Here is a 246,856-nt window from a genome sequence, read left to right as displayed (position 1 = left end):
GGAGGAGAGAATAAATGGGGGTGGGGCCAGTCAGTTCTCCGAACTACTCAAAATTGCTGCTACGGGTTCTCCAGAACTGGTCAGAACCTGCTGAATACCACCTCTGATTTGAAGCCAATAAAATCCTCTGTTGGTCTGAGTGATAACCTATCATAGCAATTTTGGTTTTACTAAGTAGAACACTGAAGTTCTCCAGCTTTGCAGAAAAGCTGAAATGCTAAAAAACAGGAGGCAGGGTGAGGCAGTTCACCTTTTTCATTACTTCCTACCATTTTAATAGTACTTAGCTCTTGGAATATGGTATACTGCATCCTGATTTCCTTTATCTGCTGCTTCCTGGTTCCCTCCACAAACAAATGTAAAGATATTAAAGCCACAGATCCAGAGGTAGTATTCAGCAGGTTCTGAAAATTTTGAGTAGTTCGGAGAACCGGCAAATACCACCTCTGACTGGCCCTGGCCCCATTTATTTTCTGCCTCCCGAGTCTCAGCTGATCGGCTGGGCCTTCTTTTGTTGCCCTGCACAGGAGAATAAAGCTGGAAATCAGGTTAGTGGAGTGGGGAGGGAATGTGGATTTTTCAGTATCCTTCCTCTGCCATGCCCACCAAGCCAAGCCACGCTCACAGAACCGGTAGTAAAAAAAATTTGAATCCCACCACTGCCCAGAGCAATGCGTTGCGAGTGACTCTCATTCCTGCTTCTGTTGTTATATATATGTAAAACTTACATCTGAATGTTTGTCCTACTGTCTAGCTTTGGAAATTATTTCATATTTAGATGTTTTTCATGAGGTAGCACGAGTCCATCTCAATTCTGTCTCGGGACTGATCTATTCAACTTACCTCCCACTGCTATTCATCTTTACTGTGAATAAAGTCATACTACATCCAGTGGGTAGGATTCATCTAGTGATGTTCAAAGTCTTCTAGTCCAGACCAGTGGTTGCCAACCTGTGGGCTGCTGCCCACTGGTGGGCCGTGAGAAAATTTTGGTGGTCCACAGAGAAATGTCACCCCTAGAGCACTCCCCCAAAGCAATTAATCCAGGCTGCGCAGGAACACAAGGCTGCACCATCCACATGGCCCACAGGAACCCTCCTTGCCCATTCACTCCTTACCTGGCAATCTTGCCTGCTAAGTTGCTATTTTTCCTTTTTTTTTCCCCCGACCATCAGCTGTTCTCCTGTGCTGGAAGATTTAGATTAGCTAGAAAGCAGGAAATCATTGGATTTCTTGCTTTCTAGCTAATCTTTAGATCTTCAGCTCTGCTTTTAAGCACAGCCAATCCTCCCTTAGGACTGAAGGTTCTATTATTCAGTGCACACTCAGATAGCCGATGGCAGAAACACAGATCTCTGAATGAATCTGTGATTCTGTGAGCAACTCAATCTGCCTGCCTGCTTTGCCTGATTTTGGGTAAAAGTTGTTCTTTTTTTATAAAAAATCCAATATTTACATAAATATTTATAATATTTACATGCAAGCCATGCCCAGCCAGTCACATGACTGCCACACCCACAAATTAGGCCACGCCCAAGAACCAGTTGTTAAGAAATTTGAATCCCACTCCTGCCTCTCTGTGTTTGTGTGTGTGTGTGTATGTGTGTGTTTATGTATGGGGGGGGGGGGGAAGAGGTTAGATCAGATTTCTCTCTCTCTCTCTCCCACCAACGTCAGCAAGCCACCGTCAGTCAAAATTCATATTAGTGATCCCCGGGATTTAAAATTATGAGATTAGTGGTCCCTGAGGTCCAAAAAGGTTGGCAACCATTGGTCCAGACTATAGTGGAGGGAAGTCAAACAGCATTTCAAAACATTTCATAGGATTTTTAAAACTGAAATCTTACTGCTGCTTTAATCATTTTTCCACAATGACAAATAGGTCTAGCATTCTATCAAATAGCAGAGCTTAAATGTATTGTTTTAATCTCCATACAATACAGACAAAATTACTTTGAAAAAAGAGCACCTGGTTCAAAGTTCAAAGAAATAAATGTAGGAAGAGAAAAGGGTTATCTTTCAGGATAAAGTTGTGAATAGCAGGTACATTACAGTACTAGCATTTTGCTTTCAATATTTATTTTTTATTTTTTATTTATAACTTGCCTTTTATTCAGAAACTTAAGTCAACATACTTAGTGTTCCTGCTTAATTTTTCCACAATGACCACCCTGTGAATTAGGCAAGGCTGTAAGAGAAGGATTGATCTAAAATCACTGAGGACTGATGGAATAACTAGTACCTGGGTGTCCTCATTCTTTGACTCAAATAAGACAAATTTAGCTTACATATTTTACATATGCTAAATGTGTAAAACATATACTATGGTAATGAATTCATTAAACATTTTAGCTCTAATAGCAAAGTCACCAAAGGAAACCACAATCTGTCTATAATCTAGACATGGAATAATAACATTCAAATATATATTTAAAAGAGGATTTTCATTCCTGTGCCAAATTGCATATATTTTAAAATACATTAAGTAAAATCTGACACACACATAAATATGATAAATCTATGGCCTTAGTCATGTTTATAAGCAAGTTCCATTGGTTGCTAGAATTAGTAAACAGTTATTCTATATAAAAGCACATAACCTGGGCTATAAGCCTAGAATAAAAATGTGTTCTTGATTATAGATATGATACAAATTGGATATAAATTGTGAGCAGCTATGCAGTAATTTTCCAAACCAGAAGTGGGAAAAACTGTACAATCCCAACACTGTTCTTTACCACTAAACTCATGCAAACAGACATTTTAAGTGGAAATCATTCTTCTAAATGAAAAGCCATGGTTTTTAAACTATAGTTTGTTGAACAAGATATGATAGTCAATCACAGATAGTAAAATACAATATATCGTTTCTAAATCACAGTAGCTGGAATTACAGTTTCAATAAACCAATGAACATTAAAGTTTCACGCAATGTGCAAAGCTCCTAAGAGTTTTCCTGCTACTTTCCTGCTATTTCTTACCTGATTAAAAACTCTGACTAGAGTGGACTCTGGGAAACTAACCAAAAGTTACAGCTACAAACTCTAAATAAGGTGGAAAGAAATTCAGTCACAGGCATCATTCTTAGATCCAACCCCAATTTACTTTATTGTGTTGTATAAAATATCAATTCTATCATCCTGCTTTTTGTGAATGGATTCACTCATCTAGTTAAGCCAAAATACTTTATAGTTTAATGCAATGTGAAAATCCAATCAAAATCCTTATGCCAAGTTAGATCCAGCTCTTTTTCTTTCCTCTTACTTGTATAACATAAAACTTTGGAGAAGGTTATGATTTTTTTCTCTCTCTAGCAAGGCAGAACTCTCTTTTTTATATATTCTAAAAACTTCGGGGAAAAGTTTGGTGATAATTCTTTTTCTCACTTTCTACTAGACAAAATGCATTAGTGGTTGCTTGATGGATTTGTGGCTGGTACCTGCTGGCATTAATACATTAATTACAATAGGATAATGCTTGAAAACCAGGTTTACAAATCTAAATTTTATTATTGTTCTGTAAACAGTAATACAATACCAAGACAGTTCATTGTATACCTGAGCTAAAATGCTTTCCATAAAGAACAGCTTGGCTATTTTGTCTTGAATGGGCTTCCAAGAACCAAGCTATTCAGAGATTTTAGCATTACACTAAAAACAACAGCAAGCAGACATATAAAAACAAGCTTGAGAGAACAATGGGATAAGAATGAAGGCAAGAATGTTTATTGAGCAAAACAATTTACAAAATGTCTAGTCTTATTTGGATAGATATTTTACAATATCATTTCACTTTAAAAGCATAAGTGAGGCATAATATATTAAACACAAAACAATAGTAAGGAAAGCTAGACTTATCAGGAAATTGCTGACATGATTTAGTATGACACTTTTCACCTTGTCGCTGAATTTGTTTGGATATAGAGTATAGACAGTGAATATAAAATTCTGAAGAGCAAATATTTTGCCTTATGTCATTGCAGGAATGCATATTACAAAATGATCTATAAAGGAAATGCGTACAATTTCCTCTGCTTGCCCATGACTCAGTTTCCAAACTGCAATTTTGGTAAATCCAATGTGAGTTAATAGGAGAAATAAATAATGCAAAAGGAAGTTATTTTGAATTTATTACCTCAGTTATTAGTGATATATATGAAAACTAGCCAGATGTGCATGCACAAACAATTATAAAACAGATAAGTCACATGGTACATAATTAAGAATAGATTCAAAAAGTTAGTGTGGGAGAGAAAAAAAACAGGACAGTAACAATGAAAAAAACAGAAATCCATTTTTTTCTTCCTATTTCATAATATCGAAATTCAGACTTATCCAATGAGGCTAAAAAGTGGGGAATTAAGAGCAGACAAAACCAATGGTTTTTTTAATGGTTTAGAGAGTCTGATATCACAGTATGTAACGATAACAATTTAGAAGACTTCTTTAAAAATATACAAATTTATTCAGGACATCCCTATAAAGTCTACTAGCTCTGACTATAATTTCCACTGCAAGGTTAAAATCCAAGGGATATAAATTTTATTCACAAAATAGAAGTTACTAGCATGACTAGCTGGTTAGTTACTGTGGGATTCTTTTTTTTTATTTTTTTTTATTTTTTAAAAAATACTATGGGATTCTGACTGGCGATTATTAGGAATAGAAAGCTCTCTTTCTCTTGTCTGATCTAGAAAGGCTTTAGATATTATTATCTGATGGACTTTCTTTTGCCGGTCACATCTACCCAACCCACCAGAGCAGGGAGGCAGAGAATGTTGTGGGTCCCATCCTTGAGGGAGATACACCTGGTGGGACTCAGAAGAAGGGCCTTCTCCATCATTCCCCCAGAGATTAGAACGCCCCCCACTCTAATACTCTTCAGGAAGGCGCTGAAGACCTGGTCCTGCCAGCCGGCCTGGGGAACCCAGAGCAGGATGGAGGCCATTAAATGGTTCATGTGATCTGCTGTCGCCAGGGCAGAAGGTGGGATTTATTATGTTATACTATATTAATTTATTTGATTTTTAAAATTAATTCTATTGTTTTAAATGTGGTTTTATATTCTGTAAATTTCCTTGAGTTGCCATGGGTGAATAGGCCGCAATATAAATTCAATCAATCCATCAACCAATAAATGAATAAATAAATATTGTTAATTGAAGCTTCTTTAATCATGCATAAAACTAATAAATTACCAGTTTGGTAATGTCTGTGGAGATTCTCAGTCATCAGATCATAGTTGTATATGTCTATAACAAGTATGACCTGGACTATGACGAATGGTGCGGCAGTACTTTGTCAGCAAGGTTTGGATACTAGTTTGGTAGTTTATGCACTATAAATTACATATACTAGTACCATACTATTATGGGAGCCAGTTTGGTCTACCTAGTGGTTAAGGACCAGACTAGAAAGTGGGACTCTTGTGCATTCAAGTCACACCTTAGCCATGAAAGTCAGCTGGGTGACTTTGGGCCAGTCATTCTCTTTCAGCCCAACTCACCTCACAGGTGGTTGTTGTGAGGAAAATAGGAGGAAGGTGTGTTGAATATGTTTGTCGCCTAGAGTTATTTGTAAAAAAAAAAAGGAAAGGTGAGATATGAATAAATAGAAATACATTTATCTAAAAAATGATGCTCATGGCTACAAAAGGGATTTATAAATATTTATTTATTTTACTTATTTATTTGATTTGCCAATTGTTTACAAGATAATAAGTATAAGTGTATACATAGTTGTGAATACATGAAATGGGTACATATAAGAAAAATAAAAGAATAAGAGAAACAATAGGACAGGGACGGTAGGCACGATGGTGCGCTTATGCACGCCCCCTACAGACCTCTTAGGAAAGGGGTGAGGTCAATAGTAGACAGTCTAAGGTTAAAGTTTTTGGGGTTTGGGGAAGAGACTATAGAGTCGGGTAGAGTATTCCAGACATTGACCACTCTATTGCTGAAGTCGTATTTCCTGCAATCAAGTTTGGTGCAGTTTACTTTGAGTTTGTATCTATTGTGTGCTCTTGTGTTGTTATGGTTGAAGCTGAAGTATTCATTGACAGGTAGGACATTGTAATGTATGATTTTATATACCATGCTTAGGTCAGACCGAAGACGGCGTAATTCAAGGTTTTCTAGTTTTAGAATTTCAAGTCTGGTGGCATAAGGTATTCTACAATGAGTAGAAGAGTAGAGAACTCTTCTTGTGAAATATTTCTGGACTTTCTCAATTGTGCTAATATCAGATACGTAATGAGGGTTCCAGACTGATGAACTGTATTCGAGTATTGGTCTAGCAAATGTTTTGTATGCTCTGGTTAGTAGTGTGATATTACCAGAGAAAAAACTACGTAGGATTAGGTTAACAACTCTTAATGCCTTTTTGGCTATGTAGTTGCAGTGGGCTCTAGCACTTAGATCATTAGAGGTGAGTATTCCAAGGTCCTTTACAGAGCTTGGGTCATCAACAAGATCTTGACTATTCAGCTTGTATTTTATTTTCTGATTTTTTTTGCCAATATGTAAGACAGAGCATTTATTTGTTGAGATTTGGAGTTGCCATTTGTTTGACCATTCAGATACATAGTCAAGGTCTTTTTGTAAGGTAGCAGTATTGTCTGTGGTATTGAACAGCTTTACATCATCAGCAAAGAGAATGCAATTGCTCTTAATATGATCACAGAGGTCGTTTATGTAGAGTATGAAGAGAGTTGGTCCTAGAACACTGCCCTGGGGGACACCACTATTGACAGGTACTGGATTTGATAGAACGCTCCCGATTTTGACCATTTGTTGTCTGTTTGACAGGAATGCTTCTATCCAGTTATTCAGTTGTCCAGAGATACCATAGGATTTTATTTTTAGGAGTAGTTTGTCGTGTACCACTGAATCAAAGGCTTTACAGAAGTCTATGTAGATTGCGTCAATTGCTTTGCCCTGGTCGAGTTGTGTCGTCCATATGTTTTTGCAGTGTAAGAGTTGCAGATTACAGGATAGTTTTTTTCTGAAACCAAATTGTTTATTGGAGAGTAGGTTGTTTGACTCTAAGTGGAGGATGATGGATTGGTTAATAATTGATTCCATGACTTTACAGGTGACGCAGCATAAGGAGATTGGCCTGTAATTTTCAACTAGGCTTGGGTCTCCCTTTTTGAAGATGGGGATGACTGTGGCTTGTGACCATAGGTTAGGCAAGGAGCTGGTCCTGAAAGATTTTTCAAAGATTATGCTTAGAGGTTTGGCTATGGCAGTGGATAGCTTTCTTAAGAAGTAGGCACATATTCCATCCGGTCCAATAGATAGAGATGGTTTTAGATTGCGTAGTGATTTTTCGACATTGTCTTCTGTGAATATATTATTTATAAATATTGTGAATAGCAGATTATTTCATCCCCAAATATGTTTTCAGTTAAACCATTTTCTCTTTTGTACATGTACTGGTATGTAGATTCATGATTAAACAACAGTCATTTAACCATAATGTTGCTTTCCTTTGATGATGTAATTTTCAGTACATTTATTATTTAGCACTGAGCATTAGAGGATTATGAGTTGATTCACACACAGTAAACCTAAAATATATCTTATAAATATATCACTGTCTGTTTCAAGCTTTGACAATGATTACAGATTACCTTCTTCACTCAAGAGATTTTTCATTACATTTCTGTGGTGTTGAACTGACACAGAAGAAATTCGGGTTCAAATCTGCCTTTAACCATAGAATTTCACTAAATAACTTTGGGCAGTGTCTCTCTTAGCCCAGTCTACCTCACGGGGTTAGTACTGTGGGAGAAAAGAGAGCTAATCAATATATAGCTCCTGAATAAACAGTAGCATATAGATCAAACAAGCAAATAAACAGTAAATGTTTCTGGAAACACTGATACATAGGCATACAAGAATTACCTGGTATAAAAATACTATGTACTACTGGAGAATGATGCTCCATGCTTTTGCTGCTGTTCCAGTAATTTTTATGCTGTCCAAATACGTTGGGCTTTTCCTTTTACATGCCCAGAACAGCATGACAAGAGAGGACAATTTGTTTCTCTACTGGCAGCCTATTTAATTTTTTGTACAATGGGTGTACAAAACATGATGAGAAGGTGAGCGAATAACCTTCTCTATGTCCCTTACAGATTAGGAGAATGTCAGAAGATCTATTTCACTTTTGGCACCAATTATCTTACTTGGATAAAATTCTTACCTATTGAAAGCTGGTTAATGAGCAAACTGGTTAAATTGAAGGCTATTGCAATAAACTCACTTCGGACTTAGGAGGCTCATATTTTAACTAATCTTAACAGATGATCGAAACACGAAACTATCTTACGTAGTAAAAAAATATTATCACTCTCTTATTCAACTGAAAAAGACAGACCTGGATTAAAATACTTTGCATTCTTAAACTTCCTGTATCATCCACCATATTTTACAAAATACTGTAGGGAGAACAGACCTTAGCTTAGGAACAAGACAGTAAAGTTAATCATATTTTTCCATGGAACCAGATTAATCTCAGTACGCAGAATCTTTCACAGCAGAAACAATAGTTTACTTCCTCCTTGTTCCACTAGTCAAGGCTTATAAATAGTCATTTTTTTTCTTCCTCTCTTTCAGGATATGAATATTCTGCATTTACATATAACGTGGATGGTTATGTTAAACAGTCTGCTACAGAGACTAGATTTTTTATAATATGGGTTGGTTTTTAAAAACATAATCAATAAAAATTCAAATAATAATTCTAGCATAGCATAGAAATAGTTCTGAATAAAGTGAAAAGCATTATTATTAGAGAAGAGAGCTTTATGGCATTTCCCCCCCCCCCCTTCCTTAGAAACTTGTAACATCCTTTACTTAAAATGTGGAAAGAACTAAGATATTATCCTATACTTTGCTAATAAAATATGCAAAGAGGTTGGCTTGGGTATACCTTTGACACATATATACCTTAAGGTGCCCTTATCCTGTACAAATAGTCTTAATGGTTTTGTACAATACATAACAAGAATTTTCAGAACTAAGTTTTAATGTAGTTGCGGAAAGTATTTTGAAATCTTTAATGATGACATTGGAAGGGGAGCTTAGCCACTTCCTCCTTTTAATTAGAATTGATGAGAAAAAACACTTGGGATGGAATATGTTTCTGAACTGTCCCCCCACCCACAATCACTTCTGCATGCCATCGCTGTCAGCCCTTGCCCCCTGTGATGCTTCTACACACCTTTGCTACCACCGCCAGTTGCCTAAGACCTCCCTGTCCCCCCACAGTCGCTTCTGCACACCATTGCTGCCAGTTGCCCGGTGACCCCCATGTGATCACTTCTGCACATCATCACTGCCAGGTGCCTGGCGGCTTCCCTGCCCCTCTTCCCTCTTGCCTGGTGCACCCTCAACAGCCCCTGTGATGGCACGCTGTCCCCTTCCACAATCAGCCACCAATCGCTCCCTGATTGGCCTGGTGGCTTCTTGCCCTGTACAGCCAAAGACCCAGTTCAAATGGTATTTGAGTGAATGGGCAGGGATAGAGGGCAAAGGGCCAGGGGGCCATTGGCCACGGAGAACAGCTGGGGGAGGACAAAAGCTGGCTGTAAATCAGCTGAGGTGGGTTGCTGGGGGCAAAAGGGGTACAGCCAATGGTGGGTGCCTAAACGTCCTAAACCCCTGTGACATGTGTTCTCAGAATGTCTGAGACAAGATGCTCAGTTTGCACCCCTGGAGATGGGCATGTATGTGCACTGGAAAGCGGGGGGTGTTTTGTCCTATTTAGTCTAATTGCTGGATGCTCCCCACTGAATTAAAGATATACTATCTGGATCTATGAAGTTTAATACCATACAGTATAGTAGTTTGATCTATTTAGACGCAATCTTACCTGGCAATGCCACTGGGGACTGAACTCAGATTAATTCCCAGCATAGTCTAGCCTAATTGTGCTCTCCAGACAGTTTAGAGTTAATGGAATTTGGGATAGTTAATTAGGAATTGAGAACTGTCCCCTTAAGGGAATGCATCGTGGTAAATGTAGTTAAGGTATCTTGGGAAATGTAGTCCATGTCATGTGGCCACATCTGTAGCCCTGATTGGTCACTGAATTGACCCTTGTTGGGTTGGGAGAGACTCCCTCACTCTTGCCTGAATCCACCATACCATGCAGCTACTTCAATCATCATGGGGATGAGACTTTATTGTCTTTCTACACCACAATTCAGATATGCAAAGGATTGGACATTAAGAAGAACCTCATCATAAATGTGAGTTGATAAGGATACCTGATGAACCAATAAAAAAGACTTTGTGTGGATGCTTTGTGGAGTTACTCTGTCTGCTTTATGCCATCCAGACAGTAATAAGCAGAACAGTAGAAAGATATATGGGACCATTGATTTCCTTGCTATCAGGGATGCTGGCTGGCTAAGTAACAAAATTGCCTAGGTAAGACTGCATTTGCTATCACAGTAAAGTTAATAGTAGTTAGGAAAGTATCCAAACAACGCAATAAACAAGTAATCCTAACATGTCTTTGTATTTTCCAGGATTCCTTTTCTCCAGAAGGCAGAGTATTTGCATGTATTTATTTAAAAGGTTTTGATTATTTACCTATCAAGATGATCAGTTTAAACCTACCATTATCATTCAATGTGTATTTCATTCATTCCACACTGGCAATATTCTATGAAAAATTGGGTTGTTGAATATTTTGAACAGACAACACCCTTCCTTTTAGGCAAACCAAGTCCTAAGTCACAGAGATAATCAAGACTTAAATATACAAATTTGGCCATACTGTATGTAAGCATAATTTAATCAATTTTGTCCATAACATTAGTGTAATTCAAGGTGCAAAAAGCATATAAATATTTTCAAAATGCACACAATTACATGTATATTACAGGTTTGTATATATACAGTAATTGCAGATATAGTCATCCTAAATATCCATGCATATGGCTCTAAATAACCACTCCTCTCTAAAGTTGTTCCATAGGACATATGCCAGTACAGGTAGTCCTCGATTTACAACAGATCACTTAGTGACCATTAAAAGTTACAATGGCACTGAAAATAGTGACTTATGGCCATTTTTCACACTTATGACCTTTGCAGCAACTCCATGGTAATGTGATTTACATTCAGATGCTTGACAACTGACTCACATTTATGGTGGTTGCAGTGTCCCAGGTTCATGAGGTCACCTTTTACAACCTTCTGATAGGCAAAGTCAATGGGGAGACCAATTCATTTAACAGTCGTGTTACTAATTTAACAACTGCAGTGATTCACTTGACAAATGTGGCAAGAAAAGTCGTAAAATGGGGCAAAACTCACTTAACAAATTTCTTACTTAGCATCATAAATGTTGAGCTCAATTGTGGTCATAAGCTGTGGACTACCTGTATTAGAATAACACTGGCAAACTAGCAGTACTAATAGTATAGGAAAAAGTTACCCTGGTTTCATGTCCAAGAAATGAAGAAATTAATTAGTAATTACACAGGTTGATACAAAATAAAATACTAGGGAAAATAAGTTGTTAGTGGAGTGTCTGTTTCATCCTCACAAATACATCTGAATCAACAGTGACTGGGTTCATCATGCTAAATTTCAATTTGGTGTGGTTTTGATTTTGTTTTTGCATGTTGTGTGGACATTACTGTTGTGGTATAATCAGCAAACCACAGTTAAAGAACATACTTTACCGATTGATGACACTTTCTGAAGCTTCTGGAATCATTAAAGGCTGCTGTCTTGCGATTTCATAGAAACCTGTATATAGCACTGTAAGTGCAAAAAATGAAAGACGTTTTGTCTACACTACAAGTGTTTTGGATTTGCAGCATTTGAGCATATATAGAGTTTCGCTCTGTGGCAGTTTACTTACATTGGAATTTATTTTGCTTAGTACAGACTTGATTGGATTTTTGATTGGATCAGACTTTCTTTGAAGTTTTATTGATCCCTATCAGTCTGTAGTGCACTAACATAGATTTAGTGACCTGGACAACTATGACCTGGATGACTGATAGTCTCCATAGACATAGATTTAGTCACTGTTTGCATGTTGTGACTGTTTCCCCCCACCCCAAATGATTTTGTTATTTAGTAAAGATATGATCACATGTTGTTTATATGTCCATATATATTAACAATAATGCCAAACGCCCACTGTCTAGACAAGCACATTAAAACACAAGGAGAAAAGCAACCTGGAATTAAGGAGAAACTTCCTAAAGTGAGAACCAATTAATCAGGCTTGATTTCAGAAGTTGTGGGTACTTCATCACTGGAGATTTTTAAAAATATCTGACAGTGATTGATCTGAAATGGTACAGGATCTACTCCTTGAGCAGGGTGTTGGACTAGAAGATCTCCAATGTCCCTTTCAGGTCTATTCTGAATTGAATTTATATGCTGCTCAACTCTCAGCAGAGTTTACAAATTGTTTAAAAACAAGGAAACAACAAAAAAAACAATAAAGATCTCAATAATGACTGAATAGGACGTGAACGAAGAAAAAAAGGGGACTTCAAACACCCTTACCAAAAGCCTGAACCAAGAGCCAAGACTTCAGGGCACTTCAAAACACCAGTAGGGTGGTGGTGTTTGAATCCAGAGAGGAGGTGCTCTCATTCTAGAGAGGAAGTGCTGTTAAGGTGAGCTTCTCGGATCCCAATAGTGTAATGTGTAATGAAAGGAATTTAGAGTGCCCCAAACCTGCCACATTGAATTGGCCAGGTAAATGTTATGTAAGTCAGGTAAGGCTCTCAAGTAAGCAGGCCTATGACATAGAGGGCTTTATAGATTATGACCAACACCTTGAATTGCACCTGGAAGCAAACTGGCAACTCACACAAACATAATGAGACATACCCATGACTGCCTTTGCTGCATTCTGGACTGCAGTCATACTGCAAAGGTTGTAAGCGCGAGAACCAGTCATAAGTCACTTTTTTCTGTGCTGTTTGAACAGTTGTTAAACAACTGGTTGTAAGTCAAAGACTACCTTATTCAACCCAATCTCAGAACAAATGTGATTTGGTCTTGTTCCTTTAAAGCTGTGGCCCCCAACCTTTTTTGAACCAGGGACCGGTTTTACGATTATTTATTCTTCCACGGACCGGTACCTGAGTAACGCGAGACTCCACCGCCATCAGGACGGCTCTTCGTTCAAAGCCGCCCCCCCCTCTTCGACAAAACTAAGGCGCGAGCACCCAAACGCCGCTTTCCAACTGAAAACCCGGAAGCACTTTCCAACCGAAAACCCAGAAGCAACCGAAAACCTGGAAGCGCCGTCGAAACAAGATGGCGGTGCCCAAGCTTTGCGGCCCGGTAAAAAATGATCCATGGCCTGGTACCGGTCCGGGGACCGGTGGTTGGGGACCCCTGCTTTAAAGTTTTGCTCTCAGCTAATGGGTTACTAGAGCTATCCGGTGACAGATTAGCAAGGCAAGGTGTGATTCAGAGTATCTTTCAAGATCATCTTAAAGCAGCTGCCCCTTTTCATGGGTTTACATTTTCTGCAGCTGCCATGTGATCTGTAGAAAGAATACATTTGATTTAAAGTGCTCCTGATCAATGCTACATGTGTGCCGATGTGCATCCCTGATAATTCTACCCTTTGAATCTGAATTGATGTAATAGTACCCTTCCCCCCTCCCCCCATAGGTGTACTAAAAGGTTCAGAGACAGTTTAGAGCACCGGTATCAAACTCAATTGTGTCATGTGACATCATATGATGCAACATGACTTTTTTGCCTTTGTGGAGCTGGAATGGGTCTGGCCCATGGGCCGCCAGTTTGACACCTCTGAGTTTAGAGGAATCTATGTATGTTTACTCAGAAGCCAATCTCATTAGCTTCTGAGACACTCCCTCCCTGTGTTCCAGAAGTGGTATGTAAATTATATTTGCCATTCTAGGCTCCCTTCCACGCATAAGGACTGTGGCAATCTGGGATTAGTGCTATTCTTGCACTTCCCTGAGCTGTGGGTTTTCAGCTGCTTTAGGAAAACTGAGCCAATTAATTCCACAACTTAATAGACTTGGGCCCTGTGCTAGAGGAAATGCTGCATCATTTTTTCATGCTGTTTCCTCAGAGATTTGAGATGGGGTGATTTTTTATTGGGGAGAGCATTCTCTTCCATGACACTTCCAGTCTTTAGAAGCCAAGACCATAGATCTCTTCCCCCCACTAATCCTTTTCTACCCAGCTAAGCAGCAGCTTTGCCATAAGCCCTGATACTGTCTTGCTTGATTTTATCGCCCCTTCTCTCCTTGCAAGGGATCCAAGGAGAGAATATAAAATTTAAGGATGCAATGGGTCATGAATGAGTTATTATTTATGTTTTTAAATGTATTAGCCACTCAATTCCAGTGGTTTCTACTGCTGCTTACATGGCCTGGTGCTGATAGGGTGTGAAAGTAGGGGCAGTTGCTTAGCATCTTACAATAGCATGAAGATGATCAGTACAGTGTTGTTAAGTAGGGCAAATCTGGTGGTTATGTTGAAGACACCTGTGTTTTCTCAGGTAAAGTTAAAATAAATATTAGATAAAAAGTTTATTCTTAGAATAGGTTGGTGGTATTTTTTTTTCTGATGTCCTCACCAACTTTACGTATAAGAATTTGAAATTAGGAAGTAAAACTTCTAAAATGGATCTTCACTGACGGGAAATCTTTTATTTTATGATTTCTGCTTATTACGAAACTGTTCACATTACACAAGTCTCTTGAGAAAAAGAACCATTGGTCAGTTTCAGTTCTGTTCAATGCATTTACGATTACAGCATTATAATATCATTCAAAGTATCCTACCTTTATTTCAAAGCAATTCAGGTTTTTTCCCATGATGGAATTTATTAAATAAGCATGCTTAGGACTGCAGTGTTACAACAAACCAATTTTATGCATCACTATTTCCCGTTGTAATAGAAAGGATGACTTGCATTTTAGAACTTCTACCTTAAAAAAACAATTTCCTTTATCTCCACTTTTACTATGAAAAGCTACACCCGTTTTGCACGTGCATTGTGACATTGCACATGCATTGTGACATTGCACAGACACACAAAAAGGGCAGGCACTGCAACACTTTCATAAAAGTTTCTATTCCTGCAGATGCTCCGATAGATTCTGAATGACAGTGGTTTCCTTAGAGCAGGGATGTCAAACTCATGATGACACGTTGTTGTCACATGATATATAGCAACTTTTTTTTCCTTTCACTATAATGGGTGGACATGGCCAGTGCATGATGCAACTGGTCTGCGGGCTGCAAGTTTGACACCTCTGCCTTAGAAGTACATACAGATCTCCTGTGTAATGGGTTTCTGTCTTTCTACCTTGCTGCTGGGTTGGTCTTTGCTTTTCTCAAGCAAAGGGAGTTAAGGTGATGAGCCCACAGGTCATCAGCAAATACTTTAACAATACTGATCCTGGTTGTAGGATCTGCAGGTACTACTACAACATTCTGCTGGTTCAGTCCTATTTTGTTGAGGGGTCCTTGGTGCTCTCTGAGCTTGCTTGTTTTCTTGCAGATGTTTCATTACCCAAACTAAGTAATATCAGTATTCCAATGTCAACTTCATGTCAACCCTGAGCTATAAATATTCTCCTTTATTAGTCCTATTTTGCTATTTGTATTATTTTGTGATACTTTATATATATATATTTTCATGTACACTCACCTAAATGATGTCATTTTTCCCGTTGGAAGGGACGTCCTTGAGGAGTACCATAAGAAAATAACAATTTCCTCAAATAAAATTGCTTGCTTCCCTACAAAGAGTACTCCCCTAAAAGAAAGGTGATCACAAAACTCTGACAGAAACTTTCAAGAATATTCCCTTCAAATAATGTTTTCATTTCAATTATTTTGTCCCTTCTCACAAAATCCTTCAGAACTTTAATAAATAAAAGGAAGTTATCCAAGTCATTCTTTTGGTGTGCCATTTGTACATCCCTTTTAATTATTAAGACAACAGCTATTTTATTTGTAAATCCAGTGTAGTATCTTTTGCTAATATCTTCTCATAACCTGTCATTTTAAAATCCCCTTTCAGATCAGTCTCAGGCTTGTCTGATAAAATGTGTGACACCTTTTAAACATAACCTATCTGTAAAGTCACTCTTAAAATTACAGGTGAAACTTGAAAAATTAAAATATGGTGCAAAAGTTCAATTATTTCAGTAATGCAACTTAAAAGGTGAAACTAATATGTGAGATAGACTCATTACATGCAAAGCAAGATAGTTCAAGCCGTGATTTATCATAATTGTGATGATTATGGCTTACAGCTCATGAAAACCCCAAATCCCCAATCTCAGAAAATTAGACTATTACATGCAATCAATAAAACAAGGATTGTACATAGAACAATATTGCACTTCTGAAAAGTATAAGCATGCATATGTACTCAGTACTTGGTTTGGGCCCCTTTTGCAGCAATTACTGCCTCAATGTGGCATGGCATGGAAGCTATCAGCCTGTGACACTGCTGAGGTGTTATGAAAGATCAGGATGCTTCAATAGTGGCCTTCAGCTCTTCTGCATTGTTCGGTCTCATGTCTCTCATCTTTCTCTTGGCAATGCCCCATAGATTCTCTATGGGGTTCAGGTCAGGCGAGTTTTCTGGCCAATCAAGCACAGTAATCCCATGGTCATTGAACCAGGTTTTGGTGCTTTTGGCAGTGTGGGCAGGTGCCAAGTCCTGCTGGAAAATAAAGTCAGCATCCCCCCATAAAGCTCATCTGCGGAAGGAAGCATGACGTGCTCCAAAATCTCCTGGTAGACGGCTGCGTTGACCCTGGACTTAATGAAGCACAGTGGACCAACACCAGCAGATGACATGGCTCCCCAAATCAACACAGACTGTGGAAACTTCACACTGGACTTCAAACATCTTGCAGTGTGTGCCTCTCCATTCTTCCTCCAGACTCTGGGTCCTTGGTTTCCAAATGAGATGCAAAAGTTGCTCTCATCAGAAAAGAGGACTTTGGACCACTGAGCAACAGACCAGTTCTGTTTTTCTTTAGCCCAGGTAAGACGCTTCTGACATTGTTTGTTGTTCAGGAGTGGCTTGACAAGAGGAATACGACATTTGAAGCCCATGTCCAGGATCCGTCTGTGTGTGGTGGCTCTTGATGCACTGACTCCAGCCTCAGTCCACTCCTTGTGAAAGTCCCCAACACTTTTGAATGGCCTTTTCCTGACAATCCTCTCCAGGCTGCGGTCATCCCTGCTGCTTGTGCACCTTTTTCTTCCACACTTTTCCCTTCCCCATAACTTTCTATTAATGTGCTTTGATACAGCACTTTGGGAACATCCAACTTCGTTTGCAATTACCTTTTGAGGCTTTCCCTCCTTATGGAGGGTGTCAATGATGGTTTTCTGCACAACTGTCAGGACAGCAGTCTTTCCCATGATTGTGATTCCTACTAAACCAAACAGAGATTGAAAAGCTCAGGAACCCTTTGGAGGTGTTATGGCTTAATTAGCTGATTAGAGTGGGACACTTTTGAGCCTAGAATATTGAACTTTTTCACAATATTCTAATTTTCTGAGATTGTGGATTTGGGGTTTTCATGAGCTGTAAGCCATAAACCTCACAATTATGACAAATCATGGCTTGAACTATCTTGCTTTGCATGTAATGAGTCTATCTCATATATTAGTTTCACCTTTTAAGTTGCATTACTGAAATAAATGAACTTTTGCACCATATTCTAATTTTTTGAGTTTCACCTGTAGCTTCTAAGTGCATGGTTCAAAATATTCTCCGATATATCCAATGTTAAAGTATTTTACTCTATTCTGTGTGAGTGAGTCAAATTTAAATATTCTTCCACTTTGGTTGTAATTGTTAGTCCCTCGGGTTCCCTTTAGTGCCAAACATTTAAAATCCTATCCTATCGTGTGTTATTTTAGGAATTGAAAACAACAGCATTTTCCCATGGGAAAGATTCTTATACTTAATGTTAAAATCTTATTCAAATCCATCCACTCTGACTCTGTTTATAACTTTCCAGAATTAATATTCTAATCACCCTTTTGCTGTTTATTCCAAAAGAGAGGATTTTTAAAAAGTCTTTAAACTTCTAACTTTTCTAATATATGTTTCACAAAGAATTAAACTCAATTCACCCAAAATCTACTATCATACTTGAAGATCAGAAGGTTCTTAAGTTAAAAAGTAGTTAAGAAGCCATTTCCAAAAGTGATTAAGAAATTAGCCTTCTGAAACTGATCAAGGATCAATAGTTAAATGAAGTTATGTTTAAAAATAAAAATATTGAAACAAAAAATTCTTTAGTAAGTGGAAGGCCATTTTCATATAGAGTTTTCAGGAGTTAAAAACATTTTACACCTATGCAGTTGTCTTCACATACACACACACAATTTCCAATGTGGTTTATTTGAAATTAAAACAAACTTCCGGTATTTTTTTTTTTTGAAATGTTGAAACTCTGCAGACCTTCTGGGTCATTAATTCTTCCATATTTGTACAGTCTCCCCTGATGCCTCTCTTTGGTTTTAGATTTGTTATTTTCACACATAACTTTTAATAGGAAATACAACTTAGCAGCATTGCATCCTAGCAACTACTCAGACTTTTAACACTTGACCATATAGATACCGTATTTGCCGGATAAGACGACTTTTTGCCCTGAAAAACATGCCTCCAAGTGGGGGGGTCGCCTTATACGTCACTGCATATCCACTGCCGGCTGGATGCTTGTTGGACGCAGCGAAGGCGCCTGGCTTCCCGGATCCCCTGCGCCGCCCGCTCATCCCGCCGCCTCGCTCTGCCCGAGGCTGCAGCCTTCCTGCTCTTCCCATGGCCCCTGGCACTCCGCCTGCCGCTGCAGCCCCGGGATTTCTGGAGGGCGTTTCCGGTGGTGGTGGGGGGTCGTCTTATACGCCGGCAAATACGGTATATACAACATGAACTAAAAATAATCACTGGTTATTAAATATCTCTTTTCTACTTTCTGTATCTGCAAAAACAGCAATAATGAAAATTACTCATAAGGAATTGGCCTGGCTCTAAGCATTTTTGGGTTTACTTCAAAGTATTTTTAAAGGTGTGTGTGTGTGTGTGTGTGTGTGTGTGTGTGTGTGCATGTGCAGAGACTGGAACCCACAATCTCCTGGTTTCTAGCGTGATGCCTTAACTACAACACCACCATTCTGAATGAAGGACTGGAGGATGGAATTGTGACAATACAGAAATATGCTCAAAATATTATAAAAAAACAAAGGAGAATGATACAAGAAGACTCCAAGTATTTTTCCTTTCGCTTTAACACCAGGATCTGAAGATAATAATGGATCAATAAAAGAAGGAAAAGGCATAGTAAATATAGAAAGCCAAGGTATAATTTACAAGTAAGATGAACTACTGTATTAACTGTGGAAGCTCAGTAGTAAGTAGGTATAACTTAGAGCAGGGGTGTCAAACTTGCGGCATCACATTGTCATATGACCCATCGCAACTTTTTTCCTTCACTAAACTAAGGGTGGGCGTGGCCAGTGTGTGACACATCTAGTCTGCGGGCCACAAGTTTGACAACCCTGAGTTAGAGAAAAACCTCATTTATTCGTATGAATTTATTTCCATGCACTTGATGAAATTGACTTCAGTTTAGGATTTTTTTTTAGTATAATGAATTTGTTATCACATAAAATATCCACAGGTTTGCTATGGGAGGCTAGAATAGCTAACATTCTAGAAATTCAAGTAAGTATGCCTAAAATGTAGTTCAATAATGATGTTTTTTGAAAAGAGATTACTAATGTTGATTGTTTTCTAACATTAGTTAGCAAAGCTTTATGTTAAAAATAGGGATATGTCAATGGGAATTAAATGGAGATTTAATCATTCTCCAGAGATTTAAATTCAATGATCTTATCATGAAATATACAATTACCTCTCGAGGGTGTTGCATGTGATTCAAGAGAAAACTCTATTTTAATATAAATGTTCCAAACTATTATGTTTTCGCTGTTGTATGATATTAAATGTGTGTGATTTTAATGTTATGTAATTACATTGCCTTTCTGTAAATTTCTTTTAATTATTATGCATTTTTGAAATGGTTTTTAATGTGTATTTTTCAGATTATGTAAATAAAAAACAAGAGATACTGTACAAAGAAATTACAATTTATTAATGTCTTCTTCCTGTTTTTAAAGTGCAAAATGTGAATGCTGTTTGCATGCTATATTGATAAAATATTCATTTATTTTTATGTGTGTGTGTGTGTATGTGTGTGTATACACACATACACACACATATACATACATACATACATACATACATACATACATACATACATACATGTGAATGGAAGGTGCTGCTTGTTCATGTAGACTACAATATGATAGACAAGAATATTCTGAGATGTAATCCTAATATTACAGAATAACAATGCAGCTTCTTAGTGCTTATTTACCTGTAATTTCTAAGTATGCATGCTGTGCCCCGTTCATGTTTATTTAAACAAAGCAAAATCATACTAATTTCAGCAGTATTAAGTATAATGTAGATGAGGTGACAGTGCACTATAATCTTATACATGTTGATGATCACTTTTCCCCTTCAACAATGGACCCATCAGATGAACAGGCCATATTTACTAGTAGAAAGAAATGTAGCATAGTTGATGCTAGTAAAGCTGCCTTCTCCCTAGAGACAAGGTGGATTCTTGAAGAATACACATACATGAACACATATCCATGTAGTCCTTTTGGCAACAATAGCAAAGTGTATAAGCAGGCTTGAAATTTCAGTAGCTGTTAGACAGCTATTTATATGTTTATCAAGGTGCTGTAGTAAGTGAAAACTATATTGGCCTTTATTAGAGAGAATTGTCCTTGTTCTAAAAACCAAACAAGGCAAAATAGCATTAGAAAATTGTGTCTTTTCTCTTTTATGATTTCCACTTGTTGCAAGATATGTTGTATCCAGAAGAGGTTGCACCCACAAATTACCAGAATACCTTTTCCTCTTTAATATCAATCTAATAAAGAATGGCTGACTTCCTATTGAGGTTTCTTCATCAATAATAGCTACTAAATGCAAACTAATCTGATTACATCTCAATGTGATGTGGACATTAACTCCTATTTATAGGTGAGATTCACAGCACACTAAACCATGGTTTTTCCAAGGTGTATCAAATATTCATATTATGCAAATCAATTAAAAAGACAACACGGTAACAGTAATCCTTACAAACTGCTTTGCAACCTGTAGATCTGAACAACTGCTAGAATATGAGAGGAAAATCTATATCAGGGATGTCAAACTCACGGCCCACAGGCCGGATGCGTCATGCGCTGCCCATGCCCATTCCTGGTTTAGTGAAGGGGAAAAAAGTGATATGTCATGTGACGACGTGATGCCACCCGTCCTATATGAAGCACAACCTGGAGTCATCTTGCCATTTATAACAGATAGGCCTCTTCTCTGGTCCATTTTCTCTCACCTGACATTTAAGATCTACCTGTATTTTGTCTTTTAAGAACCTAATGAAGCTTCCTCTGTGCATCCAAGGCTTTGTCAAAAATGGATGATTTTTTTTTAAGGTTTTGTATTTTAATTTATTGTTGTTTATTACTGTACTTTAATATTATTTTTTTCAAAAAACTGTGCTTTTCAATATAATTTGTAATCATGCATTTAATAAAAATATGAAGAGGAAATAAATTGCCAGACCTTATGAAAAGGAAAATTCACAATATTACAAGCAGTACTGAAAAATACTGTGGTTTGATTCTAGACTTTTGTGTCTGTGCTCAAAATAGTGACTTCTGCTTTCCTAATATGAACAATGAAGACTTAGTAAAACCCAATATTTCTAGTTGTGATAGAAGTTTCTGTGCGAATATAGGATTTCAGTGATATAAAGATACAGATGCTAAAACTGAGTACAAATAATGGTAGTATCTCTCCGGAGGGCGAAGAGTCACATAAACGAACCCCTTTCAATATGAAATAGCCTGTGCGCCAAGCTTGTGAGAAATCATATTGCTTAAGAAACTCTTGCTGTCTACGATCAACAACCAGCTCCTGTTTCAATTCCTAAACCAGCCACTAGAGCTTAAATTTAGAGCATATTATATAGACCGTTCGCAAATGCACTGGTTGGTAAAAAGGGCGGAAGAATAGCGTCAATCCTTTCCCTAGTTTAACCTACCACAGCTAAAGCGCTTAAAATATTAGCGAAACACAGCCAATCCAGACAAGGTTTGCTTCACTGTACTTGAAATCATACACATAAATCCCCGAAGGGAAAGCGGGCTATTTGCCAGTAATAAGAATGGCGGAGCTAGCGATGTTGGACTAGGTGGAGTGAAGGGTTGCTTCGGGGCGTCTTAAGGAGTTAGTGGAAAGAAGGCTCCCCGGGATATGCCCGCCTCTCTACGGACGAAAAAAAGTCTGCAGATTAAGCTGGTGAGTAAGTGTAGCCCCTTCCCAAAAAAGATAGAGTGGGGGTGGGGGAAAGGTTGCGTTCCCCAACCGCCTTGATTGTAGCCCTGATCTTTGCAGTGGGATTCAGATTAACACAGCAACCCCACCAAGAACCACCCTTCTCTTGTTGGATGGGGTTTCGCCAGACGTTAGGGTGAGACGGCGTCGCAAAGCCGAGGAAGCGCTTCCGGAGAAACAGCCAAGAGTCAAGTTCTCCGCCTTGCTGCTGCTTTAGACGGACTGTGCTTTCCACCTCCCAAAATAGGGGTGAAATATACGGTAGGCCGGATGGATCCGGCTCTCCGTTATTCTCCGCTCAAGCCGTGCCTAACGCAGACGGAAAGTCACTGTAGGAGCGGTGGGAAGTTTCGCATATGCACGTCTCAGACGTGCCCTGCAGTTCGAAGCGTCAGAGCCGAGTTTGTTCTGGCGCAGCTGCATCCCCTTCCCCCCACCCCGGCGGCGATGCAGCGGCAAAAATTTCTGGCGTTTCCAGAGTTTGCTATCTACCGCCGGCCACTGTTTTCCCTTGGGGGGAGAGAGAGAGAGAGAGAAGGCCTGGTTTCCTTCGGGATAGTCCCGTCTTAACACCTCCGAATTGCTAAAGTCAAGCGGAGAAGTTTGTAGGATAAAACAGGCGACCCGCAATGCCGCATGATGGGTGCGCGTGGGGATTGTGACGGGAAGTTCTGAACGATTGCCGTGTCTCTTAGCGATGGGGTTGGCTAAGTTCGGGTCTCCGTTTGCCGCAAAGTATTTGTTGAGCGATTCCAGCTTTCTACATATAGAAACATACTCAAATGTCACCCTGGCTAAATGTAAACTCGGTATCTGGATTACTTCAGTAAACTATGGGGTAGAGCTTTGTAAACAAATCTCTCTGTGTTTATTTGGATTTCCGGCTGATTTTTAAAACGATTCCTCCCCCCCCCCCTTTTAAATTGAAGAACATCTACTTTAATCAGTCGTTTCATATAAAGATGAAAATGGTAGCTGAACGCGTTCAGACAAGGCTTCTTAAACTAAATAATGCAGACATTGAATCCCTAAAATGTGCCTTTATGATGAGAATCAATTCTCAGCACTGCAGTCAATCGTATACTTCTTTTCTGTCCAAGTTTAGCACTTGCGTTTTATAATGTGGAGTTAGTAAATTGTTTTAAGTAGATTGTTTAGTGTTTCTGGATGTAATTGCTGGCTATAACCAGAGTAGGAAGCAAAATTACTGTTAAACACTATGCTAACTCTGTGGTTTACTTTCGTTTTTCATGTCTCTGTGTTGCCTGGGATAGACACAGAATGCTATGTGTATGTATTTTGAGAATCAGTGGTGGAAACAGTATGTTAATTATAGTTTTGTTCTCACCTTCCTTTATTCTGGCCAAATGATTATATTTGATCCTATTTGGAGCAAAATAACAATATTACCATTTTTCCAGGGGATGCTCCCCCCCCCCCTTTATGGCAAATCTGTTGTCAGTGTCCTGGGACTACAGTAGTTGGCTTCTGGCAAAATTCTAGAGCAGATAATAAAGCGAACAGTTTATAAACACCTGGACAACAATGCATAGGTTACTAGTGGTCAACATGGGTTTGTAAAAAACAAATATTGCATCCAGTTTTGGTCTCCACAATATAAAAAAAAAAGATGCTGAGACTCTAGAAAGAGTGCAGATAAGAGCAACAAAGACGATTAGGGGACTAGAGGCTAAAACATATAAAGAAAGGTTGCTGGAATTGGGTTTAATGAAAAGGACTGGGGTGACATGACAGCAGTGTTCCAATATCTCAGAGGTTGCCACAAAGAAGGGGGAGCAGGTTCAACCATTCTCCAAAGCACCTGAAGGCAGGACAAGAAGCAATGGATGGAAACAAATCAAAGAGAGAAGAAACTTACAACTAAGGAGAAATTTCCTGACAGCTAGAACAATTAATCAGTGGAACAACTTGCCTGCAGAAGTTGTGGGTGCTCCAACAAGATTTTTAACCAAATGGTATGGGGTTTCCTGCCTGAGCAGGGTGTTGGACACCTCCAAGATCCCTTCCAAATCTGTTATTCTGAGAAGTCTTGTTAGATTAATCGTATCATTTTTTATTCTATTAGTTTTCTTAGTACTGTAGATTCTTGGAATGCTAAAAATGCAGTCCATCTTGATTTCAACAGACATTAGACCAAATACTTCAGATATTCTGATGAATAAATTATTGAAGTATTGTGATGGTATGTGGGAATGACCTTGGAAGACAGAAGGAAGACTGTTGCCTAGACTGGGGATATTCCTAGTGTCTCCCAACATTATTCCCAAATACTATCATAAGTATGATATAATGGCAATTCAAATAATAAAAATGGTTCTAGACCAGTGATGGCTAACCTTTTCCACATTGCATGCCAAAAGTGTCCACGCATGTGCCTGCTCACAGGCCTGCACCCATGATGCGTGCATGACTCCCCCCGCCCCCCTGTGCATGCACGTGCGACCCCCCCGTATTGCACTCCTCTGCATATACGCACGCAACCTCTGCATGCCACATGCCTCTGCGCATGTGCGTGCGTCTTCCATGCACACGTCTCCCCCTGCACACGCGTGGCAGATACCTGACAATCAGCTGGCTGGTGGGGTTGCACACACATGCACAGTGGGGCTCTTCCGGGCGACCTCTCACATGCCGGCAGAAGTGGCTGTGCGTGCCACTTCTGGCATGCGTGCCATAGGTTCGCCATCACGGCTCTAGACCATACTTCACTAATTTATTAATTTACCAGTCTATACCTGGTTCAAAAATAGTATCAAAATAATACTTATTAGTTATTATTTATCACTGCAAGAAACAACCAAACTCAGAGAGTACAAGGACCCCATAATATTATTTCTACAATCTGGAGTGGTGTTAGAGATTCAGCACTGGAAACTCCTAATATTTCTATTAAGGACATGGCAATGAAACAGAGAGGATGCATTTGAAACTTGCAGGTAATATATAATTATAACCTATATAACAACCCTATATAAATCGTAGGGTTGGAAGAAATCTTGGAGGTCTTTTGGTCCAAGCTATGTCCAAGGCAAGAGAGATGATTGGATAATGAATATCTTCGAATGGATTATCAAATTCTTCGAGGCCATAACCTATCACATTAATAGTGTGAACCCATCCCCCATGTCAGGCAGAGGAACTAGGAGTTTGCACCCAAAACATTATCACTATTAGAACTTGCCCCCAGAACTAAAACTTGCTGTTGGTAGCTTCTGAGTGCTACCAAGTAGCCCTGTCAGGATCAAACTGCTAGTCTTGCCTTCCCTTTTTTTAAATGCGCAACTGACCTGCAAGACAATCCCTTCCTACAAGAAATAGGAAGGATGTAGCACTTGGCCCGCCTGGAATGAATGCAGAAGCTCAGCATCAGGATCCAGGGCAATGCTCTCCAAGAAGAAGCAGAGAGGAATTACTCTTGAAGAGGGAGAAGATAAGTTGTCAAAAGCACTTGGATCCTGGCTGGGTTGTTTTGGGTAGCACACAGGAAGCCTCACATATGACCTCATCTGATGCCAACTCCTTGTCTATGAGCAGAATGGGAGTGGGTTGCAGCCCCCTCCCTCCAGTGCATAGTATGAGAATCTCTACCTTTGAAGGCAGGAAAAAAATTCAGAATTAACTTTCTAGAACTGGATTGTAAATAAATTTATATTGAATAGAGATTGTGTAATTCTCTTCATTGAAGAAAAATAAATCATATAACAAATTATAGGAGACATCTGACATAGTAATACTACACCTGGCATAGTAGTTGAAGCTAAATATGGCTCAGTAATATGATTGCTAAAAAGAGGAATGCAAATTTTACACACTTCGTGCTACTTCTGGATCAGTTTTGCCATGACAGCCCTCTTCAAAACGGGTTTATTTCAAGAGCTTAGTTAGCATTTTTCTAATACGCAAATTTAGCTGGAAATGGAACAGCTGAACTCTGCTTTTGGCAAAGCTGAGGCTTGTGACAATTCATATTTCTGTTGACTTTTTTTGTATAATCATACCTTTATAATACCAAGTTCTAAGTACAAGCCAACAAAAGTGAAGGTGATTAAAATTTAAGTTCAACCTTATTTTTAAGAAATTAGGGCTTGGAAATGGAGAGAAAGCTGTCTAGCATAGAAGAATCATTAGGCTGCATCAAGAGAAGTAGTATTTCCAAATTACAGGGGATTATAATTATATTATAATTGTCATTGGTCATACTCCCCTTCAATTAGTGTCCAATTTTGGGTATCACAGCTTAAGTAGGATTCAGACAAGCTTGAACAGATGCAGAAAAACCTAAGGTAATTAGGGGATCTTATGAGATTGAGGTATCTGGATATTTTTTTTCTTTTAAGAAAGTGATTGATTGGGAATCTAATAGCATTTTTCAAACACCTATATGGGTCCCAAAGGTACTTTTTTCAAGAGGCAACTGGACTTTCTGGTTTTACTTTGAAGACGTTTCACTTCTCATTCAAGAAGCTTTTTCAGCTCGGAGTTGAAGAGAAGTGAAACATCTTCAAAAAAAACCCCCAGAAAGTCCAGTTGCCTCTTGAAAAAAGCACCTTTGGGACAATCATGACCTGGATGACTGAGAATCTCCATGGGTATTAACAAAGAAGAAGACCTAATCTCTATAATTCCAGGATGTTGAGCACAAAATAGTGGCTTTAAATTGTAGGAGGACAGACTCCAATTGAAAGTTAGAAAAGATTTCCCAACTATAAGGATGGTTTGCAAGTGCAAGCTATTCTCCAGGAAAGGAGCAATTCTTCATTAAAGAAAGCAGAAAAATATCCAAGACAATGGCTGTCCAATGGCAGCCAGATTTTATCCCTTCCATGTAACAATTGCAAAGGCAATTGGTAGATTTATTCTCCAATAAATAACTGCTTTGTTTTTTGTGGTTTTCACCTGCGTTTTTCTCAGAGATTGCAGAAATGATAGACTTGAGTTTATTTAAAACATCTAGGGTTATTGTTTTTTGTAAAAAAGCTAAATAGATTTGTTTGCTCAGTGATTTTCCACAGAAAGTATTGATGTAAGTTGGATTCTCCCCAAAATATTTTTCTTGATTCTTGTGTTCAAACCCAGGTATCAGATCAGTAAACTGGTTCCCCTTTTAATCATTAGAAAAATTCTGACTTCTGTAAGGTACAGTATTGGTTGAAGCCACACAAAACAATGTGTACTTGCTAATTGTCTGCATTCTCAATACAACTCTTTTCTTCAGCAAAAGTATTGACCCCGTTCTAAAAAAGAAACATAAGTGCACATCCTAACATGGACTGTAGTAGCAAATATGTAATAGGTTATTCCTCAGGAGCTGCTGACTTTGCTTAAATTTTAGCTCCTGTTGCATAATTGTTGAGCAATGGGCAGTTTCTTTGCAATAGGCTTTTGTCTGATCAGGGTGTTTGGATCTCCATGGAATGTCCATATGCAACTTCTTATCACATTGATTATTCCAATGTGGCCCTAATTCCTTTTTGTTTTGTCTCTTTACCAGAAAGTTATACTGTATAAATAAGCTACAGAGCAGCAGACTCAATAGAGGGTTTGTTTATGAGTATCCACAAGAAACAAGGGGAGAAAGTGGCAAAATGATGCAGGTTCTGTCCCTTATGTACTTGTGTACAAAATTGGGGTGCAAGTGTGATAGAGAAGAGCTTTTTTTGTGAAGTCACAATGCCAATGGAAGTGGCACTAAGAAAAAAAGCAGTTCAGAAAAGTGGCAACACTGGGTGATACCACGTGTGTTTGCGTGGGATACATGAAGAGGGGGACGGGACCATAAGCCACTGGTATTTTCCTCTCCTAGGTTGGTTCGGTGGGACTTAGTAGAAAAGGTCATCTTATCAACTAGGATTCAGAAAAGAATATATTGGTTGTGGTAGGAAGAATAAGATGCCTGGTGTTAAAAGACCTGGCTTGCCCAGCTATTTAAAGGTTACCCTGGTTTTTACAGTGATGCTAGCATATATACTAGTTTTTAGATATACATAGTGCAGATGGAGGAGGCCTGTCTTTTGTTTGAGCTTAGAGGTTCATCTGAGTATTAGATAGGGATCTAGTAGATAGCCCTAGCCTACCTACAGTGAGAGTGGGTAGTTCCAATCAGTGGTTATGACAAAGGATTGTTCCAGAAGATGTTTTTAGATAAATTATCAAAGCAACGCCCTCAAATGAATTGTATGCTGTTCTGGGTTGAGAGGGAAAGTTGTTTTTAAAAAAATTGAACTTACTATATACAGTATATCATCAGTTATTTTAATATGAAAGCTTTATGCTGTATTTTTGTGTGCCACTAAACATCTTAAGATCGTAGCAATCTAATAAATAAACGTAATATGAACAGTAATATTGATAATATTGACTTGAAAAGCAGACCTTGCACCTGTGGGGAAAAAAAAGCTAGGATACTGATTGATGATGATGATTACCAATAGTAATATTATCATATTATCATACAGTAGATAAATGTGTGAATTTCAGAGCAAGATTAATTTTCAGAGAAAGGCTGATCATTAACATATGGGCCATGATGGAGATGATGGACAGGAAAAGCCCTTGCCCTTTCCTAATTTGTAGCTTAGAGATACTGTAGGAGATTCTCTCCACGGTTAACTTTTTTTGAAAGAAAATTTGGTTTGGTTTTGGATTGGGTTGGGGCCTTCTTCCTGCTTTTTATTCCCTAACTAGACTTGATGGAGCAAGATAAGCAAATGAAACCTTGATTGATGCTCTGCTGCAAGAATCTCAATAAAAATACGAGGTGCATTTCACATGGAAGGCCATTTTGAAGGCATGACAGTGTGAAAGCATCTAAATATAACATAGAAAGCATTGCTAAGGGATGTGGCAAGATCCTTCTTTGTTAAGAACAAAGAAAAAATGCACAGTGATATAAATTCTTCAACTTTTAAGACACTGAATGTATCAGTATTTATATACAGTATTTTATTAATTTATTCTGCTTTCATGTAATTTATTTAATAAAGGGTCTGCCCACAGTGAATCCTGGTTAGCAACATTCCATCTTCAAACTATTTTTGAGATTGCGTGTAGAGATTCTTGAATAATGCATATTAACTTTATCTTCTTTAGGTCTCTAGATAATATTCCTTTTTCAGCAGTGATAACATTATTGACATTGATAGGGTTTCCAGTGGAAGGTGTACATATCTCCATTGTAACTCATTTGTTATTGATAATATTAAAATATTTTCCTAGATACTTTGTTAGCTTGCGAAGTAGAAAGAACTTAAATACTTTATTTCACCTAACCATGTAGAGTGCTGTAAAGCACTATGAAGCAGTATATAAGTCTAAATGCTATTGCTATTGTTATTAATTGAATTGTAGCTATTTGTAGTTCCATCTGTAACTATATTGGGATATATATACAGAATTAAAAAAAATTTAAAAGCTCAGGATTAATTTTATATACCAAGGCAAAAGAGTTGTATCATGCTTTAGCGCTTAATGTATAGCTAAAGTACAAATTATGATTAGACCTTGATCCACAGTATAAAAATGCAAATTGGGAGAGGAAGCTTCCCAGCTAGACGCTTGATAGCCCAAATCATGCTAAAATATGACATGTTGATGAACTTCTGGCCCCCTTTTTATAACTTCAGGCCTGGCTTAATGATACCTCGGATTTAACAAACAGGGTTTGGGTCTGTTTTCAGGAAAAAAAGAAAGATTAGTTTCTGCATAGATTACTTGTGCAGAGACTTGGATTAGAAATAAAAATAAAAGACAAAACAAATGGCCATTAATGATAGCCAGCTCTATCCCAGCTGGCATTTAAAGCCATTCTTCCTGCACCTAATGAAATCTGGCTTTGTGTTCTGAGGCAGGAGTTGGCAGTTTTCCTAGATGTATCAAGAAAATCTGTCAAGTGCCAAGGTGTTCATCATGTTACATTTTACATAACACCTTATTCTAGTCAATATGCTGTTTTTTTAACCGTTTAACTAATTATCCTATTTATTTCCTCAGACAGTGTCACAGACATCCATTAACCTACCTCATACCTTATTTGGAAGACAACCTCTCTTAGAGTGGTTCCTGTGGTTTTTGGGGTATGTGCAGTGCCCCGAGTAACCATGGACTCCAAGGAGAAGCATCAGGTAGGTTTTCTGGTCATGCTTATCTACTGTAGGATGACATTTAATGCTTGTTAGTCTTCAGTACTTATTTAATTAGAATTCAGGCCCATCGAGTGTGACATATTAACTTTGGAGGATAAAATAAAGGCATATAATTAGCGGACTTCCGGTGGCGTTTCTGTCGAAGACAGACCTGACCGCGATCGTGCGCAGCTTTGATCCATGCTTGCCCTGCTGGAGGGGTCCCTGAGGGACTGAACCATCTGATCCACCTTGTAGAGGTGGGGGGAAGAGGGGGAGACTGCCAGCTGGGTTGAGGGGAGCCGCATCTCCCCTCCCTGGCTTGGTATCTACTCCTCTAGAACAGTGGTCCCCAACCTTTTTTATGCCGCGGCCCGGTACCGGCATCAGCTGGGCGCCACGGCCCGGTACCGGCATCAGCTGGGCACCGCCATCTTGTTTTGATGAAAAAGTGCTTCCGGTGAGCTCACCGGAAGCACTTTTTCATCAAAACAAGATGGCGGCGGCCAGCAAACCAGCGGCCCGGTAGGATTTGTTCCACGGACCGGTACCGGTCCGCGGACCGGTGGTTGGGGACCCCTGCTCTAGAAGACAGGGAGAAGCGGCAGTTCAAAGGCTGCCCTGAAGATGGGAAGCTGCCGGGACTTAAGTTTTGTGCTGGAGAGTGGAAATGGTGAGCGGCATGTAACTGGATAAAAGACTTTAAATACTTAAAAAAAAAAAAAAAACCGAAAAGTGCAAAGAAAGTGTCCTCGTTTGGAAGAATGGAAGTGGCGAACGAGGAATACGAGGAAAATATAAGGTAAAGGAAATACCGGAAATAAAAGAATTATATGAAATCAGAGATCAAATTTGGATTAATATATAGAATTGGCTATTAATTAGGCATTGAATAAAATGCTGGACTTATTTGGAATGGATAAAATCTAATATTAATACTACAGAAAAGAGAATTAAAAATAAAAGAACTTTGAAAAGAAAGTGATATAGAGCACCACCTAATGGTTAAAGATTTTCCTCTTTTATGTTTTTATGGAAAATTACTGCTTGTATAAATATTTGAAAGAGAGAAGAAATGGAATAAAAGATTGTTAATACAACAAAAAACCCTTTAAAAAGAGGGGACTACAGTAAAATATAAAGGAATACAATATTTTGGGACTGCTGGAGGTTGAGTGTAACAAGAAAACAGAAGGAAGAGAAAGTGAGAGGAGACTTTTTGCAAGGACTATAATAGAAAAATTCGATCTTTAATAAAGAAATGGAAGAAATAAGTAAAGAATTTAAGTTGGAGCTGCAAACTGTGAAAGGTATCTTAAAAGAAAGAATGAAGTTGCTTATGATTAGTAAAGTAATGGTGTTGCAGCTTGCAGAAGGACAAAAAAAGCCCAGATAAAATGAATCGGAAGAGGGAAACAACATCCCAGATGAACATGGAGAACAAGGACTACTGCCAAAGGATATAAAAGGATTTAAAACAGAGACATTGACAACAGAGACAACAAATGAAAGAGATAAGGCTTCCAAGACTAAGAAGAAGAAGAAGGAATTATATAAGAAGAAAACCCCAAAAAGAGAACCGGAAAGGGTGGGGGAAAACATGGCTGACAGGCAGAGGGGAATAAAACTAATACCAGAAGGAAAAAGGAAGAAAGACCGGGGAAATTTAGAAAAGGGAAAGCTAGCTAAAATTAAAGGAAATAATAAAGCCAAAAAATTTAGAGATAAGGGTTAGGGATTTTATAAGGGGGATACCACATAAGAAATATATATTGGTATTTAGTCTAAAACTTGCTGGGAAGTATTTTAGGATCGTAATTATATATATATATATATATATATATATATATATATATATATATATATATATATATATATATATATATATATATAAATAATTGTATATACTGTATATACTGTATATACTGTATATACATTATATACATTATATATACATAATATATATATACACATTTTGTGGCCTGATCCACAAAAACACACTGAGACATAATGGAGACCTAGAAGATGAACAGTCCTATGGAACAGCTGTCCTGCCCTACATAAGAGGTACTATAGACAAAATCAGTAAGATACTACACAGGCATCACATCAAGACTGCCTTCAAAACAGACAGAAAAATAGCAGCCATCCTAAGAAACCCCAAAGATAAAATTGACCTGGAAAACCAAGGCATATATTAAGTCTCCTGTGCATCATGCCCTGCCACATACATTGGACAGACCAATAGAAGAATAAGTACCCACCTAGATGAACACAAAAATGCAGTAAAAAAGCTGGAAAACACTTCCTCACTAGTCCAACACATGAAAGCCACAGGTCATAGCATCAACTTCAATGGCACCAAAACCCTAGCCACTATAGAAAATCCCAGCCACAGAATTATCAGAGAAGCCATAGAGATTGAAAAAAGACCTGAAAGCATGAATAGAAGAGATGACTCCACCAGACTGTCAATTATCTGGAAGCCTGCACTCACAAACAAAAAAATCTCCACACCACAAGCCAGGCAAACACCTGGGCACTAACAGACCCCCCCCGATACCTCCAGCTCAAACATACCCCAACCAGGCACCCAGATGAAACCTAGCTTCCTAATAAATGATAGCTGTCTGTTTACTCAGAGCCAAGCCACACTAAAAGCCTCCAATACAGGAAACACAATGTTGCCAGCCAATCAAGACCAAAAAAAAGCTACAAAACAGACAGAAGATATTAGAAACACCAATCAAGCAGAACACAGCAAACTCCAAGACCAATAAACACAGATCCCCAACCAATCAGGATGAAGAAAAAAACATTCTGGCAGAGCAGTAGGCTAGCACCAAATTTAAAACAGAAACGGCTGTGAAAGCCTGACTCACAGACGAATACAATACAGAAGCCTGATGATGGCAGATGAGATTCTGCCGAAACATTGCTACAACTTTGAAAGCACAACTATAATGATGTGGGAAAATACCCGAACAAAGCTGAATACCATATAAATATACATACATACATACATACATACATACATACATACATACATGAATTATGCTGTTATGAACCCTTTGATTAAAAACGGGAATGGAAATGAATTAAAAATATGATTATTAATTATTATAAGTGAAGTTAAAATGAGATATATTAAGTTGTTTTAGTGATTTACTGTGGGGGGGATACTTTAAAATATATACATTTCAAAACATACAGTTGATTATTTAATGGATATTAGAAGTGTATCATGAGAGTATTTTATTATGATTGAAGTAGGGGAATGAAAAACGTGGATTCTAAATATATTGGCTTTATTTTATTTTTACTCTTTTTAGATTGTTTATTATATACTGGCTTAGAAAAAATTAAGGATGATAATGATATGTAATCTAAAATAAAATAGGTGGTAAGATGAAAATGGAAATAATAGGGGATAAAGAATTGAAAACTTATGTGTGGATGAAATGAGATTGATATGAATTAATGAATTGAAATATGAAATGCAATTTTTTTTAAAGATGAGTGAAATGGATAATGATATGTGATGATATTATATAAGAAAAATGGAAATGAAAGTATGACTATGTACAAGTGTTATAATCCGGAAACATGTTGCTCATATGAAGAGATATGTAAAAAAATAAAAGACTTTTTATTTAAAAAAAAAGGCATACAATTACCATTTACACACGGTTAAAACTCTTCTGCTTGTTTCATTGTAATGTTCAATTGAGTAAAGTAGCACATTGTAGAGGGCAGCAATTTTTGAATCAATGTACCTCAAATGGGCTGAGAAATGTGCCCCAAATCTAGAAAAAACAGTTCCCATCGGATTGAAATTTGGCAAAGTTGTAACTCTTTCAATGCTGCCACGCTGCTGCATTGCTGAGGCCAGCCATGGTCATGTAATCATCATTTCTAGAACTTTCTACCAGCCTCCTACAAAGAACGTCAATGGAGAAGCTGGCAGGAAATTGGAAATGGCTCCCACTACCGTTGTTTTAAGGAAATTTCTCTGAACCGATGACCCAATCCCTCATGGGTTGTCTAGTTAAGTAATAAAATGCTTCTGAGCTCATGATCTACCATAATTTATTTTATTGTGCAACCCCAAAGTCCACTTCTGTTTCCTCTTTTTAATTTCTGCATTTTTAATTTCTAGTTTAATGTGGGGAAAAACACCTTTTTGTTATTACTACTCTTAAAATATACAAAATAGAAATCTCTTGGCCAGTCTTGTGCATTTTTCCACAGACCTATCCTTATATTTTGATCTGTATTTGTCTACTTGTGGTTAATTGCATGTATTCTAAGTAGATTTCAGTGGGAAAAGAGTTTAGTAATTAAAGTATTTTTCATCATTTTAGTTTCCATTGAAGAGAATCTGGAAAATGAATGAAGTTCACTAAGGTGTTTGTCAGGCAGAATCATGTACAACCTAAAACAGTTATTTCTATACAGATAATCCTCATTTAGTGACTGAATCATTTAGTGACTGAGTAATCTGGATGACCATAAGATGGCAGCAAAGATATATGGAAAACTCTAACTTTTAATCTATATTTTTGCCTCCTGGAGCTAGTAGCCCTAATCAGAAATAAGCTTTTAAGGTCAGACAAAGAGAAGCTGGGGAGGTATATATCAGAATTAAGCTTAGTTGTAAATTCAGCTTCCCTAGCTTTTTAATCTGCATCATTCTCCAAATTAATTTGCTTAGAAAGAAGAACTATGAAACTGTTCTGACTTGAAATTGACATTCCTACATTCCCTGTATTAAACCAATCCTAGACTGGGATCTTATAAAAATGATTGTATGATTTACTGATATTGTGTTGTACACTTCCATTTCGAGGCTTGCTGTTGCAAGAGTCAGGCTAAAGGCACCTCTTGTGAAAGATAACATGAAGATATAGCAACTTCTTACTAATAGGATAAAGCAGATCTAATTTTTCATTGGACCGATCAGGAAAGTCTTCACTTGCCCCCATGTAGCCTTCTTTAATTCTCAGTTAAAGTGGAAATAGAACTGCTAAGATGTTTTAGCATCCTGCCGTTTTGTTGTTTGTTTCTTTATTTAACGAAAAGTTTGTCTGCAAACTTGTCAGGCAATGTGGGATATTGCTTCAGGACAATTGGGGAAAGAGAGACAAGAATAGAAATTACAGTCTTGTCACTAACACTTCCCTCAGCGTGAGTCACAAGCAATGTTGAGAGATCTCTGTTGGATCAAAAGAGGATGTAGTTCCAGCAGTGGCATATTCTTGTCTCCTTTCTTCAGCGAGTTGGTTAGGTAGGTTGAGGAGGGATATTAGAAGGAGGAAAGGAAAAATTGTGATGGGCAAAGGGAAGCGTGGCAATAAGACAGGTGGATTTTTACTGGTAGCCAATGCTTAGGAACCCCTTGAAGTTACGACAGCAAAAAGTACTTATGACCCAGTTCTGAAGTTCTAACAGTCATGGCCCCCCTCATAGCCCTGTGACCATATTTTGGGTCCTTGGCAACCACCCTGTATTTATGGCAATTTGCAGCATCCCATGGTTATATGAGTTACAAAGTTTTTGCCAAACTTTGTGTTTATGATTTTCAGCAAAAACACTCCAATAATGGACAGATTCTACTATTGTTGTAGGTCGAGGACCATGCTGGGGAAAAGAGATTTGCAGCCATTTTCTGCTTCCAGGCTCCAAATCTCAACTCAAGAGGCAGGTTAGATGGGTTGTTGAGATCCTGTGCTCAAGATGATGGGGAACGTGTGCCAATTCTGTTTGTAATAAATGCGTCCTTATCCATGACATGATCAGCCTTGATCTGATCGTAAGTGAGAGGCCACACCTGCATGAATTACCAGACCTGAGTGAGCGAGGGTGGGGGAATTCTCCTGTCTGAGATAGGCTCACTGGGGGTTTCAGGTATTGCATCGGTCTGATGAATGTAATGTTGAGAAAGGCCGGTACAGGTGATCTGCCGATACATTTTTGATTTGGCTGTATAAAAAACTAAGGCAATAGCTTTTACAGGTAGTCCTCAATTTACAACGGTTCGTTTAGTGACTGTTCAAAGTGAAAGAGGTCACTTATGACCTTTTAGCACAGTTACGACTTTTGCAGCATCCCCATGATCCCATGTGATCAAAATTCAGATGCTTGGCAACTGGTTCATATTTATGACCGTTGCTATGTCCCAAGATCATGTGATCGCCTTTTGTGACCTTCGGACAAGCAAAGTCAATGGGGAAGCCAGATTCACTTAACAGCTGTGTTACTGACTTATCAACTGTAGTGACTCACTTAACAACCGAGGTGAGAAAAGTTGTAAAATGGGACAAAACTCACTTAACAAATGCCTCACTGAACCACAGAAATTTTGGGTTCAATTGTGGTCGTAAGTCAAGGACTACCTGTATTCTAGTAACAAATTGGTTTGGTTATCACAAGGCCATTCATTCATCTCTCCCTGGGATGATTTGCCCTTCATATGAGCTCAGAATCTGTACCTGATGTGGCTCTCCATTTTATTATTAGATATATTCATAAGTCATAGTTGCATGATTTTTAATTTGAGGCCAGGAGAACTAGGGGAATTCCAGGAATGTATGCTTTCTTCCTGAATCATAGATGCATGTGCTATTGAATTATGCATATCTTTTGTTCTAACTGAGCAGCCCCAGGAGCCACATTCCAATGAAACTAACAAAGCTAACCAAAAAATGGTTCAGTGACCAACTTTAATACTGATCAGTAGGAGACACAATTACTGCTCCTTGAAATGTTTTTATGAGTTCAGTCATGTGATACATGTTTGTGTTTGTAAATTGACTGATACGGAAGGTGTTTTGTTTTTTTTTACATAATATGAGGTGAACTTGTTCAGGGACCCAACCACACAAGTGCTCACTCATTCAGGTTATTGATGGCAATTTTCATTAGTAGTTATACTTTGCCAACATAAATGGCATTTCTGAATGACAAATGTCTCTTGATAAACATTCCGAGCACAGACACTTTCAGGTTTTGCTAGGAATAAGATTCCCCCGGGGCATTAAAGGAGCTTCTTTGCTGCATAAATTATGGAAGTATTTTGTATAATTGCTTTGAGCATGTCTCAGTTTGGATTTTAAACTCATAGTTTAACATTACTTAATCATAATGTAATTAATAGCTATACATCTGCATAGGTATCAATCATGTTCATTTAATTATTTCAAAATCCTGGCTAATGAACACTGTATGACTGTGTTACCACTGACTAGTGAACCAGTTAGTAGAATGCTGTTTTCCTATTTCATCTTTGCCACCATGCTGTCATACTTCTGCTGCCTTAAAAACAGCCAAGCTGCTTGTTGTTTTTTCTACCCTTATTGTGTAATATGCCATCTGATCTTTCTCGTCTCTTTTTTCAAGCTGAAAAATATCATTTTTCTGTTTCCTTTCCTTTTTTAAAAAAATACAAATTTAAAAATACAATCGGGGGGGGGGGGGATCAGAAGAAAAGAAATAAGCACAGCAGCAAGAAGATAGAAAATAAATTTATGGTTTAAAACTGAATAAAAATTTTAAAGTAATATATTAGATCAGTGCTACTATAAAATGATCAAGACCATTATTAAAATCCATAATTAAAGGCAGTCAGTATAATGAGACTTAGAAGTCACAATAAATAGTTAAGAAGAGGTAAAATGTTCTGTATCTTTTTTGAGCAATGTTTTATTAAGTTTCAGCAAAGAGTAAAATTCAAAGAGCAAAAAAAAAGGTGTTGGGGAAAAAAGAAGCTAAAGAAAAATCAGGAGTATAAAGCAAAAGAAGAAAAAGAGAAAAAGGAAAAAGAAGAAATTCCAACTTTATTTGGTACAGATATAGATATAAAGTACATGAATCTCTTATTCAAAAGTCAATAATACATAGTATTTTTATAATTATAAACAGTTCTATGGTCAAATCTTTTAGTTTCTGGCAAGTTGATTTCCAAGCAAAAATAATGTTAGACAAAGTCTTTTCTTCAATCAACATAGTTAGTTTCATTATCTCAGCCAATTCCATTAGCTTCACCATTCATTCTTCCATTGTAGGAATTTGTAAATCTTTCCATCTTTGTGCATACGAAAGTCTTGCTGCTATTATTCTATAGAAAAACGAAGTGCCATGTTTTCTTTCAGTCTGTTTATCCATTAAATCTAAAAGGAAAAAAAAATTCTGTCCTTCCATCAAGTCATGCAGGACTAATAAATTAAAGCCTTATGTTAAGAGAAAGCCAAATTTTCAATTCTATAAAAGTCTATATCTGAAATTATAGCCTATGAATGGTTTCAAAGGTGAATTAAATTTTAAATCAGATTTATTTTTTAAATATGAAATTATTGATATTAATGTATATTCTCACAGTGTAGATTACATTTGTCTTAAGAGGAAATTCTATGTGAATGCCAATAAGACATATAAATATCATGGTAACTATTATCATACAGTATTCAGAGCTATCTCCAGATTTTGTACAAATGTTAAGTTTGCTGATTAACAAAAAAATAACTGACAAAAAGCAAATCTTTAAGATTTGTTTCCTTCCTTAATAATATTTCAGACATTGCCACCAAGTATAAGTTGACAAAAGATGAACCAAATGTGTAAAAAAATTAATTTTTGTTTTATTCTATAATAAATCATTTTTCAAATATTGCCACCAAATATTATGTTTTGTTGGAATCTGAAAGAGTGATCTAACTGGATTACTGTATTTCCAAATGTTTTCAGAAAATAAATTATATTTTTAGCGACTGCTTTACACAGTAACCAGTCATAGTTATGATGGTGATGAAAAACTAACTTTGCAACCAATCCTCATATTTATGACCTTTGTAGGTCTGTAAAGCAAAGGAAAGCTTGAAGTAAGATTATAAGCATAGTTGTAATTTCACTTAGCAACTCCTCTTTAATGACCAAATTGTTGGTCCCAGTTATGATTGCTAAATGAAGTCTACCTGAATCTGTTTCAGCACAGGAATAACATACAAGTGGTAAAATATCTTGATTCAGTTTCCTCTGTGATGAATCAAGATAAATATATGATTATATTCCTTTGATATTCCCATTGTTTCATATTGATTGCCCTATTTAGATTTTGCAAATATTTAATCAGTTTAACAAGTTTCTGAGACATATTTTAATTTGTAAATAAGATTGATTTTTTTTCTAATCCAATCAAACCTCTAAATCCTTGTTTTTATAATTTTGTTTGGACTATGCTACTCATTTGAAGATACTGAAACTAGTTAGGTGATGCTGATCATTTTCAAGGAAGAATCTTTAAAAAACTTTCATTTTTTGTTCTATTAAGGGTTAAGTTTTGCAAACTATATGAGTTACTGTCTCTCTGATTCATTTTTTTATGACAAATGTTTAATATTGAAGTGATCCCATACTTTTTTATAGTATTTATTGAATAATCTCTTCGAAGTTATGCATTTCTGTTGGTATTCAGCCAAAGATATTTATGCAAACCACCTGGATTCAGTAGACTTTAGTAAAACAGCCAAAGGTGGTATCTGCAGCTTAAAATTTCGTACTGCCAATCCCCCTTTTTCTTTGTGAAATATTATGCTTAATCCTTTAATTTTTTTGATCATATAAACATTTTGTTTTTCTCTCCAGCTCATTTAACATGGAAGTTAATGGAATAGTTAGAACTAAAAAAATTAACCCTTGATAAAGTATCGTTTTTCACTAAAATTTACCATAAGGTAAAAAAAAGTTTTGTTTCAGATGTATCTAGGCCGTACTACTTCAGATTATAACTGGAACACATTGGACTGAATGTTCTTTATCAGAATGGCTTTTTTATGGAGGATATTTTTTTTTCTCCTACATGTGAGCAATGGGCTCTTAACACTATCATTTTCAATCTTAGTGCTATTTTTTCCTTTAGAGAGAATATTCAATATTCAAACCCTCAATTATAAAACACCACAACTAAACTTTGTCCAAACATGATCTGAATTGCTTTTTAAGGATTGAGTACAAACAGTTTTGTCCTCAAACTTCCAAAAGATTGAGGGGAAGCAGTTCATTTGAGCAGTTGACTTTGAATTCAAAATGTAGAATAACCTCCAAATATGGCATGCAATATGTGTTTTCATGTGTATTTGAACATTTCAAATTTACTTTTTTAGAGGTATTGATGGGTTGATTGTGTAAAACAAAATGTGTAAGCAATATTGCTGAAGTTCATGAATTCTGCTCTGTGTGTAACTATTTTGTAGTAAAGTCCAAGAGTCTGAAACTTAGGAGTTTGATTTCTACCGTAGTTCCTGTCATTCATAGCCAATGAAGGATGAGATTCAGCATTTATTGTATGCTAAATTGCCTAAATTGGGCATCTCAGAACAAAAGAGCAAATACCCTAAATGATTGTCCAGGTACCTCTGAAATCCAGTTTAATAGACTCATTTTCTAGCTATTGTTTCCCCAAGCCCCCTTCTCTGGGATATGTTGAAATAATTTAATATTGGCAAAATGAATATCTTTCTTCCTGGGATATACACATGCAAAGCAATTTAGCAAATTCAGTTTCACTGTCTTAGTTCCAGTATTGCAGAGGTTTTGTTAGTTCACCCTGTTCCCACTGTGGCTTTGGATAATGACATTTTCCCAGAGATCAAATAATCCTATCAACAGGAAATACGAATGTCATTATGGCAGCTGCCAAGATAGTAGTACACTGACTGGATTCACATATTGTGTTTGTTTCCTTAGTAATGTTTTGTTGAAGAAACCACAATTAATTGGATGCACACAAGCCATTGATAAGCTGATAAGCTGCAGTATATTCATGCAAGGGGCTAAAGCACAAATAAAAACCGTAGCTTTATATAGCATGATGTTTAAACTCAGCCTAAATGTTGTATACATAATGAACTTTTGTTAAAATTTGCAGAGGCTGGTAAAATCAGCAGAGTAAATATTTGTTTTTGCTTAGGGATGGGTAAATTTAAATTTTTGTACCATTTGTGTGTTTTCAGTTTTCAATTTAAATATATTTAGTCTCTGTAGCATAGTTCATTATAATTCTCCATGTTCAGGCTTGGCAAATTATATATTGCAGGCCTATGTACAATATTTTATAACCCGTGGACTGTAAATAATGTCAATTTATACACAAATAATGTTATTGTGAGGTCTCTTTCCACAACCCCTTATTTCTCTCTTTTACAGTATTAATTTCTGCATCTTCTGTTCCCTGCCTGGCCAAATTGCACGTTTTTTCCTGTGGTTTAATTTAACTATTGCCTATCTGAATTAAGCTCTGTTAGTATATTTCCTTTACAGACAAAAGAAGTGAATGGTTTGCTATCCTCTTCCTTGGTTTTATTTTTCTGAATTGCTGTGCATCAGCCTAGCATCCTAGTAGGCAGAAGCTGTGATTTATAAAAGTAATAAGAAACTGTGCAAAATAGTTTTATTTATAATGATGTAACATTGTTTAACTATTATATAAGAGAACCATATCTTTGGATATTGACAACCTGTGAACTGTGGAGCAAATACAGTCTGATCCATTCCTTTTCCTGTACGTTGTAGATTCATAAATGTTGAAAAGGATTGTGATAACTCATGAATTCCTGAAATACTGTCATTGTGCCCCCCCCCCCCGCCTCTGTTTATCAATTTTGTTACTTCTACTAATGTTTTCACAAAGAGAATCCATGCTGTCCTATTCTGGAGGACATATTCTGGGCAATAATATAGTTTATATGGAAACAACCAAATTGCAACAATAAGGGGATTGGAGGTGAGGTGTCAACCACACCTTCAATTAAATGTGTTTTATTGCAAAAAATCCAGAGACTAAATTACTTTCTTCTCCTAGACCTAGAACATTCTTCCTGCTTTAGTAAAACTGAGTTCATACGTGGTTTAAACCACAGTAATCATACGATGAATGAGCTGATGTAGTCAGATTAAAAAAAATATATAGATAAAATAAAAATGTAAGAAACCATGTTATAGCCTATTGCTCAACCTCTCCTGCTACTTCTGTTGGGTTTTCTCAGATGCAGTTATGCCTCTCTTTTTTTATGTTCTGCAGTTTTTACTGTCTTTGAGGTTTTTTCTTCCTGGACTTTTGCTTTCAGTATGAGGAAACTTATGAATTGTGCCTTGCTGTTCTTTTCTGTATTGACTGCCAGTGCAACTGCAAACAGGATTTTTTTGATAACTATTTATCAACTATTTTGTCATGAACAAAGACACCCCAAGATCTGGTACCGTTTGTTAGAATTCCAACCTTTCTTACTGTGATGCTTAGTGTGAGAAGGATGTAGATGAAATGGCTTCAGGGGTTCACGTGTCTCATCCTTTTATTTCTTACTTTAATCAGTGGTCCGTATGCCACCCCAACCCCCCAGCCATGTCCCTCTGCCCATTGGGATAATTCCTATTTGATAAATACCAGTTTTTCTTCTTTCTGATTGACTCTCTTATCAAAAACAAGTACACATTGTGCTTTTTAAAGGTCCTCTTATTAGCACCTCAAATGCTTTTGTGTGTTGTCTTCCGTTAGAAAGAATCTGGGCTTTTTATCGAGGGAAAAGTCCTTTTCATATTATTATTTTAAAAGTTTTATTTAAAAAAAAAAAGCACACACACATACATACACATAGAACTCCCCCCCCCCATAAAAACAAAAAGAGATTACAAACTTTCCATATATTTCTCAAACTGCAGACAGAAATCAAATGAATCTAAATGAAAGAGTATATGCTCTCATTTATTTATTAAGGAAAAAGTTCAGCCAACGTAGACAGCAGGTCTGTTAAGGCGACTGCCAAAGCCTGGGAAGAAGACCTGGCTGCCCATCAAGCTTAAGGTGCTCCTATTCTGTTTAGCAGAAACAGCGTAAAAGCATCCCTTAATGCTATCACCCTCCAGGGTCGTGCCATGCAGTCAGTCAAAATTGTGATGAGAGAGCAGTTGCAGGATCATTTGCCAGGGAGCGTTTCTCTGGAGAGATCAGAACTCATTTAACTGCTGTGTTGGGGACTGAAAAGTTTCCCAGGCCAGATGGCTTCAAAACTCTTCTCCCCCACTCCCTCCCCCTTTCCCCTCCCCCTTCTTCTTCTGCAACCCCACCTGCCAATAGCTGTGCTTCAGCAGCCCAGGAACTTCCTAGGAATGGTGTTAAGGAAAAGCGGGGGTGGGGGGGTGGGGAGTGGTGTTGCTGGGAGGTTGTGGAGGGAGAGCTGTGCTGTGCAAAACATTGTGTTCCTTTGTGCAGCTCCAGAGTGTGTGTCGTCTAGGAAACACAATGCCCTGGAGAAAGATGCTGCCTCTCTTTCCTTCCCCTCCCCTTCCTTCCCCACTGGGCTCCTTTTGTAATCGGCACCACAAATGCTCTCTTGCTTTTCTTGAGCTTTACTCCTAGAGTTATATATGCTGGCATTTTGATCCCTCAAATAGTGATAAGTAAAATCTCCGAGTTGAGTACAAATCCCGGAGGCTACATGACCCTGTGGTAGGTTATATAGGCTCTTTGCCATCCAGAGTTTGCTTTAGCCAAAGAAGGGTCAGATGCAGAGCCAAGGCTCTCAGTGGCTATCTTTAACCAACACCACCTTCAGCATCTCAAGCAAAGCATATTTTGGGGAGGTTTTCATCCAATCTTAATGCTCCTATGATTTTGGGCTACTTAAGGTACAACCTCCAATGGCATCTAGGGGCCCAAAGTTTAAAAAAAAAAAAGCATGTTTTAATCAGTAGTTCCCTGGATTTGAGATGTGTGTCTTGCCCTTCAGCTTTAGGCCATTTCCACACTACTCATTTACAAATCTTTGCAGCATTACCCAGCCATCATAGTGACTAAAAGCCTGTCCTTGCTGTTATTTTAGCACAGGGGTGGTTGGAAGATTCTAGAAAGTCCTATGGTTTGCTAAGTGGTGAAGTTCACATCTTATTCTGTCCTCTATAGACAGCACACATCTCTTCTCCTTTTCATTAATAAGGAAAAATCCACTCTTCTAACAATAACCAGTTTGGTCTAGTGGTTAAGGTGCTGGCCTAGGATCAAAGAGACTGTCTTGCCTTAGGCAATAAAGCCAGCTGGGTGACTCTGGGTCAATCACTCTCTCTCAGCCTTACTCATCTCAGAGGTTGTTGTTGTCCTGAGAAAAATAGGAGGAGGAAGGTGTGTTGGACATGTTCACCACTTTGAGATATTTGTAAAAGTAATAAAGGAGTATAAATAAACAAAAACAAACAAAAATCTTCACCATATCAAATTATTCATAAAAATATTAAGAGTGTCATAAAAATAAATAAATGAAATATTTTAAAATACTTTTTTGGAGATAGATATTTGTTTTAGTCATAGTATTGTCCTCACCATATTCTTCCTTCTCATTCTTACTCATGGCCAGTGTTACCTGTCATTTCTGATACCCTGAAAATTTAATAAAGTTAACAATGATTATGAACCTTGTGCAGCTCAAAGCTCACAAATATTAATTAAACAGCATTTTCAGGGAGGGGTGAAGTAGGCAAAGGGAGCCTGTCAGGAGTCATTCCTTAGTACAGAGCAGGTCCATGGCATGACTCTTTCCATGTACAGGAGATTCTGGGCTCATGTTGGGCTTGACGTGGAGCAGATTGACTGTAATGCTGAGGCGGTGAGCTTGTGCAGGATTTATCTCAAATGTTATGGCATCTAAATTTATTACCATTTTGGGAGAACTTATTTTTCTGTGTCTTTCTACCATGATGAGTAGTATGTGCATTGACACGTTGAATTGAAAAGACCGGTCCCTTTATTGCTATACCTTTCAGCCTTGGCGATATCATAACGGTAGTAGGATGATTCTGGAAGTTTCCCTGATTCTAGAGGCTACCTGGTCAGGGAAGACAGCTATTCATGTTGTATTCCACTCCTCCCATTATACTGTATTTATTTGGCAGCCTTGCAATATAAATAAGCTAGGGATAGGGACTGCCTGCAATCTTCCCATTAGCCTCATGGCTGAATTTGATTCGGATTTCTCGATTTCTGGTCCATTTATTATGCCACACTGGCTCTTCTCTACTCTACAAGAACCACTGCATGTTATAAGGAGGTTAGATATTTTTGGTCTTCTCTTCTGCATAACCACTGTGATACTTTACAGCCTAAAAAAATGACACGGCTGCTTTAGGAATCACGTTAAAGACTTATGCAAAGCCTTAGAAAATATGTGCATGCTTTAGTAGAGAGGTGCATTGCTTCTTTCATATCGTTTTCCAATGTGCATAGCCTTATAAAGTACACACAGTGCTTTGATTCATTAAGGAATTTAGCCTACTGTCCAAAGGCCCTCAGGAATGTCAACCTAGCATCAATTTGTAACAGCCATGATTCCAGTAGAAGAGAATATTTGTGGGTTAAACTGTGGTACTCTCTGAGCTTGGTCATTTTCTTTCAGATGTTTCATTTCAAGGTAACATTTGAGCAAACCTCACTCCGTTTTAGCACTGATGATGTTACCTAGTTTGGCAATGAAATGCTGGAAGAAAAAGCCTCCAAGCTCAGAGAGCACCAAGGACACACCAGACATTATTCCCCCCCAATATTGAGTCCACTTTGATTACTGTGACTCTCGGCAGCACATAGTGCGTCATTTTGTGTGAAACTTTGGGGCAAGACAATTATCTATCCAGCGCTAGAAAAGAAGGTTTGGGAGTAGAAGGAAGAGGAGCTGATTGAAAGAGTTTCTGGTCCTCAACTCATCAGACTGGTGGAAGAGATAACAGAAAGGCTACCAGAAAGACCCTGGGGATAGAAAGACCCCTTGGCGTTCAGCATTCAAAAGTATTGTTAATTTCACCCAGCAAGAATTTTATATCCCAAAACCACTGCAAAGATCACCTGCTGCTTTTTCTTTCAACTGGGCAAGAAGGTTAGAGACCATTAGGATGCTAAATTATGCATGCTAGAGAGAGCCTTATAATTGGATAAGGAAAAACCATCCAGAGATTACTGAAAAAGCAGGTGATCTTCATTCAGCCATAACCAACTCTATACTCAAATCGCTGAAGCTGATCGGCCATTCACACAATTTTTGAGTAGGGCTAAAATGTTAACTTTTAGCATCGTCAGCCCCTAAGAGGATTTGTGAGGCACTGTCCCTTGAACAGGATGTAGCTTAAGTTGGCCTGACTCTTGTCAGTTACATAATTCTTCTTTTTTGCTACTTGAGTATAATATTATGACAGTTATATATGTTAGCTCTGCGTCCTTCTCTTGTCCCCTGTATTGTTGTCTTGGTGAGCGGCAAGCCACAGAACTATTGGGTTGTTATTAATAACCTATACTGCATTTTCTTCTTGTGTCTCGTCTTGAGATATTATGAATATTTGATGCTTGGTGGTGGAGAAGAGCTGTTCCCCATCCGGAATACTGCTGGGAAGTCCTGCTGAGAGCAAAAGGAGGCTCAGTGGACAGCACTAAATACTCACAGAGCACAGCAAATTGAGGATCCGCTAAGACTTTTCCTATTGCATTGAAATAATGATGGGCATGGGAAATACATGTCATTTGATATCCCTTTCTTTGTGAGTGCATGTTTTCAATGTGTACGAACATTCACAATCCTTCTCAGCTCCCAAGGTTGATCTTCCTCCTTTTGTGACCAGCTCTCCTATCGCTGCTGCTGTGATCAGAACTGAGCCTTCCATCAGCTCAACGACATGTATATGACCTGGTTCTCAGCCTAATATCACATCTCTATGTAGGTAGTTCATGGGGATTATTTGGTTGGATATGCATCCTTCTGCCCACCCCCCCCACCCTCACCCCAAGGGAAAAGAACTTCTCCATCTTTCTCTTCTCATTCCTCCCCTTCTTCTTCTTCTTCTTCTTCTTCTGTCTCCAGCATACAGCAACGTGACTGGCAACAGGCTGAATTAATCAGTGGCTTGGTGCTTCACTCTGCTGTTCCTCTCTCTCTTTCTCTGCAGCGCTCTGCTCTGCGCACTCTCCCTCTCTCTCCCTCTTGCTCTCTGCTTCTCTGTGGGTAGCAGCATTGGAAGTTGCTCTTCAAGGTTTCCAGTGGTGTGCAGCAGTCTTAGCCCAGATGCTTTTCAAACAGCCAGATCTGTGGATGTCTCAGCAAGCCAAAAGTGGCAAAGTAAGTTTACCTTTTTTTTGGGGGGGGGGGGAAATCCTCTCCCCCCCCCCATCTAACATTTTCATTCAAGATGGCTCCCTCCCCCACCCCAAAAATTCCTGGATCGCTTCCTGAGTTACTAATATGTTTCCAGGGATTATCTGTGTCTTGTATGTGTGTATGAGGGAGATAAAGAGGGAGGGGGAGAGAACATGTGAGGGAGCACTTTGCCCTGGTGAACTGTAACTGACATCTGATTAGGGATAGGATTGCTTTCTTGTCAATGGTGTTTTGTTATGTGAAAGATATCAGCATTGAATACAACAGACGAACCTGTCACGTTTTGTGTTGAAAGGAAACCCTCTTCCTATTCAGTGATTATGATTTGCCTGTTTCTTCTGATGGTCGTGCACTGCAGCTGAATATTATTTTGCCCTGGAATGCATGGATTTGGGTTAAGGCTGTGTTTTAAAGTAGCAAGCATGGTTTGTACTAAATTTCTGGGATTGGAAGGTCTGCCAGCTCTATTCAGGGGAAGCAAATATGGCAATGATCCATCCTTGCAGATTAATAAATCTAGGATTACATTCAGCAGTGGTAGAAGTGTGTGTAATTCTCAACAGTACCCTTGTCATGCTTCAGAGTTAGGGAGGTATAAGAGAAGAATATTTCTGCTGTAATGTTAGATTATGCAATGTGTCTTAAATATAACACATAAACACCTATCCCCATGGCATGTGTTAGCTATGTTGTGATCTGGCCCTAGGGTGATACATCAGGGGAAAGAGGACCAGAGGGATAGGGCAGAGAGGCTGCATAGCACATGGTTGCCCAAAGGAAGGTTTCTTCTCTCAGTAGTCTTAGAAGAAGGGGAATTTGCCAAGCAGAAAAAGGCTTAGGTGAGCTTATCCTGGCTATTGGCATCCAGCGTTTAGTTTCTGTACAATCTTGAAAATGTGGTTGTCCAGAAAAAAAGCAATCTATCTGTAGCAGGAGTCATGATCAACGGAGACAATTTAAATCAGCCCTCTGTAGGAATTGTAGGTCTACTGTATTCTACTGTATTGCTAAGTAAAAATGACCAAATTTTAAAAGGACTGACATTCCAATGCCATGGCTCTTAATGTAAAATGACATGGCTCTTAATGTAAAAGGGAATTTTATGCAGTGACCTGGAAGCCAGAAGATCCTCTTTACCAGAAACAAGCATGTCATCTCATTTTGTTTTTGCAGCTTCTTCTTGAAACTTGGTTGCTTGAGCACAGCTCCTCTGTAAGCCATATAATACACTCTCTTAAGGACAGAATTAAATTGGGTTCTGCTGTGGATTTCCCTGAGCTGTGGGTTTGATTTGGTTGAGACCGAGTAACCAGCCAGACTCACCCATCGACCTCAAAATCATCTGATGTGACTTGGGGAGATCCAGATCAACATTTTAATCAGTGGGCCACACAATATATAGTTATTGTCTAAACAAGGGGTTCTCAGCCTTCTTTTGCTCAAGGTAGCCTTCTGAGCCTCATTTACCTCTGGTGACCTCAACATGCTGACTGCTAGCAGGTACACATTTATTGTAAAGTATAATAATTTTCAGTATTTATGCTGCTGAGATGAGCAGACATGATGAGATTTATGACAAATTGATTCTACACCTGGGAGTTAAGTTTAGGTGGCTCCCTCAAAAATCTATTATACCCCTTAGAGTTATAGCATGGTCAAATGGCCTACATTGAGAACCACTGATCTAAAACATTAATACCAGTGGTTTTAAACAAAAGAATACTTCTCCCAATGCTCATCAAGCTAATACATTGTCTTCAGACTTAATTAATTAATTCAAAAGATTTCCCTGAATACCTGAAGTTGAGGAGGAATATGACACATATTTGCTTCTTTAGTGAAGAAAAATCTGACTAGTCTGTGTGTCTCACAATAGTTATATAACTGTCGTCAGTGTGTTTGTGTGTATATGCATGTGTAGTTTTTGTTGAAGTAATTCCACCTTCTGCATCTTGCCTCAGAGGGGTCTAAACCTATGTCTTGGATTTATAGACCGTAAAGCATTGTTAAATTACACTCTTTGTTGGAGGGATGCAAATAATCAGAAATAGCATTATTTATGTTGCCAATTTGATTGGGCAAATATGGAAGAACATCAACTTCTTAACAAATTATAAACTTGAGACAAACAGTACAATCTCAGATTGTGTTTGGATCATGCCCTGATAGTTATGGAGTGGTGGCTTCTTCGAGATTTTCAAAGGTGACTAAAGCAAATAGTAATTTTAATTGTTATATAATTCTCATAACCCTGACATTAATTAATAAGCACAATTGGCCATAGGACTGCATGCTGATACTCACAATACCTAAGCTTGGTATTGGCATTCTTTTAAAAATGGTTAATGCCAACTAGGTTTGCTTGTTACCTTTTTTATTTTCCCTTCATTACTAAGGTAGACTTTTTTATTTTCCCCACCCTTAGAATGTAAATATCTGCGCCAGAGCCAGTTTGTGTAATACATCAGGCATCAGGCTAATAGAAAATGGGAGATATTGAGTTCTAGTCCCACCTTAGGCACAAAACCAGCTGAGTGAACTTGGGCCAGTTGCTATCTCTGAGCCATAGGAAGTAGACAATGTTAATCCATTTCTTTAAAATGTTGCTGTGAAAGTTGCAGAGAGTAGTCCAGACAATTGCCAGCAATCAAAAAGCGGGAGGGAGGGAGGGAGGGAGGAAGGAAGGAAGAAAGGAGATGGGAATTATTTCCTTTAATTTTCCTTGCATTAAATTTACGTTTATTTTATCATGTTACACTGAAGTTGTGAGCTATCCTGAAAGACTGCGTGGGTAGCTGCTGCCGTCATTCCCTGTTTTAGGGCAGTGAAAGTTTTCAGAGCTGCTATGTGGCATAGAAAGTCAGACAGCAGGATGAGAGTGATATTTCTTTGCAGCATCCTGCTAGTTCCTTAATTAGCCTGTATCACTGTCATTGTATGGATGAGTGTTCTTCAATAGTATTTTGAATAGAATAAGATGGCATTTTCACATGCAGTATTGTAGGCTGTAATTGCCTCATTTTAGAGTGTCATCTGTAGGTGCCACCATCCACATATTTCTTTACAGTTGGGAGGGGGGTTGTAATCTAAATCTAATAATTTAATCTTGGCCCATCAATTGAGCAAAGGAGACAGATGCTGAGCTATGATTGATTGCTTCCCATGTTGGAAAACAAACACAGACTAGACAGTAGGCACCAGTACTGGGAACACAATTGCATTGTCAGACTCAGCATTCTTTTTTTAACTTGCTGCATTTATATTGGAACCAATCTTGAATGGTTTTGCCACTTTGCTTTTCTATTATAATTCCCGCTGTTTTCCATTTTTCTTCAACAGAGGGTTGCTGCTTTAGCGAGACTCTGGGGAATTATTTCTAAGCCAAAGCACTAAAAAGTAATACATTAGGGCTACAAAACTGTTTTTACATACTGCTGTGACAAATTATGGACTAATTAGTTTATTTCAGCAGGTACTGTACAGCTAAGAGTTGAATAACCACTAAATTAGGTCAGTGAAAGGCCTAGTAAATATGTGTGCACAGCCTATAAGTTAGCTTTTATTAGTTAGTTTTTTGTGCTTAGTGGGTAGTTTGTTGGGTAGTTTATGATTCGGTATCTTATGTGAACCCAGAAAATGGGTTAATTGTATAATTGTGTAGTTAGCCAATGGATGAAGAAGCACAATTTGCCCTGGTGTCCATATTTTTAGCGGTCAGAATTCTTGTACCGTAGGAAGAACTTGCGAAAGATTGAATTTAAAAATGTTCAAGAATAAATTACCCCTGGAGATGGAGGTAAGCATTTCATGGAGATGAAGAATCTTGTTACGGAACTGAGCTGTATTGAGAATTGAGAGAAGGAATCAAAAACTTAACTGGTCTATGAGCCATTCGTTATGTCTGAATATCAGTCATCAGGTTTGGTGGACTCTGCTTACAGATCCTGTTTCATAGCTACTTCCTAGTTTGTACTCATTGAAACTCCATGCAAGACAATCTTTATTAAGTGGACCCAAACTGGGACTGCTAGGTACAATACCTGCATTTTCTTTTTGGCTTTATAGTTAATATAGAAGAATGACGTTTATTTGCCATAATGTTGACGCAGTCTGGTTGTCTTCTAAAAAACAAACAAACCTAAAAAGGAACAATGATTTAAGTCCTAGACCTAGAACTAGCCAAATAGAAACATTGCATCAGGCTTTATATTCTTAGTTGTGCCAAATATGAAATATCATAATTTGCCCGTGTGCTATGACAATTTCTTCTTTACATGTTCATTTTTATGCCTGAGGGATTTCCATTTTCGTATTCCTAAAAAAAAGAACAAGGGAGAGTCAGGAGAGAGAACAGCAGCAAATAGTTTGCCTTGCTGGTCAAAAACCAAAAGTTCTACAAGAAGGTTGATTATTTGAGACACTCATTCTTTGGCAGTTGTCCTGGGGTCTGCCCTTGGCAACTTTGGTTCTCTAGATCAGCTCAAACATTGATCTTTTGGGCAGGAGACACATGATGGACACCTTCATAATTGTCATCATTTATTATTGCTTTTATTATTGTTTGTGATATGTGAATCAGGCAGGATTTATCTATTTTGTTTACAAATTAGCCACATTCAAGTTACTTTAGTTTCAAAAGTAGACTATTCAAAATGCAGTCTCCTCTGCAGTTCTTGAAAATGGGCATAATATGCTGGGAAGCTTAAGTGTTCAGCCTGTAATGAAATGCCTCTTGTCAGCTCCTATTCCAGTTGAGTGTGTGGAGGAAAATTTTCTAATGTGGCTTGCACCAACTTCATGTCCTCCAGATAGATACATGGAACATTTTTCTCACATAAGACAACTGTAGGCTGATAGTATATTGGATTTGTTAGACTATTTTTTATTCTTTTTTCTACTGTACTAGAGCACAGTACTTAGAATTTTACGGAATCTGTTGGCTTGCTTTAAAAATTGGCACAATGTTTGATTTATATAAATAATGGGGTTAACATGAATCAAAGCACTATAAGACTCTGAAAGATGTAATCTCATATACAGAAACAACTTGGGAACAATGTCTTTTGGAAAGTAATATGGATAGGGTGGCATTTCTATTTAGGTATAATCAGGGATTAAGAGATCCCCGATAAAGGATCAACTTCAGGGATCTCCAATCAAGGATCATAATCAGATATCAAGAACCAAACTTTGAAACTATAAAATAGGAAGAAAAGTAGGATTTCCACTACCACTTCCCTTTTTCAATACTTTGAAAAGTGAATAATTTCATCCCACAAGAAAAAAAGAAGAGAAAGTTTTAAGCTGCAGTACTCTTGTATTTAAAATATTATTATGGATAAGGATATGCCAGTTCTTTTGGGAGATAGGTCACTGCTACCTATAACTTGTTTCAGAAAATGACACAGAACTTGGTAAAAAAAAATAGTGAAGAAATATTAGATTTGCCTTTTTGGTGTTCAGGATGAAATGACTACAAATTTGGGTCTGACCACAACAAAAGCCCTAACGATTCTGAGAGACCAACTATCAACGTTGCTGGAAGGACATCAGAAGGAAAGGAAGAAGGTGATTTCATGGAAGGTAAGCATTGCAACTTTGTAAAGTAGGTATATCACTCTCAATTTTACCTGTTTTTATGTTTTAAGACCATCCTGTGCATTTTAGGTTAAAGCTTAAACAGTGAACAAGGGTACTTACTGTAGACTACGTAAGTAAGCAAGATTGTTATTTATTTATTAATTATAGAAATGTATATGGCCAGCCATCTTATTCGGATACCTCTGGACAGCTAGCAAGCATAAAACAGAAATACACCTATAATAGTGGTACCTTTGTACTCGACTGCTTCAAAACTCATTGAATTTGGTATTTGATGCATTGCGATAGGAAGAGGGGGGTGGCTGCAGAGAACGGACAGGAAGTCAGCCATGCTGGGAAGGACACTGACATAGGAAAAGGGACAGAGAGGAAGTTCTTCCCAACCAAAACAAAGGATCAGCTGGTAAGTCATATGGTTTGTTTGGTACTCATCATTTTTAGTATTCATCGCATCTCCCGGAAACAATTAATGACGAGTACCAAGATACCAATGTACATGGTTTAGGAAAAATAATAAAAGATGCCAGAGAAGAAATCAATCCAATTTGCTCAAGGTAAAAACACAAAGCATTAATAAACATTAGAATATGGCATTTAATTTCCAGTTTACATGTGAGCAATCAGCATTAAGATAATACTGACTTCATTCCTCTGAAGCTGGAGGAAAGTGGTAGTAGTTGGGGAAAATATATGAAAGTTGCTGGTTTGGTGGGTACCCTGATACAGAAGGCACATTTTCTCTCTCTTAGCACTTCCTGTTGTATAGTAGTTATCTACCTATAATCTAAGTGTGTGGATTTGAGGTAATTTTTTGTTTAGAAGCAATTCTCCATTTACTTTTTGATTGCAAAGCCGTAGCGGCACAGTAGTTAGAATGCAGTAATGCAGTTTGAATCCCACCAGGCTCAAGGTAGACTCAGCCTTCCATCCTTCCAAGGTGGGTAAAATGAGGACCCAGATGGTTGGGGGCAATAGGCTGACTCTGTAAGCTGCTCAGAGAGGGCTGTAAAGCACTGTAAAGCGGTATATAAGTCTAATTGCTAATGCTATTTTTGGTGTTCAGAGAAGTGAAAAACTTTCAGCAATAGGGCTTAGCTGGGATGAGAGTTAGGCCACCATGAGATCCAAGGGAAAATTGAATGCCAAACTTTAATTTGGGATATATATATATATATATTTATAGTTAGAGGTTTTGCTGGATTTATGGTTGTAAAGGTTGCCAGTAACCTTTACCATTCAGGGAAGGAAAAGTGTTAATCCCAGGATGTCAAATTTCTATGATATTTCCTGCTGTTGAGAGGCCAGAAAAAAGAACTAGCATTTTTTGTAGACAGGGCTCCTGAACATCTGTCCATCAGTCTGTTTCGTTGGCTGTCTATCTGTCTATCAATATCTATCAGTCTATCAATCTATTACTCATGGAATATGGATAACAAGAATCTTGTACCTACTGTCCTTGCAGTCCATTGTAACTTAATTCCACTGTTCTTTCTCTTGATCTTTGCAGTTGAATAATAAAGTCTAGTTTCCATTTGTGAATGTAGCCCCATTGTTTATACTTTTCCTATTGTAGGAAGTATGGAAGGCCAGTTTTCTATATCATGGCAACCGTTGTTCCTGTTTTCACTGGCCAGGGGCATCTCTGATGCTTCTAACTATGCTGCTACTATTCTGCTGCCATGGGAGCCAACCCCAAGGAAGGTAAGTGATCTGTACATTTTCTTGCCCTTCAATTCATATAGAAAACTGTTGATATAGACTGCTGGCCACCTGCAGTTTGGCAGTTCAAATCTCACTAAGCTCAAGGTTGACTAAGCTCAAGGTTGACCAACCTTCCGAGGTTGGTAAAATGAGGACTCAGGTTGTTGGGGGCAATATGCTTACTCTGTAAACTGCTTAGAGAGGGCGGTAAAGCACTGTGAAGCGGTATATAAGTCTAAGTGCTATTGGTATTGCTATATTATATGGAAAACCATAATCATGTTTGCTTTTTAGCACAATCATACTTTAAAGTTCACACAAATTCAGTCTGGATTGTGTAGGATTTATTAAACACATGAATGGTTTCCAGCCAGGTTGAAAACACATTACAATAATAGTATCTTGATCTGGTGACAACAGGAAGTGTGTGTGTGTGTGTGTGTTAAGATTATAATGGATTCTTCAAAGAAAATGATTTACATTATCATATATATTTATTTATGTTTCCATAGTATGAATCCAAGATCCACCCAAAACCTCCTGTTTTTACCTTGACCAATATGGATATGGAATAAAAACTGTGCTAAGATTTAAGTATGTGGATAGGCTCATAAGTGACCATATGATTAGTGGCTGAAAGCTAGTAGGATTGGTGATAGGGCTATGCAACTGCCTAATCGTTCTTAAGATTTCACACTTTCCCCCCTTTGTTGGCTGCCTTCATGCTTATGAAACTTACCCAAGTATTTCTGAAAAATTGCTATGAAGATTTTTTTTCCACCTTGCTTCAAAACTGGGCATAAAGTGCAATTTGGTGGAGAGTCCTGCAGCTACCAATGCCTGGCCTTGAAAGGATCTTATTTTTTTTAAATGAAGTTTATTCAAAGGAATTTTGACAGGTGTGACTTCCTAGTCAGTTTTTTCAACCAAAGGACTCAAGCTGAACAGTTCCAGACGAAGATGCCTTGTGGCTTCAAGTGAAGGATAAAATGTTATGTTTAAAAATGTTAAATGAATAAAATATTATGGTATTTCACTGCCTAGAGTTATTTATGGGAAATAAATAAGTAAGCAAACAAACAAATAAATAAAGTATTCAGAATTTCATCAGACTGGTAGCTTAATTTTATTCTATTGCAGTTAGCAATGAGATGCACATATAACTCTGTTACGTCGCATTCTTTTATGAACAAACTGACTGAGACAAAGGGCTCTCTGGTTGGCTGGCCCTGAGAGAACTGAAGAGAAATATTTTATGTGTTATAATCTCACTTACTTTCCTGCTATAGTTGCATGATTTGAATGAATAGGAGTTGTAAATCCTTCTTGGGTTAAACCAGAGGTTTCCTTACTAACTCCTCTTGGCATTTATAGGTAGAGTCAAACCTGCTCTGGGTCTGATCGTAATTCTTTCAGCTACTTAAAAAGTCTCATATTTTGCTTTAAACAGTGAAGGTTCAGAAATTGTAAATGGCTTGGCACTGTTCTTCCTGGTGCTACTTGACCTCTTTGTGATTGGACGGCAAGAAAGGATGAAACACCGAGAAATTGAGAGGAGACTTCGGAAAATCATCAGCAGAATAAATGGTAAGACACCCTCTTCTTCCTCCTTTATTATTTTTTTGTTACCCTAAGTAGATGTGGCTGCATTCTTTTCAAAATCAGATCTTAGGACCTTTTCCATTGATTTTATTATTTATTTCATAGATTTATGTCCCGATTTTCATTCAAGAGCTCAAAACGGTACATAAATGTCCCTCCCTCCCATTTTTTCTCCACAAGAATAACCTGTGTGTTAGAATGTTTAGGCTGAGAGGGAGTGACTGGCCCATTGATCCCTAGAGAGATGTTGTGAGTAGGAACTACCACTTGGATCTCCTTACTCATAGTCCAACACCTTAACCACTACACCATGAAGACACTCTACTTTTTTTGTCTGAAGGAATAATCTATTCTTAACTAGCAGCTGATAATTCTCTAGAAGATTCATACAGAATGTGTCCAAAAATGATATTCTTTTGCTTTCTTCCTTTGTCTTTATATTCCGTCATTGCTACAATCCTTCCCCGAACCCCCCTTCGATCTACCTAATGTTTTCATGACAGATTTGAACCAGGCATTTGGTTTGATTTTGTTTTCCTTCATTTGATGGTATCTCATTAGAGACTGTTGTAAAATCGGTGGTCATATAAATTATACATACACAAATATATATAGAGGTATCCTCAATTTTTCCTTATTCCAGTTACTGCAATGTTGCTACAGTATCCTGTAACTTATGTTTTAGGACAGTAATAGAAATACTTTTTCCTTTTTTATTTTCTATACTTGCAAACCATGTCTTCATTCAAAAAAGGAATTTGGAGTCATATGCCCCAATATCGGATACAGATAGTCCTCAACTTACAACAGTTCGTTTAGTGACCATTCAAAATTACAACGGCACTGAAAAGAGTGACTTATGACCATTTTTACACTTACAATTGTTGCAGCTTTCCCAAGGTCATGTGATCAAAGTATTTAAACTAAATACAATATAAGCTTGAAATTTAAAAATTCTTTGGTAAATAAATTTTAACCTAGGGCAGGAATAATGCAGCAAGCATACTTCCTGTGGCTGGATATTTTGAAACTCGGCTGCCACTATAGAGAAGAATGTCTCATATCTATGGGGACAGAGGATAATCTTAAAAGCACATGAAGTTTGATAAAGACCCCTGACCAAATCACTGCTGCTGTTTTTGTTCCCTTATGTCCCTCCATCCGGATCTCCATCCTGTTCTGTCTCCTGTGAACAAACATATTACTTGCCAAAGTTACCCAGATGTTGAGATTTTTGATGCACTACAGGGAAAGCTGCAAGAACCTCTGCTGCAGTTTACAAACTCTATAGGAAGACCAAACAGTTTGTTTGTAGCATGAACTAAACTAATGAATTGCAAACGATGCCATTAAAATGCATGTTTTATTTAGGAGGTGTGTGTAGGAGTGATTGAAAAATGAGTGATTGAAAAAACAGAAAATGTGGAGAGTATAACTCCTCTTGCCATGGTTGAAATGAATATACAGTAGTTTCTCTAAAATGGCATGGATGCCAACAAATCCGGGAGGATTGTATTAATTAATACCGGGGCTAGAAGGAGAAGGTTAAGCTTTTATTTTGACCTTAAAATGAACTCAGAATAAATTCCTGCTGAAACTGAAATCTGGATCAATGTTTAGCAGTACGACCTTAGTGGATGGGACCTCATCAAATAATCCCTTCATGCATGGAGGGTGGCCAAAAAGAATTATTTATACAACATTGGAAAGAGAAGTCTGCACATGATTTGCAGTGGTGGATTGCCAATATGTGTTGTTTGTTAACCTTGAATGACATTTTTCAAGAGAGAAAAAAGGAAGGAAGCTAACAAACTATGTATTCTAATTTTTTTGGTACTGTTCTGGTGTTGCCTATCTACTTCTTCCTTCCCTCCTGGAATATTTTTCCTATTAGTATTTTAGTCAGTATCTATATAACAATGATATATATGTTTGATATCTTTATTTTTCTATCATTACTGCTTGTTTAATAACAATTTTCTGTTAATCTGATATTTCAGATGCTTTAAAAGAGAGTAAAGAACTCATCTGGACAAAAACTATGTACCCTGACCTTCACATGCCCTTTGCGCCATCCTGGTCGCTCCACTGGGTCTATAGGGATGGTCACCTTGTCAACCTCCCAGTAAGCTTGTTGGTAGAAGGTGATATTGTTGCTCTAAGGCCAGGACAGGAATCCTTCACCTCTCTTAGAGGGATTAAGGTAACTCAGATTTTTCTTCTTGATGGTAATGATGCTGCTGATTCTTATTTGTAAAAAACAAGAATTTGGCACGTCCAAAGTCTGTTTTGGGGTTTTTTGGATTCAAAATATTTCATATTTTTCTTCGTAAACATGAGTATTAGAAACACCCATACATTTCTTCCTAAAAGGACCATAATGGTAAAAAATTCTTTAAAAATGGAAACCAAATAGTTCAGAAAGCATATACAGCTTGTGACATATACAGGTTGTGACTTCTTTCTGTAATGGGAAGAATGGATTGAAAACCGTAATAAATAGCAATAGTACTTAGACGTATATACCGCTTCACAGTGTTTCACAGCCCTCTCTAAGCGGTTTACAGAGTCAGCATATTTCTCCCAACAATCTGGGTCTTCATTTTACTGACCTCAGAAGGAGGTCAAACTGCTGGCAGTCAGCAGCGTTAGTTTGCAATACTGCATTCTAACCACTGTTGCCACCACAGCCACTGTGCATTGCCTGTCATTGCTTCTTCAGCGTGGTGGGCTTAGTGGTGCATTTATCTGTTTTCATTTTTTAAAAAGTATGCTTAATTTATTATTATTAGATGCCTTGAAGGTTCTGTGAGAAGAAATGCAGGGTTCACATAATAATGCTATAAAACAGAATAGAATTCTTTATTGGCCAAGTGTGATTGGACACACCAGGAATTTGTCTTGGTGCAAATGCTTTCAGTGTACATAAAAGATACATTCATCAAGAGTCAAGCATTATAAGGTACAACACTTAATAATAGTCATAGGGTACAATCAGCAATCAAATCATACTAGGAAACAGTCAATATAAATCTATTATAAATATAAAAGACTATTGTGTCAGCCAAACAATAGTAAATTATATGTTTTAGTAAAGTAAGATGAAGGGGACAGGATGGTTCAGTGGCTAAGACACTGAGCTTGTCGATCAGAAAGATCGGCAGTTTGGTGGTTCAAATCCTTAGTGCAGTGTAACGGAGTGAGCTCCCGTTACTTGTCCCAGCTTCTGCCAACCTAGCAGTTCGAAAGCATGTAAAAAATAGGGACCACTTTGGTGGGAAGGTAACAGCATTCCGTGCGCCTTTGACATTTAGTCAAGCCGGCCACATGACCATGGAGACGTCTTCGGACAGCGCTGGCTCTTCGGCTTTGTAATGGAGATGAGCACCGGCCCCTAGAGCCAGAAACGACTAGCACATATGCGCAAGGGGAACCTTTACTTAAAGTAAGATGAATTGCTGTTGGTTGCTTAAAGAAGTTTAAACTTTCTGTAAGCTACTTAAGTTACCTATTTGTTAGATAGTTTCTGTCACTGTCTCATCTTTTTCTAAAAGGATGATGAACACATTGTCTTAGAACCAGGGGATCTGTTTCCTCCTTTTTCTCCCCCACCTTCCCCCAGTGGGGAAGTGAAGAAAGGACTCCAGAATCCTCAGATGTTTCGACTTTTTCGGGTCACAAAAACACCAGTGATCGAAAATGTTCGGTAAGTTCTTAATTTTGGATAGAGTTCTTCTCAAAGAGTTAACAGAGATTTAACAGAGTACAGAGCCGGCCACATTATTGACAGCATTTTTAAGATCCTCAGTGACTTGTAATTTGTTTATTTCAGGTTATGTTTAGACATGGGTTTATCACGGCGTGTGACTGCTCTAGATAACGAGAGATTCACAGTACAGTCAGTGATGCTGAAGTTTGCTGTTCCGGTTGTGCTGGTATGTCTAATTCATTATAAGAAGCAGCTCTTTGGTTTTGGTCCAGTGAAGTTCTAGGTGACTAGAACTATCCTGATTAGTGATGGTTTTCTGTGCCTTTGAGAAATAGTCCTTGATTCTTTTTTTTTTCTTTTTTTGCAAGTCTTGAATATTCATTTGTAGAAGTAGGAAGGAACTGTTTTGCATGCAGAAGAGAACTAGACAAAACTGATGGAATGGTTTTGGAGGGAGAAAGAGAGAGGGGAGAGAATGAATTGTTACAGTCATAAACCAACCCAGAGGAAGAGAAAATAGCTTAACTAAATCTTAAGGTGATCCCTCTCTTTCCCTCTCAATCTCACTAGTAAGATGGGTGTATTGGGTATCCAGGTTTTAAAGGAAAATGGGAATATATGTGCACAGTTAAACCAATATATTTGCAGTGTTCATTTTAAAAAAATGTCTGATCTGGATACAGTAGTGCATGACATAGAGAGAGACCTCTTGTTTTGACTACCGTGACATGGACTAAGTACAATTGCTTTAAAATAAAATGTTTGCAAACCTCAGTCAAAATATTGATGGAGACCTGTTCCAGGGAAAACAACTTTAATGGCTACTGGTCCTTTACAAGCACAATTTGAAATTCTTTATTTCGAAAATGACATATACATCTGCTTGGAATTTAAGATCTAGATGAGAAATTCATTTTGTCATGCCATCATGGGAGACTGGGAATAATTCCAAAACAAAATCTTTTCAGCAGCTGCTCCGAAGAAAACCAGACTAGATCTTGTCTATGGAGATTCTCAGTCATCCAGGTCAAAGGTGCTTTTTTTCAAGAGGCAACTGGACTTTCTGGTTTTTTCTTTGAAGACGTTTCGCTTCTCATCCAAGAAGCTTCTTCAGCTCTGACTGGGTGGTGGGGAATGGAAGGATTTATACTCCTTGCAGAGAGCTGGTCATTTGCATTCTTTTAGTGGGTCGTTAAGGTTACCTACAGGTTTATTTATGTCATCATGGTTACCTGAGTGGTGAAAATGGATGTGGAGCCTTCTTGGAACTGTTGAAAGGACTGTATTGTAGATTGGAGATACAACATCATCGATCTCCAATCTTCAACATAGTCCTTTCAGTAGTTTCAAGACGGCTCCACACCCATTTGAATGCTCAGGTGACCCTGAGGTGAGGACACAGATAAACCTCCAGGTGGCCTCAGTGATTCTCTAAAATGCAAATGACCAGCTGTCTGCAAGGAGTATAAATGCTTCCATTCCCCACCAACCAATCAGAACCAAAGAATCTTCTTGGATGAGAAGCAAAAGGTCTTCAAAGAAAAACAAGAAAGTCCAGTTGCCTCTTGAAAAAAAGCACCTTTGGGACAGACTAGATCTTATTTGTGGTGGAGGGCAAAATGAACTTTTATCCTTAGCCATATTTCAAAATCAAGCTTGCTGAAGCACCTTTTAGCTGGCAAATGCTGTTTCCTTAGGGTGTTATTGACAGATTTTAATTACATTGTTTTGATGTTTGGAATTTAAGTGCTGTTTGCCTTGAGCGCTGTTTTTCGGAAAATTGCTTGCCTATTTTCTAAAAAATATATAATGAAAATGACAAAGTCTGCATTCAGAGTCTCAGAGTCATCTCTCTGTTTAAACTACAGTAACAGCAAATAAAGTGAACCAATCTATTTGTGTAATGGGTGTTCTAGTTTCTTTGATTCACCCCAAATCTGGTCATTGTATAAAATAATTATGTTTGATATAGAAGGGTGGGAGTCTGAAAGCTGAGTTTTTAATGTTGTTTCCTTTCTTTAAATGGCAGCTTGGCTTCCTGATCACCAATGCCATGCGTTTTTTTTTCATGGCGGGTGGAATAGTCCCTTGGCCATACATGTTTCTTCAGCTTCAGGTAAAGAAAACTATGCTCTTGTTATCCCCAAATTGGTTTTGGTTCTCACTTATCAAAAAAAGAGAGTACCTTTTGTATTTACTATTAAATACTTGTGTGATGTTCATACTTTTGTATATGCTATGTCCCACTATTAAGCGGTGTTCGTTAGGAGTGCATTTCACAGTGAAAAGGATATTTCAGGCAGTTATTTGACTTGTTGAAGAACTTTGGAGGAAGCAGGGCCCATTTTGCTATTATTTTGCACTCTGATTTTCGGCTCCTGTTTTGTTTTTGACAGAAGAAATGGGGCATTCAAGGGAACCCAGTATAATTGGTTGCTGCTTGTGTTCAGACCTTTCTGAGAAGCAAGCTCAACACCTTCATATGATGTCCTGAGAATTACAGCTTTAGGGAACTGTGGCACATGGGCCTATTAGCAGCCCCAGTTTGTTATTCTAGTTCTGCTGATGTACAAGTAAACATGGCAAGAATAAGTCTTTCATGGAGATAGGTTTTAAGGCTCTTGAGATTCCACCTGTAATTTACCTTTTCTTGCATTTCCCCTTTATTCATGTTTATATTCTTGTATATGTAATTTCAGTGATCTTAAAAAACAGGATGCTTCTGGGACACCTGTATAATGTCTTTATGGCTTTGGTCATCACTGACTATCTGGGGAGGTACTACATCCTTAGCTATCGATGCAAAGTGGTTGTACTCATTGTCACTTGGAATGGCATTACAGGTTAATGGAGTCTTGCCTATCCTCCCACTCCTGTTTCCAGTCCTATGGATTCTTGCCACAGCTTTTGGTGAAGCCAGAGTTCTAGCCCAGATGAGCAAAGCTTCCCCTACATCCTTGGTAGGTATTTTAACAATAAAGAGCGGTGGGAGGATGGGCTGGGGGGGAAAAATGGAATGGGAATTCACAAACCTCCTTTAATATTGAGAGAGGGAGATCCTATGCTCCTTCTTTCCCTTTCCCTGTTTTTTTCTTTATCATTCTTTGGAATTGGAGGTATTCCTTAGGGAGTGGTTAAAGGGATAAAGGGACAAAACTGAAACTGGTTTGGGCTTTGAGCATGAACAAAATGGGAATTATTCAGAGGATCTGATAGACCATCTGGTGTTGCAATTCTCAACATTTTCGTGAGCAGGGTTTCCAGACTTCTGTAGAAGGTAGTTGGTAAGTTTCCATTTTAGCTTGCACTGGTCTTTTGATTCTGAATTGTGTAACCTTTCTAATGAATAACTAGATGTTATATATGTTTTTAGAATTGCAGACCTTATGGGGGTTTACCAATAACAGGAATAATGTTTTTTTCTTGATTGTGTAGATTCTACTGTCAACTGATTTATATCATTCCTGCTTCTTTCTGCTTCTCCTATTCAGTCTTGTTCTGCTTCTTCCATTCCTTCTGCTTCCATCTCTGCTTGCTTGCTGTAGGCATGTGAAGCTTGGTGTCCTTATTCTCCTCTTCCTTTCTCCAGCCTCTTCATTGTTTGCTTCAGTGCTCGTATTCTCAGTGTTTCCCTTCTCCATTCCAGAGTCCAGAAATTGTGGTTCTTTGGGCAATACGCTTACACCCCAAATGTAGACTTGTATCATTGCTCTTTGCCCTCTGTAAGCTTAATTGGGTCTTTGCCACTTCTGCTTTGGCTTAAAGTAGCACTGTCTCTTGTAGCACTTTGCCACCAAAATCATCTCGCACAATTACATGCTTCTGTCCTCTTGGTTTATATATCTCTTTTCCTTTCCATGCTTTCCCTTTGTCTGGGGTTTGGAATTAAGACTCTTTGTTCTCCCAGCCTGCATGTTTCTGCTTCTTCTCCCTGTTTCTTTAATTTTGCCTTCAACTTTCCTGACTGGTTTCCTCTTCCAAGTCTTCTTCTGAATCACTTTCTACTTGATGCTGCTGCTCCTTACGTTCCACCTTAACAGCTATCTTGATTACTTTTGGCTCATTTTTAATTTAGGATGTGTTTGCTTTTAACCAAAAGCTTGTTTTAAATTTTAATATTAGTCCAAGATTAAGTTGCTGTGTCCCTCAGTATCTTTTCATGGTCAAAAAAGAGACTTGGTTCTTTTGGGCTGTTTTTTTTCCTCCCAATTTCTACAGGAATATCTGAGGTAGCATACTTTTCAGGTAGAGCTTAGCCTACAGAGATCTCCTTTCATTCATGTATCCTAGTGGTGACAAATATTTTCAGAAGGATTTTCTTCATGCATCCCTTCCAAATATCTTGGTAGTAACCAATGTTATTTTTTTTTTTGCTGCAGCTGGCTAAGTTCTCAGAAGACACACTCAGTAGCTACACAGAGGTGGTATCTTCCCAGGTATATTTTATTGAACAGTCTTGCATCCTGTTCTGTGTTCTTCTGTGCAGTCCATCCTTCCTTGTTTCCAAATGCTTGGCCTCTTCTTCTTGTTTTCTGTATCTTTGGCTTGTTGACACTTTCATTTTGCTATACTGTGATGGTTTGCACGCTTACTGCACACATTTTCTATACTCTCTTCCCTATAGTGAATGGTTACAGCGTACAGTTTCATCTGATTTTTTTGAGAACAAAAGGGCATTTGAAGTACGCCTGTGGAATTTTTCAAAAGTTTATTTTAAGGAAGCACATAATTCACATTGCTTATCTAGCTGAATGAAAATAACTGACAGATGGTCCAAGGGACTGGAAAAAAGCATACTAAGAATTTCAGGCTGCATACTCTATGTCTGTGTGTCAGAATTAGATTTAGGAAAGTTAAATATGAGAAACTGTGTATTTCTATGAGATTAGATGGATCAAATGGGTGGTACAATTTCAAAGTTTATCCAGGTAGTCTACATGTTATAATCTGATTAATGGGATCCGAACTCCTATCATTCATTACTTCAACCTGTTTAATGGTTCTTTCTTAGATGCTCAGGTTGCCTCATAAGGCCATCTAAACTGAGAAAAGAGAATATGCTTTACCATTATCTGGAAAAAAAAAACTAGAGTTTTACCAAATCAAGAAACAGTTCATTGGTGGAACTTGTTGCTTTATTCTATCTAAATTAAGAAGCTATTTCGATTGCTAGTTGTATTCAGTAATGAGTGTATAAGAAATGGTAGTATTAAGTGGGCAAATTTTCTGTGGTATAAATTCAGGTGGGTGATGATGAACTGGTGCCTAATTTTTTAGTTCTTTGGAGCAATCCTTTGTACTTTGAAACAATACTGCAGAGAGGGAGAGGGAGGAGAGAGGAAGGGAGAGATAGCATTTCTTTTCCCATGTTAAGTTTTTTTTAAAAGAAATGTAGCTAACTTAACTAAACGTTTCTTCCATTTTTCTGCGTCACTTGAAGATAGACTAAAGAAACTGCATATTTAGCTTTGAGAAAAAAAATGACTGAGGAAGACAAATATCTGAAGAGATGTCACAGAGAAGGTCAAAACCTGTTCCCTATTGTTCCAAAGTTGAGGGCATGAAGTAATGGTTTCAGATTACAGAAAGATGGATTCAAATTGATTTTTAGGGGGACCCCCCCCCTATTTAATAGTAAGAGCAGTTTTACAGTGGAAGCAAGGGAGATAATGGGCTCCTGTTTACTTGGTGTCTTCATGTGGAGATTGGATATCCTTCTCTTGTGGATGCTCAAGTTTGGATTCCTGCATGGAGCATGGGTTGAACTTAATGGACTGAATTATCTCTTCCAATTCTATAATTCTAAATGGAATTCTAGGCATATGTAGGTGAACAATGGAATCCTAGCCATAATTGTAGCCATATGAATCCCACTGCGCTAGACTAGACCAAAGACCTGTTTGTTCAGCACCTATTTTCCACATATTTTAAGAAAAATTAACATTAGAGGATATGTATCTGTTTTTTTAAATATCCTAGATTGAACAATCCTCTCAGAATTGCTCCACAAAGCTGAATCTAAGGTGAAATTCAGAATTCTGCCTGCACTGATTTTTTTTAGATACATGTTTGTCAACATTCAAATTTTTAGAGCTGTATTTGTCACAGTACAAAATAAAACAAGAAATATAATAACAGACAGAAAGAAAGAACAGAAGGGAAGAAAGACAAAAAAAACCCCTCTGAATCATCCTACTTCCTGTACATATTGCAAGTCCAACATTCCCTACAAGCTTTGTCATGCACTAGAGATCTGATTTATATGCAGGTTGCTATACTTAGTTTCTGTGGAAATGTTAAACTGTCACTTGCTACCAATCCTGCCTTTCTGGAAATAACCATGTTTCTATCTTAAGTCTATTTGAACTTGTCATTCTTCCTCATTTAGTTGACTAGTTGTTATGGCTTTTTCGGTAGGAAATGTTACGGTGTATCTGGAGCCATTTCCTGCAAGTTCTGAAGGGCAAGTCACCAACACTCACCTTCACCTCTAGTCTGCTTCACAGTCTGGGATCTGTCACAGTAAGTCTGATTGCAAGAAGAGTTGCAAAAAGGAACACAGACTTCCCTGCCCTATGTCTCATTGGCTAGTTTCCTTTATGGTTGCAAACAATTCTTCTAAAATCTATCCGAACGTGTTAGCTAGATATTGATGAGATAATGGTTCAGAAATATGGTCAGATTGATTTTAGGTTGAGGACCCAAGATATCAAGTTGCTACTGATTGGCAAGCTCTTTATCTTGGCTGGACTGACAGTAGTCTCTTCTATGTACAAAAAAAAAATGATAAAGCTGAGGTATCTAGTTTTAAATCAATAAACTACAAATGAGCAATAGGCATGCCCTTGTCCTTTTCAGCTTTTAGAACATTAACATTTTAATTTGCTAAGAATCTATTCTTGGGCTTTACTTTCCACCTATATTTCACAGGAGTCTTCACTCTTGTCCAAAACATGAAATGTGATAGAAGATCAGTAAGTAAGAGTTATAAAGGACACCACACACTGCTAAATGTCATTCCTTTTGGCCTTAGCTGATCTCTCCCTGAGCTAGGACTGTGCCTTGTTGTCTTCTTACTTTGCTTTCTTTTATGGCATCGGCACATATTGGGGAAAGTATTTCTGCATTCAAAAATATATATAAAAAGAAGTCTCGAGAGATTGATGGTTATTTGGAAATGGCCATTTGTCTTTCATTGCGTTTAAACAATGGAACATTGTGTCTGGCTCACTGATTCAGACATAGCCTTGCCCAATAGTTTATTGTATATCTCTGGGGTTTTGTCAGGTGTCTTGGGCTTGTTTTTAGGTGCTCTGCTGTGTGGATAAGCAAGGAATTCTGTCCTGGCCTAACCCCAGTCCAGAGACGGTTTTGTTCTTTAGTGGCAAGGTGGAACCTCCTCACAGCAGCCATGAAGATCTGACAGACGAACTCTCCACACGCTCCTTCTGCCACCCAGAGATGGATGAAGAGGTGAGGGATGCTTTCATAAAGGATACTCTATCAGGGTGCTCTGAGCTGTGTCTTGGTCTTCCTGACCTTTGTTTCATTTGTAAGGTAACACCAGTTAAACACTGCAGATGCATGCTCAAATTCTGCACTTAAATTATAGCAATAAAAAGAAAAGAAGAAAGGCGAACATAGGATAACTTTCCCCTTCATCCCAACAAGTGAAAAATTTTTTGACAGCTTGTAGCTATCTCTAAATGCAACATAAAGTCTCTTCTTCTCATAGCCCATTTCTTAATAAAATAAAAATCCAAATGCTTCATTTATTAGGAGCCTCTGTGGCGCAGTGGTTAGAGTGCAGTTTTGCAAGCTACTTCTGCAGCCAGCTGTCTACAATTTGGCAGTTCAAATCCTACCAAGGCTCAAGGTTGACTCAGCCTTCCATCCTTCCGAGGTGGGTAAAATGAGGACCCAGATTGTTGGGGGCAATAGGCTGACTCTGTAAACCGCTTAGAGAGGGCTGTAAAGCACTATAAAACAGTATATAAGTCTTAAGTGCTATTGCTATTTATCATTCTTTGTTAACAAAAGTCAAATAAGGACAACCAGATATAACTAAGTCCTTTATTTGGCCTTGATCAGATAAACAAAACATAATTTTTGAGTCTATTTTGGCACCTAAAATGCAAGTAATCCTTGATTTACAAGTGACTGTTCAAAGTTACGATGGTAGTGAAAAAAGTGTCCATTTTTCACACTTACAACCATTGCAGCATCCTCATGGTCACATGATCAAAATTTGGATGCTTGGTAACAGATTCATATTTATGACAGTTGCAGTGTCCCAAAATTAATGGGGAATCCAAATTCACTTAAGTTTTAAGTTAGTAAAACTTAACAATTGTAGTGATTCGCTTAACAGCCGTGGCAGGAAAAGTCATAAAATGGGGCAAAATTAACTTAATAAATGTCTTGCTTAGTGACATAAATTTGGGGCTCAATTGTGGTCATATGTCAAGGACTACCTATACTCAGCTTATCCATAAATTTCTACGATAGTCCACCTGCTTGTTTCCTCTTGCAGAGGTTTTCTTCTTACCTCTTTTACTTATGCTGTATTACAGCCTCATGAAAGGGATGCTTTGCTCTCAGGGCCCTTGTCGGACATGGTTCGCATCAGCAACGAGCAAGACAGGGCTGAGTGGTCCACCAGCAATACTCCCAAGTCTTCTGATACTCAGATTCACAAGAAACCAGCAGGTCGTAGCAAGCACCCTTCAGGATCTAATGTGAGCTTCAGCAAAGACATTGAAGGAGGAGATGAGGAGACAACTCAGGTAATGAAGGGCGAGCCTCTTCTGGCCCATTGTCTTCATTTCATGCGGGAGACAAAGCCAACATGGGTATCTACAGAACTGTGATGACCTGGGACGTGGCACAAAGGCAACACAGTCAGATAATCAGTAGGAGTCCCTTTATTAGCTCCAACTTTGCCCCCAATGTCCTGGTTACGTTCTGGTCTGAAGAAAAACTCTCCCAGGAACAGCCTTTGACTGCAGATATTCAAGTCCAAAACGTTGTCAACAGAAGCTTTAAGTCCAATCAAGGCAAGATGAAGTAATTAATCTGGCAGGGCAAGATAAGGAATTCCAGAAGTAAAGGAGCGGTAGTAAATCAACCCCGTTGGGAGGATGCCAGGAATGCAGATAACCATAGTCAACACAAGTTAAATCACATTTGTTCCCAGCAAACGCAGCTCTCAGCTGCCTCTCCTTTAAACTCTCTTCCCAGGTGTGCCTTAATGAAGGGAATCAGGGCTCTTTCCTCCCCGTAAGCCATGCAACCCACGTTGCTCTCTTCTCCGTTCTTCTCTGCTTGCCCTAGGATGAAGAGGGGGTGGGCCTGGGTCTTCCTCTGAACTCCCTCTCCCTTATTCTACCTCTTCCCTACTCTGCCCAGCTGGACTTTGCCCTTCCCCAGTTTCATCCACAGCCAACAGAGCCACACTCCTCCCTGTCAGCTGTTAGTCTTCCTCCTGGGATTCAGACTCTGACAGGGGCATGACAAGAGCAGTGATTGTCATACCTGGCTGAGGAATTGAAATGCACACATCTTAAAGTTGCCAACTTTGAAAAACACTGATCCAAAGGAAACAAGGTTACCAATATGAGTACTGTTCTCTTTACTCCATGTTAATAATACTTGTATTAGTGAGAATTTCCATCATGAAGTACCAGACAATAGATTATGAGGGCTCTGGGATCTGAGACTGGGATGTGTAATAGAAGATAAAGAAAAGACCTGGGAAATATTTGGGAACTCCAATTTTAGAAGAGGTTTTAAGAAAGAATATAGTGAGCATCCTTGAAAAAGGTTTTGGGGAACTGTTTACTTGGGTTGTGCACACTTCAACAATTATTCAGAAATGCCTCAGTAGGTGTGGGTACCCCATTCCTCTGCAGTCATTACAGCCACCACCTCTTTTTTTCAGCATCTCTAATAAGAGGACCCATTAAAGAAACAGGATTTTCCCCCCTGCCTGTTTAAAAGCCTGAAGGCATAGAGAAATGCTTTGGTTGCATGGAATCTGAAGAGCTTCTGTATCACATTTGCATGACCATTTCATTTGTAATTGGGGGTCATTTTGGTTAACTTCAATCATGTGACTTCCAGTTAAGGTTTCTTAAGTAACATATAGACTGCAGTTCCTGGATTTTCTTTAATTTTCTCTCATACAGAAAAACATAAATGTTAAAGCTTAACACGCGGAAGCAATGCTTTCACATTCAGCTTCAGGGACCAGAGGAGGAGAGTACGGCTACTCTTACATATCCTATTATTTTCACAGTTGCTACTCAGCCACAATCAGTAAGCAGCTGAAAAATCAAATAAGAACTGGTTTGTTCAGTTTGTTAAACAAAGCTATCTGCCATTTGTTGTCTTTTCTTTAAAATCCAATTAGAGACAGCTTTCTTCAGGCTCTTGAGGCTGTTTCTCATATATCTTTTGACTTTACGTCCTGTCTTTATTCTCCAGAGACTTATGACATCAGCAGAACTCTGGAGAATGAAAGAACGACCAAGTCTAAAAACCATGCAAACTGAAGAGAGTTCAACTGACCCCTCAAATTTTAGTTTCAATTTTTTTTTTGCCTGTAATTTTCACTGTCATCCAATCCTCTGATTGTTTTCTCTAAGTCTGAGTCTTGCTTTCTGATATGAAAAAGTAATATTATTCTGGGACCTCAATAACGAAATGGAAGAGCTTTAATGGGCATGTGTAACCTACTCTTAGAAACCTTAGACTAACAGATGCATATTTATAAGGCAGGGGTGGGCAACTATGGCAATGTTACGACCTGTAGACTCCAGTTCCCAGAATTCCTGAGCCAGCATGGTTTGTTCAGGAAATCTGGGAATTGAAGTCCCCAGATCATAAAGTTGCCCACACTTGCCCACATCTGATATAAGGGAAGGAGTGGCTGGCACCTTCTCTATCACTGTAGCCATATTGATTTGGGATACCCATTTTTAAAAATCCAGTTAGAATTGATCAAGCCTGTCTTTTATTACTGGCCTAGGTGGAAAGTGACATTGATGGACTAGCCTGTGAGGCCGAAGACTTTGTCTGCGATTACCATTTGGAAATGCTTAGCCTGTCTCAAGATCAGCAGAATCCTTCCTGCATCCAGTTTGATGATTCCAACTGGCAGATGCACTTGACCTCTCTGAAGCCCCTGGGCCTGAATGTGCTGCTCAACTTGTGCAACGCGAGTGTGACGGAACCCCTCTGCCGCTTCTCTGACCACTTGTGTAACCTCGCCTTGCAAGAGACACATCATGCTGTCTTGCCGGTTCACATACCGTGGGGGCTTTGTGAACTTGCCAGACTAATAGGTATGGAGCAGGTGATAACATCTCTCCCTTGTTTTAAAGAAGACGTCACAAAGTGCATAGCTTCCTTGTTAGCAGAAATGCCCGTGGTCAGGGACATAAGTGCAGGAGATGCTGGACAACTGAGACATAACATCTCTTTCTCAATTCTCTTCAGGTAGGGATTTTGAAACTGAACCTTAGAGCAGGGGTTTCCAACCTTAGCAACTTTAAGACTTGTGGACTTCAACTTTGCTGGCTGGGAGTTGAAGTCCACAAGTCTTAAAGTTGCTAAGGTTGGAGACCCCTGCCTTAGAGAGTTCAGTTTCATCAAAAATAGATTCTATCAAAACCTGATGGGGTTCCGTGAGAGGCTACAAGTGGATAAAAAAATCCACTTAAACAAATCTTATCTATTTCTATCAATACAACTTTGCTTCTTGTTCAGCACTTTGGGGATTTTCTTTTAAACTGCAAAAGGCTCTGTAGCCTGAAAAACAAAATCTCTAGCCTAACATATTTCCATTTGATTTCTTAACATGTTGTTAAAATTCTGGTAACAGATATGGGGAGAAAGTTCCACTTGGTTTGGCTTGTTAAATTCCAAAAGACAATAGCGTTTATAAGTAGTCCTCGACTTAACGACCACAATTGAACACACATTTCTGTTGCTAAGTAAGGCAGTTGCTAAGTGAGTTTTGCCCTATTTTATGACCTTTTTGCCACAGTTAAGCGAATCACTGCCGTTGTTAAATGAATCACGCATTTGTTAAGCTAATAGGATTTCCCCCATTGACTTTGCGTGTCAGAAATCAGCTGGGAAGATTACAAATGGTGATACAGGCCATTTGCCCAAATTTTGATCACATGACCATGGGGACGTACAGGGACTCTCTGTACATGTGAAATAAGTCTATGCAAACAATTAGTAAACTTTTAGTCTGTACAAGTCTTATATCTACAGTTGTAAACTTTAACATCCAGTTTCTAGACCCAGTATGGACTGTACCAAAGATAGGCAGCTCATATTTTGGCCTCCAAAGAATATTGCTGAAATTCAGAGGTAAACTGTCTGATTTCTAACTTCTTTCTTTTAATCAAAAGATACCCAAAATGGCCGTACAAAACAGGATTAGGTCCTCCTATAAACTTTTCTGTTTCCCCTAATTGGTTTAAGCCTTCAACATCCACCCATACCAGAACCGTGTAATAATACACCTTGTCCATGCCTGACAATCATAAACTACTATCGTTTGTATAGTTACCACATTTTAAGAAAGACTTTTATAATGCTGCAAATTTAGTTAACTGTAGGTCTCTAGGGTAAGGTCAGTCACCCACAGAATCATTCTGATTTTAAGGGCAATTTCACCTGGTGGTGTATCTGTTTTGACACCTGATGTTTCATTGTGGAGTGCCAAATAGGCAGGAAACAAGATGGTGAAGTTATTCATCAGGAGGTGCTATCCAGAGGATGGTGCTGGCCAGAAGGGAACAGTGCGTGAATGAGAAGAGCTGCTGCTTATTTTGTGTGATCTGGGCAATCTTTCCTTGTGGCGTTCTCCTTTTCTATTGATGCTTTTCCTTCCTTAGGGTTTACACCTGGTGCCAAAGAGCTTTTCAATCAGGAGAACTACATGGCCCTTTACCGCCTGCCTTCCGATGAGATGGTGAAAGAAGTGATGCTTGGGAAGCTCTCCTTCATCACCAAGAGGAGGCCGCCTTTGAGTCACATGATCAGCCTTTTCGTGAGAGACACCACAACCAGTAAGATTGTGAAACTGCTGTGTTCAGCCTCTGGGATTTCAATTTAACAGGCAGCCCCCATAGCTAACTCAAAGATTTGAGGTGTGCACTTGAATCTATAATAAAGTGCCAGGAGGAAGAAACGTTGCTATTCCACTGACATCACAAAAGGTTTTCCAAAATTAACTAACTTTCTTGACTGAGGCTTGTAAGATGGACGTTTGGGGCCTTGTGTATACTTCCAGCCGAAACTAGAATATTAGGATTTTTCCAAGTGTCTCACTTCAGTTTATTCTCTGTTAGTTCCCTTTGTCTTTTGTTTTAAAGAATTGAGTATATATTCCACACTTGCCCTGAAGGTATGTAGGCTCTGTAAAAAGGTAAATAGGTTTAGAAAGCAGAATTGATTTTTATTACAATTACAGTTCTTAAGTCCAACTAGATTTTAAGCATTGAAATAATGCTTAAAATCTAGTTGGACTTAAGAACTGTATTAGAAACAGTGCATTTTGATTACCCTCCAGGATTACCAAGATATAGTTCCTTAACTTCTTGGCACAGTGCTGCTGTATTAGGACAGCAAATCCAGAATTTCCTGCCAGCAGAGCTGTGTTGGCTAAGTACTGTAGTCTGGTTGCATTCAAAGGGCCGATGCTGGGAATGGTTGGTTTCTGAAGGAAGGCAGGGAACAATAGGATTTCCAATTAAAACGAATCTCCCTTACACAGAAGCAAAAGAAATTCCTTTTCGACACACCAATGTGTTCAGAAATGAGGATATCTTTGCCTTGTTTCTTTATTCATATTTATTGCTTTTTAATGAATAGAAAAGCGCTTTAACAAAAAAGTAAAATGCAACAAAACAAAAAGCATAGTGTGACAAATCATTCTAACAATAACTGTTACAGTTCTATATACTTATCTATTATTCAGGTATATGTATATATTTCTAATAGAAAGCTTTGCCCTGCTTTGAGACCCAATGTTGGGAAGAGATAGGACAGGTAAAGGATGACAGTCAGTCCCTGGGGACAGCCATTATTTGCCATATAGGCGTCCTATATAAATGGCACTGAACAGGTTAGAGATTTTGCCTCAAAGAAATGCTCCTTATTTTATTGTAGACCTTGCATAAGTCTCTGAGTGTGGAAAAATGATAGGTACTTTGTCAATTGCACTAATATAACTCTAATTGGCATAAGAAAACGAAATAGAAAAGCTGGGGTTGTCCTGCTGTGGCTCCTGACAGGCTGTGATCTCCTGTGATAATTTGATGACAGGCACTGGGTTATTTTTAGGGCCTGCTCTGTTCAGTCATCACCATTTTGTTCTTTTGTCAGTGGAAGAAGATGCTTGTGGATGATGTGGAAGCTGTAAAATAAATGAGCCTGCCAGCAAGCCATCTTCAGGCTTGCTATTTAGGCCCAATTTTCTGTCCTAGGCACGGAGCAGATGCTTTCCCATGGGACTGCTGACATCATCCTGGAGGCCTGCACAGATTTCTGGGATGGCTCGGATATCTACCCACTTTCTGGTTCTGACAGGTAGACAGACTGCTCTTCTGGCCTCTTTAGGCTTCCTCTTAAGGGGCATTGGCTTTGTAATACAGATTGCTGGAGCAGCGGCTTTTCGGGATGAATGTTTTGTATCAGGGATTTTCCCCTCACTCTGTGCTCATGGTGACTCAGTTGGGACCTGTTTGCAGAGCTCAATTTCTTTACTGAGGAAAATACATTTATTTAGAAGCCATCTCCCTCACAGAGGAACTCTGGATGGTGTACAAAAAAAATGTTAAGAAATAAAAACTGAATATAAAATAGAAGCAAAGATAGTTCTCCAAGCTCTGCCCAAAGCCTGGCGTTCAATCCTGCCCGGGATCAGGGTTGACTCAGACTTCCATCCTTCCAAGGTCAGTAAAATGAGGACCCAGGTGGTTGGGGGCAATGTGCAAATAATGCTTCAACATTGGAAACTGCCCAGAGAGTTCTGTAAAGCGCTATGGGGCAATATATAAACTTAAATGCTATTGCTATATTAAAACATTCATTCAAAGGTAGGAGGAGGGCTTTTGGGGCGCTAACCAGCCCCACAGCTGCATCTCCTCTGTGAGCTCCAGGCAAGATGGCAGAGCCTGGTCTTTAGACATTTTTGAAAAGTGAGAAGAGTGGTGGGCGCACCTCGCCTCTGGGGGTGGTGGTAGTGGAAGAATGTTCCAAAGGGGAAACAAAAACATATACCTATATTTTATCAAAAACATATTGGCAGTATTGTAGAACTATGACTGGTTATGAATAATAAAGAGTAGCCCTAATGTTAGGAGGGGAGAGGGCTGCCTCTGATGGCTCTGAATTTTATATGCTGCCTGGCTCTGCATTTTTTGCAGCTTGTCAGTCCATACTCATCAGTACAGGATGAATTGGCTTGTCAAGCCTCCCTTACTGTGACCTGTTTGTCTGGAACCAAGTTGATTTTACAGCCTTTTCTAGTATTTCAGGCTGCATCTTTAAAAACCAAATGGCTATATATACCGTATTTGCCGGCGTATAAGACGACCCGGCGTATAAGGCGACCCCCACCACCACCAGAAACGCCCTCCAGAAATCCCGGGGCTGCAGCGGCAGGGCGGAGTGCCAGGGGCTGTGGGAAGAGCAGGAAGGCTGCAGCCTCGGGCGGAGCGAGGCGGCGGGATGAAGCGGAAGCGACGCAGGGATCCGGGAAGCCAGAGGCGCCTTCGCTGCGTCAACAAGCATCCGAAAGCCGGCAGTGGATATACCGGCGTATAAGGCGACCCCACTTGGAGGCATGTTTTTCGGGCAAAAAGTCGTCTTATACGCCGGCAAATACGATATACAAGGTAGAAGGCCAGCAGCAACAACAAAAAATGCATGGTAATGATAACAGTGCTCATAATCATCATTATTATACTTTTATTCCATCTCTCTCTCTCTCTCTCTCTCTCTCTCTCTCTCTCTCTCTCTCTCTCTTTCTTTCTTTCTTTCTTTCTTTCTTTCTTTCTTTCTCCCTCACTCTCTTCCTCTCTGCAGACATACCTAATAGTCCTTCCTCCTCCTGTTTTCTTCAAAACAGTGAGATGGCTGATGACTGGTCCACAATCACCTAGTTGGCTTTTATGCCTAAAGTGGGACTAGAACTCACCAGCTCCTGGTTTCTAAGCCAGCACCTTGATCACTAGAGCAAATCTCATCAGTTACTGCAACTTCTCCCAGAATGTTCCATTCCAATTTTTACCACTCTCCCACCTCCCGTTTTTTTTATTCGCCCTTCCAGCAGCCTGACAGCCTCCCTGTATTTTCATTCCTCGCTAGGCTGTTTTAATCTCCCTGACCTCTCCAGAATTATTGAAAGGATGAGTCTGAAGTAATATTTCTTTTCAAGGAAATTCAATATTTCAGCCATTGCTTATATAAACACAAAGGTTTCTTATGCAACAACCAACAACAACAATAACAACAACAACAGTAAAATTGGTGACGTTGTTTCTAATGGTTTTTGTCTTCTGTTTTCTCAGGAAGAAAGTGCTGGATTTCTACCAGCGTGCCTGCCTTTCGGGTTATTGTTCTGCCTTCTCCTACAAGCCCATGCACTGTGCCTTGTCTTCCCTCCTGAACGGCAAATGCATAGAACTGGTGCAGGTCCCTGGGCAAAATGCCATCTTCACCCCTTGTGATCTTCCAGGAACCATACCTATCAAGCAGAGCAGCCGCCGAAATAGCTGGAGCTCAGATGGTACGTGCTTCGCCCCCGTAGTTGAGATTTGCCGGAGAAACAGAAGCTGATCTAGGCTCACCATAGCTTTTAAAATATGTTTCAGGGAGGAAAATAGTATTGGGGCAGAGGGGGGGGAGATAATAAAATGTAAAAATACAGACAGGGTCAGATGATTTTCACCTTCAATTACGATGTTATTCTACAAAATGCCAGTCAAGGTGCTGTTATGGTAAATGCAAAATTACTTGTGCTCCAAAAGATATTGTCTCATTGAGAATTCTCTGTTTAAATAAAGTTTATTTCTTATAGAAGGCACTGTAATTACACAACGATCTCATTACACTTGGATTCATTTTCCTGGTTCAAGGTCCTTTCCTGGTCACCATCTGATCTGGCAATTGTGAAAGAATTCTGCTTACCTAAATTCTTGATATTTGCTTTTTTAATAATATTTTTATTCAAGTTAAAAAAAATAAAGATAAAGGCTAATGCAGATTAAGAAATATATATATATATATATAAAGAAAAAGTGCTGAGAGGGAAAAATAAAATTGTTGTTTGGACAAGCTTGCCCTGTCATCGGAAAAAGGATTAATTTGATCCAGCATGAGTCTTGCTGCTGTAGCTTGGCAAGTTCCTCAAGGATCTTCTTTTAGCTGATTGTAAAGAACAAATTTAAACATCCCAGTTAGCACAAGGCATGAGAAGTGGAATAACAGTGGTCTCTTCCAAGTCAGTTTCCTTACTTCCTGCTGATGTGGATGTTTGCTAAGAAGACATTAATCATCCAAACCTTCCCACTAGCTTTTTAAAATGTTCTGGGATTTGGGTGTTCTCTTGATAGCTTTGCACATACCTTTCCTGTCACTGACTTTTTATAACTGATGAGCATATTTTTTTTCTTCCTTTCTCTTTCCCTCTTTCACTGCATATATGTATGTGTTGCGCTGGGCTTTTTTGGCCATATTTCCTTCCTTTAAATGGGTGTCCTGCATTTCCTCTGATGGATATTGGTCCCTATCTCTGCATTCCACCTTGGCTACCTATGTCTCCATGGCGTATCTGCCTCTGCATTTGCTCTTGTTCGCATGCCCAAAGAAGGGATCGGGGAAGTGATGGAGAAGGAGGACTGTATGCAGGCTTTGAGTGGCCAGATCTTCATGGGCATGGTCTCCTCCCAGTATCAGGCCCGATCGGATGTCGTCCGCCTCATTGAAGGACTAGTCAATGCTTGCATTCGTTTTGTTTATTTCTCCCTGGAAGATGAGCTGAAGAGTAAGGTAAGCTATTCCTTGGCTTTTTACATCATTTTTTAGCATGACTTGTTCCTGTGGCAGCCATGTCGAGGACACAGTGGTCCTGTTCATCCTGGGACTAATTCTGAACTAATGTTAACGGTTTCTTCTTTTGATATGTTTATTGTATTTTAGCTAATCCCTTTAATTTGCAATACTTTCTCCTCCCTCTTCTCTTTCCTACAAAATACCACAGTTGATACTTTAGTAATGGAATGTTCTTCAGTTTGTGATCATGATAAATTTTTCCCAAAGTACGTTTTTGTTATTGGAAGATGTATATTAAGGAAGAATCTCATTAAATGCCCGTTAGTTTTATTTCAATATATATTACTGTAATAGTAAATTCGACATAGTAAATCTAGATAGGCTTGTGTGTCCAAAATGGGAATATACTTGTTATAGTTCTCCTGCTACTAAAGGCAAACAACATTTGGAAATGTGTATACATTTTTAGAACATACATAATTTTTAATGTACCATTGATGACTCTTTAATCAAAATAACCAGAAAGGTTTTGATCAAAATAAACACTTGAATATCTTGTAATATGTGATCTTGAAATTGAATCTGAATTGTAAGCCTAAATCACTGCTTTTATTTCATGTCCTCTCCTGCCTTCCATTTTTGGACAGCATATAAATTTAATGAATAAATACATTTGTACAGGTGTTTGCTGAGAAGATGGGTCTTGAGACTGGCTGGAATTGCCATATATCTCTAACTCCCAATGGAGATGTGCCTGGTTCTGAAATCCCTCCCTCCAGCCCTAGTCATGCAGGCTCCTTGCACGAGGACCTTCCTCAAGGTGAGCAAAAATAGCTTGGCAGGATTTGCAGAAGGTGAGCAGAACATTGGCTGCAACAAAGGGGTTGGCTTTGTTGAAGGAATTTCTAATGTGCTTTTCTTGCCGAAGCAGGACCGAATGTTGTTGTATGGGACAGCCCACTTTACCTTTCTTAATTCCTCAGTCCTGTACAAGTATCTAAGGACTGAAAAGCCAGTCAAGTGGATTAGAGGATGTTTAATCATCTATGTGAGCCTTAAAGAAATTTAAAAGTAATAACCGTGAATTGTCTATGAGATCCTCAATCATCCAGATTATGATTGTCCCAAAGGTGCTTTTCCAAAAGGCAAGAAGAACTGAAGAAGCTTCTTGAGTGAGAAGCGAAATATTTTCAAAGAAAAAAAACACCAAGAAAGTCTAGTTGTCTTTTGGAAAAGCCCTTTTGGGACAATAACCTTGAATTCTATCTGGAAGACGACTGATAACCAATGCAACTCACAAAGTCGTAATGTCATGGTCATACTGTGGTGAGTTATACTGAGTTTTTGGCCCTGACAACAAGGAGAGCTAACCCTAAGACTAACCCTAGTTTCCTTTAATTGGCAATGGGAGTTTCACATGTCTTTTATGTGGTCCAAGAAGTAGTCTGAACAAAAAGCTATAACTGTCCCTTTCCTTGGAGAACCTCTAAGAATCTATTCCTGAGATCAGTTCTTGACTAGGACACCAAAGAGATCTAACCCAACCCTAACCCTAAAACCCTAACTTTAGTAACATTGGGAATGGGAATTTCCCAGATGTTTTACAGTGGTTGCCAAAGGCGCATTCATAATTAACCTCCCCTGCTGCATTCTGAATTAGCTGCAGCTTCTAAAGGTCCAAAGATAGCTCTGTGTAGAGCATGTTGCATTAATCAAGGGAAAAAATTGAATAGACATGTGTGACTTCCAGGGCTTCCAGATCCTGGAATGATACGTAAATTGGATTTGAGTCATGGCTGACTCATATCTTCAAACAGAAATCATGAGTGTAAGCATGCCCTCAAACTGCACACTTGTCTAAGGCAGCACAATTCATTCAGAACCAAAGATGGAAAATCTTTGGATCTAGAAAGCATCTTCACCCCCACCATCCTACCCACATTCTGATCCTGTTAGATGTCATCCGTAAGCATAGTCAATACAGTTATAGGATTGTGCCAAGATCTGAAAGCTGACTACAAGAGATCCAGGTAATCAGTTTCTTCCAGAGACCTCTGAAGCTGCAGCTCAAATACTTTCTCAACAACCTTTCCCAAGACGGAAAGTTAGAGACAGATCAAAAATTGAGCAGAACTGTTGGATCCAGTGAGGGTTTCTTGAGGAGTCGGGGGTGGGGGGGGCATCTCCTTCTTAAGCACAGACAGAATGGCCCCTCAAACAAAGTTGCATTCACAGCTTGGACCTAGCCACAGTTATCTCTTGGGGAGGCCTTGACTAACAGGGAGGGACATGAATCCGTGAGTAAGTCACTACAATCTCAGCTTTGAGAATCCGATTCCCTCCCTTGGGACCAAAAGGCTCAAACTGTTTCCAGATAACCACACCAGATCATGCTTCTGTCAACTTAGCATCGCCTGGAATTCAGCTCAGAGTGAATATGGCACTTTTATCTGACAAGTTCTTTTAAAGTTCTCACAGTGGTCCTTCTTTTGACCCATCCATCCCTAGGAGGGACCAAGTCATCTTAAACAGGACCACTAGATGGCAATCCATGGATACAATAAGTGCAGAAATACAGTTGTGTCTTTCTGCTCTTATTGCCACAGTATAAACTTTATTAAGGACTGTGGCCAACATTTTCTCAGATTTGCTCTTCAATGTATGTTGGATCTCAGTTATCTGAGTTAATATTCCACTACATGGGTACCACAGCAGAAAAAAACCTGCCGCCTAGAGTAGCCAAATGTAGCTCCTTAGATGATGGAACCTGGAACATACCCAATCTGTTGGATCCAGTGGGACAAGTCTATGAAATCGGGAAAAAGGCAGTCCCTCAGATGACCTGGTCCTATGCAACGGTGGGGCTTTAAAAGTCAACATCAGCAGCTTGAATTGGATCCAGAAACAAACCAGTAACAATGCAGCTCATGCAGCAGAGGTGTAATGTGCCCTGGAACAGAAACACGCACAACTGCTCACACCTTTTGCACCAGCTGAAGTTTTTGGATAATTTTTCAAGGCGGCCCCATGCAAAGCATATTGCAATAGTCCGATTGGGAAGTGACCAGAGCATGAGTGACCATGAATAGGCCCCTTGATCCAGGAACAGGTACAACTGGAGCCCAGTACAAAGCTGGGCAAAGGTTCTCCTAGACACAACTTGAAGAGTCCCAGATCCTGCATAGTGTCTATTGGTCCTAGTACCAAAGACCATGTAATCCTAGAACCAAAGGGCCCCAGACCGCAAAGCCACTCCTGCCAGAATTCAGTTGAAGTCTGTTGTTCTCCATCCAGACTCTTGCCTTCCCAAGAGTAATCTGCCCTCTGTCTTCTACTATATCTTCCTTTGCCCATTGTCACTGAGATATTATTGCCTGCTACTTCCCCCCTTGTGGAACCAGCACTTCTCCCAAACTTGCCATCTCTCGCCCAATCCATGGACCCCATCCAAAATGCAGATATAAAGCAAACATTCCCTGTACGGCTACCTGTCTTTTCACCACAGAGTATTATCAACCATCCACCTGGAAGCATCAGTACTTTTAAGCTTCTCTACTTGATACACTCCCTTAGTAGGCATTAGATGTAGTTAAAACTTGGCTGAGTATGAGATCATGCTTTTGACACTGACTAAGATGAGTTGTTTAAGACATCTTTTATTTTAGGAATGTTGAGTGGGATTTGTCAGCTGATGTAACACAGAAAATCAGCATTTGCACTTCTGGGCCGTCACAGTGCCTTGTGGGGGAAATGTTGGGGAGGGAGTGCCCGGCATTAGAGATTCATGAAAAGCTGCTATAGCAGTCTTCTGTTTTCATGTTGTTGTCTTCTCTGTCCTCCTCAGTCTCCCGAGAAGATGCGGAGGGGATTCTATTGATGGAGGAGGAAGGTCACTCAGATCTTATTAGCTTCCAGCCAACAGACAGTGATATCCCCAGTTTCCTGGAGGACTGTAACAGGGTACAGTTGACATGTCCTTCCTGTCCAGAATAGATTCTCAGCAATTGTTGCAGCTTTGGATGCTTTGCATAATTGTATGCTTAATAAGTAGGGAGGAAGGTGGGAAGGTATCGAGAAGAAAGCTCTGCTTAATTTAGCGTGACTTAAAGCAATATATATATGGTACACGTTACCTAATCTAACAGTTTGCTTCCTCAAATTCCCATGGATGTATTAGCATATGTAATGGGAGATTAGAGTTCATTATGACACCTTTTATAGACTGTCCAAATAGCAGAAACCCATGTGTACCAGTGAAGTTCAAAAGATATAATAATCTGACACGAGGAAGTGATGCCAACTGGCTGCAGAATGTAGCTGTGCAACTTTTTTGGCACTAAGAACTCTGAATGTAGAGTCAAGAGAAAGTAGGCGGGGCAAAGACAAAAAGCTACATTTGATTGACTTAATTAAATTTAATTCAGTGAAGTTAATACAGCAGCTCTTTCTGTATTTAACAATATAGTTAATGATATCTCATATTGCTTTTTGTCACATTAGAAATTACAGTGCAGCATCACTGTACATCAACTCTTGGAGGATTTCCAGACATTGCAGCAAAGGAGGGTTTTTTTCCCCCTTCTGAAAATTATGTCTTGAAAAAGGAGAGTAAAAATTATTTCACTGGCTTAGAGAAAAATAATTAGCTATCTCAGTCTTGAAAATTAACTTTAATTATTCACATATACACGTGAATATATCTACAGTAAATTTTCATTATAGTTATTTTTTGTGAAGTCTTCATGACTGGGGGTTGATTAAGCATCTCAGAAGGGGCCCTTCCTAGTTCTATGGAAAGTAAAGGCAAGGAAGGAGATAAATTCTTTCAGACTTGCAAGAGTCTTTTACTATAATCTTATGGTTATGGTAAGTATTAGGAGCATTAGTATTTGGTTTCCTGTCTGGATTACCTCAAAGGGTTGACAAGACCAGAATCTAGGAAAAATGAATCTAGAACTGTTAATTTACATAAAGAAAATATTTTCTTAGCAAAGAACTTCATTCATTAAATACTTTATTAGCAAAGAACCTCATTAATGAGCCAAATATTTATTAAGATCCAAGTTCGTCTAGTTGTTAAAGCACCAGGCTAGAAACTGAAACTCTGAGTTCTAGTTCCACCTTCGCCATAAAAGCTGGTCATACACTCTCAGCCCAACTCATCTCACAGGATTATTATTATGGGGAAAATAGGAAGAGGATGGAATATTGGATATGTTCACCACCTTGAGTTATTTATTAAAAATAATAAAAGTGGAAAAGGAAGGAAGAAAGGAAGGAAGGAAATGTAAGTGGCATCACTTGAGTCTTTTTGCAAGAGATACCAACTTGATCTGGTTTATAGTTCCTAGATTACTGGATATTAGGACTGGATTATATTGCACTGAATTTGGGACATCTTGATTGATAAGAGCAGACAGTGGCTTTCTTATATATATCTGCAGAGCATCTGACTATAGGACTATGGATCTTAATAAGTTACCTTTCTTTTGCTTGTTTGCTTTGTTTATTTTAGGCCAAACTACCCCGGGGAATCCACCAGGTGAGACCCCACCTGCAGAACATTGACAACGTGCCTTTGCTCGTTCCTCTGTTTACAGATTCCACCCCAGAAAGTAAGTGAGGGTCAGGCTGGCTGGATTCTTTGTTGCTCAGATTGAAAGGCCCTATGAAAAGTTAAAGGGTGCCAATGAAACAAGAACTCTCTTTATTGGAATGTATGGATAGTCGTTTAGGAAAGACTTATGGAAGACTGGTTTTATATATGGTAACTGCAGGAAGATTATTATATGCCCAAAGAGGGAGAAATACTGAAATACCCCCAATGAAGGGATGGATAGTGAAGGTGGTAGAGCTGGCATTGTTAACAAAACAGAACTCTCTCAGAGACAGGACAATATGTACCCTGTTTCTCCAACAATACGTCCTCCCCCAATAGGAAGTCCCAGCATGTTTTATAGGCATGAAATGAAATTAAGCCCCTTCCCCCAAATTAAGGCCTATATTAAAACATGCGAAATGGGGGGGAATGGTGGGGGGGCTTGCCCTTAGGAAGTACTTTTGTTGCATACCCGGATATGGTGATGCCTGCGTTGACCCCAATACGAAGTGCCCCACCAACGCCGAGGTCAACATCCAAACCATCGCCGCCCGCCCCCACGAAGATGCAAGGGGGGGGAAAAATTAAGTCACCCCTGAAAAGATGGCCTAGCCATTTTTTCGGGGCTCAAAAAAAAAAAAAAAAAAAAGACCCGGCCTTATTATATGAGAAACATGGTATTTCTTTAAAAGATGGGAAAATTTTTAACAATTTTTTACTAGAAATGTTCAAAAATGAAATGGTGATTTCTAGATTTGACAACTGAAAAAAATCGAATAAGTGGCGGGAGGGATTATTGTAAGGTGAGGGAGGAGGATAATGAGTGTTTGCAACCTTTGTAAAGAAGGGTGGAAGTCTCATCTGTAGCTATTTTTCTTTCTTTCTTTCTTTAACGCTATTCTTTTCTATACTTTTTCTTTTCTATTTTTTTTCCTTTTCTTTATAACATTTCAGTATTTGTCTTTTACCTATATAAAAATAAAAATTAGTCAAAACAATGAAAGCTAGAGGGGTAAGTTCTTTTTTTCCTTTTCTCTTGCCAGCCATGTGTGAGATGATCAAGATCATGCAGGAGTACGGGGAAGTCACTTGCTGCCTGGGTAGCTCTGCCAACTTGCGCAACAATTGCCTTTTCCTCCAGAGTGATATCAGGTAAGAAGAAGACAGTAGCAGCCTTCAGGCTTTGATCTTCTGCCTTTGAGAAATACACTATATGACCTCATTCCTGATTTCTTTGCTTTTTGGATGACTTCTCTGCTGTTTTTCATTTCTCAGGCATCCCCGAGTCTTAAACATGACCATTTTTCTTTGCTTTGTCTCAGAGTGCATTTCATGCCTTTGAAAGTACAGTTACATGTTCTCCCTTGCAATCAATAATGGAAGACAATTGTGTGTGGTCCGATTCAGGAGAGGGCAGCCACAACTCTCAAACCTAACTTTTCTTACAGCACTGTAAGAGCATAGAGCTGAAGTTTAGCACTAAATTGATTTTTCCTTTCCTAGCCACTTCATCCTCTTTTTGTGGTCTTGAAAGCTGGGCATTACATTTCTCTTAAAGTCATGATATCTTTTGTCAGTGAGTTCTTAAAAGAACTGTTGAAGTCTAATTGTTGCCTCTCTAGTTTTTAACTGTGAGGGATGCAATATCCCGTTTGGTTGCCATGTGTATAGGCTTTTTGCCACTCTGTTAAGACAGAATGTTGCCCGGGGTGCACCATCGTGGAGGTAGTCTATAATTCCTACCCCTTAGAATCCTTAGGTATCGAATTATAACATCTGTCCTATTGCAAATCTATGGCTCCATATTATGGTGGTTTATTATGGTTTTATCTTACTTTAATACATTATTGATATGCTAAATAAATAAATGTATAGAGGAGAGTTGAAGTGTAAGGCAGTAACATCTGGGACATGATTTTTCAATGAAATTACACTGGAAAATGTAGCCTCAGATTCTGGAAGTGGTATGTAGACATGCTGATTAGTTGCCAATGACAGTGGTCCTCTTGGTTAAACACTAACATACAATCTACAATTTTCATTGTTTGCTTACAGCCAGCATCGTATTTTTTTAGATCACTTTTTATTTCATTATTTCTGCCTTTTCCCCTGTTGCATTAATCTTCCTTATGTCATATTACCTATACAGCATAGCACTGGATCCTCTCTATCCCTCTCGATGCTCCTGGGAGACCTTTGGTTATGCTACCAGCACAAACCTGACCCATATTTCTGATGAGCTCACGCCTCTTCAGCTCTCTGGCCAGCTGAATAGCTTATCCTGCTCCTTGTCTATTTGTCCTGAAGAAACAATTGGGATCATCAGACTTATAGAGCAAGTAAGTCCACTGTTCTTTCAAGAGGGTAGAACGTATCTTTGTGACATCCATCAAACTCTCGTCTTAATTATGATCATAACATATTAACGTATTAATACCTCTGCTAGCTTCTAGACTAAATTAGACAAAAGTATACTTCAAATCAATCTAGGTAAACTTCTGGTATGTTTCCCTTTACAGTATAAAGTGGTGTCTGAATATAATTCAGTAGGTTAAGAAATTTAATGGTTCATTTCTTAAAATTATTTTGAATTCTGAGAAAGCATTTGAAAGGCTTGCATTTGATTTGTTTAATTTTGATTAATTAAAAGTAGATTAATTTATTGTATTAATTGCCTTCCTCCATACCTTTTTGGAAAGAATTTGCTCTGAAAAATTGCTTCCTAATAAAAATATTGACTGTTATTGTAACAGTAGCCTCTGATGTAAGTAGTAGATTTGCTGGTTTGCTCATACGTTAATAATATCCTAAAAATGTGTTCACTTTTAGGCCCGCCATGCAACCTATGGCATACGGAAGTGCTTCCTTTTTCTCCTGCAGTGTCAGCTGACTCTGGTCATCATTCAGGTGAGTTATCTATCCTAAACAATTTCACAAAGCAGAAAAAGCATATTGGCAGAAGAATGTAGCCTCCCAGGAATCCAATAATAGACATTAGATTGCTCTAATCCTATCTAATTTGTTATTTCCTGTTTTTCCCCCCAAAATAAACATTAGGAAAATGAAAGAAACGTAGAGAGTACTTTGGAGGTAATAGATTTTAGCAATTACTTTTTAGGGGGAAAGAAGCACAGCAATGAAGGGGTATATGTGTGTATCCAGTAAGCAGATGTCTTATCTAAATTCCTCATGATCTCTCTTTGAGTTTTCCTGTAAGTGTTTTACACGGGCATAATTCAGAGTTGTTCAAGCAGAGCTATAATTGCCACTATGGGGTATACAGTATGCTACTAATATTCCTCTAAAAAGAAGTACCGTATTTGCCGGCGTATAAGACGACTTTTTTGCCCTGAAAAACACGCCTCCAATTGGGGGTCGTCTTATATGCCGGGTCGTCTTATACGCCGGCAAATAGTAATTGGGAAGCACTGCGGCTGCCAGCTGAGGCACTTTGCGCACCGTGGAAGCGAATCCCGTGAAGCTGAAAGGAGCAGCCAGCCTTCTCCCAGCTCCCAAGGAAGCGATGCTCGCACCGCCCGAGCTCCGCTGAGGTATCCGGCTGGGGCTGTCAGGAGTTGTTACCGCTGGCGCGGCTCCGCGGCTCCAGTCCGCGTTGCCTCGGGAAGGGAAAAGCAAAACCAGGAGCCGCTGCTGCCATTGCAAAGCGCAGCCGCGGCTCTTCCTTTTTGCCTTTCCCTTCCCGAGGCAACGCGGGACTGGAGCCGCGAGACGCGCCAGCGGTAACAACTCCTGACAGCCCCAGCCGGATACCTCAGCGGAGCCCGGGCGGTGCGAGCCTCGTTTCCTTGGGAGCTGGGAGAAGGCTGGCTGCTCCTTTCGGCTTCATGGGACTCGTTCCACGGTGCACAAAAGTGCCTCAAAAAAAAAAAAAGTGCAAAAGTGGAAGGCGTGCGGAAGAGGGGCGAGTATATAACAAACTATATTTTGAGTGGAAATGTTGGGGGTCGTCTTATACGCCGGGTCGTCTTATACGCATATACGGTAAATTATTTTTCTTTTGAAAATAAATAAAAGTTGATTTTGAAACCCTCAGAAATAGTCAGATCTTCACTATACATTTCTTCTTAATGATCTATCACTATTGTTGTATGTACACTGAAAGCTTATGCACCGGAGACAAATTCCTTGTGTGTCTAATCACACTTGGTCAATAAAGAATTCTAATATTCTAGAGGTCCTTGATGTTTTGTTGATTCCTCAATTTCCAGCTTTGCTTCTGATGATGCCTTTTGCTTTGTTGTATTTAGTTCTTGTCTTGCCTGGCACAACTGCCTCCCATTCTCAGTACCACTGACATATTGTGGCTTTCGTGCTTCTGCTACCCATTGCTAAGGTAAGCTATCTGTAATACCCGCCCCCCTCCATATTTTCAGATAGTGGTTTCTTTTCCTAAGTTAAGAAGGGGAAATTTAAGATATGGAATGCTGGATTTGATTTTCATATTCTAGCCACCCTATTAAAGCTACTAGAACAATTTCCATACAGCAGTTACTCTCTAATAAAGGAGAATATTTGTAACTCGGGGTTGAATTGAGGGGGTCCTTGGTGGTCTCTGAGCTCAGTAGTTTTCTTGCAGATGTTTCATTACCCAACTAGATAACATCATTAGTGCTAGAGGTCTATAATATGAGGGAGTCCTCAGTGAATGACACAGTGGGCAAATATTGCACTTCTTTGCGGAACATAAGTTAATACACTTGAACTGATTTTGTTGAGTGCCTCTATCATTGTAGACCAGGGATGGGCAACTTAAAACTACTGTAAGCCCCAGTTTGGTGGTCCTCTGGACAGCACACTGAAAGGCAAAGGAAAAATGGTAAACCTTGGTTGAATAATTTCCTGCTGATTATGGAGGGGAGGAAAAAAAGCTGTGGCAACTCTTTAGTGAGAGTTACAGTATCTTAAACCATGAATTTCTTGAAGCTACTATCCTCCACAGAAATTGTTTAAACTATGTTTGTAATGTCACAGTGTTACTGATTTGATTCTAGTGGTCCCTGGCAACTAATAACACTTAAAAATAAATTTGTGGCTTCTGATCACAAAACTTTATTCACTTTCGATGTAGAAGTAGATGGAGGGCACCCACAAAGGAGGAAGTGGTATGATGGATTGCAGTGAAATGGCAGTTTCCCAGGAAGGAAGGAACATTCTCAGGAAAGGGGCAAAACAAGCGGCAACACAGTCCCACACTGGGTCAAAGACAGATAACTAAGATTGCCACTCCTTGGAATCTCCCAGAGAATATCTGCTGGGGTGAGAATAGCCTGGCAAGATTCTGTCTATTGGTGTGAGCAAATAAAGAACTGAACTTGGGCTGGCATCTCTCTTGTTCTTGGGGGTGAGCCTGACAAGATGTCTAAACAGCTTCATATGCTTGTTGCATTCTAATGTTCTAGACCAAGGGTCTTCAGACTTGGCAAGTTTAAGACTTGTGGACTTCAACTCCCAGAATTCCTGAGCCAACATGACTTGAATTCTGGGAGTTGAAGTCCACAAGTCTTAAAGCTGTCAAGTTTGAAGATCCCTGTTCTAGACTATCTTTCACATTAATTACCTTATTATTTTTTCAAGTGTGTCCCTTCTGGGAAAGCCCCCTCATAGTTCCATTATGTCAATGGCTACTGGGAAAAACTTGATCTTCATTCCTAAAAAGGTAAGGCAATGTTTCAATTGGATGTCTTATTTGCTTGGGGTACAAGGAAACTTTACAAAGGGTTAATTGTCTAGTCAGTTGCTTATAAATGATCCCACCTTCCTTTCCAATAGATGCCTTATTGACCAGGTTCCAGCTTGTGCAAGAAATGTCTCTTAGATTTCTGGCTGGGACTAAACAAATTTTCTTTCCTCTTTTGCATCAGACAGATCTAAACCCAATTATTTATTAAATTTCTTTGCTGCTGACTCACAAACAATACAATACTTTTAAACTGTACTCTTATCATGAAATTTCCATAGCACCAAACCTCATGAGCTTCTGCCTATGAGAATGTGAAGGCAACTATGCTGGTGATGTTGAACCAAGCATGGAGGGACTGTTTCTGAACCTGGTTGCTCTGTGGATACTGATGGTTTCAAGTGTTTTTGTTTTTAACTTCAGAGGAACTTACTGCTGTGTAACGATTTTCTCAGTATGTTTGTTAGAAGTTCACATCTAATCTCTGTGGTTGATTTTCAAGGGCTCTTCTCAGTAACTGAGAAGTAACCAAATCTTCTGGACTCTATACATTGAGAAAGCCACCCAAAAAACCAGCAATGCATTTCCTCCAAATCACTAGGAAATGGCTAATTTCATCCTTCCTAGACCACAGAGCAACAGCAACCACGTGGCCCCTATGACAATCCAGTTTATTTTAAGTAGCAACCCAATTGCATAGTGGAGCAACTGGTAATTTGGCTCTTTTGCAATTGCAACTCGGCTAGTGCAAGTCATTTTCCCCACATAACCACTGGTCTTCTTGGCAATGTTTGTAGACTCAGCATTACTTCCTCTTCTGCTTCCTGTTGAAGTTCAGCCTCACCATCTGTTCCTGCTTGGCTTGTTTTGGCTACTTGCTGCAAGATTACTGTGCAAACTTCAACTCATCCCACTTCAGCATGAATGTCACAGGCTGCTTCTCCCTTGTGCTGCAAAGGTAGGCTTCAGAGATCTCTTGAAGTTCCCAAATGTAGCAGCTGGAAGCATTGTGCTGTAGGTATATGCAATGTTTAGCTGGACATTTTTAAATATTTTGTTCCAAGCTGGCATAGCCTACAATATTTTTTTCCAGAGTTAAAAAAAATTAGAAGTGTGAAGAGTCATAGAATAGATGCTTTTTCCAGGCTGTGTGGCTGAGCATGTGGGCAAAACATTAAATTCCTCGCTACTAGATACTGGTTACATTAATTCAACTCTGCTCTTTCTGGATTTCTGAGATCATCTCAGATTTAAATCTGTCAATTTCAACAAGTTGTTGAGGCCATAATTTAGTCTAGAAGGTACCTTCCTTGCATTGCAATAGTTATCATGGTTGATCAAGTAGATATAGGTGTTGTAATTTTGCCAATGCCTTCTCCTTCACTCACTCACTTTCATTCATACACACATATACACACATGGACACATTTTTCTTTCAAGAAGTTCTTGGTCACCCATTGCCTTATTATAATGCTATGTCCATGACCATCTGTGGTTGACCAGTTAATCCAATAAAAGAAGGTATCTAATTTGAATTGCAGAACCCCTATCACCTACAGATTACTCATAAGGCTCCTTCCTGATCCATTCCTTTACAAGAAGCATGTTTATTCCTTTAACATTGATCCATCCATTTTTCCCCCCCCAGTGGAGCAGAACGTCCGCCGGATTGGTTTGGAACTTTCTCCAATGTTATTCTCCTAGCCCAGAAATTTACAGCTGGAATGATTGTCTTACACATTGGTAAGCGGTTTTTAGTCCTTGCTTCATATGGTGGTAAGGAATGGTCTTGCCTGCGGTTGGGTAGATTTTACCTTACCTGCTGCAAAGCTGCAAATAAAAAACAAGTTGGTTTTTCTTTGCAGTGTTTATATCAGTCACCCATGTCCATCGTACCAAACCACTGTGGAAGAAAAGCCCCTTCACTAACTTCTGGTGGACTCTGACAGTAGTGGTTGTGTGAGTCTCTTTTCCTAATTCTTAGAAACTGCAGCTGAATCTAGTCAGCCTTTTTAACAAGTTGGCTTTGTTTTTAACCAATACTCCTTTATCATAAATACTCCTTTACTTCCTTTATATATATATATTTAACTGGGAAACAGTAAATACTTCTTTACTTCATATATATATATATATATATATATATATATATATATATATATATATTTATTTATATATTTATATATTTATATATTTATATATATTTATATTTGACTGGGAAAATTTGACTGGGAAACAGCATCACATTTCAGTCATTTTATGGATATGTGTTTCGGGAATGCCCCAATTTTCTGTGTCTCTTTTCAGATTTCTAATCATTTCCTTAGCCTTGGCACTTTTAATGTATCTCACGGTCTACACCAGCAATTCTTAATCTTATTGTATCATGGACCACTTTGAACATCTGGTGAAACCTACAGATATATTCCCAGAAACTATATGTTTAAGTGCATAACATAAAAGACATAGATTCTATAAAAAAAACAGTCAACATATGCTCAATATATGTATCAAAAATAATTTAAATAATTCTAGATAGTGAGATTTTTTGAAATTCATCCATATTTTGGCAATTTAGAGGCCACGTATTAATTACTTTGTTGTCTACATTCTTTGTTAAAGAAAAAAAATTAATTAGTGGTCAGGGAGTATAATTTTTTCCCATCCAAATTCACAAACCCTCCTGAATCTATCCATGGACACCTTAGGGCTCTCTAGTCCCTAGGGTAAGATCTCCTGGCCTACACCATCATCTTGAAGATTCTTTGTGGGTGTGTCAGGAATGGGTAACCTGTGGATCTTCAGATACTCTAAAATACAATTCCCAATAACTCCAACCATCCAATCCGGTGGTGAGGAGCTCTGGTATCTGCACTAAAACAGCACCTTGAGATTCACAGGTTGCCTCCACATGAGGTGGATCCCATTGGCTCTTATTAAAATTCAGCACCAAGGTTTCCTTCCTGCTTCTGTGTATTCCACTATGTCTTCTCTTCTGCCAGCAGCCACATTTGAGAGAAGACATCATCTCCCTTCCAAGAATGATGTTGCTCACAGATTGTTTTCTTATATTACAGATTGCTGGGCCAGGTTGTTCAGACCTTTCTGGACTTGAACCTGTGGGTGAATTTTGAGTCTCCAGTGACTTACCAAATGAATGACATTCCCATGGCCTCCTGGCTGCTGGGGTTGCTCTCTCTTGTCCTTGTGGTGATAATCAATGAGACTGTCAAACTCCACGAAATCAGGTAAGAGTAACTCACTGAGTAGTCCAGCCTTGCTTAGCATTTCTAGTACTTCAGGTATTTTGTATATATTATAAGTCTTGGAATTTGTTAAAGCAGGTAGGGAGGTACCTCCTTCCTTCTTATGTTAGATTGATAAGGAAAAAAGAAACAACATCCCTTTGTCCAAAGAATGAGTGGTGTGCATGAGAGCTCCATGTTGACACCTCCTTATGGCTACTGGCTTCTGCAGCACCTTCATACAAAACGATAAAAAAGCATTCCATCATGCATAGAAATCTTTCAGCCTTGCGAGATAGACCAGACAGGAGACATGTCTAGATGAGCTAATTCTACTTGATTGTCAGGTTTCTTTAACAGTATCTTGCAAGTCCGAAAATATATCTTACTCCACATCCCCTTTATGGCCCAAGAAACTAGGGACAGTCTCTTGTGAACCTCTTGCCCTGCCCACATTCATACTATGGGCTAAGTTGCCTAAAATGGCAACTCAGTTGCCTTTTTACCTTGTCTCACAAGGCCAATCCCATATACCATGACATCACCAAATATATCTATTTATATACGCAACATGAAAGCATTTTGGTGAAGGTTGAAGATGGGTGGCTGTTGCCCACAGTATGCCTAGTGTAGGCCAGAGCATGTGCATTGCAAACCTGGACTGCAAATGAAGTGTGTCCTGCTGGTTCAGGCTAGCTCTGCTCTTTTCGGCAATAGCCTTAAAGCCTGTATGGTATTCTTATTTCCCATTTCCCCTTCGCTCTTTGCTTCTCTTGTTAAAAAGAAAAACTCCTATTTTGCTAAAGGAAATCATTATTGTCCTTCTCCTCCTCATCCCTCTTCAAAGGGAGAATAATTTTGTGCTATTTAGCCATAGCAATGGCAATAGCTCTTAGACTTATATACCTCTTCACAATATCTTTACAGCCCTCTCTAAGTGGTTTATAGAGTCAGCCTTTTGCCCCCAACAATCTGGGTCCTCATTTTACTGACTCTGGAAGGATGGAAGGCTGAGTCAACCTTGAGCTCCATCAGGATGGAACTCTAGGCTGTGGGCAGAGTTTGCCTGCAATTCTGCCTTCTAACCACTGTGCCACCAGGTGCAGAGTTACTTAGTGTACAACAATAATTTTGTCTCATTGTCCAACTGGCGCCTTTGGAAGGTCAGGAATACATTGACAAGGATTAGGGGCAAAACAGCTGTGAAAGGAAAGGAGCATTAACCCATATCATGGAGGGAGGCCCGTAGAGGAGGCCAAGAATTCAAGGCACCCTTTGACAAATATGCAATGTGGAAATATTCTGCAGGTCATCATGATATAATTGGAAATCATTTTATTTCCAGTTATCCAAGGAAGCTTATTTAAAAAAAGATACTCGAGTCAGATAGCCTCCAAATTCTGGTGTGTATGCAGTGTGTGTATCAGATAGAACTGTTAATGCACCTTCGTTTTGGGGTTTTTTATGACTAATGGGCTTAGTTGCTGTTCTTTACTGCTGCCTTCCTTTACTGAACTTTCCAAACAAGCCTGCATGGTAACTAATGTAGTAGCTTTTTCCTAGATGAGCCATTGTAAATGCATCTTTGCATCACAGGAGATTTACTAAGGGGAAACTGCTCTTGCAGAAAAGCCTCTGTTAACTTGAAAAATTTCTGATAATTTTCCAAAGAGCTTAAAAACAGCTGCATCAAATCATGTGAATGTATAAAAAAATCTTTGAGCAATGTTCAGGGTAGCTTAGATTGTTGGAACAGCACTACTTCCTGTTGTCTTTTCTTCATGTATTTATTTTTTTCTCTCTGTAGGGTTCGGGTGCGTTACCAGAAGAGACAGAAGCTGCAGTTTGAAACTAAGCTGGGCATGAATTCTCCTTTTTAATCCCTTCAGGTTGGATGTGCCCTAGAGGGCTGCATGTCCCTTTTGTGCCCAGCCTTGTCACTTAGGAGAGAGGGAGACCAACAGCCTTACAGAGGAATCCCTCTATGGTCTGATTGAAAGGTCAGCAGGGGTCCACGCAAAGGGTTGACATTGGGACAATGACACACAGACAGCTGTCCTTGCCATTATTTATTTTGGGATCTCCTCCAGTGATGCTTCTTGGAATCTCTCGGGTTGGCATGGATCTAAGAGCAGGAAATTGTCCCTGATAACTTTTTCAGGCTCCATGATTTTAATCTTTAATTTGTCACTTGTTGACCTCTCTGCTGTTGGCTGCTTCTGTTCAAGTGTGTCTGGCTTTCCCTGTCCTGCTAGGACCTGCAAGGAAGGCCCAAAGAGGCCCTCAGCTGCAGCTGCAGCAGCAAAGTTTCCCTCTCCTAATATAGTGGTGAGACTGCCCTTTGGAAGAGAGAGGAACAAACCACGGCTGAAGTAAAGTATTGGAGAGAATTGGATGCAAAAGCGACTTGTAGGCAGGCTCTCAAATTAAACTCCCCTGGGACGTGACGTCTGTTATCCCTAACTAGCAAGCCAGGCCTTTCATCCATACGGTGAGAGCATTGATGGGGAAAGTTAGTTTGTGGGTTTCTCAGCTTGGCCAGGTGCCATATTTTCTTAACGCTCCATGCTAGTTGGCTAGATGTGGGTATGTGTGGTAATGTTTCACACACACCCTCAAGGACTGGGAAGCCACAAGAATCCATGCGAAATGGTAAACATGGAAGTCAAAGTGTCCCAAAAAAGTCGCCTGAACCAGAGCTGTGGCAGGAGTTTGTATTTCCTTCTGTGAGAGCACATTTGCAGGCAACTGTCTCCAGCTGCTTTGAATGCGTGAAGGCAGGTGACGCTGGCCGTATCTCTTCCTGCCTCAAGTCCATGGGCTGGATGGTCACTTATCAGGCCCAGCAGAGAGAGGCCTTTAGCTGAATGTCGTCCTTGCCTATACTTCACAGCATATTTGAGCGGAAGCTCGAGTTAGTGAACTTACAAACACAAAATACCTCATTCCAAAGTCATGCCCCCCGAGAAAAGAGATTTTTCTGATGGGAACCTGCATACCCCTACACCTATCTCGTTTCTTAAAAGGCCAGTTTAGCTATGAAGAGTAATTTTCTCTAAGCAGAAGGCTAGCGCCACTATGTTCTGCTCTCAGTTTACTTTCCACTTCTTCAGATTATTGTCCTATAATAAGGCTATATTGTATGATCCATATTAAGGCTGTCCCAGACATAACATGCAGGTGAAACGGTGGGAGATGCTTAAATTAAAAACTGTTTTGGTCAGATTTTGAGCTGCAGCGTAACACACCCAACTGCCATAGGTAAGGGTGAGACAATCCCAATTCATTTCTTACTGCTGTATTTAAAATTACTGATTGATTGTGACTGATCCCACAGTGCTCTGAGGGGACATTATCTTTCCATAGTGGGCAAAATGATATTCAGCTTTGCCAGGTAATAATCACAGATTGATGCCTGACAGTATTGGGACACTTTTCTGAAAAAAAGAGAAGGTTTTCTATCTGGAAGATTTTTAGAAACTTGATCTATGGTCCTCCACGTACAACAAGCAGAGTTTATTGATTTGTGACCTCTAATTGATTTGGCCTTGGGAAAAGTGATCAGTAACTTATTATTACATTTCTAAATAGTTTACTGCCTAGACATTTCCTTTTGTTCAACTTTGCTGCCGTCCACATATAGTTAAAGCCTGTCATTTTCTCAATTTATTATTATCTGGATTTCTAAGAATAATGAGGTTTGGAATATGTATTCTGGTCTACACAACCATTTTATTAACAAGCTACGATGTGGTCCACGATCTGAATCCTTTTTGGGGTTGAGTAACCTGCTCAATCCCAGGTTAAAATGCCAAGATGTGGAGAAAGGGAGGGGTTCCTTTGCTGTAGGAATAAGGATTCTCCAACAGATTTTTAAAAACCCTCTTAGGCCATTTTAATATATAACAGTGGATGAAAACCAAGTCTCCTAGAGAAGGTGCTTCCTATAATTATTATTTTTCTCTCTCTCAAAGCTAAAAATGACTTTTCTCCTCTCCTATTCTCATCTCTCCTTAGTGGTACTCAGTTAGAGTTATCCCATGACTGAAAAGCCTTTTTCATGGTGGTCTCCTGAAGAACTTGCTGCCTTTAGTCAGACAGGGCTTCAGAAAAGTGTGGGGCATCGCCTTAGGAACGAATTTCACTTAACAGTTTGTTTTTAAATGGTGTACATTTTATATTTAAGATTTTTGGGATGGGTGTAAAATAGATTTGTATTAAAACTTGTAAATTGTATAAAGAAACCAAGAGCACCTGATATGAATGGCAATAAATGATTGTCTTTGATATAGTAATGGTTTGTTTGTTTTGTTTTATTTTGCAAATCGTCTTTGGAGAACAAACTGGATAGGCTTCATTGTAGGCCACACCACTTGCTTAGCCGAGCAGAGTTCTGGAGATTGACAACATATATGGCTGAAGAGCTCTTGCTCTCAGGAATGGGGAAATACAAAGATTTTATATAGTGGAGAAAGCAGTTTTATGAGGCTTGGTATTCACCTTATAACCTCTTCAAGGATGCTCCTTAATAGAGTACCGACCTGCAGAGCATTTTCAGCTAGAGACCTATATGTTTGTAAGGTTGGTTCTTTGGAGGGAATTTTTTATTTGTGTTGTGGTTAAGTGACAACTGGCTAGGTTTGTTCTCCTCACCCACAATATTTTAAATCAAAATAACATTAATGAGATCTGGAATGAAAAGACCTCACAAAGTGGCTAATAGAACAGTTGCCTTTATTAGTGGTAGACTGTGAGGTCTGATGGGATGTGCCAGACTTTCACTGCGTATAGAAAGTTGCATGAATTTCTTTAAAGTTATAAAGCCTTAGTAAGACCACACTTAAAATACTGCATCCAGTTTTGGTCGCCATGTTACATAAAAGATGTAGAGCCTCTGGAAAAGAATGCAGAAAAGAGCAACAAAGATGATTAGGGGGCTGAAGGCTTAAAACATATGAAGAACGGTTGCAGAAGTGGTGAAAAAAAGGACTAGGGTAACATGAGAGCAGTGCTCCAATATCTAAGGGGCTGCCACAAAGATTTGCTATTTACCAAAGCCCCAGAAAGCAAAACAAGAAACAATGGTTGGAAACTAATCAAGGGAGAGAAGCAATCTAGAGCTAAAGAGAAATTGCCCGACAGTGAGAACAATTAATCAATGGAACAGGTTGCCTTCAGAAGTTGTAGGTGCTCAATCACTGGAGGCTTTTTAAAGAAGAGACTGGACAACCATTCATTTGAAATAGGGTCTCCTGCTCCTCCAATGTACCTTCCAAGTCTCTTATTCTGTTAACATGCTGAGTAGAAAGGGCCTATTTCTTCTCTTTGGCAGCTCCTTTTGAAATGTTTTACACACTCAGACCTGAGAATTTGTATATTACACTGTACCTGAATTGTAAAGTCAGCACTCATGGTTTATGGTCTCCAAAGAAAACTTGTAAAGTCCCTTAAGCTCCATCTGCTAACACTAATAATATATTCACACAGTCAATTCATCTGAAAGCAAAAAAGGCGACTCAGCCAGCCAGGCAAGGCCATCAAAAGGGAAAATTATTTCCACTGTTTAATACCATCAAATTGTAAGGTGTGTTAGTGGAAAACAATAAGCCATGATTAACACTTAACAAGATTTAAACTTTTTAAAAATGTCAGATGTTCTCATGAAGTAATTTCCCCATCATTTGCTACTCCAAGGCCGGTTAGACTCAGCTGCATCCATACATAATTTACACAGCATACAATATATTTAAAATAAACTACGAGTTCTTTAAAAATAAGCATTCTTTGAAAGAGCAAATAAAAAAACCAAACAGACTGGGATAAGAAGAAAGAAAAGCATTTTACTGCCTCCTAGTGGCTCAGACAGTAATGTGGTTCCACCCAGATCATAAAATACAACAGATCTTTGATTAGTAAATATATAACAAACCCACATTTTAAAAATATATACATATCTTTAAATTTTTTTACAGTTATCAATAGTGGGGGGGGGAAAACGAGCTTTGCAAGTCAGTAAAGTGTGAAATGTATAATCTATTTAGAAAAAAAGTTTTATAGGGAGCCTTTTTGAAAAGTGCCACTAGTTGCAGCTATTATTCTTACAGCCCTAGTAGTCAACCAAAGGCTGACTAATCCACTTGACACTGGATAAAAAGAGTCAAACATGAAGAGAAACTAGACCTAGGGCAAAGAATGGCTAAAGGGCTCCTTTGTCTTGCCAGTCCTATTTACTATTTTCCCTCCCCCTTTTCATTTCCAAAGAAATCAAGCACTTGCCTTTTGTGATTCATCACTGAGAAAAGGGAGAATTGTGCTTTCTGGGTTCTATCAGCAGAGGGCTTCCTAGCAATGGAGGGAGCCCCTTACCCTCCTGGTAAACCCTTTAAGACCAGCAAAAATCTTCAAAAGGGAGGGCACTGTCATGGTTTCAGGCATAACTTCTTTTTTAAAAAAAATCTTGGCTATAGTCTGTAGCTTATAAACAGAATTTGTGTGCAACTTCTCCCTTCTCTCACTTCAAAGAAGATCATCTCTGAAATACAGTAGGGCAACATAGCCATAGCTTGGCTCTTGTCTTCTAGGTTCTTGTCCGTGAGTTTAATAATAAGCTTATAGGCACTCTTTGAGCTGGGGAAAGGACTAAGAAGGGCAGTTTTGCAAACATTTGGAGCCCAAATTCTGCCGTTTTTCATTTCCCTAAAAAGGCAACAGCTCTAATTAGCTGTCAAAAGTGTTTTGTTCCCTGCAGAGAAGAACACCGTAAGTGAAAAAAAAATATCACTTAATATAGCTACACAACAGAAACTCAGTTGGCGTGTTAGCATATTTTTATAATCATTATCACTAGGGCAGGGGCCCCCAACCTTTTGGGCACCAGGGACCGGTTCTGTGGAGAAAGGTTTTTCCGTGGACCTGAGGAGGCATGGTTTTGCATGCTGCCTGCGTCCCACTGAAGGGGCTTTGCTTGTTTGCACAGACCGGTTGCTGGCATGCTGTGGTCTGGTGCCAGGCCACTGACCAGGGGTTAGGGACCTCTGCACTAGGGGTTTTGCTAAACTAGTTGGTATTTCTCTCACAGAGTCTACTGAAAGTGGGGGAAATGGAAAACAAGGTTCTCTTCTCTGCTCTCTGGTCTTCCAGCCCCATATATTGCATAAGTCCAAACGATTTGGGAATGGTCAAGTAGCTTTCAGTTCTTCCCAAAACATTTGCTTTGAAATGTTGTGTGCAATTTTTTTTGTGAATCACAGCCTATGGCATGTACTTTTTGAACAGAAGGAGATTTAAAGCCCACTGGTTATATAGTGTTTTCTGTATTTATATGCTGAAATGGCCTCAGGGATTTGCCTTGTTCTGCAAGCTGCCAACAATTAACCAGTGAACCACTATATCTGAAGAAATTGACACAATGCTTCTACTATTGAAATGACAAAATCCACAAACAAAGAATAAGTTCGTTTTGAGAAGAAATGTAGGTCTAAGTGGCGGGAGGAGACATTTTGAGAAGCTCACAGTGACACTGATAATCTTATTCCACAATTAGCCTGAGTAGAGATACTTCTGCCCCTTTACAACTGCAGTGTGGTGTGCACCATTAGTTCATAAGGCAGCACAGTTGCTCTGGTGTATAGGTAGAAACCGAGTCAATCTGCATTGGAGTGCTTGCTTCATCTTGTGTCAAAGCGCTAGAAAGCACCAGAGCATAAGTAGCTATTTGGGGGTGGTTTCCAGCTGGAAGTGAAGATCTGGGAGCCTCTATCCAGCAAAACATGTCGAGTAAGCAAGATGCTAAAGTGCAGGAGGAGAAACTAGAAGTACTTGTGAGACTCATCTCAGAGCTTGTCCACCTGTTATATATGTCAGGTTAGAAGCGGGAACCTATTATAATGCATGCCGAGAAGCTGGTGCTCAGTCCAACATGGCATCCAGCTGCTCAGCTAGGTCGTTGAACATGTTGCTGATGTCTTCAAGAATGTTCTTGGCTGAGTGTGTTGTCCCATAGCAGCTGCAGAAGAAGAAGAGAAATACCAAATGAATGCAGGGTTTGAACAAAATTGACAGGTCGAATTTTGTGGGAGCTGAAGATCATTTCATTCACACGCTTGATACAATTGCTTATCCTTCTTAATAGGAATGTCTTCCCCAAAATGGACTGCTTTCATACTCATGATAATTATATTTTATAGCCGTTTCAGTCTTTAAGGTGCTGCTGTTAAATTTCTGTACATTTTTCAGATTAAGAACACCTAGACCAATTCTTCCATCAGAGAGAGAGAATAGAGATGAATCTGATCTTAGAAGGAAGCTGCCAATTATTATTTAATTTAGTGGTGCTGGAGTTTTATTCCTAGGATTTTCTATCTTGTCCACCTATCATGGACAGGCTTTGGATAATATGTACCTCAACACAGAGGAGCAATGTGTGTTTGTCTGAAAGAAGAAAATAGGAAAAAAATGCAGGGCTGAATATGTTGGATGTTTACCTTAAGTTGCATCTTTGAATATATTATAAAATATATCCACGTATGGAAAGTTTTTTGAATGTGCCAAAAATGGCAACTTATATTTTGAAGTACAAAGCTCGTGTACTTGAATGAGTTATATTTGCAGTTTACCCTTATCCCCAGATAGCTCACAAGACAGTTTATGGGGGAGGGGGGGAATTAAAAATATATAAAAACAATTAAACCACAAGAAGCAGCAAAAGTAATGGGTACTTTTAAGCATTTACATCAACTAACAGGTTTGGCTCCTGCTCAATTCCTCCTTAGGCACATGCAGGTAAGGCAAGTTTACTCATCTCTAATGATCTAAGTGCGAGAGCCCACTGTAACTACATAGCCAAAAAGGCATTAAGAGTTATTAACCTAATCCTACGTAACTTTTTCTTTGGTAATATCACACTACTAACTAGAGCATACAAAACATTTGCTAGACCAATACTTGAATACAGCTCATCAGTCTGGAACCCGCATTACGTATCTGATATTAATACAGTTGAGAAAGTCCAGAAATATTTTACAAGAAGAGTTCACTCCTCTATTCATTGCAGAATACCTTATGCCACCAGACTTGAAATTCTAGACCTAGAAAACCTAGAACTACACCGCCTTCGGTACATAAAATTATATATTGCAATGTCCTACCTGTCAATGAATACTTCAGCTTCAACCATAACAATACAAGAGCACACAACAGATACAAACTGAAGGCAAACTGCACCAAACTTGATTGCAGGAAATACGACTTCAGCAGCAGAGTGGTCAATGTTTGGAATACTCTACCTGACTCTGTGGTTTCTTCCCCAAACCCCAAAAACTTTAACCTTAGACTGTCTACTATTGACCTCACCCCTTTCCTAAGAGGTCTGTGGGGGTGTGCATAAGTGCATCAATGTGCCTACTGTCCCTGTCCTATTGTTTCTTTTTATTTTTCCTATATGTATCCATTTCATGTATTCATAACTATGTTTATACTTATACCTGTTATCTTATAATCGCTTGACAAAATAAAAAAAAATAAAAAAATAAAGTTCTTCTCTCTCTCTCTCTCTCTTGCACATGCGCGCGCACACACACACACACACACTTTATTTTTTTCAAATGATGGGTAGTCTTGGTGGTTAGATATGGCTACAAAACTAAATCCTGACAAAGTAAAGAAAATGCTGGTTAGTTATCCCACTGCTTCAGAGTGGTGATTCTTCCTTTAATAAAAGCTATATTTCCCCTTTTAAAACAGATACAGGAATTGCCTCCAAAACTCTTTCTCTGAGAATAGGTAATGAAGTTTTATCATTAATAAAAGGTCATTTATTAGCTGCATCTTTTACATAAGCTGGACTACTTTTTCTAGGTCTGTCATGCTGATCTATGCATTTAAACTCCGAAGAAAACTATGGCAATGTACTTTACAATAAGACTGGTCTAAAGGTGACTTGGAAATTCTGTCAATACAGATTAATGCTACCTGTCAATAGCAGAGGCTGGTAAAGAGGAACATAACCAGCTGACTTTTTGGCAACAACTTCCAAGCTTGTTATAAGAGACTATCTCTCTCTTGCGCCCACATGTGCCCAGCTGCTGCATAGGTTTTGCTCGCTTTGAAGTCTGAGCAAGGATAGGCTATCACAATTACAACAGGGTGCAAAAACATGTGGTTTTGAAGAAATGATCTACGTAGCTTGTTCCAATTTAGAAGATTCTGTGGCCCTTTCATGTTGCTACGTGGTAGCAGTGGGGGAAGAGAAATTTGGCCGTAGCACCATAGCTTGGGAGAAATGGGAGAGCCATTAAAGACAAAATGGTGTATATGTAATTTCATACAAACCTACAGCTGAACTTGAAAAAAAACCCAGAACACATTTGGTCCTAATGAATTGGAGCATGATGTCTGCGCATAAGTGCTCTTTATAACAAATGGAGCAACTGTATCCTGCTTTTGGATATCTACCCCAATGCCGTTCAAAGATGCCTCAATTCAAAGCCTTCTTTCTAATCACCTGTCTGCTTCCTCTGCAATGATCTCCTTTTCGGCAGCCTCAAGGGTGGATGCCAACGATGAACTGGTTTGTTCCAGGCGCTGCTGAGTCTGTATCACATCTGGACACATGGTTGGAGGCCTTGGCGGAAGGGGCACCCCAAAATTGAAAGCAGGCTTATTGCTGAGACCCAGTTTCATGGGATAGGGACTGGAGACTTCTGGCACCATTTCAGGGGTTGCTCTGGAGGGACCTGTGTGGTGTGAGTTTGCCAAGACTTGCTGATAGATGGTTTTGGGTCCTGAAAATACCAGCTTGGTAGAAGCAATGGATGTTGGCATGGATGTCGTGTCTGAAATAACAACAATAACAACAACAACAACAACAATAATCTAGTGCTTAGTGTCCTCTCTGATGCAGAAGAGTCTGCAGAGTGTCCCACTGAGTTTGGGCAATAAGGTGCAGCAATGACAGGTGACTATATTTTCACAGAAACAGCAAAAAGTAGTTGGGTTCCCATAGCTCAGTAAGCCAAATCCCTTTTTCAGATTGAAGGGTCAGGCTCTCTAGACCAGGTGTAGTTTCTATAAAGAAGTGGGCCAGACCAGGACAAAAAATATCTAAACTAGATTTAATGTTATATATATTTAAATTTATCAAATATAATTAAGTAAAGTTAACAGTGTTTCCCAATAATAATTTCTCCATCAGAGAAGAGCAACTAAGATGCTCAAAGGCCTGGAGACCAAAACAACGGTTGCAGGATTTGGGTTTGGCTAGTCTAGAGAAAAGAAGAATTGGGGGTGACATGATAGCAGTATTCCAATATTTGAGGGGCTACCACAAAGAAGAGGGGATCAAATTACCCTACAAAGCACCAGCAGGCGGGACAAGAAACAACAGATGGAAACTAATCAAGGAGAGAAGCAACCTGGAATTAAAGGAGAAACTTCCTCACAGTGAGGACAATTAACCAGTGGAACAGCTTGCCTTCGGACATTGTGGGTGCTCCATCACTGGAGGTTTTTAAGGGACCGGACAGCCACTTGTCTGAAATGATATAGGGTCTGCTGCTTGAGCAGGGAGCTGGACTAGAAGACCTCCAAGGTCCCTTCCAGTTCTATTCTATTTTTCTTATGCTAATGTTAAAAAAAAAATAGTCGTTATTGCCAACGTTCCCAATCCAGCATCAAAACCCACAACCTACCTGTTACCGTGGCCGGTATTCTTAGCTGAGCTGATCCTCCATGTCTCTCGCTGTGCAGGGGCCCTGGATTGGCTGGTTTCAAAGAGACGGGAAGCTTGCTAATCCCCTTCTCCAAGGACAGGATGCTTTTCTCTATCTCAACTATTTGGAATGCCATGTGGTCGTCCTCCAGTGGGCCTGTGGTAGGGAGCGGTTCCATCATGTGCAGCGAAGGCCCACTGATGCTTACCGCCTGGGCCTGGGCATACTGTGGGGCGGTGGTCATGCCTGGGCTTGGAGCGGCCGTGCCAAATGCCTTCAGCACATTTTGGAGAGGTTCCCTCTCTTTGCACCGGGGCCGCCTCTTGACCGTGTCAGATTCTGTGAGATTGAATTCCAACATCGGGGCTTCTTTTGTTGGATCCCCTTGAGACTCTTTTCCACTGGACTGAGCAAGAACAGAGTCTGAGTCTGGAGTTGCTGTGGCATTGGTTTTGAGCTGCCCCAAAGGCTTTGGTCGCTGTTTGATGGTTAGGTTGCCTTCTTCTGCAAAGGGGATGCACTCACTGGAGCTGTTTTGGGAAGAACAAGGGGATTTGGCACAATGATCCTTCTCAACTGGACCCTCTTCCTCAGTGTCTGATCGGATATCTTCACGGTTATGCTGCAAAGCCTCTGTCATGGTAACTGCCGATTCACTGAATGTTCGTCTCCTGGGACCGTTGCCTTCCAAGACCTGGCTTCTACCGTTCAGTGTATTGGTGTTACCAAGGCCTCCTTGAACTGAATTGTGGAGGCCACCTTTCTTGGTACCTTCCTGACCACAACTGGGGGCCTGGGAAGACTGAAGTGGCTGAGCTGGGCTCCCATCATAGACTGGCCTGTCGAGCTTAGCAGCTGTGTTTTTCCCCAGACAAGCTCTGTCATTAGTATTATCCCCTTCGTCCTTGGACGGCGAGGATCCATTCTGTGTCGGTTGGCCTTGTTCAAACTCTGCATCAACTGCTAAAGGGCTGGAGACCGAACTGAGGCGTTTAGGAGGAGGAGGAGGAGGGCCTTTCTTCCGGGCCCGGATAGCAAAAGACTGACTGCGCAAGACTTTAGCTTCTGAAGGTGGCTGTGTCCGTGAAACCTGACTGCGCCCGGGTCGCCTAGTTAGGGTAGCATAAGAGCTCACTGAACTGCTGGCTGGCTCTTCCTCATCAGGTTCCCCATCTGACAACGCATAGCGGTTTAAGCTTTGTGAGCGTTTCTTGTGCTTAAAGCCCTCACCATTTTGGCGTTCAGGCCTAGGCTTTGGAGGTAACTGAGGTGGCTCTGTAGGGCTGCAGTGGGAATGGAGATAGGAAAAAGCTTTCTGGGCAGTTGATTGGAGGGCAGTCCTCTGGACTGACAAGTGGGTAGATGCCTTGGCCTGCTCAGGCATGGAAGGTGGAGGAGCTGACTGGGCCTTCAGTGATATGTGAGGATACATGAAGACATACGGGGCTGTTCCCTTGCTGGCAGCATGGGGCAATGTGCAGGGGGAAGGGACTGGTAGGGGGCTTGATGGCTCTGGTGAAGCACTTGGTCTCTGGAAGTGATCCATCCCCTCGGGCAGATTTCTCTCCCTCAGGGGACTTCCCACACAACTGCTAGAATAGCCATTGATTCCATCTGGTCCATTGAGCAATGGAATGAATTTCCCATAGTGGTCTGGGCTGGGCCGACCCTGGGTGGTGGCAGAGTTCTCCGCAGGATGGGGCTGGGTGAAAGAATGCCCTCCACTGCTCCCACTGCTCCCTTCGCCACTACCCAAACTCTCCTGAGAATGGCTAGAGGACGTGCTTTGGGACAGCATGTTCTCCTGGGAATGTCCTGATCCTCTGGATCGTGCACCAATGCTCTCTTGACTCCGTGACATGCCTTGGGTACTCTTGATGGTCAATGTCTCTTGGCAGCTGTTGGACATGGCTGTCTGGAGCTCATGGCTCAGCTCACTGTCCTGAAAAGTGGTCATTTTGGGGGTGAGAGGAGAATGGCATTCCCCATTCTCCACAGTCTCAATGGTGACTATTTCCAAGGTACCAGGGATCTTGCGCCTAAGAGTGCTGACTTCAGCCTGGCTCTGACTCTTACAAAGATCCGTCAACCTCTTGACAGCCAGCATGATCTTCTTTTGGTGGCCTGCATGTCATACAAGAAAAACAAACTCAGCAGTTGTATGGGAGCCTTTTCTTTCAATTTCCAAGTTCCCTACTTGTGGAATGTATATTAATTTAAGTCATTTCGTACATAAATGAGCCTTATTACAGAGAGCAGATGAACAGGTGAATAGTACATAGGTACAGTACCACCTTTGTTAAGAATCAATGTGTACAATGATTAGAGCATTGCCACTCAGCCATGATTGTTTGGTAGCTTTCAACCAGTCGCTATGGCACAACAATCATTCCAGACTAAGGAAGAGGAAAAAATGGAATTCACATGACTCATTCCCAAACCACAAATACGTTAGACCTGAGGTTAATGAAGGGGCTAACAGAGGGTAATGTAGTTGGATGTAGTAGTAAGAATAGAGGATGGCCTTGAAAGGACAAAAGGAAGGTCCATTGCCAAGGAAATGATCAAATCAACAAGGCTTGAGCCCAGACTAAGCAAGTGGTTTACAAAAACACTTGAAGATAAAGTGAGGAGGAAGGGAAGCACAATCAGACTTCAAGATTCTGTGACTGTGGCTGTTCTAATAAAAGCTTTAAGTCTAAATGGGAGCGGGCCTTTGGTCTACCTCATAGGGCGGATATTGGGAAGACATTTCCTATTCTAGGCAAGAAACTAATGTCACTGATTATAGGATAGCCCCATGCCCCTTGTTTAATTCAGTTCCTAACCTTGGAATTTCAACCTGTCAGTTATAATATACATAATTTAATGTTAACAGTAGCACAGACAGATTTCATAAGGAAAAGGTGACTTTTGATAATGTGGAAAGCAACTTTAAAACTGCTCAGCTCAGAGCAGTGGCTCCATCTTCAGTTATCAATAATACCAAGCAGATTAACTGAAAATGACTTTGAGCAATTCCAGATTCTGATGTGTGCCCTGCTTGCTCTGTTGTCAAGATAATGTTGAAAGCAGTTCCAAATTCTGCTTCTTGAATTGGAAATACTATACAAACTTTTAATTAGTAAGTATCCAAAGTTTTAATTCTGAGAAAGAATTCATAGCCCACAACTATAGCTTTTAAGTTGAGAAATTGTGCAGTTTTTTTTAGCATTTGATTAGAAGAGGTTTGTTAAAGCAGAGATGAACCAAGGAGTTCAATGGACCCAGAATTGATGGGGTCAAATGTTTGGGGCAAATGTTTTAGATAAATATTATGATTCCATCTTTACTGTAGCTTTGAAAGTAAGGCCTTAACTGAACCCAGAATTGGCCCATTCTATCCTCAGAAACATCTAAGCTTATTTCAGAGCTGCAATCAGAAAAGGTCTTGATTTGCCTGGAATCGTTGCAATCTATTTAAGTGGTCACTAGAAGTCATAAACAACTTGATGGCAGCTAATCAATCAAGAATAGTTGAAGCCTGTACCTACAGCTATCTGTATTAATGTAGTTCAACTTCAGGTGCATGTTGTCTCCTTGCTCCTATTTAATTTTTATATAAATCTGTTGGCTATACAAACTTCTCTAACCCAGAACATCTCCCTAAGTTGGCCATGGACCTCTTTATTAAAATGTACAGTATACTGACAATGTTCATCATTAAATTGAATCATTATTAAATTTGGGAGCACGAAGGACAATTGGCCCATTGTGTAAGAGAACAGCTGACCTTGATTTTTAAAAAAAAATCTAGGAAAATTTGGGAACAAAAACATAGATGGCCATTTGATGGGAATGTGCTAGAACTTGGAAAATGAAGTAAGTTCTGAGAATAAGTATCTGGCAAGCTACAAGAAACTACAGGTCAGCAGTAGTCCTTAGAGATATGTCCATGTAGTAGCTTTCCAGCAATGTGGAATTGGTTTTTTACTGCTTTCTTCTGCAATATTCAGTTTCCTGTAGCCTACAACCTTGGGATTTCCTGGTTCAGGGCTGTTTAGTTTTTTATGAGCGACCAAAATTAACAACCGGCTGTGCAGTTAATGCATTGAACCCTAAGAGACTTTACTGTTCAATATATCACCCCTTCTCGTTGCCTGAAAGCTTACTGAGCATTCTGCAGCATTCACTAAGCTCAAGGCACTTCTTTTCTGGAGTCCAAAAGGACCTTTCTAAGCAGAGCAGCCTGGAAGAAGCCATTTTAGCTGAGCAGCCAAGACCCCTTTTTCCTGCATCATCTGTTTAAACATCATCTGTTTAAATTACCCTCTTTAGTGCCTCAAGGGTATTAATTGCATTTACACAACACAAATGATCCAGCAGTCACCTCCACTGCTCATTCATCCATTGCTGGATACCAGCAGTATACAACTTGGAATGAATGGGTTAACTTTTATTTATCCATTTATATGCCACCTCAATCACTCCAATAATTCTACTCTGCCTTTCATCTCTTTGATCCTCATGCATTTGTCTCCTCCCCTCCTTTTTATGACAATTAAAACAACAGTAATAATATTCTTTTGCCAGAGTGAGAAAAATAATGTGTGTGGCCATCTCCTATTTCATTTCATTCTTTGCCTCAGTGCAACGATGGGCACGTGAAAGCCAGAACAGCCCTAGAAACAGAATGTCCCTATTTTGGCCCTATTTTGTAGGGATTTCAACAATTATTCAGGCAATGTAGAACCTCTGACTAGAAAAAGTTCCTTTAATGGAATTAAATTAATTGGCAGAGTAAACTAAGCCATTTTTCCTACCCCTATAACCCAGTTAAGTGTGTTAAGTGTGTTATGTGAGTAGGCCTATGGCATTGTTTTTTGGTTTTTTTTAAATCCATGACTAGAGAATGGGGCTCCAGTTCTTGACATTCTCTATAAGCCAGTGGGGGAAGCTGAGTGAAGCAGTGGGAAGGGTGAAACCAGAGCAACTGTTTTAGGTGGGTCAGAGGTGGGTCATTTGTTTTTTAAAAGGGGACCTCATCAACAGCTATTTGTCATGTACACCCAATTACGTATATGTTTGGCTGTTTGGGGATGAAGCCAGTTGGCATATTTAGATTATGCTTATGATCATGGACAAGCAAGGCTGTCTTCATTGAAAACAGGATTCTCTCTACTCTGGGAATTTGGTGCAGTGCCAAAAATTACACTAATTCCTGCCTCCAAAGAATAGAGGCAAGCTTTCTCCCCTATTCTTTTTCTTCCGCATTGTAAAATATGGCTTTGGTAAGGAGCCAGCCAAAGGTTGACGGAGTGGCTGAGCTGTCTAACTCATCAAATCAGGCCATGACAGAAGGCAGGGAAGAAACATGTACAGGAATAGTTAAATACGATGGTATCGTGTTCCATGGAGGCACTATAAGGATTGTTCTTGTTATAAGGATGGTTTAGATCAGTGTTTCTTAAAGTGTAGTCCTAAGACCTCTGCCCACCCCTAAGCTCCTCTCAAAGGTCCATGAAATCAAAATTATTTGCCAGCCTGTGTTGAAAATGAATATAATATTAAAATTCCATCAAGCAATCATTGATAGTGAATGCATCGATTTTAATTTTAATATGATAAATATCAATTAATATAATCCATACAAACAAAAGCTCTTTTGGGGTCCTCCTCCATCATTTTTAAAAGTGGGAAAGGATCCTGAGAGAAGAAAGCTTAAGAAGCACTGAAGTAGTTGTAACAGTTCTGAGACATGCATCAAGCTCGGCCTCTATGAAACTGGAGAAGGCCGTTTCCTAGACCAAAGTAGAAAAGATGAAACATGGCCGCTCTGACAGAAGGAAGAATGGGCAGGAAGCGTTCCTATAAAGCACGACAATCAGCCCCTGAGGAAATGAACACCTAAGCATTTTTGTGTGGGTCTCTGTGTGTGTCCTTCACAATTGATGCTCTCTAGTGATCAAGTGGACTTTTAATTTTTTGTATTGATCTATTTTAAAGATTGGGACGTTATTATATCTAAGCTTATTTTGTTGCAAATTAATTACCAGGAGGAAGAATGCTAAAGAAATTAGCTACCTAACAAAATAATTGCTGATCAAGATGCGGAATTTGCTTTGATGCTTCCAATTGTTGATGTCCAATTACACCATACCATCCCTTAGAGCTGTCACAACTGCCCTTGAGTTGCCCCGTGTGGCCCAGGGACAGGAATGAAAGTTTCCTGATTCTTAATCAGAGTTGCTGGGATAATGGCAGTGACTCATTGCTAGAAGGGGGGCATATTAAAGCCTCCCTCCCTAGTAATACCTGAAGGCAAAAGGAAAATGTATTGTATATATAGGTGCAAAGCGTTCCACAACCAACAATGTAACCTATTATTCCAAATATTTTCCTTAAGATACCACAAGATTCTGCTCTATTAAAACAAGAGACAGCCACTGTCCATGAGAATTTAGGATACCATAGTGCTTAGCAAAGGTTTTGCAATGTCTCCTGCTCTTGCTGCATCCATCTCTCAGCTACAAAGTCACAGTGCACAGAACAGAACTGTGGATACAGTCTAGGAGGCTGCTTCCTTTTTGGGACTGTCCTTGGCAAGCTTTGCCGAGTCTGTCACTGTGCAAAAATGAAGACTGCATCCTGGCCTAGGTCCAATGTTCTCTCACGGCTACATATCACAGAGTGAACTGGAGTCAGCCAACAAAATTTGTGGAAACTGTCGATCTATCAGAATAAGGAAATACTTTCTTAGGATTCCATGGAATCTCAGGAGCAAGTTTAAATCAAATAAGGCTTTGGAGTGTAAAAGCTTTTGTGAGGTTCTGCATTATGCTTAGTTGCTTATTAACTATGACTATCATTCATGGATTCACTTTAGGCCAAAAGCAAGTAAACAGACACCATCAAGATACTTTAGATTTCAACTCTCTTCATGCCAAGTTAGTTACCAAAGCCTGGGAGTACTGGTAGTGCAGTGATTAGAATGCAGTATTGCAGGCTATCTCTGCCCACAGCCAGGAGTTTGATCCTGATCAGTTCAAGGTTGACTCAGCCTTCCATCTTTCCAAGGTCAGTAAAATGAGGACCCAGTTTTTTGGAGGCAATAGGCTGACATGTGTAAACTGCTCAGAGAATGCTGTAAAGCACTATGGAGCGGTATATAAGTCTAAGTACTGTTGCTATTTTTAATTGCTAACAAATTTTCTAAGGTTCTTATCCTTGCCTGTACGTACCACAGTCACCATAATACTCTTCTAAATTCTAATGGATAGCCAACGATACAGACTGGCTAGATTTTCCATTCCAAGTGAATTAAAAAGTTCTGAGAGATGAATCACTGAAACACGATCAAGCTGAGGTGTAGTGAATACTATGTTATGGATCCAATTTCCCCACCCTTACAGGAACAGTCTTGTTAGTTACATACAATCAAAAATTCCCAAACCCCCAGTGGTTTTGCCTCTGGCTTTTGATTTCCTCTCACCAAGCTTGTTGATGCCAATCTCTTGCAAATCCTCCCAAGTCAGATCGGTCACAATGTTGATGGAGTCATAACCGTTGCTCACCAACTTTTTGTGGTACTGTGGTAGACCAATAGCACTCAACCATTCCATCAAGTCATCCTAGAAAATAATACAATCACACTGAGTTTCATTAGAAATCACTCTGTTTTTCTTCAAGCCTGTACAACTTTGGAGAGTTAGGAAGCTAAATGGAGAGTGCAGCTTATTGAGTTTGCCTTTGCAAATACTCTATGATATCTCCATGAAAAGGATGCAATACCCTGGCGAAAAGAGTGGGAATAGAAAAATGTTGCAGAGGCAACTTCATTTTATGCAGAAGATGGTTAACGATATGGTGACGTTAAATAATTATTAGATTACAATATGCCTCACAGACACTCTATAGCATTTTTGGGGGTGGGGTGGAGGCTGGGAGTGTATGCTTTCAGATAGGAAATAGTTGATCACGGGCTTCTTGTAGATCTCGGTTAGTTGCCATACTCACAGGAATGTAATTTGGGAGCCAGTCAGCAATGCTGAGCTGTCCAATCTCTGTCGAAATTTTCTTCCTGTGGCCTGGTTTAGTCACCCCAATTGCTGTGAGATCCTGGAACAAAGAGCCCAGGTATATATCTATCACAAACCAAATGCATTTAATATAATCTACAATAGAGAGCTGCGCATCTATTCAACATGTGTGCAGCAGTATCTCTTTTGGGAAAATGGACAGATTCTTATACACCCAAAATGATAATTGTGTGGAGAAACTAAAAGACACTTTCCCACCTTTGCCTGGTCTTCTAATTTTTTAATTTCTTTTTACCTCTGGAGTCATGCGGCTGATTGTTGGCACATCATAACCTGCATTCAGGAAGTTGGCTGTATAACACTCCAGCTGGAATTCACTTAGCCAATTGTAAATAGCTGCAGCATCCTACAAAAAAAGGAAGAAAGAAAAGTCCCCTTTGGAAAAGACCACAATGATCCTTACATTTGTATTGTCCTTTGGTTATTCTACCAAAACATTAATAGTGTGCTTGACTACGTGTATAAAAAAAAACAAGAACAGTCAAGCAGCAGGGCATTAGGTCACATATCTCCAATTTACCAAATGGGTGGGGATGATAGGAGTTTTAGTTGACATTAGATTACCTATTTTGGCTGTAATTTAAGCCCCACTTTTTCTGAGTGATGGGCCACTCATTAAGCTCCGGGCAGGGCGTCTATTTGAAAGTAGCAGATTTTCAGCACTTGTGCCAGCTTGGATTTAATGTGCATCGGCATGCTTGGCATGCACTTATTTAATGGGTGTAATATAATTTTCTCTTGATAAAGTGAAAAGATATGAACTAATTGTTATTCTTTGGAAAGCCCTTGTAAATGGTCTTCATGTGCACTTTCCAAATCAAGACCAGAGTACAGAAAGTGCAATTTTAATAGTTTCAAATTTACTGATTTATTTCCAGCTATTAATAATATGGTTTCTTGGAAAGATCTCAGCAAATCTAAGGAGTAATTTTATTATGTAATTCCTTTGTTTACCGCTGCACTCAATATAAATGTTATTAGCAACACTTTCTTGGGAAGAGCGATCTCTGGCCTTGCACAACTCTTTATAGTAGCCATAGAAACTTCTGCTTTCCTTGGCGTTCTACTCTCTCTATTCTGTTAGCAATACCATAAAAAGAGATCTTGCCTGGGAAGGTTTCTAGACATACTAGATCCATTAATACAGCATGCCACTTTGCCAACACAACTCCAGAAAAGATGAAACACACAGTAGTCTTAACATACTTGCAGCCCCAGCATTGCATTTCTTGCTCCTCTACCTTGCACTACCGTATTACTCCCCTGCATCCTTTCAATTCTTCTGTCCATTTTCTAATTCCAGGCAGGAGTGGCACCAGGTGATTTTTTAAAAAAATCTTGAGGAACCCCTGATATCAACATTTTTAAGGGTTGTCTGTTCTTTGAACAAAGAACTTTCAATACCTTCCCTTCCAGGAGCTGCTCTGGGCGTAGATATTGGTGGGAGAAGATCCTGTCATTGGAAAAATTCTGATGCATTTGTGTCCCTGCAAAGAATCAAAGCAAAAATCAGAGCAGGCAATGGAGCCTTGGAAGAATGAATTCAGGACACAGTCATGCAAAAAGGCCCATTTGTTTTAATAGGGAACGAAAGAGAATTAGAAATCCTTACACTGTGATGGTGGCACTTTCTGCATTTACACCCATGGAATTCACCAATAGGGAATGTACACTTTATTTACATTTCTGTCCTGAAATTTTTTTTATTTAAAAACCGTTATTTTCTCAAAAGCTACCAGCAGCTTCTTGGGGGGGAGTAGGGGAGTACAATCAAACAGTATATTCAATTTCATTTTAAGCAATTTATTGTTTTAAAGTCAATTCTCACATGCTCTTGAATTTCAATTTTTCATGGCGCATACCAAAGACTTTCAGGTATAGATTTTCATGGACATATGGAGCAGCCTTCTGCACCATACCTTTCAGAAGTCTGGGGCTTCTCCTGTCATAGTTTCCAGCCAATATGGCCAATGGGAAATCTGGGAGTTGTAATCCAACTCATTTAGAGGTTATCAAGCTGGGAAAAGCTGTTGTATAAAAGCAGCATTTGACACTGCAGGGCAGATAGCAAGAGCCTTGCTCTAAGACTACATAGTAGACATATTCTCCAAAGCACCTGAAGGCAGGACAAGAAGCAATGGATGGAAACTAATGAAGGAGAGAAGCAACCTAGAACTAAGCAGAAATTTCCTGACAGTGAGAACAATTAACCAGTGGAACCACTTGCCTCCAGAAGTTGTGAATGCTCCAACACTGGAAGTTTTAAAGAAAAGATTCAACAACCATTTGTCTGAAATGGTACAGGGTTTCTTGCCTGACCAGGGGGTTGGACTAAAAGACCTTCAATAACTCTGCTATTCTGTTTAGGAATTAATAGCATGACATGCAAGCATGCCAACCAGCTGAACCTTCACCTCATGCAAAGCTTGTATTTGTTGCCATTAAGAAAGAGGCTCTGTTTGTCCTTTCCACCTCTGTGACATCTATTCCTCTTGTCTCAAGATGACAATGTCTCCACTTACCTAAGGAGCTGGTCTGACCATTGTGGGAATTTGAACTCAGGACATGTTGCTGCAGATCCTCCCCACCAGGCAAAAGTGGCTGCAAACACAAGAGTGAAGAGATCAGTCAGTCATCAGTTTGCCAGACACAGGATTTCCCACACACACACCCCTCGTACAGCATCAGCAAAGTCATACTTACAACTGGGCAATGAATTAGCTGTTCTTTTATTTTCTCCCCTGTAGATCAGCAACACTGATCTATGGTAACTCTATTTCATTTTCAAAGCCCAGGTGGGAAAAGAAAGGGAATTGGAATGCAAACCTTCACCCATTCATCTCCAAAGACCAAGACTGCTGTCTCCTCATACCCAGTTTGTTACATCAGAACAAAACACAACACTGCTTTATGTAAAGGGGTTCGCACGGTTATTTCTTGGGAATTTTTTCAGATACAGTGGCCCTGTCCTGGCTGTCACAGAACACCCAGTTACATCTCTAAATAACAAAGAAGAACATCCTTCCCCAACCAGACGCTTTCTGATATATTCAGGCAATTGCTATCTGAAGAAGAGAACCAACATAATACTGTTAGGGTTTGAGGATTAACCCCTAGAAGAGTATTGCAGCAGTAGTCAAACCAAGAAGCCAAAGGAGAGCGGAAGGGCCCCAGAGTATACACACACTGAACACAAACACTGTTTGTAGTTTAAATAGTTTTTAATCCAGTTAGAGTTTAAGCATTGTCATTCAGTCCATTAAGTCATTCACAGTATTTCCATCCAGTAAGACTCACTAGTATAGTCCAAGTTAAGAGTCCTTGCAATATCTTTATCAGCCGATAAAGATATCTTCTCCTCCTCCGGTTTCACTCTCCAGAGAAACAAACGCTGGATATTCAGTAGACTTACGCAGTAAATCAGCAAACAGTAGCAAACAATAACAGTTCAGTCACAGGCACTCACAGTCAGTAATCACAGTTAGTCACAGTAAGACACAGTTAGTCGCAGCAGCACACAGTAACAGCAACTCACAGTTACAGGCAGTCAGACACAGTAACAGCCAGCTTCTAATGCTTCCTTATATTGTAACTTCTAACCGCACCCTTAATCGGCTAATTGCCTGCTGCATTGTGCTTAAAGTGATAAGCACTTAAACCATGATATCTAAGTTTTATATATTTATTCACCCAAACCATATTTGGTATCAATGTTATACCTAACATACTCCCCTTTTGGGTGAAATAAATATATAATACCTTTACAATCTTATCCCATATTTTTCACAACTCTCCTGGTGCTTACTGGCACCTTGGGCTTTAGTAAAATTATCAGCTAAATTGTCCTCCGACATACAGTACTCTAGCTGAATCATCTTACTTCTTACAGATTGTCTCACGTTTAGGTATCTTAGATCTGTATGCTTGCTCCTTGTTTTTACTCCAATATTTGTGGCCATTTGAATTGCTGCCTGATTATCTTCATGTATAATTATAGGATAATCTACAGTTATACCTATATCAATTAACATTTGTTTATACATTATTAACTCTGTACATAACAATGATAAACAGGAGAATTCTGCCTCCATAGTAGACAAACTTATATGCTGTTGTCTAATTGACTTCCAGCCTATTAATGTCTTACCCAGCATTATGGCTGTTCCTGAAGTCGACTTTCTAGTGTCTCTTTCTGATGCAAAGCTAGCATCTGCATAAGCACTCAAAATTAAATCACCCTTTGGTTCTAAATACAATGAATAATTCATTGTCTTTTAAGATATCTTAATATCCTCTTAGCTGCTATCCAGTGTCTTTCACATGGTGCAGAATTGAATCTAGCCAACTGATTCACACAGTACGATATATCTGGTCTAGACCAATTACTAATATAACTTAAACTACCAATTAAAGATTGATAAATCACCTTATCAAACTCAGGACTTTGTACATCAGTGTTGCTAAACTCCTGACTCATTGGAGTCTTAGCCGGCTTACAAAGCTCCATCTTGTAATCATTTAGTAATTTGCTTATCTTATCTTCCTGAGATATCTTAAAACCTTTCCGTGTTTTCTTTATATTCAAACCGAGATACTTCTTTATCTCCCTAATTGCTTGATCTTTATTCTCTTTCCTAATGATGCTATTATTTTATTTGCTTCATCATTAGTTTCAGTTATCAATGCAATATCATCTGTGAATAGTAATAATAATGATACTTTCCCATTTGTCTCCCTTTTAAACAGACATGGATCGGCTAAACCAGCTTTAAATCCTATATTGTCTAGTACCTTTACAATATACTGGTTCCATTCATAGCCTGATTGTTTTAGACCATAGAGACTTTTCTTTAACAACCAACAATCATTATTATTCTTATTTTCACTTTTAATACCAACAGGTTTTTCATATAAATAATATGTTTTAATGGGGCGTGCAAGTAAGCAGTTTCCACATCTAAATGGTTAACTATATAGTTTTTACTAGCTGCCCACACTAAAGCTGCCCTCAAGGTTGCTGCCTTAAGACTAGGTGCAAACACCTCATCGTAGTCATTGGCATTCTGCCTAAAACCTTGGGCTACTAACCTTGCCTTATGGATTAAATTACCATCTTTATCTGTTTTTACCTTAAATATCCATTTGCAGCCAATGGATTTCTTTCCTACAGGTAATTTGGCATTTTCATACACCTTCATATCACTTTAATGAATTCAGTTCCTTATTCATTGCTGCATACCATTTTTCTTTTTCCTTATTAGGATACTTTTTAATTTCTTCTACAGAATTAGGAACTTGATTAATCTGGCACACTGTGTTAGCCTGGTACCTATCAGGCGGTCTAGATATACGTGTAGTTCTTCTGGGAATTACAGGGCTTACAGGAGGACTTTGTTGAACTACTACCTGTTCATCTTCCTCATCCTGTTCAGCTATTGAATCTGTTTCTTCCTTTATGGGCACTATCTCATCCTGTATTTTTGTCTTTACTTTATTTTTAAAGTTACAGGGATAACTAATGGGATTTCTATAGGATTCAATAATTACATCTTTATTGGCATCCTGTTCTAATTTCTCCCATCCTTCATGTTCTAGAAATTGGGCACTAGCACTACATAACACTTTAGATGTGCCTTTCTCCCAAAATCTATATGCCCTATGGTTTGCCTGATAACCAACAAAGAAAAATCTTTTAGCTCTATGTTGCCCTTTTTTTCTGAGTTGTGCAGGAATATGCACCCATGCTGGTGCACCAAATGTGTGCAGGTAACTTAGATCAGGTTTCCTGCCATGCCATCTGGTAAATGGTATTTCACCTGTTGTTGTATTAACAACGTTGTTCAATATGTTATTAGCACACATTGTAGCCTCCCCCACAAAGAATCAGGTAACCCAGAATCATTTAACATTGTTCTAACCATTGCCTGTAGTGTTTGGCCTCTTCTTTCAATAAAAGCATTATGTTCTGGCCTGTATGGAGCAGACTTCTTATGCTCTATTCCAGATATCTTAAGTCTGTTCTGGAATTTGTTATTAACAAATTCCGTGCCATTATCTGTCACCAGGGTTATCAGTTGACGTTTAGACTTTCTTTCAGCAAACCTAAGCCAATTGAAAAATGTTGATATGTTTCAGTTTTGCTTTTCATTAAATAGCAAAACCCATATCTAGAATAATGATCCATAATGCTCAGTATATATCTAGCACCCCCATACTGGGTTTCTTTGGACCTATTATGTCTGCAAATACTACTTCTAAAGGTTCTTTTGTTTTGAAACCATTTAGCCTATTTGCAGGCAATACCTTGCTCTTATCTTCACAGCAAACATTACAACGTAAATATTTATCACAAGGTTTTAACCTTATTCCTTCAGATAACTCAACTGTACGTTTTAGCATTTTAAAATTTACATGCCCCAAACGCCTATGCAATAAATGGATACATTCATCATGAGGCTTTATATTATTAAATACAGTTTGAGCCTCCCCTTTCTTACTATTATCTAAGACATATAATGTTCCATTTAAAGCTGCAGTTACCCTTTTGTTATCTTTTTCAATTATGCAATTATTATCCTTAAAAGTAATTACATAACCTAATTTATCTAATACCCTTACTGAAAGCAAATTAAACTTTAGTTGCGGTACATACAACATTTTTATATCCTGGTTTATGTACGGACAACGTGCAAAACCTTGACCTTTCGCTTTCAGGTTCCAGCCATTAGCAAGAGATATATGTTGAGAACTTGTAGACATTTTTTAAATTTTGTCTTATCTCTTGTGATGCAGTGGGATGCGCCACTGTCAACCACCCATAAATTATTCTTCACATCAGAGTTGGTAAACATGGCTAGTTCAAATGCTTTCTTTGGCTTTTTTACATTCTGGCTTTTTCTCTTTTTGCAGAACCTTGCCAAATGTCCTCTGCCTCCACAATTAAAACACTTTTTAATTGTGTATGCTGTCGAAGATAAATTCTCTTCTTCCAGGTGCTTTACTTTGCTTTGCTGGTTTCTTTCAAGCTTTGAAGATAATTTCTCTTCTTTCTTATCTTCTCTCAGCTCATCACGCTCACACCTTCTTCTGGCTTCTTCTAGTAGCCTGCCTGTAATCTCGGTTAATGAGAGGCTTTCTTTTAGCAATACTTCCAACGAAGTCACATAGTCATCATAGCTTTGATCTAATGAAGATAATATTATGTAGACTTGTTGCAGTTCATTAAATATAAGCTCTTTTTCTTGCAATTCTTGAAAAATGCTCTTCATACAGTTTAAATGAACTAACATATCTCCATTCCTCTGAAGATGCGTTCGAAAAAGCTTCCGTGTAAGATTTATATGTGCTCCTACACTGTCCCGAACATAAATCTTCCTGAGGTTCTCCCAGCAGTTTGCAGCATTTTCTTCTCCACGAATATGGACAAGCTGCTGATCACAGAGAGTCAGTCCTATGATGCATAAAAGCCTGCTCATTTTTCTGTTTAAAGTCTTGTAACTTTTCTTTATCATCATCATTAGCAGGATCCCATCTACTCACATCTGGTGGGTTTGCTATAATGTCCCACAAACCTTCTCTGCGTAGAAGTAAACTACATTTCATTGACCATGAAACATAGTTTGTTCCATCCAGCCTGGATATCATGGACAGTTGTGACAAATTTACTTGTGCCATTACTCTTCAGATATTTTGACTATTTTAAACTAATTAAAACAGTTTGTTTTTACAGTAATGTGCAACTCACACCAACTCTCTCTGCTATATCCTGGTTAGTTAGACTATGCTGCTGGGCCCATAACCAATGTTAGGGTTTGAGGATTAACCCCTAGAAGAGTATTGCAGCAGTAGTCAAACCAAGAAGCCAAAGGAGAGCGGAAGGGCCCCAGAGTATACACACACTGAACACAAACACTGTTTGTAGTTTAAATAGTTTTTAATCCAGTTAGAGTTTAAGCATTGTCATTCAGTCCATTAAGTCATTCACAGTATTTCCATCCAGTAAGACTCACTAGTATAGTCCAAGTTAAGAGTCCTTGCAATATCTTTATCAGCCGATAAAGATATCTTCTCCTCCTCCGGTTTCACTCTCCAGAGAAACAAACGCTGGATATTCAGTAGACTTACGCAGTAAATCAGCAAACAGTAGCAAACAATAACAGTTCAGTCACAGGCACTCACAGTCAGTAATCACAGTTAGTCACAGTAAGACACAGTTAGTCGCAGCAGCACACAGTAACAGCAACTCACAGTTACAGGCAGTCAGACACAGTAACAAGTGTTATTATATTTTCCTTAGTGGGGCGTAATCTGATTGAGAAGGACCTGGAACCTGAACAGAAATACAGCCTCTAGGGAAAGAGCTACACTCAACAGCTCTCTCACTCAACAGTGCTTAAATCAAACTCAGAGCTCTTATTGTCCGGCAAAGATCTAAAAGAAAACTGCAGCTCAATTTTTTTTGTTAAATGGGAAAATACTCCTACATCTCATCTAGCTTGGCCATAAAAATCACATTATCTCTCACAATTGATTTCTTTTTAGTTTTTTGTCGTAACCACCTTGCTCATTACCCATACAACTTGAGCAAAAGCCCCAAGTGAGATATGAGAATGGCTTTCACCTGGGTGGAAATACATGATCGCAATGTCATGACCTGGTCCCCAGGGCCCTGCTAATATCAGGGCCCGGAAGCAGCTCTCCTGATGGCCTATAATCATTCCCTAAAAGGTTGCTGGAACTATGGCAATCAGTGAAGATCACCATAAATTCCATTCTTAAAACTGTCAAGGCCTTTCCTTGGGATTTGGCTTCAATGTCTTCGAATTCTGTTATGCCTCTGCTGTGTTGGATGCTTTCTGCTCGTGAATCTGATGAATCTTATCCCTTTGAAATCAACTTCAGACAGATAAGCACTGGTATTGGGGGAATATGAACTGAAGACCACAGAATAAAAGATTCTCATGCCATTGCACAAAAAAATACGATTTCCTTACTTTTACATTCTCAATGAGGATTCCCATGAATTGTCCATTGGTGCCCTCAGTACTTTGGCCGCTACCAGCACTTCGGATACTGCCAATACTGCCTTCGCTGCCCACACTGTTTCGATCACCTGCTGGACAGGAGGGGAGAAATTTCAAATGGCATTTTGTAGAGAGCAAAAGGAGGGAGACAAGGCTTTTCTTCCATAAGAAAGAAAATGTTAGGTGAAAAAAAAAGCAATTGGTAGTAGCCAGTTCCATAGCCCTGCAGGCTTTGTCACGAAGCACAACATTAAAACCCCAGTTTCTAATTAGAATTAGAAATGCCAGTTTTCGGGAAGAGATTAGTTGGCAAGCAATGAAGGAATGTAGTTATGTGACACTTTCCTTACATCAGCCTGCACTTATTCTGATTTGGACTACAAATCCACCATACCAGGTTATTTGAGGGAATACGCAATAACGAACAAAGCAGGCAAGTAGAGCAAACATGCTTGGCTCTGCTGATTTTGAAGGGATGCCTAGGAATGCCAAAGTTGCACGTGCAGATGGAAGGAGAGAAAAGTGTGACATTCTATTAGATGTCTGTAGTAGACATGGGTGGCACAGCCATCAGAATTCTGCCCTGATGATTAAAACTGCCTTTAAAATAAAAGGAAGAAGAAGCAAACAAATATACCTTTAGGTGGGGTTACCAGGTAGACTTGGAAGTGTCCACAGATGTCTACTACAAACGTAGCAGCATAGTGTTGTAGTGCAAGAATGGGCAAAGTGTATTCCTGCAACGGTTGCTGAACTGCAACCCTCAGCAACCCTTGCCATTGGCTAAGGTAGCATTCGGCAATATTTGGAGCACAGAGGCACACATTCTCCACCTTTTGAACAAAGACAGAGGCCCCAACAGTGCTACACATGCACACGTACACCCGTGCATAAATCAGTCGAGGACAAGTGGGTATGCGTGAGGGAGGACATGTCTCCAAAGCTAAATACTCCATTGATAAGTATCATAAACCAGACATCTCCCTTCTCCTTGCTGCTTTTCTCCCTGGCCTGTGCTCTCCTATGCTGCAGTCAGGCAGCCCGACTGCTAGGAAGGCTTGCCCAGCCCAGCCCAGCCCAGCTGTACCCCTGACCTGGGCTCTCAAGTGCTGGAGCTGTCCTAGTCAGGGTGAGGTGGCCCCAACCTGGAGGGAGGCTGAGGGGTGCCTGTGGCGGAGAGGCATCGGTATGCAGTTGTAGCCCACCAGGAGGGGTGGCTGTGGCAACCTGCGGTCCCTTTGCATGGCTCTGGCACGGATGTGTGGACACCGTGCGGGAAAGAGTCAGGCCCGCACGTAGAGACAAAACATGCGTGTCAGAACAGAGCGCATGTAAAGGTAAGGCAGTGGCAGTTGGACTGGGTGTCTGCATGGCCAATAACTTTCCCAGCGGGGCACTCTGTGCAGGACTACACCGCATGGACCCAGGGGCTGTTTTAGAGGGCAACTTTGGTACTCACGGAATACATACGTTCATCTAAAAGTTTAAAGTAGATTATTTATCCATTACCTAGATGCTTCCAGAATGCTTCTTTTACAAATAGTTTCAGCAGCATCATCTAATAATGGATGTTAACGACAGACTCAGGTCCCTTGCACAGGTAGTCCTTGACTACGGGCCATTTGTTCAGCGACTGCAAAATTGCAGTGCTGCTGAACGAAGGGTGGTTCTATGACAGGTCCTTGGAATACAGGTCATCTCAGCACTCCTGTGATCATGGGATCGTGATCCGGGCACTAGGCAAATGGTTTGCCCTTATGATTGGCTGCAGTGCCCTGCGATCACATGAGTATCTTTTGCTACCTTCCCTGCTGAACTTCCCCCAGCCAGTCAATGGGAAAGCCAGCAGGAAAGGTTGGGGCAAGTTGTTGAGGTAAAATCTCCCCCACTTGTGTGCATCCTCCTCCGGCATCCTGTTCCTGTGCCAGCCAGTCTTATAATCTCTACACCGTCCCAGGCTTGTGCCATGCGCTCTTGCGCACCCTTCCCAACCCATGTCGCACCCCACATACCTTTCCTGGCCAGTCACACCTCTGTGTACCCTCCTTGACCCACACCATGCCTCTTGTGCACACTCCCTAACCCGTATGTTCACATACCCACCCTGATCCCGACTGCAACCCCACCACACACACATATCCCACCCCCCACCATTCTGCATACCCTTCCCATCCTGTACAGTTCTTGGGCATCTTTCTTGATCTGTGCTGCACTCCTGCACACACTTTCTGATCCCCCCCATGCACTCTTTCTGATGCACGCCATCCCCTCACCCCTCCTTAGCAGCCTGTATCACACCCTTTCTGCCCTGCCCTGCGCCTCTTGCACACCCCTTCTGTACTCTCCCTGAGGGTGACTTTCGTGCACCCTCCCCAATCTTCACCACCTCTCCCCCCCAACATTGGCCACACCTTTCCTACAAACCTATGCACCCCTCACGAAAATAAAGAGATTTTGCAGGGTTTTGCATTTAAAACCTCCAATATTTTTTTTCTATTAGAAGCAATAATACAATAGTAGAATTTATATCATTTATTTTTTTAATAATTGTCTGCAAACTTTCATTTCTTAAGAACATGGAACAAATTTAAAATATGAATATTTTACTTCACTTAGATATTTAAAAACAGTCTAAAACAACACGAGTGGAATGAGACAAATAGCTAAATTACCTTTAAGACTATTTGCATCTCTGCAAGTTTCCTTTTGATAAATGATAGTTTGCATTTATCTCTGGATAATGCCATATTTCATTTTTGGGGGAGATTTTGACGGGTGTCTTTTATCAGTCCAAAACTGTTGTGCAATTATTTCTACTTTCTTACTTTATTGGACTCTCAATGTTAAAAAAAAAGTAAAAGGGATGAAAAATCCAGGACAAGTACGAATGGAATATATGAAGCAGAATGACTAACAATATAAGCTTTGTTTGTAGGGTCCCATGGAAATACAGGAAATTGAAGTCTTAAATATCTGGAAGATATCTAGTTCTCTATCCCCTTATTTAGTATGTATATATGTATGCATGTATGCATTTATTTAGTTATTAAACTTATATGACCACCCATTTCACATGAAGTGACTCTGTCCAAGGCATAAATGAGCCTTTTCATGTTGAAAAGTGGTACGGAATGGGGGTCAGAAGGAAGGGAGGGAAGGTAAGCCTCATACAAAGCGTATGCTGAACTTGTTCTGAACAACTATGGCTTTCAATTAGCAACTAAAGGCAGAGCAAGTATTGCCATGAGTAACTATGATTGGAATAGGAAGCTTTGATTATTATTATTTTTTAAACAAAAGGAATTGATGAAGCCATGAAAAAATAGTATAAAAGGGATGTCCTGGAACACGGAATCATAAAATGTCTCCAGCCTTTTTCTCTACCCACCAGTCACATCATTGGACTCTCATGAAACCTTCCCTTTATAACCCTAGGCCAACCTGTCCGCTTGCTGATTACTTCTACAATGGATGGAGGAAAGTAGCCAACTCGGTCAGTGCCCTTCTGAGTATCGTGGATATGGCCCTTCCACCGCCCATCTGCATGCTGCTCCAGGACCTGGCCAAAGAAAGGAAAAGAATTCCCATCAGCAGGCGGAAAAGGCAAGAAGTCTAATCTCCCGCTTCCTGTAAGCCAAATTTTCTAAGGGTTTCACGTTGCATAGTGTCGGATATAAGCATGGGAGAAACAGCTGTGATTCAAAGCTAACCTTTCCTATGAACTTGCTGTTTGTCTCTATTTATAAAAGGAGAGAAAGTGCAGGGAGTCCTCTACTTACAATGGTTCATTTAGTGACCGTTTGAAGTTACAACGCCACTGACTTATGATTATTTTTCAAACTTATGACCATTACAGCATTCCCGTGATCAAAATTCAGATGCTTGGCAACTGACTCGTATTTTAGGATAGTTGTAATGTCCCAGGGTTATGTGTGTTCCTGTTTTGCGACCTTCTGACAAGCAAAATCAATGGGGAAGCCAGATTCACTTAACAATCATGTCGCTAACTTAACAACTGTCATCCCCACTTAACAACTGTGGCAAAAAAAAAAGCCATGTGCTAATAGGCGGCAATATAAATTTCCAAACAAACAAATGAACAAATAACTGTCTCACTTAACAACAGAAATGTTGGGCTCAATTGTGATCGTAAGTCGATGACTATCTGTATAGTGGTCTAGAACTGTAAGGATTAAAAAAAATGATGTGTGTGTGAGAGAGGAGAGGGGAGAGATTCTTTCATTTTATTTTTACCTCATTTATGCATTCTTAACACTTGAAAGATAGGTAGATAAAAACAGAATACAATGGAATCAAAACTAAAGAAATGCTTCATTAGGATTAAACCAAACTTGTCTTGGTCTAAAGGCTAAACATTTCCTTTAAAAAAACATGAAAGCTAAGCTTGTTACCTGCACCTAAAACTGAGATTCTTCACTTTGTACCTCTGCAAAAGTTGTGCCACGCACACAAAATATTATACTACAAACTCTATTATTTAATGAACCGTTCTTTTTGTACATTCTTCTTTTTTTTTGTTGGCATTTAAACACACTGCCAAGTGAGATCCAAATACAATAATACTTTCCCCCATCTTTTAAGACAAGTCAAAGTTGTATTTGTTCCTTTTCTCAGCATAAGAATGAAGCCCCTCCACGAAAAAAGAAGACCCATAACTAAGTGAGAGCGATGAGGGAACGCTTCAGGGGAGAGTGATTAGCCATGTAAGATCTTACATGACTTCCATCAATTTCTCACCGTGATGACATCTCCTGCACGGATGTTAAGAGCTGTTGGATCGTGGAGATTCCAGAAATCCTTTAAAGCACGGACCTTCAGGATTCCTGACGCCTCTGATGACAGGTGATAAATAGGGAGAAAAAAAAAGAAGGAAACAGAGGAAGCTTAAAAAATGTCAAGGAACAGGAAGATGATATTGTTACTTACAAAACAGGTAATATCTCCTGTTTCCCACAACTGGCAAACTCTTCAAGCATCCAGTATATTCTTTCCACCCTCAACTTTCTTACTTAGCTTAAGATTCAGAGTCAGCAGCGGGGCTGAAAAACCCACGTGTCTTCATCACTCCCACTCTCACCAAGAGACTTCCAAGCAAAATCCTTTCGTGTTGGGCATTTAGATCGCAGCAGGCAACCTTCTCGCTTCAGGATCTATGGGGATTAGTTTTTCAGCTTGCTCACCTCGTAGGAGCTGCTTGATGTCCTTGCTGGCATGTGAAGTGGTGAACTGGTTCACAATATCCAAGGCTGTCTGGTTGTAGGTGTTGCGAATGTTGACATCAATGCCCCCCTAGCAGAGAAAATATTAAATGGAATGAGGAGAAAGATGAAAAAGACTATAGAAAGAGGGTCTCTGCAATATAGGGAATTTTTTTTCTTGAGGTACGGAACCTTGGTGCTCTGTGAGCTTGTTTGCTTGCAGACATTTCATTACCCAAGTAGGTAACAACATCAGTGCATGGTTGATGTTACCTGGTCAGGTAATAAAATGTCTGCAAGTAAAAAGACAAATTCATAGTACACTAAGGATTTCATGGTTCAACCTGAGCTAAAGATATTCTTTTCTGCTGGTAGGGAACCGTGTTCTGATTGAACCCTCACAGTTTCATCATTGACTTAACTAAACCCAAGAATAAGTATTGGTTAACCTTCACTAGACAATTTCCAGTATTGCTTGGAAAACACTGGTTAGACATTGATTCTGACACTTCAGAACTTTTTTAAAAGTTCCCTATTATTGGCAATCATTTTTTCTCTCACTGGCCCCAAACCCTAGAATATATACATTCATACAGCAGCTGTAGGAAAGGGAGTTATATATGTAAGCTGGTATATGCACAAAAGATTTATCTGCATGAGGAAGAATTATACTTCATACGATTTGCCAAATGCTGTGTTGGTTTACTCAGGAGAGCTTGTTATGCCTGTCTGCTGATGGTCATGGTTATCACTAACCCAGCTTTGTTGTGTGCAAACTGCTTCTTTATCTCACCTGCAGCAGTAGGCGCACCACTTCTGTCTTGCCATACAGTGCAGCTTCATGCAAGGCAGTGCCTGTTTTTGTCTGCCTGTTGATCTCAATTCCAGCTTTTAGGAGTTGTCTGGGTGGATTGAAAAATAAACAATGAGCACCAGCAGACCAAAAAGTGGTCAGCTTGATTTTAGATCAATCTAATAAAACCCTGCTGTTTACTCTAAGCCATCTGGGGTCCTGGATGAAAATGATCACAGATGAATTCAATAAATCAATTTGGGGAAAACTTTTGAACTACAAGAAGAATATACAATGGATGTATATGCCCTATATTTAATATATTTTAATTTATACCATAATTAGGCTCAGACTTGAATGATGGTAACTCAGTGGTTGCTACAACTGAAAAATCCAATATACACTTAATTGCTGTTTCCTAGTCTAAAATATATGACAGAGAGAATTGGCACAGTTCAAAACCAGCCCAGATTGAGGTTACTAGGAATAAACTACAATTTGAAAAGTAAGTGTAAACAGTAAGTACACAAAATTACTGATTACTTTCATTGGCCAGATTGCAGAACCGCAAAAAGAGAAACGTTTAGGATAAGTTTTAGGAATTGGAAACTCATCAATAGTCCTCCCAGCTTTTTAGCCTCTATGGCAGGGGTCCCCAACCGCCGGTCCGCGGACCAGTACCGGTCCAGCGGAACAAGTCTTACCGGGCCGCTGGTTGCTGGGCTCCGCCATCTTTTTGGTAAAAAGTGCTTCCGGTGAGCTTTTCCGGGTAGAAAGCTCACCGGAAGCACTTTTCATCAAAAAGATGGTGCGCTAAAGCTCGATGAGCTTTTCGGGTAGAAAGCCATTTCTGCCGAAAAAGCTCACCGGGGCATGGCCGCCATCTTTTGACGAAAAAGTGCTTCGGTGAGGTCACCGGGCACTTTTCGTCAAAAGATGGCGCGCCCAGTTGATGCCGGTACCGGGCTGCGGCGCCCAGCTGATGCCGGTACCGGGCCGCAGCGTCAAAAAGGTTGGGGATCACTGCTCTATGGTATTTCATTAATCCTTTGGAACAATACAACATCACAATACAGCATTCTAGTTTAAAGGATACTGGAGAAAGGAATGGTGCCCTCTATTGGCAGATATATTTTGCTAAAACGTGATTTGCTGCCACCTCCCTTCCCCTAAATCAGGGGTAGCCAACCTTTTTATACCTACCCCCCACTTTTGTATCTCTGTTAGCAGTAAAATTTTCTCTAACCGCCCACCGGTTCCACAGTAATGGTGATTTATAAAGTAGGGGACAAAACCCCTACCGCCCACCATGAAAGCTGGAACGCCCACTAGTGGGCGGTAGGGACCAGGTTGACTACCACTGCCCTAAATAATGGCAACAGTAGACTATTCTATTAAGACTACTGCCTTTCTCCCTCTCAGAAGTGCTTACAAAATTACCTGATAATCTCCTTGTGCCCATTCTTGGCTGCCAGGTGTAGAGGTGTAGTGTAGTTGGGGTCACTTGTGTCTTTGAATTGTCCCTCAAGCAGAGCCACACACATATGGCTGTTTAGAAGTAACTGGGCTACCTAAAATGGACATGGAATGATACAATGAATAAAATACAATAGACAGCCTATCTGACCAATGATAATTCATTGACAAGACCATCTATTCAGCAGTGTAGAACATCTAATCTAGAACATTCAAACTCTCTTATCTCCCTGAAAGGACATAATATAGTTCCTTCCCAATTTGAGATCTGTTTGCTCAACACTCTGATGGCACTCCACAGTCTCTTGTTGAATATTGGGGAGGGGTGTGTGGGAGAGGGAGAGATACATTCTGAGGATCTGCTAGTTTTCCCATCTTTTCCTCCCTGTATTGTTTCCATATTTATCATTCTTATGATACCATTTGTATAGCTTTGTTTTTATTATACTGTTTTTATTCTTTTTTCCAATCAATTTTTATTAAAGGATGTAAAGAAAAGAAAATGAAAAATTATAAGTTAATAAAAAAAGAAATGAAAGAAAAAAGGCAATAAAGGAAAAAAGAAGATATAGCAATGTCGTTTCCCATCTTCCTTACAGCAATTACAAATGCATTTGTTTTGTATCCTTTCTTTCTAAGATTACTCTTGCTCCCAACTGTTTTGTCCCACTCATGATCATTCTGTTTTTCTATTTAGATAAGGAAATATTTCTGAAATGATGACCCAACACACCATGGGTTTTCTAGTCCTTTTTTTAATGGCTATTTTTAATGTGACCATAATTCAAATAAGAGAGATAGCTTCTGCCCTTCTCCCCTCCAAGGAAGGCAGGTGCTTTGGAGAGCCATTCTTCTCATTCCAGCAGCCCTGAGAAAGAAAGCATTGTACATCTGCTTTGCTTCCAAGTCCTTAAAGAGGCCAGATTCTTCAGCCTTTTGGGAACTGGGTGATCCAACTCTGTTATTATCTCTTTTTCTAGACTCCACCTGCCAATGTTCTTCAGCCCTCCAACTACAGGGTCCTGGAATCCTTACAGAAGATGCTCCAACTTAAAAATGCTTCCGCAAGGATGCAGTTTTCATGCGGGGTGGATTAGTTTTTAGCACTGATTAGAGTTTTGTATTGAGTACAAATTTTTGCATTGTATTGTACTCAGTGTATTTCAGTGTATTTATAGTTCGGCATGTTCTACAAATCCAGGAAACTAGGTTAATTAGCAAATCTGGGGTACCCATGGGCAGTGTATCATGAAAACACAGCCAAGCTAAAGGTTATGCTTAGAGCAGTTTACTATATGAGAAATGATTTCAACTTCAAGTTTGGTTTTGACCTGTCTTTGGCTATACATTATCACAAATTGTAGTTCATGTGCAGAGATCTTGAGTGTATTATTTTATGTCAGATTCATCATGCTATTTATGCTGTATTTATGTTACTAAAGCTGGTGTTCAGAACACTTACTGATTGATCATGAAAACAACATGCCACTCCCTCGGTTTCTTTGGTGCAACCGCGATCCCTTAGATTAATGCTCCTCCCAACCCAACTTAGGGTTTATTTATATTTCCTGTTCTTTCCTTTAGCTTGAAGGAAGCTTCCCATCCCCAGGAATTCCAAGAAGCTTCTGCACCTGTCCTAAATATCGGAGCCAGGAATCTACAGCCAGCTCCCAATTGGGTCAGGATGGAATGCTTGGCCTTCTATCCCAGCTGGCCTTGCTTCTGACTTCATAGCCTGAAAGAATGATTAGGCTCCAGGCATTTGTGGTTTTGTGTGGGAACTCTCAAAGAGAAAACTCTGATTGCTTTGGAACTGTGGTGGAAAAAGACATAGGGGGAAGGATGCTGCATTATGCCCCACTAGTCATAGTAAGGCCTGTCACAAACTGCTGCCTGCCCAGAGTTTTTCAATCTCAGCAACTTTTAAGATATGTTGACTTCAACTCCCAGAATTCTCCAGCCAGCAAGAATTCTGGGAAGTGAAGTCCATATATATCTTAAAGTTGCCAAGGTTGAGAAACACTGATTTAGTGTATTGACATATACTTGGTTACCACAGAAAACTGTAGGGCAAGGGTTGGAACTCAGTGCAATAAGGAAAACAATGTCTGATAGTTGATTTAAGGCTAACTTAAGAAGCTTCACGGGACAGGACAAGACAGGACAGGATGGAATTATACGGTATGCTTGACTGCTTTTTGTGCACCAGAATGCTTTTCAATAGACAGTGGATGCGAAGTAGACAGATGGGGTAATCTTTTCTCTGACTTGTTTGTTTTATAATACAAGGTGGTATGGGTGATTCTGCTTACCTTCAGCCTCCCAAACTCACAAGCCAAGTCCAAGGGGGTTTTCTTAGCCTTATTTATAAGACATGGGTTGGACTGGTGCTGAAGCAACATCTCTGACTGCAAGCAAACGTGTAAGAACATGAAAGGAAGTCAGTGAATCTGGAGAAAGTGGCAACACATTCCCCAGTGACACAACTCATTTCCCCCGTGAGGCATATTCAAAGCCTTTATACAGGAAAAGCCTTATTTGGAATTGACAATACAACAAAGCTATATATGGATCGTAATGGGCCTGTAATTTGCTTCTCCAGCTCCTCCTAGTTAAATCTCAGACCAAGAAACTCAGAAAGTTCTCTAGTCTTTTTTAGCCACTTTAATGTTCTTCTCTAAATGAATACGGTGGAAACTAAATATCCTCTCAGGGACTTTTATTTGCATTTTCACCTTCTCAACACATCTGTAGTTTTTTTTTTTAAATTCAGATGGTAAAAATCACTGGAAGGTTTTCCCACTGGACAAGGAGAAAGGATGTGTTTTCTAAATTCACCAACTCGTAAGAGTTCTAACTGTAATGTTTGGTATGCAAATAATCTCAGATTCTATCTTTAAAAAATTGTAAATAAAATGCTTGTCCTCATTTGTGTGTAGTTGAAGTCCTGGTGAGAGCTTGAAAACCAAGAGAAATATGACAGAACTTTGGAGCTATTCCTAGAAAAGCTTTAATGTTATAAATAACCAACGTAGGGAATTTTTTGGATGATAGTGATGGCATGTATATATTTTTTTCACCAGAGCAAACTATATACAACTCCGCTGAGTTTATTTCAGAATGCATAGCCCTGCAAAACTATGCTACCTATGAGACCAAATGTTTTTTGTCATCTTTCTTCCTTTTTGTTTTCTGACAAAAGCTGTATAAATGCTATCTTGGCACTGATTGCAGCTTACTTAATTCTACTATGAATGCCACCCATACTTTATACCAAAGCCCTATAATAGCTTTGCTGTGCAATTTTCACTTGAGGGGGGGGGGGTCATAGGAACATACAAGAAATATGAGATTAAGAGGACAAGATGTTTAGGATTTTTTAAACAAAAGACAAACTTAGAATTTCTTCATCAGTGAGGTTTGAACACACACACACACACACACACACACACATTATTCATTTGGTAGTATAGTAGTTTTAGGGAAAGTGGGGTGATTGAATTGTATTCTGGTTTTTATTTCATCAGAGAACCAGTTGATTATACACAATTAATGTTTTATTTCAGGATAGTACTATTACTACAGTATCAGATGCATGAGAAATCATGTGCTGTTTGTCTTTACAGAAGTACAATTCGCTTCTCCATACATAATTTAAGAATGAGGGTTTGACTTATCACACCGAGTAACGAGAACCTCTTTTATCTTTTGCTTCCTCCATCATAATTCCCCACTTACCACTTCATAGTGGCCATACTGGGCAGACAGGTGCAGTGGGACCTGTCCATCCAATGATGCCATATTGACTGAAGCAGATGCCCGTAGCAGGAGGCGCACTGGCTCCACTTTCCCTTGCCAGGCAGCGTAGTGTAAAGGGCGCATTCCTGTAGGAAGGCAAATATCAGAACAGAAAAGACAGAGATAAGCCACCTAATGTGGAGACTATAGAGGCCCATCTTGGGAATGTAGATATAAGAAATTAAACTTTTTTTTAAAAAAAACCCATACAGGTAGTTTTTTGACTTACAAGCAGAATTGGAACCAAAATTTCTGTTGCTAAGCAAGGCGGTTAAGTGAATTGTGTCCAATTTTATGACCTTTGTTTTTTGCCAGAGACGTAAAGCAAATCCCAATAGTTGTCAAGTGAAGCACATCCTTGTTAATCGAATCCAACTTCCCCCATTGACTTGCTTGTCAGAAACTAGCTGGGAAGGTTGCAAATGGTGATACTACAACCATTGTAAATACATGCTGGTTGCCAAGCATGCAAATTTTGATCACATGACTGTGGCGATGCTACAACAGTCCTAAGTGTGAGAACTGGTTCTTTTTTTAAAAAAAACCACTGATATATTTTTAAATAGTGGCTAAATGAATGGTTCCAAGTCGTGGACTATCTGTTTGGATCTTAACCATGGGTTAGGGCTGGTCCAGTAAGCAGACAATCTCTACTGGGGCAAAAGATGGGGTACGGCAATCCTGTGTTCTCATTCCAAAATATTATTCAAAATATTACTTCCCTAGAAGCAATGTCACATTGTTCGCAAATGACACTTTTCATTAGTGAGACGAGAGTGATTCCCCACATTGGCTGTTGCAACAGAGAACATTTGATCATGCACGGGGAGAAGCCAGAACAGGCAAACGTCTTACCATTTGTGTCCTTAATATCCACAATGGCTTGTGCCTCCAGCAGCAGAGAGATAAGCTCCAGGCTTCCAACCAAGGCTGCATGGTGCAAAGCTGAAAACCTGAAACCAAGAAAAGAAAAAAAGAAAAGAAAAAGAATAGGATCACTTGATGGGGCAAGTCTCAGTGGTTCCTGAACATACAGCCTGACCCACCCTGGCTCAAGCATGCTCCCTATTAGGAGATATGTTGAGAACTCAAAACTACTAAGAGTGATACCACAAGAAATGGCACACAATTCACCCTAGCATGATTCACCTCTGCACATCCTCTTGGTGGTGATACCATTTTTAATGATGATTCTAGCCCTCCATATAGATATGGGAGCAATATAGAAGATTTGAAAGCCAGCACTGTACAGTACAGTATAAACATTGGACAAGAATCAAGTTCAAACTCTTATTCAGCTTTGAAGCTATTTAGAGCTATCCTTAGGCTAGCCACTACTTTTAAGATTAATCTTTTTTACAGAATTGTTATGAGAAATTGGGGTTTTAGGGGACCACTATTAATTTTTGGGGAGAAAAGGAAGCATTTTCCCAATATGATGTATTCCAGATGTGGTTGAACGTAACTTTTAACAAATTTGGTTGCTACAATGGCTGGAAAGTGGTACTTCATAGTATACTTCAGTATTTCTGGAACATATTAATTTGGGAAAGGTTGAGATGTTTATATTATTACAGTGTCCTGGTAAATAGAGAGATTCTGAAATCACAGGCGCTTACAGTTAGAGACTCTGGTAAAGCTCCTTTCTTTGTGGAGGTGTTGCCATTTACACTGTTTTAGCACTGACCAAACAAGCCTAGAATGCTTAATGACACATTTCTTTTTCTGGCATTGTCCTGTTAATGTTCCCCAAACTTTTTCGTTTTCCTTTGAAGGCCTTGTTATACATACACTCTTGCACATGGGAAAGTCTGCTGCCATGGTTCTGCAGGACACAAACAATCCCCTCTTGGCTCTAATAAATAGAGGACTTTGAGCAAGCTGCTAAGCTGTGACTTGATGTCTGCATTTTGGTACCCTCCTTGCCTGGGAAAACAAGGATGGACATACCTCAGCACTAACTGATTAAAATAAAGCTATAATCTGAGCCATATATAGTCTTAGAAGTGGACTCTTCAAAAGGTTTAACACGGCAGAAGAAGAGAAATATTTAATAAATAGGGAGTAACCATTTTATTGGATCTAATTCCTTCAGTGTAATTTTCATTCATTCTAAATCCAGCTTTAGTTTTTATATTGATGTCATCCACCTATTTGCCCTGGCCCCGTCTAGTTTTAATCTCTGGTCCCCAACATGCTTACAGTCCCCTCCCTACTCCCCCAAGTTGCATGTTCTGATTTAGGATGCTTTTTAAAAGATTCAATAACTGGCAAGTGTTATATTTTTAATTATTGTCCCATCTGAAAAGGACTAAGATGCCTGCCTCAAGCCAGCCTTGAAGCACATAAAGGGATTTTTTGCTCATCAAAATATGCTGGCGGTATGAGCGGATTTTTTTTCATTTCTCTAATTAAAAAAAAAGTGTGTAAGCAGCCTTGTAGGAAGGTTAAGCAGTCTTATTGGTGTGTGTGTGTGTGTGTGTGTGTGTGTGTGTGTGTGTGTGTGTGTGTGTGTGTTCAGAGTAGCACCCAAAAGGTCAGACAGAAAAGCTAATGCTGGCCTTGGGACAAGTGACCAGCTGTCTCTCAGTAGGGGGAGCATCTCCCCTCCTCCCCGCCCTCTTACCACCCTGGACTTGTCCTGCTTATGGCTATCTCTTTCCCAGCACCACTTTCCTATTGCCCAAGTGTGTGAGGCCACTGAGGATGAATAGATCTTGTGTTTGAGGTTTGTGAAAGAGGCTTGTTTACCCAGACCCCTCCTCCCCCGCTGGCTCCCGCCTTCCCATCGCTTAGTGCCGATTTCATTCATTGGAAAGGATGGAGGGTAGCTCGGGGACCCACGGGAACCAGGGTCTCAGCGGCAACGGTGCCCCGAATCACGGCCCTGTTATCCTCAGCAGGAGTGAAAAGTGTGGAGGGCGACTTCAGTAACAGCCTGGTTCAGTCCTCTAACACGACTCAATAGCGATGGGCATCCATTGTAGATTGGAAGCAATTGTGTCTTTTGGCCTCCTGTAGGAGCCTGTCTGAGAGGATTTAATAGCAGCCACTGACGCAAGGAATACCAACACCACCAGTCCCCCTGTGTATGATGACAGTCTCCGTCAGGGAGGTCTTTTCTTAGCCAGAGGCAGCCAGCAAGCAGTCATCTCATGCTGGGCTTCTGCTGCAGGCCTGGAGGCTCCAATTATCCCCACGGTAACCTCTCCATGGGAAGGAGAGCTCTCACAGCCAGAAAGACTGGCCAGAGCATTTGAAAGAGTCCTGTGCCCAATCCAAGGGGCAGACCCAAAGAGCTAGGAAGAATAGCCACCGAGAGCTGTATTGGCATTGCCTAGCAGGAATTGGTAACCTGTGGGAGTCCCAGGGAGGTTGTGGCAGCCTGCCACTCCTGCTGAAATTCTCAGTATTACTGAAACACCTTCTGCCCCCTCAGTCTGCAACTAAGCTTTCCTAGAGCCCATCAGGCAACTCTGAAGTATTCATTCAGCCCTAAATCGAGACACAACTGAGGCTGGAGGATCACCTCACAACACTGATGTTAATTTGAGAAGTGGAGCAGTGTGAGAGCAAGAATGCAGAGATGCCACCTCATCACTGCTAGATCCCATGATGTTTCTTGGAGAAGAGCCATGGGACAATGTTGAGAAAATTTCCTGAACCATGAACAATAACCCACTAGAAAGTTTGACATTATCCAAGCTTACTTATGTCCATATCTTTCCCCATATTAGAATTGGCATCAGTGAACCTGAAACAAGTGGTTTGGCTAAGACCACCTAATGAGAAACTGAGAAAGTGAGATATAATCAACGCCTTCTTGACATGTAGCTATCTATGTCTCTTAACCCATACACCATGGTGATAGCTGGAACATATGGCTCTAACTCTCACAGTATTTATTTGTTTTCAATTCTTGGAGTGTAATATAATACAACATTTAGTCTACAGAAAGCAAGGAAACACTAGAGAACAGCTGCTGTTGACAAGAGAATGGGCATAATCAATGGTTTAAGATACCATAGCTCAACAATAAATTAATTCTTAGAATCATTAAAAAATATTAGCTTTTAAGATTTGTTAAATAGTTAGAAGATTAAACTCTGCATAATAAATACATCAAATATGTTCTAAATTGATACAAATATTAATTTTACCAAAAACAGAAGCATTATGAGTTTTAAAATTTATACGTTTCAAAAATTTATGAGTTTGTAGAACGTTTCTTTCAACTTATAAAAGTGAAGTCCTGGCAAATTCCTAGTGGCAAAATAATTTATAAAAGCTACATAAAAAAATATTCTCTGCATTCCAAACATATATTTATTATGTATTTATGTATATTTGATATGGGTGTGTATGAATGGTTCTTCTCATGTCAACAGCAACATTTCCATCATTCTGAGTTTGTATCTGGCATATAAGGAGTAAAAGTATCAAGAAGTAATAATGCCCTTGTTGATAGTACAAGTTATTTGCCCAGAACTAGAATTTCTCCCCACCTCCCACCAGACACACATGGGGTGTCGACAGATCCCCTTTTTCCGAAAGAATGTTGGAAGTGATGCACTCATAAAAAGACTTTCAACTCAGCATGTTTGTGAACAACTGAAAGAAAAGCGTGTCAAAAGAAATTATTCTGAAGTGCTTCTGGGCTCTATAAGATCTCTTGCTTTGCCCCACCATAGGGTCTAAAATCCTTTATTTAAAATTTAAGTCAGCTTTAGTGAATTCAACCTTTGGGGGGTAATCTTACATTGAATTGTTAAGGTATATTGATTGCTTAATGCTATCAGTATTACTATTAATCTCTAGTGCAAAGACCCCCAACCCAACTACCGGGCCATGGGCTGTTCAAAACTGGGCAGCGGGAGAGATGGGTTAGTGCATGCATGTGAAGCTCCATTCATGTGAACGGCGGGGCACTTGCTCCCCTCATGTGTGTGGAGGGCACTTGTGCTCACACACACAGCATCATTCGCGTGAATGCAGCTTCACATGCTAGTGCCTTTTTGCTCATGCGAGTGGAGCTTCGTGTATGAACTTACCATTTGTACGATGGAGCTTTGCGCCCAAGCGCAAGCACTCTCCACTCACGTCCAAAACTGCGTGGAGGGCTTGCATACCTGCCACTCCCCAAAATGGAGTTTCGCGCTGCCGCTCACATGCCTCTCCCACCCTCTCCTCCTGGCTGGTCTGGTCTGCCAAGTTCGAAAGGACTGCTGCTCTAGTGAATAGGATTTCAACACTCCAATTTGAATATCTCCACTCAAGACTCATCTTTGATTTTTATGACCGTTCCTCAAAATTTTTATGACTGTTCCTCAGAATTTTTCACCTAGACTCCTTGTCAGCATGTGATCTGTAGCAGGGCCATCTCAAGACATTTTTCTACCTAAGATGAAGCAGCAAACTTTTCTAATCAACATGTAAAATAAGCAAAGTCAAATTATTTTGGCAAATGAGGCAGAAATAGCTCAAGCACATCCCTCTATTCCTGGCAATACTCCCAATAACAAAACAGAAGTCTAAGTTTTCTGCCCTTGCTTACTCCCTCACATAGGTTCCTCCTTCTACCTAATAGCAGGCCTGGGCTTGATATCTAGGTTGAGCATCTGACTAGTTTATTTTTTCTGTATTTTATTTGTCCCAAGTTCCCACAATTCATTGTGGAAGGGAATATTTGGAAAAATTTCCATCACATTTCTTCATACAGACATTTATCTTAGAATGCATCTAGCTCAGAATCCGAGTTATTCCTTCTAACTTGAATGTCAAAACACTAACTGTCACAAGGCATATTTGCCTCACTCATTTGAAAATTTGTGGGAGTTAGATGCAATCTTTCTGTTAGAACAATTGGTCTGCAAAAATAAAAGGATGTGGCAACTAGAAAACCGGAAAAGCATTCTGCTCCACTTAATATCAGGATTGGTAAACAATACTGAACTGATACTATATAAATAGATAATGATTGAGGATCATTAGCTACATGTTCATGCATTTAAACAGCCGTGATGTTAACCCACCGGATTATGCTTGTTATGATATGACCTCAGCCCTTAATCCATTGCACCATAGCTATTCTGGGAAATTATTATACTTCTTCAGAAGTGATTTCAGATTTTTTTTCAGGAAGCACAGTAATATTTCTTCAAAGGGTCTGTGGCTCCAGATCCCAAATCTCTCTTGATGCAAGCTCAAATTTGGCTTTCTCTAATTTGCTTGCCATGAATTTCCAGCCATTTGGCAGTTACAAACTATACCCATTTGTAGGACTCAAGGACGTTTTGCTATGAATGATTTGAATAAAGTATCTACCTGCAGTATTTTAAGGACAGATTTCTATTTTAGATTTGCGTTTTGCACTCATAATGTGAAGTGATGGACACAAGGTCATACAGGGAGTCAATGGCAGAGCAAGAGACAAAACACATGCAGTGTTATCCTTCAGCTTGTAATCAGAGTAAAACTCACGGACAAAGCAATAACTACAGTTTCTTCATATGTCCATAATGAAGAACTGAGCTATTGGCAGGACTGATTCTCCCCTATAATATTTGCTCATCCCACACACTCCAATTGGGTGGGTACATTTTGTGTTCCCTCCCTGAATCAATGCCATCTGGTGGGATCCAGGAAGCATGGTTTTTCCATTGTGGCAACTGCACTCTGTAGTAATCCCCCCAACATACGTTTGGCCCCTATTTTGTTGCCTTTAGAAAGGTATTAAAAACCTGGGTTGTTCTCAAGCTTTGGGGATGGGATGATGGGAATTTCACAGATTGAGAAGTACAGGAATGGGATTTCTTGTTTGCCTATTACAATCAAGTTTTTAAATTTTAATTAAAGTAGCTCATTTTGTCATGTTTTTAATTTATGGTATACTGGCCAGACCCACAAGTGTGTGTGTGTGTGTGTGTGTGTGTGTGATAAAATTATATTTAAATCATGAATATTTTGTTTAATTACATACCCATCCACATCCTGGTAGTTTACATTCAGCCGTTTAGTTGATCCCAAGAGTTCTAGAGGAAGAGAAGAAGGAAAATGTGTCAGTTTAGTTTAGTACATTGAGGAATTGTAAGATCTGTATGTCTGAATGCAAATTTAGAGACACATTTAGCAGTGTTTTTCATGGGAATCTGCAACACTACAAAGGCTTTATAAGGAAGTATCTTGGCCACAGATATTGTGCTCAGGTCCAAGTCAGAATATTACCGGAAAAGTAATTTAGTGGAAAACTTCTATTACCCTGAATACTATCTCTAACCATAGTTTAGAATGAATGCATTAATGTTTCTTTGAAAGGAACAGACAGATAATCAAATAATCAGTATACTCAATGCACACTTTCCCTTCTGCTTTTCTGGTGGCGTATATTTAGATGTTTCCTTGCTTTGTCAGGAACAGTTCTGTGGTCATTCTGAAATTATAGTTGCTGTCCCAATAGTTAGAGGAACTGATAGTAATGACAACAGCAAATCTGGTGCTCCACTAGATAAGGGCATGGGGTTTCTGCTTCTACCTGTAATTGGCCCTTGTCCCAAGCCTGCCAAACTCACCTTGCTGTGCACAGAACAGCACCTGGCCCATCCCTTCAGTCTGTTCTTTCTTTCTAATTTCTTTAGCATTGCCTTCAACACACTGCTCTTTGTGAGTATCAGCTTGGGACTAGCCCCATTCTTCACTTCACTTTTCCTCAAAACAGTGGCTGCAAATATTCCCCTCTCCAACTGATAACTTCCACAAAACCAGCAGACAAAATCCCTCTTTCCCATCAACGTTGGGCACTGGTTCAGTATCCTTGCTTTCCTTCCATCAGATATGCCTCTATTTATAAAGTGACATGTCTGGAAAAATGAAAAAACTGACATTTATTTTGTTCCTCCCTCCCTTCAGCTTTCTTGCTGCCAGGGAAAAGCCCACACATATCAGATGGCTGGCATTTTTCCTCCAGAGGCAGAGGTGGTAGATCCAGAGTTTTTAAACAAAGGCATTGTGTTTGTCTGACATTCTATTCACCTTGCTTATTCTCCGGAGTACCCCACTTTTTGGTGGCCTACTTTGTGGATAACTCCACAATGGAGGCCCCTTCCAGCTTCCAAATGAAGTGTGCATCTGAACCAATTATGATGCTCTCTCCCAAACACAGAAGCTGATGCATTTCTTTTCTTTCACATGATAATGGAGCCATTCAGGAATCTGAATGTAAAACAACTGGGCATCAACAAAAGAAAGTGACATTTATGGGTAGGACATATAAGCAAGAATCATTTGTATCTGTTAGCTCTCTCTCTATAATTTATTCTCTATTGGTTCGCAAATTCTTCATCCTACAGTTTTTTTCTATAGCACCAACTCTACAAGACAGGCTTTTCTCTGTTAGAGAAAAGTTCCCTGAGGATGCATCTAAAAGCTTGGAAGACTAAACCCCTGGTCCCAATGACTGACCCAGATTGGATTCTACAAGATGGATTGATTTGAGGGACAGTGACCTATCTAAAGTAATCCATTGAGTTTCTATGTCTGAAGGTGGATTTGACTTTGAGTCTCCAGAAATAATTCAGTCCTGTCCACTACACCAGGGGTCCCCAACCACCGGTCCGCGGACCGGTACTGGTCCATGGAACAAATCCTACCGGGCCGCTGGCTTGCTGGCGCCGCCATCTTGTTTTGATGAAAAAGTGCTTCCGGTGAGCTCACCGGAAGCACTTTTTCATCAAAACAAGATGGCGGCGCCCAGCTGATGTCGGTACCGGGCCACGCCATAAAAAAGGTTGGGGATACCGGGCCGCGGCGTAAAAAAGGTTGGGGATCACTGTACTACACCATTTAAAATACATATTGATTCACTCTCTTGAAAACAAATTCAAAGATTTAGCATGTTTCACTGAATATGTTGGGTTTCTCTGAACAGCTTTCGACAAATGCAAATTGGTCAACTATTTAGTATGCAGGAAGGATTTTTACAAAGAACACATTGAACTTGCTGTGGGCAATTTTCAGCATTCTTAGCAGGAATGGTTGATTGGATTTGGCCCAATTTGGAATACCAATATGAGGGAAGGTCACAGGAAAGTAACCACGCTTCCTATTAATGTGGAATCTATTCAGATTCTGTCACTCAAGATCTGGAGAGGATTTGTGGAGACATGAGGACCGCCACCTGTTTGTCTAATCTTTTCCCCTTTTGGCTGATTAGTCAGCCAAATTGCAACTGGTCCCATGGTTATGAAAAGTGAATAATGTCTACTTGGTTAAAAGGTCTGTGCTGGGGGAAAAAACCATTCCTGAATTCGGAATATTTTGTAATGCATAAAAATTAGCCAGTTATTTCTCAGCCAGCTTCTTCATAATACAAGATTGTAATGTTTTTGCACGTAACGTTCTGTAATCTTAGTACCTTCTTCATCATCTTAAGAGCAAAAAGCACTTACTCAGCATAATGTGATATGATTAAGACATTAGGGAGATAGTGAGTTCTATAGTTGGGCATGAAGCAGCTACCTTGAGCCAGTCGCTTTGTCTCAACCCTAGGAAGGAGGCAAGGGCAAACCAATTCTGAAAAATCTTGCCAAGAAAACTGCAGGGACTTGTCCAGGCAGTTTCCAAGAATTAGACACAACTGAATGGAGGGCGGAGGGAGGCATTAACAGCCCTAGTCCTACATAGGCAGCTTGTATAAGCTGCAATATTATGTTCCATTGCAATATTATGTTTTAAAGTGTGAAAGTCATCGCCTAACTGAGCAAGTTTTCTCTCTTTTTTTCCAGATCTCAAAGAAAATGTAAACATGATAGCTCCTAGAAATTTTAGAATAATTGAATTAATTAGCAAAGCAAAACATTAGAAGAGAATCCAGTTGATGGGGTTTATTTAACGATGGTATCTACTTGGCAGGTCTGTTGAAGATGGCTGCTTAAACTTTTTTCTTCTTCTTTTGAATTGCTGCAGCTTTATAATCACTTGACAATCCTAATTCCTGGAAGCCCTTTGGGCAAATGGGGATTAAAATGGCAATGCCTCCAAGTAAAAAATAAACAGGCAACTTGAGCAGTTGGATTCTTCTGACATTACAGTGATCATAAAGAATCGTCCAGTGTCACCAACCCTATCAAGATGCGCAGAGAAAAAAAAAACTTTTACTGGTAAAATGCAAAAGAGAAAATTACGAAGGAGAAAATAACAGATGGTCAGGGGGAGGCTATGCTCTAGGACAGCCTTCCAGCTCTTTCTATTCTCAACCCCATCATTTACAAGGAGCATAGCTGCTTGCAAGGGATTGAGGGAGGCAACTGCTTGTTTTTTTTCTGCCCCAGGAATCTTATTTTTGGTAATTATGACTAATCGCTACCTGAAAGACACTTTAGCTTCTCCAAGCTGTCCAGGTTTTCCCGTTTACAAAGCCACGTGGGCCAACAGTTGTCATTGCAAACTCTCTGCGGTATTCTCTTTGGTATTTCAAGGGGGAACGTTTGAGGGATAGAGGGTTAGCAACACATAGACGTAAATGAGAGTCCAAAGCAAATGGCAATAACACTTGGACTTATATACTGCTTTACAGTGCTTCACAGCCCTCTCTAAGCAGTTTATAGAGTCAGCCTATTGCCCCCAACAATCTGGGTCCTCATTTTACCCACTTCGAAAGGATGGAAGGCTGAGTCAACCTTGAGTTGATGGGACTCGAACTGCTGAACTGCTGGCAGTCAGCAGAAGTAGCCTGCGGTACTGCATTCTAACCACTGTACCATCATGGCGCAGAATAAGAGAATAATCAAGCTGTGTTTCAATGACAGGGGATGATCAAAGGGACAACACTGTCTATTGTTACCTGCCATCAAAGGAAAACAGTGGAAAATCACAAATATCCTATTCTGCCTTTGTACATCTTATTGCTAAATGTTGAGGGTGAACAAGGCCATAAGTGCACATTTGAGAATGCAAGATTCTTACTGATATCGGGCTTTCCACAGTCTGTCTCTTAGCCCCATTCAACCAAGGAAGCAATTGCTACATTTATAAACAGCAGAATAAGGTGAATGCATAACAGCATATCTGCACAGTTCTTATTCTGGAGACAGGCAATGTCTGGAATGACTTGGGTGCTATGGAATACTCATCCATAATGAACAGAGAGGCCTCTGAGGCTCCCGTAGCTCAGTCTCCCTAGAACTAGCAAAAGAATAAGAATGCCAAAAGGGACTAGGGAGTATAGCACATGTTTCCCCCCCAGAAATTTAGCTTTAAAGTTTGGCTTGCATGGACCACCAAAGCAGCCAGGAAGGATAATCCTGATCCTAGCAACTAAATTAAATCGGACGATACAGAAGCAGAGTATATCAGGATGGGTGATAAGGATCAGGGTAAAACAAGTGCACTAGCCACAGAAAATGCTTTGCACCCCTCCTCCTTATTGTCACTGATAAGGTTTCCTCTAGAAATTTCCCAAGCTCATTCCTGCAAATATTATGTGACTTGCATTCAAAGGTACTTCTATTCTTTGGACTATAGTTTTCTGTTCTCCTTTGCTCCAATTACCTTGAGGATGGTGGCTGGAATAAAAAGATTGCGTTACATGGAGGAAAAGCTTTGCAACTCCTCCTATCCTTCTAAATGTGGTGGGCTCACTGACATATGGAAATACGGGCTGAAAAGGAAACTCTGGTAATTGTGGCTTTCCTTGGGCTAATTAAAATATTTTGTAAATAGGCGTATTAATGCAAAACCATTTCCAAGGAGCTGATTATACAACATGCATGACAAACTCAACCAATGGGGTCAGCCAAGCAGAGCTGAAAAGAGGAAATCTAAAGAAAATCAGAATAACTTGTTTTTTAAAGGCTTTTTTTCATCTTCAAAAAAATGTTCTACAGTCATTCTGTACTAAAGAAGGAACTGGGTAAAAGTGATCTGCCTTTCCCCTTTTATTCAGCCGAGAGCAAAGGGACCAGGTGGCAAAACCTAAACAAGTTTTTATTTGGAAAAGACTGTGGTTTTTGCCCCCCTTTGACGTAAGTAGCCCGAAGTCTAACAAACAGCCAGCCAGCACGTAAACCTATATAGGACTATCTCATAAAAGGAATTTGAACAGAAGAGGAAAGCTTCAATGGATAAATAGCTATTCTTCATATACCAAAGGCACAGTGCCATTTTTGGGCAAGAAAGCAGTGGGACTTCTAGAAGGGTTATTCAAGTTACCTGAGTCCCATCTGTATCCAGACAGGTGTGGTGAGATAATATAGTCACAGCTTTCTTCTTCTTCTTCTTTTTAAAATATTTTTTTATTTATTTCCAAAGCCCTTGCTTCTTCTAAATATGACACAAAAATGCAGATATTCAGACATTCACTTGAAAGGGACTTCAGTCACTATGAAGAAATGGATGGCAGGCAATTAATGGGCCAAAAAATTTCCAGGCTTTCTGTAAGTCACATGTAAAAAAGTATGCAAAAATGTTTGCTTTGTATGACCTCCTTTCACATGATATAGGAATGAGGAAGTAATAGGTCTTTTAATATCACTAACAACAAATTCCAGAAGCTCCAGACAATATGGAAAAGAACAAGGGATGCTGGATTGTATAATTAGGCAACATGTGGAGCACCACAAATTCCCAACCCCTGTCCTATGCAAGATATGAGAACCAGTTTGATGTAGTGACTAGAAACCAGGAGACTAAGTTCTGGCCCTCTTTTAGACATGAAAAGCATGGCTGTCACTCAGTCTCAGCCCAACAGACTTCACTGGATCTGGGCGTTTATTGCTTAGCTATCTATCAAACTCTCATCCCCTAATGAGCTTGGAAACTTTGAAAACTTAAAAAAAAAAAACAATCAAAGAAACTCACAAACCAAAAATGAATTTCACACAATAGACCCAGAAGTGATAGATCAGTGGCCCCCAACCTTTTTTGTGCCGCGGCCCGGTACCGGCATCACAAAATCATCCGCGGCCTGGTACCGGCATCAGCACGCATGGCAAGGCGAGCCGAGCGACCGGCCAGCCAGTCGTCCCCCGCTTGTCCCCGCCACCTTCAACTCCTCCTTTGTACCTGTGTCGATGGGCTTCGCGACGGCTTCAGGATGGTCGCTCGGCTCGCCTTGCCATGCATGCTGAAAGAATCCTCGCGCCTTAGTTTTGTTGAAGCCGCCCCCTCGATGAAACTAAGGCGCGAGGATTCTTTCAGCACCCAAACGCCGCTTTCTACCTGGAAAAGCTCACCGGAAGCACTTTTTCATCAAAACAAGATGGTGTCGCCCAGCAAACCGGCGGCCCGGTAGAAATTGTTCCACGGACCGGTCCCGGTCCGGGGACCGGTGGTTGGGGACCCCTGTGATAGATAACTACAACTGTGGTTTAAAATAACACTGCCAACTGTAACTGCCTCTCCTGTTTTGTTAGCCCAGCAGAAGATAAGGATAAAGCTTGCTGTACAGGATATAGAGATAGATTCCCAACTGAAAGCTCTCCAGATTTGTTGGTGCTACAGTGTTCAAAATTTCTATCCACTGTGGCTGTCATGAAAAGCCTGCTATAACCACATGAACAGAAGAAAACCTCAATGAATTCAAGGAACTTCTGTCTGAGTAATTATCTCTCCAAAGAATCTATCAGGAAGATAACACTACCGTGTTTAGAGACAATATATCCAGTTTTAGAAAATATCACTTAATGTTCCACCAAAATTTTAATCTAGACTTAAAAAAAACTGTTCTCATTCATTTGCCTTGAAAATAAATGGTTTTCTTTTCTCCCCCCCCCCAAAAGAAGCATATATTGATCAAAGCCCTGTTTAGAGAGCCAGATTGATGCATTGTTCAAGGCACCAGTATAGGAACAGGGGGCTGTGAATTCTAATCCTGACTGAGACGCCAAACCAGCTGGGTAACCTTAGGCTAGACACTTACTCTCAATCCTAGGATACAGGCAATGGCAAGCCACTTCCAAAAAAAACTTACCAAAAAACAGCAGGGACTTGTCTAGACAGTCCCAATACTGACTCAAAGGTTTCTCTCTCCCCCGCCCCTCTTTCTTTCTCCCCCCCTCCCTCCTTCCTTTCCCCCCTCTCTCTCTCACACACATCCTTGTAGGCAAGATTTTGAGTTCTTAATCCTCATCTTAATTATAAGGTGGGGAAGATTTACATCAGGCTTCCCAACCAGTTACGTCCTAAGGGAAGTCTCTTCTCTTAAAAGTCACACACATCAGTATCTGTGGGCAACCAGGCTAGCCACAGAGGGGTGGAAAGATGTGTAACTGCTGATAATTTTTTTCTGTTTTATGGTCACAAAAATATTAGGATTAAAACATGAGAAGAAATTAAGAGGGCTGCTGACTGTTCCCTTAACACAGTTACCTGTAGTTAACTAAACCATGGTTATTTGGCTGAAGTAACCCAATTTCACAATACACTGAACCACAAAGTCACACATTGGTAGGGTTTGCACATCATACTATGCTAAAATTTTTATTTATTTATTTATTTATTTATTTATTTATTTATTTTATTTGCCAATTGTTTACAAGATAATAAGTATAAGTGTATACATAGTTGTGAATACATGAAATGGGTACATATAAGAAAAATAAAAGAATAAGAGAAACAATAGGACAGGGACGGTAGGCACGATGGTGCGCTTATGCACACCCCCTACAGACCTCTTAGGAAAGGGGTGAGGTCAATAGTAGACAGTCTAAGGTTAAAGTTTTTGGGGTTTGGGGAAGAGACTACAGAGTCGGGTAGAGTATTCCAGACATTGACCACTCTATTGCTGAAGTCGTATTTCCTGCAATCAAGTTTGGTGCGGTTTACTTTGAGTTTGTATCTATTGTGTGCTCTTGTGTTGTTATGGTTGAAGCTGAAGTATTCATTGACAGGTAGGACATTGCAATGTATGATTTTATATACCATGCTTAAATCAGACCGAAGACGGCGTAATTCAAGGTTTTCTAGTTTTAGAATTTCAAGTCTGGTGGCATAAGGTATTCTACAACGAGTAGAAGAGTGGAGAACTCTCCTTGTGAAATATTTCTGGACTTTCTCAATTGTGCTAATATCAGATACGTAATGAGGGTTCCAGACTGATGAACTGTATTCGAGTATTGGTCTAGCAAATGTTTTGTATGCTCTGGTTAGTAGTGTGATATTACCAGAGAAAAACTACGTAGGATTAGGTTAACAACTCTTAATGCCTTTTTGGCTATATAGTTGCAGTGGGCTCTAGCACTTAGATCATTAGAGATGAGTATTCCAAGGTCCTTTACAGAGCTTGGGTCATCAACAAGATCTTGACTATTCAGCTTGTATTTTATTTTCTGATTTTTTTTGCCAATATGTAAGACAGAGCATTTATTTGTTGAGATTTGAAGTTGCCATTTGTTTGACCATTCAGATACATAGTCAAGATCTTTTTGTAGGGTAGCAGTATTGTCTGTGGTATTGAACAGCTTTACATCATCAGCGAAGAGAACGCAATTGCTCTTAATATGATCACAGAGGTTATGGCTTGCTAGTTTGTGATTTAGGATATCAAGCGAACACAATAAAATGGGGTAGAAAAACAGAACTCTCTTTCACAAAGAAAACATTTGGCAAATTGGAAAACAGATTTTCTTTGAATATTTTGTAAGACATTGCTCTTGCAGCTAATTGCAAGAGCTCCATCTAATGGCAGAAATGTTATTTATTTCTGTATAGTTTTATTTTTATCCCAATATTATAATTATCTGAGAGCTGGTTCGGTCTAGTGGTTAAGATGCTAGCCTAGAAATCAGTAGGCTGTGAGTTCTAGTCCTGCCTTAGCCCTGAAAACTGGCTGGGTGACTTCGGGTGACTCATTCTTTCTCAGCCTGTAATATATTGGGCGACAACCTGGTCAATCAATTTTTGTCACCACCAATGGATCAACATTTGGTTGATCCAAAATAAGGGGGACCCTACAGTTAACACTCTGTTTGTTTGTTTGTTTGTGTGTGTGTGTGTGTGTGTGTGTGTGTACATACATAATAGTTTTGACTTCATCAAATTTTAGCCTAGCTATGATTTACTAGAGTGAAAGGACATGATATAATAACATCTCATATACATGGAGAACACCACAAAAAATATTGGTAGACTTTATTTCTCTTTGGCTGTGGGGGAAAGGCTGTGTCTGCTGTAAATTTTTTCTGTACTGACTATTGAAGGCCCACTGCTCTGTACTTCATGCAAGCTGGCACCAGTCTCTGCCGCTCCTTTTCCGGAAGACTGTTAAACAAGGTCACTCCTCCATAGCCCAATATGGAGATGGAAAGTTTCTAAATATCTTTTCAAGGCTTTTGAAGCAGTGGGCATTTAGTACACTGAAAGATCTCTGTCACAAAACTCTGGCAAAGAGCCCCAAGCCTTAACAAAAAACTATCCATCTAACCTGATGGGGGAAAATTCTCCATGTTCGTTATGTGAATCCACACCATGCAGAATCCCCAATTGCTACAAGTTCTTCAGATGAACAATGCCTCCAAAAATGGAGATCCCTTTTAGCTGTGGAGGGTCTCATTGTCTATGAAATCTCCCCCTAGGAACGGAGAATGCAAAAACTGGTTTCCCTTTGGCAAACCCCCTGCTTCCTCCTTTCTCAGCTATAAGGGCCAGACTCATGAATGATATAAAAGCTTCTTTGGGTTGCTTCTTCCCCACCCCCCATCTGTCTTTTATTGATTCACAACAGATGAGGAACTCAATCAACTCCAAGGATGTTGATGTCATGAACTGCAACAATAGCAAAGCCCGTGGAGCGCAGCCCATGGCAAAGAATGCAGCTCTTACACCCCCCATCCCACCCTGCTCCAGCCATACACAGGGAAGGCAGGGAGGGCAGGGAGAAAAAGGGCTTCTTCCTTTCAAAAGTTCTAGGCAAGCAAGCTTTGTTCTCACATTCTTTCTGTCAAAGGATTTGACTGGGATTGGCAGTTTTGCAAAAGAAGATGAAGGGAGGTCTGTTTCCAGCCTTCAGAACTCCACAATTTAATCCCTGCACCGGGTTATGGGCCTCATTAATGGATTCCTTATCTGCAATTTGGCAGATAAGGGTGTTGAGTCTACTGTTGGAAAGTAGGGAATCAAAGCCCTGCTTGGTAGAGACTTATAAGACCCAGGTATCCACTCTGTGAAACAGAAATTTTGTAGCACAGTAATAAGCTAAAATAAATCTTTCCCAACCTGGGAAAGGCTAAGAATGAACAAGAATGAACTAAAATAGGAAGGAACAAGACTGTAAAGTCTACTCATATATTCAAGAGCACACCACTGAAGATTGCTAATAAGTCTTAACTAATACAGTTTGTGGAGTATAACAAAACCTTACACAAACAGGTCAATAATTGGAGCATTTTCACTTCCTGTTTAGTGAAAGAAGGGAAACTTTCTTTGTATCTCTCTTTAAATTATTTCCACTGAAAACTTTCTTTCCCACTTCTTCACATACCCACCAATTTTTCCTTGTTTACATGCTAGAATGAGATACTATCTTGCACCCTCCGTGGTTGACCCTGCCCTAAACCCTGCTGTGTTATGCAGGTTCCCACGGATATATTTTGGAATGTGGGCTAAATGGCTAGAACATGGGCCTTTCATTGATCACAGTTTCCTCTGGCTCTGCTATTTAAGAGATGTAGCACTGTCCTTGAAGACCACAAGGCCAAGCAAGCTTCTCTCTGAGAAGCAATATCAAGCTTTCAAGTTGCTTGGGTTCTGGTTATCTTCTCTGATGTGGTTGCCTGACCTTTCAGAGGGATGTTATGGGTTTTAGCTGGTTATCTCCAGCTTCCCATAGCTAATTATCCAACTCTATCTGAATTCTTTCCCGGCCACATTCCATCTTGATCAGAAAGTAGCCAGCTCTAAGCCAAGAAAAAAAGGAAAAGTGTGTGTGTGTATGTGTGTGTGTGTGTTGTAAGGAAGGAGTGAACAGCATCCAACCCCAGAAGAACAATAGGAATCACATAGTATTTTGGATATTTGTAAATGGAGGATGTTTCTTGTTTGTTGCATTAGCCAGATTAATGAAACAATGAATGGGTTTCTCACGGTAATTATCAATTAGTGACACACAACATCATGTACTGGACAAGGTAAAGAACACTTAAGGGAAGCAATTGGACTTTGTTTTTTCTTGTTTTTCCTTTTCCTTTGCTTTTCATCCAAGAAGCATCTTCAGTCTTCAAGGAAAATCAAAGTCCAGTTATCTTTTGAAAAAGCACCTTTGGGACAACCATGACCTGAATGACTGAGAATCTCCATAGGCATTGGGGGCAGGAAAGTATCTTCAATCAGGGTTTCATGGACATATCTAAAAATACTTGGAAACATTGTGAGGTTTTAAACCGCCCAACAAACAAGTTCAAATATCAGAAAACCAGAATTTTGCAATAATTTGTCTTAAAAATACAAAGATTCATATACAGGAATCTATGGTTAATTTATTTCTTTGCGTTCAATAATACCCTTTTTTGATAGAATTTGTCAGGTCCAGATACAAAGATACCATCTTTTAGTGTTATTTTTCTTGTGCGTTAATTATTGCATTTGGGGACAGGCTAGGAAACCACAATTGTGATTCCTTGGCTTCTGAGTGGTGGGATTCAATTTTTTTTTACTACCAGTTCTGTGGGCGTGGCTTGGTGGGCGTGGCAGGGGAAGGATACTGTAAAATCTCCAGTCAGGGGAGGTATTTGCCGGTTCTCCGAACTACTCAAAATTTCTACTACCAATTCTCCAGAACTGGTCAGAGCCTGCTGAATACTACCAATCTGAGCCCTTCTTCCCAGAAACAGCCTGACATTTCTTCTTGGCAATCCACCATAAAACAAGACATGGAAGCAATGGCAGTTAAAGCAGCCTCCCACGATCTGTGTCTTCCAATTGTATTGAAACCACAATGTCCATAATCCTAACTCAGCATGACAGCTGGCCTAGAATTATGGAAAGCAGATCGCACAGGCCAACTTAAAGAAACAGGTCATAAAACAGTCTGAGGAAGGGCCATTGGCTTTTCCTCTACTGCCATTTCCTTTCTAGGCAATGGGTTGTACACAATTTTAGAGAATTACACAAAAGTCCAGAAGTCCTGTGCTTCCAAATATCTAAGTATATTGACTGCTGTTATATTTATACAAATATAAATGCAAGCCGTTTGTCTGAAATGGTATAGGGTTTCCTGCTTAAACAGGGGGTTGGACTAAAAGACCTCTAAGGTCCCTTCCAATTCCATTATTCTGTAATAAGATAATAACTTTGTTATTCTGTAAATGAAATGCATGTATGCATCTGCATACAGCCTTTTAAAATCATATTTTAACAACCGTGAGCCTAAATTTGGATATTTTTTAAAAAAGATGAAAGCTAAAATTCTTGGCATTATCTCAAAACCACTAGATTTTGGAATGCAAAGCTAAAATCTGTCATTCTTCATGTGGCTATCGCCACAGAAATGTTGCTATTGGAAAACTGTTCTTTGCAAAAATTGGGGTGGAAATCTGGTTCCTTTGTCATATTGCTGAACACTTTATCTGCACCTTATCCCACCCCTGGTTTGTAAGTGTGAAAAACGGTCATAGCTCACTTTTTTCAGAGTGCTGTAACTTTGAACAGTCACTAAATGAACTGTTGTAAAGTTGAGGACTACCCGTATTAGTTTTCATTGTTGTAAATTTAAATCTTTAATAACACTGCTATAACACATACAAAAGAATTGGCTCCGTGGGCTCTGTTCCGGTTGCCCTGATGAACACCAAAATCCTGATTGGTGTGCTAGGAATCCAGGCTCATCTCTGCTGTCAACCGGATTCATAACATTACAGAAAATTCAACAATTGGCTCTCACCCGCAGGTGCAAACTGACCCCAGCACACCACATGCCTAGTGCACGTCTGTGAGCCATTCATTCATAAATCATAAGTAACACAAAGTCTTCAATCCATAGAGCGTTCAGGGCCATAAACATGTATTTCCTGTGTTGTAGTCTCCCGGCAACAAGAATGAGAGAATCCATATCTATTTAAATATTGTAATTCTTCATTGAAATTGTTGCATAAAATTTAACAATAAAAACCTGGCTGAATGTACACTCAACCATTATAATAATTATACCCCCTAGTGAAGCATTACCTTGATGTGCTTGTGGAGCTTGCATGCTCTGAGGAGGAGGGGAGCTATGCCAAAGGGTTAAACATGCTGGAAAGGTCTCATCAGAGGATCCAGATGAAGAGTGTCACTCCCGTGAACAATATAGTGAGACATACTGAAACCCATATCAGATCAGTTATCGTTTGGATCAACAAGAATCACACTATGTGTTGATGTTCCTGAACATCTCATGACAAACACAACTCAGGATTGTTGACTGAGCAACCAGGGCGAGCAATTACGGAAGAAAAGCTGTTGCCAAGCCCTTTAACAACATATTCAACGAGGTGAAATTGAAGCTTGGTTAACATTCGGCAAAAGCTACTGGTTGATGAAAGCACCAACAAAAGCACCAGGAAATTATAGGTCAATTAGCTGCTTACCAACAACTTTCAAATTGCTAACTGGTGTCTTAGCCCCAACCATATCTATTGAAAACAAGCTCTGTCCACCTGAGCAAAAAGAAAGTTGCCCAAATAGCAGAGGAACAAAAGATCCGCTTCTAACTGACAAGACAATTTTGGAAAACTGCAAGAGAAAGAAGGTCGACTTGAATGCAGCTTAGACTAATTACGAGAAGGCATTTGATTCCCCCAGCACATGATTGGATAATCAAGTGCCTAGAAATAACAGAAGCTTTGTGCAAAGATCAGTGGCACAATGGAAACTACTTGTCAAAAGTGGGAGAGATTAATATCAAGAAAGGAATCTTTCAAGTCAACTCACTATCACCACTACTGTTTGTCATTGCACTAACACCTGTGAACAATATGAAACAAGTCAAGCCATGGCTACCATTTATCAAAAACATCAGCCAGGCTATCCTATCTCCTTTGCATGGACCATCTAAAGTTGTATGTGTTGTGGTTCACCGGCAGCAAGTGCGGATGGCTGAGGTTCTGGAGAGCGAGGACTCAAATGAGAGGCCTGCGTGCGATGCAGGGATGGGGCCAGGACTATCGGAGAGTGGGGTGTTGCTTTTGGAGCTTGTGGAGGCTGGCAGCAGTGATGCAGAGGACCCCGAGGAGCCTGTGCCCAGTGTGCGTTCGCGCAGGGCTGCTCAAAGGAAAGAGCAGCTGCAGCAGCACAGGCGACTTGGGAGTAAGGCTTCAAGGTGATGGACCCTCCCTTAAGGGATAAAAGCCAGCCCTCAGAGGTGGGATTCTTTGCAGGAAGCAAAGAAGTTCTTGTACTTCAAGTCTTGTGGAAGTTCGGACTATCCTGGTTTGTGTTTGGAGACTTTTGGTTTTGATTATCTCCTTGCAATTTAATCTAGTGTTCTTGGCAGCCTTGCACAACCTTGGCAAGGCTTGTTCTTATCTGGGACAATTAGTTTTTAATAGCGTTTTACTTTTTAATAGCGTTTTACTGTGAATGAACGGAATTCACAGAGAAGCATTAAAAAGGTTTTGCTTTTATTTCTGTTTGGTGTTTGTTGGCTTTGAACGAGGCTTGGTTCAGAACAGTATGGATCAACTTCTGAAATAGAATTGCTTTTCAACACTGACCGCACATACAGCCAAGATACAGGTAGTCCTCGATTTATGACCACGATTGAGCCCAAAGTTTCTGTTGCTAAGCAAGATAGTTGTTAAGTGAGCTTTGCCCTACAGATAGTCCTCAACCTACAACCACAACTGAGCCCCAAATTGTTGTTGCTAAGCGAGACATTTGTTAAATGAGTTTTGTCCCATTTAACGACCTTACTTGCCACAGTTGTTAAGTGACTCACTGCAGTTGTTAAATTAATAATACGGTTGTTAAGTTAATCTGGTTTCCCCATTGACTTTGCTTGTCAGAAGGTTACAAAAGATTATCACGTATCCCCAGGACACTGAAACCATCATAAATATGAACCAGCTGCCACATGAATCTGAATTTTGATCATGTAACCATGGGGATGCTACCATGGACATAAGTGTGGAAAACGGTCATAAGTCACTTTTTTTAGTGTCGTTGTAACTTCAAACGGTTACTAAAGGCTCTGTTGTAAGTTGAGAACTATCTGTACTGCAATGGAATCTAAGACTGGATAAATGTGCCACCCTCACCATCAACAGAGAAAAAAATAGTAAAAACTGTAGGAATCAAGATACCCTCTGGAAACAAGAATCTGGATGAAAATCCAGGGCATTCCTCAAGTTGACAATATCAAGCACATTGAAATCAGAAAGAAGTGAGTATATCCTGAGTATGAAGACCTTAAACTGTAAACTCAGTGGAAAAAATACTGTCAAGGCAATTAGCATCTGGGCAATTCTAGTCATTAGATACACAGTTGGAATAGAGGGCTGGACTCTAGCAAAACTAAAAGCCTTGGCTAGGAAGACCAGAAGAATAATGACAATGAATCATGCCCTTCATCCACATAGGGATGATGACTCTATGTACTCAGGAACATAGGTGAGTGTGGAATGTTGCAACTATATCAGACAGCTGAGGAAGAAAAAAGGGCATTGGAAAAACATCTCAAGAACCATGAGGAAGATGCATTGGAACTAGTGCACCATGAAGTCTTACTGAATACTGGAGAAAGCAAACTGGCTCACAAGAAAGACAAATGAAGAATAGAAAAGAGACATGAAAGCAAAATATTACATGGCCAGTGCATTAAAAAAAAAAAAACTAGCAGACAAAGCAGATAACGAGATCTGACAATGGCTTAGAGCAGGAAAATTGAAAATGGAGGCAGAGGGTGGTTGCATACGACGAAGCCTTAAGAAAAACTGCATATAAAGCCAGAACTGAGAAGAAGGCAACAGATAGCAAATAGTATCTCATCAAAGAAGCTGAAGAAACAGTGGATCCTTCAATTAGCTGCTGCAATAAGATTGCATGGAATGACTACAAATAACAGCATGATAAAGTAGCAACAATGGTGATTGGAATATCTGCAAAAATATAACATTTGTTTGCAAGCAAGAACTGGCGGGATCACAAAGTAACAGAAAATGAAGACACTGGTCTGGGATTTTAGAATTCAAACACATACCATGCTTGTCAACTGTCAATAAGAAAGACAAAAAAGTCTGGATAGTATATGTTCAAGTACTTAGAGACAGCAGATTAGACAAGAAAGAATTGGAGAAATTAACAAAATACAAAGACTTGCAACGGAAGTATGATGACAGAGGCAAAATAAAGCAAAAATAGTATCAATAATAATAAATGCCTCTGGTATAATCCCAAAACATCTGGAGCACCATTTGAATACCATTGGCATTGACAAAATCACCATCAGTCAATTGCAAAAGGCAGCTTTACTTGGAACGGCCTACATCCTGCGACGATACCTTTAACACCATCAAAACAGGACGACCAACCATAATACTATAGATACAAATATATAATTAAGAAAAGCCCTCGCTTATATTGTTGTCATTCTTTTGCTTTCTTTCCCCTTTTTGCTCTGTTTTTTTTCTTTGTCTATTCTGTTTAATTAATGAATTATCCCCCCCCCCCAAAAAAAAGTGTGTAGGGCAGGGTATCTGTTCTTCTGCCCCTTACTTTCCGAGGGGAACTTAAAGTCTCTATTAGGTTCCTAAATGAACTCTTATTTACCTCTTTCCCTCCCATTATTGCCCTGTTACCAAAGATTAAAATGTTTTTACTCCACGCCTATGGCACAGGCAGGGCAAAAAGGGTGGCAGTTGGGGCTGCGTGGGCATGCCTGGCTCAGTGAGTCACACTCCACTCTTGCCAACCACCCCAGAACCTAAACCGGCAAGGCCCACAAATTGCTGCATTTGAGAAGCTGGCCACAGACTGGAGCGCAGAGGGTCCCTCTGTGGCCTGGAGAAACAAATATGAGTCCAGCAGGGGGCAAGCTTAAGCCAATGGTGGCTAAAACTTGGAAGCTAAAGAGTTACAAAGCTGCACCCAGAGCAGAAAGATGCAAAGGGAGCATATTTCTCCTCAGACACGTTTATAAAAAGCTCTCCACATTCCCATCTTGCTTGCCACACCCCTCCTTAGCCCGTTACTGGCACCAAACAAATTTATCTTTCTTTGAGTACGCCTGGTCTTGCCCTCTTCCCTCTCTCTCCGTTTACAAACACTAGGTTCAGAGGCTTCAGGGGGAAAAACAACAACAGGCTCAACCTCCATTTGGGCAAAATTTTCTCCTAGGGAAAATTCCTGCCCGTGGCTGGTGTGCGAGGTTTGAGGCTTGTAGGATTAGGAAAAGAGCAGCTACATTCCAGTTTCAAAGGCCAGATGTTGCCCCACAGGCGTTAAAAGCCCTTGTCTTTCTTGAAGACAAATTTATCTGGGTGACTGGTAAATTGAATCTACCCACACTTGACTCCTAGTAAAGCTGAGATGGTCTGATAGAGGAATGTCAGAGCCCACCGCCACAGCGTACTCGCAGTGCTGACAATCGTGCTCAGGAAATCTCATTACTGTGGGATTAAGTGAATTGCAGGTGTGTACACACCCACACTTAACTTACACTTAGGTGTAAGTTGGTACGTCATGCATGCACCTGTGTACACTTCAATTAAATCTGAAGCATCAATGTATCCCTAGGTATTTTCCGTAGTGTCTGGTAGGCTCCCTACCCACCTGACATATTTTTAACGTTTCTTTAAAATAAAGCAATTAAATAGGATGCTGGCATGTTGCAAAATACAGCATTGGTCTGTAGGCTATAGGATATTTTCTGTAATACTTTTGAGCTACAATGGTTGAAAGAATCTGAAGAATTAGTTTACCTTCTGATAAAAACTCTTCACATGCTTACCAAATTCTTAACACATCTCCAGTCCTCGAAGTATGCCTATACTTGACCTACATCTGCTCCCAGGAATGATTATAAAATCCACCGTGGGTGATATAACTCATGAAAATGTAGCATGTCAAACTGAAAGGAGTGGCTCTTGGATTTTTCCTAGCCCCTGATGCCAACAAGCTCTGGTGGCATTGTAATTCTCAGTCAGAGAAGGTATGTGAGGACCATTTCTCCCATCTTCCTGCAATATATCTTATTAAAGCCCTAGATGAGGACTAAAACACTGAAAACATTTGTTTTTATAATGGAAGGCATAAGCAAGCCATGTAATTACCACTACTGATTTTAAAACATCTCTGCCTTTGGGCCCACGCAGTATCTACACCAGCATCACTGGTAGTAAATGTGTCTCCACTGAATAGGAGCATGGGGTATGAGCAATCTGACAACAGAGTCACACTGTTGATGTTCTATGTTGATATTGAACTGCTTGGTCCCTAAGCATCATGTGGAAGATGAATAATGTTAACACTCCCAAGCTGAGCCTTTGACATACAGCCAACTGTGATTTCCATTATGGTAGCTTGGTATAAAGGAAGCTATATCCCCAATACATTTAGCAGACTAAATGTGGGAAGAATGATGCGTGAGGTGCATTTACTGCAAAGCAAGAACTGGGCCAGTGTATTCCCCAACTTCAGGGCTGGTACACCCAGTCTTATTCCAACAACTTTAGAGATATTCACAATGCTCCATAAAAGGATATATAATGCATCCTGATCTGACTCTAGCCAGAACTTGGCAGCCCAACCTAGTAAAGGCTGGGAACTTCATCTTAACTTCTTGCTGGAAGTTAAGACTGCTGCTGGATGAGAAACCAGAAATGGAATTTTTTGGAACCATCATCGCTTGGGGAGATTTTAGAGTGCTGAGTGGGCCTTTCTGCTCTCAGAGGTCTTGACTTGCTTTTCTGTTAATCTCTGAATTTGAGAGTTATTCAGATAGAGATTTTTGACTGTTGCACAGGAATGGGAAAATTCCACTAAAACTTCCCTTCTTATAATGAATAAGATGTACAGTAATTGTTTTTTTTTTACCCTGACCATATTTATAGATGAGCCTCAGTGGTGCAGTGGTTAGAGTGCAGTACTGCAAACTACTTCTGCTGACTGTCGGCTGCCTGCAATTTGGCAAATCAAATCCCACCAGGCTCAAGGTTGACTCAACCTTCCATCCTTCTGAGGTCAGTAAAATGAGGACCCAGATTGTTGTTGGGGGCAATATGCTGACTCTGTAAACTGCTTAGGGAGGGCTGTAAAGCACTATAAAGTGGTATACAGTATAAGTCTAAGTGCTATTACTATTGCTATAGCAAGCAAAAAAGAAAGATTTACTAAAGAATCATCCTCTATTGAGGAATAGAAGTAATAATTTCATCATTAATTTGTAGTCATGTTTCCACTGATGCATCTTCTATGAATATAGCTGCAATATCTTATGTTTTATGGTTCTACATCAGTTCCAAAGTCTTACACATGAACAGTAATAATATAATATCTACTTCACAGTTCATATATAATTCACAACTTTGTGCCTTCTACATGTTGTTGAAATACAATTTCCAACAGCCCTGATCAGTATTGGTTGTTGTAGTTCATTGGTTGCTGTTAGTGCTAGCTTGAATTCTTTAGAACAGGCTGTCAGGAAATAGTTAACTCAAAAGGTAGCACGAGAAAGTGCACGTGCCTTACTGATGACCTTTACCAAGTAAAAAAGCACTTGGAGTGTACACAGGATCCGGACAAACAGATGGGGTGGGGGAGAATCCAAGAAGCCAATAAAACAGGCAGTTGAAATTGTTCATTTCACTCTGGCACACACCTGCAGCTACGTGCCACTCACCCACAGCTAGAGTCCAAAAAGGAAAGAGGATTTTTTTTTTTTTTAATGATAGCAATATAGTCTTACTACTCCCTAACTTTTTTACAGGAGAAGTTGAACTTTAGTCACTGTAGGGCTGCAAATAATCCATCCGTTAATCTGTATTCCTTAGTCAATTCAATAAACATAGATGGAAGCCACATTTTGATTGAAGTTTTGATTGGATTGTTCACTATTGAGAGGGGAGCTATAAAGCTATATGTGCATTAAAGTGGATTTATCCTACCTCTTCTCCACATGCCTATACCCATAAGAAAGATACCTGGCCCTATTTACCCAAAAGCAGCCATTAATTAAGCTCGCTAAAAACATCACTTGCAATGAGAGAATGTAATATTAATTTTAATTACATAATTAGTTGCTTTAAGGCAAAGAAGCAGTGAAGAAAATTTCATTACTGCACTGCACTAAGAAGTTGCTTCATGTGTAGAAAAAGAATGCTTACAAAATGATACGATGGGAAGGGGAATAAGAAGTAAGAGAGCAAAGATCTGGTTGTAGAAAACATAAAGCAGAGCAGGAAAGCTATGTATGATAGCAGCACAACCTCAGATATTTGGCATTAAAAAGTATGATGCATTTACTAGGTCAAGCAATTAACTTGCTCCACATTATTCAAGAGCTATTTAGGAATGAAATCTGATCCCTGCCCCAATATCCAAGTTATTTTTTTCGTAGTAATAAATGTAGATGAGCAAATGAAGCATCATGCAATCAAAGGTGGGGCCTAGATCCCTTGCAAAGTTGCAGGATCCTTAGCAGTCCTATAAATTATGCAGCTGTCGGGTTAGTAATTAGCACTGATTTAATAACAGGTCTATGCCCTGTATTTCTACCAAATATTCTCCAGATTTTTGGGGAATTCCAGTTCCCATAAATCCCAGTTTGCAAAATTTGGGGGGACTTTAAGTCATCCTCACATCAAGAAGCCAACCAATGGAGGAAAGAGAGACTTTTACATTATATTACATACTAGCTCGATACCCGTGCTTCACTATGAAACTATGAGGCTGGGTTTAGTTTTGGGGGAGGAAAATAAGGGGGGGAAAGTCTGCCTGTGCCTACCAGCATCCATCAGTATTCATCTGGCTAGTGTCCTGTCAGTGTGTAAGAGAGTTGAGGGCTGTTTGGAAAGTGAAACAGTATTTGCTGTGTGAGCAAGAAGGAGACAGCAAGGAGCCTAGGCATGGCTTAGTTCAACTGTTCTGTACTAAAGCTGCTTGATGCTGTGAAACTAAAACTGAAACTCCTCTCCTCTGCTTGTGTTTTGCAGGGGGAGTAGAACTTCTTAGCATCAGGGCGTGTTAATAATAATATACAAAATAGTAATACTCTGGTGGTCATTTAGAAAAATCCTTTCTTAGTGTGCACCTAAAAGCCAAGAGGAACATACATGCCAAATTTCAAGTTTGTAGGCTTTACGGTTCTGGAGATTATGTGATGATGATGCGTGAGTGGTATTTCACTTTTATATATATAGATATGAATGTATTTATATACCCACATATACTGGTCTGTATGAGTCTATATCTATGTATCTATCTATCTATCTATCTATCTATCTATCTATCTATCTATCTATCTATCTATCTATCTATCTATCTATCTACTTACCTATCTATCTATATCTATCATCTATATCTATATATCTATATATAATATACAGTAAACTAATTTTCATGCTTGTAAGCATGCTTTTGTGTATATCCATAGCAAAAAGGGACAAAACCAATCACAATCTATAAATATTTTATGGAATCTGTAAAGATATTGCGGAACAGGCAGGTGGTGATCAGAGTCAACACAAAAAGTTCTCTATAGATCAAAAGAGAAAGCTACAGAGGGAGAGCCACAATATTAGGCAGCCTTGTTTCTGTGTTAATGTCCAAACCACATTTCTAAAAAAAAAATTAGGGAAGAAAAAGGAGGCAGAAATTTGCAAAGTATTCCAAGCTATTCACTCTCCATCAACCTGTTCTGCAAAATATAAATATGAAAGGTATGAGGATCAAAACAAGGACGAGGATTAGAATTTTGTAGAAATGGCTTAAATCAAAATTACTATGCAAATTCTATTGGTTTGTAGATAGTCCAACATCTTTGCTTCCTATGTAACCGTTCCCTCCTCAAAAAGCACCATAAAGCCCAAAGCAGAACAGGAAGGAACATCCAGGTAATATCAAAGAGTCTCAATACTGAGAAGAACAATAGAAGGAAACAAGCCCTGGAAAGTCCACTCTGCCAGGAACAGGGAAGGCCACTCCCTCCTCCCTCCCCCAAAGTGTGTAATCTATTATCAGGTCTAGCTCCATAGTAGGAAGGGGACAAAGAGGTCAGAACTTGTAATTGACAGACAGGAAGCCATTGGGCAGAAACAGTGTTGAGAAAAATAGCTACAAAGAACATTACTAGGTGGAGACAGTTATGCCATTACTTAGTCTACCATACCGAGAACTACTTTTTCTTTTCTTGCTGTAGATGTCTGGAGTTATGTCTGAATTTCTTGAAAAGAAGGCATAACACATATGCTGCCATGAAGATCATTACAACCTTCTTAGTGCATTTGTCTAAGCAATTAAAACCAAAAGAATTTCAATAGACTAGATTGCAAATGAAGTTTTTGTTGTTGTTGTTAAACTGTATCTGGCAAGAATAGTTAAAACTAGCACTTAGATAAGTTTAACTTTATGATTCTGCTCAAAATACTGTACATCAGATTTTTGAGAGATTAAATGACTGATCGAAGAAGTAGAGCGGTTCAAGAAAGCATTCAAATGAGTGCAGAAACTGACTATTTACAACTCAACACTTTTTTTCATCACTCTTTTGTTGGTACTATCACAAAGGATGGAAAATAGGCCCATCTGACTGCTCCCAGAGGAGATGTTTCTAATCCATGGCTGTGAGAACATGCTGAATTAATAAATCTAAAGGGAGCTTAATATTGCGTTGTGGAAAGGTTCCCAGGAGCAGTCAGTGAAAGAAGAGAAAAATGCTCCTTTTAAAAACATTTTAGTCATGCTATGAGCAAAAAAGAATCTCAAATAGGCTGAGGGGGTAACTAATTTGTGTCAAGTAATATTGAGACCACTCTTAAAGCATTGGACTATTATTCAGAATGAACAGAGTGTAAAAAATAGTTTAGCTACACCAGTTATCAATTAATATCTAGTAAAGAAACAGAAAAAAACCCTTCTAAGGCTGCAGTTCAAAGAAGTTAACCTATTATCTTACCCAGATAACCTCAGATTTAGCCATGTGTGAGAAAGATGATAAAGAAAATCAGGCTAAGAAACAGAAAAAGAACATTGTAAATTAGGATTAGGGCAAGGAGAGACTTCCCTAGTGTGTTTCTTTCAGATGGAGTGTAATGATAGATCCTAGAACAGTCTGGCTGGGTATGATGGAAGATGAACTTCCAATGCAGTTCAGGAATAACTCCTAGAAAAAGGGTTGTCTAGGCTTTCAATTCTGGATATACCAGTCCCCAGTGCAAAAAGATGAAGGACAGTTTTCAGATTCGTGAGGATCTGTGGATTCAAAATGTAAAAAAAGAGAGATACAGTGAAATCAATGAGACTAAAACAAGATTAATTTAAACCTCACTGATTTCATTAAGTTTGTTATTATTATAGTTCAGTCTCCCCATTCATTTGCTTACCCATAGCTAGTACTACATTCAATTCATATAACTGTGATTTGGCCATTCTACATCCCCCCAACAGAATCAGCTGTAAATGTCGGCTATTTTATTCATATATTGAAAAAGATACACTTTTCAATGTTGTAAAGAGGAAATAATTAAAAACTAAAAGAGGTAGAGTGTAAGAGGACAATTCTTTTTAAAATCCCCCCCACACACATGTATATATGTATGTGTAATATCTGTTTCTTATTTGGTTGCTTTAGAGCTGTGATGTCATAAGTACAGCATTTTTACTAGAGTAAGACAGCTGACAATAACTGTTATTTATCTTAGAGAGAAACATAAACAAGCAAGAAAATTGTTCATTTGTTATTTTTATTGTACTTTTATTTCTAGAGAGGTGGATTTAAGAAGGTTCAAGCCAAAAGATCAGGGCCAGCCTTAGGTCCTCAACTCCTTGACTTGCTTGCAGGGATGTGGGGGTGTATTGTCTTTGCTATTCTGGCTAGGTAGTAACATCTCTTTGAGTGGCCTTAATAGGTACCAAAAACATTGCTCGTGACATTTAGTGCAGTTAGGATTAGTAAAGGATTAAAGGGGAATTGTACTTTCCCAACATCTTACTATTGTAGTATAAGCACAATGTCATTTGATCTTGATTAATCTTGGAAATCAAAGTAGGTTGGACTTTGTTACTACTTGGATAGGAGCCATGGAACAATATGAGGGCTCTTCACTAGGCTGGTACTTGAGAAAATAATCCCCAAAGAAGGCTGTGGAACACTTGTATTTTGACCATTGAAGTTCCCAGGAATCAAATTTGCCTCAAAGGAGATTTCACTTCTAAAAATCTCCACAGACCGTTCTCATCCTGGACATTCATATTTCAATCTGTTACCATCAGGGAGGCGTTATAGGTGTCTTAAAATGAGGACTAATAGATTGAGAAGCAGTTTCTTTTCCAAGGCAATAATTGTCTTGAATCAAACAGTGCATTGTGATTTTTTATTATTATTATTGTTGTTATTGTTGTTGTTGTTGTTGTTATTATTATTATTATTATTATTATTATTTAAAAAACTCTGTAGTGTGATTGTGATGTGGTGTTTGGGGCACTGTGCTGGAGTAGCTTTCAAATTTCATTGTATTTGTGGAGTGCAACGACAATAAAGGTATTCTATTCTATTCTATTCACTTCTTTTTTTAAAAAAAAATATGATCTCTCTCTAGATGTATGAATGTAAACAGCTGCTTATCATCACTGAATAAATAGTGCTTGGTGGAAAAAGGTGGTTTGGCAAAGTCCAAAGTCAACCATTCCAATCCATTTATTGCTAGCAGGATGCAGATGAAAACAAAGGTTGATTCAATCTTTCCTGACGTTTACATTTTAACAGATATTATACACTTATAAGTAGTCTCCCATGCCTAAGGAAAGATTCCTGGGCCTTTAGGTAGTTCTCCTCATAAGCAGAGGAAGTCTGCTTTTCTCTTGGAATCCAACATTTACCCGTTTCTCACTCCACTACGGAAACAGCTGGAGAAATCATTGGGTGAGGAGGGGGAATCAAGCCATTCCTTACGAAATATGAAATGGTCTTTTTTTTTTTTTCCCCCCAGCTGGCAAGGAAACCTGTTACCGGCCTATGAAGTCACTCTTTCTTCTGGGATCCAGCTACTCCTCTTTTCAGGATGTGATAGCTTAGCAGTTTTTCATTTATACAAGGGAAAGGTGGAGCTTTGTCCATTTCCTTCATCCTTCCGAAAGGACAGAACAATTCCAGGAGGAACTGAAATGCATGTGATAGGCAGAGGATCTGGTTCAGTTGACAAACTTTCTCCCAATGCCGGCAAGGGTGGCTCCTTCTCTTACTGCAGAATTTCCGCAGACAAAATCTGCTTTAACATGGCTATTCCAAGTAACATTTAGGCAAAACTGTGAAGTGGAAATCCCTAAATGTTCTTGGGTTTCAGGATCTGTTTCCATCTTAAAAGTTCTCCTTGTCATAAGCCCTTGTCTTTCTGAATGCAATTAACCATTGCTGTTGACTGCCCAGGAAAGAGAAATATGTTGGAAGGAAACCTCTCAGCCAGTCCTTGAGTATTGAAGATTTGTCCTGAAACTCCAGCTCCTTTGTAGTGCAATGGTGGTTTATTCATTAGCTCAGCAAACAACAAATACTCTTCTCTGACAAGAAAGGCAAGGTTAGAGTTGGGTTTGAATTGGCCAGCACACAAGCAGAAATACAGCAGCAGCAGAGATAAGGTGACATGGCCAGCTGACTTGCTGCTAGGCATATTTGGAGTTGATGGGGTGAATTTGGAGCCCAACAAAATCATTGTAGCCAGGTATACAATTAAAAGTGTGTCTGATGCACTAGGCCATGCACAATTAAAATATGACTTCAGAGAATCATACACAGTTTTACCTTCCATTAAAAAAGAAGCATCCAAAACATTCCACGACATCTTTATGAGTGCCAGATGTCTATGCAGATAAAGCCTGCAGATGAATTTGCAATTGCAGCCACATGTTCTTCCAATTACTCAGTACTAGAGTGGCTTCCAAATGCCATTTAGCCAAATCGCTTAATTGAGCAGAAACTAATATTCAGTACCAAGCATTGGAGAGAACTAAATATCTGATGCTTCAGGAGTTGCACCAGCACCTGCTGGAACTGCCTTGAGACAGCTGTGGCTGGAACATGGAGGAATTGCTGCAGCCAAATGAATAGATAGATGTAGAAGGTGGTGATGGCCCCTCCCACCCATTTCCATTATTCCTGAAAGGAAACGTGTGTCAAAGATGACATGTCACAATATTGTGGATGACACAACAGTGTTCACCCAAACCCAACAACTCTTCTTGAAAGCATGGCCCATTCTTGCATGATTTTTGGAGGCTGCAGAAACGTGGGAGAATAGGGTGCACTCTTATGTGGCCTCTGGACTCTGGAAGCCATGCATGCGAGCTGTGCTCTTACATGGCCTCTGAAAATCATGCAAGAAGGGGGCGTAATTTTACATGATTTTTGGAGGCTGTAGAAGAGCCTTCTTGCGCAATTCAGAGCAGCTTTGGCTAGGCTATCTACACATATTAGAACGGAGAAAACAAATCTATAAAGTTTCTGAAAATTAGATGCAACTCTGCAGGTGAACATATTTCTTACAACCTTAATGTATCTAATTTTGCAAGAGGGGAAGAAGCCATTATTGTTGCAATAGCTTTGTCAGTGTTCAATTAGGGGCGATAATATGTCTTTTTGTCTTTTGTTTTTTAATTCACATTTTTAATGTTTTTCTCTAATTTTGTCTATTTTTCTTTTGTATTTTAATCATTTGAATAAAATGAAAATTGTGAAAATGCCTAATTTACATTTTAACATTTTTTGTCTTATAACTGAGTTTTCTTCCTTTTCTTTTTCTATAAATTTTCAATAAAATTTTTGTGTGTGTATGTGTCTCAAAGCAGCTTTCCAGTATAAATGTTTCTGTGCGAAATGAGATGGCAGTGCAACAGACTCATATTGGCAATTGCAGTTAGATAATACCTAAATTATTTAAATCAACCTGTCTTTCTGCAAGCATTTTTATTTGACACTGAAATGTTAGCAAGGGTTTATGAATTTGGCATCTGTCTACTGATTCTTCAATGCTCAATGTCACCAAGATGTCACTGGCAGACAAGAGGACTTTCAGGAATTCATGACAAAAGTACATTAAGGTGTTAAGGGTATGAAAGGGGAAAACATTTTACCAAGTTTGTTAAAAGTGCATTACAAATAGTACAAACAGTGAATATGGTGAAAGCATTAAATCCAGTCCATTATTATAGTAAAAGTAATTTAAGCCATACTTATATGGCAAATATATCTGCAGGTGAAGAGACATGTGATGTTTGCAGAGACATGCATCTTATAAATTTGAACTAGAGGTGGGGCAAGAAAGATGAAAGTCTTCCCAGCTGGCATTAAAAGCACTTAAGAGGGTTATGTATGCACATATTTTGAAACTCCTGGTACACTTTTGCAATCGGTTTAGGTATATCATTGTTTAGGTTTACTTTTAATGGAGAGTAAGTTAAATTTTATAAAAAGTTAGACAAATGAGAACAAAGTAATGCATTATACGTATGCATGCTATGGAATACTCTAATTTCCATTTGATCATAATTCCAATTCCATAAAATGGGTTTGTAGAATTTATACCAAAAATAAGAAATTAATTTGTGAAGTATATTTTGTGTGATGTGTCATATAAAGGCATTCAAGAGTTTATACAGAAAGCATTGGGTTGGGTTTACAATACATATTAAGTGATGATTAATTGCTTATGATGAATAACATTAATATGAATAATTGTATTAATCATAGTTTGATGATACATCAATACTATTAACCTTGATTTACAAACCATCATAGTTGGATTCAAAAGATTTGCTCAATCAAAATTACATTATGGGTTAGTGCAATGTGTAACCCCAATCACTTAATGCTTTTTCAGTAGTTTTGATTATAAGGGATTACAGCTTTCTTCCTCTGTAGCACGAGAGAGAAAGCAGTGATTCTACTGATTTACATTTTTATATATTCTACCAGAATTTTATATATTCTACCAGAATTTGGCATGATACATTTTTTCCTTTGCTTTTGTTCTTTTTAATTAGTTTTGGGCTACATTTCTTTCTGTAAAATATTTTAATGTTTTTTAATAATACAGTTTTTTTATATAACAACAACAACAATAATATAGTTTTATTATTGAGAGCAGGTTTAGTGCCGTGGTTAAAGCAGCAGGTTAAAAACCAGGACAGCAGGAGTTCTAGTCCTGCCTTAAGCATAAAGCTAGCTGGGTGACTTTGGGTCAGCCACTAATTCTTGGTTCTGTGAAGCAGGCCAGGGCAAACCACTTCTGAAATCTTGCCAAGAAAACTGGTGGGACTAGTTCAGACTGCTGCCAGAAGTCAACACTGACTCAAAAGCATACACATACAAAGTTACATTAGTATATTGCTATTTGGTTTATAGTATAATTTCATTTCTTTAAAAAAAAAAAAGAAATGTTAATTGTAATGTTTTTGAAGTTTAACAAAATAAATGTAATGGTAGATTCCAGGAAGGAGTCCGCCTGAAGATTTTGCAAAATGGGAAGGTCATTTTTCTTGAAGAATTATGATGCATTAAACAATGCACTTTACAATGTAAAGATATTGTTCAGGCTGGTGCTGTTCAGGTACCTTAAACAGACCTTAATGTAAACAAAAGAAGTTTGTTGTTTTTAAATGCTGTTGTCTCTAGATCTGTATCAACCTTCCCTCATTTCGCTGCATAATTCAAAGTGTACAGAGATCTAAATCAATCAGGCAAATTAACAACATGTTAGAACTGATCAAACAATACTCTTTCTATGCTACCTTCCTGCTCAATTTGATATCAGCCTAATAAAGGGAGTGGAAAAGTTGCAGCATATTCATGTGAAAAAAACAAACTTAACCGTCCTACAATAGAGTAATTGGCCATGTGCTTTTTGAATTCACTACATGCCCCAAAGCAATTTCAGGTCCTGCTTCTTTTCCTTTGCTTTTACAAAATACAAATGCTATAATCTACAATGCATGGCGTGCATGGATTATGAGAAAAACAGGTGTGAGACTGTTTCAAAAAAAATGATGCAAGAAAGAGTCCAATCCTTAGACCTATCTGTAAGCTGAAGTTTCTACCATTTAGATTACATCAGTTGAAAGGGAAAAAATGAAATGGAGGAGAGATGAAGCAGCTTATCCAGGATTGCCCAAAAGGTCACTCTGGGTCAGAGTTTGTATTCCTAATTATTCTTCCCTTCCTTTTCTCATGCTGGGAATGTCTGAAAATCAGGAGTAAAACCACTCCCTGGTCCATAGTTGGGAATAAAGGTATTGTTTGGGATTGTGAAGGCAATTTCAGACTCACCGATCCTTTCCAGCAGTTTTACTTATGGCTGGAATTGTCAAACGGTTAAATGTTTTTAAAATGCGACACAGATGCCTGTCCTGAACTTTGACCTGAACAAGGTTTATTCTCCAAACAAACTGCTATAGCTCAGAAATGTGTAGCTAAGGGTCTATTCATCAGGAAGTAGCAGAAAACTTGGCTAATATTTCCCGACACTCATTGTAACTGCTGAAGAGATTTCTCCAAGAAAAAGTTGTTGCTAGCAAAGCGCTATGCAAAACAAGGTCTGTTTATGGAAACTTCATGAAAGATCTTCGATAGAGCATAGTTGTAACAATAGTTTTTGCAGTGATCTAGGACTATACGTCAGTATCAGTAATATTATATCCCCTTGCCTCCCACTATCCCCTAGAAATGTTTTGGAGGTTACTAGACTGGAAATTCCCCCCCAAATTTCCAGCTAGCGTAGCCAACAGCTGAGAATTTTAACTCTTGAAGTTCTAACCCTCCACACAAAATAGGCTTAGCCTGATATTCTTCAACCACGAGATTCCAGCCAATTTATAGTATTCATCCCTGCAAAGATCTGTTGGTACTTGCAGATATCCTTATGCTTTTTCTTTTTTTAATGGGCCGGTTTTTATATATGAACAGGGCTTTTCAAACAAAGCTTCCTCTTCCTTATTTTCCATGCGATCACTGAGCAACAGAGAGATTTCTTAAACACCTGGATATTTCTTGTCTCACTTGTTCAATTTTGGACAAATCAGAAGGTGAGATCCTACTGCTGGCAAGAATTTTAATATTCAACACTTCTTTAATGGCAAACTAAGCCTTCTGATTAAAAGGCTGAACAGCTCTGATGGACAGCATCTTCATCAGAACAGGGATCATTAATTGTATTCCTAAGAGCCATAAGGCATGGTTGCCTCAATGCATTCAAGCACTGCTGATGAAGCCAATGATAGATATATGGTTCAAAGCCAGATATGAATGTCTCTAATTGACTAGGGAGTACTTTATTTTGTGGAACAATACCTAGATCCATTCTAATTGAGCTTCCAGTGTTCATCTGGGACAGATATTATCTTAATGAATGGTAGCATAAAAGAGGGAATGGAATAATGGGTGCAGGAAGTACAATGCCCCTGGACCATGTCTCAAGAATAGACCATATGAAAGGGATATGCGTCAAGTCCTATCTGGAGGAAAGGATTCAAAGAATGATACTTCTTCATCAGAGGTAGAAACTACATACTTAAAAAATCTATTTTCATTAAACTACTGGATGGAAGTAATTTGAAGATACAATCATTTATATACACAGAATTGCATTTCAATTTGATCTTATCTCAAGAAGATGGAAGAAACTTGAAACAGATATCCACGAGGATAAATGTAAAAATGGTGGAAATCAAAATACTGAAGATCAGGGCTACTTAATATGATTGAAAGTGTGCAAGATACTTCTAAATAATTTGGATATTTTATATGCTCACTAGGGAGGCATAATCAATATATGGGTGTGCTTTTTTTAACAGTTTTGCCTCCTAAAATTTTATCCTGAGTGATCCCAGGAAAAGACACAGCTACTTTAAAAAGTTTCAGATACATATTGCATATCTCCATTTATTTATTCTCAAACACCTTCTTAGAATCAAAGTTGAAGTGCTTAACATCCCTGCAAGGGGCATCTAGGCTTAATTACTATTACCTGGAGATGCCTTGAAGATGATCCAGAAGCTCCAGTAAGTTATAGGGACAAAATGTCTTCTATGGTGGCCCCACATCTCTGAAATATCCTCCTAAGGAAATCTAGATGTCTTTTCCTTGACTTGGTTCTAAGAGAACTTTAAGGAAACATTCTTATCTATTGTATTAATATTAATATATTATTATGTACAAAGTTTCACCCATAACTACCACCTATTGGCCAGCTTTTTTAATATTTTAACAATGTTAATGATGAACATTTGTTTTTATATGCTGATTATTTCTGTTAGATTTTCAAAACATAGGTCTACCTGTTTATGAGGACAGAATTAGAATTACTTTCCTGTCTAGAAAATTCTAAACACTGTAGGAGCCAGATCTTATGTTTTGAAGAATAACAGGAAGATTTAATGTCAAACAGTCTGAGGTCCTCATCTAGGAATAGGTAACAATAGGATTAAAAGTCCCATATTTGTTTTAAAAATCCCCCCTAATGCACTGTGAGTATGCAGGAGGAGGAAAAACAAGAATGGGCAAGTAAGAAAGGAACTTTTTTCTTTTCTTCATCAAAACAGATGCAACAGTCTCAAGCCTTCTCTACTTGATCATCCTTCCAGGGCATGTCAAAAGGGAAGCATAAAACCATGGGCAAATTTCCTTGTATCTTCCCCCAGAGATGGTAAAGAAGCAGTAAGAGGCAACTGCTGTGTTTCCTGCCCTTTCCGTCATTACTTTGCTTTTTGTCATTGTTGCTGCTGCCGCCGCCAGGATTTTACAGAACAAGAGCACAAAGTGCGTATATTCCCCCTCCCCAGATAATCAGACATCCTGTACAGTACTGTACTGTATTGCTATCTTAAATGATATCCTTCAATAGGAATCTGAGCCTTTCTACTTCTATCTCTGCAATGGACCTAGGACTTCACGTTATTCTGAGCAGCATCTGTTCTCCTGCCACATCTATAACTATGCCATGATGTGGGATGGCCCTTTCCTTATTCCTCCTATGACACCTGCTCTCCTGGAGGTAGAATTTATGAGTTTCACTCTTGGTTCAGAATCCTCCTCCATATGCTGTTATCTGCCTCATCTGTTTGTACAAAACGTGATACGCCCCTGACAGATGCTGTCAGATATAAAGGGGAACAATGAGCCAAAGACATGGCGGCAAAACAACAGATTTATACATGGTTAAATAAAGCAGTTACAGTGAAGCTTTGGTGGGAGAAATGAAGAGACTGGTGATCCTTACCCCCTCCCCTAAATTCTTGTAAAACTTCTACATTCTAAAACTTATAGCTGATAAGTAGTATTGTGCTAAATTACCAGGATGTCTTGGAGATATATTACCCTCTTAATTGGTTACCTTGAGTGCATTCCAGGCAGAAAGATGGATACCAACTGAATTTTTAAACAACAGTAAAGATAATAAGTGACAGTCATCTTTTCTGTTTTATTCTTCAGTGTCTTTTCCTTCTGCTCAGATTCTTTTCTTGGACAAGAAGATGGGCTAGCTGGTATAGAGAGGATTCACTTGATTCATTTTCACCTCACCTCATCTCTTTCCAATGTGTAACTCAGGCATATGTGCCTGAAGGGAGCTCATCTTACATTTTACAGTATGGATTTAGGCTGAAATTCCTTTCCTTTGTTCCTTTTGTGTGGCTGTAATGACTGGTCCCCATAAATCTCTTTAAAAGAGGCCCTCTGTCAGCAGCACAGGCGCCATGAATACCCTCGAGGTAGCTGGAATCCCTTGATTTTTAAGAAGGTAAGCGACTAAGGGGCTCCTGATCATACAAATGGGGCTGGTCTGCTGGGCAGGCAGATGTAGACACAGCAACAACCCCATCTAAAAGTGACCATTTGGCAGAATCATCTCAAATATCTACATCTACAGGGACCTCAGGGTGGGTACACAACAATAATGACAAAGGACACTTTTGATCTTCCCACATATTTTCTATCTTCTCTGCTTTATTGCTTGTTTTTTCAGACGACTTGTTGAGCTCACTAACCAAAGGCATACTTTGCCAAGGGAACCTGATCTGTTTGCAGTTCGGTGAAATGCCAGCAGCGTGCTACGAGAAGGGTCAGTACATACCTGATCTAGAAGAAGTTCATCAATGGGACATTCTGAATGGGATACACCCAAAGGATTTTGCCAAGGCTGACATAATTCAATGGGATGAAGAAAAGGAGCAGCACAGCTGTTTCTACTTACATTCTAATAATTGCACAACTTATACTGAGGAAAAGAAAAGAAATGGCTAATGGGGACCAAAGGTTGGTTTAAATAAACTCAACGCAGTCAAGGTTCATTTTTAGCAAAATCATGGAGCAGAATTCCTTCCTGGCCTGTAGTACTTCATGCTGTATATTTCTGAATGCTCTTGCCTGATAAAACAAAGAAATAAATAAACCCTTCCTGAATGTAGAGTTGTACATCAGCTACTTGCAAGGAGAGGTTTAATCTCTTTTGTGTGCTTTCTTTATTCTGTCCCTTTCTCTCTGCTCCTATTTTTACTGTCTTCCTCTTTACTGATACAAGATTGTATGGCTCACAGTCTAATACCTGTCCAGGACATTTACAGCATTCTGCATACAGCTTGCAGATACTGTATATGGAATGGAATGCATTTCATATGAAGACTGAAAGGGTGCTGTAGAGCAGGCATGATGCAGACATGAAATCTGCCACTTCCTCCTAAAAAAATGAAGCCTTTTGTGCAATCTCAGAAAAAACATGTGTTTAAGTTAAGAAGACACTGACATCCTTCCAAGTGGGCAAAGCCATCCTTCCTCAGGCTCAGGTCTCCAGAGCCGATCTGAAGAAGACATTAAGAACACAACAAGGAGCCAGGAAGTATTGTTAAATATAGTCCAGGAAACAGATGCTCCAAGACACAGAACTCTGAGGTTATAAACACAACAACAACGGAGCATTAAAGAACTGGCAGCCAAATATAAGGAAACAGTATATACCTTTTCTACTGGCTGAACAAGAACTTGAAGTAGCGTGAGCTCACATGTGTGTTTCAATCACTGTAGAATGTCCCACAGCATTACAAGCAGGTGTTCTTCGGATGAACAACCTCCTGAAAATAATGGGAATTGTAGTCTAGCACATCTGAAAGGAGTTCAGGATGGCTTACATCTTCCAAGAACATTCTGTACATATTCATATGCAAGAAGTATTTTGAAGACTGATGCTGGTTCACAGTTTGAAAAGAATATACTGTATTTCTCATCGATCTATAATTTCTGTAATAGGATATCTGATTCTGGGATAATAAACTGATGATTCAATTGGTCCAGGTAAATCCTGTTTTAATCTTACACAATCCAGCTGGGAATTTGTAGTTTTCAAAAGGGCTTACACGGATAAGATTGTTCTATCAGTTTCTTAACAGTCCTTCCAGCAATCATTGCATTAGGCTGGTTTTGTAGCTGACTACCAATCCCTGATTCTTGACCTGGTTGCCTATAAAACTCAAAACCACTCTTAGGAAAAGCTTGCCATTGTTTCCAAAAAGTACACTATTCTTGTTATTATTAAGTACTACTAGAACTAACAATAATAATCTTATTTTTTAAAAAAAATATTTAAGCTTAAAACAATGGCATATGGTGAAAAAAGTTTATTTAACTTTCTCAGTCTCAAAGTAAATGGATCTATGTCATCTGGTACATTGCATGATGTTCCTCATTAAGAAAGGAGTTTGAAATCCGCAGGGACTCCATGGAAGACCTTTTCCGTATACACTTGAAAAGAAGACAATGTTGACTTGAAGACATTCTCCCATGCAAGATGAGAAAATTATCTGCCTAGATTTCCTCATCCAAATCTGAGATACTCCTACACACTATACATTTATGCATTTAAACTTGTTTTTTTTTTTAATAATTATGACACATTTCTTTTTTCCCCCTCTGTTGAACCTCACCCTCAAGTATGACCGGAATGGTTAACAAACAACACTGAAATGAAATCATATGGGGGATAGCATTTCTTTTCAGTATTCATAGATCCATTCTTTTATAGATAGATTTCGAAAAAGACCTCAACCCATATATGTGAGATAAAACATAGAATGATATATTTGTAATATGGATGAATTCAATGTTTGTAATGGTCAGATTAAAAACACCTGGAAAAGCATCCTCGGTGACCTTCACATCAGGCATGGTGATAAATCTGGGCTCTTCAAGATTTTGCCCCATATCCTGGAACTTGCTTACAGCATATCCTGGAACTTGCTTACAGCATATCCTGGAACTTGCTTACAGCATAAGCTTATAGACAAGAGACAATTACATAAGCAGTCTTATTACAGCTATGACAGAAATCATACATGCCCCAAGCAGCTACCTAATGCAGAACAGAGAAATCAAGGCATACATTTTTTTTCTCTTTGTCTTCCCAAGGGTTTAAATTATAGACTATTTCTTCCTGCTTTTTGAAATCAGCAGAGATGTGGTCATTTTCTTCCTACCCTTGAGACTGAGAGATATCTGTTCATTGTTTATGTAATGGTGCTGTCTAGCCTGAGAACTACAGGTTTCCTCCTCACCAGCTTCAGCCTTTACAATGAATACAAAACAAATTATGTGAAGAAAAAAATTCCCAGGTAAAACAATCACATTCATAGGATAGCCAATTTTAGGCACACATGACACACATACTGACTTGAACTACATGTTATCTATCCGCTGTTCAGACTATCGTATTTTTCTAAATGTGGTACCAATGATGAAAAAACAAGACCACAAGCGGAATATGTACCCATTTCTTTCTTTCGTTTCATGGTAAGAAAATGCTAGTGTAAAAGATTAAACTTCCAAGGAGCAGATATTTCAAAAGCAGTTATTTCTATACAAGTCATATATAGATTAATATACAATGTATAGATTTCACTACTTCAAATTGTAGATTGTAATTCTTCAACTAAATTAGAGGCTAAAGTTGATAGAAGGTAAGCTCAGCCACAGAAATCAAAGGATGCCATAACATCTTCAATATATTCTTATATTTTTGGCTAAAGAAAAGAAAATGTAAAAATCAGGAATGGAAATATGTATGATTCAATGACGGTTTTGCCAAAATATTTCACAGCTATTCCATCTTTTCCCTCTCAATGGATTTCTGTTGTACAAAAAGGATGAACAATGGTTGGAACAATTAATTAAGCGTTATCCTCTGGATGACTTGTAAAAACACACAAATGAGTCCGATTGCACAGTAAAAGCATCCTACAGATTCTGTAACATTAGAATAGCATCCAGTGTGCTGCACCTTGTCTAAGAAGAAAGCATTTATTTAGCAGAACTAGTTAGCTGGCCAGTAAGCATTGTTCCATTTAAATAGCCAACAACAAGGTAGACACTGAGTTTATGCAAATCCTATGTTCGTAATAACTAGCTAAAGTGCTCTGGAACTGTAACTTCTGTCTAGACTGATGATGCTACCAATCTTTAGTAAGCAGTATGAGTTCAGCTGATGGTATCTAATATAATTTACTGATGGACATGTTAAAGTATGTTTCTAACCTATTTTTGTTCATATTTTATGTTATATTATTTGATCTTGTTTGCATGATTTTTCCAACCACACAATAACTTCTTGTTTGCATGTCATACAGTATGTTATTTTGAATATTGGATGAGTCAAGAGGCAAGCTAAATGGATATATGCTGCATGGTTGTAGAGGTATAATAGTTGTATTGAGTTAATGGCAGTGGTTCAAATGAAATCAAGCACTTGATAAAGCAGAACATGATATGACCAATGTGGTAAAAGAAATGAACCAAAGTGATGCACCATTACTTTGTTTTTCTAAGATTTAAGAAATTTTAAGGTGGTATCAGCCAACATCTTTATTAAGTACTATTAAAATTCTTTTCTCTGTGGGCTAGTTCCAACAATACTTATCCCCTCCTACATTCCCAAGATTCTGAGTACCTGAAGATTTTATGACTTCAACAACAAGGAAGTTTTTTTTCTTTATCCCAACCACTTTTTCCCTTTACCTGACACTAAGACCAGTCTTCTAGCACCCTGAATTCCATTCCTAAGTTTTGTTTTCTTTTCTAGCACTTTGCAGTTAGGACTGTGACTCCTAAAATTCCCAGCCAACATATAAAAATGTAAGTATGATCTACTCTAGGCTGATGGAAAGTTCAGACTGGCTAACAATTGTATGAACTTTTTGTTGTAAATAATAGTGATGGTTCTGAGATCTCAGATTTTGGATAAGAAATGTACTTCAAGTGCTAGATTAAAGTAATAATTCATATGCCAGTAAATAATTGCATTTCCCCCATAAATTATACTCTACTTACCATTTACTTTGTGATAAGTTTCAATTATTCAGCCTTGTAATGGCATGTTCCTTTGTTTTACCACTCTTCCATTATACAGAATGTCTGTATAATTTTAATTTCCTACATTTATCTCAATATTAGAGTTGCATGAACCAGGGCATGTATTACATATTTCAAATCAGTTTTATCTTACATTCCTCCAGCTAGATCATTAAACCATTTATTATTTAAAGATACCCTACTCCATAGTTTGGTTTTGGGTTCCATTCTATATATAATTTAATACAACTCTGCACCTTTCCATCATTTATGGAAGCCTGATCATTATGTAAAAACAACAAAGCCTTTTCTATTATAGCCCTTATCAATTACATATCTAGAAAGGCCCATGTTTATTTTAATTTTTACAAAGTAGAATTGTACATCACGTAATGTATTTGCCAGCTGATACAGTACAGGAAGTTACTGTATATGGTTCTTTCTGGGTTTTTTTAAAAAAAGTTTTGTAAGTATGTGATATAAATAAAATTAACATGGATATTTAGATTGACAAGCTCCTTGACAATAAACCTGGCCACAGTGTGTTCATACATTTCAAAGAGTGAATCAGTTTGAACATCTATGTGTTCTACTGCTTGCAGAATTAGCTTCACTCATGGTAACACACATATTACATTTAAACAGAAATGGCACCTACTGCATAAATATAATTGTTGCTTAATGATGACAGAAGTGTTTCTTCTGTAGAACCCATTACCAAAGTTTTCTGCTTCCTATCTGCTCCTCTATGTTGTACAAGACATGCACACAAGATACATATCATTTCCAACATGGAAATTTATTATTTTTGTTGCATTATTTATTGCTTTATTTACGTATTTATTCCCCTCCCTAAGGAGCCCAGAGTAGTGAAGCTGCCCTATGTTTATTCTTACTTCGAAGCTTAAGGGAGAAGAGGGAGAGAAAGAATTAATTGAATATTATACTTCAAAAGCAATAAATGTCTGGTATCTACAACAGTGAAAAAAACAAATAAAATAAAATATTCACAATTATTCATCAAGAAAATCAACATGGAGAAATAAACTGCAAAGATGTTGATTTGCAAGTGGCTCCTGTCCTGCTTCTGAACTTCTTGTTCAACCAATAGATTTCTTGGGCCATTTGCAGGAGCAGATCAATTTCATCCCACCCTTCTTTTTTAATGGAAGAAGACATACATTGATGGGCTGTCTCATTCTCTTTTAGTATGACCTCTGGACAGAGTACTTGTAGAACAATGCTTAACCTTCCACTGTCCTTGCAACTGGCCATCTGCCCAGCCAATCTACCACCCTGCCTCCTCTATCTCTGCAAATATAGAGTTTCTGCATTCAGTTTGCACCAATCTTCTCTAGCTTGGAGCTCTCCAGATGTGTTGGGCAACTGGTACTTGCTGGCACTGAAGGGAATTGCAACCTGCACAGCTGGAAGTGCCAGATTGGGTTAGTTTGGCTTTACAGACATTGACTAAAGTTACACATTTGATTCTGGGGAGGGAGCGAAGAAAGTGAATATCTAATAATAATTAGATTTTTGACTTATGCATTAGATGTTGCTTTTCTTTACCAGCTGCACAAAAATGGAATTTTCTTCTCTCATTCCAAGTTCAACATTCCATCAACTAAACTGTTTTTGTTGTTGCCTTAAAGGGGTTTGCTGTCATCCACTCTGTTGACTAATGAAATGCCTTCTTTCAGCTGTTCCCAAAATGGGCTTTTCAGAATTATAATTCACTGCTCTTTCTGAAACATTCACCCATAGCATATTTGGTTCCTTCCAAAGAGTAAGATGCATCAAAAGTGGGATAATTCTTTTCACGAGCCTCATGAAAAATTACGTAAGTATCCAGCTTAAAGGGCACTTCACCTTCAGATGGAATGAATGTTAAAATAATGAATCTGATGAATGCTAAGCCAGTTTGTTTATGCATATACTTTTTTCCACTGTACCTCAATGATTTTGTTATTACAACATACTAAAACAATCTGTTGGTAAGATTGGATGAACAAAAACAATTGTCACTGAAGAGGCATTATCTCTGGCTAATGATTCACCTAGGTACAGAGTAATCTTGGCTTTACAGGAGAAAATGAAGCCCCAATAACTCATACAGGTTCCTTCTGGGGGGGAGGGGGGAAATTGTTCCAGTTTATTCACAAGGCCTGTGCTGAGAACCTCTGGACCGATTTCTTCAAAAGCCAGTCTACAACCTGTTCTGCTGCTTTTCTCTATGGTTTCTTTTATAATGCCAGAGCAAGGTTCTGGGCATGTGCAGAAGGAAGACCAAGAGTCGGAATGAAGACCAAGGGTCCATCAGGATGGCAATGTTGAAATGGGAATGGACGGGCTTGCCCGGATGATTATGCAGCATCAATTTCAGGGTCTGGCTTGTGTCTCATCTATATACTTTCCATCAGAAAACAAATGGGTTCTCCAGTCAATCAGCAGAAAAATGAGGAATGTCCACCTTGTCTAGTTCCGCTCTAGTTTTTGCCTTAACGTTCTGGCCATGCATGTCTCAGTTATATTCCATGTGGACCTCACTGCAATTTGGGGCCAATCTGACTTTGCTATGGCTTTGTGTACATAACAGAGACAACTCCTTCCGAGTTTTATAGTGTTATTTTTCTAACAAATACCAAGCTCAGAAACAGACAATTACTTCTGTAAAAGAATAAACAAACAACAACAAAAAGGGCAGCTATGCAAAATCCCCAGTGCTGCCCACCATCAGGACCAGTGGAGTTGGAGCCATCAGTCAACATAAACTTTAGTCCTCATTCAACAACAGCTGCTAACTCAGAACCAACAGGGCATCTTAACTATGACTTTATTTATTTATCTTGGTGTTATAGTAGAAGTACAAGCCTGATCCTTCTCCACTGAGAAGTACATGATAATTTTGTAATGCAAAGACATAAACCCTGAATTTTAGGAAGAGAAAGACATGTATAGCGGGTTCATATACCACAGTTTCTTTTTACCTATTCTGCTTCCATCCATGGTGGCCTATAAAAGGAGAAAAAAAAAAGATAGGGGTATCTCATGACAAATGATGCCAGTACGCAGTTCTTTCCTTATCCGTGGCTGCTGGTGGCTTCCTGTGCACGTGCATGTAACACCCCTGTCTCAACCACTGAGTTGCACAGGGACTTGCCTGCCTTTTAAGCTCTTGATTGGGGTGATATCATCTGTACTATTGCCAGAGGATCAAACTGCTAAATTAGAGCGGTGGCTAGGAGGCATTTCCAGACAGGCTTATAAACAACTGGAAAGCTTCCTAATGCAGGTGGACTGTACACCGCTGAAGCACCACCTCAGCCTCAGACTCTGCCTCCAAGCTAAAATCCGAAATCAACTTTTTTTTGGGGGGGGTGAGCCTATATGCACCTCTGTTATTGGTGGGGGGAGAGTATTTTCCTCTCCCTACCTCTTTTTCTCAGGTTTGGAAGCAAAAGTAGGTAGTAGGGAAACTGTTGCACTTTCATACTTCTGAAGCACCATCTACTACTACCAGCACGCTCTGGGCCTGGTCCCCTGCCAAGCCATGCTGTGCGTCTTTCAAAACACAAGCACTGCAAGAATATGAACATATAAAGTAACTTGGCAGATTCAGTTCCTTTCAAAGTCTGATTAGAAACTCATCTGCACCGTGTAGCAAACATTCCAGAGAATCCTTTCCAGATGAAGCTATTCTTCTGCGGGAAGTGCTGGGTCAGCGGGAGATGCAATAACAGCAAGAACCCAATATATGAAAAGATACATCCTTGCCTCCCTTCTCTTTTCAAGAAATGCTTGAATAAAAAAAAAAAATATTGCTAGTTTTTGTCCTCTCAGTCTTATGAAATTCTTTCTTGTCATGAAGAGGCTGCAACTCTGGTAGCATGCAGAGAGTCTCATTCATGTTCAACCCCTGGTATCTTTAACTAAAGCTGGGAAAACTCCGGGAGGGGGTATCAATCAGTGTTCTGATTCTATGGAATGTCCTGACACGGAACATTCTCCCCGAGAGCTGGTGTAGATTTAAGCACTTTCACAAATCCAAGTCAGAGGGATTTGTTCTGTTACACATCAACATTTGGTAACCCGGACAATCTTGGAGGGTGTGGTCCTTCAACCCTGCAACCCAGCTACATAGATATAGCAGAAGCTCCATCCCTTTTTTTTGTATCTGTGTTGTAATGTTGCATACGCAGATGAAAGAGAAAGAGCTCCTGCCATGTCAGAAAACACTGCTTTCAACATTTTGAAGTATGTTCATCAACACATTTCAAGTTCATTTGGCATGCATACCAATCCAATAACAATTACAGTACAATAACGACATTATTATTTCAAGATATAGAAGGAGAGCCATTTGAAAGCTGTAGGCCTCCTTTCTCACTTGAATATTCTGCCTTTCTGTTCTGTGTTGTTCAAGTATTTCCTGCCTTCATATAGTCCATTTCCCACTCCCTTGCTGAGTGGCAAGGTAACCCTTGAACCGCAACTGTATATCTTGGCTGTCCCTTGGGTTAGAGAAAAATGGAGCTTGATAAGTATGAGTAAAAGGGCAAGGAAACAATACTCTTTAGATTAGCCCTATCCTCTGACTCCTTCAAGGTGGCTCTCTTAGATGCAATGTCAGTGCTGGGGCTTATCAGTGCTTATCTTAGTTTGCTGAGGACTCCATGTCCCTGATTTGAGGCTCAACAAAGGAAGTTCAGTTGGTGATATGAATTAGCAGAAAAAAGGAAGAGGGGTGGCACGGCAGAAATATATGATTCTTATCCATTTCTTTAAAAAATCACAAGAAAAAATAAGGATGATGTAGCAGGAATTTTTTTAAAAAAATATTCTAATTAACTTGCATTCCTTCTTCCACTTTTTATTATAATTTTTCAACATGCACATGATGAGTGCAGAAATTGTCATATAGTAACTGTTATCAACTACTTGAATGCCAAGTTGGTCAGACGGGAAATAGCTATTTTCCCTGCAAGACAGAGGGAGGGAGGGAGGGAGGGAGGGAGAGAGAGAGAGAGAGAGAGAGAGAGAGAGAGAGAGAGAGAATAACATCTCAAGTGTAAATAGAGGGGCTTATAGCTAACCTGTGACTTTATACACAACTCAAGTTCTACAGACTATTGTCATAAAAGCAGGTCTCAACAAAGTCAAATATTCCCTACGTATGTGGTCCATTTCTTAGCTGCTTTCAAGGATAAGGCAACTGAGGAAGTTCTTGGCTCTTTTCTACTGTTTAAGAGATACTTAAATCTAGAGAAACGAACTTTCCGCGTGTACTCTCTCCCTCCAACTCTATGTTCAAGACTGCCAACTTAAGCCCCTTGCAACATATCTCAGGGCGGTTCTGCCTCCCCTGAACAACACACAAAAAAGAGCAAGGTCCTATAGTTGGCCTCATCTAATGATGGGCACATGTGGTCATTCCAGAAGGGAAGCAGGCAACCCATGGACTCTCTGTAGTGAGGCTGCAGTCCTGATTTATTATCTCTTTATCTCTTTTCTTTCTTGGAAATGTGATTAGAATACAGACAGTTCCCTTATTTACAAACAGTTCACACTCCAAAAGGCTGCTTGTTAAGTCTATTTTGTTCATAAGTCCAACCAAGTATAAAAAACATGCAGAGTACAATTCCTACCTTACATAAGTGGCGCTTAGGATTAAGTCTAGACATATTGTAATTCACAGTTACTACACAAAGGAAAAACTCCCCAAACTAAATACCCTGAGATTTATGAAGAGACAGGATGAGGTAGCAACCAAAATGGACTATATGTGGTCTCATAATTTGCAGCGGTGCTGCCAAGTGTACAAATGCACCTTTCCCCACCTTCTTCTGCCTTCCAGGATCTTCTTGTGGACAGGATTTTTTTTCATACTGGCAATCATAAGTTCATAAGTAGAGGACTCTCTGTACTGAAAGCTTCATGCTAACCGGCATAAGGGGTGGTTTCAAATAGGCTCTAAATTACCCGGAAGAGATAGAAATGGTGCAAAAATCAAAGCTGATGTTACTGTTATACTATTGCCCAATTTCAGCAGGACAATTTGCCACCGCTCTTTATTTATTTTTCATTTACTGTTGTGTTGCTCCAGTGTCTTACTCAGAAAATTGCTCCTTGCCACCCTCTGTAGCCCCTTCCCTAACTCCCAAGTCATTTTGTCTTTTTATGTCTTATGTTTATAGGCAACAACTGTAAATCATCCTATTAAAACAAAGATTTTCCAAATTAAGTAAAAAAATCCCAATTCCCAAAAAATGAATCCTTATGAAGAGTAAAAAAATGACCTCAGAAGAATCAAAGTACATGAATTAAGCTTCCCTAATGATCTTCATCAGTTGTGGGATTCAAAACTTTTTACTACCGGTTCTGTGGGCGTAGCTTGGTGGGCATGGCAGGGGGAGGATACTGTAAAATATCCATTCCTACCCCACTCCTGGGGGAAGCTTACTACAAAATCCCCATTCCCTCCCCACTGCTGGGGGAAGGTTACTGCAAAATCCCATTCCCTCCCCACCCCACTAACCTGCTTTCCAGCTCCGTTCTCCTGTGCAGGGCAACAAAAGAAGACCCATCCGATCAGCTGGGACTCGTGAGGCAGAGAATAGAGGGGGGGCAGTCAGAAGTGGTATTTGCTGGTTCTCCGAACTACTCAAAATTTCCATTACCGGTTCTCTAGAAGTGGTCAGAACCTGCTGAATACCACCTCTGATCTTCGTATATCAGTGTTGGTTGTTTATATGATTAATGACTGAGAAGATCTACCCTTTTTTCTATAGTTATTAAAATCTATTGCACAATACAGAATATGAATCTTGAAACAAGGTATACTGAAAAATACGCCACTGAAAACATCAGGGAGAAGAATTTAATTTCAGTTGCTTCCTTGCAGAAAGATTACAATAAATATAAATCCCTTCTTTATTACCAAAAGAAGTTGAGTAGAAGTTGCAATAGACAAAAAGATTCACCCCAAAGTCTTGCTCCGTACCACATATTTAATGAGATATTTGAGAACTCTGTAATATAAAACAATACATGTTACCAACAGTATTCCCTGACCCCTCTCTACTACAGTACACAGCAAATAGACCTGCAGAGAGTAAATTTCCTTAACAATCGGAAACACTGCTTTGATCTCTCTGGATTCATATTCTGATTGCCAATGAACACAGAAGTATTTGTGTAAGTATTAAAATAAGAAAACCTATAACCAGAGACTATACAGTACACCCAGCAGAATTCTGAGGCTTGCAATTGTTCTCAGAATCTCAAAGCAAATCGAGAAAAATTAAGTTTAGATATTGAACATGCCTTTTGGACATGTATGAAGACCCAATTCTCTTGAGAAATCTATAACCCTGCGGAAAAAATGGAAGGAAACACAAGAAAAATCTATCCAGACACAAGATGGATAGACTTAATTATTGCAGTGGTGAATGCACCATCTGAAAGACCAGGTTGGGGACAAATTTTCACAGAGAAAATCTGTCAATGGTTTGCATTAATGCCAGATAAATCAATCAATTCTGCAGGAATAGCCCTTGGCTGATAGTTCAAAGAAATGCTATATATTTTTCAGTTTATAAATAGTTAAGATAGTTCAAAATGTCCATTTAAAAATGTAATATATGAATGCAACACGCTACTACTTCACAACTAATTGAATATATCAGGAAACAATATAGCAACTGCAGCCCCAAACCAGCAAAACATCAGTCTAATTTCTTTGAAAATGACTTTCTGCTTTCTGTGAGCTAATAAAGATATATCCCTGAGATATTTTAAATGCATATCTAACTACATAAAGTATTGGTATGCCAATCCATACTGGCAAGCATTGGTTCTTATGAAAAATATTCCAGTGATCAGGGTCCAGATGTAGCTCTCTACTCAGTATACAGTGTGTGGCAAGCTCAAATTTGCCTTTGGGAATGTATGAAATAGATTTAAAGTGGCTTATGAATCTGGTCTGCTTAAACTAGTCAAGCTTAAACAAATGTGAAGGTAGCACCACTTGTTCAAAATAATGAATGTGTCTTTAGTCTGAATCATGAGTTAGCATGAAGCTCATTTTCAATTATATCCTCTTACTGTTTCTAGTTTGGAAATATATAGGCAGCTTCCACCATACAACCATTTAAAAAAATAGTGCAGCCTACTATGTGTTTGATTCAGCATCCTGGCAGAACATTCAGATGTCACTTTCATCTTTGAACTTCAAAATTCCACCATCAGTCACAGTAGAAAAACAGAATAGAAATAATAAGAACAAATGATATATTGATTTCATTAACAATTTCAGCTGAGCACTTGCCGAGATCAAGAAATAGGACATACTCTCTTACAGAAGATCTCTTAGGTGGTTGCCCACCGGGCTTTTAAAATATAATCTAGCTACTTCTCTCTTGCCAGTTGAAGAACTAAAAGTATTAAATGTGACAGAATATTTTCAGATACACAAGACTAGGCACCAGTAACTATCAAACTGTTGGCTAAGCAAACATCGCAACTTTCACCAGGATTTTCAGAGATGAACAATCTCAACAATAAAGTTGCAAAATTAACACAATTTCCAGACAGCATTACTGTGGCTCTCAAAATGAGGAGAAATTCCCAGTCTTTTCGCAAACATTTGACTGGGTCTTCTTTAAGAGTTATAGGATGGTGGATTTTGCTAGGACTGGTGATGGGAAGGTGAGAAAAACATGTCAAGTGCAGTAACATTCTCAGAGAAGAAATGAAAACTGTAATGTGTTTTAGAAAGACCCCAATTCTTATGAGGCAGCTGAACCAGGTTCTCCTTTTCCTTGCAGAACGAGTCCTAGACATTGTCCTTTTCAAGGGACAATAGCCATCAAACTCCTTCCCACCCCTAGGAATGTCAGGCTGAGCTTGGATTTTCCCCTTTCTCCTTTGGGGCTACGGTGCCCGCCCCAACCCAGCCAACTGGCTCTTTGTTAACAAGCGCGTCCAGCCGAGAAAGTGATTGATCATCAGGGAGAAAGGCCAATGCTTTGACGGGTCGTTTAACAATTTCAATTAAACCGCTCAGCATTCAAACGCAAAAAAAAGAAGAAGAAGAAATGTTTGAAGAAAAAAAAAAAAAAAGGAGACTTTTCCAGAGCTATTGTGGGCAAAGCTCCTATGGCAACTTAGCAGGGTCAGAAAGGCCTTCCTTAGAAGGTTTGCAAAATGTATTATTTATTTGTTTGTTTGTTTATTTATTTAATTTATGTGACGCCCATCTTGTCCAGAGATGACTGTTTTCCCTTTCAAGAGCTGGGGTACACATTGCTCTTCTACTCCATTTTGCCCCCTTTCAATAAAATGTTACCTACAAGCCCCATAATCAGTAATAGGCATTGTGACCCATTTGTAGACCTATATCTTTCAAGCCATGCACTGCTTAAGAATATGCCCGCTGAATATTAAACTACATGTTCTCAAATTCCTGTCGCTGGGATTGGCACTTGATTCTTGATTATGTGCAGTGACTTTTTTTAGATACATGAGATCCCTGAGGGCTGATCAGAAAGACACAATTCTGAATCCATTGAGACAGGGGAAGGGTTCTGGAAAGGATTTTTTTTTTCCTAAAGGTTAGCATCTCATCCTGTCTTACAGAAAGAGGCTGCTGCTGGCTGCCACCATGGCCAACTACATTCACAAGGCACACAGCTCATTTGAGGTGCCTAAACTGGATATATTGATGTGAGACCTTATGCACCAATTGCTCAACCAGGTCATCAATAATTGGGAGCCTGAGAAGATGATGCTCAAAGTAAAAGCAAAGAGAGTGGCAGACCCCCGTCAACCAGAAAGGGGATGCAAGAAGTCCCCTTAGAATTGAGATGACATGGGGAGCCTCATTCGGGCTGGGGAGGAGTTGGTCCTAAGGAGGGTAGAGAAAGATGGGAAGGGAGTGGGGAAAATCTTATCCTCCTGCCTTTCTTTTCCCCCTCTTCTTTCCAAAGCCAAAGGGCTGGGCTGCCAACCAAGTAGGCTTACCAAGGAATGCCTTTCCTTCCACAGGGCACTTTTCTAAGATGCTCAGGTGGCCATTACAATCCTCCCACCTCCAAAACCTTGCTGTAAATTTGTTAAATTTGCACTCATGGCATCAACTGAGAATAATCAACCTCCCTAATATAAATTAGTTCTTTAAAAATGAGACCTCATTGTATATATCAGGGTCCAGTCATTTGCAATTCAAAAGGCCCTTGGCCTAGTTTCCTATATCCTGAGCATAATCTGAAGGGCCCTTTGCAAACAAACAATTTAGCTCTCAAAATAGGTTTGCTCTTTCTCAATACCCAAAGAGTAAAAAAAAGATGCCTCAGAGAAAGAAAATGCAGGCCACGTTCAAGTTTGACTGTGATCCTTCTCAATCACAAGTTTGATTGTGATCAGTATGAATCTTACAGGAATGCAGACTTTAGCAGAAAAAAAGACTGCCTAACCTAGCTACCAGCAATTAGATATGGGGGGATTGAAGGTATAATCCAAATATATTTGCGTCTATCCCAGGAGAGATGAAGTGTCCCAATATGTAGGACATGCGTCAGCAAGCTTTTCCTTTGAAGGCACTGGTTTTTCGGCTTTAATTCTTTCTATGTAGAACTAGTATTTTCCCCTATTCACATTATTCTTTTTCTCCAGAAGAACTGATATAGATCCCAGGATCCATTTTCTTCCAGCGAGCCGTTAAATGGTTGGTATCCACACAGTAAACACTAACAACTTGGCTGGTTGGGAATCTTAGGAGTTGTAATTGCCATACTAGGTAAGGATGGCATTTGTGATGCTGCAAGACCTCAATTTAGGATTGTTCATTTAGTGAATATTCAAAATTATGACAGCACTGAACAAACGGACTTGCAGTCCCTACCCGAAATTCCATCCACTGTGGCACCCCCAGGGTCAGGTGAACAAAATTTGAGTGCTGGGCAATCCGATCGCCATTACAACCAACTACACAGGAACTGAAGCAACCACTGCCTATCTTCTTCTGCCTCATGGCCCACTGAATCCTAACAGGCCTCAGGCCTGCTTCTCATCCTGCTGGGTTCCAAAGCCCTCCTCCCTACCCTGTCATGGTTCAGTCACTTACCTTTTCTGTATGTCTTCTTCTGGAAGCAGTTGATGCAGCCCTTGGACTCCCTGTATGGTACACAGATCACACGTTGCCATCCTGGAAGCAGGCCCCATTTGGGTGTGTGTGTGAGACCCCAATGAATTGTGACCCAAAATGGGGCCTGCTTCCGGGATGGCACCATGCAGCCTCCATATTATACAGAGAGGCTGAGGGGTAGAATTGAAACCATGATCAGTATGGAGATCCAGCCATTCTTCCCCTTGGCCTGCATACAGAGTACAGAGGCTGCGTACCACCATCCTGGAAACGGGTGCCATTTCAGAGTGACCACAATTTATTGTGGCCGCTCTCAAAATGGCATTCAATTCCAAGATGGCCTCTGTGTAGGAAGGCCATGTGGCAATGCAGTTGCTTCCCAAAGAAGACCTAAGGAAAAAGTCGGTGGACTGAGCTATGATGGTGGTGGGACCCAGTGGGTTGGAAAACAAGCGTAACATCTATGGGGATCCAGCAAGGCAGAAGATGGAGCACAGGATGGCTCAGGAGGTGGGAGAGGCCCAAGTCAAGCCATGTGTAAATTGGGACAGGACCTGCCTCATGCCTGAGGCATCCCATGCTCTGCTTAATTATCATAATAGGGGAGAGATCGTTAAGCAGGGTGAACATATAAATGCCTTGCTTAATGGCCATCATGACTTGCAACCTGGGCAGCTTAAGAGTTCTCTACCTGCAACTTGTAATGGGCAGGTTCGGTTATATGCCAAGAACTACCTGTACTGGGATAAATCCATCAATCACCCTTTTTTTGCTTCCATCCTCAGCCAAGCAGGCGTCAGAGATATTTCCTGAAATTCGCCTTTCTGGGCAGATCATTTTAAAATCGTATGCAAATTCCTTAAATCTGAGGCAGAAAGCCATCTATTTGTAAAGCCTGGAGCTTGGGCACCTGCTGATATCCTTTCCCCAATATTTTAAGTATGTTTTAACACAAAAGCTTTATTTCTTCTTAATCTTCTTTCCATCTGAAGTTTCCCAACATCGAACAGATGGCCAAAACATACACTACCAAGTAATTTATTCTGATTAAAAGCAAAAGTTAAAATTAGTTTTCTTTTTGCATATTTGCATGTTTCATATATGCCCCCCGAATAAAACGATGCAGTTATTATTCAAAATGAAACCCCAAATCCCAGCACCAACACCTTCCCTGTCTATCAAATCCATATTGGGAAGATAGTTAACAATAACAGCATGAGTTCTTTGCTACTATTCATGAAAGACAAACTGGAAGTTTCTAATAAAGGTAAAGGTAAATGCATAGGCACCAATTCAAGAGGAAGAAAAAAAACATGTTGCATATGTAAGAGCATAGTTCAAATACAAACATAATATACTTTATAACAGTGAGGAAAAGAATGTGGTCACCTCAGTGCCTACTATCTCTTCTATTCCGTTACTATGTAATGATGGGCAGCTTAAGAGCCTTTCTACTGGTTCTCTACTTTTCAATCAGACATAGACTGCACAATCTTTCCAATAGAGGAAGATTCCAAAGAAGATAATCCTCAACGACAAGATTGCCTTCTTAGGGAGAACTTATATCTTGCTGCTATTTCCAACATTGTTAACAATTCTGGATTACTAAGAAGAAATATTTTATAAATTAAGACTCCCCGGAGAGTCATATCTTACTATTGGTCTCTATACACTCTATAACCATAGCCAGTTTGCCAAAAGTCACAGAACTGTAACTAATTTACTACTGAGCCAAGTGAAAGCAAAGTATCATGTTAGGGTATAAAGAGATACTCACTACTTTTGGACACCTTGATCTTTGCTACCAATTTCTGCACACCAGGTACGTCCTCATTTTTCACAGCCTGGATGAGTTCCTGTTCTCTCCCCATGATGAACAAGGGCACTGCTCCCAATTTATGAAGCCATCCAGATGCACCGTGAGCGAGATAACTACTCAAGAGAAAGTCCCCAAAAAATGGTGGGAGAAAAAAGCCCAAGAAACAAAAATATTTTCAGAACTCTCACAGCACATTAAAAAAAAAGTATAGTAATGATGATAAATACTACCGGGCATTAAATAATTTGATGCTTAATGACTGGATCCCAGTAGTGGGAAGAAATTGGGAAGGAAAAATGAGTAGGTTGAAGCAACAGAAACAGTGTTATATTTGGCTGTTCTTGCTAAATAAAAGCATTCTCTCCAAATATCCAGTTCTTCCTAGGTAGGTAGAGTTTCATCTCGAATGGTAGGAACCCTCTGTTTCCCCAAATCAGTAGACGTAGAGCTTCTGCAGTCAATGTCTGAGTTGTTTCTCAAGTACCTATGAAAATAAAAGGCAGAATGAGTTTTTTTCAAAGACTTCCGGACTTATAATCACAATTAGGACCAAAACTTCCATTGCTAAGTAAAGTGGTTAAGTGAGTTGCACCCAATTTTATGATCTTTTTGCTATGGTTGTTAAGAGAATGACTGCTGTTAAGTGAATCATGAAGTCATTAACAGAATCCAACTTCCTCATTGATTTTGCTTATCAGAAGTTGGCGAGGAAGATTGCAATAGTGGTCACATGACCCTAGAAAACCGCAACTGTCCTAAATACATGCCAAGCGCCTGAATTTTAATCATGTGACCTTGGGGATGCTGTGACTATCATATGTGTGAAGACTGGATCATATGTCACCTTTTTCCAGTGTGGTTGTAACTTTGAACAGTCGCTAAAGAAATGAGTGCAGGTCAAGGACTACCTATATTGTGCTAATATAAATCCTGAATTACAGGCAATTTGCTTTTTTCAGTTCAAGTACAATTCAATACTTAGATAGACTATATGCTCCATGAAATGAATGTTTCACTAGGTACACAACAGATGAAGGGGAGGGCATGCAAGAAAGAAGTAGCAGCTGGGCTGAGAAATCTGATTTCCCTACTACTATAACCCTCCCTTAATCTTTATGTGCTTTTCAAAATGTTTACCAGAACTACTTCATGGGTATTTCCTCTTAAAGATTTGAGATATAAAAAGTTTTCTCTGTTAACATAAGCCAAAATCAAGGGTCCCAAAATTCTGCAGAAATTATCTGTAACATTATTAAATATGTCATTAATGATATAATTGCAACCATATGCATTGTTGAATCATAGATAGACAGATTTCATGGCCTACAGGACCTTTTAAAACAAAACAAAACAAATATCAATCAATTGGACTCATGCATTTGTACAAATGGTTCAGTAGTGAGAGATCTGCTCAGAAATTAAAGAGGAGTTAAGTTCTATCTTTGAATATACACTCAGTTGGAAGAATTTGTTCTGTTTCAGTTTTTTTACACAAAAATCCAATCCTGATGTTTTTTTCTCCTTCCAAATTTAAAGCATTGAGACAAATTAAGTTGTCCATGTTGTTAAGATGAGAGAAATGAGAGAAATCCGAAAGCCAAACAATCAGAATCATTGCATTTGTACTTATTTGCAAACGGAAGACAAAATGTTGCTCCTATTACAGCGCCAGTAACTGGATACAGTACTGAACAATACATTGTATCAGCCTCTCACAATTTATTTGGGTCTGTGAACCTTTTAATAAAAAACAAACGAACAAGTACAATATTCTGAGTTGGGCTTAAATTTGCTTCTGAACAAAGCCAGGCTTTACTAAATGATGCTGTAAAGAAATTGTGAGCAACATCTGTAATATGCGAACAAGAGAATTGAAATGGCCTTAGCATGTTGTTATCATGCCTGTTTATTGAATATTCAGTGCTATTACTCACTCATGCCCAATGTCTTACTATAATGACAAATTTTGAGATACAAGAAATCGGGGGGAAAAGAAGGTCCCATTGGGTCTGACATTAAAAGCTGTGAATTAAACATTAAAGACCAAAACAGCCTTTCTCAATATGAATCTTATCAGTTTAAATGAGCAATTCTATACGGTATGACCCTGCCCCATACAGTCAATAGTAAGTGATGTTTAGAATTGTTGTTTAAAACAGTTTCCCAATCCTTCTGCCTTTGTGGACAGTGAAGGATACCCAATTTAAAACATCAGAAAAACCTTAACTTTGAGAAAGCTACCCTAGAAAATGTGAAACTTAAGACACTGCAAATAATATTTAGCCAATAGCTATTTGCAACAACAATAAAGGGGGTGCCAGTTAAGTTTCAGGTATATTTTTAAGGGCTGAAATTTTGAAAAAGTACCTTTGAGACATCATAAACAACCAGCTACTTTTTTTTACCATCTTCTCTTGTGTTTAGGGTGGGCTAGATTCCCGTTCCATTATTAATACAGTGGAGCCTCGGGTCGTGACCGTAATCCGTTCCCAGACTGCGGTTGCGACCCGATTTGGCCATGTCTGGAAGCACAACCGACTGCGCATGCACACAGTCAAAAGAAATGGCGCCAAAGGGGAAATCAGCGGGGAAAGGGAATCTTTCCCCGCTGATTTTGTTTGCCACCCAATTTTTGAATTGTGACCTGATTCAAAAATCGGGTGGATTTTTTGTTTGCCATCCGATTTGGTCACGAACATAAGCGTTCCACTGTATTTGTACATTGATCAAATGATCTAATTTGTCTAAACCATAATCCAGAAGGATTGTGTAACTGTGCAGGAAAAAGAGGCACATAAGTTATTGAAACAAAAATCAAAACCCAGATATGTACATTTGCCAATCTTGCATTTCTCTGGTGTTGTCTGAAGTTTTGAACTATAACTCCCACTGTTATACCCACAAAGGCAATTGCTGTGTTGGCTGTGGATGACGAGACTGGTTGACCATTGATGGAGGATCCTAACTTGGGAAAGGCTGTCACTGTTTATAGCAATGGTTCTTTTCAAACAAAAAGATTTAGGAAGGACAACCAGCAACCATTCCTCATTTCTTGACCACATGTCATATTCTCTAAGCTTACTCAAAAGCCTATCCTATGCGGCATAAATAAAAAAAGTATTTTAGCTCAGCTTGACCCATTCAGATAGGAGCAAGGAGAGGAAGTATTTCAGGACCAAATGCGTGTTTACGTTGGAAAAAAAGTCTACCAGCACATTTAAAAAAAAAAAAGCTGCAGCACTGGTTTTGTTACTCCTTCCACTGTTAATAGACACTTGGTCATAGTAAGTAGGAGAGTTGGGCATGAGCTGAAGTATAAGTGAGGATAAGGTATGGGCTCTCTTACTCAGACAGAACTACCCCAACAGCATTTTTGTTGTCTCTATATATTGTGCATATATAGCTTATACTTTCAAATAAGGTATCCAGACACAGAGTTAATATTCTGTTTATAAATTTATAAAATGCAGGATTGCTTGCTGCGTTACACCAAATACACATAGCTATGGGGAATTACCTAACAGATTGACAATCCGGTCTGTCCTTTCAGTATCCCAACTAGGATCTTTTTCTAGGCAAGACCTTCTTTTAACTACCAAGACATAGCTGAGAAATCATTGTTTTTCTCTTCCAGGCAGAAGAAAACAGAAGCTCTCTTAATCCACAGGAAAGGTCTCACAAAGACTCCACTCAAAGCATTCCCAGTGGCTGTGGTTTCTTCAGATCGTGTAAGATGACTATGAAAATATGTTTACTGCTTGGCACCGTTGTCACCAATAATGGACCTCCTTCTTTTTCTGTCTCAAAGGGAGCTGAGTGTTAAGGGCTTGTGGCACATAAAGCGACAAATAATAATAGGAATAATTAGGAAAGCTCTGAAGCTAACAGTTTTTAATTCAGAGGAGTTGAACATTCAATATACCAGCCATTGAATATTCCAAAATCAAGCAATGGTCTGGACTAAATATAGGATGTGAAAAAAACAAAAACCTTTTCGAACAGACTGCTGGACTTGGGCCAGGGGGTTGCTCTGCTTATGTCCTTATGTTCAAAATGGATAACATAAAGGAGAGATATAAAGTCTGCTCATGCTTTTCACTACCCTCCTCCACCCGCAGGAAAGTAACCTCCCTAAGTAAAGGAGGCTACAACTGGAGTGAAGAACCTTTGAGAGAGAAACTATTATATAGCTTAACAGGAAGTATTAAGTCATCAAATAATAAGATACAATAAATAAAAACCAACCTATAAACAAATGCCTGGAACCTAAATGGAACCTCTGTGTTCAGAGAAATCTCTCTCTAAATAACAGACACCAAAAGCAAACTATGCAGGGTGGGGGAAGAGATGCTGAATCCCTAGAAGCATCTGACTAGCTCTTGTTAGAAACAGTAAAGGTATAGATTTCTTTGGAATCAACTAAATTCCTGGTGAACACATGTGGTTTTCATGGCAACAGTATGTAAATGTTTGCCATTGCCTTCTTCCTCAGTTTTTTTCTACTTCTCAGCTTTGTTGAGAATCTTGGGTCTCCCACCCAGAAACTAACTAGGTTCCCAACCCCCAACACACACACACACAGAGAGAGAGAGAGAGAGAGAGAGAGAGAGAGAGAGAGAGAGAGAATTGGCCAAGTGCTGTCCTTTGCTATGTCCGAATGTTGCACTAAGTGGAGGTTGTATTTGGTCCCGGGGTACTTCTTAACTGATGCTCAGTTAACTTATAATTAGGATCTAGACAATGCAGATGTTAGGCAGGAACAGATGTTTGTGTATGAAACATTTTAACACACTTGCTATTAATAAAATGGCAAATCGTGTAGGGCCGCGGTTCGAACACTTTGCACTCTAGCTTCTTTCCATCATCTAATAAATTTGACAGAAATAGATAGGACTCAAGAGCTCATTCCTACAGCAGAAATCTCAGTGTAATAGATCTATCTTATTAATTCTGAAGGGAAGTGTCTATATCTATTAAACTGGGATTTCAAATATATGTACGTGCATACGCATACTGTCCCTGGGTTAAGAACGTCTGACTTAAGGACAATCCCTAGATACAGATGGGGTGCCTATTACTAAAAATGGCAGACAGCATTCTCTTTCAAAGCGCTGAAACTGCAATGCTTTCAGAAACTGCTGAAGCCGCATAATTTTTAATATACAGCCTGTTTTCAGTGATTTCTCGGAAGCAATGCATGGAGAATGCTGTCTGCCATTTTTAATAATAGGCACTTCATTGGTAAGTACAAGTTCCAACACAAATATAAATTTGGATTAGAGAGAGAGCTAGGAATGGAACTCATCCTTAACCCGGGGACTGTATGTATATGTATGCAGTATGTACACACAGAGCTGGTGTGATGTAGTGCTTGGTTAAGGTGCTAGATTAGGAAGGGGCAGCCTAAAGCTTCTGGGTGACCTTGAGCCAGTTATTCCCTCTCAGTCCTAATCAGTGTCAGGCTCTGCTGGCTGATAAACAAAACCTCTTGTCACTTCATGCATTGTAGCTTTTCTGTAAGAAACTAAGCGAGCACACTGCAAAATCAAGCAGACCATGCAAGACAAATACAAGATAGATCTATTACATGCAAGACAAATACAAGAAAAGCAACAACATAAACACACCCATATCTACATCTATATAACTAGGATGTGATCATTCCTTAGCCTGATACAGGCAAAAAAGAGTTTCAAAGTGGCCAAGGAATAGGACTACCAGCAGCAAGATGCTCAGAAAATGAACAACCCACAAGATTTGCCAAATTAATCCCTTACTATGAAGCATAGTGTGGCCTATAAAAAGTTAAGCAAGGAAAACCTGACACCTGTTTGTAAATTTCACCACCTTCTTTTGTTTTCAGGAACTTAGGGAATTTACTGTAGTACCTGGGTGAGTAAAGAAAGCAATCTGCATATTTAAAAATACTCGCTACACAATTGTTATGCACCTCCTGTGGCTGAACACTCACACTGAAAACAAGTTCTATAAATAATTTATTGTTCACCTGTCCCAATATAAGATCTTGGATATTACCTGCCAGGCACCTTTGATATAGTGTGAATAGTCCTCATAATAATTTATTATATGCGTTTCAGCTTTGAACAGGACAAAGTCTTCAGCAGACTTTTTCTAACTTCCCACAGCTTATCCCTTCCCCGTACTCATTATTTGAGCCACCAGAGTTGTTGAGAGCTTGCAGCATACAAGTTGTTGTTGTTGTTGCTATTGCTGTTGTCATTCTCCAGTTTGCTAACTCATTAGCTTGGTTCAGAAAACATGCTAACTAACCCAGTTTAATATAACATAATTACTGTTTTCTCTGAGGCTACATTCAAGCAATTAAAACTGAGTAATGGCATAATGTGAATGGCATGGTTCACTCAAGAGACTAATAACTTTACGTCCACAATATGCTGGAGGACTAGCTGATGGCAAACACCTAGGTCTTTTGTCTCAAATGAGGTGGTTTGTACTGCATATATGCCTATGTTCATGGGTCAAGAGGAAATCTGGTGCTTTTGAAACAAGGCAAGCAAATAGGCTAACTGACTGGACGTAGCAGTGGTGGGCAGCGGGAAGACTACCAAAAATTCAGGAAGTAAAATCAGCAGACCTAGTAACTTCAGCTGGCAGACCAGTCAATGGAAGTTGGGGATGGGTTAGGACAGTGATCCCCAACCTTTGCCGGCCCGGTACCGGCATCAGCTGGGCGCCGCGCCCGGTACCGGCATCAACTGGGCGCCGCCATCTTTTTTGATGAAAAAGATGGCGGCGCATGCCCGGTGAGCTTTTCTGGGTAGAAATGGCTTTCTACCGGAAAAGCTCATCGAGGCTGAGTGCCGCTCATCTTTTGATGAAAAAGTGCTTCGTGAGCTTTCTACCCGGAAAAGCTCACCGGAAGCACTTTTTTATCAAAAAGATGGCGGCGCCAGCAACCAGCGCCCGGTAAGACTTGTTCCGCGGACCGGTACCGGTCCGCGGACCGGTGGTTGGGGACCCCTGGGTTAGGAGACTTGGCTGGCAGACTGGCCAGCAGAAAAATGTGGGTTCTCATGAGAACTTTTAATTGGGAGTACCTTTTCTTCAATTAGCAGACTGGCGATATCCAGGTTTTCAGGCTGGGAAAACACCTAGAAGAGCATTGGAAAGTTTTCCAGCAGGATCAATAGCTGGGGCATGTGTTAGTAGCAATAAGAGATGTTGCCAAGGCAGCAATGAGCTAAAGCCTGATCCAGGTGAATGGGGCCCCTTCCTCCTTCAACAAAAAGAGGGGGCCAGCTCAGCTGGGTGATCCTTTCACTGCAATTAGGGCAGCCAATTTTCTGCAGGCCTAGTCAGGGAAAGAAAGAAGTTGGTTGAGACACTATCAAATCCACCAAGATAGCTTCAACTCCAATGCAACCTAAACCTAGCCAGGACAATAGGAGAAATTATTAGTTGGGGACAACGGAAAAGCTCACTCAGTGGGCTCCTTTAAGCCCTGCCAGAATTAACAGTAGAACAGCAGCCCAGACCACCATCAGTGGCAAACCAATCTAGCCCATCAGCTAGGCAGCTAAAATCCAGGTTGTGTACTAATACGCCCAGCAGCAAGGAAGCATCCCATCTAGAGCAGAGACAAGCCACCTGCCTTGCCAACGACCACAAAATTTGAGCAGAAACTAGAAGTCATCCCAGCAACAGAACCAAGCCAGAACCAGTGATGGTTGAGGATTGGAAGGTGGGAATAATGAAGAGGAAAATCTTAGTCAAAGTGCACCCTGGTGATGGCAGATATCACCTACAAGGAAGGAAACAAGGCTGAGGGCAGCAAAGAAGGCGGGAGGAAACATCCTTGTTATAGGTTTAAAGTGGCAGGTTGATCTAGTCCAGCAGCAATTGCTCAGTGAAGCCACCTATAAGAGGAAGCATAGGAACATAGATAGGTGGGAAAATCTACTTTCCCACACTCAATTGTTTTGGAAACAACCAAGGTCAAACCCAGCCAGCTACAGATTAGCAGTGGTTGGTCTGAGAATTGAACAAGAGGTAAGAATTCTAATAACCTCAGGAAAGGTAAATTTGAAGGTAATTGAACAAATAAGAATGGGAAAGGGAAACTGCAGTCAATTTTGCTTAAATAATAGGCACCCCTTAGGTATTTAAAGGGGAAAAAGCTTTATTGTATATATGGCTGTTGCAACAGAAAGCAAGGAGAAACCCTGCCCCGCCAGGAGTTGGTTTGTGTGCTGCCTCTATGTGCACCAACCCCGCCAAAACCCTGTCATAGTCCCTGCCCCCCCCCCCCGCTTTGTCTAGTGTATTATGAAAATTCAGTCGTTGAAAACATCAAAACATGTGAAGAAAAAACATTTGTTGCCTAATAATTGGCAGGGTGGGATACAAACGTGTGCCACTGCTTGTTCACTCAGGAGCTCTAGTCCACTGGCCTTGCTGCTCATTCTTTTCATCAGAGGGGGCCACTGGGTGGCTGGAACTAGAAGACGAACCTTTTCACCCATAGATTCAGAACTTCAAAAACTTGATTCTGCCTTTGCCCTTTCTTTTAATTCCCCAAAAGCTTCATGCATAGTAAAGCACCAATAAGGATTTTAAATATTCTGAGAATGCTCAGTCCAAGTGTACTTTTACTGTGAATTTTACTCATTTATGTTTTCAGGGGAACATTTTTTTCACATGGGAACATGGTTTTGAGAAATAAAAAGCCAGATTCTCTTCACTTTCAGAGTTTAGCTTGTTTCTCTCAGCTTCTTTGGAATAAACATTTTAAGCAAGGACATGATAGTGTTCTTGAAATCCATTTCCTACCCCAAAGCATTAACAGGATAGGAAGAGAATACTGAAGCATAAGGAAGCACAGAAGCTGGATTTCTAGCAGAAAACATAACAGCTATTGTAGGGTGGCAGGACCCTCTCTAAAACATTCTTGACTATTAATGTGTTGGCTAAATTTTGTCTGCATCTGTTTTGAAAATTTTCTAAATGAATCTTGCAGCTGGGAGAAAAATAGCCAGTGTCTAAGCATTACATAAGCAGAAACTGAACAATGTTAATCCAAGCATTTTGTTAAGCATAAAACTTAGCAGGGGCACTTAGATTTCGACTAGTAAACCGATATAAAACATTATGTAGCATAAGCTTCTAAAAATGTATCTGAATATACCGTATTACTTGTGTGATATTTCAGATTTGTTGTGTACCTGCTCATATTTCTCTAGCAGTACCTGATGTTTTAAATCTGTACTAGCCAACTGTTAATAGTTTTTCAATTTTAAAAAAATCAAGAAAAGGAAAACGAGAAAAACAAAAGCAATGGTTATGGTTTTAACCCAGATTTCTGATTGAAACTTTCCAACAGGTCTCTGCCCTGTATTAACCTGCTTCTTTGCTCCTTCACAAGACCATCTCCCTTTTCTCTGGGTGTGTCTATGGAGATCCTCAGTTATCCAGGTCATGGTTATCCCAAAGATGCTTTTTCAGAAGGCTACTGGGCTTTTGTTTTTCCTTGAAGACAGAAGTCAGAACTGAAGAAGCTTCTTGGATGAGAAGCAAAACGTCTTCAAGGGAAAACAAAGTCCAGTTGCCTTTTGAAAAAGCACCTTTTGGGACTGTCCTCTGGGAGGAAAAAACAGACTAGCATAGACTTTATCTGAAATGGGAAAAGGCCCTGCAATAATTCAACAATACAAATCTTTGCTAGTATTAGAAGATTAACATGCTCCTCTTTCCATTACCTCACACTTCCTCCAAAGTTCTAGTGAACTGATGAGTTCTTTACAATCTTTCTTCTGAACTTGACTCCCTTATAAGATAGATCCGTGTTGGTGAACCTATGCCACGCGTGCCGGAAGTGGCACGTAGAGCCATCTCCCCCGGCACACAAGAGGTCACTTGGAAGAGCCCCACTGTGCATGCGTACTGCTACCTGACAGCTGATTGTCAGGTATCTGGCGCACATACACAGGGGGAGGAAGGGGGTGCATGGGAGACATGCATGCATGCGCAGGGATGCACTGCACACAAGGGGATCATGCGCGCATGCGCAGATGTGAGGCACGCAAGGAGGAATTACACGCATATGTGCAAATGCCTGATGCACAAGAAGGAATTGCACATGCATGCACAGAGACGTGCAGCACACGAGGGGGAATTGACATGCATGCGCAGGGGGCATGGGGGGCAGCACGCATTGCCTTCTGGGTGTTGGTATGCGAGCGCGCGCAAGTGCGCAATTATCAGCACAGGAGCCGAAAAAGGTTAGCCACCACTGAGATAGATAAATCAAAGACAGACATCTTGCCTCATCTGCCAATACTGAAGTGATAAAACAGCATCTTTACAATTCGCCCTAAGAGATTCTTCACATCTGAAAAAAAAGAAAGAAAGAAAAATAGAGACACAGAGAGAGAGAAAGAAAGAGAGAGAGAGAGAGAGAGAGAGAGAGAAAGAAAGAAAGAAAGAAAGAAAGAAAGAAAGAAAGAAAGAAAGAAAGAAAGAAAGAAAGAAAGAAAGAAAGAAAGAAAGAAAGAAAGAAAGAAAGAAAGAAAGAAAACCCCACAGACCTTTGGACCAACATATGAGTGTCCAGAGGAGAATTCTCATAATCCACAACTGTCAAGTCCATTGGAATCTAACGTATCTGAAAAGTAGCAAGTTGGGGAAAGAAGAACAGAGTTTATTGACACGGCATTTGACCTTTCAGATGCAACGGAATAATCTGAATGTTCCACTGAAAACATTCTTCCTGCCTATGAGCCATGGTGGCGCAGTGGTTAGAGTGCAGTACTGCAGGCTACTTCTGCTGATTGTCGGCTGCCTGCAATTTGGCAGTTCAAATCTCAGTTCAAATCTCACCAGGCTCAGCCTTCCATCCTTCTGTGGTGGGTAAAATGGGGACTCCAAATTGTTGGGGGCAATATGCTGACTCTGTAAACCACTTAGAGAGGGCTGTAAAGCCCTGTAAAGCGGTATATAAGTCTGAGTGCTATTGCTATCGGGGATGCAGGGCTCTCCCACACCAAGATTTATAATGTCACCATTGCAAAGATATTGAATTTTGTGGGAATCCAGAAGATACAATTTTCCTGTCATAATACCCTTGTGTTTGCCACCACTGCTTCATCTTCTTTTTTTTTTTACACCCACACCTATCCATTAAGAAGTTTAGTATCTTTTGCAATGAAGCACTCCTGATTCAAGAAAGAAAAGAGAATTGAAGAATTGAGGAACAATTTATACAAACATGTGATTTAGTCTAGGTTTTAAACTTGGAACCAGTTGATTGGTTTGAGGATTACTGCTTGAACAAATTTTCGCTTGTCCCACAACTGAAATGTAGAATATTTAAGATAACAAAGGAGTTTCTTAAACTCAGAGGAACAAGGCCATCTTGAGTCATAATGCAATGTAGCAAGTGCCCAGCAGTCCACCTCTACTATCTTAAGGCACATTCCCAAATTTATCTGGAGATTTGACTGTGTATACAAGTAGTTAAAAGAGAAGGAGCGTTGAGCTACGAAAGTGATGTGAGGAACAGAAAACAAAAATTACAAATGAGTTTTGAAGATGTTACAATAAACTTTCCCTCATACAAAAACTCCACACAATGGGGTGAACTTGTGTTATCTTTACTGTTGGAAAACAGACTAACAATGTACAGATTAGAAAATTTCTGCCTGGAGTTAACTAGGCTATTTATAAAAATCAGCTTCGGGTTTAAATGATTTCAAGAGACAGAGCAAGCCCCCTTTTGTGTGAGAAAAATATGACCATGTATCATAAGAATGTGTTGCTGGCATTATACTTTGGATATTTCAGTGTTCCTTCTTGAAATCTTAAACACTCCAAAGACCACATGCATCATTTACTGACCCTGAAGACAAAATCACCTGATGTATATGAGCTAGGTTCTTTATCTGGTGTTAGTATTGCCCATCTCCACAGCAACCACTCAGCTATGATCAAGATGACAAATGAATTACTCATCCAGGTGAAACAAGATCTGGCTCTCTATCAGTAGCTACTTTATCATCTGCACTGCTATCTTTCCAAACAAGTACAGGTTCCCTGAAAATCTCACAAAGCAAATTCACATAAAGTAAGGCATGAAACCAATGGAAAAAAGGGGGTTGCAGAACATGATGTCCACTTTTGTAACCCAAATACCTTGACCTGTGCCCATACATGTTTAGAGCCTACTACATTATTGAAACATGTTTTCTTCCTTGACTCGTATTCTACGTACAGTGAAAACTGGATTTCTAACGTGCATGATTATCATAGCAGAGGACTTCAGAGGACTATGAATTTTGTTAGCATTCTACATTTTATTTCATACAGTAGATTCATCCAAGTTAAAAGCACTTCTTGGGCCTGAGGATTCTTCACCTGCTATGGCATGACACAGTAACTCCAACTTTGCTTCTAAGGTTAGAGAGGTCCTTTTCACTTTTGGTAGGTGGGTTTAACAAGACATTGAGGTCCATTTTTGACTCCACAGTAAGAGCCATAGCTGTTATAGCTATGGAAGTAAGTGGGAGGCAGGATACATAACTAGAAATATACAACATATTATTTAATGGTTTTGTAGAACAACATTATTGATCTATAAACCTAGTATAACAATTACTTATACATCTAGTAAATGAATAAAACAAACACAATGGTAAAGAGGAAAAAGTAAGCAAATACTTGGAGATAAATAACCAAATTTTCATACAGTAATTACGTACAATGGTCCATGAATGAAGCAGGAAGCTTAAAATGACTAAATTATAAAAGATCCAGGATCAGGACCAAAATTCTCAGAAGCTGGAGCTTGGGAGATCTAACTCATAGGGCTCTCTGAGGCTACAATGGACTTGCATGGACCCAAAGTGCTTTGTGGGCAAAAGTGACCAAGTTCAACCACTACTAGCTCCAACTGAAAATAACGGATCACAGATCATGTGCCAGAAATTCTGCAGAGTTTCCATCCAGGATTACCTTTAGCGGGCTCAGTAAAATGACAGTTGCTATGACCACAAGAACTATAAACCCTTCATATCAGTATTAACAAATAACCAGCAAACAGTCTATATAGGTTGGGTGTATATGTAAACAGGATCAAGATGACCTTGAAAACTATAAAACCTTAAGCAGTTGAGAATTTCCATACAGTATAGATTTTAGTAGATAAGTTGTAACTGGGTAACTGGGCTGACCTAGCTTGAAGCATCATTAATGCAGAATCTTGGTTGGCTTGACAAAATGTTGTTTACTGGCTGTAAAGAAGTTATATTTATATTTATCTCCTACAGCAGCTGTGACTGCAGACCATTAATACTAAGTGGATTAGGCCCTTCGGAATCTTATTTAAAAATACAATATCAACATACATACATTGGATTGGATTCAGACTGGGGTTACCTTGTTGCCATACAGATAGAAAAATATTTTACAGCAACATACATCTTATTCATTTGCTTTAAAAATCAACCTAGAACATATAAAAACCATAATATACAAGAAATATTATAGCTCTGTTCAAAGAATGTATCTAGAATGACCCTGTTGAGCATAATAGATCACTCTTGTTCTTTCATTATCGAGACACAATTATTATAATTTAGTAATCTGGGCCTCTGGCAATAATTTGTGGTTGGTAACTTGCTTGTTAAAAAAATTGATATTTTGAGTTTTGTCTCTTTCCTTTCTCCAACCTATTTTAATTACCATAATTAGATCTATGAGGAAGTTCAGATACTCTGGGAAGTCCTGGGAACAGAAGGGAGGGGGTGTTGGGGAGCATTGTCACGCTTGGCAAGTTAGGAAGTAGACAAAGAGGAAGATAAGGGATAAGGGGGATTTTACAGGAACAATGTGATTACAAGGATATCCTGGGCCAAACTACAATTTATAACTAATGACAGTTCAAGATGGCAAGTATTTGCCTACACGATCCCTGAAATTGAAAGTCCTCCTTATGGAGCCCATCTCAGCAGAATTAGGGGATGTGATCTGAAAAAGTTATCCCCAGAGATAACTTTTTTCTCTCCAGAGACTATGAACAGAATGATATTTACTCACGTTCTACTACTGTAAGTCATAATTGCACTTCAAATAAAGCATTTGGATTATATTTATTCTAAGTAATAAATAAACTGAACTGAACCAAAAAGCTGATTGTGCACCTTCGTAGAATAAAGTAATTAGAGTTACTGCTCAAAAACCAGACTTGGCTTTGGTAATCGGTCCTCTTATAAGTACCATAACAGCAAAAAGCTCCAGAATATGCATGAAGAGAATACATTCCTCTGCTAAGCAAATCAGGCCATCCTGTTCTACCCATTTCCAGGCTCACAGGCTGCAACTGATGATCTCTGGCACATTTCATTCTAGAAGTCAACCAAGAGTTGCTAATAGACCCCAAAGGGATTTTTCATTGGCAGAGTGCTTTTTTTGGCTGAGCACTTTCTCCTCATCCGATTGTTCAATTTTCTGTAGGTTTTAAATCTGAAATTATCTTTGTACCCCTTGTTTTCATCCCTGGCCTCTTACAATCGAAGTACAATAAAAATAATTGTTTTTGTTATAGTTTTTCCACAAAACATACTACTCAGTCTGAGATCCCTTATATTAAAGCAATCTTACGAACTTTGAAGTTGTACATAAAGCTCAGCAAACGAACAAGAATGGTGTTCCTTGACAAGTCAGGGTTCTCACCAGGAGAAAGAGAGTTAAATGTTTTCAATAGCCCGGTTCATTTCCATCCCATCAGAAAGTGTAAATACAAATCTTGCTTAAGAAAACTAATATACCATTTCAGGACTCTACCGGCTGAACTAAAATATCTGAAATTTTCCTTTCTCAAGCGTGGTGTACAAGTTGGTTGGGGGTGAGGGACCAGGATTCAATTAAGTGAGCAATAGACTAAAGATGCTGAACAACAGTTATTAAAAATACCAGCCCTGGAGGGGGAAGACAAGGGGCAAACATTCCCTCCACTGGAAAACAAAGCCTAGAGCAAAGGTTACCTGGTAGGACTTGGGGAACTTTTGTATCACAACAGGGATGTCATTTTTCAAGCATGCTACAACCTCAGTTTTCAGAGAAAAAGAGGTGAGCCTGTGGAGGTAGACTATATTTCATTTTTCCTTAAAAAAAATTCACCAACCTTAAAAGACCCTCCAAGGGTATTGCAGGGCAACCCTGACTAATCCCAGCCAACATGGTCAAGAATGGGCTGGGGATAATGGGAGTGGTGGTACTTCAGCGCACCTAGCTGGGTCAAAGGAGGCTGCAAAAAAAGGGGATGGGGTTATCCGGGAAGAGGAGATGCAGGAGGAGAGGGAACAGAGAAGTAGAGGGGGGGGGGAATCCAACCCGAGAATTATTCGGGATAAAAAGCTTTATAAACCAGCGCACATTATACAGCGCACCAGAGCGCGATATTATATAGCCTGGCGGATATAATTATTTGAAAAGTCCGTCTGAAAACATCCAAGCCATCAGACCAAGCGCCTTGAACGCCCAGAACCGAAGGACGGAGCCCGGTTTCGGGGGGGGAAAAAGCAAAAATCGGAGTGTTTTTAAATCCAAAGTCTGCTGCACAAAAGTGCCCAAATAAGGCGAATAAAGGGGCGCCGAGGGCGGGAATGGGAAGGAGAAACAAATCTTGGTCGGCAACATTTGGAAGACTCGGAGCCGATTTCTCCCCCCAACCCCCCCCCCCCACTCCACAGCCTCCACAACTCCAACCTTTTGGCTTTTCTTTCCCACAACTCACCGCATCGGGCGCTCGTCGCGTTCCCACTCGCGCGCGCACACACACAAACAAAGTTGCGAGCGTTCCTGTCACCGGCTGGTGGCTTTTTCCTCCCCGCTCCTCCGGGCGAGGAGAAAGGGCTGCCCTTCGCCTTCCACGACACCCGCCGGGATGCGAGCGAGGGCTTCTTTCTCCCTCTCGCTCTCGTCCCGGACCTGCCGAGCGCCGAAGACTAGTTATACCCCGGGAGCGAGCGAAGGCGGGCGCGGAGGGAGGAAGGAAGGAAGGAAGAGAAGCGAGAAGGTTTTGGAGTCCGCGGGCAAAAGTCTACGGAACCCGAGAACTTAAGCGGAGGAAAGGCTGGCGCAGCGCCTCCCTCGCCCCCCGCGCCCGCTTTCTCATTCTCCTGCTTCCTCAGGGCAGCGTCGCCCCCCGCGGAAGGTGACTCCGTCCGGTCAGCTTGCGAGCCGCCCTGGGAACTCTGCCCAAGAGTTCGCCTCCGCCTCTGCCGCCTTTTTCTTCTTCTTTTTTTCTTTCTTTCTTTCCCCCCCCACCTCCCCTTGCTCCCCCTCCGACTCCCTCCCTCCTTCCCTCGCCTGGGATCGCTCAGCAGGAAATCCCTCCCAGCCTCCCGTTCTCCCCTCCTGATTGGAAAAGCGAAAGCGGGGACGGCCGGGCGAGTTGGGCAGGGCTTTGCGGAGATCCCGCTGCCTCTTGCACCGGGGGTGGGTGAGTGGCGGGAGTAAAGGGATTCAGGGGTTAAGCGTAGAGGAGGAGGAGGAGGAGGAGGGAGGGATGGAGGGGCGGGCGGGCCGTGTCACCAGAGACCTTGACCCGGTGTGAAACGTGTGCGCACAGGTAAGGGAGGTTGTGTGTCTGGAGCGGGGAAGCCGAACCGCCGCCGCTCCTCCTCCTCCTCCTCTTCCAAGAGAGCCCCCCCTCCCCCCCCGGGCTCAGGAAAGTCTCAAGTGGCTCTTTTGTGAGATAGGCTTCGCAAAAGAAGCGGCCGGTCTGTTGCCAAGTTGTGTCTTTAAAAAAAAAAAAAAGGTGTCTCCGAGGCATTCATGGAGGCTAGAAATGTTTGTCCTCTTTGGTCCTTAAAACCCCTTTTTTCTTTTCCTATTTTGTTTTAATGTTGAGTTTAAACTTCTATGGGTCTGTGTGGTGGTGCTTGCTTATTTTCACAGGTGTATTTTCACACTTTGTACTAAAACATGAAGAATCTGCAGGGTTTTCCTCTTCCTTCCTTCTTCTTCCTCTTCCTCTTCCTTCCTTCCTTCCTTCCTTCCTTCCCTTCTTCCTTCTTCTTCTTCTTCTTCTTCTTCTTCTTCTTCTTCTTCTTCTTCTTCTTCTTCTTCTTCTTCTTCTTCTTCTTCTTCTTCTTCTTCTTCTTCTTCTTCTTCTTCTTCTTCTCCTCCTCCTCCTCCTCCTCCTCCTCCTCCTTCCTCCTCCTTCTTCTTCCTCCTTCCTCCTCCTCCTCCTCCTCCTCCTCCTCCTCCTCCTCCTCCTCCTCCTCTTCCTTTTCTCTTCTCTTTTTTCCCCTGGGCATTTGTATCCCCACTTCTTAAGCATCCTGGACTTCATACAGGTGTTCAGATGTTTTGAGACATGCCTCTTTTATTGGTGGTGGAGAATGCTTCACTCTCCACCATATTTCTAGCTAGGAGGTCTCGAAGTATCTGACTCCTATTTCATTGTGATTTATGCCAGTACCTTTCTGGCTTTCTTTGCATAACATCTCCCCACCACCACCCACCCCTGATTAATTGAACAATAATTTACTCATTCATTTGATTCTTACAATACCATGAACTGTTTGTTCATACAGGATGGGTTCAGAGACAGTAGATCAGTTTGTGGTGTGATTAGTTGGTGTGGATCCTATTGTCTCTATATTTCAGCTTGAGTTAAAGTGGTACAGGAAAGACAACCTTAATCAACCTTAAACCTTAAACCTTCCACCTACTCTGGTTCCCGTCTCTTTGTCGACAGTTGTTCTCCCAGATAAATTTACAGGTCTACATTTAGATCTCAGTCTTTCAGTGCCTGCAAGGCAAATCTGATACAAGCAACAGGATGAGGTGGGAGAGTAGTTATTATAGTCTTAGTGAACATACCATATGCAGATAAGACTTCCTTTGGTTATGAAGTATATGAAACATCTTTATTAAAAGACAGATTTGTACTGTACACAGAAAGTTATACTTTTTTTCAGCTCCTTTTTTATACTGTGTAAAACTACAATTTATTGCACTGTATTACATTTTTAGATTTTAAATCAAGTTAAAAATTGAATTTCTATCACTCTGGAATTCTTTTCAGAAGATGAGCATGATGATCTAAAATAAAACCTTATGAGGTTGTCTAATCAGTAATTTTAAAGAAGAAAAACTCTGGTCATCTTAAGGAAAATCCTATTTCTGATCTTATTCTGCATGCTTGTAGAGTCAGTTTTAAGTGTTAACTTTATATCCTATATTTTTCTCCAGCACTTTGGGGCAACTTACAGGGAAATCTTTGATTTTACTCACATCACTCATCACTTGAGACTTTCAAGAAGAGATTGGACTGCCATTGGTCAGAAATGGTGTAGGGTCTCCCGCTTGGGCAGGGGGTTGGACTAGATGACCTACAAGGTCTCTTCCAACTCTGATTATCTGTTATCTACATAACAATCATCTTATAAAATAGGTTGGGCTGAGATAGAACTGCTGCCCCAAACTTGCCCAATTTTTCCATAGATGTGGATTGAGCCTAGGTCTTCCTAACCGTGGTTCAAATTGAGTTTGTAACTTGGGACCAATAGGTCCACAATTGTCATGGCTGCTACCATGAACTCCTAAGTTACTCCCAAAAAGTAGTTGTAGGAGTTGCAGGGTAGTAGCTCTCAATTGTGTAGTAGAAGATGTCCAGAGAATGTATATGTACCAGTTTTCATTAATCTGTGGATGAGAACTGGCTTTTCATAAATATTTATAAGGCTAGACATTCTGTTTCTAGAACATTTTTGAAAATTCCCTGCTCATTACCAGACCATTAACATCCTTGTTTTCTCAAAGAGATCCAATATCAGCAAGTTACATCAAAGATGAGAAACCCACGGCTATTAGCAACCTCATCCAAACAGTAATTAGCTGTGCTGGGATAACAGAAGGTCCTTAGTTGTGGCCCATTGGTTTATTTCCTTGACGTTTATTCTTTCCTTTCCCCAAGCAGCAACAGTGGCACTGTGTATGTTCTCTACTTAGTAGGGAGCATGCTGGGTTGGCTTAATTTTATGATATGTTGTTGTTCATTGAAGTTTAGGATTATGGTCTTCATGCCAGATTTGCAGAGGTCAGATGTGGTCTTAGTTTATGCAAATATCAAAACTGATGCAAGAATTAAAATATACCAGTTTGGAAGATGGCACCTATAAAATAGTCTTGTATGGTTCTTAAGATTATCTGAGTTGTGCAGACTAAAACACTCAATCACCCAAAAATGCAGATTTGGTAAACAGAAGTCATAACGGTTGCAGGTAGGGGTTGTAGTGTAGGTGATAATAAAACTAGCCCTCAGTGAGGTTTTCCTCACCTCTCACTGTGGCACAAACATATCCTGGCAACCACTCATTTTCTGCGGTATCCACGTGATGTGGCATTATCTGGTTCTCCAACCTACGTGTGAAGCAACCGCAAGCCATCCTTACTGCACTGCTACTGAAGTAATATTTTCTTCCTTATCCCAAGGCAGCTTTGCTGTAGAGACAGTCTGCTCTGCTTCATGGACCAATTGGTTGGTAGCCCAGTCAAATTGGAGTCTTCTCTTCTCACAAACATTTTGTTGCTAGCTTGGTCAGAAAATCATAGGTTCTCCAGTACTGCAACAGCAAAGAGCTCTTGGGGATGGGATGATCCATGTACCTACAGGTCAGTTTAATCTGGTGTTGGTGTGTTCCCCAGACTCTCCAGGCCCTGTGAACTTCTGGAATAGCATTAAACTCATGCCCAGAAGGAATCCAGTTTACATCTGGTAGCCCTGCTCTTTTTGCTAACATAAAACACTTGCACAAAATCAGAGTGAGGTGTTGTTGTTGTTGTTGTTGTTGATTTAGCCATCTGTCAAAATTTACTTTCTTCTCCAGCCCTCATTCCACATTTAAAAGAGTGATTAGTGAACACATTCCAACTTGCTGGCGACATGATGGAAGGGAAATAAAGCTAAGAAAACACACCAATTACTGTCTTTAACATGCCCAGCACACAACATTAATAAGCACCATTTCCAACATTATGCCTGTGGCATGGGAGGGATAACTCATGATAACAGCTAATTTTATGTCAATATCATTTGCAGCTAGCTCAAGAATTGGAAGATGATACTGGCTTGGCCATAAGGAAGAGTCCAGTGCGCTATGGAAGTATTGAACCACAAGTTAAGTAAGAAGCTAAGATGATGCATAGGAGTAATCCCCCATTCCAGTTAGTGAAGAGTGTTAAGATGTTAAAATTATATCTTGCTTTTATTTATTAGCAACATTTGGAGGTGGTGGTGAAATGTTTTGACAGCTGCCAGACCATCCAAGAATGTCTGCAATTGCAAAACAGCAGCATCTGGATAGCTCTGTAGCGTCTACATATCCAGCAATGATTAATTACCGTTTATTTAATTTCACCGTGGAAACTGTATCATGTAAAGTGTGAATAGTTTTTTTTAAAACAATACCCTTGCAATATAGGCCAGATTCAGTGATCTAAATCTTGTTGGGATCAGTGACTAAGACAGCAAGTCTGGTCACTCTTGCAAAGAGCATATGTTTGCCCTCCTGTGCATTTCGGGGGGGGGGGGAGGGGGGGAGGAATGGTACTAGAAGTTGCTTTGCTTTGCAGTATATCAGTTTATCATTATTTTAGATCGGATTCTTCTTTTTAATGACAATCTGATACATTGCAAAGGATACTGAGAGATAACCGTAGGCATCTTGATCCTATAGGACTCAGAATCCTTGGTCTAATGGGAGGCAGCCGTTATAATCAAGTTTATCTGAAGTAACCTCTCTTTTATCTTATTTCTGTTTGTGTGAGTTTAGGCAGTGGGGTTAAGTTGTATAATATGCAGTAGTTAATCATGGCTTACCTCTTTTGAACTGATTTTATACATTGTTTAGAATGCAACTTCATTGTAACAATGCATTGTAAACTCAAGGATGCAAATAAACAATGTAATAAATGTATAGATTGCTACGTTGCACTAGATTCCTATAGTATACATCTGTACCAAGACCCCTTGAATTCAGCTGGTCTTGCTCCTAGGGTTATGTATGAGACATTTATTACGAGCTGTTGAATACATATCTAGCATAAGCCTCTTCCATCATGTATAGATAAATATTTTTGCTTCACTTGATTGTTTGTTCACATAACAGGAGTACTGGGTAAGAGTTTTGTAGAAACATTGAGGGTGGAGGGAGAACTCGCCAGATGTTCTCTTCCCTTCTGCAGTGTACAGTTTAAGGAAAGGAACCTTCCCTTATCAACTGGGTAGAGTCTGGCACAAATAACCAGGAGAATTCGTTGAGTTTAAATCATAGCAGAGTTTATTATTGCTGCCTATACACAAGAGAGAGCTAATTTGGTGCTAGATAAGGCTCAAGAGAATTCACCAGGGCTGGATTTGGATCTCTTGTGACAATGCAATAACTCCAAACTAATGACACGTTTAACTCCACCTTCCAGTTCACCCTGCTCTTCTCCCTTAGGTAGCTTTCTAATACTAAATCAGCCTTCCCCAACCCATTCTTCAATGCCTAGGGCTCTTGGTTTTATGTTATGAGCTGCTCTTAAGAAGTTAATCACATGATCATATTGGATTTTATGGAGTTCTATCTTGAGAAATGCCCACCATGCTTAAGATGAGAGTGGGAGGCATGCAGCTGTTAGGCTTAATTGAACAAACATAAATAAAAGTTCATGGATTGGGAAGGAGTGAACTCCTTTTTCCTAAAATGTACCTCCCTCATGCTCAATAAAGTGATAATTATGTGTGTCTGGATGTAAATTTCAGCATTTATGGCTTTTATTTGGAAGAACTTAGATCTATAAGTAGATATGCTTGGAAACATTGCAAATTAAAGGTCTTGTAATTCATTATCCAACTTTGCCAGCACTTGTAAAGTTCATTGACATTTATAATGAACTTCTGAATTTATGCAGCATCCATTATCATTTTTTTAAAAAATCTTAATTAAGCTTAGCAACTCCCCAAAGAGATATGCCTATTTGCAAGAGGTGCAGAAACATTGTACACCCAAATCAAGGCCAACCAAGTGTTAAAATGAGGACAATGTAAAGGAGACACCTTGATTGCTGGCCTGATTTATAAAAAAAACTATGGTTTTCCCAGTGACAGCTTTGTAGGATGAGATGGCACAGCAACATCATACTTTTTCTCTTTCTTTTTAAACCTGAGGTACTCAAACTTGGTGGCAACCAGTGGAGGGATTCAAATTTTTTTTACTACCAATTCTGTGGGCGTGGCTTGGTGGGCGTGGCAGGGGAAGGATGCTGCAAAATCTCCATTCCTTCCCCACTCCTGGGGGAAGGTTACTGCAAAATCCCATTCCCTTCACACCCCACTAACCTGCTTTCCAGCTCTGTTCTCCTGTGCAGGGCAACAAAAGAAGACCCAGCCAATCAGCTGGGACTCGGGAGGTAGAGAATAGATGGGGGCGGGGCCAGTCAGTGGTGGTATTTTCCAATTCTCCAAACTACTCAAAATTTCTGCTACTGGTTCTCCAGAACTGGTCAGAACCTGTTGAATGCCACCTCTGGTAGCAACTTTAAGATTTGTGGACTTCAGCTCCCAGAATTTTGGCAACTGAAGTCCACAAGTCTTAAAGTTGCCAAGGTTGGGCACTTCTGGTTTAAAAAGAAAGACCAAAAGTATTCTTTCAGAGAAGGTGAACCAGCAAATCTAGGTGATAACACTTAGGTTGTCGGGTTTTTTTTCCTTTCCTCTTGTGATAATTTGTAAAGCTTTTTCCTAAGACTCCTCATTCACTGTGTTCTAGAGATGAGAAATAAGACGGAGAAGCCCTTTGAAACGGTACTAATGAAAAAGCCATTCAGTTCCTTATCTTTGCAGTCGGGGCATAGGTGACCTCAGTGTGGGAAGAAGAAAGATAGCTTGGTGAAGAAAATGTACCGTGAGGTTCTGTCCACCCCATTTCTCAAGACTTCCATTGCTGGCCAATGACACTCTGCAGCTACTCTCAATTTTACTGGATCAATGGATGTTCATCACTGTCATGCCCCTGGTGGAGACTGACTCTGAGGAAGAGGAGGAACAGCCAACAGGGCTCCAGAGGTGGTGGAGGAGGCTGGGGAAGGGCAGATGTCAGCTGAGCAGTCAGAGGAGGACCCAGGCCCATCCCCTATCCATCCTAGAGCACGCAGGGAGGAGAGGATGAGGGTAAAACGTGGTCTACTCGGGAGGAGAGGGCCATGATCCTCTTCATGGGTTGCAGGTGGGAGATCTGCATAAAAGGTTGGACCTGCATGCTAACAGAAGCTGCAGACAAATTAGTGTTTTACTCCTAAAGAAGGTTTATCTTGGTTAGCATGCTTCCAACGGACTGTACCTGGTTATCTTCCTGAAGTTGGCAATTATCTATCCTGGTCTGTCGTGGAACTTTATTCAGTGCGGTTTGTTTTTGGTTTTTGCTTTGTTATCAGCTCTTTTAATTTGAACTGTGTTCTGTCCTTTGAAATGTTATTTTGAAGATAGTTTACTCCTCCACTGTGAACAATTAAACAGTGAAGCCGAGTTGAAGGCATTAAAGGACTTTATTTTACATTTTGGTTTTTGTTATATTTCTGATATACTCTGGGTCATCACAATCACCTTTCAAAGCGAAGCTAGTTAGTGTAAACAGGATGGAGTAGTTTGGATCCTCTTCAGGAAAATAATGCACTTGGAAGATTTTGTATATTATAATGTATGCTAGTGTATATACATGCTTTTCTTTTTCAGAAAGGGGGCATAGCTTGTGCAGAGAAACAGCCCATGAGGTGGGAAAATGAAATATTGTTTACAAATGTTGATTATATACAGACAGGAACATTGTATGGTCATCTTTTACTGAAGCTGTTATTTATAATTCTATATTTGTACCTACCTGGGTGAAAAGGCCTCATGTATTGTGGATGTTTTGTTCTCTCTCTGTGTCTCTTTGTACTTTCTTATTTCCTCCATTTTATGTTTTCTTTTTCTCTTCTTTTTAAATAAATAAATGAATAAATAAATAAATAAGCGAGCCTTCCACTTATCTTCATGAATAATTGTTGCCACCTAGTGGTGAATGCCAACCTTACAATTGAACTAAAGCAAATCAATAAAACTTCACCCACTGTTAAGCCATGGTTTATTTAACAATGGTTTACTGAATGAATCACAACTCTTTTGGAGGCCACAGTGGTTTGGTCTGCTGCCTCAGTACAATGTGTGAAATGCAGATTTTAATGCTTCCTAATCCAGATAAGCCTTTTCCAGGAATAATGTTAACTACTTTATCAACGTGAGCCATTCACAAGTCCATAGTTCATTAGAACAACAAAATGAAATGATTGCATTAAAAGTGATGTAATACTCTTCTCGGGAATGTCCCTAAATAAATGAAAGCCAAGGGTTGTTTTTTTTTTTTTTTGGTACGTGCGTGTTGTGTGTATATGGGGGGATGGGATGGGGCACAACCTTCCTCAAGATTCCATCTTTGTTCTAGCACAGACACGACATGCCCTGTCTGATTCTTCCAGCTGTAGTCCTGAATGCAAGGACCTAGGGATTCATGGAGTGCTTCTTAGAACAGGAGGAAGAAGTATTTTTCCACTGCCATAAAATCTGCTTCTGAGTAACCAAAAGTACCATTCAGACAGATTAAGGATGCAGGCTAAAAATGGCACTCTTTCCCCTCCTGAAAACTGCCGGTTAAGATAACACAGCCCTGGAGGGCTGCTTGTGTCATGGAAATGAATGAAAGCAACCCCGTTCCAATAGGAAGCAAAACTTTGAAGGGAGGGGGGATAGATGCCAACACTTTATCTTTAAAACCCACACCGATTGTTATATCCACAGAGACAATATTTTCTTCTTGGGAATGAACAAGTAAGGACGTCAACATCTCCCCTGGTTTTTGTTCCAATATCATCACTTTTAATGTTTTGCTAGTTTGAACACATTGGCATCATGTTGTTGCCCATTTGATCTCAGAGGATTAAAAACACTGCCAAATGTAGTGCATGGAAAACCAAAATGCTCATTTGGCCAAACTCCCACACTTGGATGGAAAGATGCAGAGATGACACATGAATCATGACTACCAATGTCTGAGGGATAGATGGATCATGATGTTGCTGTTTTATTCCCAAAGAAGTACCACTGAAATCCCTCTGAATATTTTCAAACCCAGGGAGGATACAGAAAGTTAGCTTCTACAGAACCTTGTTTTCTTTCCCTTTTTAAAAAACTTCCCCTTCTGCATTTCCTTACAGTAATAGCCAAAAATGCAAAGAATTTGCAAGCTCTTGTAATAAAAGTTGAGCACAGTGAAAAAAATGGGACTAAAATTACATATAAATTAAATAAAAATTAAATATAAAGACTAATGAAAACAGTACAACAATTCATTTAGTGACTATTCGAAGTTACATGGCACTGAAAAAAGTGACTGATGACCATTTCTCACACTTATGACCATTATGGCATCCCCATGGTCACTTGATCAAAATTCAGATGCTTGGCAACTGTCTCATATTTACGACGGTTGGTGTGTTCCAGGATCATGTGGTTACCTTTTGCCACCTTCAAAGTCCATGGGGAAGCCAGATTCACTTAACAGATATGTTATTGCCTTAACAGCTGCAGTGATTCACTTAACACATGTGACAAGAAAGGTCATAAAATGGGGCAAAACTCACTTAACAACTCTCTTGCTCAGCAACAGAACTTTTAGGCTCAATTGTGGCTGCAAGTCAAAGACTACCCATAAATAAATAGCTACTTGGCAATATTAGAAGTAAAAAAGGATCTCACATGTATATCTTTGCTTTTTCCAATAACTTGTGAAAGGTAAATACGTACTGTGAAGGTTCACAGCAATGTGGAATGTTGAAAGACTAACATATTTATTATTGGCCTTTCAGTCAGTCAGACCTTTGTACTCTTCATGAATAGATGTATTTGGTTTCAATGGGATTATCTACCACTTTGAGTCACGCATGTGATATCTATCTATATAAAAATGAAATACGCATCATCACAAAATCTCCAGAACTGTAAAGCCTACAAACTTGAAATTTGGCACGTATGTTCCACTTGGCTTCTAGGTGCTCACTAAGAAAGGATTTTTCGAAATGACCATCAGAGCATTAGTATTTCTTATATTATTATTAACATGCTCTGATGTAAGGAGTTCTACTCCCCCTCCCCACCTGAAAAGAAATCTGTTCCAAATGCAAAACACAAGCAGAGAAGAGTTTCAGTTTCATAGCAGCACCCAGCTTTTGTACAGAACAGTTGAGCTAAGCCACGCCCAGGCTCCTTGCTGTCTCCTTGCTCACACAGCAAATACTGTTTCAGTTTCCATGTTTCAGTTTTCAAACAGCCCTCAATTCTCTCACACACTGACAGGACACTAGCTAGATGAATACTGATTGGGGTGGGATTCTACCAGTTCGCACCTATTCTCTAGAACCAGTTGTTAACATTCTAAGCAGTTCGGAGAACCGGTTGCTAGAAGAAATTACTGGCCTAATCCTGTAAGGAAGGCAGGAAGGAAACATTCTGGTATTGCTTACAGAAGCTGCCACTCCGTTAACCTTTATTACATTCTTGGCAGGACTAGACTTCCTGTCTCAGGAACGTCTCTGGTGTTTTTTCCCCCTCCTTTGCTGGTACTTTGCTTGTGTGGAGTGACCATTCAAAGTTACAATGGCACTGAAAAAAGTGACTTATGACCATTTTTCACACTTACGACTGTTACAGCATCCCCACAGTCATGAGAGGCCAGGCGGGGAGATGCGTACCTTGATGTGAGTGATATTGAGTTGGCCACACCCAGCCAATAACATGACCACCAAGCCATGTCCACCCAGTCACCTGACCACCAAACCACACCTACCACCTAAGCCACGCCCACAGAACCAGTTGTTTAAAATGTTGAATCCCACCCCTGATACCGATGGATACTGGTAGGCAGAGGCACAATTCCCCCACCTTGTTTTCCTCCCCAAAAACTAAGCCTGATCACACAGTTTCGCACGGGTATAGAGCTAATCAATGATATTTAGTCTCTTCTTTAGTCACCTTGTTTTCAAATGCCTTCAATCTTTTCAGCCATCAATTGTATTCATATTATATGTTCCAACTTCCTCAGTTGTACTTCTAGTAATCAGTTTGGTTTTACTTCATCCAGTATGAAATGACTTGTCTTTCTCAAGTACCATAGTTTTAAAGGCATTTATTTATTTATTTATTTATTTATTTATTTATTTATTTATTTATTTATTCAGATTTTATGGCAATCCAAATTTCACAGCCATATGTCACAACTAGGAAAACCAAAGACTTGACAATATGTAGCTTAGTTGCCAGTGTGGTATCTCTGCACTTTAATATTTTATCTAGACCTATTATAGCTTTCCTCCCAAGTAGTACGTATCAATTTATTTCATGGCCATATCCCTCACTCTAATTGATTTGGAGCCTTGAAAGAGAAAATCTATTACTGTTTTGAATTTATCTCTGCCTGTCTGCTGTGGGTTCGTATTGCCTAATCCCTGTGGATATATTTTTTTTGTTTTTAATATTGAGCAGATCAACTTCTGTGCTATGATATTCTTCCTTCATCAAAACATTCCTTAAGCCTTTCTAACCCCCAGCCATCAAATTGTATCATCACCATATCTGAAATTGTTGATGCTTCTGTTCACCAATTTTAATTCAGTCTGTTCTTTCTCTTAATATATGTTCTGTACATGGGTTACTTGCCCAATTTTGAAGTGTTTAGTTGCTTCACATTCTCTTCAAATTGTTCCTTTCTGGTCAATTCTTTAATATGCAGGTGAGGTGGTTTGGCACATTTATGCCTTTTAAAGCCATCCATAGTTTGTTGTGGACTTCACATAAAAGCCTTTGAATGATCACTAAAGCAGAACTAGACAACTTTTGGGACTCCAGTACCATTTCCATTATTGACCAGATGTTAGCAATGTAACTTTGGATGCCTTTGCTTCTTCTGAATTAATTACATTCTTATAATCCTTACAAGAGCCTGAAAAGCACTATTACTTTGTTCATATGATGCAACTGGCCAGCTGAGATAGACAATAAAGCCCCACTGTGGTTAGGGAATTAATTTCTAAGTCTATAGTAGAGCTTTAAAAGTATGACGTTTGTGGGCAACATTTGGATATCATGAGGAACACAAATCAGCATAGAAATTTATTTTCCATGAGGTTTTTTGCCTAGTTTGTACAAGATGCTAAGCCCTAAGGTAGCTTATTTAAATTATGATTTAGCATTACATTGTGCAAGTCTAGTCAATGTGCTTTATTGAATAACCTATGATTGAGCACACTATGTAAAACCAGCTATTTAAAATGACCATAATCAGTGTTTTGTACAAAGACATTCCACTGATTTGCTATAAACCAGATTCATAAGTTTGCAAGAACCCCTTACAGGTTTCTGAAGAGAATGTCCTGTGCCCAGTTTCTGATGACCTTTGCCTGAGGTTTATTAGGATGAAATGTACAAGGACTATAGATCTGCTTGCAAAAATCTAGATAACCACTACAGTACATAGTGGCCATCTAGTGGTCATCCTGAATTTATTCTGGTCAGATGTGGTAACTCTAAAATGGATAACAGTTGGAGATCAGTGCAGAAACTGTGGCCTTCCAAACCTAAAGAAAGATGCTTGGCTTGGATGCCCCAGAATGAAATTTCTTCCAACCCTTTTTTTATCTGAGTAGTCCTTGGTGCTCTCTGGCTGTTTTCTTACAGATGTTTCATTACTCAAACTACTGTAGGTAACATCATCAGTGCACTGATGATGTTACCTAGTTTGGGCAATGAAATGTCTGCAAGAAAACAGCCAAGTTCAGAGAGCATCAAGGACCCCTCCTTTCAACCCTGAGTTACAAATATTCCCCTTTATTGGTCCTTTTTAAAAAACCTGTCTGTGCCATGGTTCTTCGACAACTATCCCTCTCTCCTTCTTAGTCCATATTACAGGCTCCCATAGGGCTTCAGAAAACCCATCCATCTAGGTTGCTGCACATCATTTCTTCATGCTTGTTTTTCAGTACAGATAAAGTTACCAACAGAGTAAGGAGGGAATCCTGCTGAATGAGTGAGAACCAGACCATTCTGAAGGCATAACATGCTGTGAACCAGATGTCTCTAATTTTCAGAGAAGGGTCTCAAATCACTGCCACTTCAAGAAAGTGATTAGATCTCCCCACCCCCCGTCTTTTGGGGATAACTTCAAAGACACTGTACTAAAGATGCTCCACTTTTCAGAGCGTTTCATTTTGTAAAATTTGCTTTGGCTACCTTTGGAGTGTCATCACCAAGACTCTAGCAGTTACAGATTACTTTCTCCACTCAACTAATGCTCAATCATATGATGGGATTGATGAGTGCTGGCAGAAACCTCCTGGTGTCAGGAGACCTTTTAAACATTTGCTTGCTTTTTCAGAAAACTTTGAGACTTTCTAGGGAGGTATTGGTTTTCTTTTCTCTTGATCCTCCATTCAGCACTTCTTTTACCCCTAACGGAGGGAGAAACCCAACACCTCTAAATGGTACCAGATGAAAATAACATGCAGTATAAACAGATTTTATTTTTTTCAATAGCATCCCACCTATAATGCATTTTGGCATCAAACCTAGTAGATCAATCCTAGCATACATTAGACCCACACTTAGGAAAAAATAGTAAAATCTAAGAGGCAGTATTTGCCCTTGCTGAAAATGTTTTGGGTTATCACAGGAAAACAAAACAGCAAAACCAGTGGTGGGATTCAATTTTTTTTACTACCGGTTCTGTGGGCGTGGCTTGGTGGTCATGGCAGGGGAAGGATACTGTAAAATCTTCATTCCCACCCCACCCCACTAACCTGCTTTCCAGCTCCGTTCTCCTGTGCAGGGGAACAAAAGAAGACCCAGACGATCAGATGGGACTCGGGAAGCAGAGAATAGATGGGGGCGGGGCCAGTCAGAGGTGGTATTCCAAACTACTCAAAATTTCCGCTACCGGTTCTCCAGAAGTGGTCAGAACCTGCTGAATACCACCTCTGAGCAAAACGGTTGGGCTGCTAATGATGAGCAGAATTCTCCAAATCAATCGTGATCCTACTTGACAGCAATACAAAGGTCAACTGGCCATTTCTACTATTAGCCAGACAACAGCGGCCCACTAGTAACAGATTTGAGAATCCTGCCCCAAAGAACTAACTGGCCAATGGCTTTATGATGTCAGAAGATGATGTGGGTTTTCCTTCTTTAAGCCTCAAAAAGGTAATTTTTGAACAGCCTGTAGCACATTGCAGGGCCTGTTCTAAGTTGATAATTGTCACAGTTCATCTTGGTTCTCCCTCTCATCCTGCAGGGAACAATGCCATCCACTCAGAACATGGAGGTGGGGAGATAATGTCTGGGACTTCACTCAACAGGAGTAATGCCAAACAGAAGGGAGCTGACTTTATCGTGTTTTGAAATAGCCATTCTAGCATACGTAGCCATCTTGCCTCATGAAGTCACAAACCCAGAGTTTAAATAACACCGATGAACCCTCTGTAGAAAATTGTCACCCACCCCTCTCCTAGAAGAATGAAATATTTTAGGAAATAAAAAGGCAGACTATTATATTTCCCTAAAAGGAGAAATATACTCTTGGAGACAGAAAGACCTTTCTTGGAGATCTTTCTTAATAGCCCTCAGCAGTTGTCAGCACTTAAGATATAAAGAGATAGATAGCTCTATTCATAAGCAAATGCCCTCACTCAAGATCCAAACCAGGACAAAGCCCTCAGCCACAATAGGAATTGCCCAATGCCCCTTCATTGCATCAGCAGTCCAAATTTCAACCAAACTTTGCTCAGACAAATATGACCCCTACATGGCCCCATGGGAGTTTGACAACAGCCAATAGAATACATGTTCTTGCACAGGAACAGGAAGCTCAAGTGCAAAGTCTAAGAGAAGATATAAAAACCCTTCTTTCTCAACTCTATGTGGTCAGCTGCACCAGAACCCATGTAGTTCTGTTCATCATTAAACCATCTTTCCGATCAGCCTCCATGTTTCCAGTGTCTTTCTCCCAGCTTGGTACTGAACCAGATGGATATTTCTTCCCACACTACACAGAGCCAATCCAGATTTTAAAAGGGATACAGTTTTAAGCGAAGAGGTCATTACTCCTAAAATAAGGAAGGAGACACCTGAGTTCCCACCTACCCAGCTCTGGGCACAATTTATCAGTAGTAGCAGCAGCCATAAAAACCATACTAGCAATGTCAACTCTTAGTTTCAACAAACTGGCTGTGGTGATAGGATTTGTGCCCTAACATGTCTAGAGATTCCTAGGCTGGAGAACATTATTGTGGAGGAAAATAATACAACTGCTTCCTTTCTGTTTCTTCCAAGGTTGTAAAACTATAGTAGTCAGGAGAGTGAGAAGCAGATAAATCTTTTTTTAGGCTAAAGACATTCCTATTTTCCCCAAACCACTAAGTAGCAGAATTGCTTATTTGGGTAATTTATTTTTTTTTTTTTTTTTTTTTTTGTTGTTTGTTTGTTTGGGGGGGGGGGGGGGGTGGGTTTGTTTTTTTTTTTTGTGTGTTTTTTGTGGGGGGGGTTTTTTTTTTTTTTTTTTTTTTTTTTTTTTTTATTTTTTTTTTTATTGTTTTTTTTTTTTTTTGTTTTTTTTTATATGTTTTTTTTTTTTTTTTTTTTTTTTTTTTTGTTTTTTTTTTTTTTTTTTTTTATTATTTTTTTTTTTTAATAATTTTTTTTTTTTTTATTATTTTTTTTTTTTTTTTTTTTTGTATTTTTATAATATTTTTTTTTTTTTTTTTTTTTTTTTTTTTTTTTTTTGTTTTTTTTTTTTTTTTTTTTTTTTTTTTTTATCCTTTTTGACTTCCACCCCTCATACCCTTGCCACCCTTAACCCTATCTCTAAAAACTTGAATCCTATTCTGGCAAATAATAATCTGGCCCCATTAGTACGATTTATCTTTCTAGCAAGTTAAATTTTAAGAAACACACTGATCATTGCAAAAAGACAAGACAGATATGTTCAGAACCAACACATTCTGCCCCTTGGTGTTACTAAGTAACACCTGCTCACTTCTCCACCCTTCTCCACCTCTTATGCAAGTCGAAGAAATTCTTTTCCTTGGTTCACTTTTTTTTTCCTCCGAGGTTTTCTTGCCCTCTCTGCCTCTTTTGCACATTCCTTCAAGGTTCAAAAGACCCACCCCCCTCTCCCCACTTCTAAGCGGAGTGTCGGATTCCCTGCTTAACATTCTCTGCAGGCTGTCAGGCGGGTTCCAAACAGGACCGTTGTTTCTCTTGCTTTGATGCCTGTTGGATTTTGCACTCCTGGCAAGAAGGGGGTGTTTAAAGAGAGAAATGCCTCTTCTAACAAGTCTTGAAGCCCCCAACCCCCACCCGCATCATCTAGCAATAGAAGCAAACACGTGGCGGGAGGGGAGAGGGAACGTGCTTATCAGCATTAATATCAGAATCCCAGGGCATAATGTCGGGCTGTTTTCTGAAATTTGGATTACATGGAGGTGGGTGGGAGGGGGAGATACAGACTGAGGACCCTCAGCCCCGACTTCTTAATATGGACCTTGCTTTCCAAAATGGTCGTTCTTCTGCACAGCTTTTGGTAGTCCCCGGCCATCTCCCTCTCTTTCTCTCCCACCAAGCACTTTGTAAGTCCACTGGTTGCCTCCTACTAGGCTAAAAAAAGGGCAATTCATCATACTGTGGCCGGTGAGGAGGAAGTGCACAGAGGAAAGATGCCTCATTCAGTTATCTCTAAATCAATTAACAACTGAGCCACCCCACAGGATGGGGGGGGGGGGGAGAGGAAGGCCATGCTCTCAGCCATGGGTTCAATAGGCCGACCGTGGTGCTTTAGAATCTTAATGGAAAACAGAGGCCGAGAGCCCAGGGCAGTGCCCGCTTTTGGATGCGCAGGGAATCAGGGAAAGGAAGAAGGAGGTTGCATTTTGTGCTCTTTCACTCCAATCCGCAGGTCAACCCACAATCGCCTTCCTAAGGAGTGGGAGATTTTGGATTCTACCACACAGATGTAACTGAGCAGAGAAAGGTTGTGTATATATATATATACACAACCTTTCTCTGCTCAGTTACATCTGTGTGGTAGAATCCAATATATATATATATTGGATTCTACCACACAGATGTGTATATATACTGTATGCCACCTACTTATGGGAGTCACTCCACAACTTCCAAAATTTTAACTATTTCCTGAAACGTTTTCCTCCACGAAGGTTTTCCTCATTTTTTTTCTACCACCCAAAGGGTCAACTGCAAACTTTTTTTTTATTGAGGGGAATTACAACTCACCCAGAACAGGTTTCTCACCCAAACTCTGAAGTTCAGAATCAGCAACAACTCTCTGAGAAGCTCTGCCTGCCACAGAGAGAAGGGTTAATTCAGAATTATTGGCAGGGTGGAGTGACATGAACATATATGTCAATATGGTGTTTGTTCTCTCAGAATTCTGTCAGCCAGCATGATCACTGTTGAGAATGCTAGATGCTGAAGTATGCAGACCAGAAAAGCAATGAGACTGAGGCAATTTGTCATAAAGTGGGTGGGTTCATATATTGGGCTTACAAGGAAGTGGAAACCAGGCCACTACCTTTCCTTCTAAGGTACTTCACAGGGCTGTTTTGTCAGCTTTGGCTGATGAAGTAGCTTTGCCTCTACCAGAAGACCAGAGAACTGGCATAAGTATTGGCAACCTCACAAGTAGATTACTATAGTACATGCTTCAGGGGGCTTCAGGGGGCACTCTGAAAATTCCAGCTGGCTCAGGAGGAAACAGCATAGATGGCAACTAGCACGGTAGAAGATGTCCTACCATATCTGTGTTGAGAGAGCCATATTAGTTGCCAGTTGCTTTGTAAATCCCATTCAAGCTGCTCACTTTGATGTCTAATCACCTCCTCTTGTAGGGTCCCATATTTTGATATCTTTTAGTGGAACACTCAAAGGTTCTTTCTTCAAGAAGCAACTGGGTTTTCTGGGTTTTCTTTGAAGAGGTTTTGCTTCTCATCCAGGAAGCTTCTTGGATGAGAAGTGAAATGTCTTCAAAGAAAAACCAGAAAGTCCAGTTGCCTCTTGAAAAAACACCTTTGGGACAGCCATGACCTGGATGACTTAGAATCTCCATAGGCATTTAGTGGAACACCTTTTTCAGGTTTTAACAACAACAACAACAACAACAACAATCATCATCATCATCATCTGTTATAGACACCCACACCATTAGACTCTGGATAGCTTACACAATTCAGAAACAATGCTTCCATTCTCTCTCAATAAAACATCAAAAGTAATAATAATAATAACCATCCTACTTGCAACAACTTATATCCTCCAATGCTACCTGAACAGTTCCTAGGTCCTTGGTTAGGACTCAAGTTGTTGAGCTACCAACCAGCCCCAAAGGCTGTGAATCTCACCAAAGATTAACCATAATAATAGCAATAATAATAAATGTTATGGTTCAGTCAATGTCTACAGAATCACCCAACTTCAATTCAAGGTAGAACTGAGAAAGGCTCTGGTCCAATCTGAAAACTCCAGAGAACTGTTTTTCATCCGTATAAATCACACTAAATTACATGGACTTGTAATTTAATTTCAAACGAAGCACCTTCATACTTTCATTAATGAAGAATTCATTAATGATTCTGGCTGCTGGCTGGAATACTTGGAAAGTTGATTAGGTCTTGAAATAAGATCTATCCATCATCCCAGAGAAAAGCAGATTATTTCATAGAGCATACAAGAGCTCTCTTTTTGAGGACTTTTAATTAATTGAGCACTCTCCTTTATTCTGAATTATGGATTGCTGCTAATTAAGCAAAGTTGGCTTACTTTTCTTGGTTCCTTTTTGCTTTGAGTAAAATAGAGGTTTGTCATGGGCAGGAAGAGATGATCTCCAAGTGCAAGAAACAAACCACTGCCAGTTATACCTGTTTTGGATATCATGATGCCACATCCTGTTTATGGTTTTTCTCATGTTCATTTACCACCTGCTGACCTGCCCTCCATCTTCTTAGTGCCTTGCCTTGCCTTGCCTTCTCTCACCCACTATTGCTGCTACTGCTGTCTCATTGTTTCCTATCCAATTGTTCCCCCTCTTCCCAGTGCTTTTCTTTCTATCACTCCCCACCTCCACTTAGCTGCCACTCCACTTAACTGCCATCTCCATGTCTATGGAGATTTGCAGTCATCCAGGTCATGGTTGTCTCAAAAGTGTTTTTTCAAAAGGCAACTGGACTTTGTTTTTTCCTTGAGGAAGAAGACGTTTCACTTCTCATCCAAGAAGCTTCATCAGTTCATCAGCTCTGATGGAGCTTCTTGGATGAGAAGCGGAATGTCTTCTTCCTCAATCATTCCAGCTGCCTTTTGAAAAAGCACCTTTGAGACACCACTGCTGATCTAATGGCCTATGTGACTGTTCCTTACTTCAGGGGCCTCATCAGTAATGAAAAAACACAACCTAACTAACCTATCAGCCAGCCCACGTCCAACCCAGCCAACGCAGCCAATCTCCTTGACTTTTTTCCCCATCCCCCAACTTTTGTCTGTTGCAAATATATAGATCTCAAAATCCAGAGGTTACAAGATTTGTTTCATGCATGGACTACTCAAAACCAGCTGTTTCTTCCATGGAATAGTTTGTGCAAAGCATGTTTTGCATATCTCTAATCTCTTTCTTCTAACAGTTATCTAATAAATTCTTTCAGGTTACCATGTTGGTTCTTGGCCTATCAACCACAATTGGAAGATATTTTATGGCTTTCCAGATGATCCATTCTTCCTCTACTCCAATGGGAGCTTCTATGTTATTTGATGTATTTATATTCCACCTTATTATTTTTATAAAGTATTCTAGGTGGCAAACAAACACACCGAATACTTCCTCCTTCTCCTATATTTCCCACCACAACAAACCTGTGAGGTGAGTTGGGCTGAGAGAGAGTGACTGGTCTAAGGTCACCCAGCCAGCTTTCATGCCTTTTTGATTTGAGTAAAATAGAGGTTTGTCATGGGCAGGAAGAGATGATCTCCAAGTGCAAGAAACAAACCACTGCCAGTTATACCTGTTTTGGATATCATGATGCCACATCCTGTTTATGGTTTTTCTCATGTTCATTTAGAACTCAATAGTCTCCCAGTTTCTAACCTGGAGCCTTAACCACTGGCAAATTTGATTTTGTTACCCACATCATCTTCTGCCAGGTTTCCAGGAAACATCTGCCATTGCTCCTTTCTAGCAAAAGCTGGTCTGGCATTTTGTTTACATTGCTTTAAGAAGCTTTTGCCATGACCACAAACAGGACTGCTCTGCGATGCTACTAAATTGAGAGGGCCTAATATTCTTTGGCCTGGAGGAACATTGTCCATGGGGTCGTGATGGGTCGGGCATGACTTCGTAACTAACAACAACAAAAAATTGTTGTTTCCTTATTGCAATTGGCTTCAGTTTTCCAGAAGTTTGGAGAAACTATTCTCAGAAGAAAGTACAATTTATTTGTTTTAGTGGGATTTAAAGAATCTGAGATAATTCAACCCTGATCTTCAATACTAAGTTAGTTTTTCTCATGTGAATGAAATATTTCCACACCTGGCATCGATATTTAGCAGAACAACACAGACTTGAGATGAATCTTCTGGTAGTTTCTGGGTGAATCTTTCCCATAAGAGTTTGCAAACTGTTGGACTCTTGTGTTCCAGGAGGTGATCATATTTCTCAATTTCTGCATGTGTAATTGTGAGGGGAAAACACACGTGTTTGTTAATTCTGTCAAGTTGACATCTCTTACCTCCAGGTGGCACTGTAGTTGTAAAGAAATAACATTTTCTAGCATTTACCTGGGCCCTTCCAGACAACCAGCCTTTCTGCCACCCAAGACTTCTGATTGCACAATTAGCAACAGAAATTTTGGGCTGAGTTGTGGTGGTAAGTCAAGGGCTACCTGTATTATTCTGCTGCTCATTAAAACCAAACAACCTTTTCTAGCTTCCATATAATCCTGAAAAATATGTGCCATTGTTTTAAAGAATAGAATAGAACAGAACAGAACAGAACAGAACAGAACAGAACAGAATAGAATAGAATAGAATAGAATAGAATAGAATAGAATAGAATAGAATAGAATAGAATAGAATAGAATAGAACAGAACAGAATTCTTTATTGGCCAAGTGTGATTGGACACACAAGGAATTTGCCTTGATGGAAATGCTCTCAGTGTACATAAAAGAAAAGATACATTTGTCAAGAGTCAAGAATCATGAGGTACAACACTTAATAACAGTCGTAGGATACAATAAGCAATCAAATCATACTAGGAAACAGTCAATATAAATAGTTAGAATACAAGCAACAAGGTTACAGTCATACAGTCACAAGTGGGAGGAGATGGGTGAAAAGGGATGAGAGGATTAATAGTAATAGTAATGCAGACTTAGTAAATAATTGGACAGTGTTGAGGGAATTATTTGTTTAGCAGAGTGATGGCGTTCAGGGGAAAACTGTTCTTGTGTCTAGTTGTTCTGGTGTGCAGTGCTCTATAGTGTCATTTTGAGGGTAGGAGTTGAAATAGTTTACGTCCAGGATGTGAGGGGTCTGTAAATATTTTCACAGCCCTTTTTTTGACTCATGCAGTATACAGGTCCCCAATGGAAGGCAGGTTGGTAGGAATCGTTTTTTCTGCAGTCCTAATTACTCTCTGAAGTCTGTGTCTGTCTTGTTGGGTTGCAGAACCAACCAGACAGTTATAGAAGTGCAGATTACAGGCTCAATAATTCCTCTGTAGAATCATATAAACCTTAATATGTGTATGATCCTGTACTATAATTTGTTGATAACAAGTGTCAATTATACATTCTGATGAATTTTGATAGGAGAAATCCAGATTATGAATGTGTAGGATTGCCTGCACGGGACAATTTATTATTAGTTGGTTATAAATAGGAATTTGTAAAACTGTAAAATTAGAAAACCAAGGATTGTTGTGAAAAATTAGCTAAAGTGTCAACTGTATTGGTAGCAATTAAAATTATTTGTACATGGTCCTAGAAAAGTGATTATACAGGATTTAAAAATCTACTTACTCAAAATTTAATCTACTCAAAAGTTGATTAGCTACTGAGCTGGAAAAGCTGACATGTTCATCAGGAAAAGAAATGAAGGATGTGATATTATGAAAAGCCAGTAAAAGTTAAGTGTACAGTACATTGAAACAGAATGTGAGCTTAATCCATAACACATTTTAATGTTTTGAAACTGATATTCTTTTCTTTTGTTGTCACTTCTTTATAATATCAATCAACTTTTTAAAGGTAGCTTTAATATCCAGAGAATATTCATATATGCCATGTATAAATTATAGAGATTTATCTTAAAGTTATTATTATAAGAAAAAGAAACCATGAATTTAAGCATCTATCTCCCCCATGTCCTTGTAGTTAAGAGAGAAACCTTCTCTCTGCTTCATTGTTTTGAGTCTGGAATGCAAATAAATACATGGGAGGCAATTCTCTTGGCTTAGCTCTAATGAACTGTAGAGTAAGAAGAAAAAAGTCTCAAATGGTCAACTTGAGACAAATTAGCAGAGAGGTGTGAAGTCAGCTTTCACCCTTCTCATTTTCTCAGCTTACATTACCAGGATGATGGCTGTCAAGAGAGGGAAAGGGTAATTATCTGGGTCCAGTTTGAATGGACCATTAAAGTTAATTAACCAGGCATTTGGTTCTGATAATGAGAAGCTTGAAGGGATTAATTTCCTAGGTTGCTTCAGAAGATATTAAAGGGGTGCCTTTGCATGGTCAACCCTGTTACATCTTGCTCAGGAGTTGACAAAAGCAAAGCTAATGGATCCTTTGGAGCTCATTAAGAAGCCTGCAACAAGCGAAGACAAAAACAAGTGTGTCATAAGGCAGTGCTTCAACATAGACAGATATGTTGAAGGGAGCTTGTAAAGCTGCAGTATTCAAATTTTATGGGTTTGCATAGCTAAGTACACTGTTGTGTTGAATTGCTCTCCATCTGTCCTTGAGTCAGCAGAAAACTGTAACCACATGATATTTGCTTCCTTTATGGCCTATATCTCTTCTCTGTTCCCAGGGATGACAGTAATCTTCCCTTCATGAAAGCTGTTTGGAAAGATGGTTTAATGGTGGACAGGACCACATGGTTTGAGGTCCTGGGGGAGAGGGAGAGAGAGGGGGGGGGAGGGAGGGAAAGGGAGGGAGGGAGGGAGAGGGGGGGCATACATTCTAATTGGTTGCTGTAGGGGTCATGTGCAAATCCTAGGAGTTTGTCTGAGATAAATCTAGTTGAACTGTGGGCTGATGTAATGTCCCCAGGTGATTTCACAATGTAATGAGCCCTGCTGTTAGATGGGTAGAGGGCTAATCCTATCATGTCCTGACAGCCATGTCTTAATCCCATCACACTGGAGCTGAAGCGGGGTGGGGGGTGAGCTGCAAGGACTTGCTTTGTCTTTAAAAACATGCTTCTCCTTTTCCCATCCAGGGAAATATAAACTTCTGCCTTTTTAATATTTCCTAGAATATTTCATTCTTCTAGGAGAGGGGCGGGTGCTAACTTTCTACATTACATATATAGAATTGCAAATAGCAAGCATATGCAGTTTAGGTTTGTAGCGTTCCCTAAGCTGATATCTTTCAGACATTAAGAGTCCTTGAAAATTCTAGCAACTGTAAACTCCACACATCTGATGGTCACAAGGTTGGGGAAGACTAACAGTAAGTTGGCACATATCTTTTTTCTCACCAGCTAAGCGGAACAAAATGTCAAAATAGAACAAGATGGCTGTTGCATAATCCAACCACCTAATGCTTGGGGTCCCACAGTTGTAGAACAGGCTTCTCCAAACTTGGCAACTCTATTATTTGTGAACTTCAACTCCCAGAATTCCCCAGTCCACAAGTCTTAAAGTTGCCAAGTTTGCAGGGCCCTGTTCTGAAGCATTGCAGGAAGAATAAATCTATACTTCCACAATCAAGAATTTTATTCTTGGAGCAGATACCTAGAATAATTTTGGACAAGAGTTTGGATATATTCAGCATGCCTTTCTGCGAAGTTATTTTAGCAGAGAAACTGAAGTAAATTGGCATTAATAATGAAACTGCCCTGAATGATCAACTGTGTTTAGATGATATATGACCCAAGCACTGAGTTCAATGAGAATTATACCTGGATAAATGGATATAGGCCTGCAGGGTGAATGTTGTAACAGTCATTCATTCTCAGTCTCTCCCCAGAGAATTCTGAAAATTATAATTATATGTGGGAACTTGGGATATTTAATTGAAAAAACTAGGCTCTCATACCATGTTACAACAAGGCTCAAGATTCTTTGTTTGCTAATAAACTCCCAGAGTTTTGATTAATTTTCTGTCTTTGGCAGCCAACATTGAAGTTGCCTGCCTTTGGCAGCCGACACTGAACTTCACTGAAGTTGTAAACTTTTGATGGATTATCAAAGATGAATTCCAGGCGAAGAATATGGACTGCTACCAGTGATATTCTACTGGAATTAAAAACAAACAAACAAAAGACTGGGCATCGTTGCACTTGATCCTTTTCAAAGAAGCTGGTTTCACAAGGGTAATTTTTAAAATTATTTTACACCATCTTGCACTTCCCTAAAATCTTTTTACCTTCCTTATCTGGCATCCTTTGAACTCAACATTCTTTATCCTACTTCATTAGACTGTTGGGATAATAACACTCTGGTGGACTGTTAATTTAATTTCATTTGATGCAAGTTTTCAATGTTCTTAATATCGCAAGCATCTTTACAATTAGGTGACGTGGTTACCTCTGACCTTCTAGGGTTTTTTTTAAAAGCACATTCCAAAAGGGGTTTCCATTGCTGAGTTTTTGCTTTCAGAAGACTGGCAAAATCAAAACTCACTGGCAAAGAGGCAAACTGCAAGACATCAGCTCCCTCATCGTGGCAGGAAGACAGCGGTCACATCAGAACTACTCTGTTTGAGCACCTTGGCTGCCACTGAATCCAGCTCAGTGATTGATCTGAGCACCAATGCTATGGGTAACCCTTATTAAAAAGACTAGGGAATGTCATTTCAGCTGGGATATAAACTGCTTGCATTCCTTCATGCTGATCAGTGGTGGTATTCAATTTTTTTTACTGCCGGTTCTGTGGGCATGGCTTGGTGAGTATGGCTTGGTGGGTGGGGCAGGGGGAGAATACTGAAAAATCCCATTCCCTCCCCACCCCACTAACCTGTTTTCCAGCTTGGTTCTCCTGTGCAGGGCAACAAAAGAAGACCCAGCCGATCAGCTGGGACTAGGGAAGCAGACAATAGATGGGGGCGGGGCCAGTCGGAGGTGGTATTTACCAGTTCTCTGGACTACTCAAAATTTCCACTACTGGTTCTCCAGAACCTGTCAGAACTGGCTGAATACCACCTCTGATGCTGATAAATGCAAAGTTTGCATGATGGACTTGGCCTCTAACATAGTTGAGGAATTTCTGAGTGTATACAGAATTTCTTTTCTTGACTCAGCTTTTACCCTATTTACCTAGGACATGGCTACCTGGAAACATGAATTTTCGGTATTAGATTGGTCTTTCTTTCCTTTCCCTTTCTAAAACTTACTCGACTTTGTCAAAACTTATTTTTATATGTAAATGGACAAAAGATACAAATATAATGATTTAAACTAAGATGATTAATTAAGGTAGAATTAAGAAGTGTGAAATATGTGGAGAAGTTAATATAGAAGGTTTAGAATGGTAAATAAAATAAGTAATGATATGTAAGATGAGCATGAATATAATTGAAGTCCATGAAGAGAGAGATACCTGGGCCCAAGTTACTTTCCAAAAAGATTTTTTTATGTTTTGTGTGTTGTGTGTATATGTCTTTTTGGGGGAGAATTGGTAAAACTTGTAGAAATATAGAATGAGAATAATGGTAACTAAGTCAGAAAGAATCAGATGAAATAATAATAATGATATTGAATAAGAGTAAAAGAGAAGTAAAGAGAAATTGAATAAGAGGTTTTGGTATATTATATGGAAATGGTTTAAAACAGAATCATAATTTATCTGACTTGTTAAATTTACAATGGAAAAAGGTTTAAACATGTAATGAATAATGATAATTTGTGTGTTTTAAAAATTAATAAAACTTGTTTTAAATAAATAAAAAAAAAACTTATTTTTATATGTTAGCCTGTTGCCTTTTTTTTTGCCATGCAATAGCAAAGTGTTATACAAATAGTTCCAGTGTTCAAGTTAGATTGCTTTCCATGACTTGCTTTGTTTGTTACTACTTTGAGTAGATATAGTGGTGTTCGGGTTATTTGTAGTCTTCTCTCCCACCTAATATCCTTTTCATGTTGGTTTAGGGTTTTTTAATCTCTCTCTGTCATCTTTTATTTGTTCGGTACTCCTAACAAGACCTAATATCCCATGTTTATAGTATCCTTTCTCCAGATGATGATGTGCTCCGAAAGCATACGCCATCCATAGTTCTAAGCCTGAGTACAGGAAGTCCTCGACTTATAACCATAATTGAGTCCAAAAATTCTGTTGCTAAGCAAGTACCCCAATCAAGAAACTGCCAAAGAGCCTTCAGTAGACAGCCCAACGAAAGAATCTCTAAGACCACCATATCCACACAGACAGGCAAGATACCAGATTATAAACTGACACCAAACAGCACTCCTTACTAGCACTGACTATATTACCTAGTTAGGGTAATGAAACATTTGTAAGAAAACAAGCAAGCTCAGCGAACACCAAGAACCCCTAAGCAAGACAGTTGTTAAATGAGTTTTGCCCCATTTTACAACTTTTCTTGCCATAACTGAACAACTACGCTTGTTAAGTGAATCTATCTTCCCCATTGATTTTGCTTGTCAGAAGGTCGCAAAAAGTGATCACATGACCCTGGGACCCTGCAACCATCAGTTGCCAAGTGTCTGAGTTTTGATCATGTGAGCTGCCCTCCATCTTCTTAGTGCCTCCATCATGTGACCTTGGGGAGATGCTACAAGGTGAAAAATGGACGTGTCACTTTTTTCAGTGCATTGTAACTTTGAACAGTCACTAATCAAACTGTTGCAAGTCGAGGGGTACCTGTATTCTGCCTGGACCTTCTGGGATTTGCAGATCCAACCTTTCTGGAAGGGGCCAAGTTAGAAAAACATGATTGCAAACTGTAAAGGACCAATCTTGAAGTCTAATTAGGCATATAGCCTGGATTCTGTCTCCTTATTTAAAGCAATGCCTCTGCTATGAAAGAGCTTACTGTGGTTGAGTTTTCTATTTTGTTCCTTCTTGAGTTCTAAACCTGAAGACTGATTACATTTGCATATCTTATGTCTAGCTGAGGATTCCTTTCCTCGCTGCTGATTTGAAATGCTGTTCACCCTTCTTGGTGTCAACACAAAAACAAAACAAAACAAAACAAAAGGCATACAATTAGCTGTCAGGACTCCCCATCCCTATCTTGATTTGGTTGCTCCTATTGCTGAGTCCCTCCCAAACCATGTTGTCTAGATTTATGAGGATGACAGTTGTTATACTGTACTAATTGGCTTTCTTCACTGGTTTTGCTACATCCCCCCTTGGCCATGTGAGCAGGAAAACATTCAGAAATTGGAGCACCGCTGCACAATTGGTGTGAGCCTGAGATCACTGCCATATACTACAAGATTGAAGGGGTGGGGAGTCTGATAGCTTCTCTAGGTTTGTTTGTTTATCCTTTCTCCTGTATCCTTTCTCCCATTTTGGCACCTCACAAATGAAGAATAATGTGAAAAGAAGAAGCTAATAGGGAAGGGGCTTCTAAACATAAATATGTACCTACAAAGGACATTTAAGATAACTGAGCAGCACCAAAGGATTGTAACTGCAGAAAAAACAATTACTACCAACCTGCCTTCGATCAAGGACTTGTATACTGCACGAAGGCCTGTATACTGCACGAGTCCAAAAGAGGTCTGTGAAAATATTTACAGACCCCTCACATCCTGGATATAAACTGTTTCAACTCCTTCCCTCAAAACGATGCTATAGAGCACTGCACACCAGAACAACTAGACACAAGGACAGTTTTTCCCCGAAAGCCATCACTCTGCCAAACAAATAATTCCCTCAACACTGTCCAACTATTTACAAAGTCTGCACTACTATTACTGTTAATCTTCTCATCGCTCCTTATCACCCATCCCCTCCCACTTGACTGTTTCCTAGTGTGATTTAATTGTTGATTGTACCCTATGTCTATCATTAAGTGTTGTACGTTATGATTCTTGATTCTTAACTAATGTACCTTTTCTTTATGTACACTAAGAGCATTTGCACCAAGACAAATTCCTTATGTGTCCAACCACATTTGGCCAATAAAGAATTCTATTCTAACTTAAACTAATATAATTATGGATATGGAGAGCGAGAGACACAAGGCAGAAACAGCCCCTGGGGAAAAACAGACCAACTTTGTCCTGGTTATGCAGCTAATTGTTAACTGATGTTGATCAAACACTGGACAATATGGCGTGAGAAAAGAGATTGATATTGACCTACCCTGAAAAAATGACAAATAATAATGAAATCTGTAAGGGAATTTAGCCCATTCTGGCCTTGAGAAGAAGGTAAGAAAAGAAAAATTATTACAGATAGTCCTCAACTTATATCAGTTCATTTAATGACCTTTCAAAGTTAGAATGGCACTGAAAAAAGTGACTTATGACTTACGACCTTTGCGGCATCCCCATGTGATTAACATTCAGGTGCTTGGCGACTGGTTCATACTTATGACCGTTGCTGTGTCCCAGGATCATACAATCATCTTTTGCTACCTTTTGATAAGCAAAACCAATGGGGAAGGCAGCTTCACTTCACAGCCATTTAGCTAACTTATCAACTGCAGTGATAACAACTGTGGCAAGAAAGGTTGTAAAAATGGGGCAAAACCCACTTAACAAATGTCTCACTTAACAACAGAAATTTGGGCCTCGGTTTGTGGTCATAAGTTGAGGACTACCTGTATACATAGCCCCAGGGAAAGTAGAAAGCATGAGAAAGCAGCTCAGAAGAGCCTCACCGTGACTCTGTTGTCCTTAAATGGCGGCAGGGAAGATTCTATTAATATACCATCTATAATGTATATGGTACATAAATAAGCATTTCTGGAATCCACGCAAGTGCCTATTTCTCGATCAGGCCTACCTTGAAGTGCAGACAAAATCTCTCTTTATTTTCAGATGCTACACTGAGAAAAAGTGTGAGTGCGGTGTCAACATCTTGAAGTTGCCCCAGTAGAGAATTACACCACATGAAATAGTGAGGGAAGGGATGTAACAGGTGTGAAAGAATTTCAGGAGAGAGAGCTGAAAGAGAAAGTTGCAGGGAAAGAATGAGCAGAAGTGGAGATTCATACATTCAGTCACACCCATATTAGGTTACCTGACCTCACTTCTATGATTATGGATAGCAACGCTCTAGGATTTTTACATGTCTTGAAGCTGTGCCAAGACGCTGACAGATTAAAATTTATTTCATTAAATAAAACAGCAATGTAATGTTCTTACATTACAGTCTGGGGAGCAGATCAGATCAATACCATGCAATCAAAGAGGAACATAGGGCATGGTGGAGCTATTTAACTGCAAGGGGAGTAGAAGTTCCAGAAAGCTTAAGCCCAAACAGTAGCAAAGAGGAACTGTTAATCTGCACTGTGTCGTAAATTGTAGTTCAGAAAGATTAAAGCGTATACACCAGAATCTAGTCAACCAAGGTTCAAAGCTGAATAAGTGCAAGATAAGAGTCACTGGAATTCATTGGGGGCAGGGGGTGGTTCTGGACTTGGATCGCTTGGAACGTAAGGATTCTAAGCTCATGACATGTTTAACTCCCCCCCTCCCCCCAGCTCTGCCTACACACTGAACCTGACCTAGCTGACTCAGATTGGGAGCTTTCTGTACTTAGAAGGGGTGCTTTGTGCTTGAGGAGAATACGCTTTAGAAAGAGGCTGAGCATCTTGTATTTGTTTCCTAGCTGTGTATTCTCCTTGAAAACTCAGTCCTTGCATGACTCTGATGATGCTATCTCCTTGCCTTTGCAGCCCTAACTACTGATAAACATTATGAGTCATTCTGAAGCGTGCTTATATTTTACCGTCTTTATTGTGCTTTAGATATCAGCAACTTGAATTGCTCACTATTTTTTCAGAAAATCCAGACCCCAGGAACCTGGGGAAGAGGATAAGCTAAGACCAGAGAGGTATAAAGATAGAATCTTCCTTGCTTTGTAGGTATAATAGAATTGCAACTCACCTTTTTGCAACTCACTAAAAGAATGCAATTGACCAGCTATCTGCAAGGAATATAAATCCTTCCATTCTTCACCATCCAGTCAGAACTGAAGAAGCTTCTTGGATGAGAAGCAAAATGTCTTCAAAGAAAAAGCAAGAAAGTCCAGATGCCTCTTGAAAAAACACCTTTGGGACAACCATGGCTTGGATGACTGAGGATCTCCATAGACAACAGTTACCACAATTATGTCCATGTTTTGAAGGGTAGATTCTATAATCTGTTTTAACCCAGTATCTCTTGTTTTGTTTTCATGCAGTGGCGTTGTTGCAACAATGAAGAACATTATCCTGAAATATAAATACAGGCATGAGTTTTGACTTATGGATGCGCTTAAATTTCGTTCTTTTTTCGTTCATTGCTGAGAAAAGTTGATGCTATAAGTTATTAACATATTTTCCTCCTCCAGGTTACAGGGTGTAAAAATTTGCAGCTGAGTCAGGACTGTTGACATATTTATAAATCATATATCTTTGTTGAAAAACTAGCGTTTATTTGGATGGCTTCTGGATGAACGATCTGTGACTTCACCTACATTATAGATTATTCTGAGCTTTTTTTTTTAAACTTGGTTTGGCTTTATTCTATTGGCTTTTCTGCAATCTATTAGTGACTTTAGCATAACTTTGGAGATCTGAATTATGGACTAGAGCAGTAAAAGAACACAAGTCATTTTAAACACCTGTTCTTCCCAATCTCAATGAAATTGAGTTTGATACCCCTGGTCTAGTTGATGATTTGATCATCTCATCCTAGTGCATAAACAACTCAGATTGGAATATTGACTTTAGGATGTGACTCAATGCCTATAAACAATTTTTATGCCTGTGTAATATGGAAATGATAGAAAGCAGAGAGCAACTCAAAACGGAAACCCAAAAGAGTATAATGTGCTCATTGTGCTTGTATTTGTGTCTGCCTTAGGACATTAGAGATGCATGTATGCATGTTGAAAATGAGGATGATTTATATATTTATATAGACACCAGTCAACCAATGTAAACAAGTTTTAGTCATCTGGAGTCAATAAGCCCACAGCCAAGGGGCCACTTTGCAAAGCACTGCAAATGAGATTATTATTATTTTTATAGTGAATTAGATAACCTAAGTTACAATTAAGCCTGATACCGTATTTGCCGGCGTATAAGATGACTTTTTTGCCCTGAAAAACATGCCTCCAAGTGGGGGGGGGTCGTCTTATACAGCGAGTATATAACAAACTCTATATTTTGAGTGGAAATGTTGGGGGGTCGTCTTATACGCCCAGTCGTCTTATACGCCGGCAAATACGGTATAATTGTACAAGATGTGCAAAAGTGCTCAATTGCTAACAGTTCTTCTGTGATTCAGAAGTTCCTGAAAAATCAAAGTGCGACTCCTATTCTTTCCTGCCCCCACCCCATCCTATCCCATCCTACCCCACCCCACCTTTGCACCTTCATGGCAACCCTGGAAGCTCATGACTTGATTTTGTTTAAGTAGAGAAGAGCTGCAGGAGACGTCAACAAGCGTCAAGAAGAAGCATTGTGCTGCCAACAACCTCGCCAGCCTGGGGCTGAGAACTGCGTGAGCGTGAGTCAGACGGAGGGCTGAAAGAATATGTGCAGAGAAAACCGGTCTATGAAATTCAGTTTACCATGAATAAACCGTCTGCTCCCTCTGACATCGCAGAAATGATCTTTGCAAGCTGATCAATTCATTTGTGGCTTGAAATTTGACGGTGTGTAAAAAGAAGGAGAAAGATTTCTGTTGCAATCCAGACACATTTACTCATCCCTCTCCCACCACTGTAAACCATAGCAAAATAATTCAGTGTAACATAAGGTGATATACAGATTACATCCTTGTCTTGCAGGAGTTGCTTATGTTTATGGTTTTATTTTTCAAGAAAACTTAACAGTATCATGTATAAAAAAATGAAGTTAACTAGTAAAATACTTTACAAAAGGAGATAAACCTTAAAAAATAATTTATTCAGGGAATAATAACAATGTATTTATTTAAATAATTTATATTGCTGCCCACCTCACAGCAGTGACTCTGGATCAGTGGTCCCCAACCTTTTTTGTACCACGGACCGGTACAAAATGATCCACGGACCGGTACCAGCATCAGCACACACGACCAAGGCAAGGCGAGCCAAGCCGAGCGACCGGCCAGCCAGCCGTCCCCCGCTTCTCCCTGCCACCTTCAACTCCTCCTTTGTACCTTCTTGCGGTCAATGGGCTTTTCGGGCTCTTTCTTAATCTCCCCCTGAGTAACGCGAGACTCTACCGCCATCGGGACGGCTCTTCGTTCGAAGCCGCCCCCCACTTTGACGAAACTAAGGCGTGAGGATTCCTTCAGCACCCAAACGCCGCTTTCCAACCGACGACCGACAAGCTCACCCAGAAGCACTTTCTCAAGCGCCGTCGAAACAAGATGGTGGCGCCCAAGTACCAGCAGCCCGGTACAAAATGATCCACAGACCGGTACCGGTCCGGGGCCCGGTGATTGGGGACCACTGCTCTGGATGATGTAAACAGATTAAAGTCTAACAATGAAAGTAAACAAAATATAAATGGAAAACCTGTGGTGATTTTCCATATATGAGACACTGGTTTGAGAGAATCTAGCATACTGCAGCCATAGAAAAAGAGATACTTCCAACAAACAAAGATTCTCTTTTCAGACCATTGAATTATTTACTATATTCACAACTAAAGATTTATGAATACAGAGCCCAGCAACTTCTTGCACTAAATTTTGGGAAAACTGCTTTTATGATCCTGGATTTGCTTTGATACATCTCTTGATAATTGGGATTGGTTTCCATAAGAAGTCCAATATTGTTTTTATATGGGGACTCTGCTAGAACTGGAGTGTACTGCTACGTAACGTAACTATATATTATGCTACATATTACAGGACTGTATGCAAGAGCATTTCAACAGACACCTTAAAAACCACACACACACACACACACACACACACACACACGGTGCTTTATAGGAAAAGAGGGAACTGGCCTCTGAACCAAGGAATTTATAATATAAGCATATATGCAAAGCAGACGATAGAAGGAGGAAAATGAAATGAAACTTGGAAGAAATGGACTGGATTGGATCATATATTCTGGTTAAATTAATTGTTCTGAGTAATTAGTTGGTGATTCTAAACCTCCTCATGAGAAGCAACTGGAACATTTGTGATCTTAAGTCCTCTCTATCAGCTCTTTATTCTGCTGCAGTCGTCAGTTCCATTGAAAACCGAAGTCTTCAGTTCATCATTTCTTACTAGGGAGTCCCAAAGAAAAAAAGATGAGATTAGACTTGAACATTTGGAGCTTGAAATGCTAGTTAAACATTCAAAGGGAAGCCTGAAAGAGGCCCTTGAAGATTAAAAGTTGGAGGGTTGAAAAATTCTGGAGCAGGAGGAAACATACGTATCTTGTATGAATATCAATAATTTTAAATTTACCAGATGTGAAGGACCAGAAGTAGTTAAGTGCTCTTCAGATTGAAAATAATTTGCACTACTGTCCAACATGTCGAGGGAGGACATCCAATGTATGGATAATGCAATAAACAGCATATTTCAGGAAGATACATTGAAAATGAAGGAAATAATTGGTTAAATTGGAGAGTTGTAGACTATGCTGTATTTTCTTAATTAGGGGAGAACATGGAAAACCCCAATATCCCAATATCCTACAGACCTAATCAGCATGACTAATGAAATTGATGGGAGCTGAAATCCAAGAACGTGTTGTTCTCTCTTGGCCAAAAGAAACGGTCATTCTAGCAGTAGAAAACCAAGTTGATGCACAACCAAAATCCACTATATTTTTCTATTCATAAATCTGTGCAACCATGGAAAATGTTTCAGGCATGTCAACCGGATATTGAAAAATTCATTCCAAGGTCAAATTCAGAGCTTCAGAATTTGGAAGAAAAGAACACGAATAGATCTCCAGAGAGTGTCAAAAGATGAACAGAATTGGCTTAAGCATAGCTGGTCTGGGAAGGAGCCACTATGCTAATGCTGCTTGCTGCAATTTTTCTTTCTTCTTTTTAAAAGATTATTAAAATATGTTTAATACCTCAGACAAAGGTTTGGCAGGCAAGCAGGCAATAAACATAATTATTTTACTGTTCTAGAGTTAAAACAAAGTAATACTATCAGCATCAAAGCAATAAAAATGGATGTTTTTTATCCAACTTGTGATGACTTGATTTAAGTTGGTTTGAAGTGCAGGTGGGCAAAGTGGCTTTTCTCAGTGTAAAATTGTATGTGTTGACAACTAGATTATGTTTGCATATGGAGGCATAGGTGTAAAACACTGAATAACAGGTAAAAGCGGGGTAGAAGAAATGCCTACCACCACTGAGAGACTGAAATCATTCAGTCCAAAGTCTGAGTTGATTCTGCTGCATCCAAATCTATAGGAGAGAACAAGGTGAACCAAATATTATCCACCTTTTTCAGAAGTTGTTTATATTTTATAGACAACAATCCTGCAGTGTTTGCAGTAAGGTAGGCCAGTATTGTAAACTTATTATGCAGAAAGGGAGCTGTAGCTGAGGTAGAAGAATGTTTCGCCTAAGGATTTCAGGGCTGGAAAAAAATTTCACTCAAAATGTGGTAATTCGTTTTTTTAGGTTGGATAATACATCACCACTGTGTCAACCCCCCTCCCTTATTCTATCTTACTTTTCATTGCTTTGCTGACCTCTCAGTAGAAAAGCTTCAGGAGGTCTGTGTCTGCTGGAGAGAAAAGTCTATTCAAGCCTAGCTTCTATCATAGTAGATGCTGCTTAACTTCTTGTCACTGAATTGCTCATGGTCAGTTAGGGAATATCCTTCTTTTACAGCAACACACAAATCCATTCTGCCCTATTGCCGTTCAGGACACACTGCCCAAGACCACTCCCCACACCTCTGCCTCCCCCTTCCTTTTCCCAAGCCCCTATGATGTGTCAAATGGTGTCAGCTGTTCTTTGATGTCAGCCTCTGTCACACAGAGCAGGCATCAAGAATTTTTGACTGCCCCTTAGAAGAGCTTAAGGATCAGGGCGAACAGTGCCGTTCCCCCCTTCCTTCCTTCCTTCCTGCTGGATGCAGCCTGTCAATCTTCCATTTCTGCGCAGAGAGCTAAACCCACTCACAGCATTTTTCCTGCTGCCACGCCTGCTATCACAGCCGTCTCCAAATTTGATTTACGCAGCCTCCAGCCAGATCAGCAGATGGGAAGACCGTTTTGGGCACGTTAAGTGTGTGACTATGAACATTTAAAGAAGTGGCATGAATGTCTGTAGGCTCAGAAGGCAAGTTATTCCATTTCCACTTTGACAAGCATCAGCTGGAACTTCTGTTAAGTTCCTCCACTTAGGAATCCTTGTTCTTGCACTGAGCTTCTCTTGTCTTTGCTTGATCACACCTGTAGGAGAACGATGCTAGCAGTCAAGCGGAGCACTGCAGCCTAAGAAAAGGCAGGCTGATTTTGGACTCCTCTGTTTGCATCTATCACCCATACCATCTGACTGGAAGATACAGCAGGCAAAGAAATGGCTGTAGAGAACGCTACCAGAGTCTCTTTCCTAAGGAATTCTTCCAGCTTCCCTGCCAGGAATGAATCAAGTAAGTTGGGGGTGGAGAGATTTGCATGATAATGTAAGCAGATCACTTTTTGGAGAATGCAAACACAGGACTAGCTCCTGGAAGATATTGCGTTCCCAGTCATACTCTAGCATTCAACACTTCAGGGAGATTTAGCAAATACCAAATCTGATGATTTCACAATTGCTGCTCTAATTTGGCATTTCATTGTAGTCTTTACCCTTTTAACAAATGGAAACAGTTCAGTTGCAAAACATGGAAAGAAAGAATAGAACAATATTTTAAAACTTGTAGACACTGACTTTTAGGAATATATATTGGGTGCCCTAGCCACCTTGTATCTAATATCTACTCTTCCCCCCACCCCTCCAGCTGTGCAATAGGTTGGGTAAAGGGATTCATTTCAGCACCAACATCCATGGACAGCACCTTGGATAGCTGCTTTGTGTTTTCTCAAGGAAGGCCCCCTATTTGCTTTAGAAACAGCTAAAAGGATGGAAATTGATGGGGGGAGAAAAGCTTGTTTTAAGAGCTTGCAAAGCAATTTCTGAACATTTTGGGAACTGTTTTCAGTTTCCTTTTTATTTGAAACATTGAATCTGTCTACCAGCTTGCTTTTTATATAAATTTAATAGTTCAACTTAATAATAATTTATAAATAAGTCCTAAGAATTTAAAAGGACTTACTTCCAGATATATTTGCAAAGAATAATAGCCTATGTACATTGTTGTCTTAAGAAGAAAGTGATGCTTTGGAAGTAAATTGAAATAAATCATTTGAACTATGTAACACAGACCATTAATGGTCCAGAAAGTAATTTCCTAGCATTTTCTGATCCATAGATAAACAAATAACAGCAAAGTATAACCCCCTCCCCAAATCTTTTCATGTTGTAGAGGAAGTAATATTAAAACCCAAGTTTAAATGTGTGGTTACACTATAAAATGATGACACAAGTCTTAACTGAAAGCATAAAACACTAATAACACTTTACCAGGAAGTCAAACTGTCATCCTAGATGTGGTTGTTAAAAAGCAAATACCCCTAAAACCAACCAGATTTACATTTGAGTAGAAGTTTTCTATGACTAGCTGTAAATCCCATTTTTATGTTTAGGATCCTGAAATGCATGAAATAACAAGTTTTTAAGAAGGATGAAATAAGATTTAATTAAAACTATGGAGCAAAGACATTCACATTAAAAAAGAAGGGGTACTATGGATATAGCATGCACCCTAAAATGAGAAGGGGAGACAACCCACAATCAATTAGAGATGCATCCTCCTTTTGGAAGCTCCTAGAGCACATCAGTGATTTTTTTTTATGAAGTTAGTATTTTTGATTATTTTTTGGGTATTGTTGGAAACAAGATTAAAATAAAAGTGTTCAACCTCTAATAATTGTAAAATACCTGTTTCAATTAGAAAAAATAAGTAAAAGGAGCTGAGCATTCCAGCTCTTTCCCAGTTATATTCAGGACTATTTTTACCTCCCAGAAGCTGTCATCCCCACCTCCAATTAAAAAGTGCACTCTAATTCACAAAATGTTAATATAACCCTGCAGTCCTGATCCAACAATCCAATTTAGATATCTATTAGGTCCCTATTCTGCCATGAAATGTTTGGATTGATTATTACCTCTGGGCTGGTTCATTTTCTGGATTAATCACCTCATTTAGTAGATTGAGCACTACTTCTAGATTGATCACTACCTTTAATTAATCACTAATTACTTGTATCAGGTAATTATTGTAAAAGAATAGGGAAGAACTACCTACATGCTCCACTTTTGGGTGAGAGTGACATGACAAAAGGGACATCTGGCTCTTGAATTATAGCTAATCATAGATCTTTTGAGTAATCATTAAGCCAACTCATGAGAATATGAAACTCGTAGTACAAAATAGGACTCCCTTTGAGGTAGATGTCAGGTATAAATCCATCCTCATCTTCTTCTTCTTCATTAAAATAATATTCTGAAAGAAAAAGCCTTTTTTTTTGCTCATTTGTTTGTTTTTAGAAAATGCCACAACAGTCATTATTATTATGAGAAGAACGGGCAAACATTTCTTTAAAGACATTTGCTACTTTATTAGTATTAAAAATATTTTTTTAAAAAAGAAGAGAAATCTAGGTGATGTATTGAAGACATATTTTTGATAAGTTGGTTTTCTCTGAACATTTTAACTGCTAATCATATAATAGCCCAACAATTTAAAAAAAGATTGCAAATGACAAGTGAGAGAAGAGCTTGGATGAGAGAATTGCCTTGATTCCATATTATTTCCTCTCCTGGTATCCATATGACAGATTATATATTACTTCTCTTCTCATATAATTTTCCAAACAGCCGTAATGGAGCTCTAAACAATACTTCTAACCAGAAAAGTGGATCCTTCCATTCTACCTGAATATTATTGGCTAAACAATCTAACTGTCTACTAATGCTAAAGAGCTCTAATAATTGTTGATCTGTTATGACTATTTCAAGAGAAAAAAGTGCCCTTATTTCTCAAGCACCATGCTCAGCTCCTGAAAAGCTCCATTGAATGGCAAGCCATACAAAACACACATTTGTTGCTTTCGCCCATGATGTTTTAGAGGTACCCTTTAAACATTGTAAGTAATGTGTGATTTGTGCCATGGATTTTTGTTTTCCTTTTCATATTTGCTTGGACAAACTTTGGGGGACTGGAGATTGTACTGAATATTTTTGGAGAGGGCAAGGACTGCCTGTGAACAGCGGCATACAATGATGGCAAGCGACTAGAATATCATTCTTTATTGGCCAAGTGTGATTGGACACACAAGGAATTTGTCTTGGTGCCAGAGCTGAACTGTTCTGATGGGATGCATTTGGGAATCACATCATTTATCAGCTTTCTATGTTTTCTCTCTTAACATGGTAGCAAACTATACTGCTGATATTTGGAAATGATAGCAAAGAGTTGGTTCAAGAGCTGCCTAAATGGAAGGGGCATTGATCACATCTTGCCACAGGGCCTAAAATCACCCATCCCTACCAGGATATATATATGTTAATTAAAGTCTAAGTGAAGTCTGATTAGGCAGGTTCTGAGGATGGAAAAGAGATATAGAATAGAACAGAATTCTGTATTGGCCAAGTGTGATTGGACACACAAGGAATTTGTCTTGGTGCAAATGTTCTCAGTGAACCCTAACCTTAACCCTAACCCAAAGAAAAGATACATTCATCAAGAGTCAAGAATCATAAGGTACAACACATTTAATGATAGTCATAGGGTACAATAAGCAATCAAATCATACTAGGAAACAGTCAATACAAATCATAAGGGTACAAGCGACAAAGTTACAGTCATACAGTCACAAGTGGGAGGGGATGGGTGATAAGGAGTGATGAGAAGATTAGTAGTAATAGTAGTGCAGACTTTGTAAATAGTTGGACAGTGTTGAGGGAATTATTTGTTTAGTAGAGTGATGACTTTGGGGGAAAAACTGTCCTTGTGTTTAGTTGTTCTGGTGTGCAGTGCTCTATAGCGTTGTTTTGAGGGAAGGAATTGAAACAGTTTATGACCAGGATGTGAGGAGTCTGTAAATATTTTCACAGCCCTCTTCTTGACTCATGCAGTATACAGGTCCTTGATTGATTGAAGGCATATTGGTAGGAACTGTTTTTTCAGCAGTCTTAATTACTCTCTGAAGTCTGTGTCTGTCTTGTTGGGTTGCAGAACCAAACCAGACAGTTATAGAGGTGCAGATGACAGACTAAATAATTCATCTGTAGAACTGTATCAGCAGCTCCTTGGGCAGTTTGAGCTTTCTGAGTTGGCACAGAAAGAAAATTCTTTGTTGTGCTTTTTTTATGACGTTTTTGATGTTAGGTGTCCATTTTAGATCTTGTGATATGATAGAACCTAGAAATTTGAAGATCTCTACTGTTGATACTGTGTTGTCTAGTATTGTAAGAGGTGGTAGTATGGGAGGGTTTCTTCTAAAGTCTACCACCATTTCTATGGTTTTGAGTGTGTTCAGTTCCAGATTGTTCCAGTTACACCACGAGGCAAGTTGTACAACCTCCTGTCTGTATGCAGATTCGTCATTGTCTCAAATGAGACCAATCACTGTTATGTCATCTGCAAACTTCAATATTTTAACAGATGGATCGTTTGAGATGCAGTCATTGGTATATAGGGAGAAGAGAAATGGAGAAAGCACACAGCCTTGG

The 246,856-nt window shown here is 39.6% G+C and overlaps 2 protein-coding genes across 9 annotated transcripts; one reads left to right on the top strand and one right to left on the bottom strand.

The window, feature by feature from the left end:
• The first annotated feature begins 22,316 nt into the window (after positions 1–22,316).
• On the top strand, positions 22,317–97,345 carry TMEM94 (transmembrane protein 94). 3 transcript variants are annotated; one of them, XM_026667432.2, is made up of 32 exons: positions 22,317–22,463; positions 30,510–30,640; positions 53,281–53,400; positions 54,992–55,119; positions 56,570–56,706; positions 58,722–58,924; positions 60,276–60,427; positions 60,554–60,656; positions 62,460–62,546; positions 63,274–63,390; positions 64,810–64,866; positions 66,848–66,952; positions 67,739–67,903; positions 69,004–69,216; positions 71,460–71,775; positions 73,345–73,518; positions 74,938–75,040; positions 77,026–77,243; positions 78,324–78,505; positions 79,190–79,328; positions 82,353–82,468; positions 84,024–84,123; positions 85,151–85,259; positions 86,257–86,446; positions 86,937–87,014; positions 88,376–88,461; positions 89,703–89,784; positions 90,603–90,763; positions 91,454–91,548; positions 91,671–91,764; positions 92,883–93,053; positions 94,858–97,345. In XM_026667432.2, the coding sequence occupies exons 2-32, from the start codon at positions 30,617–30,619 to the stop codon at positions 94,928–94,930; spliced, it is 4,098 nt and encodes a 1,365-aa protein (XP_026523217.1). In that variant the 5' UTR covers positions 22,317–22,463; positions 30,510–30,616; the 3' UTR covers positions 94,931–97,345. The 3 variants fall into 3 exon arrangements, with proteins under 3 accessions (XP_026523217.1, XP_026523216.1, XP_026523215.1); XM_026667431.2 differs by lacking the exons at positions 22,317–22,463; positions 30,510–30,640 and adding an exon at positions 47,621–47,778 and having other exon boundaries at positions 78,327–78,505; XM_026667430.2 differs by lacking the exons at positions 22,317–22,463; positions 30,510–30,640 and adding an exon at positions 47,621–47,778.
• Positions 97,346–97,769: 424 nt separating this feature from the next.
• Positions 97,770–206,944, bottom strand: CASKIN2 (CASK interacting protein 2). Of its 6 annotated transcripts, XM_087955816.1 has the most exons (21): positions 206,368–206,944; positions 190,557–191,082; positions 140,125–140,176; positions 134,001–134,098; positions 133,086–133,231; positions 131,660–131,755; positions 129,312–129,442; positions 127,872–127,980; positions 127,061–127,169; positions 126,618–126,712; positions 125,304–125,418; positions 122,954–123,151; positions 121,830–121,948; positions 115,359–115,437; positions 114,241–114,323; positions 113,072–113,182; positions 112,754–112,855; positions 112,230–112,368; positions 104,738–106,882; positions 103,552–103,882; positions 97,770–101,055 (listed from the first exon to the last, which is right to left on the bottom strand). In XM_087955816.1, exons 2-21 carry the CDS (start codon positions 190,648–190,650, stop codon positions 100,959–100,961), a joined length of 4,449 nt encoding a protein of 1,482 aa, XP_087811942.1. In that variant the 5' UTR covers positions 190,651–191,082; positions 206,368–206,944; the 3' UTR covers positions 97,770–100,958. The 6 variants fall into 6 exon arrangements, with proteins under 6 accessions (XP_087811942.1, XP_026523213.2, XP_087811939.1 ...); XM_026667428.2 differs by lacking the exon at positions 122,954–123,151 and having other exon boundaries at positions 121,830–121,951; positions 125,301–125,418; XM_087955813.1 differs by lacking the exon at positions 122,954–123,151 and having other exon boundaries at positions 121,836–121,951; positions 125,301–125,418.
• Positions 206,945–246,856: the final 39,912 nt, after the last annotated feature.

This window comes from Notechis scutatus, chromosome 2 (assembly GCF_049901735.1).
Source record: "Notechis scutatus isolate UNSWTSFEM ecotype Mainland chromosome 2, rNotScu1.2, whole genome shotgun sequence".
In the NCBI taxonomy this organism is placed as follows: Eukaryota; Metazoa; Chordata; class Lepidosauria; order Squamata; family Elapidae; genus Notechis; species Notechis scutatus.
The sequence above is the reverse complement of the archived record's forward strand: the minus strand, read 5'-3'. Positions and strand labels throughout refer to the sequence as shown.

Excerpts from the sequence above, each read along its gene's own strand:
- TMEM94 (XM_026667430.2), top strand. The coding sequence starts at position 47,725 with ATGCTTTTCAAACAGCCAGATCTGTGGATGTCTCAGCAAGCCAAAAGT. Across the intron at positions 67,904-69,003 it reads ACCCAGAGATGGATGAAGAG|CCTCATGAAAGGGATGCTTT; the intron begins GTGAGGGATGCT and ends GCTGTATTACAG. Across the intron at positions 93,054-94,857 it reads GTCAAACTCCACGAAATCAG|GGTTCGGGTGCGTTACCAGA; the intron begins GTAAGAGTAACT and ends TTCTCTCTGTAG.
- CASKIN2 (XM_087955816.1), bottom strand. The coding sequence starts at position 190,650 with ATGGGGAGAGAACAGGAACTCATCCAGGCTGTGAAAAATGAGGACGTA. Across the intron at positions 131,756-133,085 it reads AGTATGGCCACTATGAAGTG|TCAGAGATGTTGCTTCAGCA; the intron begins GTAAGTGGGGAA and ends GTTTGCTTGCAG. Across the intron at positions 123,152-125,303 it reads AGAAGTAATCAGCAAGCGGA|CGGGCCTGACTCTTTCCCGC; the intron begins CAGGTTGGCCTA and ends TGTCTCTACGTG.